Here is a 242,992-nt window from a genome sequence, read left to right on the forward strand (position 1 = left end):
AGGACCTTCGCTCATTTAGAGACGGAACTGTGAATTCACTTGGCACCTTTCAAACTAACACTTTGGCAGCTGTTACTGCGGTCAGACTCTGAGTTATAGCCCCTGCTCTGTCCCTAACAATTGCGTGACCTCAGTAAAGTTCCTTAACCCGTTAGTGTATCCGTTGTTTTACCTGCAAGGTGGCAGTAATAATGTGTAAGCCTGATGATTCACAGATCTGTACCCCTGGGGCAAATAATACATTATATGTTCATAAAGATATTTTTTTTTAAATGGCAGTAATAACTCGGGCACATGGAAACACCTAACACAGTGCCTGATCCCAAATAAATGCTAGCTATTCTTGTTCTTAAGTCCTGTTAGAACTGAACATAATTCCCTGAAGGTAAGGACTATCTGATTTATCCTAGCGTCCTCCTGGCTCATAGTACAGACTCAGTAAGTGTTTTGTGAGATGAATACAAGCCAGGAATTAAATCTCCATTTTAAATCCATTTAATATTTATAGAGAGCCTAGCCTGTGCCAAGTCCTTTGTTAAAATTAAGTTCCAGTGATACAAACATGTAGGAGCCAGTCTAACCAGGCAGACGGATTATAAACAAATTAATTACAGTATAGCAGGGATGCTAACAAAGCAATACAGGGTGCTCCAGGAGCCCAGAGGATGCTGGGATCCCAGTTAAAAGACTTTTCTAAAACAAAACAGTCGTATTTGGAGAAAACCTTGACTTGAACCGAGTCCCTGGTGAACTGTTGATCATGACCTTTGAGGCAATGGAGAGCACGGGGTAATCTCATTCAGGATACACCATCCCTCCTTTGAAAATTAGACATATCTGGGCATGTCCTGAGATAAGAATTAATTCTTGGGCAAATAAGGGTATTTCCGAGTTGACTTCTAGAAGCCCTGATTCTCTATCTTGGCCTCCACCATCTTTGCTCAGTGGTTCCCTTCTTACAAATCCAAAATTGGAGGTGGGGGAGAGGGCAAGGGGAGTAAGAGAGGAAGACTACCAAGTAACCAAACAAAATACTCTTGCTTACTTCTGGGCTGACACTGGACTCCAGCCGTAGGAGACTTGGAGGAAAAAGAAAAACAGACCTTGACATGCAGTCAGCAGCCTGACACCGTGAGGCCTTTGGGTTCATAGCTACACAGAAGACCAATCACAGACAGGGCCACTCTCTGACTCTGAGGAAGAAAGATCAGAAATAATACCAGTTCATAATCTTGTCTGATAAGACAAGCTCACTGGCAAACCACAGAGCATCACTCAATCCTGGCTAACTTGAATGATCTGCTTTTTTGTTTGTTTGTTTGTTTGTTTGTTTTAACCAGTTACAGTTTCATCCCAGGATCCCTGCCTCATAGATGAAATTTATTAAGACTCTCCCACCATAGAATTGTCCGTGCTTCCTGCCAACACCCGGTTCAGGCAAAAAAAGCTGTCCTGCTTTCTTAAACCCCAACCATAACCACCTAACTTGAGCCCAAATTCTATAGAATCTTTTCTAACACCCCATGGATGAGATACCTCATTATTTCCTGTAGTACACATTCTCTTTCACTGAAAAATTAATAAACCCAACTTGCCTAACTAACTGGCATGTTCCTGGTGGTCTTTGGCAGGAGGACACTGACCCTCGTAAATGACATGAACTCAGCTTTTTAAGGTTATAGAATGTGCTACCTATTCATTCTTTCAACAAACACCATTGAGTGTTTCCTTTGTGCTAACCACTTTTCTAAATGCTTGGGATGGAGCAGCGAGCAAGGCACAGAGGCAAAATCTAGTGAGAGGAGACAGATCAAAATCAAGCAAAAGATAAGAAAACAAAGCCTGGCGCTGAAATAAGTGATGAGGGGTAGAGGGAGAAGTACTATTCCAGGTAGGAGCATCAAGGAAAATCTCCCTAAAGAATGGAAATTTTAGCTGAGACCTGTTGAGAAGAAATCAAACATCTGAAGGCCAAGCAAAGGGCATCCCAGGCCAAAGATCTGGCAAGTGCAAGAGCCCTGGGGCAGGAACATGCTGAGTATGTTTCATAAACAGATGAAAAGGCCAGGATGGCAGGACTAGAGCAAAGATGGAGAAGGGCAGTTGGGGAGATAAGACAGATCACACTGGATATGATGGGCTTTGTGGGAAGTTAAAATTTTATTCAAAGGACAATGCTAAGTCATTTGATGAGACAAAGTATGCAAAATTCCTAACAAACTTCCTAGTAAGTGCCCCATAAATGTCAGTCCTCTCCCTGTTGTGGAGTGAAAAAAAAAAAAAAAAAAAGAAGAAGAAGTCTAGCATCTCCTTTTTCCTTTTTAGGAATTTAGTTTATTTTTATAAATAACAGCTAATTGCATTTGGGTGTTTTCAAAAACAATGAGTCAAAAGAAAATCATTAATGCATGTCTCATTTCCTGACTGGTCAGTTTGGGCTTCTATCTTGGTCCTAGTTAAATCACACCATTGAGCTGTTGTTTTCATTCTTCAGACAAGAATTGATACAGTATGAGGGAGAGACACGATATGCATGACTGAAATTGATCTGGCAAGGAAAGGAAACCAAGACACAGGAGAACATGGAGCTAAATAAGTCTCAGCTTTCATGGTTTTTCTTCCATAAAGGGTTCCCCACAAAGTGTCTGGCAGCCTGAGTTTAATTTTTGTTTTTCTCCTTTTCCCTGTTGACATGCTGCAGGATGGCTGCCTCAGCGCTGGGCAGCTCTTCCACACACAGCAGAACTCAGCAACAAAGGGGGATTCTTCCCCCCTGCATTTTGGGTCCCTTTTGAAAGCTGAGAGGCACTGGGAACACTTCCTCTCCCATTTCTTTGGCCAGGATTTGGATCATGCGACTTTTCCTGACCCGGTCCCTGGGAAGGTAAAGTGGAGCGCTGTAATTGGCTCTGGCAAGTTCCAGTTCACCCCCGAGTCATGACAGGGAAGGCAGGAGAGACACCTGAACAAATTGGGGCTCTGCCCCGGGAGGAAAGGGAGGCAATTAGTAGCTGTTTAACCAGATAGTCATAGTCTTAGTAGGTATGAGCCCTTTTGTACTAACTCTTCTGAGTTAGTTCTCTTCTGGATTAGGCTTCCCACCCCCTTGGAGATGGGCACAGACCTATGACTGGCTTTGGCCAATGAAAGGTGAACAAAAGCGAAATGATGACTCAGAGGCTCTGTGAGTTCCCTTCTGCTGGCAGTTAGGAGATGGGCGTACAGGAGATTTGGTATGGGTACTTCCTGAAAGATCCAGGGGAGTGGGATCGGGAGTAGGCAGGGGAAACCTTCAGGCTGCCTTGCAGGTCTGATGCCCATGGGAGAAATCAGAAGAAGGATATATAAAGAGGACTGGATAGGAAGATCTTCAGACTATAAAGCCTCTCCGAAAAAGTCTTGACCAAGGCCAAACAGAACTTCAAATGTAGATTGCCTGTGGGATAGCCTCTTGTTGGGCAGACATGGTCCTAGTACCATGGCTGGGCTGTGAGCTGCCCGGAGAGAGCCTGGCCTCAGCTGGAACACAACAGACCTAAAGTGTCAGCAGTTGGGGGCTGTCAGCCAACTCCACTCCTCACAACACATTCTCTCCAAGGGAGATCTAACGGGGTCATCACCAACTCCTCTGCACCAGAAGAAGCTCTTGACTGAGAGTTCTAGATTCTCCAGTTTCCAGGATCCTGGAAGCACATGTGGAAGAATTGCAGCTCCCATCAGCTTGGATCCCTAAGTCACACCAGCTTGGATCCCTAAGTCACATGCCTAAGTCACACCAAAGCATAAGGAAAAAAGGAAGTTTTGTTATGTTAAGCAACTGAGATGTTGTTGTGCATAAGCACCGAGATGTGTCGTCTTAACATCATAACATACCATAACACCTCAACTCATTTTACGTTGGAGTCAGTTTCACAGTGGATCCTAACACAGAGGTGACAGCCACCTATGTCTGCGACGACAGACATCTTTCCTGTTCATTTAATTTCAAGTGTCATAAAATTAACCACAGTATTTTCTCGGGGTGATTTTTATCTCTTTCATATCTGTGGTTGTGCCCCCTTCTGCCTTCCTTTGCTGTTGATTTCCATATTTTCTTTCTTGTGCTATAGAGTTGTCCATTCTATTGGAGTTTTGGAATCCATTTTTAATTTTTTGACCATCTTTTTGTTTTATGTTCTATTTGTTTACTTTCAGTCCTTATCTTTATTATTTTCTTCTTTCTAATTTCATTGAGATTACTCTTACTTATAGAATTTCTTAAGTTAAACACCAAAATCATTGAAGTCCTTTCTTTCCTTCTCTCTTTCCTTCTTTCTTTTTTCCTTTCTTTCTTCCCTCCTTCCTTTCTTTCTTCTCAATACAGTTTATATTACATCCAAAATTTTGATATTTCACTAACTTCACTGTTGTTCAGTTATAAATTCTTTGCAACTTCTGTTACCTGTTAACTCTTGAATCATTGAGGACATTTTTGTTACCAAGTGAATTTCTTTTTTAAATGTATCCATATTTTTACTATTGATGTTGCTTGCTCTTGGAGAGAGTTACCCTGAAATTACTGCTCAGAGATGTATTGGGACTTCCGCTGCCATTCTGCATGTTTAACATTTGAACATGTTTCAACACATTTTCTTCTGGCACGTGTTATTATTCAGCTCACAAATAATGTTTTTCAACAGACAACATTAAATACACATAAGTTGTGTATCTCTGATTGAACTGTTAGCTCCTTGAGGATAGCGATGGTGTCCTAAACTCCCCTTCCTTACTGCGCTAGGAGAGCAAGTAAATGTCTTTGTGTGTGTATAAACAGAGAGAAGTAAGAGACAGAATCATAAAAACATTTCTTAGCTCAACAACCATTATTAATCCCAGAGCTGGTTTTTCAGGACAATTTGCATCATCTTTCTGAAAACAAGAATAATGAATGTTTTGAGCTCTTCCCATGAGTCAGGCACAATGCTGACTCCTTCGATGAATTATCTCATTTAATCCTCATAAAACCTCCAGGGCTTCGGTTCTGTTGCGTGGTTTGCAGACTTACTATGAAGGCTGGGAACCACACCTGTAAGGTGTTCAGGAAGCAGGGAGACTCAGCACTGGGGACAAAGCAGCCACAGTGCATGGTGCCTGTCCACCAATGCCACTGCTCCTGCCTTGCCTCTACCTGCCACTGCTGCTCTCCCAAATCTAACCCCACCCTCACTGAACCATGGGTCCCTCTGTCAAGATCCAAAGCCCCAGGGGGAAAGATCCAAGGTCAAATGCTACGTAAGGTCAGAGATAGAAGAGGCTGTCCTCTCTTCAGCTGAGCAAGAAGTGGGGAACTCTGCTTCCCATCGTGACTAAAACAGCAGGGGATCTTTCCAAAACTTAAGAGAGGGTTCACTTCCTGGGTCATTTAAAGGCAGTTATCCACTGTAACATGTTAAGCATTTGATTTAAGGACACTGAATCCAATGCTTTCATTAGAGAGTGAAAGCACCACTGGGGAGGCAGTGGTGAAAGGTACTCAGCAGGGTGCCCCTGTCCTGGGTGGAGAGAAAGATGATCACATGCTTCCCCGGGCATGGCCACAGGCACATCTCCCTGGAGAAGAAGCCTGGCCTCAGTGGCTGCCACACCCCTGCTTTTCCATCCCGCAGCTTCCATGGCTTTCTGACTTTTCTGGTTCCCTGACTCCCTCCCTTTCCCCTTCACATCAGCCAGAGTAGACCCAAGCTTCCAAAAGGAACCTTACTAGGAACCTTAGAGACAAAGGTACCTTTTCGAGCCCCAGGAAGGGTAAATTCACACCAACTCTCCTAACTAGATTATAATTTCAGATCCTCAAAAGTACATCTTCCCAGGCAGTGGGGACCATTTCTCTCCTGCTCCGCTTCAGAGGTCTGCTCTGCTTGGCAGGAGTAGTTGAATCAGGAATTCCTGTCTCTCCCACAGTCCTAAAGCAGCAGGTGGGCCTATACCCATGGAGACTGCTTTCATGCTCCCCTAACTGCCCATCGGCCCTCACCTCTTTGGGGTGTGCAAAAGCAAAACAGGAAACATTGGCTCATGCAATCAGAAAGTAAATAAGCAAGGACAACTCTAGCCATGCTTTGATTAGATACAGAAAGGCAGCAGGACTCAGGTTCGCACCGTCTCTTGGCGTGGCCTCATTCTCAGGTCCCATACATCGGCCCTGGTAGCAGCCGACTGACTCTTCACTTCATGCTGGTGAGGCAGCTGTAGCAGCTGTTCCTGTGTGCTGAGTGAGGTTCAAGGCCAAAGAGAAAGCCCATCATAATTCCCGCTAAATGCCCCACAGTCACGCTGACTGAGCCAGGGTTCCCTCACCTGCTGCTCCTCCAGGAACCAGTCATCGAGGGGGAATTTCAGTACATTTCCTAGGATTTCAGAACAAGCATGGACCCCCAGGAAATGTGGTCCAGGGCCCTTCTGGTGGGACCCAATGATAGGACTCACATAATGTATCCACTCCTTTTCTCTGGACTGACATCTAGTAAGTTGGCTGGGGTTTGTTTTTTTTTTTTTAAGATTTTTTAATTTATTAATTTGACAGACATAGATCACAAGTAGGCAGAGAGGCAGGCAGAGAGAGAAGGGGAAGCAGGCTGCCTGCTGAGCAGAGAGCCGGACTCCTGGCTCGATCCTAGGACACTGAGATCATGACCCCAGTGCAAGGCAGAGGCTCAACCCACGGAGCCACCCAGGTGCCCCTAGTTTGATGTTTTTAAAGGGAGGTGGAGGGACGGGGAGCCAAAAGTAGCCGTGTGACTTCAATTTCCTTGTAAAGCACCCTTTTCCCTCACCACTCATCCCTGCCAACTCTCACAACTTGATGCTATTACATTTAAAAAAAAAATGGTGTAAAATTCACTTAGCACAAATAAACCATGTTAAACCATTTAATTCAGTGGCATTTAGCCTTTCTATCCCCACGATCTTGTTCCAAGCCGTTCTCCTCACCCCCAAAAGAAACCTTGCCCTGGTGAGCGGTCCCTCCCAGTTCCCTACCCTCACGCCCAGCCCCTGGCAACAGCTAATCTGCTTCCTGTCTCTGCGCATTTGCCTTTTCAGGATATTTCATACAAATGGAGAGGTGACTGCATTTTAAACTGGGGCTGGTTCCAGAGTATTCTTACATTAGCAAAGCTTGTACCTTGTTTCGTGCTCCCGTGAACTTAGAGACGAGCTGGTTGTAACTGAGATCTAGGATAAAAGGCTTTATTCAGAAGTCAGTGGTTATTTACAATAATGAGGGGGAACAAGGAAGAGATTTACAGCAGGCAAGTGACAAACCTGTTGCTTGGTACCTAATCAGCCCTATGATGAAAGTCGAACGCACATGTGAAAAAAATAATGGCATGTCCTTTTCTCTGAAGCAAACTATTAAAATAGCCTCATTTCCTTGGGGCAACAGAGAGCATTTTCCTTGGATATAACAACATTCAGAATGTGAAAGACATCTATTGGCCTGTGTGGAGTGGATGATGGATTGGTGAGAGCTCAACTGGGAATTCAAACCACGAGCAGGAAATGATTTGCCTGAAATTGTCTTTTCGTATTTTTAAACAAGATTTTATTTATTTATTTGCAAGAGTGAGAGAGAGAGCGAGAGGGAAAACAGGAGCAGGGGGAGCCATAGGCAGAGGGAGAAGCAGACTCCCCACTGAGCAGGGAGCCCAATGAGGGGCTCGATCCCAGGCCCCTGGAATCATGACCTGAGCCAAAGGCAGACACTTAGCTGACTGTGCCACCCAGGGCCTCCTTTGTATGTTTTTAACATATTATTTTTGAACATTTGAAACATGGCTGAATAATCTTTGATGGCGTGAAAGAGTCTTGTAATATTATATATTCGTTTACAAATTTAATGTTAAACTTGTAAATGCTCCTTCACTTGAATTATGCTGAAGATCACATATTTTAAATTATGAAATACAATCAAGTCTTAGGGAAAACCAGGAGTGATGGTTTAGATGTTTATATACGAAGTCTTCATTGCAACAGACTGTTATTTTATAAGTTCAATTTTAAAAATGGGATTTTAACAACTTCATATTTGTTTCTCTCAACAGGAAAATAAAAGGAAGCTTGATACTGAAATTCTGAAATCCACATCTTTCCTGAGAAGTTCTTTTCTTCAAAAGGAATTCCTCTCCCCTTGCGATTATTTTTTTCATAAACTGCTTTCTCTGAAACCAGATGAGCTATATTTCATCCCTGTGATTGCTTTATACATGTATTTGAAAGCCAAAATGATGTATTCTTACACTTCAAAGAAACTTCTTTAGTTACCACACCATCATTTCCAAGTGCATTGTCAATGCATGAAGATCAGTTAAACCCTTACACTAGGATCTCAAAACTGTGGCCAACACAGCTGGACTGTCAATATCGTGTCTAAATTTAGTTATTAATTTGTCAATCAAACGGCTTCGTTGCCATGACTGACTAAACAAGACACAAGAACGGTTAAGATTAAATTGCCTGGAAAAGAGGGAGGGAACTGAAAGGTAAAAAAGGCAGCATTTAATCATTACCTAAAGCACATGGAATTTGGACTCCTGTGTCTGGCTGGACTCAAAGGGATTTCTAAAGGAAGTGATTTCCAGATTCAAGCTCCTTTAGTAGAGAAAATCCGCCAGGAGTCAGAGAGATAATGAGGACATCACTTTCTGATCTTAAATGCTTCAACAGATGACAAAAATTTTTTTTTATTAAACTCATATACTTGTTCCTAGCTTAAAGATCTTAAACAGTGATTTCAGACACAGTGCCTCATGCCTCTTCCTAGATCCAAGCTGCATTCTGAATCCCAATTTCTTACTGACTCTCCATCCACCCACCTCGAGTCCGCCCAGCCGCCCCCACAAGTGGCCGCTTCTAATCCCACCATGAATCAGACATCTCCCTACAACGCTGTGTTTAATTCTGCAGACACTCCGTTCTCTAGGTGTCTTAGTAATGACCCCGGTGAGCACTCATAGGATCTTTGCCATGGAACAAGGCAGAGAATTGGAGCTTTAGGACTCAGGAACCAGATAGAGATGGGGTCATTTCCTGATGTTGATTACTGAAGAGCCTGGAACCCCCCTGACTTCTTCAAACCTATGCTCTGTATGCAATCCAATCAACAGACAGCACCCAGATTCTAAAGCCAGACTGCCTGGATCCAAATCTAATTCATCACTTACTAGCCAGTTACTTATTCACTCTCTGTCTCAGTATCCTTATTTGTAAAAAACAAAACAAAACAAAAACAAAAACAAGGGCGGGGTGGGGGGAAGGAATAATGGCCCCTATATGAGAAGGTTGCTGTGAGCTAATATATGTAACTGATAACAGTATCTGGTACGTGGTAAGAGCCATATGTGATTTCAGCAGTAGTTGTTGTTGTTGTGGTGGTGATAAAATCAGTAGTAATAGAAATGTTATTGTCACTGTCATCAAATAATTGTATGGGAACTGAAGGAGATGACAAAATGCCTCATAAAGAGGAAGTATTCAATCAGTTGTACTTAACTGTCTCTCACTGCTTCAGAAATTACCAAGGCTGGGATGCTCATTGTCCTTCATGGGACAATAAATATTTCCAGCATGCAACTGTGAGCGGCTGGGGACTGGGCTGGGTGCGGACTACACGGAGAAGCAGAGGCCGGAGGCCACTTCCCAACGACGCACAGGGGAGCAGGGGAACGAATGTGCAATGATTCGGTGCCTCCAGTGCTGTGATCCGTGTTCCCTCCAGAGCAGGGAGATCAGGGAGGGCTCCCTGCAGGAGAAGACCCTGGAGCTGAATCCTTAAACAGGAGCAGTGCCAGCCAGATGGAGAAGTCCAGGGGCTTTCTAGGGGAAGAAGCAGCCACGCCCACGGGGCCACCAGGGGGTCTATCTGTCCCAACACACCTGACCCTGTCACTCCCTCCTTGTCATTGCATCTTGGCCCCTCACTGCCAAGGTGACAAAGGGTAAGCTCTCCAGTGGGCATTTGAACAAAGCCTTTTTAATCATCTGACCCTACCTGCTTTGTTAAAGCATCTGCAGCCCCTCCTTTTCATGAGCACTGTGTTCTGAGCACTCCACTCTGGCTTTCAGCAGCTGCCCCTGTATGGCACTTCTTCCTCCCTCTCCTCTATCCCCTGTCCTGCACCTTCGCACCCCAACTTCAAGGCCCATCAAATGTCCCCTCCTTGACAAATCTTACTCCTCTCTTCCCAGGAAGAAATAATTCCTCCTCCCTCTACCTTAGCTGCACTCTTTAACACATTGTATCTTTATGTCTTGTTTATTCCCCCTCCCCCCCCATGCCCCCACTATAATACAAATTTGGCAAGGTCAAGGTTTTATTTGACTTTGCATTCCCAGGGCTTAGCCAAACACGTGGTGAGCTCCTGATAAACTGGAGCTATTATTTCTCCGATGGACGCAGAGCAAATACTCACTGAGTCACAGAGTCAGTTTAAGCAGCGCTTGCTGAGGAAGGAACCAGTCTACCAGAGCAGAAATTGTTCACAGCAGTTTTGTGTGGGGAAGATCAGGCACCATTTCTGACCTTCTTTCTCCGTAGTCTCCCAAGTGCTTGCTTTTGAAACGTACAGCTGATAGGAAAAAAGGAATTGGAAGAAATTACCCCTTGGGAGTCCCGTGTCCCCATGAAATGTATAGTCCTCGTATCTGAGCCTCTGTTGCCATCCAGTGAGCTCTCATCAGCTGTTAGAGATCATGGTCTAGATTTCCTGCACAATAAGTTGGAAGCGATTTCCATCTATTCTTACCCTCCATAGCTTGCCAGGAACATACATGAGATCAATTCAGATTCTACAATTAGAAGCAGGGACCTGGGGGCTCCTGGGTGGCTCAGTCAGTTAAGTGGCTGCCTTTGGCTCAGGTCATGATCCCAGGGTCCTGGAATCAAGCCCCACATTGGGCTCTCTGCTCAGGGGGAGCCTGCTTCTCCCCTACCTGCCGCTTTCCCTGCTGGTGCTTGCTCTCTCCCTCTCTCCCTCTCTCTCTGTGTCAAATAAATAAAACTCTTATTTAAAAAGAAGGGAAGGAAGAAGGGAGGAAGGGAAGGAAGGAAGGAAGCAGGGACCTGGCCCTCAGATCACACACTGCATGGTGCTGAGAGGTGGCCATGACCATGAAAAATTGAAATAGGCATTGTCACCCCATCCCACTTTTTTTTTTTTTTTTTGCAAGTGGGTATCCCACTACCTGAATCTTAGACTCCACCCCGTGCTACCAAAAAAAGGCAATTCACTTTTATTCCTCTAATCTCTCCCACAAGGAACATCAGTTTTCACCTCTTCTCTGGCTTTGAGAATGTAAAGATCTCTCCCAATTATAGAAAGAAATTCTACTTTTTGATTCTCTCCCTGCTGCTCCTTCTAGTTGCTCTTACTTCCCCAGGGTATGGTCTGCTTCCTATCTTTCCACGATCTCCCTGTCTGTTTATCATGGGTATTTGTTGAGTATGTGTTGAGGATCTTCTGGAACCACCAACCTCTAGACTTCTTGGAAGGTGGTGAAACACCTTATACTTGTCTCACTCCTGGTCTCCTGATCACAATACTGTTAGGTTTTGCTACTTGCCACTGAACTCATCCTAATCAATACAGCATATGACAGCGGGGAGCTGCTCTGATTTTTGTTTGCTTAGCATTTCTTCCCTCTTTTTCTTGTCATAAGAATCTGACTTTCCTTTGATAACTCTCTATTTCCTATTTCCTGTGGCCCTGATGGAACTGTGAGCCGTGAGAGTTCATCAAGCATAAGGATTGGTGGAGAAGTAGACTTTGGCCCAAGCTGGGCCAATCCAACCTTCTCTCATAACTCTGACCCTTGAGCAGAGTGACACAATGTAAAAAGCAGTTGAATCTGTCACCCTAATGGCAATGTCCAAAAGAGCCTGTTCATGGAATCTCCAAAGCTCTTCTGGTTACTCTTTTCCTAAGGCTTACTGTTAACTAAAATATTAGCTGCTGTTAAAACAATTCACAAAGGCCCAAGTTCAAAATAAAGATGATTTTGAAAGAAGGTAATATTTCTAACCTTAAACAAAGTTTAATTTTAATTACTTTGCCATTATTTATCTATTATATGACAAACTCCTCCTTGGATTTTGTAGAACTATACCATCTCCTCTCACGACCTCCCATTTTTCTTAGGTTAACCTGACTTGGTTTGTGTCTGTAACCAAAGGAATGTAACTGATAGAGTGACGAAGAAAAGTAGTAATCGATGAATGCTCCTTTGGAAATCATCTTAAAAGTACAAGCTCAAAGGTTTAATAGGCATTCAAATGCAGTTTGATTTCTTAAGGTGATAATTTCCAAAAGGATAGTCCCATAGCTGATAAAATCCAAATTGGAATGTCTAACTTTGAAAGCCTTTAGCTTTGGGGCACCTGGTGACTCAGTTATTTGGGTGAGCACCTCACAGTCTCTTTCCACTCAGGTCATGATCTCATAGGCATAAGATCAAGCCCTGTGTCCCGGTTTGCATTCAACGTGAGCCTTCTTGAGATTCTCTCCTTCTCTATTTGCCCCTCCATACTCACACATGCTTTTTCTCTCTAAAATAAATAAATCTTAAAAAAAAATCAACTTCTATTCCAGTTGTTACTATATATGTGTGGCAAATATATATATAAAATATATATATATATATATATATATATATATATATATATATATATATATGCCTAAAAGGTCTTATGAGTTTTCTTTGATTCTGTTTTTCATTTGGGAAATAGAATGTGGTTCAAATAAAGTTGAATCTTCACGCCTGGTGAGCTCATCATTTCTGCTACTTGTCACAAGCTGGAGAGATGTTCAAGTTGGAGGGGCAGGTCCCTTCCTCTAAGCTAAGGAACTTCATAGACCCACTGTGTCAAGTCCCCTGCCCCACACCATTTGTAATCTTTCCTAAGGGATAAAATAGACTCTAAACTGTATTACTTTAATTAGTGTTCTTGGCAAGTTTCATTTGACCAGCCAAGATTCATCCTACAGAAAAACACAGTTTACTGCTGGGGAACCACAAGCTGCTAAATGCTGATAGGCCCAGAAGCTCCCTGGCAGGTTGATTGACTTGTCATTATTTCCTAGAAGACTATTCAAAACCTCCCTCTCTCTCCCCCCATGGTTTTGGATATCATTTTCCAAAAATGAAGTCTTTATCCCTTGATAGGGGAAAAAAAATGGTTAAGATAATTCACCAGGACTCAAGTTCAAAGTAAAGTTGATTTTGACAGAAGATACATACTTCCAGCTTGAAAGGAGAGGGAGGGGTATTTAATTTTAACAACTTTGTCATTTTTCATCTCTTTATCTATGAGCATCAGGTGTTTATTCTGGGTGCTTCCTGCAGACCTCTAAATACCATGTTTAAGTGACTTCTTTCTGACACTCTCCCAGTAGAAATGCTGTCTTATTCTTATGATAAGTTTCACACATTATCTTCCATATTTGCCACCAGTTACCAATGGAACTTTCCTGCCTTGTGCATAAAGGAGAATTTTATCATCTTTTAAAAAAAAAAGTTGTGGGCAATTGTTTATTTCTCATTCTTATCAGGCAGTGGGAAGGAAAACACAGTTTCTAATCCTAATGAAGAAAAGTTCCAGCCAAACATGGCAATGGTAATTCTTAAAACATATTTTGCCACATGAGCTAAGACAGTGGTTTCTAAATGCGAGTTCAGGGACTAACTTACGTCAGAAATAATGGAGGAGCTTCCTTGAAAAAGTACAGATCCCTGGGCTTCACCTGATCCAATGAATTAGTCATTTTAATGGAAAACATGTCCATTTGAAAGACTGAAGTGTAGTTGCACTTTTTACATATGAAGGTGTCCAAGAGGCTGCAGCCAGGAAAAGCAAGCAATAGATCCGTAGATACAGAAATGATCACATCTGCGAAAAATAGATATAAGCATCCATATGATTGTATTACGTGTAAAAGGATTTGGAAGACAATACACAAAATATGTTGATGGTGGGATTATTCTAGGAAATACAAAGAGGAGGAGACGGAATTTACTTTCCACTTTTACCCTTTGGCACAGTTCTTTGAATTATTATCACACTAACGAAGAGCACGAACAACTCTTAAATTCTGGAATTTATTAATCAACAGTGAAAATATATTAAGAGCTTTCCAGAGCATTCTGATCATCAACAGTTTCAGGGACCACTGCACCAGGCAAATGAGATAAAAGTCCATTAGTTTAATTTCTCATTAAAGAAATTCCGCATTCCCTCAAGATGCAAATTCTTCCAATTATCCCATAAATACCAGGCCTCCAAACAATGTTGACACCTGCTAGCATTTTAGTTGCTCAGAAAGTAATAATGGAGAATAAATGATGAGGAAATAAACAACTCACATTGAAATGGGAGCGGAAACATTATAGCTCTGGGAGAAAAAAAGTCTTATGACTGCTTTTACTGGGAAGACAGACGGAGAAGCTAAGCTCCTACTCATCATCGTGTATGTCCCAGACATAGAGTAGTTCATCTCACTGCTTTCAGGGAAAAGATCCATAAGTCAAGCTAAAATTTTTACTGCTTTGTTTCCCTCCTGAAAACGTCTGATTGTCGGTGGCCAACATACTGAGTGTTATGGTTAAAAATTGAAATCATTTCAGGGGCACCTGGGTAGCTCTGAGGGTTCAGCCTCTGCCTCCAGCTCGGGTCATGATCTCAGGGTCTTGGGACCAAGCCCCGCATTGGGCTCTCTGCTCAGCAGGGACCCTGCTTCCTCCTCTCTCTCTCTCTCTCTCTGCCTGCCTCTCTGCCTACTTATGTCAAATAAATAAATAAAATCTTTAAAAAAAAAAGAATTGCAATCATTTCAACATGGGTTTTTTTTTTTCTAGTTAGACAATGACTTTATTGCTTAAGGATATAGACAAATTTATGCAACCAGGACAGAGACTGTTGATGACTCATATTTCCAGCTGGAGGGGAAGACTCTTTGGTCTTATAATATCAAGCCGATGGCTAATACAGTTCTCGACCAGCATCAGTCAGATTTAGCATCCTTTCTGTTCTTCTCAGGATGCATTCCAAGAGCAGCAGCTTTCTTCATCCGATGGTAGAGATCCTCGGGAAGAGCAAAGCAAGACCTTTGGACTTAAGAATCCTCAAGATTGGACTGCCTGTCACAAAACAGATTTGAACAACACCATGTGAGTCTCTCAGAATCACACCAGTTTGTGAGGGAGTCAGGCCTTTCCTGGCCAGTTTGTAGATCTGCTCCTTATGTCATCAGATGTCAGCTTCAGCCAGGTCGGGCAGCTGCAGTGGTAAGGTAGAGCCCACCGGGACAGGCCTTTCCCAGCAGTGTGCATGCGACCCATGATGCTACAGGTCAGGAAGCAGAAAAACATTCTGATATAGGTCTTAATGAAATAGGTTGGGTCAGCCCCAAATGGAACATTCCTTAACATTCTTCGGTAATAATATCCCACTGCCACCAGCCGAAAGAGCAAGAATCTTCTACTGTTCAGATTGTCACCTTGGGATACTAGCTCTGACCCATTGTACTCTTTCTCATCCTCCTCCATGCCATTGTCTTGGCCCTACACCTTGCCAGACATCAGCCATTTGGAGATGAAAGCAACTCAGCGGACGTGTAGATCAAATCTCAGGACAGAAAGTCCTGCAGGTTGGAATTGAGGAAGGCATACATGATTCTCAGCTCGGGTCCTCCATCAGAGCATTACTCCAGGCCAGGTCAGCCTTCAGATTCCCAGCAGCCACGCCTGGAAATAAGGATTCAATAAGTTGGGTACTGGACGCAGGAACCTGAATTTTAGCCAGTGGCCCAAGAGATTTTGCTGCTCCCCATAGGAGACCCAGTATAGAGAAGATAGTTTTGGACAAGGAGTTCAAAGTACTTAGACTCTATAGGCTGAGGTCTGGTGCTGTCTGGGTTATTTTGAGGAAGTCACAACACCTTGATCTGCCTTCATTTTCTCCCCGTTGAACAAAGGATTACATTACAATGACCTCTGAGGTCTCTTCTACCTCTGAATTTCTGTGATACTATAAATTAACAGAATGATCAGGACTTTATGGAAATTCTCCATGTTACTTCCTAGGTATCCAGTTGCTTCTGTCATCATTTAACGCAAGACCGTTCTTTATGGGCTTTCCTGGGAAGCAAAGAGCAGGTTCCTTTGTCACTGCGACCCAGTGGAATTTCCTGTTATTTGTAGAGTCCACTAAAATGCACATGGCAGCAGGTCAATGCGGTCCCTCCCCATCATTGAAGTGCCATGCCTGCTGGTCACCCACAAAAGCTTCTTGGGCGCGTGGGTGGTTCAGATGGTTAAACACCTGCCTTTGGCTCAGATCATGATCCTGAGGTCCTGGGATCGAACCCCGCATTGGGCTCCCTGCTCAGTGGAGATCCTGCTTCTTCCTCTCTCTCTCTGCTGCTCCCCCTGCTTGTGCATAGTCCCTCCTTCCGTCAAATAAACAAAATCTTTAAATAAAATAAATGAATAAATGAAAAGCTTCTTTTTCTTTTTTTCCACCTTTGTTCCCAAAGACTCTTCACATTTTTTACTTGGGAGACCCTGCCTCTCCTCGTCCAGGAAGTTTGTCCTGCCTCTGTCCTGTCATGAATAGTTGCAAGATGTAAAGATGCCTAAATATGAGACGCCTACTTAAAGACTAGTTTATTGTAAAACAAATTATAAGTTAATTCATAGTAAATCGAAACAGTTGACAGATAAACTCAAGACAGTCACTCTCACAGCAGTCATTAATTCATCCATTTATTCAATCATTTGGCAAACACTTGTTGCATATATATTATCTGTGGGCTAATGTACTAAACACTGAAGGATATTCAAAGAGAATAAAATCCACCTTCTCCCCTGGAGCTAGAGAGCAAAATATACACAAGCCTGACACAGCTCTGTAATAATGCAAAGACAGCAAGTGGCCAAGTGGTAAAAAAGAGGTTTTGCCAAAAATTTATTATCATTTTAGAGAGGATGGAAATTGGCTGAAACCATTTTCTAGACAACTTTTTTTTTCTAAATAAAACATTTGCTTCGGTGAATCAAACTTTTCTGACAATTTTTCCCCAAGGGCAAATAGTCTATTTTGGAACCAGGGGGGGTTATTTATAAAAAAAGAGAAAGAGTCAGAAAGTATTTGTAGAAGAAAGCAAATGTTTCCAAGTCCAGCCCTTAGTTCTAAATACCTCCTCTTAATTTTTCCCAAGGGATCCATTAAACCCTCAAGGAAATATGAAATATAAAAATGATTCCAGATCATTCCTGTGAACTAGAATTCCGCAAGGGTGATGCAGAGGATTTCCTTAAGTACCCTGTTTGTTCATGGATGATGGACCCCCACATCAGAGTCTATAATCAGACCCGCACTTCCTCTACCAGATCCCCATGGGATAAGCCTGGTGCCTCCTCAAACATGGGGTGGCAGAAAACCTTTTGAATTAAATTATGAAGGGATCATGTATGATGTATGAAGCCATGTTAAAGGCAGAGAAATTAATGTAGAGACAAATTTGTGTGAGAGGGTAATCAAGCAGGTGCAGCCACTCTGGAAAATAGCATGGAGTTTCCTCAAAAAGCTAAAAATAGAGCTACTCCATGACCCAGTGGGTATTTACCCCAAAGATAGAAATGTAGTGATCCGAAGGGGCACCTGTGACTCAATGTTTGTAACAGCAAAGTTCACAATAGCCACACTGTGGAAGGAGCCAAGATGTCCTTCAAAAGACAAATGGATTAAAAAAAAATATGGTTCATTTATGCAATGGAACATTACTCAGCCATCAGAAAGGATGAATACTTACCATTTAAATCAACATGGATGGAAATGAAGGGTATTATACTAGGTGAAATAAGTCAGTCAGAGAAAGACAATTATCATATGGTTTCACTCATATGTGGAATTTAAGAAACAGCGCAGAGGATCATAAGAGAAGGGAGGGAAAACTGAATGGGAAGAAATCAGAAACCATGAGGGACCCTTAACCATGGGAAACAAACTGATGTTTGCTGAAGGGGAGGTGGGTGGGTGTGGGGATGGGGCAATTTGGTGATGGGCATTAAGGAGGGCCCGTGATGTGATGAGCAGTTGGTGTTACGGGGAACTGACAAATTGTTGAATACTACATCTGAAACTAATGATGTGCTGTGTGTCAGCTAACTGAATTTTAATTTTAAAAAAAGAGAGACAAGGGATGCCTGGGTGGCTCAGTGGGTTAAAGCCTCTGCCTTCGGCTCAGGTCATAATTCCAGGTTCCTGGGATCGAGCCCCGCATCAGGCTCTCCGCTCCTCGGGGAGCCTGCTTTCTCCTCTCTCTCTCTGCCTACTTGTGATCTCTGTCTGTCAAATAAGTGAATAAAATCTTTAAAAAAAGAGAGACAAATTTGTGCAATCGTTGTCAGACAAATGCAGAAATAGAACCTAATGTCATTTTTTGCCCTCTTTGTTTTACTACACACTTGTGTATTCCCTTCAGTGTGCAGTGCAAACCAAGCCGAGAAGCTGTAGGTTTAGAGTAATGGAAATGGGAAGTAATCAAGTATCAAAAAGCTATACTTTGCAAAAGGTCACTTCCCTTGAGTAGTAGAAAATACGTTGTCTATTGTTTAGTAAATGTACAAATGTATATTTTAAAAAATGTATTAGCTTTACCAGATGCAATGTATCATTTACCAGCCATATTTCTATCATAAAAGGATCTGGCTTGTCCCTGAAAAATTAAATCAATAAAAATGTCTATGTTGTAGGTGTAATTGACAGCTTCTAGTCTTGTGCAAATGCCAATAATAAATATCCTTGAGAGCAGAAAGGCAAGGATGTTGTACCGATTTGTTTAAGGCATCCTCTGGACTTTCCAGAACATCCCAATGTCAAATATTTTATACCATGTCTCTGTATATATTCTTGGATGCAAACCAAGTGTCTTTGTAATGGGGATCTACTGTGTTTTCTACTGACCTCTCCAGTCTCGCAAGAACTGCCCCAACCTTCACGACTTGTTGGTGGCTCCCTCCCAATTAGAATATCAGGGACAGACACATGACCCTTAGAAATACCTAAGATTATTATATCCTCTTGAGTCGTTGACCTCTTTATCATTACAAATGACCTTTAGCCTTCTTTATCTCTGGTAATATAATCTTTGCTCAGAAATCTACTTAGTAGGTTAATCATAATAATAAGCTTATAAGAAGTTTTGCACATGAGAGCTTTTCTGATTTAATGATTTCAGCATTTTGTTGGAGAGTCATGTTAAGGAACAAATGCTAGATCTTTTTTTGCCTTCTATATCCTAAAACTGTGATCAGTATCAAACAGCGTTTTCATAACAATGACCAGGAATATTTTCACTGGCTCTTTTTCCCTCATTGAGAAATATAAAGGTCCCAATTTTCAGATGATTATGATATTCCAGAGCCAGACCATATATACTTATTAAACGTTTGCAAGGGTTTTTACCTGGATCTTGGCTACAGTCCATCAGTGAATTAAATTCTGCCTCTCAGGGGCGCCTGGGTGGCTCAGTCGATTAATCATCTGCCTTCGCTTGGATCATGATCTCAGGGCTCTGGGGTTGAGCCCCATGTCTCTCTGGCTCCCTGTTCAGTGGGGAGTGTGCTTCTCCCTTATCCCCTCCCTGCCCCCCACTTGTGCTCTCTCTCTCTCTCTCTGTGTCAAATAAATAAAATCTTTTAAAAGAAATAAATAACTTCTGCATCTTGACTTGTTAAAAAAAAATCCCTTTACCTTTTTTTAACAGTGTGATAAAATACACATAACATACAATTTACCATCTTAACCATTATTAAGTGTACAGTTCGGTAGTGTTAAATATCTTAACACTTCTGTCCAACCATTATTCAAAACTTTTTTATCTTGAAAACTCTATACCCATTAAACAGTCTCCCACTTCCCCCTCCTAACCCCTAGATTTTATTCTACTTTCTGTCTCTATGAATTTATCTTCTTTTTGCTTTTTTTTTTTTTTTTTAATTTGACAGACGGAGATCACAAGCAGACAGAGAGGCAGGCAGAGAGAGAGAGGGAAGCAGGCTCCCCGCGGAGCAGGAGCCCGATGTGGGGCTCCATCCCAGGACCCCGGGATCATGACCCTAGCTGAAGGCAGAGGCTTTAACCCACCGAGCCACCCAGGTGCCCCTTCCTTTTGCTTTTTTAAGCACACTTTACCTCATCAGGATCAAAGTACTAATTTTTTTTTTTTTTGCCAAAAAAAATAGACAATCTGGAAATGTACACAAGTAGAAATTGAATTTGAAATGGAATTCTTCCCATTTCCAATCCCATAGGCCAGAGGTAACAACTATTAATAGTTCAGTGCAGACAAAGCTGCGTTTTTCTTCTGTGTATCTGTTGAGGAAGGGGTGGAGAGGAGGGGTTGAATCACATCCCCTCTTCAGGGATCTGCCAAGCACTGCACCTGTGCATTTCACGGTCCTCCAGCTGGTCATCACGCACTGTGGCTCCATGCTCATTTTGTGCTTTTCACAGATCGTAATTCATGGACTACAACCCCTGCCTCTCCCAGTCACCGTCAACCGCCATGTCCACAATCCACTCCCCTTGCAGAGACCAGCAAATGCATATGAACATGGAGTTTCCCACTGGGACCTTACCAGTTACTTCCCTTCTCAGTACTAACTCAGAGAGAGTAGCAGGCTTTCCTAAAAGGAAGCATGAAACATTGAAAATAGCTAATAATGAATTCTGAAGACTAATCTGGCAATATCAAAATGACAAATCCCCCTAGCCTTTGATCTAGTTGTGTTCTAAAGATTCTACAGATGTACTCATATATGTGCAAAATAACTAATGCAGAGAATTATTCATTACAAAATTGTTGGACACTGCAGAAGACTGAGAACAGCCTGAAAGCCTATTAATAGGAATCTGGCTAAACTGATTCTCCATGCAGTAGTATGCTACAGTTTGTTTGTTTGTTTAAGATTTTTATTTATTTATTTGACAGAGAGAGACACAGCAAGAGAGAGAGAGAGAGAGAGCACAAACAGGGGGAGTGGGAGAGGGAGAAGCAGGCTTCCCACTGAGCAGGGAGCCTGACATGGGGCTCCATCCCAGGGATCATAACCGGAGCTGAAGGCAGACGCCTAACGACTGAGCCACCCAGGCACCTCTACAGTTTGGTTTTTTTTTAAAGAATGAAGAAAAGTTTTACATATTGATCTGAAATGATTTCCAATTTATACTCCTAAATGTAGAAAAACAAGATGCTGAATAGAATGAATAATATACTACAATAGTAATATAATATGATGTGTTATTATAACATGATATAATAACATAATATTATACATGTAATATATAATAATATAACATAATATGCTATTACATGAAAACAGAAACTGTCAAAACAAATAGATAGAATAAGGTTGCATCAGGGTTGGTTGGCAGCCTCATACCAACGATCTTAATGTCACATTCCTCGGTGTGGAGTGTGCATTACACTGAAGCCTTATCAATGCGGGAGCTGATAACGTGACCAACGAAACACATTGGTTGACTCTAGGAAAGATAATTAAGTGGCTGAGAAGCTAAAGAAGGGTTATTTGTTTACCCTTTTGTTCTTTATGAATTAAAAATCTTATTTAAAAAATTACAACTTTTCAAATAAGATTTTGAGCTGTGAAAGTACAGGATGGAAATGAAGAGAAGGAGAAGGAACTCACAAGTCGACTGTTGGGTTTCAACTGGCTTTCTCAGAAAGTGATCCCCGGCAGTGAGGATAACGTTCTGCTCCCTGTTAGATGTCAGAAAAGAAACACCCACTTTCTCTAGTGTTTGCTTTGCTCTTTCATTAAAATTGATTTCCTGAAATGAGCATTTTTACCACAATTTAGTATAAGGAAGGAGTTCCTAGAAGCAGAATAAGTGTTACAGAAATTTGGAGTCGATCGTCAGGAAGATCTAAAAATAAATTTTCTTCCTTTCCAGGAACATTGATTTTTAAAAATTTTTCTTTTGATTTTGTCACATTATTGCAGGGAAAGCACCGATGATTATTTTAAAACTCTTTTCTAGTTTTTAAGCAGAGTAAATTTCTATTCATTTCCTTTATTATATAGACTAACACATTTCAAAAGCAAAGCCTCTGGAAGTAGTTAGCAACAGGAGACACTCTTGAAATGGGCAACTTAATCTCAAGAATTTAGCGGGGGAGACCTTCTTCAAATGGAAATATTTTTCAAATCAAAAATTATCATAGAGGCTAATTTTTCCTGTTTCCAGCTGAACCTTAAAAATACCAACTTTTATTTCACGCCTCTAATAACTTAGAGAAAGTAGGTATTCCCAGGATAATTCCCACAACGGAGTCTATACGTTGAAGCTAATTCATTCAAATGACTGAAAGCAGAGCATGCTGATTGTTATTCTCTAACGCAAATTAAAAGAAAGCCACTGGTAGTAGAGAGCATTTCTTAAGAAATACAAAACTGCTGCTCAAGAAGCCAGAAGGGGTACAGGACAGCCAACTTGAAGGCTAACCTTTGCTTTTCCAGATTTTAAAGACACCTCCAACTAAAACCCTGTATGGAAATTATTGGGCACTTGCATGAATTTCTTGCAAAATTCATTCATTCATTCATTCATTCATTCATTCATGATCAAGTACGTTAGCCCGAGGAAGGGTTCCTTACATTCACACAAACTCCAAACGGCACCGTTAAGGACAAAGTGACAACGCAGATGGAATTTAACCTGCAGGTTAAGCACTCTGCCTCATGCTTCATAGAGGGTTACCGCAAATTAATGCTCACAACTTCCCTGTGGGGTCGGTACCATTTTTTAAAATTGTGATGGAATATGTATAACATTGACTCTATCACTTTTAACATGTTTAACTGTACAGGTCAGTGGCATGGTGTACATTTACCCTGTTGTACAACCATCACCACGGTCCATCTCCAGAACTTCAACTTCCCAGATTGAAACTCCATACCTATTAAACCTTAACTATCTGTGTCTCTATAAATTTCACTCTTCTGGGTTCCTCACATAAGTGAAATCATAAGATATTTGTCCTTTTCTGTCTGGCGTGTTTCATTTATCATATTTTCAAGTTTTGCCCATGTCGTAGCCTATATTAGAATTTCCTTTTCAACGATGAGTAACATTCCGTTGTATGGATAGAGCCCGTTCTGTTGATCCGTTCATCTGTCGATAGACGCTTGGGTTTTTCCTTCCTTTTGGCGATTGTGACTAATACTGCTATGAACATGGGTGTGAAAATACCTTTTTGCCTCCTTTTTATCCTTTCAGTTATTTTGGGTATATACGAGCTGTCAAAAATCATTTGACTGCATATATGAGAGTTTATTTCTGGGCTCTCTATTCTATTTCTTTGGGCTGTATATCTGTCTTTATGCCAACACCACACTGTTTTGATAGCTGTGGCTTTGTAGTAAGTTTTGGAATAAGGAAGTGTGAGAACTCCAACTTCATTCTTCTTTCAACAATTGTTTTGGCTATTTGGGGTGCCCTGAGATTGATATGAATTTTGGGATGAGTTTTCCTCCTTCTGAAAAAAAAAAAAAAAATGGCATCAGTCAGGATTGCATTGAATCAGTAGAGTACTTTGGGTAATATTGACATCTTTGCAATATTAAGTCTTTTGATCCACAAATGCAGGATTTCTTTCCATTTATTTAGGTCTTCTTTAATTTCTCTCAGGAATGTCAGTGTACAAGTCTTTCACCTCTTTGGTTAAGTTTATTTTTAAGTATTTTTTTTCCTTTTGGTGCAATTGTAAATGAAATCATTTTCTTAAGTTCTTTTTCAGGGTGTTCATTGTTAGTGCAAAGAAACACAACTAATTTTTGTGTGTTGACCCTGTGTCCTGCAACTTTGCTGAATTTGTCAATTAATTCTAACAGGGCTATTTTTGTGGACTCTCTAGGGTTTTCTACACACAGACCATGTTATGTGAAAACAGATCATTTACTTCTTTCTTTTCCCTTGGTACTATTTTTACTCTCACTTTATAAATTAGAAACACTGAGTACATCAGATAAGAATGGATTCCAATGGAAGTAACAACATTTACTGGGGCTTGACAAATGAATTGTTCCTTTTTCTCACTGAATGAAAAGTCCAAAGTTCAGAGCTAAGGCAGAGGCTCCTCAAAACAGTTAAATCGGGGCGCCTGGGTGGCTCAGTGGGTTAAGCCGCTGCCTTCGGCTCGGGTCATGATCTCAGGGTCCTGGGATCGAGTCCCGCATCGGGCTCTCTGCTCAGCGGGGAGCCTGCTTCCTTCTCTCTCTCTCTCTGCCTGCTTCTCAGTGTACTGGTAATTTCTCTCTGTCAAATAAATAAATAAAATCTTTAAAAAAAAAAAAACAGTTAAATGACTGAGCTTTTTCTCTTTCCTTCCTAAGATAGCCTGCTGACTTTCCTTTTCAAGCTCGTAAGATAGTCACTACACCTTTGGGATTATGTCAGCCATCCAGGCAGGAAGAATGAGGAAGAGTTTCTCCTTTCAAGGATTCATCTCATATTTGGGATGGATTCTCCCCTCGACCTCACCCATCAGCCAATTTGCCCTGACATCTCTCTAGCCGTAAGGAGCCTACCTTTAGACCACTTCCTGGCCAAAGGGGCAGAGATTTCTATGACTATTTTGACCAACCGTTATTCATATCCTGTGACCAGAATAAGATGTAGGGCCACCTGAGGTCAGGAGAGATATTGACAACATCTAAAGAGATCCATGTTCCCTTAGCAGGGAGCAAGGAGAAGATGGCTGTTGACAGCCAGTGGCGTTAGTGGAACAGTAACACAGAGGTTACGTGACGAGCCAAGATTCCAGTCCAGGCAACCCGGCCTGGAAGCCTGTTTGCTCCTAACCAGATCAACAGGGGAACAGCAGGCCCAGTGGCCAACAAGCCAAATGGAGTCAATGATTGAGTAGGCCTTATAATTTTAGAACACTGAAAGAAATGAGAACATAAAGAGTTAGATATCAGAATGTCCTGAAGGACTTTCTCTAAACGATAGCTCTCCCCATTCATCCTGCTGTGACCTTCTAGGACATGTGGTCAAGGCCAATCCCTATTGGACTCAGTGTGTTTATGAGCCTCTGTTCCCAATGGCTTTGTTGAATTAGGGGGAAAGGTTGAGAATCACTGTGATAAGGAATATCCAAATTGTACGTATGTTCACTTTTATGCCTTTTAATTGATTTTGAGGGAGCTGCTTTTTTTTTTTTTTTTACTTCGTGTTCCAGTGATATCTCTCTCTTTTTTTTTTTTTTAAGATTTTATTTATTTATTTGACAGAGAGAGACATGAGAGGGAACATAAGCAGGGGGAGCGGGAGAGGAAGAAGCAGACTGCCCACTGAGCAGGGAGTCCTGGGGCTCCATCCCAGGACCCTGGGACCATGAACTGAGCAGAAGGCAGATGCTTAACGACTGAGCCACCCAGGTGCCCCTCCAGTGATATTTCTTTTACCAAATTCTGAATCCCTATTGAGTTAAGTAAGAAGGGGATTTCCTCCTACTGAGGCCAAGGTCCTGAGAAAGATACTTTAAAGATGCAAATTCTGAATATTAACCACTTGAAGCTTTTTTTTTTTATTTTTGGAAAAAAAAGATAAAGGAAAAAAATCCATTTCTACACTGAAGATGAAGTTGTGATTTAGTCTGTGTAATTCAGTTCCACAAATATTTACTGTGTGCCCCATCTGAGAGACAGTACTATGTACAAAAAGGAGTAATTCTGCAAAAAAAAAAAAAACTTCAAGGAAATCTGAAAATCCCTAAAACTTATTGCAAAACTTCAAGATGCTTATTTGAATGACATGTCCATTTCTAAACAGATCTTTTAAACTTTCAGTGGATTCTCAAGTGTATCCGCACGTGTTCACAACACAAAATGTTGACCCGCTGATCAGAGTGGCCCATGCCCATAGGCCGGAGAAAGGATGGCCACAGTGGTTTTTAGGCGGCAAAGAGATGCATCTCAAGGTGGTGGCATTATTTTGTTTCCAGGGGGAACTTCACCAGGGATGAAGGGAAATTCCAGCCAGTGGACAAAGAAAAGAAGATGGTTCAGCAGCATCCCCCCAACCCCAGGAAAAGCGCGGCAGGGGTTCTAGTCCCAGGAGTCATGAGTTAGCTCTGCCTGTCAGACCAGACACACAGTGTTAGTGAAAAAGGAAGTCTCAAGTCGGTGACTGCTGTGGTACCAGGTTCAATAAATACCCATCCAGGAGGGGGCGCCTGGGTGGCTCAGTGGGTTAAATCCTCTGCCTTCGGCTCAGGTCATGATCCCAGGGTCCTGGGATGGAGCCCCACGTGGGGCTCTCTGCTTAGCAGGGAGCCTGCTTCCTCCTCTCTCTCTGCCTGCCTCTCTGGCTACTTGTGATCTCTGTCTGTCAAATAAATAAAATCTTTAAAAAAAAAAAAAAATACCGATCCTGGAGAACAACAGAAAATTCCAATTCCTACTCACCATGCAAATGACATAACCGACAGAAGAGGGCAGTAGTTAAGGCATTGGAAGTACGACAAGCACCAGCAGGTACTCAAGCAAGACTGCCTAGGTTCGAATCGTGACTCTGCCACCTACTGGCAGTGTGACCTTAGGCAAGTTATTTAACCACTCCGAACCTCAGCTCTTCACTTGTAAAATGAGGGCATAACAGTCCTTAGCTCATAGAATTGTTGTGATGGTTAACTGGGCTAATCATTGGAAAGAGCTGAGCACCATGTCTGACAAAACAGAGTAAAAGTAAAAGACCATCCACTGAGTCAGGGCTGAGAGCCGCCAGAAGGTCAAGGAGGGGAGTGGATTTAGGGATCTGGTGAATTAATAGATGGGTCATGTGGCCCATGGTAGAAAGGGAAGAAGATAAAACGAGCCTTGAGGCAGGAGACAGATTTGAAGGATGAGGAAGAGGGAAAGAGGGAAAGATAGGAGGAGCATAAGAAAGCGGTAGACCAACATGATGCTTTGGTAAGAGGGAAATTTCAGAATTTTAATCTCTAGAGATGGCACATTGGGAGAAATAGCAGGTCCCAAGGTGTGATAGGGACAAGTAGAGGTGGCCAAATGGACTGGAGAGAAATACTATTGGAGCATAATTGCTGGGGGTCCAGATGTGCGTGGATGGGGATGGTAGGTGACTGATCTAAGGCATGTTGAAGGTCCCAGAGACTGTAAAGGCAGGGAAACCAAAAGTCAGATGCCAAGATTCCATGGTCCACATGCCCTCTGTGCTTCCCCCATTTCTTAGGCACCCAAGCTTCACACATAGGATATGCTCATAGTGCGTGGGCTTTAGAGTCAGTCTCCATCCGTCCCGACTCTGCCCGCCACTTACTTGCTGTTAACACTAATTTCTTCACAGCTCTCTTTTCTCACTTGTGAAGTGGGACTCAGAATATCTGCCTCATAGAACTAAAGGAACTAAATGAAATAATTTGTGGGAAGCACTTAGCACATGGTTAGGGCTGAGAAAGCAGCCTTTAGCGTCTGGGCGCTGGTCTGATGCTCTCAGCCAGGACACGTGGCTCTTCTATTGAACACTCATAATCTCACAGCACAGACAGAGAGACAAGGTGACCCTGAGACCATGATAAAGTGAGACAAAACAAGGTTTCTGTGCAGCCCACAAAGAAAACCAGACATGCCCCTCTCTCTGTGAAAGTGAATGGCCAGTACTTTACCATTACAGCCTTTCCCTGACTCTAGTCTGCACTCCCTGGAGGTAAGATTTACTGAGATGCCCAATCTTGGGGTTGTCCTTGCTTTCTGATGATACCCAGTGTCGATGGGCCCTTACTTCATTAGACCCTTCCCCAAATTACCCAACCAATGCCCAAATCCTGTAAGTTTCTTCCAACACCCTCTGACTGAGATGCCACATGGTTCCCCACGGTGTGCCTCCTTCATGGCTGCAGTGAGAAATAAAGGCAGCCTGGTCAATGGCAGGTGTGTTTCTAGGGTTTGAACAAGTTTCTCTGGCTGAAGCAGATTGATGGTGCTCAAGCAATGACGGTTATTACTTGGGGCATTAAATTCTTCTCCTCTGGAGAGATTGGAACATGCTCACAAAATATAAACATTGTATTTTTTCCTTGGTGTGAAGCTGGAAAATCTGAAATAATCCTAGCTCTGTGGCTCTGAAAGTCTGTGATTTTAAATTTGCCCCCCGCCCTGGGCACCTGGGTGGCTCAGTGGGTTAAGCCGCTGCCTTCAGCTCAGGTCATGATCTCAGGGTCCTGGGATCGAGTCCCGAGTCAGGCTCTCTGCTCAGCAGGGAGCCTGCTTCCCTCTCTCTCTGCCTGCCTCTCCATCTACTTGTGATTTCTCTCTGTCAAATAAATACATAAAATCTTTAAAAAAAAATAAAATTTGCCCTCCCCCCCATGAATGGGACTGATTCACTTACTCTATAGTATTTCATTTACAATTATATTTTAAAAATATATCATTCCTATGCCAGGTACAGCACTGTTTTTAGATTTTTCTGTAATAAAAATAAGCTTCAGAAAAATGGCCAAAGTCATGGGTTCTCCATTAAACTGATGACATGGCAGGTTAGTTTCATGAAAAGAAGTTTTGGTGGTATTTTTAATCTCTTCTAGGATTGCTGAGTGCTAGCTAAAAAGGAATTTTGAGGTATTACAGAATACTTTTCTCTTTACCGTGATCACTCCGCTTTTGTTAGTTCAGTATGTCCCAGATTTGAAACGATACAAAGTTTTAGCCTTGTTTGTGTAAAGAACCATTCTTGATCCAAGTACAGTGAGGCCCCGCAGGAGTATGGGGACATGTTGGTCCCGTGGAGGAGCGAGGGAGCCAGTGACCTTGGCTTTATGAAGGGACATCAGAAATGACTGTTGGTCACTGCTACCACTCCCAGCTTATTTCTCCTCTCATCATAGCCCCTAGAAGATGGTTATGGTTCCTTGTAATTATGAAGTTCCAGCAGACTAATACTATATTTTAAGACCCTTGTTCTCTAACTGGCTGCCATTTTATTTTTCTTCATCCTACAATATGAAGTAAAGTCCAAAAACGTTTTCTGAGCCCCCACTATATGCAAGGCACAATTTTAGGCACTGTGGAGACTAGAAAGATGAAAAGACATATCTTCTGTCTAAAAGAGCCAGAGAGTAGGCGATGGGGTGGTGTGATACAAGGATACAACCAAACAGGTTCACGCAAAATGTGAAAAATGAGTCTGTGAACTTCTTCTACATGGAGGTGCCTGGTTAGAAGGAACTCGAGGGAGAGAAGCTGCCCTTTAAGAGTTGCCAGATCCTTTTAAAAATGGAAACAGCAACTCATCTTGGTGCAGAGTTTCTCTGTTCTGGGAAGAATTATGTAGGTGGTTTCCCTTGATGCTGTAAGTGGGACAAAGGTTGGTACCTATTGTCCTGGGGGAGGTCATAACAGGACTGGGATCGGACTTTTTATTGGAGGATCAAAAATATTAAATCTCTTAAAGAATACTTTTTTAAAGAAGGTATAATCATGACTCTCATTTACATGTAAAACAAACATTTGTCAAAAAAATTTATTTAACTCATTAATTAATGAGGGATCCAGAAGAGGTTGCAACCTGTTCAAAAGAACAGTCAAAGTACCACATTTGTGGGGTGCCTGGGTAACTCAGCCAGTTAAGCAACGGCCTTGGACTCAGGTCATGATCCCAGGGTCCTGGGATAGAGCCCCATGTGGGGCTCCCTGCTCAGCGGCAAGCTTGCTTCTCCCTTTCCCTCTATACTCCCCCTGCTTGTGTTCTCTCTCTCTCTCTCTCTCTCTGTGTGTGTGTGTGTGTGTGTGTGTCTCACTCTCTCTCTCTTTAAATAATAGAATCTTACATTTAAAAAAATAAAATACCACACTCGCATAGATCAGTCATGAGTGCTAAAGTGAATTTAAATGCAGCCCTAGAAGTGGGAAGGGAAGACACAGGCTCAACACCAGGGTCTGGGGTTTCATCCCAGCATGTGGCCGAGGCAGTCCCTTTGCTCCTGACCCCCATACGCAGCCCATATGCTGCAGGAGCTGAGTACATGAGTACATGAGTACAAGCCCAGGACCAGGAATATTGGAGGCCACGAACGAGGCATGCAGGGGCACGTGGGCAACAAGGGCGTCTTACAGAAGAGCACAAGCATTCAGTGACTGTAGCAGGTGGATCATCAGTGGATGCACTAGTAGTACTGAAAAGTGGACCCCTAGACTTCCAGTCCTTTCAGTTCTAGGAGGCATTTGGAAATAGACCCCCATAGTCTGAACATTCCAGAGGAAGCAGAATTCTGAAAAAACTTAATGTTTAAAGAGAAAATAAAGACTTGAGGTTGGCAATTTCTTAGTTACAAGTCTCAGGGGACCAACAGGTACAGATGCCGGATTGTAAATTGCTGGGAGGTAAATAGGATATTAAAAAGTAACGGTAATGAGTAGAGATAATGTAAGTATAGGAAGCATAGGAAGGTTATAGTAATCAGCATTTGCCATTTCCTATGTATTAAAGCAATTAGACTAGTTATTGTGTACGTAATTTAAAAAAACACCAGCTAGAGCATGGATTCATTAAAAAAAAAATCCATAATACCTTAGGCATTATTTGAATTTAAAATGTAAAACATATAATTATATATACAGTCACCAATCAATTGATGCACTATAGTCAGACTTTTACTTGGGTATGGGTCTATAATCACAGAGTCCTGTTTCATGTTTCCTGAAAAAACCACACTCATAAAAAGCATTTGCAGACAGAATCCTTCTAGAGCTTTACTATTTTCCCCCAATCTCTTACATTAGCTGTGCTCATATTGTATTTTGTAATAATCCTTTTTAGCAATTCCCTTTTAACCAAGTTTTCCCAAAATATCCACAGAGCACCCAAAAGAGGTCTCCACAGAAAGAACTTTCTTTTCACATTTATATGACCTTGGTTTAGTACTAATGAATATGTGTTTCTAGAGAGCACAACTGGAATAAACAGGTCTTGGACCACTTGCAAATCAGAAGGTGAGAACAGAAGTGTCCAGATAGTCAGCATACCATAGACATGCTGTGGGTGTCTATCTGTATGTTCCAAGAGAGTATGAAGAATGAAGTTTAATCAGATGGATGGTTTAAATAAACGGTAGTTAAAAGAGCTTCTTTGAAATATAACACTTATTATACTCTTACTAGGCCCAAGCATCCAAGTGTTGCTTTGGCTTATCTCATTTAATCTTCTCAGCAACAAACAAAATAAATGCTGTTATTATCTTTATTTTAGCAAAGAGAACACTGAAGCACAAAGAGGTTCAGTCATTGGTCCAAGGACTCACTAAGTTAGTAAGTGGCGGTAACAGAATTTCAACACAGAATGTCTTATTCCAAAGCTGGTGCCTTTGTCAGCTTCTTTACAATATTTTCTTTTGAATTTTCAGAGCGAACGAGAGGAGAAAGGAGAGGGTAGCCTCAAGGGTATAAGATATATCAATTATTTTCCCCATTGAGAATAGCATCTTGATTTTCCTTTGGGATAATACCCCTTCTTTGCACTCAAGTTCACGTACATCAAATAGGATTTACTTTCTCACCCAAGCTCCAAGAGTGAGCATGTGACCCAGAAATGTCTTATGAGAATACTTTGTCCTGTTAACCACAGTGATTGACTGAGAGATGGGCACATGACTCAACTCTTGCTAATGAAAGTCAACCCTAGAACTGTTCCCAGTAATATCGGAAGAGTATTTTTCCACACCTTAATTCTCTAACCCCAGGATCACTAGCTAAGGACCACAGAGCATCAGGCACCACTCCTATTGGCAAAATCCTGCCTTAACATGAAATCAAAGGACATCAGAACCTAGAGATGGAAAGAAAGACACCAGTAACTAATAAGTCTTAGAGCTTCTGGATTCAGCCATACCTGAATTCTGCAAGATCAGTTCCTAACGATGTTCAAAACCCAGTTACTGTCCTCAAGGAGCTAGCTGGTGGTTGAACTCAGATCTCACGGATATGTTAAACTTCCATCAACCAAAGGATGTTTAAACCTGTGCTCCCTTGTTTAAATGTGTCTTGTCTGTCTGTCCTTATTCACCTCACTTTTTTCCTTATGCTTCTCATCATTCCTCCATTACATCTCTGACGCACTACAACTGGCTAATTAGATCTTTTTCCTGTTTGTAAATATATCTCTTGTGTATAAAAGCACAGACATCTTAGCTGTGGATCATTTTTGCAAGTGAAATCTTACTTGCAATTCCAGAATATAAATTTGTAGCTACTCAGGTTGAAGGTGAAGCAGGGGCCTGAGGAGACTGACTGACAAGTTGGGCTGTAACAACGCTTTTATCTGACAAGTCCTCAGATTTGTAGCATGTGATGGTAGGTCTTGACAAAGTACAGGATAGAATTTTGACAACCCTAATGGTTTTTGAAGACTTTGTCAAATATTGTCATATGTGATGATGCTGCATTAAAACGACAATCTGCACATTCTGCCAGCATCCTCGTTTCTTTTTTTTTTAACCTTTTTTTAAAATGTTTTATCTTTTTTAATTAACATAAAGTATTACTAGCCCCAGGGGTACAGGTCTGTGAATCGCCAGGTTTATACACTTCACAGCACTCACCATAGCATATACCCTCCCCAATGTCCATAACCCCACCACCCTCTCCCTACACCCCTCCCCCTGGCAACCCTCCGTTTGTTTTACGAGATTAGGAGTCTCTTATGGTTTGTCTCCCTCCCAATCCCATCTTGTTTCATTTATTCCTTTCCTACCCCCCAAGCCCCCCACTTTGCCCCTCAACTTCCTCATATCAGGGAGCTCATATGATAATTATCTTTCTCTGATTGACTTATTTCGCTAAGCATAATCCCCTCTAGTTAGCATCCTCATTTCTTTGAGAAAAAGAAAAAGAAAAAGAAAACTCATTACATTAAATGAGAAAACAAAATGTAGAAAGATACTGTCTGACATCATCTCTCTTTCCCTTTCTCTCTGTTTTAACAATGATGTGGCTTATAAAAGAGAAGATAAATATGGAACCAACGCTGTAATTCAACTGAGCAACAGTTTCAAAAGGATTATATTAGAAAATAGAGAAGGGAGTATCTTTGGAGAGCTCAGGTCATATTGTAAACCCCTGTGGCTACAGTAGCAGCAGCAACTCGAAAAACAAAATGAACAGCTATGATACTTAGGGCAGATAATTCTAAGTAGTAAATTAGCAAAATCACCATCATCACCATCATCCTCATCATTGTCTTTAATGTTCTGAGCAGTGAGCCTGAGCTAAGGGTGCTGTGTGTAACATCTCATTTCATCCTCACCATGGGCATCTGAAGGAAATGCTGCCCTTGTCCACGAACAGTTAACTGACTTGCTCAAGGTCACATAGCTAGAAAGTGGCACAGCTGGGATCAGATCTTGAATTAATTTGTATCCAGAGTTCCTCCATGCAACCAAAGCTTGTACGCATGGAAATGTGAGGAACCCAATCATTCCAAGGCAAATCCACAGCCAATGGCTGCGGCACCCTCTCTCATTTGTCCTATCTCTCTCTTACTCGCCGAAGAAGAATGAGTAGATACATGAAGTTGCACAAGTCTGAGGTTCAGGACACCTGACGTGTGGCATTGTTTAGTTCAAAGACCTTGAGCAAAGAGTCTCACTTTCACAGCAGCTCTGCAAGTTAAAGCTTGGCAGGTTTTTGAACTCATAGAAACACCAGAATGATGGTTTCCCGGGGCTGGGGTGGGGCAAATAGGAAGAGGTTGGTGAAGGGCTACAAACTTTGAATTACAAGACAAATGAGTTCTGGGGATCTTATGTGCAACATGGTTAACAACTCTGTTTTTTATACTTGAAAATTGCTAAGAGAGTACATCTTAAATGTTACTACCACTTTAAAAATGGTAATTATGTGAGGTGATGGAAGAAATCATTTCTAGAGATCATTTGTAGAAATCATTTCTCAATATACCTATGTATCGAATCACCACTATATATATATATATATATATATATATATATATATATATATAAAACTTATACAATGTTACATGTCAATGATAGCTCAATAAAGCTGGAGGAAAAAAAGAGAGGCGGGTTTTATTATATTCATACCTAGCCTTAAAAAAAAGACTGTGAAATTTTCCAGGGTCATACAAAGAATCCTTAACTAATGAAATCTCTGTTATAAACCACTGGGTATTGGGCTAGAAAGGACTTTTGGCCTGAGCCCTTATCTTTCTAGTTCTAACTTGTGTAGTCCAGGGTCTAAAGGTGACTTTAGGAATATGATCATAATAGCTAGGATTTGTTGAGCTTTTACTATGTGCTTTTCATACATTATACCATTCATAACTCCTGGCAGCCCTCTACAGTGGGTAACTTGTATTTTCTCCACATTAGAAAAGAGGAAATAGAGGTTCAGAGTTGTTAAGAAACTTGCTTAAAATGGCACAGCTACCTGGAGGCAGAACCAGTATTTGAATGCCGCCAATCTTACTTCCAATCCATTCTCTTAACCTGGTACAGATCAGCCATGTCCAATGTACAAAAGGATTGTGTTCTAATTTGTTTTTTGTTTTGTTTTGGTTTGCTTTGGTTATGGCTTTTTAGAATTGGAACATGTTTTTTACATAAAAACAATTTCTAAGGAATAGGGCCCCCGGACAGCCCACCGAGGCCTGCTTATGACCAATTTTGCTCAAATTCCAGCTATTTGTAGGAAAATTTGTAGGAACAAGATGTTTCAATGACGGTAATGAAAGCAAACATAAAAGCAAATACAATAAATAAGGAATGTTTGTTTTTTAATCTTAAATATCCATGCTGGGGAACTCAAAAATGACTAGAAAAGGTAAAGGAAATAAATTTTAAAAATTTAAGATTATGAAAATATTTCCTAACCAATTTCAAGCACTTTAGAGGTGATTACTATTGGCCGTTTATTATGAATTTCCTATTTCTTGGTCCTGACGTATAAGCAGTACTAATCACATGCTTATAAAAAAAATATAAAGATCTTTTTCCTTTTTCTTCCTCCCTCCCTTCCTTCCTTTCTTATCTTTTCTGTTCTTTTTTTCTCTTCTTTACTTTTTTTTTCAGTTTCGCACTCAACTACGGAGATGTGTGGTACATAAAAGAAAATGCATGAACTCTGGAACCAAACGGATAAGGATTTTAAAAACTCAAAGCTCTGCCAAATAGAAAAGAAAGTAAGAAATCTCAGTCCCAATTTGGGGCTTAAATGAATTTGTAAGTGCAAAGCATTATATTTTGGGTTTTCTGGTCATTTCGCTGAACAGAATAGAATACGAAACCTTGAGTATCATATGTAATAGTTTAAGTAATCCGGTGACTAAGTAAAACGGCTGAAATTAAGAAAAGTTAAAATTTATCGTGAGACACAGAACACGAAGCCGAAGTAAGGAGAAATTAGCCTCTAAACAAAACAAAACAAAACAAAATCAACGACTCTTTTACAAGGCTTAAAGGAATCAGTCTATGAACAAAATAACAATACTGAAGAATGCTAAAAGGAGACACAAGGAGCTAGTAACTTTCCAAGATGTTCTTTGCTGCCCCCAGGCCACGTGAGCACAGGCTAGAAAGAGATTGTGGAAATTGAACCAGTGACGTTTGCTGGTTGTGATTCAAACTGCTCTTATCTCAAACCAGAAAGCAAATCGTTTCCCAGAGCCTGAAAACATCCATAAAAGGGGCACTTGGGTGGCTCTGCTAGGTAAGTGTCCTACTGATTTTGGCTCAGGTCATGATCTCAGGGTCCTGAACTTGAGCCCCACATTGGCCTCTGTGCTCAGCGGGGAGTCTGCTTGAGACACTGCAAAGCCTTTCATGACAACAATTGCTAGAAATATAAAAATTTTCTATTTTTATCAAATGGTTTGTTTCTTTAGCTTATGGTCTTGCAAAGTGGGTTTTGTCTGTTGGGCTATTGACTGACTTTAAGTACAAATCAAGTTCTCATCTTGGTGGTCTTGAGCCATCCAAATGGAGGGACTCCCTTTTTTTAATATAAAAAATATTTTAAATGCAAGAGGACTTTTCTCAGCATGTCAATAATATAGTAAAAAAAAAATCAAGACAACCCTGTAAAATATCAGTATCTTTTGTAAGACAGGCAATTTTTAAAAATATATTTATTTTTCCCTTTGAAATATAATAAGCACAGGTAAATCAACTTTTATCTGGTTCCTTTCAGAGGTTTTGCAAACAATGAAGATTTTCTCTTTGACAGCATTCTTTCCATAAAAGAACTATTGTCTGGGCAGATTTCACTGTTTAGGAGTAGAATGACCCATGACCAAAAATTAGGAAGAGTACAGGGGCGTCTTTCAGGTATCCTGAGAGACATGGTTCCCTTGAACCCTGCAACACCCCCTCCAGTTTCCTTATGTCTGCCGCTTAAGGGAGGAGGCTCACATACCCAATGGCTCAAAGACTTGAACTGGGACTTGCTTCTGGGACTAAACCACAGACTGAGGGCAGAGAGAGCCATGAATGAAGTCATCTGCCAGGCCACAAAAGTTCTCTCATGGTACTTTTTCAAAAGTTGCTGAAAGTTCTGGGGGTAGCAGTCTAGATCCCGTTTGTGTCGTATCGGCTCACTAATGGGGTAACGATCTGGGGCAACTGGGCGGCCTTGTTGGTGAAGCATTTGACACTTGATTTTGGCTCAGGTCAGGATCTTATGGATCAGGAGATGGAACCCCACGTCAGGCCTCTCACTCAGTGGGGAGTCTGCTGGAGTCTCTCTCTTCCTCTCCCTCTGCCCCTCCCCCGCCGACTCTCTCTCTCTCAAATAAATAAATCTTTTTAAAAAAAATGGAGGGGCACCTGGGTGGCTCAGTTGGTTGAGCGACCAGCTCTTGATTTCCTCTCAGTTCATGATTTTGGGGCCCTGAGATTGGGCCCCACAACAGTTTCTGTGCTCAGCACAGAATCTACCTGAGGTTCTCTGTCCCTTCCTCTACTCGGTTTGTGCTCTCGCTCTCTCTCTTTCAAATAAAGAATCTTAAAAATATATAATAGGATGATGACCTGACATACAAATGAGTCTTTCTTGTCCCAACGTGGTTGGTAATATATGGCACCCCTAGACCAAACTAGGCCTTATTAAAACCTACATTTCAGTAAGAGGGTGATCTACCCAGTGTTCCTACCCCAGAACTTCATAGATACATAAAATGTACTGAGCACCTGCTATGTGCCAGGGTTTACTTGACATGCATATTTTTAATGCTTTCAGCAACTTCATAAGGATGGTGATAATTTTTAGGATTAAATACCGAGGCTTAAGGAAGGTGAAAATTTTGCACAGATCTTACAGTTAATGATGACAGGGCTGGGAGATGAATGAAATTAGCCTGCTTTGACTGCATGGATTACAATGGTTAATACAGCAGCTGCTACTGATGTGGGAAACAAAGGCAGAAGGAAATGTAGATAAAATTAAATTTCCTTATAACCTGCAGCCCACCGACAAATACTTGAGACAGGGGGAGTATAATATTTCTCCAGAAAATTCCCAGCTGTCTTAATGTTAATGCTTTGCTAGAGGGAAAAACCACCTTAGCTTGATAATAACTGGGACCACAGAATCCTGAGAGTCTTCTTTAACATATGAAAGTCATTTTGGAAACTTCCCTTTGTCCTTACCTCTCCCAACTCCATAGTATATAATCAGTTGTTCCTCACAAACTGGAACAGAAGCTCTTCCTACCCATAGGTCCTGTCCCTGTGCCTTAAAAAAAAAAACACCTTCTTGCGCCAAAGACATCTCAAGAACTCTTTCTTGGTCATAGGCTCTGAAACCCAACACTCCAAACCACATACTACTTGTGTCCCACCTACTGCCCTCAAACAGCTCTGTAGTCAGCCTGATGGAGCTCCCAGCAAGGGCAAATAGGGAGGGACCTGAAGGCTCTTTCTGGAACTACTGAAGGCATCTTAATTGGCATGGGCTTGCAGCAGGCCAGAAACACTAAGAAATTATTACAGCCATGTGCCCAAGTCCCTTGTTCCTCGTGAGGTGTTTGGTAAATTACACCAGTGAAGTCATCCTGTCCTGGGCCTTTTCCTTGTGAGGTTTTTTTGTTTTTGTTTTAAGTAATCTCTATGCCCTATGTGGTGCTCAAACTCATAATCCCAAGATCAAGAATCACATGCTCTACTAACTGAGCCAGCCAGGTGTCCCTGTGGTGAAGTTTTTGTTTACTGATTTGATTTCCTTACTAGATACAAGTCTGTTCAGATTTTATATTTCTTCATGAGTTGGCCTTGGTAAGTTGTATTTTCCTAGGAATCTGTCTGTTTCTTTTAGGCTATCAAATTTGTTAGTATGCAACTGGCCATAGTACTCTTTTATAATCTTTTTTCTGTAAGATCTGTAGTAATGTCTACTTTTTCTGATTTTAGTTATTTGAGCCTTCTCTTTTCTTTCTAAGTTAACCGAGCTAAAAATTTGTCTATTTTGTGGATCTTTTTGAAGAACCCACTCTTGGTTCTGTTGATTTTTCTTGTCCTTTTTCTATTATCTATTTTTTTTTAAATTTCTGCACTAACCTTTATTATTTTTCTCCTTCCACTAACTTGGGTATATGGACTATTTGTTCTTGATGTCCACTGTGCTCTTCCAACTGAGCCAGCCAGGTGTCCCACAACCATTTATTTTTTATTGCTAAGCAAATGGCTTCTCTTTCTGTTTACTTGAAGACACATCTTTGGTATTACTCCTGTGGAGGAGAAGGGATCTAATTCCATTATGTTTGGTGGACAATGTAACTTTCTTGGTGGGATTCAGGAAAGATTCCTCTCTGGGACCTAATTTCATGATGCCTTCAGATAATATGATCAGCTACAGCCTGGGACCACAGGAGTTACTGCTCAGGGATTTCTTCTCATTTCATTTTCAATCTCTTCTTTGATCAATATGCTATGAAGCCAGTGGCTCTCAGTTTCATTTGTCTTTGTCAATGATTTACATTTTTATAGATGATTTTCTTATGAATTACATTTTTGTTTCTAAGTTTGAAAGAATTCAAGGTATCCTTCTAATAACTACACTTTCACTTGTCTTCTGAAGTGTTTTCCTCAGTAAGTGAAAAAGGAACGAATGAAAGTTAAACCCAAGATACCTAGAAATTTCTTTAGCACAGGGAGTGTCATAAGGAGACTTTGAGAACTGGGGCAGGAGCCAGTCTTCCTGGGCAATGTCAGGAATTTGGGAAAGCTGACTATGACTATGACTATGACTATGACTATGACTACTATGACTATGACTATGAGGTGGGAGCAGGAGGTGGTCATGGAAGCAGAGGCTTAAAGTTGACCAAACAACTTCTCAGTAATAATAATTTATCATGGCCAATCACTATCTTAAGAGCATTGTCTGCATTATCTCTCTGAACACTCAAAACAGCAAAAAGTAATTTTACCATTACCAAAAATGGACATGATGATGTCCATTTTTCAGAGTTTAAAGAACTTACCAGATGTCACACAGCAACAGAGGTGGGAATTGAACTCGGCAAATCTGACTCCTGATTCCGTGGACCTCACTACACCACATCAGTTTGACGTGGAGACTATTCTCAGAGTTTCTCGGTATAAAACACTCATTCCTGAAACCACTTCTTCCATTAATGGCATGAAATTAGAATGGGAGAGGAGACAGGTTTCTATACCATTATCCTTATTTATTTATCCATTTATTCATTCATGTATTTAATTGCAAACTTTATAATTGAGCACCAACTAATGGACCAGGTATTCTACTCAACTTGATAATACAGCAGGGAACAAGATGGATTAAGATCCCCTCCAGTATCACGGGATTCCATCCTTTGGGTTCACAATTAACAATAAACATGCAAAGAAATAAGGAAACTGTGACAGTGACACATACTGGGAATAGAATAAATATAATCAATAGAGAGAGAATGGGAGATCTTTTAGATTCAGAGGACAGTGGTCCTGGGCTGAGACCTGAATGGCAAGAAGAGGCTCACGAGAAGATCCGGATAAGGGAATTCCAAGCAGAAGGGACGGACGTCAGCTTCATGAGCTTGAAACGAGACAATAGGGTCACATTGTTGGAATGAAGTGAGTTAGGGGCAGGGGTGCAGGGAGGCGGGGTCCAGATAAGGTAAAACCTTGCAGGCTATAGGAAAGACTTTGAATTTTCCAGTGAGTGTGATGAGGAAATATCTAAGAGTTTGAATGGGCGAATAAGAGGATCTATTTCACATTTTTTAAAGATTTTCATTTCCTGATTTCTCTGCCTTTAGGAGTCCCCAAGTGGTTATTGGAGACGTTTCCAGCAGTGTTGGTGTTTTCTCCAGTGGCCCCTCAAACAAGTAGATGACAGATGACACTACGTTCCTTTCCCAACTGATTCCTGGAATTCCCAATCAGAGAGAATCTTAGTGGTACAATTCCCCAGTCTGTGACTTACTTTTAAGGGGCCCAGAGATCCCACAAATGGACCCTTAATTGTCAGTCCCTGAGGTTATACCCAAACTCTGGCCTGTATGTACATCGATGTGTGGAGAGACCCCTCCACATCCACCAGTTTCTCAAAGAGACCCCTAAAACCATGGGAACATTAAATGTCACACATTTGCAATGTGGCAATGCTGAGCTTCAAACTGAGATCTTTTGACCTCAGTAACTGGACCTTCCACTGCAATAGGCATATAGGGAAGAAACTGTTAAAGAAGCATTTTCAAGAACATTAATATCTTGTTGGGATTTTTGAACCCAAAAATGAGAATAGCTAACATATCTTTTTTTAAAAAAATATTTATCTACTTAAATATGAGGAAAAGAGAGAGAGGGTGGGGGAGGAGGGAGGGACAGAGAGAGAGGGAGAGAGGATATCAAGCAGATTCTCTGCGGACCAGGGAGGCCATCGCAGGGCTGATCCCATGATCCATGAGTTCATGACCTGAGCAGAAATCATGAGTTGGACACTTAACTGACTGAGCCACCCAAGCGCCCCATAGCTAACATTTATTTAAGTACTCACTGTGTGTTTATGTTAAAGACATGACAACTGTCCCAAAATGGAGTCACTTATGCTAAGCCCCACACTGCCAAACCAAAACTTAATTACAGTTTCAGCCCTCTAGGAAGTGGAACCTAAACCTAGTCAATCAGGAATCACTTGACCAGCATTAGCTTGGAGATCTGCCTGATAAGACCTCTGCCATCCCTTTTAAGGAAGGTAACTTTACAATAATCAACCTGCTTTATTGTCTAGTACAACTTCCTTGTTCCAGCTCCCTTCAGCCTATAACAATCCTTGCCTTGATCAGCCCTTCAGAACTCCTTTCAACCCACTAGACTAGCTGCTGCCCAACTCATGAATCACTGAATAAAACAAATGAGGTCTTTAAAATGTACTCAGTTGAATTGTGGGTTTTTGTTTTGTTTTGTCTTTGTAACAGTAAGTACCATTTAATCCTCTCAGCAACATTATGAGGTAGGAACTCTCAAGAGTCCTATTTTACAAGGAGGTAACTAAGACACAGAGAGGTTAGGCAAGCTGTCCAAAGTCACACAGCAGCAGTATTCAAACCAGAAAACTGCATGCTTAACATCACACAGCCTCTCGCTCTTTGTTACCTTGCAGACAAGGTAGAGTAAAGCCCTGTAAAGTAAAGACAAGGTAGAGGAAAGCCCTGGTCAGGAAGTTGATGGGTTCTTAGGAATTAAAAACAGAAGTTTCCAGAACACGAAAATCCAAAAAAAGTGAGAGCAAAACTCCATCGTCCTCATGAAAGCCCTTCTCTCAAAAATACAAAAACAGAAGAGAACCAAAAGTTTAAAAGTGAAGAAAAAGAATTAAGGTACCTAGAATACAAAACCACTAGGCGACGAGGAATTTTACAAGTTGAAGATGACAGGTATTTATTGTCTGTGAAACTTTTATTGCATTTCGTGGACAATTATGTCATGAAATTACTTCAAAATGGGCCATTCAAATTGATTAGCATTTTAAAAAACTTCCCTAAAATGGGACAGAACAGCTTAAAGTGATTGCTATTGCTTTGTCCTTATTTTTCCTGCTGAGAGTGTCATATTTTGCTCACAGACTTCTGTCTTACACTTGGTTGTACTTGGATTTCTCAAACGCTCTGAATGTGACCCCAGGAAGGTCTATGTCACGCTCAGTGGTGCTTTGGATGGCTAGATGTGTTTCCCTTTCTTCTCCTAGATTCTGAGGAACTTGAGTTACTCTGTGTTCTTTTAGAGAGAAGAATCTTCACATTATTTTGAATCCAGTTTTGACATGAGGTGGTCTCTACATTTATAATGGTGGCTTTGTAGCCTCAGTATCTATGCTATTTAATTTGTTCTCTACATGCATGATGAAAGCCTTAGCAAGACATTTCTCATAGTCAACTGCAAAATTTTTCGGGTTGTACCTATGAGCTTATATTAGAATGTGTCATGCTGCAGCAAAATAGAAAGCAAACTATAATTTGAAATGTTCCGTGTATGCAGCATAGAAAATAACTCGATGTCCTCAGTCAAAGTGGCTTTAGTAACAGGGGGAACCAAACATCTCCAAGAATGAGAAATTCTGAGTTTCTCCCACAATAATGCCCCATGATTTGGGAAAGCTATTTAATAGTACACTCCATTTCTCCACTTGAGGAGATTGCTTTTACTGGAATGATTAAAGCTTTTTTCCCAGACCCCTGACCACTCTCTCAATGAGATTATTTTCTATCATTTTAGTGGAAATTTTATATCATGGATACATCAGCTAATTCTACAACATGATCTGTCTCTTAAAAGGGGCTCTCTGCCCCATTCACATTATACTATGTTTGTTCTTCAGCATGAAAAGTATTCAATATTTCAGGGGAAAGAACTTGGACTGAAGTAATAAGTGGTCTAACCAAGTTTCATCATTGAAAGGAAAAAATAATCATTGTATTTCGTGTATTTCTTTCTTCTGGTCCCTTAGTGTACACAGATTGGAGAGGGAGAGGGTTCCCCATCTCTCCCCAACTCTTTAGTTGAATCCATTTATTTAAGCTAAGAATCTCTTTCCTACAGCTGAGAATGATCCCAGCAGTTGATTTTTGGCATGTATTTGCTCATTTCTAGAAAGGTTCTCTTTATCTGCCAACATCCCAAACAAAAGCTGTTCTCTGTGAGGTGTCCTCAGACCAACCCCTATGATCTTTGCTAGAAGCTTTTATCATTTCTTCTTCCCTATCTAGAAACACTTTGTAACCACCACCAGTATAGCACACAAAACATTGTAGTAATTTCACTGGAGGAGAAACTTTTTCTTATTTATCTTTACATCCCCAGTGCCTAGATTTATGGCATGTGCATTGGTGCCAAGTATACTGGCCTATTTATTGAATGTATTATAAAGAATCCAGTGAAGTTTCTTCAAAGTCCCTAAATATATGATTATGATGAGGAGAAATGAATGGGGTCTTGTGGCAAAGACTGTTTCCAGTGTTTACCTTCCCTTTTCCTCCTTTGCAATAGAGCCCCTGACATGGGGTGAGGCCCATGGCAATGCAGAAGAAAGATTGGATTTCTCAGCCTCCTTTGCAGCTAAGTAAGGCCAGGTGATTCAATTCTGGCTGGACAGATATAAGTCAAAGTGTCATGTGGCAGCCTTCAGGAGTCTCCTTTAAAGAGAACTGACATGTACCACTTACTTTTTCTTCTTTGTCCTTTTTTACTTGTTATGGTCTGGAATTTAGATGTGATGGCTGGAGCCCAGCAGCCCTCTTCTATACATCACATAAAAATGAATGAAATCCTGCCATTTGTGATAGCGTGGATGAAACTGGAGGACATTACGTGAAATGAAATAAGCCAGACAAAGACAAATATGGTATATTCCACTTGTTTGTGGAATCTTAAAAGAAAAAATATCAAACTCATAGCAAAAAGAGAACAGAATGATAGTTGCCAGGGGCTGGGAGGTGGGAGAAATGGAGAGATGTTGGTCCAACAGTACAAACTTAGAAGACAAAGAAGTTCTGAGGATCTAATGTACAACACAGGGAGTACAGTTAATAATAATGTATTATATACTTGAAATTTACTAAGAAAGTAGATCTCAAGTATTCTTACAAAAAAAAAAAAGAAGTAACTGTAAGATAATGGATGCATTAATTAACTTGATTGTGGTGGCGATTTCACAATGTATCAACCATTGAGTTGTATACTTTAAATATATGACATTTTATTTGTCAGTTTTGCCTCATTAAAGCTAAGGAGAAAAAAAAAATCACACACACCCTGGCTCTCTGAGCACCTGATAGAGTAAAGCCACCATCCCAGCCCTCGCCTGCCAATTCTAGATTTGTATGGAATGACAAACTCTGTATTGTTTGAAGCCTGGTTCCTCGAAGTCCCTGTTACTCCCAGCTGAACCTAATCCTGATCTTGTGTTACTTTTCCTTGCTTCCTGGTTGATGAGTTATGTAATAGCTCATATTTAATTTAAAAAAAAAAAACAAAACTTGCCCAAGAGCTTTGGATGAGTCATATCTGAAATCTCTAGACTGGAAAATTGAATTTGTTAATATCATCAGTTCTGCACACACAGACACAGACACACACACATACATGCACACACATTTTGGGCATCAACTAGTAGCTTTTGTTACTGAGTGCTTACTGTCTGCCGGTAAGGAAGGAGGAACTATGCTATACTTTATATGCATTATTTTACTGAATCCTCATAAAAACCTTATGATGTGGGGACTTTTATTATCTTCACCTTATCAGTGAGGTAGCTGCAGATCGGAGAAGCTAAGTTAATGACCAGTAGCCACGGCTGACCCAAAGCCAGGGCAGTCTTCCCTCCAAGCCCATGAGTTAATCGAGCCGGAGACTTTGTTAATGGCTGCTGGAGACTTGTTGCAGGAGGGGTTCCAGGGAACCCTTCCTCAGCCTACCAGTGAGCCTCACTTTGCAAATCTAGTGAGTGCCAGTGCTGCAAATGGCAAGTTATCCAGGAGTGGAATTGTGCTACCAGCAAAGTGACCACTGGATACACCCCAGGAAGAGATCCAGAGAACACTGGAAAATAAGGAACTCCCGAGCTGACTTCCCTATAGAGAGCCAGGGGCCAGAGAAACTTACCTCTTCATGAGTCCGTTGGTGGTGGGGGTGGTGTGAATATAGGCATGGAATTGAATGGGGTCTTGCTGCACAGGCCAAGCCGTGAACCCGAAGTCTGAAGTCACACATCATGACACAGGCACGTGGAAATCCTCAAATCTGATTCACATAGAAGGACCAGAGGGTCAAACTTCTGAAATTCATATTTAGCAAGAAAAGCATTCAGAAAAAAAAAATTATACATTTTGATACTCGGATCTCAATGATAACACCCCAAACATACTGAAGGGATAATTCATTTCCTTTCATCATCCAAGGCATGCATGCTTCTTCATGCTCATTCATCCAAGAAGCACGCATTGAGGGACTGCTACGTGTCAGGGCTGTGTTCTGCAGGGACTAGGATACACAAGACTTTCCAGGATGGCTCAGTCAGGTGAGAAAACACACCAAGAAACAAAACTGTACAGTACGGGGTGCCATGTACTTTAATAGAGGTAGGTACACGGCTGTGTGGATTTGGAATGAGAAGGATCCCACCCGAGCGAAGGTTTCCCTGGGATTTGAAGGAATGACTAGGGTATAACCAAGAGAATGGGGATGAGGAGGGCAGGCCATGTTTCTACGGAAGGGAGGAGCAAGTGCAAAGGCTCAAGAGAACCTGTCACCTTCCCGGAAGTGTGTAAGACTAGAGCCCAGAGATAAGGAAAGCCCAAAAAGAAGAGGGTGGTTTTTAAAGTGGTCCGTTAAAGGATAAGCTATAGCAAATTGATATTTATATCAATAAACAGCCAGCTTTCACAGTCCTTCTCTTGGCTTCCATGGGAGTTGAAGAAGGGTAGTGGTTTTTAAATTCCACTCCTCCAAGGGGCAGTGAGGTAAACCATGGTCAGCTGCTAGCATCCCCCTTCCTTCCAAACAGGACTCATTTCCTAGTTCTTCACAGATGTCCACTCCCACCCCACCCGACTCTGGAGACGCTGATTCATCTCCAGGGTCAGGGGCGGATCCTTGTTAGTCTAGGTCAGAGGTCAGTCGGTGACCCCATTACCTGTTTTTGTAAATAAGGTTTGTTTGAAAATAACCACACCCATTATTTCTTCCAGCTGCTTTGGTGATAGGACAACAAAGTTGAGAGGTGTGGCAGAGACAGTGTGGATCCCAAAACCGAAACCTTTCCTGCGTGGTCCTCTTTGGAAAACTCTTGCTGACTTTGGGTCTAGGCCAATCCCAGCACTGAATTCCCGTGGCAGATGTTATTGGTCCAGAGGTGGGCTTCTTGCTTCAACTGGCCAATCAGATTAAAGAGAAGAACTTACCTTTCATGCCTGTAGCAATGATTCTTTCATTTCCATCAGGTGATGCCTCAGTTGCTGCTAACAGCCATCTTATAACCGTGAGCCCTTCTAGAAATGGCAGAACTAAGAGACAGAAAAACCTGGGTCTCTGATAACGTTGTGCAGTCATTAAATCAAGCAACCATGAAGTCTGCCTTATCTGGACTGAGTACCCTATGCGATAATACATTTCCTTACAATATCTAAGTCATTTTGCGTAAGGCTGTCTCTTCCTTGCAAGTAAAAGCATCTATTATTGCTATGTAAGTAATGACATCTTGTCCAAAGGCCCGACTCACTGCAGGCAGAAGTACCTAAAACATGGTCACAAAACCAGAATAAAACAAAGGACACAGTGTTAAGAATAGGCAGCCTCATAAGCCTGCACGCATTGCCTGCAGGGAGACCCTAGAGGCAACCACACAACTGACCCATAGTGATTGAAGTTCTTTGAAAAATAAAGTTCCTAATTCAGTAAACTCAAGACAGCTCTCAAAGAAGAACAGATGAGGGCGCCTGGGTGGCTCAGTGGGTTAAGCCACTGCCTTCGGCTCAGGTCATGATCTCGGGGTCCTGGGATCGAGTCCCGCATCGGGCTCTCTGCTCAGCAGGGAGCCTGCTTCCTCCTCTCTCTCTGCCTGCCTCTCTGCCTACTTGTGATCTCTGTCTGTCAAATAAACAAATAAAATCTTTAAAAAAAAAAAAAAAAAGAAGAAGAACAGATGAGATACAATAAATTGGGAACTGGAGAGGTACCACCAGAAGAAATTCATTGATGACACTACCTTAGACAATCGTAACTCATGCTTATGAAAAGCGGCCTTGATACACCACCAAGAGAATTAGCTACATCCACTGCACTCGCTTTCCCAAGGAAAAAAGGAAGGGAGGTTCTTTTTTCACAAGACTTTCTGACTCTCCTCAAGAAAGGTTTTCTTTTAATAACAAACTGACAAATGAATGCTGTGGGAAACACCCCTTGTTCCTGAGACGCTGGATGGAAGGAATCTGCAAGAGGAGGCCGGCTTCATGATGCATTTTCATGGTTCCCAGGACCAGCGGGGCTGCACTTCTCTAATGTCAAGTATTGTGTAATATCCCAGAAAGCAGGATGCAGGTGCAGAAACGCTTTTTGGATGCAAGGAGCAGTGCAGTGTGGTGAGCAAAGCACAAGCTTTGGAGTGAGATCCAAATCCCAGATCCCCCTCCACCCTCCAAGCTAGCTTTGTAGGTCTCTGTTTCCCGACACATAAGACAAAAATAATCACACACACACACACACACACACACACACACACACACACAAAACCTAGCACAACATCTGACATGCATTAGACCTCCATTTGTGCAAGATATCACTGTCTATTATAGTTTCTGCTATTATGATTCCCAAGCGAAATGTTACATTTGATTGGCCAAGTTGTTATAGAACAATTTCAAGCTAGAGATGGACTATCCCACCTGCCCTGTTTAAATCCTCAGTGACCTCCTGCTGGTCTGCAAATTGGCCCCTGTCCGTGGAGGGCAAGGAGAGAGGGGAGAAAGAGACAGACCACTCCAGAGGTGTAGGGGGGCAGGTAAGCAAGAAAAGTTACTTATGAGGCTTGTTGGGGCAGCCATGAAAGAGCAAATCCCTGTACCTGCCCATTAGCATTTATTTATATGTGTGTGTGTGTGTGTGTGTGTGTATACACATATACATATGGCATATATATATATAAAGTGTGTGTATGTATGTGTGTGTGTGTGTATATATATATATGCCTTAACTGGGTCCAGTCACTTATACGACCCTGCTGGTCTCAACAACACCTTACTCTCTCAAAGCTATGTCCTTGAACAGCTCCCACTTCCTCTAACACCTTCTGCAGAGTAAACCAAAACGCTGTGACTCACAGCTAAGTTCTCCATAACAATGCTTTCTCTAGGAACAAGAATTCTGTAAAACCTATTCATGTATTGGGAATGATTTCAAGCAGTCATTGGATCCAGCAACCCATTGTCATTTCCTATGTGTCAGAGCTCAGCTGGAGTCATCATTTAAATCCATAATGTGCCCAGAGTGGCTGGAGCATTTGATGTGAGCAGTCTAGCCCCTGAAGTGCCCTGGAGGGACTTAAACTATTCAACAGTGACCAGCTCTGAACAGAGGTGTGTGAAATTAATAATGACCTCCGGAGGCTGGGAAGTCCAAGGTCAACGTGCTGGCTGATTCCGTTCCTGGTCAGAGCCTTCTTGCTGGCTTGCAGATGGACACCTCCACTGTCTCCTCACATGAGGGAAAAGGAGCATCTCTTGCTCTTCCTCTTCCTTTAATGCTACTAATTCCATCATGAGAGACCTGCCCTGGAGACCCACCTCACTCTGATTACTTCCCAAAGGACCCATCTCCAGACACCCTCACATTGGGGTTCGGGTTTCAATGTATGAATTTGGGGCAGCGGAGACACAATTCGGTCCATAGTATGACTCTTCCACCACTTCTTCACCTGAAATGTTTCTGCAATTGAATTCTCTAAGGCATAAACGGTTTCTTAAGTAAGCTTTCTCAGACGTTCCAAAATATTTCTTCTTTTAGCCATGATAAAGAATGAAAAATTCCATCTCAGCTGGGACAACCCTGGGGAACATAAGCTCTGTATGAGTAAGGGTGCTTTTATAAAGAAGGCTCTCATAACATTCTTCTCCACTGAACAACACTCAGAAATTACAGGATGGTGGAAGGTCAAGGGAGGGTCAGGAAAATAGCCTATGTCAGCAAGAACTCAAGCATCTGGGCCACAGTTCTGTTCCCTCTCTCTGGTTAGCCTGAGCTGAGCTCTGATGCCAACTGCATTCCCGCTGAGACACATGCTGCTTTCATGACCAGATATGGCATGTTACAAGGAAATACATCTCAAATTTGTGAGAGAAACACTTAGGTGAGAGGAAGAGCTTGAAAACAGTCATCGGCAGGCAGAGACTTTGTTGACCCTCAGGGAAATAACCTCTGAAATAATTTGATGATATGACCCCAACTGGTATAGGGGCTACAGGGCTGGCTTCCTGCTCATTCTATAGTAACCTCTGCAGGGGTTGAAAACAAAAAACAAAACCAAACAGCTCTGGCGTGATCAAGCATCCATCTCTTGGTACCCGAGAATGTCGCAGAGAAAGGGAATCCCGAGCTGAAGGTGGAAGCTGAGAAAGTCTTAAAATATGTATGACTGATTTGGTTACCTCTTGGGAGGTGGAGGCAAGGAGGGGGGTACAATGACATTTGCTGAGAGCCAACAAGAGTATAAGGTCTTAGAAGGAAGAGGACCTGCCTGTCATGCTCACCATGTGTCCCCAGCTCCTAACGTCAATCCTGATGCGCAGGAGACACTCACTGTTTGTTGAAGGGAAAACAGATGTGGACCAGAGCCCATTATATCATGGGCACTCAGTAGACATTTTTTTTTTAAGAATTTATTTATTTATTTGACAAAGAGAGATCACAAGTAGGCAGAGAGGCAGGCAGAGAGAGAGAGGAGGAAGCAGGCTCCCCGCTGAGCAGAGAGCCCAATGCGGCACTCGATCCCAGGACCCTGGGATCATGACCTGAGCTGAAGGCAGTGGCTTAACCCACTGAGCCACCCAGGCGCCCCTCAGTAGACATTTTTGAGAGAAACATTTCACGAATGAAGGGCTACAGTACACCAGGCGTTGTTTCATTCTTTCATTCCATTTGTAAGTGTTCTGTTGAGTGAACTCCTGACATTTGCCAGACACCCTGCTGAACACTGAGACCTCAAGAAAAGAGACAGTTCCTGCCCCAAACAGCTTCCGGTCTTGGCAATGGCGATAACACATATCATGACCACAGCTGTGTCAGAGCCCAGGGAGCTGCGTGAGAAGAGCTCTGTCTTCCTGGGAGAGTCGAGGCAGTCTTCATGGAGGAGACAGCCTTTGAACTGAGACTTACGATGAGCAGAAGATCTAAGACATTTCAGGCAATCAGGACGGTGGGAGAGAAAATACTAAGCCATTCATCCTTGCAAGAGAAAGCTTTCTGTGGGGAAGAGAAAGCAGGTGACAGGATAAAGTAAGGAGATGACACTCAGTTCTCATCTTAAAAGGGCCGGCATTTCCTCTGAAACAGTTGGAACCTGCCCTATGGAAAATAGGTGGCAGAACTGCTTCATAGGGTGTGTGACCTTGTACAGCCTGCCAGGATCCCCCGCTCAGATGGGCCCCATGCTTGGTTGACTGTTCTGCTGGAGGCCATCTTGAAATTTGTAATGATGCTTTCTTTCGGCTTGCGCTTTGTAAGTGAAGTCCAGTGGGACAAAGGGGCAGGCATGTGTTCGGAAGAGAGAGATGTGGGAGGCCCGTCAGCCCTGTCTTGCTCCTTCATTCACATGTAACGTTCAGGACACTCCAAGAGCCCAGAATTCCAGAGGACCTACTCTGCATGGGAGTTCAGCTACTCAAAGCAAAGATAAGTCAAACATGTTTCAGAAGCCACCGCCTTGCACTGAGTGTTGATAGAATGCGTCCCTATTAAGAAGTGAGATAAAAACAGATGGGTTAGGGTGGCTCAGCTGGTTAAGCGTCTGACTCTTGATTTTGGCTCAGAGTATGATTTCAAGGTCTTGGGTTCAAGCCCTGTGTGGGGCTCTGTTCTCAGCAGGGACTCTGCTTCAGGATTTTCCCTCTTCTTCTGCCCCTCCCCCACCAAATACATAAATAAATCTTAAAAAAAAAAAAAGTAGTTGGGTTAATCCTGTGCACTGGGCCACAAAATATGAATTGTGTCCCTTCAGTGATTCCACATATGAGTTAAAGGCTCTTATTTTTGTCTTTAAAACTGGCATAGTACAATATAAACATGAATAGTAAATTCCTGCTAAGAATTTATAATACAAATATTTGTTTATGGAGAACAATGCTAATGGCAAATAAAAACACCATGAAAAATTGAGACAGACTACAAAAAAAAAAAAAAAGAAAGAAAGAAATAAAAGGAAAAGGAAAAATCTTCATATTTTAATACATTCAATGGCATCCCCCCCTTGTTTTCTGAACATTTGGCACCTGGCACCAGAAATTATGGCACTGGCCTTAATATGGGGTCATTTAAAAAAAAAAAAACTGAGCAGGGAAGAGACACAGCAAGTGTCTCTTTTATCACTTGTATCATTTTGGAAACATAACTGTCCCCAGAGTGTGGAACTTAGGACAGAGGGAGATACAACAAGGAGAAAGAAGACCCGTTATCAATGCAGCACAGACAAAGGTGGTGAATTCTTTGTGAGAACAGGGGCAGGGGGCGGAAAGAAAAGGGTAGAAGCGTGAGGAGTTCATGGGCACAGCATGAGGGCTGGGTGATTCATTCCAATAGGAGGTAAGCAAGAGGGAGGAATACAGCCCGACTTCCAGATTTCCAGTCCCAGCCAGGGAAGGATGCCATCCATTGAGATGTGGAGTAGAAGAAAGAGTGAGCGTGACAGGTGAGGAAAATGGGAGGAGATGAATGTGAAGCCGGGTCTGGGACGTGGGTAGACTTCTTGTGCCTGGATCTGTGCAGTATGTCCCCCTCCACCACCCTCCACCTCAGACTCCATCTCGTCCAGTCTCAGGGGCATGGCCCTGACTTGGGGAGGGGCCCAGCCTTGTACCTTGTAACTGTGCACCTGTGCCTGCCCAGCCACAGCTACTGGTCTGAGGAGGAGGATGGTAGGGGTCTGTCCTCAACCAGGACAATCAGAGTCTTTAACTAGGATTTTTCAGACTAAATCTGGGAATCAGTCCGTTCCTCTCTAGTGCTACATGGGAGTCTGCGAGAGACTTGGTTCTAGCACCCTGGATACTCAGGTCTGAGACAATGAAGCCAACAGAGACAGGATGCATGGTGGAGTGAAAGCCCAAAGGGCTTTGAGGTGCCAGCTGGGGAGGTTCCAACTCAATTTTCCCCTTCCTGTTGTCAAAGAAATGCCTTCCCTCAAACTCCTCACCAACTCCTCACCAACTCCAGTTTTTCATGTCTTCCTTAAGCTAGATGGACTTAGGTTTCTGCCATTTGCGACTGAGTCCTGATGGATACAGGACACATGGTGAGGTGCCCAGGGAAACAGCTTGTGATAGATGTTATTCCCATATCACAGAGAGGCAAACTGAGGCTCAGAAAGGTTAGATAGAACCTCACGGCTGGTAAACCACAATGCCAGCACTTGGATGCCGAACCAAATTCAAAGTCAGGGATCTTTTATGATATTATGCTTTCCTTCAAATCTATTCATTATTCTTAGCATTCTTTTTTTTTTTAAGATTTTATTTATTAATTTGAGGGAGAACATGGGGAGGGGAAGGGGGCATGGAGAAACAGACTCTCTGCTGAGCAGGGAGCCTGACACCATGCTCAATCCCAGGACTCCAGGATCCTGACCTGAGCCAAAGGCAGACACTTAACTGACTGAGCCACTCAGGAACCTCCCTTAGCATTCTTTTCTATACATTTCTATAAATTGGAAGCAGAGCTTGAAATGACAGAGTCAGTGACATTCATGCTACTGAACTTCCAAGTTTCTTGATTAATGACCAAAATCCTCATAGGCCAATGGTTTTTCTGGAACCATTCCCAGGCTCTGACTATTCCTACTTTAAAAGTTACTGGTAGCAGAGGGCCTAGTTGCTAATGTTGTAGGAGTCCAAAGTCAGTGACCTTAGGAGTGAAACATTTTCCTAACCTTCATTTTTCTAAACATTTTCCTAATCTTCTGTTATGAGTTCAAATGGCAAGTCAAGTCCTAATTCCCAGTGAGAATCACAAGAAGGTGACAACAAACTGAGCCTGAGCTGTGAAAATTAAGAACATCTCTCTTTGGGGGCGCCTGGGTGACTCAGTGCATTAACCCTCTGCCTTCAGTTCAGGTCATGGTGTCAGGGTCCTGGGAATCAAGCCCTGAATCAGGCTCCCTGCTTAGCGGGGAGCCTGCTTCCCTCCCTCTCTCTGCCTGCTTGTGATCTCTCTCTCTCTCAAATAAATAAAATGTTTTAAAAAACAAAAAAAGAACATCTCTCTGTGACCGTTTCTCAAGACTGTTTCTCTGTTTATTGTCCCATTCTCTTCTTTATAGAACCTTCTTTTCCTACTATTCCATTAGCCCAAGCATAGTCTAAAGAGAATCTCATCTGATTAACTCCTTCTACAGAATTGCGGCAGAGACTGTTGTCCCCAAATTGTTATTTTTCCTCTTTTCTTTCAATAATAGAATCCCTGATTTTTAAAAAATTATTTATTATTTTTAGTTAAGATATAATTCACATATCATAGAACTCACCATTTTTAAGTGTACAATTCAATGTGTTTTTTTAGCACACTCACAAGTTTGCATGATTATCATTATAAGTCCTGATCATTTCATTATTCCAGAATAAACCCCATACCTATTAGCAGTTGCTCCCCGTCCCCTCTTCCCTCCTGCTTCTTTGGCTACCATGCAACTACTTTCAATTTCTGGATTTTTGTCTTCTGGACATTTCACGTAGTTGGAGTCATACAACATGTGGCCTTTTGCGTCTGGCCTTTTTTATTTAGTATAGTGTTTTCAAGATTCAACTACAGTGTAGCGTGTATAAGAACTTTATTCTTTTTACTGCCAAATTATAATGATAGCATTCCACTGGAGGGCGCCTGGGTGGCTCAGTCAGTTAGGCGTCTGACTTCAACTCAGGTCATGATCCCAGGGCCCAGTGGGGAATCTGCTTCTCCCTTGCCTTCTGCTCTCCTGCTCCTACTCTCTCTCATGCTCTCTATCTCAAATAAATAAAATATTAAAACAAATAATGTTCCATTGTATGAGGATACCATAAACAGTATTTTGTTTATCTATCTATAGTTTACAGACATTCGGGTTATTTCCCATTTTTGGCTGTTATGAAGAGTGCTACTGTGAACATCCCTGTACAAGTTTTGGTGTGGACAGATGTTTTCCATCTCTTGGGTGGACACTAGGAGGGCCTTGCTGGGTCATATGATAACTTTGTTTCCCATCTTGAGGAGCTGCCTATTTTCTGCAGATACATTCCCATCAGCAGACTATGAGGAGAACCCTTGGTTTTTAGTTGTGCAAATGGAGCCTGGGAAAAGCTGGACTTTCCAGCTACCCTTCGTAGCTATGTGTGGCCATATTATGACCAACTCCTGGCTTATGCGATGGAATGTAAGCAGACGTGGTATGTGCAGTTTCTGGTGGAAACATGTCCTCTCCTGCCTTCTCCAAGTTGCTACTTGGAAAGCTGACTTAGTGACGGGAGGACCAGAAGCTGTCCTGAGCCATGGAATGACTTTGTGAAGGGAAGCCAGGACAGTGATAGGACAAATCTGTGACTGGCACTCTGGAAGGCCATGCTAGGCCTAGACTGACCACCTCTTGGCTACTTAAATACAGAAGAGAAATAAACTTCAGTTGTGCTTTACACACGATAATTTTTTTCTAATTAGTTAAAGGCAAATCGAACTCTAGCTGAATTCCCTCACTCACTGTACAAATTCTCCCTGAAAGCCAATTGAAAGCCAGTTTCTGAGCTTGGAGCTAAAGAAATAAAGATATGGGAAATGAACCTGGTTTTTTAGGGTCTCACATTTGAGTCACATTAATAAATAAGATGATAACACAAGCGCTAGTAAGGGTGGGCACCAAGTCTCGTAGGCAGATGGAGGAAATCAGGGAGAACTGGCCTAAAGCAAGAAAGTCTCAGTTTAGCCTACAGGCCCCCACTCCTGTTTCCAAATTCCAGAAATCAGGAATTCTTGGGAAATTTCAGAGATTCCTGATATAAGCTACTCTTAAAATACTTCCAAGATTATGTACTCTTTATTGATTATTATGGTTATCTAAAATTGTTTAACAAATAGGAAAAATGAAGTTTGGTGGCATTAATAAAGAACCATCACTTCTAGTCAATATCCAAACACTGGGGGAGAACTACCAGTCAATGTTATTGGCTGATACTTGAATAATTAACATTGGCCCCTTCTAACACTGCTAATAGCACTACACTGTGCCTTTTTTTTTTTTTTTTAAGATGTATTTATTTGAGAGAGGGAGAGAGAGAGAGAGAACTTGAACGGGAGGAGGGGCAGAGGAGGAGGGAAAGAAACAGACTTCCTTCTCAGTGGGGAGCCCAAAACAGGGCTCAATCTCAGGAACCTGAGATCATGACCTGAGCTGAGACCAAGAGTCAGATGCTTAACTGACTGAGCCACCCAGATGCCCCTACACTGTACCTTGTGTCCAAATTGTGAATTCTAGGATCCACTTTTTTCCCCGAAAATTTGTTATTTCTTGGAACACTGCTCAAAAGATTTATATAAAAGATACTATACAGATAAACTTACTAATATTTAAACTTAATATTAAACTAAATAATATGTATTTTACTCATAAGAATGACTTGTCGTTAGCAGCAGACAGGGCCACAAACACAGACATGGCAAAGCCACAACCAAAGATGGGCTATGCATAGTGGTCACTTTTCTGGTCCACGTTCCTCTCCTGATTCCCAGAAATGTCAACCTTAGCCTCCTACCATGTGCTCCCTTGCAGTCTGTGCCTCACCTATCAGAATGTTCACCTCTTGGGGTGCCAGGATGGCTCAGTCAGTGGGGTGCCTAACTCTTGATTTCGGCTCAGGTCATGATCTCAGGGGTTATAGGATCCAGCCCTGAGCCAGGCTCTCTGCTCAACAGGGACTCTGCTTGAGATTCTCTCTCTCTCTCTCCTTGCCCCCTGTTCTTGCTCTCTCTCTCTTAAATAAATAATAAATCTTTAAAAAAGATAAAACGAAGGTCACATCTTAAACTACCTGCCATCAGTAGACTGAAGGTCTCTTGAAGGCAGGAAGTCTTTTTTACAGAAAATCTCCAATATGTTGCTTGGCGTTTAGAACCAAGTGCATGCTTAATTAACATGCATTGAACTGAATTTTACTGAACACAGAACTTATATTGAAGCTGAAGTTTGGAAGGTGTATTTCTTAAGTGGTTTATGGATGGAAGGGCATTTGAGGCTGAGAGAAACACTCTTTGCAGAGACACAAGCATACCAAACTCTATTTTCAAGGACTGCAATGATCTTCCCTTGGCATCTGTGCCAAGGGTCATGGTAGGAGATGAAATCAGCATGGGAATCAGAGACCAGGTCACGCAGGGGCCTGGGTACCTGTTAAGGACTACAGATGTGACCCTGTAGGCACAGGCTCCCCTGTAGCTGGGAGCCAGCTGTTGAAGGAGGCCTCCAGAAACTTGTGCTGGAGACAGATGGCCTGAGTTTGAATCCCACTTCTGAAATTATGTACTGTGGGCAGGTTCCTTAAACTTCCTAGACCTCAGTTTCTTCATCTTTAAAATGGTGATTATAACAGCAAATACTCAAGGAGAATTTGGATGAGATGCCCCAGAAGATAATGCAGGTAAGTAATAGTACATGGCACATACTAATAGCTCAATAAAGTGCCTTTTGGTATTATTATTATTACTTGTACTATCACCAAAGGGTTTTAAGTAGCAGAGTGACATGATCTGATTTGTATCTTGAGCAAAAGTCAAAGGTCAATCCCACCATGAGATAATACTCAGAACTGATGAGGGTCTTTCCTCTTCTTTCTCTTTAAATTTTTTTTTTTTTTAAATTTGAGAGAGAGAGTGTGTGTGCACATGAGCAAGAGGGGCAGAGGGAGAGGGAGAGAGAGAATCTCAAGCAGACTCTGTTGAGTACAGAGCTTGACATGGAGCTGGATCTCGTGACCTGAGATCACGACCTGAGCCGAAAGCAAGATCGGTTGTGCAACTGAATGAGCCACCCAGGTGCCCCTCTTCCCCCCTCTTTTTTTTATTGTTTTCAATGGTAGTCCCTAAGACCTAAAGGACTCCAAACATCCTTGGGGTTCTTCAGATTCCTCTCCTAGCTTCCACAGACTGGTTGTTGGAAGGTAAAGCAAATGAAAGCCTGAGGTCATGGGAGTCTTGGTGAAGAAAACAGGAATAATCATTCATTCAACAACCATTTGAAAAGCATTTGCTGTATGTCAGGACACTGTGTGGGCACCTGGGAGGGAAGAGGAGAGGGATCCTGGGGCCAACTAACCTTAGGCTTCCCGCCAAGAAGGCTCCATTCTTTTTGGGGTATAGTGGGCAGAATCCTGGCCTTTAGAACCTTAGCTCTGTCATGTCATTTGTTTGAGCCTCAGTTGTCGTATCTTTAAAATGGGGGTATTGATACTTATGTCTCATCTTTTCATGCCCCAAGATGACTTTATCATACCCTTGCTTCTTATTCTACTGAGAAAATAAAAGCAACCAGAAAAAAGTTCCTTCACCCTCCCCATTTAATCTACCAACCGACTGTCGCACGTATCAGTCTAACACACTATCCCTGTTTCTATCCCCAACACATGTGATTTGGATCTCACTCCTTTTTTTCTACTCAAGGACCATGTTCCTGCAATTGTCATATCACTTTTCATATCTTCAGTTTCCCCTACTCTTCTGGGGCATTCTCCTCGGCATGCAAATAACCAAAGCAATATAGTCTCCTTACTTCTCAGTCTCTCCCAGAATTTTATGTTTTCTTTCAACTAACTGGAGTTCAATTTCTGTCTTTCCAATGGAAAAAGCCCTGCTTAATACAGGAGACATAGATAGGTGTCTATGGAAACAACCTGTGTCTTTTTCCCCATTCATCTTCAATGGGTAAAAGGTTTCAGCTCTGTAGAGTTCATTCTTGCTCTCCCCAGAGGACGTAGAAACTCTAAATTGTCCATCTTTGTATGTCCTGTCACCAACCTCACAGCTCTCTAGGGATTTCAGACACAGTGGGTAGATGTTTGAAATTCACCTTCACAGTAGTTTAATAGAAACAGACAATTTTACATCAAACATTTAAAATTTTTCTCATGTTTGCATAAAAATTCCTCTTACATAGTTTTTCACAGATTATCTGTTGAAGAGGAGGATATTTGGCTTCAGAATTTAAATGAGAGGCATAGTAAAGACAGTAAAATATGTGGGAGGCAGAGTACTTAATACTGAGCAGTCTATATTTAATTAAATGATTAGATGAACTAATGAAGGGCATAAGTTAACAATTTGCAAATGTGTTGTATTCCCAGAGTTGGCTTTGTAACTCAGTTGTTTTGGATTTGGGATGCATTCTCCCAAAGAAACAATGTTATAAATGATACTTCATTGCCAAGAAATCCCACTGAGGCTGTTTACCCATAATGTAGCAATAGAATGTAGAAAAGTAATGGCATTGTGTAAGAACACTTAATTTTGAATACAGGTGTTTGAGGAAAAGTAAGTTTAATTAGGAGATAAGGTGGCACATGAAAAATGTGGTGATTTCCAAGGAGACTTCTGAGCTCTTTCAAGGATCATGGAAGGCACTGTGTCTTTTTTAACATCTATTTTCATATTAAAATGTATGCATTTTTCCCCCTTGGTACAATCTTACACTATTTTTATCACCACCAGGATCTTTATTGTTTGTCTGGCAGGCAATTAATAACTGTTTCCCATTGGCTAGAAGGATGGGGGGGGGGCTTCTCTTAATTGGAAGAGGGTTGTGTGTCATAAACAGCAAACAAGTATTTGTTACCACATCTCAGTATTAAAGATTTTGAGTATTGAGTATTTGAGTATTGATATTGAGTATTGAGTTAGATCTACACAGAGAAAGAAAAAGCACTACCTGGTAAGCCACCTTGGGTATTAATCAAGGATCTAGCTGTTCAGAGTGGGTGGTGATCTCTGGGGCCAGAGAGGGGAAAGGAAGAGCTTAAGTCTGACCTTTGGAGGAGGATTTCAGTGAGGAGAGTTGGGGAAGTTTATGAAGTGAGATTAACTGAACAGTACTCATGAAAGAGATAGGAAACATAGGAAAAGGAAGAAACATTGTGTAGGCATGATTCTACCCAAGAAGAAAGAATATGGCAGGGAAAAAGGATGCCGAATGATTTCCCCATGGAGGTCATACAACGGTTCAGGAAAGGTTGGTGCTGGCTACCGCCAACTGGGAATGATGGCCTTGGAGTCTCCAAGTGCCCAGGAAGCCTGCCATCCTATAGCTCTGAATTCCACAATGGCTACCTCTGAGTAACACAGATGATTGTTTCTAGAAGTAGGTGCGCTCAGAGATGCCACGGGGGCACTGGGATTTATCTGGGACGAGTGGTGTGTAGGCTCTTCCCTCGGTTAAAGAAGTGGCGCGGGGGCGCCTGGGTGGCTCAGTGGGATAAAGCCTCTGCCTTCGGCTCGGGTCATGATCCCAGGTTTCTGGGATCGAGCCCCACATCAGGCTCTCCGCTCCTTGGGGAGCCTGCTTTCTCCTCTCTCTCTGCCTGTCTCTCTGCCTACTTGTGATCTCTGTCTTTCAAATAAATAAATAAAAATCTTAAAAAAAAAAAAAAAAAAAGAAGTGGCGCGGGACCAAAGGGCAAAATCTGTTCGCTCCCATCCCCTTCGATTCTAAAGTCTTCTGGGTAGGCGCCAAGTAGATAAAACCTTATCGTTCCCCGTGCGGGGCCTCGACCAGCGCGGAGTACCCAGCTGCCTAACCGCAGACCTCGCACCCTCCCGTGCGCACGGAGCCCGCGGAACTGCATAGACGCTCTGTGGATATCCCCGAGGCGAGGCGCGGCGCTGGGCGGCGGAAGCGGGGCCGCCACACTTCCGGTGGCCGGGCTGCGCGAGCTCGCCACACTTCCTGTTGATCCGGTTCCGCGGAGGGCTGGGCTGGGAGGAGGGCCGGCGGGCGGGAGGCTGCGGGGGAGGCGGTCACTGGCCAGCCGTGGGCGCGCTCGGGGCTGCGGCGGGCACAGAGCGTCCGCCTCGTCGCTTCAGCCCGAAGCACCCTCGGCGGCCGCGCCTCCCGCCCTCCGTCCTTCTGCCCGGCCCCGCGCCACCATGCCCGCCGTGGACAAGCTCCTGCTGGAGGAGGCGTTGCAGGACAGCCCCCAGGTACCTCCCGCCGCTCCGGTCCCCCCGCCCGGGGGTCTGGAGGCCGGGGAGGCCCCTCGAGCTCCGGGGTGGAGGCCGGGTGCGCGCAGGGGCCGGGAAGGGGCACCCCTCAGGCGGGGCTGGAGAACCCGAGAAAGCCCCCCGCGGCCAGAGTCTTTGTGTCGTGACCCCTTTTCCAGAGTCAGCTGAAACGGACGCTGCCCGGCCTAAAGTCGGGCTCCGCAGCTTCGCTGAGTTCCTCGGACAAATAGCTTTTCTGTGCCGCAGTTTTGTCATCTGGAACACAGGGAAGATCATTGTCCCCGCCTCACAGAGTTGTCAGAATTAAGTAAGGGAACGCCTGTAAAGTTGGTAGCGGCAACGTCTGGTACAGAAGAAGTCTATCTTAGTTATTACTACTGCTGCCGCTGCTGATGCGATGGGTCCTGGCGGGGTTAGGGCCAAGATGGGAGGCAGAGAGCCCAGCTCTCTTTCCCAGCGGTACCCTTCAGCACGGTTTTCCCATTTTGTCAAGCGAAAATTACACCTGCCCCATTTGTCGCACGGGGGGGGGGGGGGACTTCATTAGCACGCTCGAGATGAAGTTAAGTCCTTGGAGCTCTGCAGATGAAAGCTACTGTGTAAATAGAACAGATGAGTGCAGAGTGACGGGAGCTTATAATTCAGTGCCCTTTTCTTCAAGGAACTTTTTTGCTCCGCATTAGCGTTGTCCGGGCTTCGTATCTACTCTCCGGGTTCTGCATCTTCCTGAGTTTGTTTGAATCGGTCTTTTTATCCCCCCGGGTGTCTCAACTCCTCAAAAATTCGAGTAAGATTAACCTGTTTTCCTTCCCTTTCCGTTTCCTATCCTTTTTCTTCTTAGAACATTACACTCTGGGGGATGATCTCTTGATGGACTCTGCATCTTGCCAGTTCAGAATCAGCAGTCAAACGGCAGTGTGCTTGGTTGCCTTGTGTCCATTTCTTTGTGATCTTCCTTAGGTAGGCAAGTTAAGAAACTTGAGCAAGCTGTGACTTTTTTTTTTTTAATTGGCATCTGCTGCTCTGATTGACTTTTTAAAGACCCCTTTGAAAGCTCTAGACCTGTGGCATTTTAATGGGACTGAAGCCCATTGGAGGAGTCATTTTGTCCGTCCTCACACATCATGTGAGATATGAAGATAATAATCTAGAATTTCTAAGGATACCGTTTGGGACAGGGATTTCTGTTTGCTTTCTCGTCCAGAAGTGCAAAGCTATATTGCTTTCCTAACCGATCATGATGATGGCTGAGCCCGGTCAGAGAGGTTGCACTAACTGATTGTCCTATGTTTCCCTCACTGAGAAGTCACATTCTGCATTTCTGACTGTCACATGAGTGAATATGCACCATTTCTGAGTGGTTTACAGGGTTTGCTCAGCTGGGAGGAAGCAGAGGGAGGACTGGCAAACAAGTTGGGAAAACTGGATCCTAATTCTTGCTCTGCCACTGACTTATCATGTGACTGAGGCAAGTCACTTATCCGCACCCTGTCGCTGGCTCAGTTTTCTCATCTGCAGAATGAGGCACATGGAGCAGTTGATCTTTAAGGGGCTTTAGAAGCTTAAAATTATATTGCATGGTTTATAACTTTGAGCTTGTATGTGGAAGAGGAGGTCTGGTGGCACTGGCATTCCCATGTAATGTTCCTCTTAATGTAGGGAATTGTTACTGCTCTGGGGACTTAGGTGTCACCCGACCAGGATTCTTCATGAGGTTGGTGCAGTGGAAGCTAACTTTCAAGGTCTTTGATAGTCATCAGAATATATTTATTTAGCAGTCTTATATGGAGTGTGTCCCTAAAGCAACCTTATTCTTGCAGAAACCCATGGATTTGGAACTGGAGGAAAGCAAATCTGATTCCTTTCATGTGTGGAGAATAAAAACAATAGCAATCACCTATATCACATGTACATTTTCTGCACCAGACATTATTCTAAATCCTTTGCCTATAATAATTCACTTTATATTTCCAACAGTCGTCTGAAGTAGGTCTCCTATGAAAATTACCAAGGGGCAGAGAAGTCAAATAACTTGCCCAATGGCAATGGCAGAGCCAGGATTGGAACCCAGGCAGGCTAGCCTGTGTTGTTCACGCGCTACCTGGCCCCTGGCATTTCTATCATCGGTGATCTACAGTGTTTCACTGAAAGGAAAAGATCCTAAGAAACCATCTATTGTTTGTTTCTTCTGGTTTTTTGAAGAGAAGTTATGAGGGTTGCTGCAGCAACCTGCACATGATTCAGTAAGTGAACACAAACGCTTTTGTAACTGAACTCAGTGACCCAAGAAGAGCTGAATAGCAGTTGACTGCCCTTAGACACATCTATTCATTTTGTCCTTTTTTAGCACTGCACAGTGTATGGAAGACTGGTGTGTGCATACACATACCATTTCTGGTTACACATTTCTGATATGTGAGAGGCAGAATGTTTTGGGGACGAAGTTACTGACTGGTCTCCGTTGCCGTTCGCGGGCCTCCACTCCTTGCCAGGCGCCGCTAGGTGCTGGGAATATTGTGACAAGGTAGGAGGAGTGCCTGCCCTCCACGGGGCACAGTCTGTCCCGGGAGACAGATAAGGAAAGCAGTGCCAGGGCCGTGTGAATGGGCTGTGGTAGGAACACAAACACAGCATTGAGCAGCTGCCGCGCCGACTTCTTCAGGGGCTCAGTGGCTTTTGTGTAAGTAGTCCGCTTTTGAGATAAGGTGAAGACAAAAGCAGTATTGCTGACTGTTTTCTTGATCTCTGTGTGTGTGTGTGTGTTTCCTTTGCAGTTGGCATAACTGAAGCCCAGAGAAATGAAAGACTTAGTTCTGAGATCATGCAGTGAGTGGTCCGACTGGGAACAGCCCTCCTTGACCAAACTGGGCTTTCTTTACTCAAACAAGGTGCCTCAGAACAACCTGGGGTTAGGTCTTGTGGAGGATAATATGTATATTTTATAACCAGAGTTACTTAAATTGTGCCACTATATGGTCAGATGCTATTCTGGAGAATAAAAAATGTCTAGGACTATTTTATTAGGGAACACCCCGTTTCTTTAAGATGGAGGGACGATGTGGAGCTGAGGCTGTAGCCCTAGTGTGTTTGGTTTTTCTGGCTAGGCATACTCTTAAAGGTATAGGATAGTAGGAAAAGGATGGAGCTGACATCCTAATTCTGACATTGTTGCCTTAGGCAAGTTACTCGACCTCTCTGAGCTTGAGTTTCAACATGTGTACAATTAGAATAAAAATAGTTACTTAATGTGATTCTTATAAAGAATGAATAATGTGTATAGTATCTTCCCATGTCTTTCATGTCATAACAACTCCATAAATGATTGCTGTTACCTACAAGTGATAGGCAGCAGGGTCTTTCAGATTTTTAAGTAGAATCTTTGATGTCTGGTGTACCCTCAGCTGGTTCTTGGTCTCATTCCTTATATTCCAGATATAGAACATTCCCGTTGCTTCAGATATGAATTCAAGCATATATGGAGCTGATAACATAGGTATCAAAAACAGTGCCTAAGATAGCTGGGTAGGTTTATTTCAGTCGTGATCCTGGCCTACTTAGAAAGACTGGATTTTTCCTGCCAGTGCTCATGTCAGTGGGTGGTCACGGTAAATATGTCCAGAGTGTGAGCAAATGAAATACTGGTGATAAAGATTTGGCAGTTAATAGGCAAGAGCGTGACAGGATGACCAAAGGGAAGCCGGCTCCAGGCAGGACTTGGGCTGGGGACCACAGCGCATGCCCACTGATACAGCTCGGCCAGTTGGGTGACAGGTGCAGCCTCCTGCAGGGGAGGAAGCATGGCCGTTGGTGCCCATCAGACCGAGATTGACATCCCAGCCCTGCTGCTTCCCAGCCGTGGGAGCTTGAGCAACTTTCTTGACCTTGATGAGCCTCAGTTTTATCTGTAACATAAGGTTAAATATCCATGTACCTACCTCATAAAGTTGTTGGAAGGATTAAATGAAGTAAATATTTAGTGCTCAGCACAGTGTCTCATAGGAGGTACAGAGTAAAAGGGAGGGTTCATTTTCTTTTCTCTTTCTGGAAGACCTTGACATAAGCCTTCTCTTTTCCTCTTCTCATTTGCCATCCTACTTCATTCCTGAGAGTTCTAAAAACAATTAATAGGACTCGACTAAATGGAGATCAGTAGTAGTTAGAAAAATGAGATCTCAATCCAGTTGTATCGTTCTTTCCTTCTCATTTTCCTAGACATGTTAGTTATAGCAAAGGAAGACACCAGAATCATAAAAACGTGAGCTCCTCCAGCACTGACACCATGAATACAAAGAGACTAAAGGTCCTTGCCTATTAGATAACATTTATAGATAACTGTACAGATAAGTATTGCTGTGGTGTTAAAGTGAAATCCTACAGAGATTTATTCTCCTTTCCTTTCTGAGTCTCTGAGATGCCCTGTCCATATCTGCTCTCTCTGTTTCTTCAGGAAGCTCTGTTCTCAGAAAAAATGAGATCATACATGTAAAGCCCTTAGTGTCCAGCATATAATAAGGAATCAGAATTCATTATTTTCATAATTAGTTTCATCTGCTACCACTGTACATCACACACTGGGAGGGACTTTGTGTGTGTTTGTTATTTCAGTAACCCTGCACAGCAGTGTTAGAGCCTGAATTTGGACCCAGGACTGATCTGGTCCCATGGGGATCCCAGATGCTTTGAGAGGCGCTGCGGGCTCTAAGCTCCTGTAGAACAGAGTCGGGTCTAATCACCTCTGAATCCAAGTTCCCAGCACGTTGCTTTGACAGATACAGGAAGAAGACCGAGATGTGTGCATCTGGGAATGGATACAATCTTTTTCTCCCCCCAAATAAAAAGTCTGTTTTAAAAAGATAGAACGAAGAGTTTGGAACTGATGTTTTCCACCTACTGGTTGACAACTATGCATCCATTATGAGAGCCAGTAGGTCACAGTCCTGATTTTTGTTTACAAGTGGAAGGGAACAGAATAGAACAGAAAAAATTGGAGTGTATACGCATACTAAAGACAAATATTGCTTTGTAACGTGTTTCAAACAATTGTTTTTAATTTTAGAAGGTTTGAAGAACTCCGCTCTGGCACACGAATGACATACTGTATGAGCTCTGGTATTTTGCTGTGATTGAGAGCTCTTGAAAACCTGTCTTACGTTTTCCATATTCATTGCATCTGGTCCCTCTGTTGATAAGGATTGATAGTGAAGAGAGGACCCTGGTCTCACAGAAGGTATTTTTAGCCTTGAAGGCCTCAGCGAAGCCAGGACAAGTGTGTCCTGCTGCAAAATAGACTGGAGTTTGGGAGACAAAATCCAGGGGAGACGGAATGATCCAAACCCCCAGGTGATTGAGGGTGCTTTGAAGTCCATCCCTGCTCTCTGACCTGAGGTTAGAAAAAGAAAGAAGGATTTGAAATGCATATGCAGGGAGATAATGAGCCTTAATAGATTGTTCTCTGTAAAGTGCTTTGATATTATCTTATTAAAAGCATTTCTATAATTTACTATCCATTCTATGCCTAATGGGTTATTTTTAGAGACTCCATTATCACTGACATAATATTTTAATTTCCCACTGTGCTGAACACATTAAGTAAAGTCCCTTGAGTAGATATGGTCACTTACGTGACGCCTCGATACTTACTTAGACACCATCTCCCATGTAAATATTTCTTCAGTGTTCCATGTGTCCAGCTCTGTGCACAAGAGCAACAGGAAACACCTTCCCTCTAATGACCTTGCTCGGCTGCTCTGGGGCACTGAGTAGTTAGCCTTCCTGAAGGGACGGAGCTAGCATTCTTGTTAAGTTGCAATTTCAGTTTTGTGCCCAGATCCACTGCTGGTGGACCCAGGGTATACAAAATTTCCTGGCCACGAGTTTAAAATTAGTTGAATAAAAGATGACGAAAGACGTGGAAATTGACTGTAGTATCTTAAGAGGAAAGAGTGACACATTCCTGCAAGATGTCCAAGTTTGCAGAAAACCAGACTGGCGGTTAGCTGTTGGGGTGATGCACTGCTGGGCATCCACACCCCAGGTAAACAGACAGATCTGGCATCTTGTTCAGTTTATGGGCCAGAAGGAGAGGCTGCCTTTTCTTAAACTTTTTTTTTTTTTTTTTCCCAATTAGATGGACTCTCCTGGTGTTTAGGTAGGGGCTAAATTAAGATAGATAATAGCCCTCAAGTCTTACTCTAAAAATTGGCTTTCCTTCTCTGGCCCCAGCATTCAAATTGTATTCAGTTTGCCCCTGCATTGTAGTCTGAAGGATGAGGAATGTAGTTCTAAATTAAAGCTCCAGAAATCAACCCTCCCTAGTATTATCAGTAAAAGAATAAAGCCGGAGAATAGGCATCTCCTTTCCCCATTTTAGAGAGGAGTGTGTGTGTTTCTACCTCCTCTGTAACTTTTCCACTTAGGAATAAATGGACTTCTCTTCTTTCCTCGTAGACTCGCTCTTTACTGAGTGTGTTTGAAGAAGATGCTGGCACCCTCACGGATTATACCAACCAGCTTCTCCAGGCGATGCAGCGTGTCTATGGAGCCCAGGTAGCCCGCCCTGCCCTCTCCCGGGGAAGAGGGGAGTAGGAGCCCCCTGCCCTCACCTTGAACTTGTCTCAAGGTACAGAGGAATTGGGGTCAGAACAATGCCACTGAAAATTTGTAAGTAAAATCAGAATCAATTCCCTCACTTCCGTTCACCTTAAAAAACTGAGGACAATCTGTTTTCTCTGCTAAAGAAAATGGGTCATTTTCCTGTAGCTAGTAAAACCAGTAGAGAAGGACCACGTCACTGGTTTTAATTCTTAAAAAAATTCAGCCCCAGAACGGAACATTTGTGAATGAGCAAGGGTCAGTATCCTGAGACATGCTCTTTGTCTTTCTCGTAAATGGGAATCTTAGATGTCAGTGCGGGAGGGTAGAGAGGGTTTTCCACATGCTTCCTCTGAGAGGGCTTGAGTCACACTTCTGAAACTATCGGGTGGCTTCTTTGTTTTGAGGAACAAATATCCCCGACTTGCAAAAGAATGGAAAATAAATTGCTGAGTAGCAAAAGTGATTTTTTTTTTTTTGATGATCGAGAAGTGCCTGTGTATGTTAATATTCTAAGGGAATAAGTTACTTAAAATTCATTATGTTGCACAGCAAAATATTATGGTGGCTGATGCTTTTGATTATTGATTCCTTGCTGACTTAAATCTGTGTGTGTCAATGTTTCTTTCATTGATGATCTCTAAGGAAATATCACATTCAGTGTATAATATACACTAATAATTATGTGTGTCATTTCTCATATAACTCTTAATATTCATATGTGATCATTTATTGTTATCATTGTTTTATTAGTCATTTATTCATATCGTCTATGGAACTAAGACTTAGTCCTTTCCATTAGAGTGCTTATGTTTGGGTGGGGAAACAGAGAAAGCATTTATCTAGGAGTGTTAGTACCGCTAAGAGAAGAGGTTGCCTAACCCAGAGAAATTGTGCTCAGCACCCAAAGGGAGGAGGATTGTGACAGTCGAGATCAACTGAATATTGCATAGCTTCTGGACATGATTTCAGGGCTTTTACGTGGATTTTTTTCATTTAAATTTCCCAGAAACTCTGTGAGGTGGGTATTGGTGGCACCATGCACATTTTATGGGTTAGGAGACTTAAGGATTCCAATGACAAGTGACTTGTCCAAGTCCACCCCATTACTATATGTCAGAGCAAGTCAGCTGGAACCGGAAGTCCAAACTCTCAGCTACTAAACCTGGAGTAGCTTGAGCTAGGAAAGTGGCAGTAGAAATGGAAAGAAGTGGATGAATTTCAGAGATGTTCAGGAGGCAGATTGTGACTGATTGGACCTGAAAGGGCCAGATGTGTGAAAGATGAGTCCGGAATGATGTCCAGGTCTTTGAGTTGAATGACGGGTGGAGAGTCAGGAGCACATAGGAAGAGATGGAGGGTGTGTGTGTCTGTGTGTGTGTGTGTGTGTGTGGTGGCAGGGATGCCAATCATAATTCTTTCTTGAAAGGCTGATTGCGAGGTGTCCACGGGACATCAAAGTGGAGAAAGAGCTTGTTAAAGGTTCAGATCTGAAATTCAGGCTGGAGATACAGATTTGAAATCTCAATCTCTCATGTAGTATACAAGTGGAACTTCACTGGGACTGGTGTTAAAACCCAAACAAATGTGCTCATGTGTGATACTGTTTTGGTAAGACATTCAGAAACTGGGGACGTATTATGTTGATTTTTTAAAACCCTATTTATATTGTATTTTTTATATTCCCTACATATTCAAAATTTAAGAAAATAAAAATTTTTTTCACTGGACTTGGACCGGAACTTACTTGCTATTCAGTGATTTGAATATTGTCATTAAATGATTTGTCTCCCGTTTAATGTTTAGGAGACCCAAGACTAAAAGGACAGTGTCTCTGTCACTCTCAAAAGTTTCTGTTCTGCCTCTCCATGTCTGTCAGAATCATTTGCTTGGAGATGTCCAGATGCCTTCTTACGCGTTTTTTTTCTTTTGAGCCAGAAAACTACATTTTGCCAAAATTAAGTGGGTCGTGCATTCCAAGAGTCTGTAAACCGGCTTTTTAAATTCACACCACATGATCATCACATGGGTTCTCTACTGGCCAGAAACCCTTCCTCCTGCCTCGGCATTTCCTGCAGCAGAGGCTGGCGGGAAGGGCTGCTTAGGCTGCCAGACTCCGCCACAGATTCGAGCAGGGGCCAGCGGCATCCAGATCGGCTGGGTCAGGGTCAGTTGGTCTTCAGGTTTATGTGAAGGCTTAGGTGTCTTCTTTTGTTTCTTTGTAATTAAAAAAAAAACAAAACAAAACTTCTTTGACTCCTCTTTGATGAATTTGTTTATATACATATATTTATGGGTGTGTGTATACATATGTATAGTAATACTTCACCAGTGTTTTCACTCAACTTTTTCCCTCTAAGTTATTTCTTGGTTTATTTAACATTATTCCTTGAATATTTTGCACCTAGACCTGTTGAATTAAATTAGTAGGGTTTTATAATCTCATTTTTAAAAACACAGGCACTTAGCAAGATGTTTTTGCATTAATGTATTTTAAAAATCAGGTATATACTGCTGGTAAGTGATAAATGATTCACTTTGAATCAGACCACGTGGTAAATTTCTGTATTCTGATAGGGCGAAAACCATTGAACCTCAGTTTATGAAAGAGGAAGAGTGAGGAAAACTAGAGGAAAGTTCTGTGAGCAGTTTTGCTGATTGTAGCTGATTTGGGGAAAATTTTAAAATTTTATTTCACGTATATGCTAGAATGAAGCTACCGTCCATGAGCTGTTTTTCACATTTTACGGCGGTCCCAGAAGTCACATCTGGTCTTTTGACTGTCACATGTGCCTTTGCAGGCCATGGGAACTGAGTACCTTGTTAGGGGTCACTTGAACGAAGGAGGCAGTACACATTTCTCATGGACTAACAGCAGAGATGGGTTACATAAAAAGATATGCTGTTTTGAGGATGATTGGCTAGATAAGGTTAAAATCTCCTTAGTGTCTGAATAGACGCATCTTTGTCTATATTCAGTTAAATCTCAGATTTTGCATTTCATAGATTTTACAGAATCGCATAAATAATCAACACATCTGCCATAATTTTGTTTCTTTCTTGGAGAGGTTAAAAAATTTTTAATATTTAAAGAATGGATTTTTTAGGATCTTACAATGAAGTTTACTTAGTAATCTCCTTGTGAGTATTGTGGTGAGAAAACAGGGACCAGTGAAATGTCCCCAGCAATTTTAGCGAAACCCAGCAATTTTTGGAATCTGTCTCCTCCAACAGATAATGAACTTCTGTAGTCACTGCCTTCAGTCTGGATAGAATTTTTTTTTTCTTTAAGTAAATTTTGGATGGATTCTTTTGAGGTGAGAACCATTGTTAAGCCACTTTCATTTTCCTTCAGCAAAGCAGACTTACTCACCCATAGTTCTATCTCTACAGCTGTTCTTCAATCTTCTGGAATACAGAACTACACATCCTAAAAACTAAAAGCCCAAACTGGAGGTGGGAATAGTATCTTTTCAAGTTGTAGGAGGTGATAGGAGTAAAATATTTTGAAGAGAAGATACACGGAAATTTGGTATTATAAGAAAAAATTTTTCTTCTTAAGAAATGTTGATATACAGTTGACACTTGAACAACATGACTTTGAACAGCACAGGTCCATTTATATGTGGATTTTTTTATAAATACGGTACTGTAAATGTATTTTCTCTTAAGATGTAGTTTCTTTTTTCTTTCTTCTTTTTTGTAAAGATTTTGAGAGAGTGTGCATGCACACAAGTTTGGGGAGGGGCAGAAGGACAAGATTCCAAGCAGACTCCCCGCTGAACCCAGAGCCCAAAGGGGCTTAATCACATGACCCTGAGATCGTGACCTGAACCAAAACCAAGGGTGGGATGCTGAGCCAGCAGAGCCATCCAGAGGCCCCCTCTTAAGATTTTCATAATAACATTTTCTGTTCTCTGGCTTACTTTATTGTAAGAATAAAGTATATGATACATATAATATACAGAATTTGTGTTGACTATTGATGTTATTAGTAAGGCTTCTGGTCAACAGTATGCTATTAAGTTTGGGGGGCAGTTCAAAGTTATGTACAGATTTTTGGCTGCACAAGGCAGGGCTTGCCGCCTAACCCCTGCATTGTTTAGGGGGCCCCTGTATAGAGATCTCAAGCTACACAAGCTAATGCACCTATTGGGAAACAAAATGGGAGGAGGGGCTTCCAGGAGTGGGAGCTTATAATAGGGCTGGGGGAGGATTTGGAAAACAGATAGGGTCAGAACTACTTACTGTAATAACAGAAATAATAGTCTCCATTTACTGGGCACAGAAACATACCATACACTAAGCTTGGCATCTCCTTTGTAGAATCTCCTTTAGCTTTCACAAGAAAGGAGAGGTACTACCATAGCACATGTTTGCAGGTCAGTAAACTAAGACTCAGGTGATATATTTTGCCTAATATCATAGTGACAGAACTAGAATTTGCACTCCGGGCTTTGACTCCAAGACCTTCACTCTCACCCTGAACCCAGTACGCTCTACTCTTTTGACATACTGGCCTCCAGAAGTGGCAGCAGAGGCTGAGGAAGTAGGAGCTTTCCAAGGTTGTTCTTGTCCCTCTAGAACAATCCCCACTATTAGACAGCCAAACAGCTGTGTAGCACAACGGTTCCGCCTTTAACTGTGGGCTCACTTTCCGACGTTGCCGTTACCCACAACCAGCTGTGGTCTAGAAGCAAGTGCTCCTTCTTCCGCTGTATCCGCAGAAGGTCAGTAGTGGCCTAGAGCTGTGCTGTTCCCCTCATTCATCACACCACGGGGGCATCTTACGGTCTCACGTCATCACAAGAAGAGGGGTGTGTACAGCACAATGAGATATTTGAGACAGAGACCACATTCACGTAGCTTTTATTATAGTTACAGTTGGCCCTTGAACAATGGAGGGGTTGGGGCGCTGACCCCCGCACAGCTGAAAATCCTCATATAACTTTTAACTCCCTGCAAAGCTTAGCTAGTAATGGCCTACTGTTGACCAGAAGCCTTCCAATAACATAGAGTTGATTGACACATATTTGGGGTGTTGTACATACCATATTCTGTACTTCTTACCATAAAGTAAGCTGGAGAAAAGGTGTTATTAAGAAAATCACAAAGAGGAATACATTTTCAGCTCTGTATGTATTTACTGAAAAAACTTGGCATGTAAGTTGACCTTCAAACCCATGTTGTTCAAGGGTCAACTGTATTGTAATTTTTCCATTTGGTTATTGTGAATCTCTCACTGTACCTAATTTATAAATTAAATTTTATCATAGGTATGTATGTGTAGGAAAAAACAGTATATGTAGAATTCCGCACTAGCTGTGATGTTGGGCATCCACTGGGGGTCTAAGAATGTGTCCCCCAGGGAAGCGGGGACCCACTGTATGTGAGGGGGGAGCCAGTTCCTTTTTGTATCCCAGAGTGACTTTCCTTGTTGAATTAGTTTTAATGCATAATTGTTTTAGTCAGTGCATTTCAGTAGCCCTAAAAACCAGCCAAATTGAGGTTGATATGACAGGGACTGAGGAGAAATATGAAAGTAGCTTCAGTGAGGGAACAGAGACCTGAGTGGTTTCTAGAAACTGCTTCAGAGACTGGAATTCCTGCTCTTGTTCTGCGTGCTGCAGGACCTACAGCTTTTCTTCACATGGCATTGGTGGTGTTCAGATTAGTATGGAAGATGATTCTGGGCAAGGCTTACTTGCTTAGGTACAGGGCTTAAGTGTGTGGCCTTGAACTCACAGATCTGAGTTCCAGTGCTGACTTTGGCCACTTGCTGTGTGGTGTTGGGTGGGTCACTTGTTTGCCCGAATTACCTTGTCAGGTAACAGAGACCGTAATCATGGCCGCCTCACTGATTGTTGCAAAGGTTAATAGAGTTTACCTGTGAAAGGCGAGGATCAGTTCCTGCACAAAGGGCTCTGGGTATTAATCATCTTCTAAGTCTTATAATAACAATAGTTAAGGTAGCACATTGTACTGGGACTGTTATTTGGGTTCAGTAGAAGCTTGGTCCTCTGATCCTGACTTTGTTGACGGAGCAGTCCGTCCTTGCTCTCTTCACTTCCTCACTGGGTATTTGGTGCCTGCTCCTCAGGCCACCTCAGTCTGGCGTCCCTCCTCCATTTCGCAGGGGGGCAGTTTAGTTCCTGAGTCATAGCCTCTCCACCTCGGGCCCTGGGCCAGCACCTGATCCTTTAATGGCACCCCCCTTGAAGCGGTCTTGCTTTGGTTCCTGTGACAAGGTCCCTTCCGGTCTCCTCCTAGTTCTCTGCCCATCCTTCTAGATCTTTCTCCTTTCTTGGCACCCTGTTGCTGCCTGCCCCTTTTAAGTCTAGGTGTTCTCTAAAACTGCACTAGAATCCTCTGCTTCATTTTTTGCTTCTAGGGTTCAGATCCCTTGAGCAAGTCTGGCGGTTTCAAAATCTGTTTCTAGCCCTTGTCCCTGGGTCTTTATTCAAGACATTTTCCTCTTAGTGCTGTGGGGAGTGAGTGCTCGGTGTAACCCGATCCAGCAGTCCCCGATCCATCCACCGCGCTGCCTTCAGGAGGTGTCTTCCCCTTTCAGTGCCTCCTCCGTCCAAACCTCCCTCCCTCCCTGTCTTCACATGCTGGCTCCCTGTGCAGTTGAGTTTGAACTCCTCAGCAAGGTACGCAAGCTCTTCATGAACTGAGTATCAGCCTGATCCTCTGCCCTCTTCTTTGGCTGTTCCAGAATGTGCCAGGTCCTCCCCATGTCTTGAGATTGTGCTCTGCCGTTCCTGCTGCCAGCAATTCCCATCAAACCCTTCCCTTGACAAATCACCTTCCCGGTGTTAAGACCTCACCTCCCAGGTGTCTCTGTGTGCCCGGATGCACCGTGCACTTGTCGCTCCCAGCACTTCCGGCGCAGGAGTGCGGTTTCTCTGTCCCTCTGGGCCGGGAGATGCCAGAGAGTGGACTCTCCGCCTCCGGTGCCCGCACCAGGCCTGGCCCCTCTGAGCGGTAGAGCTGTAGGTGTCGCAGGTGTGGGGTGAAGGACCGAGTTGGGGACATCTGCCGCTGAACGCCAGCACAGCCCCACTGTGTGCTTTGTCGTCGCTCCTGAGTCCCCTCGGGTCCTCTGCGTCCTCGCTGGGGGGCCGTCTTCCCTCAGTCATCCGACCAGAGGTCGGTTTTCCTTGATTTCTCCTCCTCGCTCACGCACTGCATGCTGCTGTTTTTGCCTCAGAAATTCGTCACCGGTCTCCAGCACCTCTTCGGTGGTCTCGCCACCCTCCCGCCAGGCCCCTGCAGCGCGCCTCTCCACCACAGCCACTCTTGAGCTTTCCTCTGCTCCTGTCAGGTCTTGTCACTCTCCTGCCCACGTTGCTCAGGGCTTCCCCGTTGCCTCCCGGGTAACGTCCCCGTCCCCAGTGGGCACCCCTCACCGCCTGCCCCCAGCACAGCTTCCTGCCTCCGTTCCTCGCGCCCCTCGCTACTCCTGTGCGCGACCCAGCCTGCGGGCTCCCGGACCCCGGCTTTGTGGTAAGCACCTGGTGACTGAGACTTTCCACGACGGGCTTGAGGTGACATTGCTGGGATGGAAGCAAGCGCTTGGTGACTTTGACCCCCCCGGGGTTTCCTCTGCCCCTGCTCCCAGCCTCACTGTAGCCATCCGGCATGGATGTGCCTCCAGCAGGGGCGTTTGGGTGGTTTGGGGTGACAGTGACAGTGTCGTGGGCTCTCTGTGCCACCCCGAGATAAACAGTCCTGCTAAAACCTTGGTTTTCCTTTCGGGTTTGCTGACCACTGAAGTTGCTGCCTTGGCAGGAGCCACGGAGGGACTGTGGGATACAGGAGATGCTGTCAGCGAATGCTTCCTGAAGTGGTCTTTTTTAAGGATACTTAGGAGACATTGAATAGCATCGTTAATAGCCAGAGTGGTTCCAGAATGTCACAGAAAATCTTACTCGCGGAACTCCATTCAGAGTCGGAATTTTAGGCCACTTCTGTCGTTGAACCACAGCTAACTAAAAGTACGGGATTTATGTTCCTGGCCCTGGGCCCCGCGAGACATGCCCACTGAGTGCCAGCCAGATGACACGTTTGCCCTTTAGATTGGAAGTAGCGTGGTGTTAAAAACGCCGTGTGTAGATTTTAGGTCCAGCAGATCTGCGTTGGGTCTTTGCCTTGCTGGGTATTGGTTGTGATTTTAGAAAGTTACTGCCCTTTCTGAGCCTTTGTCTCCTCGCCTGTAAAATGAGGATGGCGATAGTCCTCACCTGTAGGAGCACTGAAAGGATTAAACGTGATAATATACGACAAGCACTTAACAGCTCCATCAAGTACCTAGAAAAGACTCACTGCACGTTTGCGGGTGTCTGTGTTACTGGTATTTCTTACTCTGCACCCCAGCTCCAGGGCTGCAAGCCTTGCCGCAGAGATAATCGTGTGGGCCGGCCTCACGGGGTGTGGGGTAATTGGCTGATGTTGGCAAAGCGTTTCATAAAAACTCTGTGTACAATAGATTAAGTGTGAGTAAGATTAAAGTTGGTTTAGTTCAAAAGATTTTTTCACGGCATGTGCTCCGCCCAGAGTTCACTTCTTTTCAGGGCAGGTGACAGGTCGTTTTGGACCTGTCGTTTGTTCCCAGTGAGATCACACTGGCGGAGCTGAATCATGCAGCCTGAAATCACACACATCTGAAAAAGGCACAGGATTTTCACAGGGTGAAATTTCTGGGTGAGACCTGGCAGAGTCCAGCTGTACGCAGTAGTTGCAGAAAGCAGCAGTGAATGTTGGGCCCCCTTCTTTGCTTTGGGCAGGGAGCCCAGGTGCACCCCCCCGGGAGCCAGGGCGCAGTCCGACCCAGGCAGTGCTCGGACAGGTTTTTTCCCATTCCATTTGGGACATTTGCCCCTAAGTGGTCAAGAAGAATTCAGGTAGCTGGTGTTTCTTGCTTAGTTTGAAGGCATGCATGGTAGGTATCATGCCTGTTAACCAGTTGCCATAGGATAGAGATATAAGGCAGTAATATTTTAGGTTTAGCTAAGATAAAGAATGACCTAAGAAAGTAGAAAACAGGGGCAGCTTAGTGGCTCAGTCGGTTAAGTGTCTGCCTTTGGCTCAGGTCACGATCCCGGGGTCCTGGGACTGAGCCCCACATCACGCTGCTTACTCAGCTGGAGCCTGCTTCTCCCTCTGCCTATGCCCACCCCAACCCCCTGCTTGTGTTTTCTCTCTCTCAAATAAATAAATAAAATCTTAAAAAAAAAATAGAATATGTTCCTTGAACTTGAAATATTGTAGCTTAATGGAGAGCATCCTGAGGGTGGTTCTCTAGAGACATTTAGTGTCTAAAGCAGGATCAGCAATTTACACCCTTGGGCTGGCTACCTGTTTTTGTAAATAATGTTTAAACAAGGAAGGCACACTCATTCATTTCTGTCTTGTTATGGCTGTTTCTTGTTCCAGCAGCAGAGTGAGTAGTTGTGAGAAGCGATATCCAAAAGTAATGTCTGTTCGGGCCCTTCGAGGAAAAGTTTGTCAACTTTAGGCTAAAGCATAGGCGGTCTCAGCTCTTAGCAAGACTTGGGATCCTGGAGGGTAGTATATCTTAGAATGGAACAGATGTGGGCTCACATCCCAACCCTGCTGCGAACTGGCTGTGTGACCTTCAGCAAGTGTCTTAACCTCTCTGTGCCATAGTTACTTCATCTGTAAAATCAGAACCTAACCTACAGGGTTGTCAGAACTAAATGAGGTAATGCATGGAATACACTTGGTGTGGCATCTGTCATGGATTAAATGCTCTGCGTGTTAGCTGCTACTGTTAGGGTAAGTCTGTAGGTCTGCAAATCCCAGTCCACATGGCGCTGCCCCCAGGCAGATGCCAAAGTAGCTTGAGCAAATCCACCTTAAACCCTCCCATCACTAACTCCGAGAAGAGGAGCAAGGGATTTTCTGACACAACAGGCAATCAGCCAAGTGAGTGGGCCAAGACCCTTGTGCCCGTACACTCTGTCTGACCTTCCAAACGGCACTGCTGGAGATGATCGACAGGCACTGTTTCTTGGCAGATTGTTTTATGCGTGTCCATTCTTGGTATTTTATTGTACCTGCCCTCCCTACCCCCCAACATTGTGATGTTACCTTGTGGGGTTAGAGGTATTTTCCCCTGACCTCTGATTCCAAGTGTTGCATTAAACCGGGAATTTCAGTGAGTCCAATGACCGTGTTTGCTCACTCACTCATCAGCACATTTGTTGAGAGGCTGCCATGTGCTGGCAGCCATCTTGTCGCCTCCCCCGGTGGGGGGCTAGTGCTTGTGCATCTGTTCACCTGCCTCATCTTGGCTCTGTGGCCACCAGCTCTCGTTTGTTTTGAAAGGAGGGACACCCTGGTACGATGCCAAAGCCGGGAACTTTTATTATATGTGCTTGTTTTATTCCGGGGGAAAAGGGAGATAGCCATGTTTCAGGGCCAATTAGTGCCTATTCCTTGGGGCCAGTGAAGGAAGTCTGGGAACAGGTTGGCTGGTGGCCAGCAAAGAGGGCTGAAAAAAGTAGGATTAGGACTCCTATGGGTCTTGCAAAGGAAAACCAAGGTAAAGAAAACAAGCCCCTGCAGAGTTCAGGCCTTGCCCCTAATGGAACAGCAAGCCTAGAATTAGAAAGTAAGTGAAGGCCAAGGCCAAGGCCAGCCGGTGCCCTCCCCTCCTCTCCAGTCAGACCCTGTGGCTCTCTCCTCTGCTAGGAGTGAGTCCTGAATCTGAAGAGAAGTTTTCAGTGAGCTTTAGAGATGGAAAACACGTGTTCTAGACGGAGGGCATCGACTGTGGGAGGCTAATGGTGGAAAACTGCCCCACATCCAGAGATTAGAGGGATTAATCGGAGAAGAGGAAGATGAACAATATAGGCCGGTGAAAAGTGACACAAAACGGGCCTTCCAGAACAGGGCAGCTGTGCTTCCGTGTTCCTATCCAGCAGGACCGACCTAGCCCTCTTGGGTTTGCTGGATCTGATCAGGTCCCAGTGCTGCTGAAATTCCCACCGCACTTAGAATCCAGGCCAGATGTGGACCCTGGAGTTTGTGTGCCCTCTGCCCGCACAGTCAGCCTCGTCTCGCCTGCACACCTGCTCCCCCTGCTCCAGCTACACTCTGCTGTCTTCTCTTTGTATAAGGACATCTGTCATTGAATTAAGGCCTACCTGGATAAGACAGCCTGTGCTGCTTTCCACATGCGAGTCTCTCCTCTAGAAAGCTGGTTCCCATGGCTAAGTCCTCGTCTGTCTTCAGGGGTCCGCTTAGAACCTCTCTTCCTCAGAGACCATCTGCGTGCTCCTACTATAGCCCTAACATGTCCGCGATTTCCTTTGCAGTTCTCATCATGCTTGTAACCATTTTTTGATGTCTGCTTCCCCAGTAAATCCTGTGAGGACAGGGACGGCGTCTTTCTTGGATGCTGGGCACAGCATAATTGCTCGCTGCATTTTTTTGTACTGACTGACCAGAAGGAGCAGTAATTTGTAAATTGGCGGGGGGGGGGCAAGCTTTAACCCTTTTAATTTGTTTTGCTCTTGTTTCCCAAATAATTTCTCAACAAACTATTATTTCACAGACACACACATACATTTTTTTAGGGGATTCTCTGAGGTGACGTTTCTCTGGTGCCTGTGTGTGTGGTGGACACATCTTACCTGCTTTCTCCTCTCCCTGCAGAATGAGATGTGCCTGGCCACCCACCAGCTCTCGAAGCAGCTGCTGGCGTATGAGAAACAGGTAACTGGGGACTCACCTGGCACGTGAAGCTATGCTCGGGGCTCTCATGAGTGGTGGTCTTGTAAGGAATTTTCCAAGGGCATCCTTGAGAGGCTTTGATTTCCTTCTTTCTTTTCATTTGTGGTCCATTCCTGTTTTTTCTCTTGTCTTGCCTTTTCCTTTCCCCTGATAAATTCTAATTGGTGATTATCCCAAAGTCTTTGTGGTATATTCTAATTAGCCTACAGAAGTCACCCACTGCCTTGAGGGTTCGTGATCTGAGGAATCAAATTCCAGGAAATAACCCAGTTCCAGGAACTAAACTCAAAGATGACGTTACGACCAGACAGAAGGGCGATGGCCAACGAAGGGATCGTCAGGGAGGGGCGACTGAGAGCGTCGCGGGGCAGGACGAGGCTAGCGCACTCGTTTTCTGCATCCAGACACCGCGACACCTTGTGTGCTCGGGGGCAGAGTGGGGACTGGTGTGGAGGGCGGTGGGGCGTGGGTGGGGTGGTAGCGCCGACTCCCCAAGCCTTAACACCCGGGTCTTTTATTCTCTGGTCTTAGAATTTTGCTCTTGGCAAAGGCGATGAAGAAGTAATTTCTACACTCCACTATTTTGCCAAAGTGGTAGATGAGGTAAGATCACAACATGGCAAAATTTGATTTGATTCCTTCCTGAACTTTATTTCATCTTTGTGTTGGCCCACTTTCCATTTTAGATATCTCCTTAAATATCTCAGAGTATATCTCAACTTGCTGATCTTCCAAGGCTCATTTCATAAGACAAGTTGTATGCGATTATGTTAGTTCCTGGTGTGAGGAGAAAAGCTTTGTTATACGTGAACAATGGACCAAGAGAGATTTCTGAGAATTCCATTTCCTAAGAAGGGTGTATTGGTTTCTCCAGCTGCTTGTAATAAATTACAAGTAGGTGGCTTAAAACAGTAGACATTTATTCTCTCCCATACTTCTGGAGGCCAGAAGTATGAAATCAAGTTGTTGGCAAGGCCAGGCTCCCTCCAGAGGCCCGAGGCGGAATCTTCCGTGGCCTCTTCCGGCTTCTGTTGCCCCTGACTGTCCCACGGCAAGTGGCTGCATCCAGTCTCCACCTTGCCATGGCCTCCTCCCAACCCCACTTCACTCCTTCCCTCTGTGTCTCCTCTTTGTGTAAGGACACTTGTCGTTGAATTAAGGCCTACCTGGATAACTGAGGGTGGTCTCATTTGGAGGTCCGTCACCACATCTGGGAAGACCTCGTTTCTGAAGACTCACATGTTCTGCTTGGACTTTTCTTTGGGGGAGGATGAGGGCGGGCAGGATTCAGCCACCACAGAGGGTGTCATGCAACCGTCGTCGTAGCTGTACTGCATAATACATTGGGAACATTTGCGAAAAACAGGTAATTGTTATAAGAGAAGTACATAAATCCCAGTTGTGATAAACACTGCAGCTCAGATGCTCCTGGTGCTGAGCAGAACCCTCTGCAGAACTGTACGAAATCGTATTTCATCGTTCAAGGAGCTTGCAGTTCTCACAGCAGAAAATGATGATGAAGAAGCAAAAGAATATGCAGGTGCCGTTTCGCTGTCCAGGCACTGGTGTAGAAGAGATACCGTCTTCAGTTTATAAAATGTGAAACTAACATTGCAGGGTCATTCAGTCAACAAGTCCACCCAACACGTTGATACTTGTTCAGCAAACACGTATTGACCACCTGCTGTGTAGTAAGTACTGTTGTAGGCACTGGGGCTATAACAGATATAAAAGGTTGTAAAGGGAGGTATAAGAGGATATAAAAGAACGGTCGTCCAGTTCTTTTTCAGCTTCATACTTTCTCCACGACTCTGACTCTTTTCACAGTGTATGTTTAAAATGGTTAGATGTCTTTTCCAGAAGAGGAGGAGCATGAATGGAAAAAAGTAATAGAGGACTAAAAAGTAATTTTTTTGGAAGCGAGGAGACAAATGTTTCCTAATTAGCCATGAATAAGGAGCCCAGGGGGAGAAGCAGCGGACTACACCCTCTGAAGTCAGGTCTTTTCTTGACCAGAGCCAGTTGCTAAGGACATGTGGCTAGTTGTCAAACACCCAGAACCGATATTTCCAGTTTAAGAGACTTACTTATAACCCTCCTTTCATGGGCAGGAATGATGATGCTTTAGGTGGGGAGTGAATCATTCCCAAAGGCTGGACGGCTGGGAGTGTGATGTTACAGGTGGTGTGACTGCCTCCCCGAAGCTCGGCCCTGTCGGGACTTCTCAGACAAGCCTCTTGGTGTGGAGACCTATGTGCATGAAAGCCGTTAGCTCAGGTGGGAGGCTTCTAAGTAGATTTCCAGGTTGTTTTCTCTACCGGGGCCTGTATCAGGTTGGAAAATTTTCAAGACAAGTGACTTGACTCAGAAAAAAAACAACTAAAAGTAGAGATTTTTTGTGGCTCATATTTTTAATGGAATCCCTAGGAACCAGATACTCCGTGTTGTATGCATATAGCAATTTCTGTCCTTGTTGATTTCCCCAAAGGCAGGGATCCTAGATCACTTCCACTGAGTGCACCCGAAACAGGAATTCACCATCATTATGGATATGCCAACGAGTGTGCGTCAGGCCCTCTACTCTGAGTGTTTTCTATTCAGGTTACTATTTTGTCAACACGGTAACCATGCAGGGAAGGTGGTATTCTCCTTATTTTCAGGATGACGATATTGAAGTGCCAAGAGGTAATCTCTTTCCACTCTCTTGAGCTAAGGCACGGGGTTTAGAAGTGATTGTCCCTTCCCTCTCAAAAACCCCAGGGCAAAAAGTTGGTGCCAAACCCCTTGATCCTTAAGAAATAAGGAAGACAATGAGTTGATAGGAAATTTACCATTCCAAAAGTGAATGATGCCTGGAAAACCACGTAATCACCCTGATTTTGGTGTCTTCATTTGTAAGTGGCACCAGTGAGAAAGCCCACCTAACTGGGCTGTTGTAGAGATTAAATGAGATAATGTGTATCAGGGCATTGAACACACAGCCAGACACATAGTAGGTACACTGGTTGACTTTCATTCACTTAACTGTTAGTAAAAGAAAACAGTACATTTCTCACTGAAGTTATTTAGGAAAAGTAGTTAACACATTCTGTCTTGGTGGCATTTATTGGCATGTGTCCTCCTGCGTTCTCAGCAAAACAAAGCTGCCGTGCTTTGTCTTGATGATTGAAAGACAGGACATTAACTGCTTGGCTTCCAGCTCCCCTGCCTGGCAAATGATTGTAAGCTTTTCAGAGCAGTTCTGGAAGTACAGCCCTGAAGGACCAGATCTGTCGGTGGGAGAGCTGTGGGTACAGAGGGGCCTCGTATGAGACTGCTGTCATTGCTGAAAGAAGCTTGGCCAGATGCACACTGCCAAAAAGACTGCTGGGTGATTTCCCTTTGTTCCCCAAGCAGGAATCCCAAAACATCTTTAGTAATATGTGTTCGTTGCTGATGTCTAGACTACCAGACGTTTGAAGTTTGGGCAACTTCGTGAGCATAAGACTCTCTATCCAACACGGTATAATGGGAGAGACCTGGAGTTCGGATTCCAGTAGCCCAGGATGAAAATCCCAACCGTTCTGCCTCTTTGCTGTCTGGATGTGGAGAGTTGTTTGTCTACCTGGTACATGGGTACAGTCAGTAAGACCGGACTCTCAGAGTGGCTGAGAACCAAGGGATACAAAGCATGTAACTCTCCATAGTAACTCCCAGGCCTGCAGCTGCTGTGGTTTTAGGGTTAGTAGGCTCCTAGCAGGCTGGTCTTGCAAGTATGACCTCAGCCCTTCTGAGGGGGAGCATGTGCACTGTGACTGATAACGTGTGACCTAAGGTGAATGCTCCCAGTGAGCTGTGCTCACTGCAAGGACATGAACGTGTTCTCCTCCAGCTGGTGTGGCTCAGCCTGGATTGCACTGTACACAGACCGTAGCCATGGGCTCAGAGACTGCTTTAGCAAACCTAACTGAGGCCTGCTCAGAACCTTGCATTTAGTTTTGAGTACCTCTGGGCCTGTATCATTTGCAGCTTCATGAAGTGTTGTTTATTTGCTGAGGAAATGTAGCAGAACTCTTGAAACACACAGAATTGTCCAGTGTGATCCTGTGTGGAAAGAAGTGTTCTTTATAGTGGGTTTAATTTTTCTCAATAAGATTTCTCTCTTTTTTCAGCTTAATGTTCTCCATACAGAGCTGGCGAAACAGTTGGCAGACACAATGATTCTACCTATTATACAATTTCGAGAAAAGGATCTCACAGGTAAAGTTGCTGAGTTCGGTGCCAGTTACCTGCGAAACATCAATTCATTTCATAATTGTTCTGACTGTATTAATTTCTTTAAATCTGTGCATCATTGAGAAATGCCTTTCTTTTTCGGAGCACTTCAGTTTAGCTACCTTTCACTGAATCTCCACTATGTTCTTGGCTCCCCTAAAGGAAGGTTACAGGCTAATGAGAAAAACTGACTTGGAAACAATCATAACATTATGTGATGAGGGCAGCCAGAGAGAGAGGTACAAGGAATAAAAACAGCACACGGAAGGGTGTGATTACCCTTTTGAAGTTAGGTTGCCAGAGAGGGCTTCCTGGAGGAGGTGACCTCTGTGCTGGGTTTTGAAAGATGAGTAAGTGTTTACCAAGGAGACAAAGATGGCAAGGTTTGTATTACTGGTTTGGAGCATTTATAGGAGGCATGCTGTTTTGGGGGAGCCATGAATGCTTTGGAATGTAAAATGGGTGGCTTAGAGAGGGACAGAGGGGCAGGGACCACACTTTACCTTTGCTAGACCCTGAGCTGCAGCCACGAACAAGGCAGACAAGCTCCCTGTTCTCCTGGAGCTCACATTTTAGTGGGTCGGTAGATCTGGGACTGGTTCAGAGAGTCTGGTTGCCCTTCTAGACTATTTTTGGTTCTTCAATGAAAAAGTAAAACAAAGCTTTAGAGTAATTTTCTATCTCTTGGAAATCAAGGTAGTCAAAAAATGAATTAAAAAGAACCTAAAATCTTGGGGGAAAAAAGTAGTTGATAATAGAAAAGGGAACCCAAACTTTCTAGTCTTTTTGTTCTTTGTGTCACTGAAAATATTCACTGCTTAGAGATGGAAGAATTGTATTTTCTAGAACACTGATATAAAAATTGCTGGCCAAAGAAATCTAAACCAAGTACTCAGAGATCTGTTCAGTATAGTACTGCCTCTTCGGGGGCGCCTGGGTGGCTGAGTTGGTTAAGTGTCTGTCTTTGACTCAGGTCATGATCCTGGGGTCCTGGGATCGACCCCCACATCAGAATCCCTGCTCACTGGGAATTCAGCTTCTCCCTCTGCCTTCTTTCCCCACCCGCCTCGTGCTCGCTCTCCCGCTCTCTTGCTCTGAACTGAAGTCATATATATATATATACATATATATATATTTTCACCTTAAATGAAGTCATATATATATACACATATATATTTTTTCACCTTAAATGAAATCATATATATATACATATATATACACACACATACATATATATGTATGTGTGTGTATATATATACTCATCTTAAAATATAAACTTTATTCAGGCAGGAAAGACACAGCACATCTTAAAGATGGTCTTCTCCCCACACCCACCCATATGGAGATTCCCTGTGATCATGTCATCTGAGGCTCTAGGGAGCAGGGGTAGACCTGATCATTTGCCAGGGGCAGTGTGACAGCGCTGAAACCTGACAAAGAACTATAAATGATAGGTCAGCTTGTGTGAGGAGAAGCCTTGCTTGAGCAGGACTTTTAGCGGTTTTGTGTGTTGCTCGTCTGTAATAGCATGCAAATCCCAAAGCTGCATGTTGTCCCGTGCTGATTATCCAGTGCGAACTGAGAGTCTTAGTGCATTTTTTCATAAAGATTTTCTCTAAATGAAATCATAGAAATGTGTGGGGATATCGTTTTAAGAACAAACTCCGAGTCTTTTAGACAGAAAATAATCACCCCCCCAACCCCGACCTACGTTGTCAGATTTGTGTCTTTCAGCTTTGGGGTGGGAGGCAGCCCGGGCCATAGGGTCCCGGCAGTGGTAATGACCAGGCCTTGTCGGGTCTGTAGGACTCAAGTGTGGATTAGTAGTATTTGCCTAGGATGGCGATTTTTTTTTAAAAGAGAATAAAACTATGTGGTAATAGTAAAAAGAGAAGCCTCTTCGGTATCTTTGGAAACAGTGAATCACAGTAACCTTCTCTGATGACACCAGCACGCAAGTGTGAAGCGTTTGGCCCAGGTCATGCTTGAGTCAGCTCGAGAACCAGCCTAGAACCTGGCCTCCCCTCCACGTGATGGTTTTTACCTGACGTTTCGCCTCCTTTTCCATTTCTGCACCGATCCAAGGACATACCTAAATGAAGAGAACACAGACCGATTAAGGAAGCTCTTTGACCCGGGAAGGGAAACCCCCGGAGAGTGCTCCGGTAGGAAGTGGAAGGGAGAGGGGAAGAAAGGGAAGTGCAGGAAGCAGCCCGATACCGGAAAGCGTAAGAATAACATGAGGAGAGATTAGAAAGCTGGAGGCAGTTTTGAGGCAAACAGAAAAAGACATAAAAGGTATGAAAATGCTTTCCTTTGTTTGATGAAGCAAAACTGATCGTGGCAGAGTTGTAGAAAGTATTGCTTTCTTCTAGATGTCTCTGTGTTTTTTTTTTTTTTAAACCTTGGACAGCCATCACCCTCATTGACCTCATCATTTTTTCTTCTCGGTCTTGGACTTTGTTATACGTCCTCATGCGTGAGGCGCGTGGCACCCACAGGAGGAAATGGTGGTGTGTGTTGGCTTGTCGCAGGTACCCTGTGCTAGGTAGCCTCAGACTTTGTCGTTAAAACAAATACCCTGGGCGCCTGGGTGGCTCAGTCGGTTAAGCGGCTGCCCTTGGCTCAGGTCATGATCCCGGGAGTCCCTCAGCGGGGAGCCTGCTTCTCCTTCCACGTCTGCCCTTCCCCCTGCTCGTGCACTTGCTCTTGCAAATAAGCACCCCCATATTCCTTTGTTAGTGGTGGCTTTGCCAGACGTTAAAAATGGCCAGCCAAAGGGCCTTTCTAGGTTCTAAGTGTGGTCCAGATGTTGTGAGGAAAGAGGTATTAGAACACTCTTTCGTGGGGGGCAGGAGAGTCCGAGCTTCGCTGTATACTCCAGCTCTCCCTGAAGAGCACCTGTCCACCGCACACCCCAGCCCACTTCCCCCGGGGACCCTCTGCTTCATGGACCCCCCAGATGCTGTCAACAAGGAGTGGGTGGTCACGGTCAGTCAGGCTCCCAAGTTTGGGATGCAGCTGAAGCCACAAACTCCAGTCAGACCAGGAGGCCAGAGCCATGTGAGGGCAGAGGCCCGGAGGAGGGGCTCACAGAGCCGTCTTCCTTCCGCACATGGACTTTTATTTCTTGGGGAAGCACGTGCCAATATGGGGTTGGCATATTTTACTTTCCTTTGCTCTAAGATTTTTTTTTTTTTCTCTCTTGTTCAGAGGTTAGCACTTTAAAGGATCTTTTTGGACTCGCCAGTAATGGTAGGCATCCTCTCCGTTCTTGGCGCGTGGGTTTAGTATGTGTGTGGGTGGAGATGCTGAATGAATGTTCTTGCCTTTCAACCCATCTGGGTGCTAAAATGCCTCTTTATTTTTAGAGCATGACCTCTCAATGGCAAAATATAGCAGGCTGCCTAAAAAAAAGGAGAATGAGAAGGTAAGAATACACGGTGACACGGTGTTTTCACCTCACTTACTTAAGCTCCTTTCTGCGTTCCTGCTGTGAGTTCATGGCATTGAGGGTACCTTGATGAATTCTTTTTCTTCTTTCATATACTTAGATTTTTAATTATTCTGAATCTCATAAGTAGTCTTCTACCTTCCTATTCTAGCTTTTCAACGTGGTTTATTAGACAGCAACTTGGAACCACTGTGTAGTTACATTTGCACAGTGATTTCAGATTAGCTCGGTACCTTGTGCTTGTCTGCCGCATACGTATTCAGGTCACTTGAATTTCTTGCCATGGGTGCTGGCTCCGCTTCTCTAACTCGTGCTTTTTTGCTACTGTAGATGATATTGCCCATTTGAATGTATCTAAATTCCTACTTCTGTTGCATGATTTCCTTGAGCTAAATTACTTCCTTGGAATACAGTCTTAGGAGTGAACTAAAATGTTTGTGGCTTTCAGTGCAGGCCCCTGAGTTGTTCTCCTAAAGGCTCGGGGAGTTCTTGGCTTCACCCCGGGGAAGCCTCATAAGCACGGAGATGCTAATACTTCTTTAATTGGGAGTTTTTAAAAACATAAAGGGGAACCTTATCTGAGTTTTATTGTATCGGTCACAGAAATGGGTCTCATGAGTAAACACACGCTGTTGAAGCTTCATGCTCTTACGGAACGGCCACATCCTCAGACAGCCTGACATTTGCCTTCGCCTCTCACCCAGGTGAAGACGGATGTCGTGAAAGAGGTGGCGGCCGCGCGACGCAAACAGCACCACTCTTCCCTCCAGTACTACTGCGCCCTCAATGCGCTGCAGGACAGGAAGCGCGTGGCCATGATGGAGCCCATGATAGGCTTTGCCCACGGACAGGTAGGCCGTGCCCGTTCCCTGAGGGCTGAGCCCTGAACCAGCTGGGGAGAACCACTCGGTGTGCCTGCTGAGCTAGCGTTTAGGAGAAACCGAAGCATGTTTCAGAGAAAGAAACACGTATGCACCACCTTGCGTGGTAACTCAAGACAGCTCCACGTACGCACGTGGAGAGCTTCCAGGGGGACGGATTGTTAGGCTGGACGTGCAGGCAGTGACGGCCTCCGTCCCAAGCCTCCCACGGGGCCGGAGGGGGGGCTGGCATGACGCTTTGTCTCTGAGCCAAGTGAGAGCCAGGCCTGGTCTAATGTTCTGAGAAGCAGAACTGCTCAGGTTGGTAGAGCTGGGCCTTTAGCTTAGGACCCACACACAGTCCCCTGCTGCTCTGTGTGGCGAGGCTCACCCTCAGCTGGGCTGTTCTCACTGCTGAGGTCATGGCCAGCACCTTGGCATCTGGACCGTGGCAAAATACTGCTGTAGCTTGCTGAAGTCTGTCCGGGATGGATGTGGCTTCTTCCCCCGTTAGTGGTCTCCTGAACATTCGTCTGTCCGGAGTCTCCAGTAGCAGGGCGGGGCCCTGGCCGGGGGGCACCAGCCTGGCAAGGACAGGAGTGAGTGTCCATTCATGGTGGATGGCATCCCCCCCATCCCTGCCCTGCTGGAGCCCCACTTACACAGACTCTAACACCGCACCCCAGCATGCGGGAAACACACCCGGCAATCTTCTCTCAGTTGACAGCCTAGGAATAGAAGGGGATGTCAGGAAGCAGAATGTTGAGAAGAAAACAGTCAGCAACTTTTTATTTAAAACGCCACATGTGTGAGCATCTCTTCTTTTTAAATACATGTTAAAAAATACGTGTATTTCAGAAAACAGCATCAGTATCCTTCAGTTTGGGAAAGGGGAGCAAGGGAGGATCTTTAGGCATTCAAGCTCAGTGATCCGTCTTTTCATGTGGTTGTGACGTTGAAAGGCGAGGTAGCTCAAAACGGCTTCTGCCTTCAGGGGTGATATTTAAGCAGAGTGCTATAATCTGTCTGTGTCCTCTGGGTAAAGCCGGTTGAACCCAAAGCTGGCCCTGTCCCGCCCTGGGCTCCGGTCCACAGCGGACCCCTGCAACGTCCAGCTTCTCGCGGTGGGTGCTGGTGCCGCCTCTCTCCTTCGTTCTCATACCTCTGCCAGGCGGAGGGCCCGGGTGATGGAGAGCGCCGGTGCTGCCTTTGCTGTCTCATTAATGCCTCCTGTCCTGTCTTTTCTCCCTGGATTGACAGTGGTGGCCTGTGGAGCACGAGTCCTGGCCTCTAGAGAGCCGGGGGTCAGCTAAGTGAATGCCACCCCCAGCGGTGCTAGCAAACTGCCCCCCACCCCGCCCCAGGCCTGGGGACACAGAGCAGAGCATGCTGCAGTCATTGATGGGTGGCAGCAGCAGCATCTTTGAGGACTGAGGAGGCCTATTTCCTTTTTCATGTGCAAAGTACTAAGATTTCAAGACCAAGACTAGAAAATCCCTCCCGCTGCAGACTTCACATCCTGCAGAAAACTATAACTCCTTTGCTTAGACCAGTTGTTGTCTAACCCATAAATTTTTTGGATGATTCCAAAGCATTCGCTCTCCTCCAGCCCCATCAGCCGTTTTAAATACATGTTGACTAAGCGTCCACCTTTTTGGCTGGTGGCCGTCGGACCACTGTACTTCCTGCGGCTCCGAAGGCCCAAGAATCTGGGTCTCTGGATAATGAAGCACTGAGTCAGGCTTCTCGGCACCGCCCGCTTCAGTGCGGGCTGTTTGACTTCATTTCTGCCTCCCCTGGCCCTTGTTGAACAGGTTTGCACTGAGATCACCATTCAGTCGTCATGCCTGAAACAGGTTTTGCAAACTGTGTACAGGTTTACAATATCCCAGAAATCAAGTCCAGGATAGTAGTCACAGGGTAGATCCAATGGCCGGTGGCTGGAGCAGCCAGGATCTCATCCGTCCCTCCCTGCCGTCCCTTCAGATCAGACTGAGGGATTGCAGGAGCAGCCCCCCACCCGCACCCCCCGAACTTACAGAATAGCAGAGGAGCTAAGCCATGGAATTTGGAGTATAAATTCCAGGGAGTTCAGGGAGGGGAAAAAGGAAAGCCACTGGGAGGCTGTGTCCTTAGAAATGCAGAAGGCTCCTTGAACAGACTTTGATGTTTGAGGTTTCAGAGATTCAGAAGGGCATTTGCTGTTTTGATCTCCGTATGATTAAAAGATCACGGGGCCAGAGCAGCGCCCCACATGATTACCTTACATTAGGATAATCGTGATCATCCTGTTCTCTTCCTGTGAAAACTAAGGGCGTGGGGGTATATCCTTCCCCAGGATGTGAACATGCGAAGCCCGCCAGCCTCAGCAGGGTGCGTGGGCGAGTTCCGTGCCCACCGCACAGGGCAGGGGCTGCTTCCAGATCAGACACCTGAGCTGGCCCAGAATGTGAGAGAAGTCCCATGTCCAAAGCTAAGCCTTTTCTCCCTTTACTCGTGACTCAGGCTTTCAACTCTTACCTTTCTGTGATCAGGCACGTAAGATGGAACAGGTCACCCCCAGTATTCGGATTTTTTAAAGCCTTGGCCATGGGAAGAAATGGAGACTTGAGCTTTGGGGCGGGATGGTGACAGATGTCAGTCATGCACAGAGGCAGGCCCCTCCCTGTGCCCTGCCCATCAGGGCTTGTGAGGCAACCCAGCCTTCTGGAAAGTGAACACCCTGGAATCACAGGAAGTAAGGACTTGCTTTTTATTTGTTCCCCAAAAGCCAGCAGTTGAAGTTTCATTTTCAAAGGAGATGGAGCCCTCCTGGGGCCACCCTCCCCTGAGCGCAGAGAGCCCGCATCCCAGAACGCTGGGGGCCGGAAGGGATTTCACCCGTCCAGGCAGCTGTTCAGGCCCAGAGCTGTGCTGCCTCCTTCACACCCACAGTCCCCCCTGGGTTGATGTCGGGGTTAGAAGGGCAGCATCCCGGCCGCATCCTCTCTCCAGCCCGTGTTTCAAGCCGCGCATGACTCACTGACAGGGTCACGGCAGCCTCTGGGGTTTGCTGCTCTGAGCATCTCCTGCCGCGCTCCACCCAGTGCTCGTCTGGTTGTGGCCATGCACATCAGCTGTCACCCGCTGATGGAAGCCCCTGGGGACGCCAAGGTGTAGACCCGCTCCTTGCCCCCCTAGAAGCTTTCTGTCCAAAATTCACAGAATTCACAGAGGAGAAGAGCTGACGATGAGACCAACGGAAATAATTGTCAGTAGGGACTCCCGACGCACCTCACCTAGTATGTGCCAGGCAGTGAACTCACATTATCCCTGATGTTCCCCCACCTGTCCGTAAGAGCTCCCAGTGTCCCCAGTCTGCAGTGCACTGGGTTGGAAGGAACTCCGTGGGCGTGGGGCGGGGGGGGTGCTCGGCTGGCCAGCCAGGGTCGCCGCCCCCGCGCTCAGTCCCACGCTGGATGCGCTCACTGGTCACCTTTCCTAGGCGACCTTCAGAACATCACCATTCTGTCTTTCAGATTAACTTCTTCAAGAAGGGAGCAGAGATGTTTTCCCAAAATATGAACAGCTTTTTATCCTCAGTTGCGGACATGGTCCAGAGGTAAGGCTGCACTCCACTCTGGGTCCAGGGGCCTCTGCCTTTCCTGCTGGGAGGTGGGAGGGACGGAGCCCCGCCACCATGGGGACTCTGAGCAGTGGGCCCCTTCTTAGCTGCCGGTATTCGGGAATCCTGAGGTTGGAAAGTAATGCCTTCTGTGTGGGGAGCCCAGAGGTGTGCCCACCACGTGAACAGATTATATAGCTTAAAGAAAAGATGAAGCGTCTGTGAAGGGACTTTCCCGTCAAGTCCCAGTGCCCGTGCTGAGGGAGGTCTTCCCTGTGTCACAGCGGCCTCCACGGCCCGTGGGCCTGGTGTAGGCTGGCTGTGGATTTAGACGTGGCTTCGTTTCCCCTTTGGAACCAAGGGGCTGACAGCCGGAAGTGCTGGGACTCTTTAGGAAACTGGCCATCACGGCCATTTATGACTAATCATGGGGCTTTATGCTTTTTTGGAATTAATTTAACAAATTGCTCTTCAGCCTCGCAAATGCTTTTTTTTTTTTTTTAAGATTTTATTTATTTATTTGACAGACAGAGATCACAAGTAGGCAGAGAGGCAGGCAGAGAGAAGGGAGGAAGCAGGCTCCCTGCTGAGCAGAGAGCCCGATGTGGGGCTCAATCCCAGGACCCCGGGATCATGACCTGAGCTGAAGGCAGAGGCTTAACCCACTGAGCCACCCAGGCGCCCCTCAAATGCTTATTTTTTAAAAATACACCATCCTCTCTTCAGGCTGTCCTGCCAGGCTTGCCTCCATTGCCAGTGTGCACGACAGCGAGCCCCAAGGAGGCTTGTTTCATTCACAGATCTGGTTCCGGGAGTGCTCCGTGATTCCTGGAGCATGGGCGAGGGAGAGAGCAGCTGAGAAGCAGACAGACACAATGGAAGTAGGAGTGTGGGATTCCATGTCGTGTGGAAAAACAGAGGAAGGTTGCTCTTTTTCTTGAGGATGTTGTAGTTCAAGATACCTTTAAAATAAAATTTGTTTTAGAGCAAGTGAGCAAATGCAGGGAGGGGCAGAGGGAGGCAGAGAGTAACTTTAGTAGACTCTGCACAGAGCCCGATGCGGGGCTGGATCTCAGGACTCAACCCTGAGATCATGACCTGAGCCAAAAGGAAGAGTCAAATGCTTCAACGGCTGAGCTGCCCAGGCTCAGTGGCAGGGCTGCCATAAAAGGAAAAGCATTGCCTTTGTCTTTGTCATTGCACTTGGGAAAATGACCAGGAGAGGGGCACCTGGGTGGCTCCGTGGGTTAAAGCCTCTACCTTTGGCTCAGATCATGATCCCAGGGTCCTGGGATCGAGCCCTACATCGGGCTCTCTGCTCAGTGGGGAGCCTGCTTCCTCCTCTCTCTCTGCCTGCCTCTCTGCCTACTTGTGATCTCTGTCTGTCAAATAAATAAATAAAATCTTTAAAAAAAAAATGACCAGGAGGTGGGACCAATCTCCAGTGGCCCTTTTTCACCTTAGGGGAGCCTGGGGCCGGAAGGGAGGGAGCCTGGGGCCGGAAGGGAGGGAGCCTGGGGCCGGAAGGGAGGGAGCCTGGGGCCGGAAGGGAGGGAGCCTGGGGCCGGAAGGGAGGGAGCCTGGGGCCGGAAGGGAGGGCAGGCATGACTGCTGTTTCCTTCCCTCCCTCCCACCGTCCTTCTCTTCCGGCGTAGGCGCCTGCATGGCAGCCCTGAGGATGGGCTCATCAAAGCTTTTCTCCTAAAGTTTGCATCAGCATGGGGCGCCTTGGTGGCTCAGTCATTTAAGACTCTGATTCTTGGTTTTGGCTCCGGTGGTGACTTCAGGGTGATGGGGTTGAGCCCCATGTGAGGCTCCGCCCTCCTTGTGTGCGCAGGCTCCTTCTCTCCCCCTCCTCCTTTCTCTACAATGGATGCATGAGTCTTTGAAAAGAAAATGGCATCAACAGTTCTAAGCCTGGCTACCACTTTGTCAGCAGAGAAGTTGTTTCGCTGGGTTCAGGCGTCGTCCGGTGGTATTATTCCTCATGTTCTGTTCTAAAACAGCGGCCATATAGGACCACTTCTAGCAGAGCAGACTCGAGTCCCACCGTGTCCAGCTTCCGGGGCAGGAAGGCCTGGCACAGCTCGCCGTGGGCTGCTCAGCCGTGCTGGGTCGGCGTGAGGAGCAGCTGACCTGACGCCTTCTGTCTTAAGCATTCAGGTGGAACTAGAAGCCGAAGCGGAGAAGATGCGCGTGTCCCAGCAGGAGCTGCTCTCTGTTGATGAGTCTGTTTACGCCCCAGACTTTGACGTGGCCGCGCCACAGATCAACAGGAACCTCATCCAGAAGGCTGGTTACCTTAATCTCAGAAGGTGAGAATGCCACTGCGTGCCTCTTTTTCTGAAGTCTGTTTTCCCTCAGGAGGCAAGACGGCGTCGTCGGGAGGGTGGCTGGTGCTGGGGAAGAACTCCCGCCCCCACGCCGCCCTTCCCACCTCCGGGCCCTGGTCACCGAGAGGTGGGCTTGAACCAGTCTCAGAAGAACCTAGTGTGCCGACTCCGAGCGCTGGGCCGTCCCTGTCCCTCGTCGTGGGGACTATTTGGCCCTGGCCCCAGACAGGTGAGAGCCATGTGCTCAAGGCCTGCCACTGAGGCCGGAGTCCGAGGGCCAGCCAGCCTCGGGGTCCTCCAGGTTCTCACACACAGAATCACGCTGTAACACTAGCGGCCCTTTGGCTTGAAGGGAGGCGGCTCAGGCTTCCTCGTGTGCAGGAGCAGACTGAGGCCATTCGGTGTGGTGAGGACCCTGATTTGGTTCCGTCACCCCCGCCTTAGCTGGGCCTCAATCACGTCATGTGCAAAATGGAGCCGATGATCACACCTACTGAATAAAGTTGTTACAAGGACCAAATGAGGCCATTTCCAGTAGGTAGGAAGCACTCGGATGCTAGCTAGCACCAGTTTTTGGAAATAACTAATGATTGAGGCAGGATGCCTCGTGCCTTGCACAAAGCTGCTACTTGATAAACACTGAATCAGGTAAGTGTACCAGATATTTCCCAAATGGAGGATCTACAGAGAGGAACGGCCAGCTGTTTTCTTACCAAGGTGGAGCTCCTCAAAGCTCTTCCAGCTCATTGAGATCACAAGTTAAATATTTGTCAGTCTGTGTGGCTAGAAAACCTTACAGGGTTGGTGGTGTTTGCCAGGTACTGGATAATTCTCTTGGAAGCAGCGCACAAAACATCCAATAAGAGCAAAACTCAGTGTGGTAAACGCCCCCAGGATTCCGGGTCCCGGGAGCTGAGGGGATCCTGGTGACTCTCACTGGACTCAGAGCAGTTCAGGTCCATGTCTTAGAGGAATGAGCATCTAGGTTTTCAGTTCTGAACGGGGATGGACTCATTCTGTTTCCAGATCCTGCAAGAAGCCAGTGTCTGGCTGCCGTTGGGCAGGTGGGGGCGGTGACTGCCGCCAGCACACAGGGCTGGCCCCGGGCTGCATCTCCTGTCTGAGCAGAGCCCCTAACTCCCAGGTCACCCAGGCTGAATTGCGCCTCATCTGCCCCTCTGCATTTGGATTCTTTCCAAAGCAGTTTTGCTTTGATGTAAAGAAATACTATTTCTAGAATGTCACCAGTACTCAGGGAGAGGCAGCCAGACCTTGAGGTGCTGCGCGGGCCTCCTCGTACTGGCGGGTGTTCTAAAACCACAGTTCTTCCAGTAAAACAGGGCTGGTCACCACCACCTGGGAGAGGCTTTACTTCTTCACGCAAGGCGGGAACCTCATGTGTCAGCCGCGGGGCGCTGTGGCCGGAGGCCTGATCCAGGACCTGGACAACTGCTCGGTGATGGCCGTAGACTGTGAAGACCGCCGCTACTGCTTCCAGATCACCACGCCCAACGGGAAATCGTAGGCTGGGCGGGGGTCTAGTGACTCTGCCCCTGCCAGGGGCCTCCTTGGGGAGCAGCGGGGGGGGGACGCAGGAGGAGGTCCCCCAGACCTGCCTGAGTGGAGCTCTTTGCTCCGGCCGAAACCCGAGATGGCTGGTGCACTCAGGCCCCATACTGTCCCGCAGACCCCCATGTACTGCAGGGGCCCAGAAGAGGTCACTTGGGGTCATCCGCAGGGACCGCCCGCCCTTCAGTTGTGGCTGCTCTGCTTCCATTTGCTTCCATGTGGGGCTCTGAACTGAGCTCCTGTGTTGACAGGAGTGTGTCCGGCCAAGTCAGTTTAGTGCAGACCGACTGCGTGGTTGGCAGAGCTGTTTTAGACCTTGTCCTCCCTCCTGGGTGACAGGAGTGGCCTGGGATCCCAGTCCCGGTTACCTAACTCCTTGGTCTTCTCTGTAAAACAGGATAAGAGCCATGCTCCCCGCCCCCACCGCCGTGGGGTCCCTGGATAGGGTGGAGGCCTCCCCAGTGGAAGGGCAGTGGTATTTGTGTCCAGTTCCCCTCTCCCCTCCATGGGTTTGGGGGCAGGGGGGTCTGCCAACGCCTCTGGGCTGGACTCCTGGTGGCCCCAGTCACCTGAGAAGCCAACATGTCCAGGCTTGTGGACCGCCAGCCTCGAGCTAGTAGATCCAAGCCCAGCTGCTCACTTCCCTTGGGAAGTATCTGTCCAGGATCGCACAGCAAATGAACAGGGAGCCTGAACCCCATTTTCTTCCCTTCCTGTCATCCTGCCTTCCTGGCCCTTCCCTTTGGGACCCAGCTGAGTTCAGCGTGTGTGGATAAGCCTCAGGCCGAGGCCCGGGAGGCACTGACGTGGATGTGCTTTATTGCAGGGGAATCATCCTCCAGGCAGAAAGCAGAAAGGAGAACGCGGAGGTAGGGTTTGTTCTTCCGCTTCTGTCCTAGTCTAGCGGTGCCCGGGCTCCGGCAGGTTTTGTAACGTCCTCTCTCCACAGTGGATATGCGCCATAAACAACATCTCCAGACAGATCTACCTGAGCGACAACCCAGAGGTAACTCGCGCTGCCTTGCCCGCGTCCGCGGCCCTCGCTCAGTCTGAAGGGTGAGCGCCCCTCCCGGGACTGAGCCTGTCCCCCCGCGCGTTTGTAGGCAGTCGCCATCAAGTTGAATCAGACGGCGCTCCAAGCAGTGACTCCCATTACAAGTTTCGGAAAAAAGCAAGAAAGCCCGTGTCCCAGGTAATTAGAGGACGGTGAGAAAGCGGCTTGCCTATAGTTGTGAGCTAGGAATTGGACAGCAGTGATTTCTCCTCACGTACCACCTAGCGGGGGAGCTCAGGCTGCCGGGAGAGGTGGGGTGTTTGCGCACGGTGACGCCACCTGTGAGGGGCAGAACCGGGAGCCACGGCCGCGGGACCCTGGGTGACCCTGGCGCCGCCCTTCCCCTGGGCTGTGCAGCCACAGCCCGGGCAAACAGGACTTGCCTCGAGGGTCTGCTGGTCAGGGCTTCTTGCATTTTTCTGTCAGCATCAACAAAGTTCTGGAACCAAAAGGAAACTTAAATAAGGAACAAAATGACCTTTTTTGCATCTGTGTTACTGCCCAGGCCTTATCTGCACGTGTACAGATACTTTCACATGTGCGTTAAATTTTTCTTTTCACATATATTTTTCATGTTTTTACATTTCTTATAATTGTTCCTTTTAGTAAGTCTACACACTCTTCCGTGATTTATTATTATTAGCTGTTGAATATTTAGGCAGCCTCCCTTTCCTCTGTTTGCTACTATCATGTACAGTGAACACTTTCATGCATCTAGCTTCGCTCTTGTTTTGAATACAGCTTTAAGGTTTATTCCAAGAATCTCACCTTTTGTCTTAATGGGAGTTTCTAATTGGTTAACTAAGAGAGAACTGCATTATTGGTCACACCAAAGGTGGGTTACGATTATGACTGTATGTGGTGTCCCATTTTTCTGTGGCATGGTAGAAAGAACCCATTAAATAAATGTTCACAGATACTGTCTCCTGAGTCCAGACAGATGTCATTAGAAAGCTAGGACTTCAGTTCCCAGGACCTCGGGGCTGTTTGGCAGGTTGCCAGTGTGCATACGCGGAGACCTTGGTGTGCGGGAAGGAGCAGAAGAGAACGCCAGAAAGTGGCCATGAGTCTGATGTCAGTGGATTGGGGACCCTGCTTAGGCTCTGGGCCATGGAGCAGAACTGCAGACTGAGGCGAGTGGTGTGTCGCAGCCGGTGTGGACAGGCTGTCCTGCGGCTCTCTGCACATAGCGCATATTGGATCTGGGGCGTGGTGGGGCGAAGGACAGGGCAGGGACGCCCGACAGGCTGCTGCTGGAGTATCTAAGACAGAACAGGAGAAGCTGAGCAGAGGTAGTAAAAATGGGCAAGGGGCAACAGATGACACTTGAGTGCTAGGTTTCATCGTTGAAGCAGGCAGCATGTTCGTGAAGGGCAGCTCTAAGGAGGGCGCTCTGATGGAACTGGAAATACCGATCGGGCCAGTGGGATAGGCCATGAGCCTCGTCGTGGGTGAACACACTGGCCTCCTCTGTAAAGCTGTGAGCTGCACAGCGAGCTAGGCACGCTGGAGAATGCTGGCTTGGAATTCTGAGAGCTTCTGGTGGCTCTGCCTTCAATACGGCTAGATGGGCTGGCGAGGCTCAGCTCTCTGGGCCTCTGTCTCCTTGAATTTGTGACACAAGAAGATGCGAAACTAGGTGACCTCCCCAGTCCCTTTGCACTTCTAACACTGTCTCGGGTGCCGATGTATCATTTGACTAGTATTAGTAATTAAAGGTGTGACTGGTTTTCTAAAAAAAACTCAACCCAGACTGTGTTTGGGTTTGTAGTTTGTAGCCACAGAGTTTATAGCTCAGATTTAATTATTCAGTAACTGATTTTTCTTCCTGTTGTAGAATAAGTAAATCACACAGAAGAATCCTGAAACAAAAAAGACCTCTAGCCAGGCAGCTGAATCAGCAAAGAGACTGGGAGGGTGACGGATGTGGCTGCCAGGCGGCTCAGAGCTGTGGAGACGGGGGGAGGGCTCCTGTCCCTCTCAGGGCCAGCTCATTAGGAATAAAGAAATGTTTTGATGACAGGGAAAGCAGCAGAGAAGCTGTTCGTGGGAAGAAACTGCCACTCACTTCTAAGCAAATACCATGTGCGGCCTTCCCTCACTCCGCGGATAACGCGGCTCTGATGCACGTTCATCCCTCCAGCTGGTCCAGTACCGGTTCGTTCGCGGAGGGTCTGCTCTGTGCCCCAGGCCTGGGCCAGGTCAGAAAGCTGAGTCTTGTCGGTGAAGACCAGCAGAAGGTACATACTTAGTTAAAATGGAGGAAAGCGCTCCGGTGTTCGAGACGAAGGTGCTGTCACGGAGAGGCCTGCCTGTGGAGACAGTATCAGACTGAGAAGTGAACCACAAGAACTGGCCACCCTTGCAAAGAGCCAGACTCATGCATTCCCGGTAGCAGCCTGGAGGCCGGAAGGCAGGAGAGAGCTTAGCGTGTTTGAGAAACTGAAAGGAGGCCACTGTAACCACAGTGTGGGCGCGCGGGGATGGCGGGGCAGGGTGGGGTCGGGGAGGGAGGGAGGCAGGCAGAACGGATCGAGAAGTCATGGTCAGGACCCTGGGGAGTCGTGGAAGGTGCAGAGAGGCAGACGTGGGCGTGTCCGACAGAGTGGAGCCGCTGTGCGTGATCTAAGGGCAGCTCTGGCTGCGGTGGGGGACACGGAACACAGAGCTGGGCAAGTAGGTGTTGAGTCAGGGACCCGTGGCAGCAGACCGGGTGACAGCGATGGTGTCTTAAACTAGGATCGTGGCAGAGGACATAAAAAGTAGCTAGCTCGGGGACTTGTTTTGGAGGCGAAATCTACTGGACTTACGGTATGGTGAGGTGTGAGTGGAAGGGACAGGACAAATCAGACGACAGCCACCGTCTGGGTTGAGCACCTGGGCAGAAGGTGGCATATTCAGGGAGTAAAAGGAGTTGGTAGTGTTCACTTCTGGACACAAGATTGAGGGGCCCATGACGTAGCCCAGCAAGTGTCACGTGGTCAACGGATGACACACTTCTGGAGCACATGGGCCATCCCAGGGCTGCGTATAGTATACGAATCAGGAGCTCCACGGAATGGACGTGGCCGTGGAAGAGATCGTCGAGGGAGGGAGTGTAGGAGAAGACGGGAGCCTCGGACAGATTCCCGAAGAACTCCAGCATTTGTCGCAGAAGGGAAGGTGGCCACAAAGCCACCAAGAAACATGAAGGAAAGTGGTGTCAGTAGGAACCGAGAAGGGAGGAGAGCTCAGCTCTGTGAGCTGCTTTGATGCGGGTGTTTGAAGCAGGACACGCTCAGGAAGCACGTGTCCATCAGAGTGGGTGACATGGAGGTCACAGGTGACCTCAGCGTCTCCCATGGCTCCCGATGCTGTAGACTCAAGGACAGACCCCACCCGATGGGGTCACTGCCTGTATTCTCTCCTTATAGACTCTCTGGGGAGCCAGAATCTTGGACTCACTTTTCTCCCTTTAAGCTTCTACTTCTCCCTTCCTCCGTTGCTCTCCACGTACGAACTCCTGCCCTGCCTTAGAGACTGAGGGAGCTGGCAGACGTGATTCTGCCCTTCTGGACTGAGGCAATATGACGTCGGGGTCGGGGGAGCATTAAGCTGGCAGCGAGGAGCCCTCAGAATTTCTTCTCTAGAGACGGCGCTTCCCTGTCCTGGTCACGGTGAAGCAGAGTCTCTCCTTACAGTGACAGTCTCCACACCCATATTGTATTTCTAGCCACTTCCCGGTCCGCGTGCTTACCTGTCAGGTGGCTATTTTAAGGTCATTTCACACGTATATTCAGTTATTGACATATTTGAGAGAAATGAACAGAGATACCAGAGCCGTCCTGTGCTCCAAATAGCATAAGAAATCAAAATACTTTGACATCCTTTGTCCCTCAAAGGAGCTTACCCTCGAGCTGGGGGGAAAGATCAGGAAGATGTGAAAAGCTAAATTACAACAGCCTGACACTGAAAGGGAGGAGGCACGGTGGCACGTGACCGGTCACCGTACTGACGGTCCCCCTCTGTCCTGTCAGACGTGTCAGACGCGTGTGTGCGCACAGAGCAGAGCTCGGGGGCACGCCGCCGTGCAAGACTGTCCCTGGGACTCTCAGAGAAGCAGCACGGGAACGCACGGCGGGTCGGGGCTGGCTTGAAAGCCTTAGTAGAGGAATAGGAATCGGAGCTGGTGTTGGACAGGGGCGGGTGGGATGGAGGAGGAAACGAGGCGAAGTGTGGGGTAGCTCCAAGGGAGGGTGCGTGGAGGAGAAAGTTAGAGCCACGTGGTGAATGCTGGGCCGAGATGTATTTAGTCTGTTAACATTTTTGAGCACCTTTTGTACCATGTAATAAATAGGATTTAGCTAAAGCCCCCGCTCTCAAAAACCTGTCTGACAGGAAGAAAGACCTAGAGCAGTAGGTAACGTGCTACGTAACAGAACCTAATGCAGAATACTGTGCGGCAGAGCTAACTGGGGGGAGGGGGTGGTCCTCAAGCTGTTTACCGAGGACTCGAATGATGTTCGGTGAAGATTTATTTGTAGAACGAGTTGAAGGATTGACTGAAATCTTTGCCCTTGTCCATCTGTAAAAGTCACATCAGCATTCAACACGTGTTCACGTGATTGTAAAGGCATAAATAAGGCTAATTGGGATTTGATTTTTCCCTCGCTCTTTTATACCGCAGCCAGCACCTGAGAAATGTAGAGCTGGAGAACGACAAGATTGTTCCCACAGCAGCAGTCCCTGTCCCTGACGCTGAGGAGCTCATCGCACCTGGGACACCCATCCAATTCGATATCGTCCTTCCTGCCACCGAATTCCTGGATCAGAACAGGGGCAGCAGGTACGGGCTAAGGGAGGCCGCCTCTGGGAGAAATGAAGGTACACTTGGGTCTCTGTGTCGGCGCCCATCTGCCAAGACGGTTGCTGTTCTGACTTCTAGTTGGAGAGTTAGTGTCCTTTTAGCCGAAAAGGTCTTGATTGTTGGCCTCTGGCCATTCATTCCCCTAGGCGCATCAACCCTTTTGGTGAGACCGAGGACGAGACATTTCCAGAAGCAGAAGGTGAGTGGCTGGTTTGGTGCGCTCACCCTTTCCCCTCAGCATGACGAGTCCTTGAAGTGAGACGTGAAGTCACATTCCGGGGAGCCAGGACTTGGGCTGTGAAGCAAAATTATGACCCACAGATTTGTCGCTCCCTGGAAGCTCAGTAGGGCATGTGCAGCGAAGGCAGGTCTTGGATGAAAACTGAAGGGAAGTAGACAGGTTTTCTGCAGGTGTTGTACTGTTGGCCTCACGCACATCCTTTTGGTAGCTCTTGCGAAGAAAGCTGCCGAGCCTAAATCCGGTGTCGGGGGACTCCGGAACGGACTGATAGGGGATGAAAGGGCCACAGCAAAATGCAGTCCGGGTGAGTCACAAATAGGCGGTTCCATTTTAGCCAAAGACACACAATTTATTCTTGAATTTGAGGAGGACATGAGTGAATGGTATTTACTTCGTACAAGTTCAGATATTTGATGTGTGACGTGCATTACAGTGGAGCTGACGTAATCTTGTGCCTCAGAGAGCAGCACTTGGGTCCCAGCCGAGGCATCTTAGGAGCTACAGGTGCTGCGAGACCTCGTTCTAACACCCCATGACTGGAGCCAAAGAATATCACTAGAGTTGCCACTTCCTTAAATGTAAAAGTAGCACTTGAGAGTCGGTTCTCCTTACAGAATTAGGCAGAAGAGTGTTGGGGCGGGAGGCGGAGAGGAAGGAAGCTAACAGGTCTGCTCAGATCTGCCTGCTTGTCTCTGGCTGACCTTCCATATACTCCACGCGTAAGTCTGTAAAACTAAACCTTCAAACTTATAAAAAGCATCTTCCTATGGGAGTAACTACTTACAACTTTATATCAGTTACATTTTCCTAGTCTTTTGTTACTTAAGTTATTTTTAAGGGCAAAGACATTAATACAGCAAGTGAGGGAAAAGTAGTCCTCTTCGTTTAAAATGGTGGGGAAGCGAATTACTGTTCTTACAGGGAAAAAACCACGAACCTTTAAACCTTTGTGATCGTCCAGTTATGGCTGCGGTTACTCAGGTTGTCAGGTTACGTCCCACTCTCAGGAAGCCAGTCCTGCTTGTTTACTAGAGTCAGAGAAGTAGCAGACGGGACGTCCTCACAGCCTTGCAAAACACACGATGTGCGTGAACCGGCTTGAATCCCATCAGGTCTTCCGTTCCTTAGATTTTCTCCTTTAAGAGGATTTTATCAAGGGCCAAAGTCTGCATTTTCTGTTCTCTGAGTGGAGATGCTCGTATTTTCAGAGAAAAGATGCATCTAGTGCCACCTACGTTAGTCACCCAAGTTTTCGCGCCGGAAGGATGTCCTTGTGGCTCTGCCGTCTCATTGTGTAGATGCAGGAAGAGGTGCTTGTCTAGTCTGATGAAGTAATTCCAGAGAGACCAGATGCGGACAGCAGGAGGCTCGGGGCTTTGGCAGTGCGGGTTTGTTGAGAAGCCGGGTGGGAAGCTGTGTGGGGGAGGTTTCCAGCAGGTTCTCCGACCCGCCCCTCTGAGGGGTGCACGGGCCAGCCCAGCAGGAAGCGAGTGTGCTCCTGAGTGGAAAATGCTGTCTTGCAGATTCCCTTTTGCAACAGATGTTTATAGTTCGGTTTCTGGGATCCATGGCAGTTAAAACAGACAACACTACCGAAGTGATTTATGAAGCGATGAGACAAGTACTGGCCGCTCGGGCTATTCACAACATCTTCCGCACGACGGAGTCCCACCTGATGGTCACCAGTCAGACTCTGAGGTATGTTGGTTCGTTTCAGACTTCTCACAGCTTGATCCGGTTGCCCACGCAAGGCACATTTACTCATCTAGAAGGTTCACACTGAGAGTATTTGATCGGAGTACGTGAGGCTGTCACTCCCGTTTCTGCCCTACTCGTTTTTACAGTTTGATTTTATAAGACACGTTGGGTAGGAGGTGCTCCCCTAAGGAACTGATACCTTCCGGAATTTAGTGGTGAGTGAATCCTACTGTTCACAAAGACGTCGTCACTCAGGAGTTGCTCCGTGTATCTCAGAGCTTGAAAAAGGAAGGGTTTGCTCCTTTCTGAATGTACTATTTATAAAAATTAACAGTGAAAACAGAACATGAACCTGCCCGAGATGACTAGACCCCCACAAATAAAGTCTGATGAGTATCTGTTGGGGGGAAGATAAAGACACCAAGTGCTGTTGCCAACATTACTTGGGGTCTCAGGTGGTAAGATGGATACGAGCAACAGCAGAGGACGGTCACACCATGGTTCGCATCAGCTTCTGCACAAGCTGCACCATCCAGTATCGTCTCCACATGCAGCACTTGAAACAGAACTGAAGTTTGAGCTGAATGTTTTAAATGTAAAAAACAATAAATTTCTAAGACCTCATACTAACCCCCCCAAAAGGCAAAATATCTCATCAACTTTTATATTAATAACATGTCTAGCTAGTATTATTTTAGACCTTGTAGATTAAATAAAGTACATTATTTCACCTGATTCACTCTTTGATGTGGCTGCTAGAAAATTTTATATTATGTATGAAGTTTACATTTGATTTCTCTGAGACGACAGCACTGCTTTAGAGCCAGAATTTCTAGGTTTACCTCTGGCTTTGGTGTTTGTTAGTTGTATGACCTGGGCAAGTTTTCCTCTCTGTGCATTGGTTTCTTCAGCTGTAAGATGAAAATAACCATATTTATACCTCATTATGTTGTCATGAGGAGTAAATGAGTTAATACACATAAAATATTTACAACCACAGCTGACAGAATGGAAAGTGCTCAGTTAAATGTTAGGTTCAAAAAAGTTAACTGGGGGGCGCCTGGGTGGCTCAGTGAGTTAAAGCCTCTGCCTTCTGCTCAGGTCATGATCTCAGGGTCCTGGGATCGAGCCCCGCATCGGGCTCACTGCTCAGTGGGGAGTCTGCTTCCCTTCCTCTCTCTGCCTGCCTCTCTGCCTACTTGTGATCTCTTTCAAATAAATAAAATCTTAAAAAAAAAAAAAAAGCTAACTGGGACTTTGTTAAATATCAGAATATAGTGTCTTCCATTCATTAAAATCAGTCCTTTTCATTTATTATAAACCTTATACTGAGAATAAGTTTCTTACAAATAAAACCTTGTATTTACTTATTTAGAACTTTTCTCCACGTGTGTCCTGCATTTTTTATGGGCACTGGCTTACTGTTCTTATAATCTTCACCAAAAATGTCAAGAGTAAATACGTGTAAAAGCATTGTGAAAAATGTCAGTACATCCAAGAACACTATCAAAGCACAAGGACAGTCCACAGAATGGGAGGAAATATTTGCAAGTCATGTATTTAATAGAAGTATATGTTCAGAATATATAAGGAACTCTTATAAGAATCAACGAAAAGACCAAAAAACAAAAAATGGACAAAGGCCCTGAGTAGACATTTCTCCAGAGGAGATACACAAATGGCCGACAAGCACATAAAAAGATGCTCTGGCATTAGTTGTTAGGGAAATGCAAATCAGCTCCATAGGGCGGTATCACTTCATACTCACTAGGATGGTTGTAACAGGTGTTAGTAAGGATGTGAAAAAATCAGAATCTGTCGCTGGTGGGAATTGTTAAGACAGTCCAGCCATTCTGGGGAAAAGTCTGGCAGTTCCTCCATGAATTAAACCTAGAATTCCACTCCTGGCAGATACCCAAAAGATCTGAAAACAAGTGTTCAGATAAAAATATATATGCATGTTTGCAATTCATGATAGCTAGAAAGTAGAAACAATCCAGATGTCTGTCAACAAATTTTTACCCAAAATGTGGTATTTTACATATAGTGGAATATGATTCAGGCTTAAAGAAGAATGAAGTTCCGACATGAGGTACAACATAGTTGAACTCTGAAAACATTCTGCTAAGTGAAAGAAGCCAGACGTGAGTGTCAGCTGTTTTGTATGAGCATTTACATGAAAGGTCCACGGTAGCCAAATCCAAAGACAGAAAGCAGGTTACTGCTTGCCAGAAGCTGAGAGGGAAGGAATGGAGAGGGACTCCTTAATGGGTTTGGAGCCCCCTGGTGAGGTGATGAAGATGGTTTAGGAGCCTGAGAGCGGTAATGGTTGTACAATATGGTAAACGGACGCATTGTCGACAGTGGTCAGTTTTATGTCGGGTGTATTTTACCGCAGTATATGCACACATATCCCGGAACTGGAATTCATGTTTTGAGACAATTTAGAAGTCCCACAGAAAATCTGATTTTTTAAAAAGATATTATTTATTTATTTCACAGAGAGAGAGACAGCAAGAGAGGGAACACAAGCAGGGGTAGTGGGAGAGGGAGACGCAGGCTTCCCGCTGAGCAGGGAGCCTGATGCGGGGCTTGATCCCAGAACCCTGGGACCATGACCCAAGCTAAAGGCAGACGCTTACTGACTGAGCCACCCAGGCACCCAGGAAATCTGATATTAAGAGGCAAATCCATGTTACCTGATTTAGACAGCAATCTCTTAAGTTACTCAGAAAATATGTTTTTTTTTTTTTTTAAGATTTTATTTATTTATTTGACAGAGAGAGATCACAGGTAGGTAGAGAGGCAAGCAGAGAGAGAGAGAGAGAGAGGGAAGCAGGCTCCTTGCTGAGCAGAGAGCCCGATGTGGGACTTGATCCCAGGACCCTGAGATCATGACCTGAGCCGAAGGCAGCGGCTTAACCCACTGAGCCACCCAGGCGCCCCAGAAAATATGTTTTAAGTTTCTATTTATGAAAAAATTTTACAAAATACCTAAGTAAGTAAGGGAACTTAGCCCAATTTGAGGGAACTTGTTTATGATGTATATTTTTTAAATCTTTAAATTCATGTTCATTAATAGGGACATAAATAAAAAATAACATTTATTTAGCTCTGTCGAGCTAAAATTCCATACACATTTTCCATACACATTTCTCCTTGCCTTCACCACGTCTTTCAAGTGGGAGGGTTATTATCCCCATTTTACAGCTGAGGCAGTTGTGAGAAGTCAGGGTGACCTGCACAAGACCATGGCTGAGCAGCACGTTAGAGCCCTGATTATAAAGCTGATGCTTTTACAAGTGTAACTGCTTGTATTTCCGACTGTAACCAGTGGGGGAGAGAACCGCTTTGCTGAGGCAGAACTCCCAATACAGTTCACCCATTCAGAGTGTTTTTAATATATTCAAAATTGTGCAGCCGTCACCACAGTTTCCAGACATCTTCATTATCCCCAAAGAAAACCATACCCATTAGCACTCCTTCCCTTTACCTTGAAACCCCCCAGCCTGCGGCAGCCATTAGCCGCTCATCTTCTATGTCTATAGATTTGTCGATTTGGAACATTTCATATAAATGGAATCGTAACTTTTTTTTTTAACACAATATATTTTTTTTTGCTTTTACCCACAGAATTTATAGCCTATTAGCAATAGATAATACCACATTTAGAAAGTAGAAATTTGTGTATATATATATATGATAGCAATGGATTCTGTAATCTAGTGTATTTGCCTAGATACATCAACCTGATTATTAGGTGCTCCGAGTGCCATTCAAGATACATCTAGAACAGCTCCATAAATAGTACTTCCCACACCAAAACTGACATAGAATAGTTTTGTTAAAATCTATTCACTATTCTCTTACCTCACCCCATATTTAAAAAAAAAAAAAAAAAAAAAAAGATGTATCTCAAACGCTTCAAAGGAAAACCCATAGTCAGTAAATGGCTGTTGAGCAGCCGACTATTCAGGATATGACCCATGCATATACGGAACTATAATGCTGCCTTTCTGGATAAGCACTGAAATGTGAAATTGTCGGGGCGCCAGGGTGGCTCAGTTGGTTAAGCAGATCTGCCTTCAGCTCGGGTCACAATCTCAGGGTCCTGGGATCGAGTCCTGCATCAGGTTCCTTGTTCAGCGGGAGCCTGCTTCTCCCTCTGCCTGCCGCTCCACCCGCTTGTGCTCTCTCTGAGAAATAAAATCTTTAAAAAAAAAAGAGCTTTCACTACTCAGGTTGCACAGAGCCAGGAACCATGGCACATCCTCCCTTTGGATAGTCACATGGAGCCTTGCCACCTTGCCCTCAGCCAGGCCTTCTGTTTTCATATTTGAAGTGTACTTGTATGATTTCATTGGCAACTTCTATAGATGCTTCTAAGAATATAAGTGTATCCAGCTTGTGTGATATAATGACTCTCTTCAAATTTCAGGTTGATAGATCCTCAGACTCAAGTAACAAGAGCCAATGTAAGTACCACATGCTCACTGGCTTTAGCAGTTATTCCTTAATTCAAAGTAGACACTTCACCGATTTTGCCAAATTTAATGCCTGTCTTCTAGTAGTGCGCTCTTCCCATGATGTTTTCCACAGAGCACAACTGGTTTGGTTTTGCGTAACAGTTTTGCGATATTTGGTCTGCTCCTGTTATTTCCAGTTTGAACTCACCAGCATTACCCAGTTCGCGGCTCATCAAGAGAACAAAAGACTGGTTGGCTTCGTGGTCCGCACGCCTGAATCCACTGGGGGAGAGGCTCTGAGCACATACGTTTTTGAAAGCAACTCAGAAGGCGAAAAGGTCTCATTTTTTTCATCTTAAGACTCCCTAATCTCTCTGTCCAGATACTTACAGGGGTTTTTGCACCATCCCCTGGATATTTAGTTGACTGCTCCTTGTTTCCTATTGAGGAGGTTAGAGAATACCTCTAGGAAGGCCCCACTGAAAGAAAACCAGCTAGAATACAGTTTCCCTGGGGAAAATGCATGTTGTCCTCAACAGAGTGATGAAGAGTGTTAATGGCGGGGTGGGATACAGTTGTTTAGAAGAGATACCGGGAAATGTTAAAAAAGCAGTTGCCTTCAAGTTTGTTCTTTCTTTAAAAAAAAATTAAAAGTTACAATGGAGAAAATCTAGTCTCAGAGCAAACCAAGGAAACAGACATCAGGAAACTCTTCTCCTTTGGTATGAAAAATTTTATGACGGTATTTGCTACTTAGTATCAATCAAAATTAATCAGCTCTTTAGCAAACACCTGTTTGCTACTGTGTGCATGAACATGTGGTAGCTGAGTGTGATTTAGAGAGAAAGGAATAAAGTATTCCATTAAGAATTTTAAGCATCGGAGTGACTTCAGTTGCCACTGAACCTGGACATTTTTGTTAAGCACAAATGGGCCACAGGAGACCAGGAGAGGTGGACACTAATGTTCAGAACCCCGCGTGATGAGTCTCCTACAGCCAAGTCCTCGGTCCCCACGCTGAAAGGAACGGTGACCTCACTGTACTTCCACAGTCACATTTTCCTCCTAAAGTTCTTTATCCTTTTCTACCTTTGCCAAACTACTCTTCTTGTCTTGCAGATATGTTACGCTATTAATTTGGGAAAAGAAATCATTGAGGTTCAGAAGGTAAGGTGCCTTTTAGTGCTGGTTTTAACAACTGCTCCAACTCTCTCTACATACTAAGATTTCTCTCAAAAGGAGCAAGGATGTTCACTAGGCGGTGTGGCCAAATTTGAGATTTCCTTCTAAGCATTCTGACCACCAGACTTGCTAGAGGTCCAATGTCACTGGTAACCCATGTGGAGTTCTTAATAATCACTGCCACAATCCTGCTTTATAGTATCAGTTTTGTGCTTGCTACTGTTGTCTAGATATTCTTTCTTTCAAATTAAGATGGTAGGAACTTTAAGTATCTACCATGTGCTCAAAGGTCTTGTCCCTGAGAGCACGGACAGACCTCACCTGAAAATGTACTACACATGAAGGTTCCCACACGTCCCAGTCTGTCAGCTACTTACAGTCTTTCATTCACCAAACAGATTTTGAGAGCCATGTTTGAAGAGAAGAACCTTGGAATTACAGCTGTAATTAATACAGTTCTGGTTCCTCCCCAGAAGGATTTTAGTTCAGCATTGTCCAGAACTTTAATAATGGAGATGACCTATACCTGCACTGTTTAATATGCAGACTGAATGTAGCTAATGTGACTGAGGAACTGGATTTTTAAGTTTTAATTTACGCAGTAACATGCAGTTAGTACTGTATGAGCAGTTCCAGTCTGTTGGGGGAGGGTAGGAAGGCCAAGGACTAACACCAATATACATGAAAGAGTAGCAAGGAGCACAAGTGAGTATTTTACGATATATTTCAGGGATTGACAAACTTTCTATAAAGGGCAAGATAGTAAAGCTTTTAAGCTTACATCTGTTGCAACTACTCAACTCAGCAACTGTAGCACAAAAGCAGCCAAATAAAGTATATCAATGAATGGCTGTGTTCTGATAAAACTTCACTTAAATAAATAAAATAAAATAAATAAAACAGGCAATGAGCCCAGATGACCATAGTTTGCCAACTCTTGGTATAGTGTGAAAGAGAGAGAAAAGCTAAAGACCTAGAAGACAAAGGTCTTGTAAGTTCCTCTCTGGATTCCTTCTGGAAAGACAGTTATTATTTGTGTGAAAAATATTTTGGCTGAAAACAAAACCTTGCTCTAGATTCTAGAAATAATACAATTGAGTTTTTTCGGAGAAGCAAGGAGACTCACCTGAAGGCACACATAACAGAAGAAGTGAGGCTAGATTATAGGACATCACGAATGCCAAGCCCACAGGGGTTCTTAAGTGCATTTTAAGCATTTTCTTTTCTCCTTCTTAAACTCCCCTAACTTCAGGATCCAGAAGCGTTGGCTCAGTTAATGCTGTCCGTACCACTAACCAATGACGGAAAATATGTACTGTTAAACGAGCAACCAGATGATGGAAGTCCAAGTGAAAATAGAGGCGCAGAATCTGAAGCATAACTCTCTTGGGCCTTTGGGGGAAGAGCACCCAGGAAGGAGAGCTACCTCCTTAAGGGTTTTCAACTTCTCTGATATACAGGCCCATGACCTGGTTTCAGAATGCTGACAATCGCTTGTGGAATGTCCTCTGGATGCCTTGATACTGAGAGATGGGAGGGAAACAGTTCGAAATGGTTGACAACATTCCTACCCATCTACAAATGTTATTTTAGGTGCTTTGTGGTAAGTCTTTTCCTTAGATTGTGGTGTTCAGCGCTCAGAATGAAAATTAATGAAAAAATGCATTGTTCACTTTATTCAAATGTCATCTCTTCAGTTTCCAGTACCCTTTTTTAAAAATGGCAAAAACCTAGATTTATAATTTGATAAACACTAAATATTTCCTATTAATATAATCTATTTTTATATTTTACTTAATGAGCTTTAAGTGCCTGTCACTCCAGAAATTGTGTATTTATAATCAAACTTATCTCACATTTGGACCTAATAGCATTAATTTGTGCAGTTAGGTGACATGCCCTGCTTTGAGGCCTGAGCACTAGCAAAAATGCAGGTCTAGTTTGGATAATTTCTCCAGACAAGCAATAAAAAGACTAGCAGATGAGTACCACAAAAGATGTTCGATTTTATAGTGGAAACTTAAGAACCAGCATTCACAAGTTTACAGACCTTTAGATATTTTTAGTGGTGGACAGAGTGAAGCTCTGCCAGTTACTGATTCCTCTGAGCCAGACCCTCCTCAAGGAAGGGACCAATTAATTTTAAAACTCACTTGAAGCACGGCTGGTTGTGGGGCTTGATACAAAGTTTCTGTTTCCACCTCTACCTATGAAATAAGTGTAATGGTCTTGAATTGGCACAGTGTGTTTAATTATAACCAAGTTCAACAGAGTATCACTGTCTTTGTAATAAATTAACCTAGCAATAAATGCTAGCAAATAAAAACTATCATTGTTTCTCTCTTTTTTTTTTTTTTTGCTTTGTATGGCTATTTTCTGGATTAATAGAACAATTTTTCTAATCCAAAATTGTTATAGGGTCATCTATACTGTGTATACACCATTAGAGACAAAGTGAACTGATCTAAGCCAGCAGGAGATATACCATGAAATTATTAGTTCAGTGTTAACTAATACCTTACAAAAAGTTGTATATCATAACTACATTAAATTACTAAGTTCTCTGATAGGTGTCAAGAGCCACAGTCCCCTGAATTTTTTTCTTGTTTAGCATTGTTCATGGTGGGAGGGAAGAATCTAATCATGAACAATATTGTTAGAAACTACTTTTTTCATTAACGTAACTTTTAAAAAACTTGTGGCTTAGTTAAGTCACAAAGCATGCAAATGATAAGGAAAAAAAAAAAAAGCCTGAAATCCAGTACATTAAAACTACTTATCAAAAAACTTTGGGGGGGTGGGGAGAAACATCATAGAGAATGAAAACACAAAATTAACTGAGCTTATTAAGCAAGCACAGATGACCAATAAAAAATGCTACCCAGGGCGCCTGGGTGGCTCAGTGGGTTAAGCCGCTGCCTTCCGCTCAGGTCATGATCTCAGGGTCCTGGGATCGAGGCCCGCATCGGGCTCTCTGCTCAGCAGGGAGCCTGCTTCCCTCTCTCTCTCTCTGCCTGCCTCTCTGTCTACTTGTGATCTCTCTCTGTCAAGTAAATAAATAAAATCAAGTAAATAAATAAAATCTTTAAAAAAAAATGCTACCCAGAATATATAAAATACATTAAAAACAAAACAGAAAAAGTCAGAAAAGCATTTCGTAGAATAAAAATAAAAGGGTTTCTGAACAGAAATATATTCAATTTCCTATTATAATCAAGGAAATGCACATTAAAACCACTGCAATATTATATGTTCACCAGATGGTAGGAATGAGGCTGTTGGTGGGATGGAGTGATGGGGAGCCTCCTCCACTGCTGGGATGGAAGAAGCCGGGTATTGGAGCCATTGCTCTTGTACTTAGCCCTGCTACCTAGCAGATTCACTTGTGGGTACAAACATGGAGAAATTCTTAACACATATACAATAAGTTACAGTAGCCCTGTTCATAGTATACCAAATTTGGAAATGACCCACATGTCATCAACCGAATACTAGAGAAGTAAAATTAAATGAACTATAGCTATCATCCATCAACATGGATGGATTTCAGAAACAAGTCCTTTTATATTAATTATTAAAAAAATAGGCAAACCACCACCATGTTGTTTAGAAAAATACAGAGAGGTTATGACACTAGAGAAAAGGAATGAATAGTTACCATCAAAACTCTGCATATTATGGCTTCCTCTGGAGTGGAAAGGGGAGCTGAGAGCTGAGGAGGAACAATGGGAGCATCTGAGGCGGATGCTCAGATGGTGGCTACTGAATTGTTCTGTTTTTATTCTCCATATAGTACATACATATTATATATTATTTTGCATGTTATATATTTTTAAGTAATTTTAAAATTTAGAAAAAAATAGATAACTTCCCCTTTCTTTAAATTTACCAAACGAAAGCACAATGAAAAATTAAGTGTCCTGTAAATGAAACGCGGGAGGATGGAAAAACGGGGCCTTTTTCTTAGCCAGCTATTCACACCAATTTTCATTTCCCAGCATTGCCTCTGGTTGGTTAGCTACCCTGTCAGACTACCTTTTTTTAAGAAGTGTAAGACTTAGGGTACTAAATGAGAAAAATATGCAGCCAAGAATACTATATCCAGCGAGGCTGTCATTAAAAATAGAAAGAAATAAAAAGCTTTCAGGATAAACAGAAACAAAGAATTTGCAACCACCAAACCAGACCTACAGGAAATACTGAAAGGGGTCCTCTAACCGTGACACTAAATTCATATCTTTTAATAGTTACACTGAAAGTTAATGGGCTAAATGTCCCAATCAAAAGACACAGAGTATCAGAATGGATAAAAAAAACAAGACACATCAATATGCTGTCTGCAAGGAACTCATTTTCGACCCAAAGACACCTCCAGATTTAAAGTGAGGGGGTGGGAAAACCATTTACCATGCTAATGGACATCAAAAGGAAGCTGGAATAAGAGATGAGGAAGGACACTATTATCATACTTAAAGGGTCTATCCAACAAGAAGATTTAACAATTATAAATATTTACACCCCTAACATAAGAGCAGCCAATTATATAAGCCAGTTAATGAAAAAATTAAACATACAATAATAATAGGGGACTTAGCAACCCCCTCACTGAAATGGACAGATCATCAAAAGATCAACAAGGACAAGTTAGTACAGCCACTTTGGAAAACAGTGTGGAGATTCCTTAAGAAATAAAAATGGAGCTTCCCTATGACCCTGCAATTGCACTACTAGGTATTTACCCCAAAGATAAGATGTAGTGAAAAGAAGGGCCATCTGTACCTCAATGTTCATAGCAGCAATGGTCACAGTCACCAAACGGTGGAAAGAGCCAAGATGCCCTTCAACAGAAAAATGGATAAAGAAGATAAGAAGATATGGTCCATATATACAATGGAGTATTATGGCTCCATCAGAAAGGATGAATACCCAACTTTTGTTATCAACATGGACAAGACTGTAAGAGATTATGCTGAGTGAAATAAGTCAAGCAGAGAGAGTCAATTATATGGTTTTACCTACTTGTGGAGCATAAGGAATAACATGGAGGGCATTGGGAGATGGAGAGAGATGAGCTGGGGGAAATTGGATGGGGAGACAAAGCATGAGAGACTGTGGACTCTGAGAAACAAACTGAGGGTTTTGGGGGGGTGGTGAGCCTGGTGGTGGGTATTAGGTGGGGCACATATTGCATGGAGCACTGGGTGTGGTGCATAAACAATGAATTCTCGAACACTGAAAAGAAAAAAGATCAACAAGGAAATAAGGGCTTTAAATGACACACTGGACCAGTGTTCATTGGACTGTGAAGTCCATCGACTTCACAGATATATTCAGAACATTTCATCCCAAAGCAACAGAATACACATTCTTTTCTAGTGCACATGGAACATTATCCAGAACAGATCACATCCTGGGTCACAAATCAGGTCTCAACCAGTACCAAAAGACTGGGATCATTTCCTGAATATTTTTGGACCAAAATGCTTTGAAACTTGAACTCAATCACAAGAGTAAAGTTGGAAAGATCTCGAACACATGGATGCTAAAGAGCATCCTACTAAGGAATGAATGGGTCAACCAGGAAATTAAATAATTTTAAAAATTCATGTAAACAAATGAAAATGAAAACATAACTGTTCAAAATCTTTGGGATGCAGCAAAAATGGTCCTAAGACAAAAGTATATAGCAATACAAGCCTTTCTCAAGAAACAAGAAAAGTCTCAAATATGCACAACCAAACCCTACACCTAAAGGAGCTGGAGAAAGAACAGCAAATAAAGCCTAAACCCAGCAGGAGAAGAGAAATCATAAAGATCAGAGCAGAAATCAATGAAACAGAAACCAAAATAACAGTAGAACAAGTCAATGAAACTAGGAGTTGGTTCTTTGAAAGAATTAATAGTAAGACTGGTAAACACCTGGCCGGACTTGATCAAAAAGAGAAGAAAGGAGAGATCACAACCAACAGCAAAGAAATACAAACAATTATACAACATTATGAACAACTATATGCCAACAAATTAGACAATCTGGAAGAAATGGATGCATTCCTAGAGACATATAAACTACCAAAACTGAACCAGGAAGAAATAGAAAACGTGAACAGACCCAAAACCAGAAAGGAAATTGAAGCAATAATCAAAAATCTCCCAAAAACAAGAGCCCAGGGCCAGATGGCTTCCCAGTGGAAATCTACCAAACATTTAAAGAATTAACACCTATTCTTCTGAAACTGTTCCAAAAAAGAGAAATGGAAGGAAAATGTTCAAACTCATTTTATGAGGCCAAACCAGATAAAGACCCTGATCCCCAAACCAGATAAAGACCCCATCAAAAAGAATAGCACACCAATATCCCTGATGAACACGGATGCAAAAATTCTCACCAAAATACTAGCCAATAGACTTCAACAGTACATTAAAAGGATTATTCACCACGACCAAGTGGGATTGATTCTGTAATTCTCCTTTTGCAGCCACATGCAGCAACACTCTCAATAGATGCAGAAAAAGCATTTGACAAAGTACAGCATCCTTTCTTAATTGAAACTCCTCACAGTGTAGGGATAGAGGATACATGCCTCAATATCATAAAAGCCATCTATGAAAAACCCACAGCGAATATCTTCTCAATGGAGAAAAACTGAGAGCTATTTCCCTAAGGTGAGGAACACGGCAGGATGTCCACTATCACCACTGCTGTTCACATAGTACTAGAAGTCCTAACCTCAGCAGACAATAGAAAGAAATAAAAGACATCCGAATCAGCAAAAAAGAAGTCAAACTCTTACTTTTTGCAGATTATATACTTTATGTGGAAAATGCAAGACACTCCACCCAAAACTGTGAGAACTCATACAGAAATTCAGTAGCGTCGGGATATAAAATCAATGCACATATGGTGAGAGCTGTGAAGTGTGTAAACCTGGCGATTCACAGACCTGTACCCCTGGGGCTAATAATACATTATATGTCAATAAAAAATTAAAAATCTTAAAAATGAAATTAATAAAAATAAAATCCTATGGTATTAAAATTTTAAAAAATCAATGCACAGAAATCAGGTGCATTTCTATATACCAACAATGAGAAGAAAGAGAAATTAAGGCGTCAATCCCATTTACAAATGCCCCCAAAACCATAAGATACCAAGGAAAAAATCTAACCAAAGAGGCAAAGAATCTGTACTCAGAAAACTATGGAATACTCATGAAAGAAACTGAGGAAGACACAAAGAAATGGATAAACATTCTGTGCTCATGGACTTGAAGAACAAATATTGTGAAAATGTCTATGCTACCTAGAGCAATCCACACATTTAATGGAATCCCTATCAAAACACCATCAACATTTTTCACAGAGCTGGGAGAAATAATCTTAAAATTTGTATGGAACCCAAAAAGACCCCAAATAGCCAGAGGATGCTGAAAAAGAAAAGAAAAGCTGGTGGCATCACAATTCCAGACTTCAAGCTCTATTACAAAGCTGTAATCACCAAGACAGTATGGTACTGGCACAAGAACAGACACATAGATCAGTGGAACAGAACAGAGAACCCAGAAATGGACCCTCAACTCTATGGTCAACTTATCCTCGACAAAGGAGGAAAAAATATCCAATGGAAAAAAGTGTCTTCCACAAATGGTGTTGGGAATATTGGACAGCTATATGCAGAAGAATGAAACTGGACCATTTAAAAAAAAAAAAAAAAAAAGAAAAAGAAACTGGACCATTTCCTTATACACAAAAATAGACTCAAAATGGATGAAAGACCTAAATGGAGAAAGGAATCCATCAAAATCCTTGAGAACACAGGCAGCAACCTCTTTGACCTCAGCCACAGCAATTTCTTCCTAGATACATTGCCAAAGGCAAGAGAAGCAGGGTGAAAATGAACTACTGGGACTTAAGATAAAAAGTTTTTGCACAGCAAAAGAAACAGTCAACAAAACCAAAAGACAACAGACAAAATGGGAGAAGATATTTGCAATTGACCTATCAGATAAAAGGCTAGTATCCAAATATGAAGAACTTACCAAACTCAACACCCAAGCAACAAATAATCCAATCAAGAAATAGGCAGGAGACATGAGCAGACATTTCTCCAAAGAAGACATCCAAATGGCCAACAGACACATGAAAAAGTACTCAACATCACTCTGGCTACAGGGAAATAAAAATCAAAACCACATGAGATACCACCTCACAATGACCCCACAATGCCCAAAACAGCCAAATTATGGAAAGAGCCTAGATGTCCATTAACAGATACAGAAGATGTGGGGTATACACACACACACACACACACACACACACACACACACACACACACACACAGCATGGAATATTATGCAGCCATCAAAAAATGAAATCTTGCCATTTGCAATGAGATGGAAGCAGAGGGTATTATGCTAAGCAAAGTAAGTCAATCAGAGAAGAACAATTATCATATGATCTCACTGATAAGGTGGAATTTGAGAAACAAGGCAGAGGATCATGGGGGAAGGGAAGGAAAAATGAAAGAAGACAAAACCAGAGAGGAGACAAACCATAAAAGACTCAATCTCAGGAAACAAACTGAGGGTTGCTGGAGTGGGGAAGGGGGGAAGGAATGGGGTGGCTGGATGACGGACATTGGGGAGGGCATGTGTTATGGTCAGCACTGTGAATTGTGTAAGACTGATGAATCACAGACCTCTACCCCTGAAACAAACAGAACATCATTATGTTAATAAAAAAATAAAAATTAAAAAATTAAGAAAAAAATGAAGTGTAAGACTCCCACTGGCTACACTTAGCTGGGCCATTTAAAAAGGAATAGTTTTTATAAGACCCACTCAGAGTCACATACTGTTTATCTTCAAAATTTTCCACCTAAAAGTAATGAGTAAAGTTAATTATAGGACAAGTGCATTTCTGCCTATGAGTAATCACAACAGCTAGCATTTATAGTAGTTACCTGTTTCCTGACCTATAAAGTGCTTTACACAAATTAACTCAACTCTCAGTCTATGAGCTTTATACTATTAGGCCACTTTATGCCTTAGAAAATGAAGCACAGAGAGGCTAAGAACCTGCTGGTAGGCACCAAATCAGGATTTGAATCAGTCTGGTTCCAAAGTCTATGCCTGTATCGGTTCTGTGACAAAGAGCACAAACCAGAGACTGCAAGTGCTTTTCTCATCAAGTATATAAACCCTCGAAGATTATTTTGATATTCAGTAATTGTATCAACTTAAAGTTAGCATCTCTAATGCCTTGTTAATCTTTTGTGCCCACTCTGAAATGATTAAATACTATAAAGTTAATATAGATAGGTGTTTCTGGATATAAAAGTGTTAACCTCCCCCCTCCATCTTAATGATGAGGCATTAAAAAAAAAAAAAAAAAGAGGAGGCATTACTAAAGAATGTTTTACTACACAAAGACCTTACATAGAGAATGTACAGCCCTTTAAAATGATCCCAGAATTATGACATCACATCTACACTGATCCGAAGATAAATTTCAACTCCACTGATGAGGGTAACTCCATTAATGGGAACAACTAGACTATCAGGTTAACTGGGCTTTACAGTAAAGAGAAGCAAACAAAGTAGCCGTATATTTGCCAAAATCAACTTCATATACACTATACAGAAGAACTTTTTGTATAAACTAAGCATTAACTTTGCCATCACCGTCCGAGTTCACTGCATGATGGTCCTTTAATCTCTAAAGATGTCCACTTATTCCGGATTCCTTTTTTTTTTAATCTGAAATCTCTAATAACATGTTTAAGTCTTCCTAACATCTAAAAACTTGCAATTGTGTTAAAACTTTCTTAAAAGGAATACATCAGTATGAAACTTCAAACTTTAGCTGGAAAAAACATAGAATTATTAAAATTGGTTAAAATCTATCTTTTTGCATTTATCCATCAAAGAGTAACATGATATATGTGATGGTATTATCCCATCATTCCCCCAGTCTTACAGATTTATTACCTCAGATGAGTAAAGGAGCAGCAATCAGACTTTACCAAGAAGAATTTCTCCAGTGTAGTACAGCTGATCCTTGAACAACACGGAGGTGAGGGGCACCAACCCCTCACGCAGTCAGATATCTGTATATAACTTTTGACTCCCCAAAAACTTAACTAAGAGCCTACTGTTGATGGAAGCCTTACAATGAACACATATTGTATATGTTATCTGTATCACATCCTATGTTCATACAATAAAGTAAGCTAGAGAAAATGCTATTAAAATATTAAGGAAGAGAATACACATTTATCATACTATACTGTATTTATTTTTGAAAACTGCATGTAAGCAGACCCACACAGTTTAAATCCAGACTGTTCAAGGGTCAACCGTATTTAAAAGGCTTGTGTCTCCTATCTCTAGTGTAATATTTAAAAGGCTCCCATTTATTATTGCCATTTCAATTCAACTCATGTTCTGCAAATGGCACTAGTTATTTCTAACATTAAACACTGTAAACCAAGGATTCCTTCCCAGGATAAGGATTTAAAATTAAACATTCATATGGGTTCTTTTTATTTGAAAATAGCAAGCAACAGAAGGATCAAAAATGTACAAAGGAAAGTATGAGTTCTTCACCTGGGATACACGAAGAGGAACCAATACCAATTTTATACTTGAAATTTCTGGCTATGTACACACAAGGATTTTTTTTAGAAATAGATTCCCTATATTTTATTAAAGGGAACTCCAAAAAGGTTAATGTTAAGAAGTACTGGTATAAGACATTCAATTTTGAACATAAACATCCAGGGGAAGTAAATTTTTGAAATTGTATTTATTAATGTTTTATTATACATATTATATTTTCTTAGAATTAGGGGAGGGGACGCCCCACTCAAGTGAGGTAACAAACTTGCCATCCTTTACAAAACTTAATTAGAACTGACAAAGTTATGGTTAGTCCTTAATTCCTGAGAATTTGAATATTGAATTTTTTTGTGAATTTACAACAAATGTTCAAACTAATTTTAAATTACAGTATGTCTGAAAACAATATTTAACAATAATATGCTAGCAAAGAAAACCATCATCTAAATGTGTGGATGAACTGGTGTGAAACACTCAAGCCCTATTGTTCTGCACTTAAATAACATTTAAGTATGCTTAATTTTTCCAGAGATTTTATTTCAAATATGTGTGACTTATGCAGACTGCAGTGACATTATTTTGAATGAATGGCAAAATAATTATCTATCACTTTATTCTTAATTGTACATATCCATGGAGTTAGCATATGAACTCTATATGGTATTCATAAAATCGATAATAACTGATATGTGGGGATAATGAATACAGACACTGGATTCTCTTCCAGTGGCAATTTCTATCCGTATTAAAGGAGATTATTTTAGGGAAGTCAGAGAAAAAAAAAAACAGAAAGAACAATATCGTTGCTATGAAATGGTGACGAATTTGATGCAATCAAAGCAAGATCATTAATATAAACGTTTATAATAATGAAAATATAAATTACTAATTATGCAGCATGCTTTAGGGCCATTTCTACAGTTAGTATGAATTAGAAATATTAAATGCCTTTAATCCATCCATTGTATAGAATTCTGTTAAGTCATGTTTACATAATAAACAAAAAACATTTCCTACCTATTCTGTTTCTTCTGACTCAGAACAGTGCAAGTGTTTATCCTGGGCTGGGAAAGTTACCCTGCCAGTAACCAATTAATACAGATAGGGCACTGTACACCTATTCCAAAAGCTGGAAATCAAATGCTAGAATCTTACAGGATATACCCGAAGAAATGCTTAACAGGCAAGTGCAATGGAAAAATCAAGTTTTCCCAAATGATGTTAGTATTATGTGTACTTTGTTTCCATTCTAAAAGTATCACTGTATCATATTAAAAGATTATAGGTCATGATTAACCATATAATTATTAAATGACGTAATCTTTACAAAAATAAAGCTAGTAGCTTGCCAGGAACTAAATTTATTCAAAATCTTACTGTACTTTTTAAATCAGTAAATGATTTATTAGAACTTTATTGTCACAGTGGTAATTTTTTAAAAGCCTGCACAGTGCTTAATCTGGTGTCTTAGATTATGCTTGGTTTAAAGAAAAAGTCTGCCCAAACCATCACCAAGATTTCAATTCAGCCTAATGTAGAAGAAACCTGAGTTTGGATGTAGAAATAAAAATCCATATAATTCTCTCTCATATCATATGTACTGCCTTCAACCAAAATTGAAGCTTCAAGCAGGACTCTATGGCTTTCTCTGAATTTTCTTTCATTTTGAGTATTAAGTAAATCTTCAATTTAAAGCAGTTGTTGGAGGTTACCTGTTCTCAAAGCAATGTAAACTAGTTATAAAATGTCTTATCAAAGACAATAACAGCTCTTGTAAGTCACATGAAATTAACAATGAATCAACTTTACACTGTACACTGAAGGTACATAACATACTTGTGCCTCACCTCTACTATCAAAACCATCTTTAAATATTCCTGCTGTAAGAATATTGGTATGTATGCTTCATAAATTTCAGACTTCATTCATTTTGTTTAAACATGTATTTGCTGGCTGTACATAGTGTATGCATTGAATTTCCAATTACTAAGACAAAAATTGATCCAAGACCTATGCAAATACAAATGAAAAACCCTCACACAGATTACAAGAGATCTGAGGCAGCTGTTCAGGAATGCAAAGTGGCCCTTCCATGGCTTCACTTCAGATAACTCTCCACAGGCATATTCTGCCAGCCTAAAGTCCAGGCAAAAATCGCATTTAAAACCTCATTCTCCACTTGTGAAACGTAAAGAGAGCCTTTGGAAGAAGAATAGACTTCACTTTGAAGAACTGCTTTAAAGAGTTGAACATCCACCGATTACCAGAGATGTGGCCCAGGAAACACTTCTTCATTAACTCATTAACATCATTTCACCCGTAACAGTACTGACACGATCCTGACGATCTCAGACAGGCAACACATACCATCAATATCATTTGACAACAGGATCTGCAGACACAGTGCTCTCGGACAGGTCTCCATTGCTTGTTTTTGTCTCTTCTGGAAGCATGGATAAAAATAACAATGGAAAGATTTATGTTTATTTTTTTAAATGAATTAAGTAAAAATTGAGAAGGACTGCCTTGCTAAATTTCAAATTAAGAAAATGGGCACCTACCAAATAGTTCCCTAATAGTAGTTCCCTAAAGTATATTGAGTTATTTACCTTAATTTTTTAGAAATCTAAGTAACTATTGCAAATGTAATGTTCTGACCAGTACTTACTAAGGGTACGGAATTGTGAGAAATCACAACTGCCTCTGGGGTGGAGTCTCACACACAGCTGAAGGCATGCTGCCTCTTGGCTAGTTCTCCCAGTCAGGCCAACAAATCACTATTATTACAGTGCACTGCTGTTACTGACAGAAACACTACTGCAAATTCACATATAAAATTGTCCAGAATAGGGGCACCTGGGTGGCTCAGTGTAAAGCCTCTGCCTTTGGCTCAGGTCATGATCCCAGGGTCCTGGGATCAGGCCCTGCATTGGGCTCTTTGCTCAGTGGGGAGCCTACTTCCTCCTCCTCCTCTCTCTCTCTCTGCCTGCCTCTCTGTCTACTTGTGATCTCCGTCTGTCAAATAAGTAAATAATTTTAAAAAATTGTCCAGAATAAATAACTTTCCATTTGGGTTTATAACTTATTTTTTAAAGCAGGTTTTTACAGTAATTATATAAAATGAACTCCTGGGTGTTTTTGTGCAAAATGTCACATGCATATACTTCATCAACAGAGGAAAACTATCTCATGTCTCCTGCAACTCTGAGTACACATCTGAGCAACTTTAGCTAAGACAGAGTCCTAAAACAGAAGAACCCAAACACATGGGTGAAATGCATCAACCAGGATCACAGAGTTCATTAAAAATAGTCCAAAGCAAGGAGTTCCACTGAGACAGAAAGGTTTGTCTTAAGGCCTGAGGCCTGAAATTAAGGATCTAAGCCACCTGCACAGTCTTCCCAATAAGCTCAGCTGGAGATAAGCTTCTGGCAGGAAAACACCTAAGCAGAACCTAAGCAATACCTGACTTTCCCCAAAATTTAGATCAACTCACTCAAATTCTTCCAATTTACCTTAGCTTTAGAAAATGACCTAAACAGAATATATATATATATATATATATTTTTTTTTTTTTTCATGTAAGAAATACTGAACAACTTCCAGGTACCAGCATGAAATCACTTTCAAGCACATGATTATTACTTAGTCTAGACTCCAAAAATGCTTGCATATCCTAATTATTAACATAATATTTAATTTATGCAACATTATCAGGGAATACGTTAATTGATATAAGTGGTCTACCCAAGAGAATCACATCTATTTAGTGTAAAATATATACATATTTTAAAATTTAACAAAATAAGATTAATAAAACATTTTATGAAATATTAAGTTTTATGCCTTGATTTATTAAATACAAGAGAACAGGAAAAAGGGCAAACATGAAAACTCAACTCAGTTGCTGTACCTAGTTTTGAGCTTCCGAGCAAAGAGGAAAACCTAAGTTAAATAATTTCTGGAACAGAAAAGAAGAAATATCCATTCTTCAGGGAAGACAACTGTTCCTAAATTTTTTATCTGAGAGAAATGTATCATGTGAGTCCTTAGTATGAAATAAGCAATTTACATCATCCTACAAAGAATACATGGATATGACAATCAGTTATCAGGACTACACTGCGCTCTGATTCTGGCTATGGTGGAGGGCGGAAGGCCTTGAACCACGACACTACACAGAGCCCCAAGTGCTTTACTACCTCCTCAGTCACCTGCCCCACCTCATTCAGTCTGTGTCTAGCTATCAACAGCTCTGCCTTCAGAAAACACTTAGTGTTCCTCCTAATTGGTTCCTTCCTGTCAGACACAAGTTGAAGGCTGAAAGAAAATCTAAACTTGTTACATTTTATTTAAATTAAGAAAAGATGAAAATGAATAAAAAGTTACCCCAGAATGAAATGTAAAAACAATGTAAATTTCTTGATGGTTTCACAAATTATCCATGTAGGCTGTACTTTTTTTTTTTTAAGGTATTTCTTATTTTCCAAAAAGAAAAGGAAGCTGGGATTCTGACTACCACATTTGTGGCTATTATTAAAGAAAGATTTACTGCCTTTCCAAATTTAAGCCACTCACTGACCTTTCTCTTTCTTTTCTTGGTTTTCTTCAGCTGCAGTCTTGTCTGCTCTGAAGAAAATTCTTGCACTGCTCAGTGAAAAATAGAGCAATTCAAATTCCTAAATAAATAAAAAAAAGTAAAATAAAGGCTGAAAACATTATAGCAAAATATTAAAATTATTAGAGATCTATATAACTTCTAAAGAGCTTTAGTGTAAATCATAAATACAGAAACTGAGCTGGGGCACCTGGGTGGCTCAGTTGGTTAAGCGGCTGCATTCGGCTCAGGTCATGGTCTCTGGGTCTGGCACAGACCCCCAGCTCAGGCTCCCTGCTCAGCAGGGAGTCTGTTTCTCCCTCCCTCCCCCTGGCTCCTGCTCTCTTTCTCTCAGATAAAATATTAAAAAAAGAAAGTAAAAGAAACTCAACGAAATAATCCCATCCATTTTTAATATGGAATCAAATGGTTTCCAAATGCCATTTTTTAAAAAACATAATTACCACTATTCATCTCACTTGTTTAAAAGGGGGTTTAGGATTTGTTTTTTCAGATATCAAGCAGATTTGACTACTACTCTCCTCTACCTGTAGACAGACATCCAGGCGCTTCTGAGTGAGATTCATGGTCTGCAATAGTTTTTCATCTTGACTAGCTGACTGCACATTCTGTTGCTTAGCAACTGCTCTTATCTCCTTCAGGTACTTCTCTCTAACAGACTGGAACCAGTGAAGTGAGTCAAATTCCTGGTACTGATCCAAAAGCTTCAATATGTAAGCCACACCTACAGTGATCAGCAAAACCAAAACTAAATTATAGAGAGTTCAAAAGTTGTATTCTATTCCTTTAAAGAAAAAAAAGATACAAAAGTATAAAAAACTAAAAATAAGCCAATCAAGGAAAAAAACAAAACAAAACAGGCTATGAAGGTCACTTAGAACATGAATGGAAGGTTGGGGAAAGACTTCCATTGCTAAATAGCCAGCAGCTGAGGAAGCTACAGGGAAACTCAACACAAGATGAGAAAACTCAAAACCACCACAACGACACAGTCTAAATATTAGGTCCAACAGACTAAGTGATTAGCAATATCAAGGGAGAATGAATGATAGTTATAAAATAATGGAAACTACTAATCAGATGACCCAGTTAAAAAATAAAGAGTAAACACTGCTCAGGAAAAACAAATCTACAAAGGGCACACAGTCTTATTAAGCAAATGTTTCTAAAAATCCATTATAATAGGTGAACATAAAATTAATGGAAAAACAATTCCATTAAGCTTACCCATGGCAAAGCCATCATCAGTAAAAGCAGCTCCAATTTTATTTTTTTTATTCAATTTCTCCTTGCAGCTAATGGAATGCTCTACAAAGTTGAGGGTCTGAAAAGATATATTAGAGAAACAACTGTGCTGAAGTATCTTCAGAATTTCGTTCTTAAAACAGACATTTCAGAAGTTATAAACAGGATCTTTTCTAGGTCCCTGTCCTTTTGATTTTAGACATCTTCCTCATATAAATAGACTCCTGGGAGATCACAATCTGTACCAGTATCTTTTAATGGCTCTTGTTTCTGAGTCCTTTAACAAGCACTCCCCTAATCACCAATCACCACGTACCCCAAGCACGGTGTCTCATATATGAGGACACTGAGGTTTAAGGCTGAGTAATTTGTCCAAAGTCATACTTTAAGTGAAAGCTGGAGCCACTTCATTCTAAAATACTATTTATCATATTCTTTATGGTTAAAAAGAATTAGTAGTCATTTGGATAAATGAATTCCCCCAAAAAATGCTTCCCTAAAAACAACTCCTACAAAATACCTTATCATCTATTCAACAAAGATTTACTAAAGATTACTATATTCCAGGCTAAATTAAGTAATTATGATTTTAAAAAAAAATCAATACCATCAAAGAGTCCATACTCTTGATACTCTCATCAATGATAGAAATACTGTGTATCTGTATTGTCCAACACAATAAGCCACTAGCCATATATGGTCACTGAGTGCTTGAAATATGGCTAGCAAAACAGAGGAACTAGATTTTTTTTATTTTATAAAATTTGAGTTAATTTAAGTAGCCACTTATAGCTATATATGGATAGCAGAGCACTAGAAGGGTAAAGAGAGACATGTTTAGGAATAATTGTGATACACTGTGAAAGATACTGTAATAGCCTATGCTGGAAACATAATATCAAGTCTCGGTTTTTTTGCCTGAAAAACTCCCTGGGAAATTAATTAGATTTGTGAAATCTCTACCAACTATTACTTAAATCGTTCTTTTTGGATAGCTCACTTATGTTTGTCTCTTTTCTGGAATTAGATAACAAACTCAAGCACAAGAACTGAGTCCTGTACTTCCCTGGAGTGCTGTCCATCCACCCATCACTGATAGAACTCGGACAGCTGTCCTACAACACCCCACTCTTCCATTAACGCCCCATTTGCTGTTTACTTGGTTTCAGTACACCATCCTTCAACTTAAAGAAATATAATGACAAGTCACCCTAAGTTAACTACACTGTTATAAAAGTATAACCAAGACAGATTTGCCTCCAGTTTGACACTATTTCAGGATGAAAAGATAATATTTGCTACATCACAGTTACAACATATAATTATGATAAAGCATTAACAATTACGCTAGAGCATTAACAATAAACATATTAAAAAACAGTAGAAAAGAACATTTACAAAGAAAAAAGCTGTCCACAGACCATCGATTGCTTTCAAAGGACAAAAATGACAGTAATATGTAAGAAACTACGTTAACAAGTCAGGCAGCAATATGAAAATTTATTACTCTTGATCAAAGTAGATGTAATCAAAAGTTACATCTGTCTAGTGATATTTAGATTTTAGAGCTACCCATTTACAAATTTTTTAAAAAACAGTTTCATTACAGAAATCTTTAGGGAAACCTAACTCTTACTGCTAGTATGCCACTCTAATCTCTTGACTCCATTTTCCCCATTGCAACAACTCTATGATGTGATTTGGAGTAACTTGAGCTGTATTTAGATGGCAACTATATAGAATTAGAGTAGTACACACTATTATGAAGCAGCCCTTAAAATTTCATCTAAATGTTAGTATTTACTACTATATAGAAAGAACTTGTCCTTAAACAGTAATACTTTTAAGAGATATGTGAAAAATAACTTCATATTTTAACAATTAGAAACTAGTCTACATTCATCACTTAAAATGATTACACAGTATAATCAGCCCAAAGATATTATGGTGTGTGTGTGTGTGTGTGTGTGTATATATACACATATATATGTGTATATATACACATATATGTAAAATGGAGTACATGCAATTTAAATAACACTAGATTTTTCCAGCAGTTACCAACAAAAATCCATCTCAACTGTAAAATAAGTTTCATTCTGCATAGCTAGTTAAGTAAAACTCCTAGGCCGCATTCACTGAGATCACATTTAAGTAACAAAGTCTATATACATTTCCTGCTACAAAGAAACTGGACCTATTTTCTAACTTTGAAAAAAAAAAAATCACTAAAAATACTCACCAGAGGGGGAACAATGATATAGAAATTTCGAAGATGTATATTTTTTGGCCTTCGAAATTCTGGAGCAAAAACATCTACAAGCATTTTGAAATACTCCGTGCCTTCAGCAGAATTTCGTGTGTGATCACTGAGGACTGAATCCAAATGCCTAAAATACAAAAAACATTATTTACTGGTTCCTTTCTCAAAAAGAAGATATGGCTGGCTGGCTGGCTGGCTGGCTGGCTATCTATCTGGCAAGAGACACAGAGAGCGCGCGTATACACATGCGCGAGGGTGGGGAGGTGGGACAAAGGCACGAGAGAATCTTCTTTGACGTACAAGCCACAAACTAATCATTTCAGTGCACAGCACTTTAAATACATTATTACCTGTACATGACTTATTTAATTTGGCAAAAAACTAAGCTATCTAATAGACTATTTCAAACCAAATCTTGTGTTGGGGCCTTATTCTCATAAATATGGACACACATTTTCCATTTCTTTTCATTTAAAAAAGTTTTAGGCCTACTGAAAAGTTAAAATATAGTGTACTAGACACCTATTTACCCCTCACCTACATTCACAATTTAACACCTGCCACATTTTCTTTTGCCCAAAACATTTCAAGTTGGCAGATATCATGTCATTAAGCCCACAAATGCCTTAATATGAATCTGTTAAAAACCAAGACATTTTCTTACAAAGCCACAATGTATCATTACATCCCTAAGTAAAATACAGTATTACCTAATGTACACAAACTCCCAATTTCCCCAATTATCCCCCAAATGTTCTTTCTTTCTTTTTTTTTTTTTTTCCTATCTAAGATATGACTAAGGATTACCCACTGCATTTGGTCATCTGGTCTCTTCAGTTAGACTCTAGAAGAGTCTCTTGGCTTTTTTTGTCCTTTATGACATGTGATATTTTTTAAGAGTCTAGGCCAGGTGTTTCATAGAACACCCCACACTCTGAGTGTCTCAGTCTCCTCATAATAAATTCAAAGTAAACCTTTCTGGCAAGAACACAACATAGGTGCTTGCTATTACACTCCTCAGGAGGCTCCATAATATCAGTGTGTCTTGTTAACTGGTGATGCCATATTTGATCGCTTGGCGCAATACATCAATCTCTCTAAAGATAGTTTTCCCTTTTGTGGTTGGATATTAAGCAATTTGTGGGATAATCTTCCGGTAGTGAATGAATACTCTGTTCTCCAACACTGTTTCATTGATGATTTTTGGTTTCAAGCATTATAGTGGTGGTTGCAAAACAATGACTTCTCCCTAGATTTTCTCATCCCTTCTGCACCTATTAGCTGGCATTCTTCTGTAAAAAACAAACTTTTTTACAAAAAGTTCTGCTCTTCACCTTTCTTACTACCAGTAGGGCTCATGATTTTTTTATATAATGTATTATAATCAATTTCTATCATTTTTTTTTATTAGCTTATTTTTTGAGAGACAGCATCAAAGTGCACGAGTCGGGGAGGGGCAGAGGGAAAGAGAGAATCTTACACAGACTCTCCAATGAGCTCAGGGCCTGACAAGGGGCGTGATCCCACAACCCTGAGATCATAACTTGAGTCAAGAATTGCACATTCAACTGACTAAGTCACCCAAGTACCCCTGCCATTACTTTTTTGAGAGTCAAACTGTCTCCACTTTGTCTAGGGGTGCCCTTTCCTGCCTGAGTCAAAAAACTATTACAATAACTAATAATGAAATTTACAGTTTTCTAATTTCTTAACAATTCTACATGCCTCTCTCAACTTTTAAATTGAGTTCCAAACTCACTACTCAAGTGTGTAGATCTGCACTGTCCAATAAGATAGCCATCAGTTATTTAAATTTAAATGAAATAAAATTTTAAATTCAGTTCCCTCATACCATTAGCCCCATTTCAAGTGTTCAACAGCTATATGAGGTAGTGGCTACTGTACTGGACAATGCTACCCTAGATTACGTGAAATGAAGGACTGGTATTCTAGAACTGTGCTGGCAAACAAATATAAAAAAAGTTAAACAGTGAAATGAATTTTATTAAGGAGATATTTGCCTTTTTTTTTTACACTAAATCCTCAAAATTAGTTATATACTTTATACTTCAATACAGTTCGATTTAGACTAGTCACATTTCAGGTGCTCAACAGCCATAGTGGCTAGAGGCTACCATATTACCATGTTCTAGAAGATTCCTTTTTAATGAAGTTGGAAAAATCTCATAATACTGTAGTCTTTAAAAAACTGTATCTCATAAACTGAGACCATAACTTGTATAATAAAAACTCAAAAATATCAGTATATGTATATTACCATCTAATCTTCCCTTTAAAATGTTTTTATTATAAAAATATACTTTTTAGGGGCATCTGAGTGGCTCAATGGGTTAAGCCTCTGCCTTCAGCTCGGGTCATGATCTCAGGGTCCTGGGATCAAGCCCTGCATTGGGCTCTCTGCTCAGCGGCAAGCCTGCTTTACCCCACCCCACCTGTCTCTCTGCTGCTTGTGATCTCTGTCAAATAAATAAATAAAATCTTAAAAAAAAAGAAAAAAAAATATATATAGACTTTTTAAATCTCCAAATTTAGATTATTTTCAAATTAGAGTACCTTGCTGCTTTTAATGTTTCTTCTGCTAGACCTTCTTCTTTCACTAATTCTTCAAAATTTACAATATCTTCAAGATCAGGCACAAATCTAAGAATTTGGGAAATAATTTTATTAAGTTAAATATGTACAACTGACATAGATATGAAAGCGGTATTGTAAGACTCTAAATTTTCAACCATATATTTGGAAAGAACTTCCCATTTTAGTCATATTATTAATATAACCAATTTAATTCCAAAATTGACTTTCAGATATGAATAACCAAATTTTAATCCTTAAAGTCATGTAATCTTTAGAACCATTCAGAAACTGTACTGATAAGTTAACCATAACTTTAGGAGAAATAAAGATTTTCAAAGATCTGCTATAGTCTTAAACTTTAAGAAAAAAATTTAACCAGTAGAATTAATGGTTTTTTCCCATATTTTAAATCAAAATATATCAGTAAGAAAAACTTCTTCACAATATCATCCACAATAAAGATAAATTAAAGGACATAAAACTTTTATATGGCATAAGCAAGGCAAAAGTGATGTCTGCATCCATACCTAATGGCATTGCTGCTACAGTGAAGGCCGCCGGATCTTATCATCCGTATATAGCCCATAGCATTACCTTAAAAATGATACACACATACAAATTAGATATTTATACAAATAGTTCTAAACTCCAAAAGTCAGGAATACAGTCATTCACAGCATGGCTTTACCACTCTTAAGTATCAAAGGATTCTTGTCTGTTTTACTTTAGTTCTTACTCTATAAAAGTAAAACTTACATTATTTGTGTGCCTAAAATATAAATACATATACTTAAACACAGCTATGAAAAAATTATATGTGACTGACATCTGATGAACAAATTCATTAAATGTTGACTACTTTTTTAAAAAACAAATAGGGGCGCCTGGGTGGCTCAGCGGGTTAGGCCTCTGCCTTCGGCTTGGATCATGATCTCGGGGTCCTGGGATAGAGCCCCGCATTGGGCTCTCTGCTCAGCAGGGAGCCTGTTTCCCCTTCTCTCTCTTCCTGCCTCTCTGCCTACTAGTGATCTGTCAAATAAATAAATAAATAAATAAATAAATAAATAAATAGAATCTTTTAAAAAAAAACGAATACTTTGAAATTTCTACGTCAATAATTTCTTCCTCATTACATTGAGTGCCTCCCTCTCTCTTTCCTCCCTTGCCACCGCTATACATGCAAAGGGAAATGATATCAAGAAATCTTTACTTGATGCTTCCAAATTACATCTCCAAGCCTGCACTACTCCTCCAGGTTTTTTAATCCAATGCCTATGCCCACGTGACTAAGAAGAACTTTTAATTTAATATGTTTAAGTCAAAATCACCCTGTTATATTTCCTATCTCAGAAACTGACATTTCCATCCTTTCAACTGCTCAGGCAAAATGTCCTGAAGTCATTCCTGACTCCTGTCTTTCTTTCATACTTCATATCTAATCAATGGGCAAATTATAACAGGTCCACTTTCAGAACGTTCATGGCTCTGACCTTATTCCAAAGCACCACATCTCTTGCCTACCCCTCTGTAATATGCAAAACTCCCTTACCTCCCTCCTTCCACCTTCAGCATCCTGCTTCCTAATCTCTTATCTACATAGCAGCAGTGCTGGTGGTTCTTTTCAAACTAAGCTGGAACATATCCTTTCTTTTCTGAAAACTCTACAATGGCTTTCCATCTCAATAAAATTCAAATTTCTTATGTGGTCAGCAAAGCCCTGTGTGATCTTGCCCCTTGTGCTGTTCCGATGTCCTGCCCTACAACTCAGGACTTTACTAACCCTTCCATTCTGGCCCCTATTTCCCAAAAATGCTAAACCGTCTCAGGACTTTGGCACTTACTGTCGCTTCTCTCAGATATGCTCTATCCTTCCCTGAATATGCACATGGCTTATTCCCTGATGTTATTTAGGTCTCTGCTCAAATATCACCTCCTTAGAGCTTTCCCTGAACATTACTGAACAGCACTGTGCAGAACCATTACATCTCCTTACCCAGCACTTAATGCTGACGTATTTCGTATCTTTTTTTGTCTCTCCCAACTGGCATGCAAAATCCATGACACAGCTTCTGTTCTCACTGCTCTATGCCTAGAGCCAACATATCCTGGCACATGGTAGGAATTCACTAGTACAGTTGACCCTTGGACAACATGGGAGTTAGAGGCATCAAACCCCCATCCTGCATAGCTGAAAATCCGCATTTAACTTCTGACTCCCCTAAATTTAACTACTAATAGCCTACAATTAACCAAAAGCTTTAATTAGTGACATAGGCAATTAACACATCTTTTGTATGTTGGGTGTATTATATACTGTGTTTTTATAATAAAACCAGAGAAAAGAAAATGTTATTAAGAAAATCATAAATCTCCTCATCTGTTTAATTAAGCTCTACAGGGCAGAAATTTTGTTCAGTGCCATATATATATCACAAGTACCTAGAAACATTTTTTGTCCTCAATAAATGCCTATAGAATGAATGCGTAGAATGCCAATAGCATTGTGAGAGCACCCAGAACCCTTTGGCACACAGTAAGTGCTCAATAAATGTTAGTGGTGGGGTGATTATGTCAGCAGACAGGTTATTAGACTAAGTGACTTTTCCTTTTGCTCCCAACTCTGAGATTTCTTACTCTTTTTCTCAAGATATTTAACAGACTCAAGATATATAACAGACTCAAAAACACATCACTATGCTTTACAAGCATTTCTATTTCTATACTATACTTACATAATTATATATTGTGTTATATTACAAGAATTTGTATTTTCTAAGGAGAGATGAATTTCTAAGAAGAAGAATTTATATTTTCTAAGAAGAGAATAAAGAATAAAACCTTGAAACAAAGTGAAAAGGATAATATTCACAAAACCCCGGAACAAACTGAAAAAGATAATATTAACGATATGTTGAATGCATCCTGGTGGCAACTGAGGTGACACTATTTTTTGTGTATTGGGGGGAATTATTTTGATGTGTACTGTGGGAAAATGACTAGCACAGTAAGCTCATAATTTAAGGACTATTTCATAAGAAAAAATTATACCTTAAAAAATATAAAAATATTAACTAAGTAATAGTGCAAGCAGTACTCACAAGTGGAAAAAAACCTCTGACATTGGTATGCAAGTAAATGAAGTTTTAAGCAACAATGCTTTACAAAAACAGCTCTTCATCTGAGGCCCATGGACTCTAACTTTAAGCACCTGAACTCTGGTATAAAAACATGCAAAACTGTATGCATAGTACATGGTTCTGGGGGAAACCAAACCAGAGTTTTCATCAGATTCTCAAAAAGCGTTAAGATCTATTGCTCCAGAGGTTTACAGTCTAATATGACATGAAATGTCTCAATGAAGAAAACTGTTCTTGTGGAACAATACCTCATTATTAAATTGTTTAAAATAAAAAAAATTACAAATGTTAAATTCTCTAAGTTCTTGTACTAATACATAATAGAAATGTCTACTATGTAAACCAATTAAATTATAAAATTTAAGCTAGTGTTCAGTGATTTCACTCCATAACTAAATCGTTCCAATATCTTCCCCACCAGTAAATTTAAAGCCCTGTGAGAACGAAGGCTATCTCTATTTTCGGCATCTAGAAGAGCATGATTTTTACCAAACTGTTGTCAATAAGAATTTACCAACTGCTTAAAGTCTGTAACTGTGAAGAAAATTAAACACCTTTGGATTTAAGCTAAAAAAAAAACCCGGCTTAAGTCCGAGCAACACTATTTCTCTGAGCTTCTCTTTTTTCATCTTTAAAATGATGATTACATGCCTCTCACTTGGGGTTTTTGTGAGGACATTACCAGAGATTTATTTGACAGAGAGAAAGAGAGAGAGAGAGCACAAGCAGGGGGAGCAGGCAGAAGAAGAGGGAGAAGCAGGCCCCGCAGTGAGCAAGGAGACCCAATGCAGGACTTGATCCCAGGACACTAGGATCATGACCTAAGCTGAAGGCAGATGCTTAACCAACTGAGCCACCAAGGCACCCCAGGGAACAAGTTTTTAAAGACCAAAGCAATGCCAATGAACAGGGTTAAGTACCTAATAAACAGTTACCGGCTGACTATTATGAGCATGATATTTGAGATAAGTTAAATATATTTTTAATTTAATTTAAGAGATTTTATTCGACATATATTTGTCCACAGTCTATCAATTATTTCTGTACCAATAGTCTAATCATACTTGAAAAACTTCTGGTAAGAACATCACTCTAGTCGGATAAAATTGATCTCAGGCACTCATACATTAAGTTGATTATTTGTGTGGGATATTTAAGCAAAAAGATTCTTGGAATTTGTATTTTATTTCCCAACTCTTTTATAATAACTTACCAATCTGGCTGATGAGTTGCCTGAACTGATCAAGGTAACTTTGTCCCTCTGGGGTAATTCCAAGTTTTCTGATGCCTCGATTGAATTTTTCTGCTCTTTCAAAAGGATACTAAAGAGATAATTTAAAGATTACCTTTATTAATAAAGACCCCTAAAGAATAAATTGCCTATAAATTCAACCACTAAAATCAACCATGCTAATACCACTTGCTTCTAATTTTTTATTTTCATTGTGCTTAAAAAAAATCACTCAAGTCTAATGACAAAAAATTTATAGCACAAAAACTACCAATATCCAAGGTCAATATAAATTAAACTTCTTTTTGCCACTAGCTAAGGAAAATAATTATTATGAAAGTCACCAAATTTAAGTTTTCCACCACCATTATTAGTCTCCCAACATCCAACTACTCTATTAGATAGTCAAAAGAAACCAATTCCTATAGAAACATTTCTTCAGAGATGTCCAACCAAGTTCCTGTGGGCTGAAGAGGTAATACATATATAAATACACTCCTTCTGAAATAATACACATTAGCTAAGCTAAAACATCTAGCTTCCATCACCAATAAAAAAAAGATTTTTCAAGTCTTAGCTGATTAAAAGTTAGGAAATTACTCATTTTATACTAATAACAAATGGACACAATTCTTACAAACAGAACGATAATTTCTCTGAATACTAGGAATTTATTCCAATATAAAGGAGACAATGAAATTCTCCACTGATAACTGTAATCTGTAAATTTATTAGTTATTTTACTAGAAAGTAATATTTTACTGCTTTGACACTGATGAAAACTACTAACTAGTTTACTAGAGGGTTGCAATTAGATAATACTTAAGAGTAATTAAAATAGTTCCATATGTGGCAAGTCAAATATAAAACTCATCTAATAAGCATGTTGGTTCTCTAGCTGCATGACCACATGCATCTATACTAGTACCACTCAGATTTCTCTTCATTATTAGAAAATTCAGCCCAGAGGGAAAGGGAAAACAGCATTCTTATAAATTATAGATGGGAATATCAACTGGTACAGTGTTTTTAGAGTATGTAGCAACATGTATCAGAATTTTAAATATTCATATTATATGCCCTAGAAATTTCTCTTCCAGCAATTTACTTTTCAGAATTTTAATAGTCTCCAAATACACTGAGATAAATATGTAAGGATGTTACCTGCAGCACTGTTAATAACGCTAAAAAATAAGAAAAACCTAAATACTTGTCAGTTGGGGAAGATTAAGTAAGTTATGGTATACATCTTTACTATCAACTGTTAAAAAGAATGAGGCAGATCTATATGTAAAGAACTACAATAAGCATATTGTAAAATAATCTGTGTAGTATTACACCATTTTTGTTAGAAAAAAAGTAGTACATGTAGGGGCAAATAGCTATGTTTATCACACAGACATCCAGAAGCATCACATCATAATATTAATAGTAACTGCCTCCAAAGAATGAGAGTGGGAGAAAGAGAAAAGAGGGAGATCATTCAGTTTATGCACTCTATGTTGTTTAAATGTTTCAAAGTATGTTTTGCTTCTGCGTTATTCAAAATAAATAAAGTAACACCTGGTTATACTGATCCTTACACTCTAGCCTACAGAGAATGCAAAAAGTAAGAAATTATAAGGGGAAATACAAGAAACTGGGGAGACCATATCTAGGAGACATTATTGTGAAAATAATTGAAAAAAATGAAAACCCCACTACAGAGTATCATAATGAACTTCAGCATAAATATCTGCTATATGCTCAAGGGTTGAATCAAACTACCTTAAAAAGAATATGTGAAAATACCTTATGATCATTTTGGTCCTTGATTTCCCTGAAAAACCGAATATCTTTAATCAACCGAGATTTGATATGTTCATCATACATAAATTGGCTGAATATATAGAACTTCTTTTTCAAAAATTGGTAGGTGAAATTAACCTATAAAATTTGAAATATAAGAAATCGGGCAAAGTTAATATAAAAATGAATCTCAAATCAATGTGACTGAATAACTGTTATCTATAACACTATACGAGTTTTCATAGTCTAATATTTACAAAGTCTAATTCACACTGGAAATAATAAATGAAGTTTTTTTATTGCCCAAGTTTATAAAACTTTCTATAAGCTCCCCTTACATAATTTAACTACACAAAAAGGGGAAAGAAAGGAAAATATTTTCCTACCAGAATTAAGAGTTATAGTGAGAATCAAAAACTCAGATTCAACACTCTAGTTTTTAAGTCATAAACCACAATCAGAAGTTTCTGTTCCTCCATCTGCGAGACTACTTATTACTAATCTACATGTCTAGAATGATAAGAAACACAGTGCTCTTTGAACTTTTCTGAAGAAGACTTTCAATTATTTACACAGGAATATTCTGAGCACCTCTTATGTGCACAGCACAGTCACTCTGCTCTCATGCTAGACATGGTGCTTGTCATCATGAAGTCTATATTCTAGCAGGAGTGACAGACATTTTAAGCAAGTATATGTTAAATAAATTATTAAATATCTACTACATAATTCATACAATGAGAAGTTCCAGTGCTTTGAGATTGAATAATAAAAAGCCCTGACCTAGACTCAGAAAATCCTGAAAAGGTTGAATTTGAGCTGAAATTAAAGCCATAACAGGATTACTTCTGACCTAGAGATGGAAGTCCTGTATTAATTTTCATCTCCTCCACCCTCCTCCAGCCTACTGTTTTAGCAAATATATGCCATTTTTAACAGTCTTCAATTACCCAGTTTTAGAAATGGGTGCTTTCTTGTAACCTTTCTTGTGGCTTAAACACTGCTCTTTCTTTTTATCTATTTATTATTTTTTATTTAAGTTCAATTAATTAATATATAGTGTATTATTAGTTTCAGGGGTGGAGTGGAGTGATCCATGAGTCTTATATAATACCCAGTGCTCATTACATCACATGCCCTCCTTAATGTCCATCACCCAGGTACCCCATTCTCCCACCACCTCCCTCTCTTTCAGCAACCCCTCAGTTTGTTTCCTATAATTAAGAGGGTGCCTGGGTGGCTCAGTCTTTTAAGCATCTGCCTTGAGCTCAGGTAATGATCCCAGGGTCCTGACTCCCCGCTCAGTGGGGAGTGTCTGCTTCTCCCTCACCCACTCCCCCTGCTTGTGTTCTCTCTCTCCTACTTTGTCAAATAAAATAAATTTAAAAAAAAAGAGTCTCTTATCGTTTGTCTCCCTCTCTGATTTCATCTCGTTTCATTTTTCCCTCCCTTCCCTGTGATCCTCAAACACTGCTTTTTCTTGATCTCCTTATTACTATTCATGTTAGTAGAAATAGTCTATTCTTTATCCTTCCCACTCTTAATGGGTACTGCCAGTCTCTGATCTTGTCTCTTTATACTCCGTCATCACCAGATATCAGGAACGTACATTCATTACTGTGACCAACGATTAATGACTATACCCCATGCTAGAGTGTAATCGCCATGAAAGCAGGAACTGTTTTTCTTACCCTAGTGCCCAGCACAGCGCCTCAGACAGGTAAAATACACACATAATTATATCTATTACACGAATGAGTATCTGACAGATGAGGTCAAAGAAAAGTTTACTTATCCTGAAAAGTTCAGACATGACGTCTAACTGGAAGACTCCTTATTTTAAATTATATACTCCGTCTCATTTCTATATTGGTAACCATTAAAACAGAACTCCAATCACATCTCCTATCAGCTCAAATACTTTAATGGCTCCCCCACAGAATAATAAAATCACCCCTATGTAATTTCCAGTTACATAACTCCTCCCTATTCCCTTACCGTCAACATGCTTAATAATATTTTAGTATTTAAGCATTCATAGCCTTCTTCAAGGAGAAATTAAGTGTACCCTGAAAACTTGGTAAATTCAAAGACTTTTCTTGTACACAGAAGAAAAAATAGCATCCAAATTCAAGTGATTCTCTCAAGTGATGATGCCAACTTCTAACACTCAAAGTCTTTTTAGTAAATTTCTACTTTTAAATAATTAGTAAGCCCCCCCCAAAAGAACATGACTGATATTAAATAAAATGCTATCAATGATTCATTTGCAAAAGCAACTTTCAAAGAATATCAGACAATCCACACAGACACATATATTTATGTCAATGTGTTCAAATCTCCAATGCTATTTGTAATGATGATCCTGAGATGGTAAGATATTAAAAAATGCCTTTGTACCACTGAGCTTCTATCACATCTAATACAATTTTAGTGCCAGATATTTTTTTAAGATTTTATTTTTAAGTAATCTCTACAGCCAACATGGAGCTCAAACTCACAACACCAAGATCAAGAGTTGCATGCTCCACCAACTAAGCCAGCCAGGTATCCCCACAGACATTTTAATTACACCAACCAGAAGAATGGAAATTCAGGTATAATATAAATAGGCAGCAGTGTATGTTTACCAGAATACTCTATGAGAAAGCTATTTGCCAAACCACCAAATTAAATAGGAGTCCATTACCCACCCAACCCCCAACAAAGTTTCTTACTGTTGTATTCATGATTCCTGTGCCATGTGTTCGAATTGAATTAGCAATATGCCGAATATTAATAGTGTTCAAATGTTTGTTATTGCTTGTTCGTTCAATAAAAATCTGCAATGAAATAAACTTGTGCTAAGTAACAACACAATCCATCACAAACACTGGCCAGTTATACAAAGAAAACTTTACAATCTATTTCATTAGAGATAATTTAATTGGAAAGTCATTCAAGAAGATAATGTAATCAATGCAAAAGAATAAAAAGATGATCTCTAAACAATTAATTTATGCTTTATTTCACTAGTTTTCACTAATGAGAATCAATTCTTTGCCATTCAGTCTTCCTACTATACATCCGCCCACATTTAAAAAGAATTCTAAAACCTACTCACCTGATTGTTGAGATTATAGAGGTACCGAGACACAAATATATGAATATTTCTCATAATTTCCAAAACATCCAGGCCCTACAAAACAACCCACACAGTTCTATTATTCTTGAAGACAGACTTGTATCAATGCAGTGACTTACTACCAAGATTTTTAAATTACTTTAAAAAACAACTATACAAACATACGACCAAAGGCTAAGGAGCCTTCTAACTGCTACAATCAGGACTATCTTCCTTGGAGAAACCTGGCTGCTTGTTAATCTTACCCCTTTTGAAAGACAACAGTTATGTTCAGAATTTCAGAGATTCATTACTCAATCACTTCACCATCATTCTTGGGAATATTTGTCTTCCCAAAGATTTTCTGTACATTTTACTAAATAAAATAAGGGCCAGATTCTAAAAAGTAGTCAGTATATGTGGTGATATTTATAAAATACATACTATTTTTCAGGCACCGTGCAAGGTTTTTTACAAGTAAATCTCAAAAAAACATGAGGTATTAGTCTCATAAATTCCACAACTGACAAAAATGAAGCTAAAGGAGTTCTCCAAAGTCAAATGGCTAGGAAGAGGCAGACCCCAGAAATTTTTAGAAAATCAAATTTCAAATCCTTATGCTTCTTTTAATTACACTATACCACTTTTAACATAAAAGTTACCTATGAAGAATCCTTCATTTTTCAGTTAATAATATAATGTCTAATGTCATCATATAAATTGTCCCATAGCTCTTCTAACTAGGGCTCAAAGGAGCATCACAATATCCACTAAACTTTTTATTATCGTTTTTCTCATGTTTCAACCTAAAATTCTGTTTACTCACTTTTTCTCCTAGTAGGTTATAAGTACATGAGCTGAAATTGTTTCTTTTTATTTCTATATCCCAAAACATAGTTCAGTGCCTAGCATCTTTCCAGTGAATACTACATGTATAAATGAATGAAAGGGTATACAAACTGATCCTGGAAATGCAGTAAGATGTAAGAAAAATTATGATCCTAAAATTTGGGGAATGAGTGTTTTTTGACGAATATGATTTCTGAGTTTTCTTAGATAAAATATATGCAAGTTAACTAAAAACATAAACTTTTGTACTCATGAGATACTACCTTATCACAAATTAGCTCACTGAACTAGCAAAGCTAAATGCTTCTAGGCACTCGTCATTTTAAGAAAATATTTATAATTATACACATTTAACCATTTTTTCCCTAAGACATTAAAGCTTATATGTTATACCCACATTTAAAATCCTTAGCTGTGATCTTAACTTTGTACAATTCTGCACAAGTCACCTCACAATGTTTCTGAAACACTATCTCAATCAGATGTTCAACAAAAGGCAGAGTGTAAACAGGAAGTCTGTGGTAAATTATTCATAAAGCAAATTAGCACCAACTAATTTTTTATTCTTCTCAAGTATGTAGTTTTTATAGCAAATATTTTCTTGAGATATAAACACATGCTAAATAAAGTAAAAAGAAAAAAAAAAAAGACGATTTAGAGAAACAGTGTTATGCTACAAACACACTCTGCTAAAAACACTTTATACTATACCTGTTCCAAAGTCTGACTAGGAAGATGAGCCTCTGTCATAACCAATCCATAACGCTGGGTAGCTAAATTTCTCATTTCACTGTAAGTGGCCCAGTCATGAAGAGCTACTGTTGTTAGATTGTAGAAGGTCTTGTCTAGGTAGTGAGTTACGTAAGCTACAAAAAAATATATAAATAAAAAACTTTTTGATTCATGAAAATAGAAGAGAAATAAAATTTTTGGAAACGTCTTTGAACATTAAATTTCTTCCTTTAAAATAAGGTACTAGGAAAATAAAAATGAAGAAACAAAAAGGAACTAAAGAATAAATAACATAAAAATATTCTCAAAGTTTTGTTTTTATTTGTTCTTTAATAGTTAAGGGCTAACAGATATAGAACACGACATTAAGAAGGAAAGCAGAACACTCACCTCGAATGTCAATAAAACGATTAAAAAATCGAATTGGATTCAAAGAGAAAAAAAGGGCCAGGTCTTTCATGCCAACTTTGAAAGGATTTCGGTCGTCCAGCTTTAAATGAGTGTGAACAGAAAGTCGTAGATCCTTCTCTATCTCCTTGCATAATTTATCCAGTAAATGCTATTCACAAAAGAATTCATATGTTAATTTTTCAAAATAATATTCCAACTGCATTGGTCCTCCAAGGCATCTATGCTTTGACCATTAGAGTTTTATAATCAGTGCAATGATGAAAAAATTTGCCAAACTGGTTTAAAAGTCTAAATAAGCTATGGTAAAATATTTTTATTGACAAGATGGAAATTGTTCTCCATTTTATTTTTTTTAAAGCTTTTTATTTTTAAATAATCTTTACTTCAAATGTGGGGCTTGAACCCACAACACCGAAATCAAGAGTCACACATGCCACTGACTGAGCCAGGCAGGCACTCCTGTTTTCCATCTTAAACCAATGATTTTTGGGGACACCTGGGCAGCTCAGCTGGTTAAGTGTCTACTTTAGGCTCAGGTCATGATCCCTGGGTCCTGGGATCAAGTCCTGCATGGGGCTCCCTTCTCAGTGGGGAGTCTGCTTCTCTCTCTACCAGCTGCCCTTGCTTGTACTCTCTCTCTGACAAATAAATAAAAATCTTTTAAAAAAAAATTTTTTTAAAGAAAATAAACCAATGATTTTTTTGACCAGGGAGCAGTTAGATAGAAGTTTTTTTTTCATTAATACTTAAAACCGTTGAAAAGAACTTCAAAAGCTGTCTGATGACTTCATTACAAGGAACATGAACATACAATATAAAGTATAACATTTATGGAAACACAGTAACTAAGAAGGAAAGGTCCTGAGAATTAGCAAAAGAAATTTTTTAAAAGCTTCCTTATAGGAGTGCCTGGGTGGCTCAGTTGGGCGTCTGACTCTTGATTTTGGCTTGGGTCATAATCTTGGGGTCATGGTATCAAGAGCCATGTTGGGCTCCATGCTCAGCAGGGAGTCTGCTTGGGCTCCTCTCTCTCACTTTCCACTGGTCCCTCCCACCATGCTCTAACAAAACCTTTAAAAAAAAAAAAAAGCTTCCTTATTATAATAATTTTTTTAAAAATCACAAAGTTCATTGCCCTAAAGGTAAGAAAATTAATCATCTTTTCTAGTCTGCCATGAAGTTCTAAATACTGGCCAGACATGTATGTTAATTGTTATTTTTATTATTTTTTTAAAATATTTTATTTATTCATCTGAGAGACAGAGATTACAAGTAGGCAGAGAGGCAGGCAGCTAGAGAGGAAGGGAAACAGGCTTCCTACTCAATCCCAGGACCCTGGAATCATGACCTGAGCCGAAAGCAGAGGCTTTAACCCACTGAGCCACCCAGGTGCCCCACGTATGTTATTTTTAAATAAGAATAGTTAATACAAGAAATTATATAAAATTTTTCAGAATTTTATGAAACCTGAATATCGTTTATATTGTGAGTTCACTCATTTTTAATCTCTCCCTTTATATAATATTGCTAGATGAAAATTTAAAGATATCAGTGTTTATAATATGCATTCCATTAAAACCAGAAGGTATATACTACACTGCATTTGATTTGTTACACAAGTAAATCTTTTAAATTTAGAAAATTTAAATAAACAGAAAATTTTAGTCAGTGACACTCCAAATAATTTAATAAATCAGTTTAAATTGCAATAACTGCATTTCCATTAGCAGCACTCAATTTTCAAACCAATTTTGCATTTGCATTCTTCTAATAAACAGAATTTTAAATTCAAATCTACAGGGGCGCCTGGGTGTCTCAGTGGGTTAAAGCCTCTGCCTTTGGCTCAGGTCATGATCTCAAGGTCCTGGGATCAAGGCTGGCATCAGCCTCTCTGCTCAGCAGGGAGCCTGCTTCCCCCTCTCTCTTTGTCTGCCTCTCTGCCTACTTGTGATCTCTGCCTATCAAATAAATAAATAAAAATCTTAAAAATAAATAAATAAATTCAAATCTACTATTTGCTAAAGTGAAAAAAATTTTCCAAATTCCTAGTCTGAATTTCTATTAAAAATTAGAAATTAGGGGCACCTAATTCCTAATTAGGAAGACACCGGGTGGCTCAGTTGAGCAACATCTCTTGATTTTTGGCTCTGGTGGTGATCCCAGGGTCTTGAGATTGAATCCTGCCTTGGGCTCCACACTCAGTGGGAAGTCTACTTGTCCCTCTCCATTCCCCTGCTTGTGTACACTCTCTCTCTAATAAATGCATAAAAAATATTTTTTAAAAAAATTAGTAAAGACCAATTTAACAAAACAGTGATACTATAAGAAGAAATCTTTTGTTCTAGGCAGTGATTTATAAATAACTTATGATTTATATATAAAAATGAATATACAGTATACATGTAAATGAAAGCCTGCTTCATTGAAAATAGAAGGAGAGATTAAAAGCCTGCTTCAATCCAGAAAGTTTTTCCAAATATTGAAAACTTATAACATGTATTTGGAATACAATCTCGAATAGGATGTTACCTCGTTTAAAATTTCCATAATTTCTTTGTCATAGCAATCCAGAAGTATTTCATAGGATTCTAAATGCCTTGCATGCATCATGGCAGGTACACAGTCCCGTAAAGCACTGAACATGTACTAAGAAGAAAATTAGAATGTTCATGAATTTAGAAAAACCAGAGCTCTAATTAAGAAATATCACAAAGGGGGAAAAAAAGAAAAGGAATATCACACAGGTTAATTATCTATCTTTAAAGACAAAAATCTCAATCTGAAGACTTTTTTTTTTGACATGTCTTACTTTCCTAAATAAGAAGAGCCAGGTTTTATTCTCTGAAGCAAATACTTTAAACCAAAAAATTCATATTTACTTATCCTTTCTTGAGCACTGAAATACTTATTTCCATAAGGAAATAGATCTCAGTAACATATACCTTGCAGACAAGTAAATGTCAGACTATTATGACATAAACTAAAATCAAGTGAAATGAGAATGATCAGGAATATGAGTAAAAAAGTTAGTTCATTAACATTAATATCAAATTTAACTAGACTAAATGCTTATTAAATATGTACAGCATTGTAAAAACATTAGAGTCAATTTTAAAATGATTTATTAAGTCAAATGATTGTATTTAAAACTAATTAGAATGGTTGGTATGGTGACTAAAAATGATGGATTCTTTTTTACATTATTCTTCACTTACATGTAATCTGGCTGCATCAACGGCATTTTCATATACATCATCTAAATAAATTGGGAAGACAGCTCGATGCCAGTATAAAAAACAACAGTCACATTGTGTTTGGACTCTACAATGTAAAGTAGTAATTAGTCGGAGCAAAACTGAAGTACCCCCCCACCCCAAAAATAATGAAAGGAACAACATTCTATACCATAATGGCAAGAACTCAGTCTTACCCATTTTTTTATTCCCTGTATCATATAACCCAAAATTAGTACAGAAAAGCCACAAAATAAATATTTTTCAATCAGAAAAATTCTAAAGCATACTTGAAAAACAGTATGTATAACTTTTAAATAGTTAAAATTTTCAGTATTATTTAGTATGACTGAACTTACAATACTTTTACCATTTTACCTGTCCCAAAGCTGAAAAGCAGAGTCTTTTAAAAAATTGTGACAAAATACAAAACAAAACCAAAAACCCAGTTACACTTAGCCTGTCTGTCTACAATCTTTGCCAAGTGACATTTTCACATGATTCTATGGCAACAAAATGATCATTAAGTATCTTATAATGAAATAGGGTCACTATTTCTTCCAAAGATAGAAAGTTAAATGCTACTAACTACAAAAGTCTCAGCTTCTCAAAACAGAAAACAGTAAGTTTCAAAAATTAAGAATTAAATGTGCTATAACCTTAATTCACCTGGGAATCAAATTCAGAAGACCCATTTTCCCTTCAAGAAACTTACTGCTCCCTCAATAAAAAGAAAATAATAAAGTCACAAGGGGCTTCCAAATACTAATTCATTTGAGTGAATTCCAATTTATGCAATTTATGTATCAAAACAAAATTACAGAATGTGACATGTGACATGAATCTCTAAGTCCCTTACAAATCGATGAAATCTTGTTATAAAGCAGCAATTTTAAAAGTCCACTTGGCTAGTGGACAATCCCAGCAATCACAATTACATCAGGGTCTAGCAGATGCTCTAGGTATCACATGTTCTCATGGAGTTCTTTCAGAAGCCACCTCTTTAATGTAGAAGCAAAACTAAAATATGATCCCTAGTCATAGTCTCATTTTGGTCATGCTAAAGGAGTGACAAGGAGGAACTAATGGTCCATCTAGGTTATATTTCTTCTCTTGCTATGCTAAACAGCAAATTGCTGTTTCTATCAGCCTTCTCTTTTGAATACCATTACATATCCCTACTTACCTTTCTCTAAGCTCACTGATAAGATCCAGCTTTTTCATGACTACTTGCAGTGGAAAAAGTTCTTCATCTTTAAATGTTTTCTTTCAGGAAGGGGAAAGAATGACAGAGAAGTTGCAAAAGTAAGGACAGATTTCTTAGGTCAGTAATAAGGGAACTGTAAAAGCTCAGATTTCATTTTCCCCCCATAATAGCAATATACTTACCATTTGTGTGCCAACACTTAGTGCCAAAGAAACAATAAGTCGTCGTTGCCTTGTGCTTGGTCCATTAAGAGTGTTTTCAGCCAAAACTAGAGCAGAGAGCACATCAAGACGCTGTTCACTATATTTTTTGTCAGAAATTACTCTTTTCTAAAAGATAAAAGGAGAGAACAAGAAATAACAGTTTTATTTTTGAATCAATAACAAAAGATTCTGAGGAAAAACTTAAGGGTAATGTTTCCAGGGTTCAATTTAAGAGAGCTTAGACAAAAGTTTTCCCTGTCCATCTTTTTCTGATGTTATATGCTTTACTTCTATAACATTACCGTTTAATGCTGTCAGGGAAAGCAAATGTATTAAGCATCTTTTTAAATTTCCATATTAGGCTTTTTGAGAGGCAGTTCAAGATAACAGCAGAGGCCACATTCTAAAATTTAAGAAGGAAATTATTTCTTTAAAGAGGCATATTTTAAAATTATACTTAATACTGGGACACCTGGGTGGCTCAGTCGGTTAAGCCACTGCCTTCAGCTCTGGTCATGATCCCAGGGTCCTGGGATCAAGTCCTGCTTTGGGCTCCTTGCTTGGCAGGGAGCCTGCTTCTCTCGCTGCCTCTGCCTGCCACTCTGCCTGCTTGTGTGTTCTCTCTCTCTAACAAATAAATAAATAAAATCTTAAAAATATACATATATATACTCAATGTAATTTTTTTAAAAAGCTTTTTTATTTGAGAGAGAGCAAGAACAAGAGAACACAAGCAAGGTAAGCAGTGGAGGGAGAAGCAGCAGCAGACTCCCTTCTGAAGCCCAACACAGGGCTTGATTCCAGGACCCTAGGATCATGATCTGAGCCACAGGAAGACATTTAATGGACTAAGCCACCCAGGTGCTACCACAATGTCATTTTTAAATGCAGGAGTGCTAATATATTACATGCTGCAAGTTCAGAGTTAAGACAACCCTGATCATTCTAAGTAATAATCATAAAATACCAATTAGGAGAAAAAGGGCCAAGAATTAATATGTTTGAAGGCATGGAGTAAACAGATTAACCTAAAAAAAACACATATAAAACAACAGAATAGCAAACTAAAAAGATACTTATGTTGAATACATAATAAACTTCATACCTTGGCCACAGATATAGAATTAAGAGCCTGATGCTGAAGGTGCTGTGTTATATGTGAGACCGAATCAGCCACAACCATGCTTCGTCTGTAGAACATATGTTCTATTGCCTTAAAAGAACCACAAGGAATACTGTGAAAATCAACTTAAAACTTTTAGGCAAATTATAGAATACCTTGAAGACCCTGAGTTAGGTAAAGAATTTGTAAATGAGATCCAAAAGCACTTGATATAGGATAAGATTGATAAATTCAACTACATTAAAGTTAAAGAATTTCTGTTCATCAAAAGCCACTATTAAAAAAATAAAAAGGCCTAAGTATGAGAAAATTTTTGCCACACACAAGGATTTAGTACTCAGAATAAATAAATGAATGGGACATTTTTAATGGCAAATAATTTAATAGAAACCTGAACAAAAGAGCTGATTTTTCACAAAAGAAAAAACACAGTCAATAAACACTTAAAAAAGACCCCATCATCAACAATCAAGGAAATAAACACTACAAATAAAATCATTTACCTCCCACCAAAAATTTGCCTCCCACACACACACACACACACACACAAAATCCAGATACTACCAGTGTTGGTCAGTTAGGGAACAATGGGAAATCTAGTCCATCAGAAGGTAGGTAAACTGACAGAATACAAGAAACAATTTGGCATCCTCCTGAAAAGCTAAACATGTACATAACACACAACCCAGCAATCCACTGTAGACACATAATACTTCAGAAAAATTCTTGGCACAATTACACCAAGAAACATATGCAAGAACAACAACTTTGTTTATAAGAGCAACAACTGGAAACCACCCAAAGGTCCACCCACAGGAAAACTACACAGCAATGAAAATGAAATGAAATGAAATGAAGTGAAAATCATCCCAACACTTTCAAATACAAAATTCTGAATTTAAAAAAAAGCAAGTCAAAAATATATGAAGTATTACTTCATTAATATAAAGTTCAAGAACATAACTGAACAATGAATGGTTTATAGAATCATCCATATCTGGTAAACCAAAAAGAAAAACAAGAAAAACGTAAGCATTAAATTCAAGACAAGGGTTTCCTCTGAGGGAGCAGGATAAGATGTAATCACCAAGGGACAGCACAGGGGGTTTGTGAAAATATTAATATTTCCTAAATAGGATGGTGTGTTTTTAAGTGTCTAATTTCTAATTATGCTTATTAAATACATATGTATAAACATACCTATACATACATTTCTGCATTTATAGTAAATAAATTATATCTTTAAAAAAGGCTAAAAATCAGCCCCAAATTTTAATTTCTTAAGTAAATCTAAAGACATTAGCAGAAATAGCTAACAATTTTTTTTTAAAGATTTTATTTATTTATTTGACAGAGAGAGGGAAAACAAGCAGGCAGAGAGGCAGGCAGGCTGAGCAGAGAGCCTGATGTGGGGCTCAATCCTAGGACCCCGAAATCATGACCTGAGCCAAAGGCAGAGGCTTAACCCACTGAGCCACCAAGGCGCCCCGCTAGTAAATTTTTTAATTTCAATTTTTACAAAAGTTAAGTGGATTCTCCTGCCTAGAAGGGGTTTTATTTATTTATATAGAATATGCTAAGAAACATTTTATCATATTTTCAAAAGTATTCAAATCACAAGATCACAGCACTTTCTCTGAATTACAAAATAAATAATAGCCTCGGGGCGCCTGGGTGGCTCAGTTGGTTAAGCAACTGTCTTGGGCTCAGGTCAGGATCCCAGAGTCCCAGGATCCAGTACCGCATCAGGCTCCCAGCTCCATGGGAAGTCTGCTTCTCCCTCTGACCTTCTCACCTCTCATGCTCTCTCTCACTGTCTCTCTCTCAGATAAATAAATAAAATCTTTAAAAAATAATAATAATAGCCTCATTTTGATAGCCTCATATGCATTTCAACACAATAAAATGGATCTTTTTTTTTTAGTATAGTTGATATACAATGTTACATTAGTTTCACAATGTTACATTAGTTTTAGGTGTACAACCTAGTGATTTGACAAGTTTATACACTATGCTATGTTCACCACAGGTATAGCTACCAACTGCCCCATTACATTTCTATTTCAGTATCACTGATTATATTGCTCAAGCTGCACCTTTTATTCCCATGACTTACTCATTCCATAACTGGAAACCTGTACTGCCCTCTCCCCTTCACCAATTTTACCCAGCCTTCTACACCTACCTCACCCCACCAATAGTCATCAGTTGTTTCCTACATTTATAGGACTGATTCTGACTTTTTATTCATTTGTTATTGTTGTTGTTAGATCCCACTTATGAATGGAATTATATGATATTTATCTTTCCATCTGACTTAATTCACTTAGCATAATGCCCTCTAGGTCCATCAATGTTGTCTCAAATCTCATCCTGTTATGGCTGTGTAATATTCCATTACATATATACCACATTTTCTTTATCCACTTGTCTACTGAAGGACACAGGTTGTTTCCGTATCTTAGCTATTATAAATAATACTGCAATGAATATGGGGGGGCATGTATTTTTTCGAATTAGAGTTTTCAGTTTCTCTGGGTAAATATCTAGTTGTGGAATTACTGGATCATGTGATATTTGTATTTTTAACTTTTGAGGAACCTCCATACCACTTTCCACAGTGGCTATACCAATTTACATTCCCACCAACAATGCATGAGGGTTCCTTTTTCTCCACATCCTCGCCAATACTTGTTATTTCCTGTCATTTTGACATTAGCCATTCTAACTGATGTAAGGGGATATCTCATTGTTGGTTTGATTTGCATTTTCCTGATGGGTGATGTTGAGGATCTCTTCAACTGTCTATTGGCCATCTGTATGTCTTCTTTGGAGAAATGTCTCCTTAGATCCTCTACCCATGTTTTAATTGTGGTTGTTTTGGTTTTTTGGTTTTGTTTTTTGTTTTGTTTTTTGGTGTTGAGTTGTATAAGTTCTTTATATATTTTGGATATTAACTCCAAATATCTTCAGCCATTCAGTCAGTATTTTTGTTTTGTTGATGGTTTCCTTTGTTGTGCAAAACCTTTTATTTTCACATAGTCCCAGTAGTTTATTTTTTGCTTTTGTGTCCCTTGCCTTAGGAGACATATCTAGAAAAACATTATGGCTGATACCAGAGAAATTACTGCCTGTGCTCTCTTCCAGGATTTTTATGGTTTCAGGTCTCACATCTGTCTTTAAACACGTTTGAGTTTATTTTTGTGTCTGGCATCAGAAATTGGTCCAGTTTTATTCTTTACATGTAGCTGTCCACTTTTCCCAGCACCATTTATTAAACAGACTGTTTCCCCACTGTATATTCTTGTCTCCTTTGTCATAACTGACCATAAAATTGTGGGTTTATTTCTGGGGTCCCCATTTTGTTCCCTGACCTATGTATCAATTTTGGGGCCAGGTCATGCTCTTTCATAATTCAGGGAACAAGCTTAAAACTTGAGTAAAACTTTACTAATACTTAGGCTAACCTTTTCATTGTCCTCCTTCTCTCTCTCACTAAATGCTAATTTTTAATAAAGTTTAAATACATTGGTAATTCATAAGAAGTTACTCAGAAAATTCCTTTCAATGGCCAGTTTCTTTAGCCAACTGAGAGATAAGTACACTTTCCCATAATTTTTTTTTCATTTTAAACAGTTTTATTACATGGTGTTAACATTCAGGACACTTCAGAACACCCTATACTTCTAATAAGATTTTTGGTAACTGGCTTTAACGTGTTACTTGAGTATTTTTCTCATACTGGCTTTCAGTCAAAAGTACTACTTGGTGATTGTTTAAAAGATGTTAATTTGATTAAACAGTTTATCCTTCATAACCTGAGACATCAATCCATGGATAGCTTCTATTGTAGTTTTACAGCTGTCTCTTGTAGCTTTGGCAAGTTTGTCTTCTTTCTGTCATGTGTTTCTAAACCCAACATGAAACTCCCTCATCCCAGGTGAGCTTCTGACTGTTCTAATTTTTCAGACAAATGAAAGACCTGAGCAGTGGTATAGTCTGAGTTAGTAAGCAAACTAGAGGAACTCAGTGTATTCACCCAGTATTTATTGCACAAAAGCTCAAGCAATTTGTGATCCAATAAGGATTTGAAATATGAGACTTCTAAGGCATAATATGGTTTGCAATGTACACCCAAGTCTTCTATTTTATTAAGTGGGATAGTCTGGTCTCAGAAGGGCCTTCATCAGAGGGTTTGTAGCCCTTTGGGTATGTCCTAAAGGCTCCAAGATTCACTTTCCCTGCTGATACTGTTCTTGTTGGGTCAATTATTACTGCTACGAATGGTTCCCAGAACTGCTGACTGAGCATCTGAGCAGTAATATCAATCCCAGAAAGCCAGCAGCCATAGCCAGGAGGGCTGCGATACCCGCCAATTGTATTTTCAAGGCAGCCGACCTGTTTGGCGTTTTCTATATACGCAGCCACATACTCAAATGCAGCAGCCTGAGCATTTACTCGGGTTTCAGTGCCCTCTACAAGCAAGCCAAACTGTCCATAATGATCATGGTTTCACCATTCACCCTTCCCAGCATTAAGCCCATCACTTCTAAGTTGCCTCCCGATCTGCCATGCATCACCATTTTCAGTAGAGCCAATGCTGAGATTTTGCAGTACTTAAAGTAATGGTGATCCTTAGCCCAGGGCTTCGCTGCCCATTATTTCTTGCTGCTGTTTCTTGTCGTATTTGTAGATTTCGTCCATGTTCTGGGCTTCCAGCAAGTTGTTGGCCAGTTCCCAGGTTTTCTGAGCCATAGCCCTCCCAGACGCCACCACCGCCAGGGAATCAGAGAAGTTATTGCCTCCACAACCAAGACACAACTTTACCTCGCTAGGTTCCCGGGTGTGGGCTTCAGACCCTTCCCACCACAGGTGCAAACTTATACTAGTCCCTCAAGGCAGCCATGACACTCCCACAATTTTTTACTCTCATAATCAAGAAGTCTAATATTACAAAAGCACCTTAATTTAAGAGGTCAATTTTCAATTATAATGGCAAGTAAAATAATGTTAAACATACCTTGAGAAGTTCAACAAGCCTGCATAATGCCTTAACTGAGGTTTTGGTCATTGGTTTTTGCATCGACATGTAGACATTCATTGTGGTTTTAATAATGGTACTAATACTATATGCATATAAGAAGCCCTATAAAAAAATAAAACACTGATTATAATTATAATAAAAACTTTCATTTCTTCAACATTTCATTCTCTATGTAATAATTATTCCTCAACCTGCCAATAACTATTGTTTGTAAGTTCATTTTAAAGTCTGCTCTTAAGATTTTTAAATACTTTTCCACATACAATATACACACGATGGTGAAGTTTCAAAGTAACCCTTAAAAGTGTATTTAACCCATTACATACCATAAGTTTAGTACTGTTAAAATTATGGTATGTAATTATAGTTAAAGAATCTTCCCATTAAAAAAACACACAAACCCTTCAGAGAAATTATCTGAATGTCAGGAAGATATCTATTCATCCTTATCTTACCTGCCAGACAAGAGTATAAAGACTCCTATCTGCTGCAGACAAAAGCTAAGGACTCCAAGGAACTAGGAACTGAAAAATGAGAAGGAGAAGGATAGCTGCTCTCTGGCCAGCACACGTATCAAAAGGTATTTCTCACTTTCAAGCCAATTCCCCCTTTCCTTTTCACCAAAGCCAATCACCACTGTCCATCTGCTACCGTGTCCCCTGCCTATACTGGTACTAATCAGAGTTTTTCTCCTCCTGGCCCAATTAGAACAAATTTCTTCCTATCCTTGTATTCACAAAGGAAGAACACAGGTCTTGTGAGGTTTAAAAATATTCTGAGTGGTTGCAAACCCATGGAAATGGAATGGAATAAGAAATCAGGAAAAAGAATATTATTTCTCAGATATATTTTCACTTAGATCTAAAAAACCACACAGAAACATAATAATAAAGATTCTTTGGGCTATCAAGGACCAAAAAAAAGATATATATTACAGTTTAGAGATGAACCTAAACTATACTACTGTGGATATATCCAAAGAGTTGGGCAGAAGTGATATGGTACTGATTCTCAACTTTCTTTCTTTTCCTCTATCATATGTGAGAGATACAGAACTCTCTGGCATCAGTGTCACAATGACTCAGTAAAGGAGTGAGAGTCAATACAGATGGGAGGGAGGAGTTTCTCTGAACCAATAACGGCTCTGTGATAAAGAGATGTGCTAAATTAAAGAATAAGAAACGAGGAAAAAGGTAGCATCCTAAGAAAGGTGACAGACAGTAATACTAAAGCTTGGGGCATAACAGGAAAGAGCCCCAAGTCTTACCTTGTCAAATACAGGACTATGACACCAGACTCTTAGAAAAGTTAAAAAGCAGACACAAGGAACAGCAAAAGTGTAACTCTAAGGCAGGGAAAAAAAGGGAGTTTCTTCTTTGAGGGGTAATGGAGGAGAAAGAACTCATAGGCTGATATCATACCATTCAGATGGCCATTAATCTGCGTCATTTAAAAGGATGTCATTTAAAAATCTAAATGGGGAGGGAAGAGATCTAGGGCCTGATTCTGTTAATGGCAGAATAAATAAATTGGACCAGTCTTCCTACAAAGAACATCTAGCAAATCTGGGCAAAATATGTTTTTAAATCTCTTAGAAGGCATCAAAGAACTACCACAAAAATAAGGTAATATAAGAGCAAAATGTAGAAGACAGAAACCCAAAGAGGTGAGCATGGCATTTGTGGTCACTTTCCCTTAAGAGACATCCGCCCATTCCAAAAGAGAATAAAGACAGAAGCCAAATGTTATCTTTCAACATCTCACAGAAAGGAAAGGGGGATGAAAATAGGAGTTCATGGCCCATCAAAGAGGGATGGAGGTCCTGTAAACCTAGGTTCTGGATTGGGATCCTGAACAACTACCTAAAAAGTAGGGTGAACTCAAAAAAACAGCCATCATAGGATTTAGAACCCATTTCAAATCATCACAGTTCATGACTGAGTTGAGGTGATCTGGGTTGCTAGTTGTCCTAGACTAGCTGTACATCAGAAGCAAAGATTATTAAATCTTCTCTGGAGAAAAAAAAAAAAAAATCCAGATCTTTCAATTATATCCACAGTTTTTCATATACAATGTGCCACACATTATAAAAAAATAACCAGGCATACAAAGCAATGAGATATATCCAAAAATCAGAGAAACAAGAGATAAGAGAAATAGCCAGATAATGAAATTATTAGACATGGGTTTCAAAATAATTATGCTGAATATGTTGAAGGAAATGAAACAAAATTTATTCAGAAGAAGAAATGGAAACTATAAAAAACAAAAAGCTAAAAAGTAAAATAATTAAGAATTCAGTGATAGGTTCAACAGTAGATTAGAGATAGCTGAAGAGAAAATTAGAGAGAGAGAAAGAGAGATAATAAAACAAAAAGAGCACTTGCAGACTTAATGGCTGAGATTTTTCCACGAATCCTGGAAGCTCTACAAATCCCACGCAGCACTGACAAAAGAAAACTACACCTAGGTACCTCAGAGTAATATTAACTAAAAACCAAAAAGATCTTACAAGCAATCAGAGAAAGACTCACACTGAGAAAGCAACAAAACTGACAGCTGACTTCTCAATAAAAATAAGACAGAAGACGATAAAGTGGGGAGGAAGGTAAGGGATCCTGCCAACCCAGAATTCTGTATGTAGCAAAACTGCCTTCAAAAATGAAGTTGAAATAAGACATATTCAGACCAAAAAAAGGTGATAATTCATCATCAGAGAGACAGTTTAAATGAAATACTAACAGATATTCCACAAATAGAAGGATGGAGAGATGCAGGAAAGACAGAACAGATAAATATGTGGGTAACTCTAACTGGACTATAAAAACAGCAGCAGCAATAATACCACCTTGTGAAGTTTAATATAGAGAATAAAAATAAACAATAGCAGCAGGGGTGAGAAAGTGATAAATAGGATTAAGTTGGCTTAAGATCCTTATACTGTCTAGAAAGAGATAAAACTACTCATTTATTCTGGAGTTGAAGGTTAAATGATGTATCTTAAAATCTCTACAGTAACTATTAAAAAAACCAATAAAGCTATATAGAATTAAAAACCTAATAGGGGGAGAAATAAAAGAATGAAACTAATTCAAAAGAGGAAGAAAGGAAAGGAAAAAGGGACACAGAACAAGTGAGACAAACAGTAAGCAATTAGTCAGGTGCTACTTTAAATCCAAATACATCCGCAATGACAGAAAACATAATGAAAAAGGATGCCTGGATGACTCAGTTGGTTAAACATCTGACTCTTGGCTTCAGCTAAGGTCATGATCTCAAGGTTGTGAGATTAAGCCCCACATCAAGCTCCGCACTCAGCACAGTCTGCTTGTTCCTCTCCCTCTGCTCCTCCCCCCACTCATGCATCTATCTCTAAATAAATACATAAAATCTTTTTTAAAAATGAAAAAACAAAGATTATCAGACTGAAGAAAAATTTATACTGCTTCAGGAGACAGACATTAAATATAAGGAGTCAAACAGGTTGCGAGTAAAAGGATCAAAAAAAAAACACCATGTAGACCTTAACTGAAAGAAAACTGGTATAGTTATGTTACTATCACACACATAAGACCTATGACAAAGAGCACTACTAGAGATAAAAGGGACATATCACAATGATAAAAGGTTCAATTCACCAGGAAGATAAAACAACTGTGAATGTTATATACACTCACTTGGCCTCAAAAAAACTGACAAAGGATAAACAGACAAATCCACAATGCCAGAGGGAGATTCTAAACCAATTCTCTCAGTAACTGATACAATATGCAGACAAAATTAACAAACATGACCTATTTGACATATACAGAACACTACAACCAACAAATGCAAATTAGATATTCAAGTGCACATGAAAAGTTTACCAAAGTTGACCATAGGGTGAGCCATAATGCCAATCTCAACACATTTCAAATTACCGAATTATCTTACTATTTCTAGATATCGATAATAAAAAATAATGAGGAAATCCTCATATCTTTAGAAATTAAAAAATATCTTTCAAGGTAATTCACAGACCTAAAAAGAAATCACAATAAAATTTCTTAAATATTTTGAACTAAAGGATAATGGAAATACAACATATCAAAACAGCAAAAAAGTCATGCTTTGAAGGGAATATAATTGCATGTATTAAAATATACAAATTAATAAATCACACAGATCCAAATGCAATCAAATCAATTTCAGTTTTTAAAAACAAAAACATATCCTATCCTTTCCAGTTTTTTCAAAGGGTTACTTCTATACATTGGATTAACAAAGAAATGACCCCCAAAATATTCTAAGTAAGAAGATGCAACTACCTGTATAAAAACATTACATCTATTGGTGAGGTCTTCAGCAAATTTATCCATTCTCTGCTCTTTAGATAAAATAGATTCCATTTTCATCATCCATGAGCTCACAAAGACGTAGTAAGACTGTACATCTCTAACAAAGGAAAATATTGCAGTTACTCAGCACAGGAAAGAAAATTTACTTCCATTTCTTTCAACTGGTAGGGATAAAATATTTCCTTGTAGCAGCCACCTTTCTGGTTTTCAAACTATAAACATCCTACATACATCTATAATTTACTCATTCAACAAGTGTTTACAGAATGCCCATATAGCTGAAGCACTCTTTCTCAGTACTAAAAACAAAAATTAGCAGTAAACAAAACGGATAAAAATTCTTGCCACAATGAAACTTACATTCTAGAAAGGAGAGCTGCTTAATAAAGAAATCAATAATTAAAATCTATAAGATGTTAGATGATCTGTGCTATGGAAAAAATGCAGCAGGGAAAAGAGATAGAGACTTGAGTGGCAGATAAAATTTTAAATACAGTGATCAAAGCAGGCTCATTGAAAAGATTTTGAGCCATTATTTGAAGAACATGAATGAGTAATCCATGTAAATATATGAGAAGGGAATTCTAGGAAAGTGAATAACAAATGCAAATGCTCTAAAACAGTAAGTCAGTCTGGCATGTTCAAGTAATAAAAAAGAAGTCAGATCGGCTGGAGGTCAGAGAGCAGGGATGAGGAAACAAGGAAATCAGAGAAGTGGGAGGGGCGGTGTGGGAAAGAGGGGAGTAGAACAGGATTTGTGTAAGAACTTATAGGGAGGATTTCAATGGAAAGCCACCAACAGAGTGACTTAATGAACAGAGTGACTTTGAACAGAGTGACTTAATCTAACTTTGCAGAGGACCAGTATCACCTTGGCTGATATGCTAAAAATAAACTATAAAGGGAACAAGGGTAATATTGGAAAACCACGCAGGGAGCTACTGTGATAATACAGAAGAAAGGGGATATCAACTTGAACCAGAATGGGAGACTGGAAGTGGTCAAAATCTGGACATAAAAACTGCATTTACTGAATACTTATTATGTCAGCCACTGTTCTGAGAACCTCACACAAAGTAACTCATTCAATCCTCACATTAGCCTTATGAGGTAGGTATTATGATCTCCATTTTACAGAAGAGGAAACTGATACTCAGGGAAGTTAATAACGTGCCCAAGATCAAACAACTGGTACATAGCTGAGCCAAGATACAAGCCCAAATCTAGAAAGATTTCCCATCCGGGAAATACTAAATCAGTAACATTAATTTTCCTATGCAGCCCAACTACAAACACTGAATCACTCTATCAGTGCACCTCAAATTGCTCAAGATGAGAATTTTTGGCCCAGAAGCCAAAAGTGTAGGAAAAAAATGAACAATTCCCCTTTGTGGGATTTGATGTTACCAACTCTTTCTAAAAGCCTCCTTCAGGGGCACCTGGGCAGCTTAGTTGGCTAAGCCGCTGACTCTTGATTTCGGCTCAGGTCATGATCTCAGAGTGCTGGGATGGTGCCCCACATCAGACTCCGCACTCAGAGGGGAATCTGCTTAAGGATTCTCTCTCCCTCTCCCTCTGTCCCTAACCCCACTTAAGGGGTTACTCAGGCTCGCTCAAGTTTGCTCTTTCTAAAATAAGTAAATAAATCTTAAAAACAAACAAGCAAACAAAAAATACTGCCAAGCTGTCTGACAATCTCAAGAACTCAGCCTGAAGAGGGATTACACCAAAATTTTTAATGACTGTGTTTTAAGGAGTGAAACCTAGCATCAAATCTCAGAAAAATTTCTGCTGAGCCAGGATTCCATTAAACAACACCAACTGCTGCACTTTTGGCTTTGCCTTGAATGGTGCTAACATTATTTGACTTGTGGGTTATTATTTGACTTGTGGATTATTCAACTTAAAAGTGTGGAACACAGAGAAAGAGTAAAGTCCTAGGGCAATGCCTCCACTTTTGAGGAGGTTGTGTTCAGTATTCATCAGGGACATAACATACAGGAAAGAACAGAAAAGTCACAAGCAAGGACAGAAGGAAGAGGCCTACGTTACGGAGTGCTCCCTGATGATAATCCATAACATTTTGAAGAAGGCTAATAACACAGTCAAAGGCACTCACTCGGTTTTAGATCAGACTATGCAGAACGAAGCAGAGGTTTGCTTGTTACTCCACCCATTACTACTCCCTCCAGACACCAGATGATCTTCATCTCTTGCAAATACGTAAAAATGAAACTGCTTCAAGACTTAAAAAGCAAGTTCATTGACAAAGGGCATCCAAAAGTAGTCAAAGGTCTGTCATATGGTCAGCTTCATTTCAAAGTACGAACAGGAAATTACTGAGAAAAAATTTCCTGTCCCAATATAAAACACAAAATGGTGTCAACATTTGTATGTCAACAGAGGTTTGAAACGAAGGTTCACACCTCTATCCTTTAAAGTCAGTGTTCCCAGTGTCGAAATGGTTGTGAAGGAAAAGCAAAATGCAGCAACACACCTACAAACCTTGAACCCCAGTCAAGGACGTGGCTAGGGCACTTGGCCAACTAGAGTCAAGTGCATAGTGCAAGGGCAGGGAAACTGTCCCCCACTACTTCCTTCTCACTTATGGAATGAACTCTGGAACCTTACTGGGAGAGCTCTCAGTAACTCCCTCCACTTTTCCTAAAATGTTAGACAAAACTCATGCTGATCACAGTGTTTCCTCTCTTCTGAGGTTTCTTTGGGAGAAATGCAAGGAGACTGAAAAGGACACTATCCCTTTTAGCTCCCTGAAAGGACACTATCCCTTTTAGCTCCCTGGAGCTCTGTGGTGACTGTATCTTTAGAATCAAATAATTTAGAAACATAAAATGTTATCGGGGTGGGGGTTGTCACTGAAAGTCAACTTCTCCAGTCTTCCGCCTGATAAGCCTCCCTTCCTACAGCATCTTGGACCACTGGTCATCTACAGTCTACCTACTCAGCTCTAGAGAAAGAGCACATTACCTCTCAGAGCAGCCTATATGACTCTGCTCCAGAAACGCTATAGTAGGACTGGTACAGGTCTGCATGCCTTCTCTGACACGTACATAGTTGTGTGATCTGGTGAAGTTCACTTCTCTAAGCCTCATTTTATCTAAAAATGGGATAAAACGAGGACTATAGAGTAGCAGGGAAAAGCTTGTGCTCTAGGTGGGACTGTCCAGCTCCACCACCTACTAGCTGCTTAAATTTGGGTAAGTTTAATCTACTTCAATTTTCTCACCTATAAAATGGCCATAACAACAGTATCTACCTCATAAAATTCTCAGATGATTAGAAGAGATCATACATGTGAAGTTCCTGAAATATTTTAGTTATTGGCTTACAGAAAGGACTAGGTTAGTATTAGTTGCATCCTTTATTATTTCCCATATGAGAAGACTGTTACAGGGTTTGTATACAACAAAGTGTTTAAAGCCTTTAGCACAATGCCTGCTACACAGAGCTCAATAATATTGGTGATTATTATGATCTATCATCATCTTTTGGTTCTAGTTCAACCTTCTGGAGCTACAGAGATCAAATCTGTTCCCTCTTCTATCTGAACGCCCCTCAAATACTTAAGGAGCATTCCTCAGATTTCTCTTTGAAAGGCCAAATTATGTAGAGATTCTTCAAAGGGCCTGGTAGTCAGGCCTTCAGACATATCCTGACCAGCTTCTTTCAGGGTTGCTGCATTTGTGTCCCTCTTAAAATGTGACACCACCAAATACTGGCTATGATCTGATGAATAAAACTTCAACAAAACTACCAATTCACATGGCATAGATAATATAACTATCAGTTCCCATAACCCAGGTATAGTTATTAATGTAATCCAAGTATAAACCTGCATTTTTAGCAACTACTTCACACTGTTAAAGAACATTAAGCGTCTGATAATCAAAATATCCTTACTGCTACTAAACCTGATCCCTATCTCTCCATCTTACTGGATTCATTTCCTTAAATCCAAACTATATCTTTTTCCCTTCTCAGTTCTGTTTTAAAATGTACAAGAGAGTTTGGAAATCTCTGCTGTGAGTAATTCTGCCTAAATTGAGTAATTGTCATTTTTCCACTGACTTTAATCACAGGACTTGGGAGTACTAAGAGATGCTTCAGGGGACCTCCTACATTCCTGACTAACTCCTTCTTTCCCTACTCTGCAATAATGGCCCTATTTCCCCTTGATGGTCGAAATCAAAAGGAAGTAGATAAATTTCCCTATTATCTTTTCACCATGTCACAGAAAAAAACTATCTCCAGCACAGGGCCAGTAGCACAGTCCTGGATCACTTGACTTAAAATCTTCATCCAGGTCAACATGTGCTTTTGGTAGTGCACTCAAGAATGTGCAGTTAATTTAAATGTTGAATCTAGGCAATGAGAACATGGGGGTCCATTATATTGTTTTCTCTATTTTGTGCATATTTGAAAATTTACATAGTAAGACTTAGATAAAATATAAGGATGTAAATATCAAAAGAAACTGAAGTTAAAAGTGTTCTTTAGGGGCGCCTGGGTGGCTCAGTGGGTTAGGCTGCTGCCTTCGGCTCAGGTCATGCTCTCAGGGTCCTGGGATCGAGTCCCGCATTGGGCTCTCTGCTCAGCAGGGAGCCTGCTTCCTCCTCTCTCTCTCTCTGCCTGCCTCTATGCCTACTTGTGATCTCTCTCTGTCAAATAAATAAATAAAATCTTAAAAAAAAAAAAAAAGTGTTCTTTAAGTGACTAGTACTCAGGTACAGGGTGAAAGTGGGCTGGAGACAATTATTTTTCCCTTTAAACTTTTAGTACTTGACTTTTTAAATATGTACATATATTACTTTCATAAAAATAAAAATTTTTAGAAAGGAGTGCATCAAATTAAAATCAACTCCTAAAAACCGTCACTGAATCATGGACACACAATACTTTTAATGTCATCAAATGGCGTCTACTACAGGAACTATACTCCACACAAAAAACATTTAATATATCGATAAAAAGTTATGTATGCATGCATACATGTGTGCAAATGCACGTATATTTGGGTACGTATGTAGGCACACATACATCTCCATAAAGTATAGTTTTCCTGTATCTTTAACAGAGTTTAAACCTACATCATGTAAAGCAAAAAAAATCCTAAAAAATAAGTCTCCTAGAGATTGTCCAACATTTTCCTCTGGTAATAAATAAATTTATTCTTATAACCAAGTGTTTTCCACATATTTTGAGTCAATATAAAATACAAGAATATAAAGCATATAAATATATTCATTATGAGCACTTATAAAACCTACTTGGTAAGTGATTGAGCTTTCTGCTGTAGGAAAGTATCTCTGTGTACTTTAATGGCTTGAAGACTTTTTCTGTCTAGAAGTTTGGCAGCTGCTGGTATTTTCTGGATCAAAAAATTATCAGGAAACCAAATAATATTAGCAGTTAGAGTGATGGCTGGTACCTGAAATAGTAAACATAAGGAAGGGAAATTAATAAATACAGGCTAAACAATAAGCTATTTAATAGTTCTATCATATGCAATGGAAGACAATTTATAATCACTAATAGATCATGAAACATATTATTGTACTGTGGTACAATTAAGACATTCCAATATCTGATGTGGAGCATGAAAATAATTTTATTCTGCCTAAATATTAAATACATACACACACACACACATACACACACACACAGAGATTTTCAGATAAAAATATGCAAAAAGCAAACAGAAACTTGAATCCTCATGACTTTTACTTTTATTCTACATTAGTGAAAAAATAAAAGACCCAAGATGGCTGGGTACTCACAGTCATGTATCACTTGATTGTACACACAAACTAAATTTTCAATTTTGAAATTAGATGTCAAATCATGGAAATAGCAAAGATGTAAAACCAATCTCAATTTTTTTTCTACTTCAATAATGAGAAGGGATGGTAAGAAGAGGAGAATAGAAGAAAAAGAAGAGAAAAAAGTAGTAACAATAATAGGAATTTAATTTATAGGAAGAAATCTAGAAAAACCTCCACAAACAGGTATTTATACAATGTGGAATTATATAGTACTTATTTCTGAAATGCCTGGTTTTAAAAAATGAATACTATAATATTATTTTCATAATTATTATAAAATATTACAAGAATTGCCACTTTTGTAAGCCGGAATAAAATACATTTTAGAATATCCAATTTTATCCAAAATCTTTTTCATCTGTTGAAATTGAAAAAAATAAAAATTCCAAGTTCTTACTTTCTTACAAATGTCCAATAAAGACTTATAAAACTTCTTATCAATAGTTCGAAAAATTTGAAAGTGCAGTACAAAAAGTCCACAAATTCCAACATACTTGTCTCTCTGGTCAATTTCAGAAGGTTCTCCTTATAAAAACAAAAGCATGAGAGAAAATTGAAACAAATAAACACTTAAGTTCTACATTCAAGGAAATGTAAACTTTAGCAATTTTAGCAACAAAAATTTTAAAATGCACTTTACATTACCAAGTTTGGCTTCTACATTTGTAAAAATTGAGCGAATACTATGTGCAAATTCTTCAGCAAAAGTGCTATTTTTTGACACAGATACTCCTCCATTCAGAGAATCAAACTGCTGTTCTATACAGGCCTAAACAGGAAACATTTAAAGAGAAATTTAGACCCTGGATAATAAACTATTAAACAGATTTAAACATAGTATGTGTGATCTACATTCATCATTCTAATTTTACTAACAATGAGGTTCAAGTTTTTACCTTAATGTCATCTAATATCTAAATCCTTTAGAATGAATATGTATGTATGTACATATTTGAGTACCAGTTAGTGCAATAAAACTGAACCACAAATCCATAATTCTTTTTTTTTAAACATATTATTTATTCATTTGAGAGAGAGAGAGAAGGCATGAGAGGTGCAGGGTTTGGGGAGAAGGAGAAGCAGACTCCCCACTGAGCAGGAAGCCTGACTCAGGGCTCCATCCTAGGACCCAGAGATCATGACTTGAGCTAAAGGCAAGAGGCTTAACCATCTGAGCCATCCCGGCGCCCCACAAATCCATAATTCTACATGAAGAGACACACAGGGATATTCAATGATGTATAGAAGATATGTCTGATGCAGCACTGGAAAACATGTTTTATTATTTTACTTTGCACTTTTAAGAGTAAATTTTTCTGATTACAATTACTTTCCTAGCACTTTATTACAGAATGTATAGAAATGTCTCCTGGAGGGGCACCTGGGTGGCTCAGTCAGTTAAGTGTCTGACTTGGGCTCGGGTCACGATCCTAGGGTCCTGGGATAGAGGCCTGTGTCAGGCTGTGTGCTCAGGGGGAGTGTGCTTGTCCTCCTCCTGCCCCTCCCCTGATTCGTGCTCTCTCAGTCAAATAAATAAATAAATAAATAAATAAATAAAATCTTAAAAAAAAAAATCTCCTGGAAAAAGAATCAATGACAAAAAAAGACCTTCTGAATCTAATACACTAGCCATTAAATTGATATAAACAAGAGTTCAGATCGATCTGTAAAAACTGTGATCCTGAGCATAATATGATGTATAGACTTGTCAACCACTATGTTGTACACCTGAGGTTAATGTAACATTATGTGTCAACTATACATCAATTTTTTAAAAACTGTGATTATGTAAAATATATTAAAAATAACCCTGAAGGGACACCTGGGTGGCTCAGTGGGTTAAAGCCTCTGCCTTCGGCTCAGGTCATGATCTCAGGGTCCTAGGATCGAGCCCGGCATCAGGCTCTCTGCTCAGCAGGGAGCCTGCTTCCCCCCACCCTCTCTGCCTGCGTCTCTGCCTACTTGTGATCTCTGTCTGTCAATAAATAAATATTTAAAAAAAAACCCTGAAGCAGATTTTAAATATAAATATATTGCAATTTCTGATAAATATTACCCAAAGCAGTGCTAGCCAAAAGAATTTTCTGTGATCATAGAAATATTCTACATTTGTGCTAATATGATAGCTAGCCACAAACTAATTATGGCTATTTTTCTCCCAGCTTCATTATGATATTATTGATATATATTAGGTATGAAGTGTATGGTGCAATAATTAGATTACATACAGCTAGTAAGCAGCTGAAAGTGGTGGCGAAAGTGAAATTTTATTTTCTTCCATTTTAATTAATTTAAGCTTTAAAAAGCTACTAAGTGGTAGAAAGCGATCTGCACTGAACAAACCCAAATTATATTCCCTGAGCCCAGGAAGAATTAAACAGACATTTAAAAGGCAGTATAACAAACCCAGATACAGAGGTTAACAACAAACATTAACATAACTGCTTAGATCTTGATCCTTGAATAGTTTTATCCTTTTACATAATTTAAAAAAAAAAACCTCACCCCAAATATAACTAGTACTATTAATTTTGTTTGCTACTTGGTACTAAAATAATTGTATTTTAGTACACTAACAATGTTTTAAGCCACAGCACTTTTAAAGAACACATATTTCAACAATATGCTATGAAAGCGTCACGCTGTAGTTCTGAGCTGGGTCGACTAAGGAACCCATTCAGTATAGCCTGATAAAGTGCTCGTACCTGAAATATCATTCCATCAAGTAACTGCCCTTCTAGCTTCAGCAAGAACTTTTCAAATGGCTTTAGTTTTTCTTCCTGAATTCCAAATTTTGAAGGATTGTGATGGACAGATTTCAGTAACCTTATGGAAGATTAGGAGAAAGACCTTCAATTTTCCTAACAAAGTCTTCAATTGAAAATTTTCTAAGAAATCAAAATTTTGTATTTGTATTTCCTGTTTGGTTCCATACATTTGAAAATCTAAATAAAAACAATGCTAATATATTTAATTTTCTAATCATACCTTTTTCTATCATCCTAAATTCAGATATTCTAGATACCAGATGAACAACATAAGATGCCTCAACTTAAACAGGTCTTAAGAATATACAGTGAAATAAAACCAAGTTCACAAAAAACAACAGTCACTTGAATAGAACCCTAGGAAAAAACAAACCTGAGTTCTAAGGTACTCAAATTAACATTCTACTATACTTTAAGAATTAGGAGGCTTTATACAAGTATATCATACTCTCAAAAAACGGTTGCTGTATTCACAAAAACATTTAACATGAGATCCTTCTAAATACAGATCTCCAGGTCTTTTAAAAGATCTGCATTATTTACATTTACTTCCTTTTTACTAATATATTAACTATACAAAGTAACTAATATATTAACTATACAAAGTAAGAGACTATTTTAACCATTTTAACTGGCTCACCTTTTGTACATAGTCCAGTGCTCTTTCAATGTGACATGATTATCAATAATTTCATCCAGAGTAAGCAAAACAGTTAGCAGCTCCCCCAAGTGCTCATACATAGTCTGTAAAAAAAACCTTTAATGATTAACATTTAATCACGAATTACAGGTTAAGCTTCTTGTGGATTTTTAAAATTAAACACACTGGGCTAATTACTACTGAATTAAAGCAGTGGATAAATCAGTTTATTAATACACAGATGAAACTATTAATCCTCAGATGGAACAACAAGCCTTAGATAGAGAAACACTTTTCCCACTATTTCATCCTTAATTGTGATTTTACAGAATTGTTTAATTGTTTCACTCTCTAAAGAGACCATTTAAGAGAACCTCCACTGGCCACAACTGGGGAAAAAAAAGAGTTATACTGGAGCGCCTGGGCGGCTCAGTGGGTTAAAGTCTCTGCCTTCAGCTCAGGTCATGGTTCCAGGGTCCTAGGATCGAGCCCCACATCGGGCTCTCTGCTCGGCGGGGAGCCTGCTTCCCCCTCTCTCTCTGCCTGCCTCTCTGCCTACTTGTGATCTCTGTCTGTCAAATAAATAAATAAAATCTTAAAAAAAAAAAAAAAAGAGTTAAACTGATAGTGGGTCAGTAATAGCTCATCAACTTCACAGATAAAATAGAAAAAAGGCAAAAAACAACAACAACAAAAAACCTCTTTAAGAGTTTCACTATAATTTTTTACTCCCCAATCATATAAACTCCACAGCAAACTATAGTAAAAATTATAGTTTTACAGTTCAACCTAAATTACTTTTACCTGAAAATGAACTCCAGTTGTCTCTATAATTTTGGGTGCAATCCTGTAATAAAATAATATCCAATTTAAAAAACTCCTTTTTTACCACAGTTCATTTTTATTTTAAGGAAAACACACAGCAGCAGAAGGTCTTGGGATTTTAACACCTATGTATCATTATTTAGGCTGTCATCAGCCTAAAGAGAATTAACTAACTAGAAGAGAACTAACTAACTTGTATATGCAGAGTCAAGGCTATCCCTGCCCACACCTTACTCAATGGGCACGGAAATAACAATACGTGGTCCATGAATAACCCTAGCCATTTAAACCTAAAGTACTGAGTTTGGGATAGAGGGGGAGAAATAACAAAATTGATACTCATTTCTTTCAAAACAGTTAGAATTTCTCAATTCCTAAACAGAATCTCTGTTATCCTACCCAAACTGGCATTTGGAAACTAGTCAAGATTTATTTCTGAGTTCCCATTCCTACTGAAAAACAATGCATCAACCAACATTGTACTAAAGTCAAAAACCCTGGGATAATTCAATTTTACTTCCTAGACATCTTCTACTCAACAGTAAATAATTTAAATTAGTACTTGTATATCAAAGGACATATAGATATTCCACAAGATAGAATATTTTTAAAATTAAATACAAAATACAAATAAATTTCATCTTTCTTGGGCGGGGTGTGGTGGTGGGGAGTACTCTCTGAATTACACATCAGGTACTGCAGGGGTTAGAGGAGCTATGCTCTCGTTCCCTCCTGCCATGTGAACAGCTTCAGTGAAATAACAGAACACAAAATAAACGCCTGACTGAGGAGAAAAACATGAAAATGAGAAGCAGTTAACACAGTCTCCTAGTTTATAAAGAGAGTTAAGATGCAGCCTGGTATATAGTAAGAACAACAATGAATGGACTGGTGATCAAAGAACAGCATCTAAATTGCTGTGGAATCTCATACAATTCCTCTGGGCCTCAATTACTTCTCATAATTGAGAACCCCTTACCATGTTACTAAACAAAGTTACTGTAAGATCACAGTTAAATTGTAAATGGGAAAATTTTTAAGTATAAAGTATTAATTGAAAGTGAGATATTACTTTGCGGTCATTAAGAACAGAAGGTCTATCAAAATTTGATCATTTTTCCTGATTTAGAACAGTGGTTCCCAAACTTGGAAGATCATTTGAATAAAACCACAATTTTTTCAGTGTAGATTAACTGGTCCCACTCCCCCCAGATTCTGTAGTTTAAAGAAAGTCCCATGTGATTCTAATAAGCCAAAGAACAGTCACTGTAAAGGAAAAATAAGGAGAAAGAATTTGGTACATGTTCTGATTCCATATTAGTCTTTTTCTATATAATCAAATTTAAGTATATTCTGTCAACATTCTTATTCAGACAGATAACAGATCATTCACCACAGCAGAAGCTGTCTTACTAGTCTACGTATTACACACCTAGTGTTTGAAACGTTATGAGACTTCAAAGGATGGTGAATAAATGAATGAAAGAATGAATAAATAAATGAGCAAAGAGACAAAAAACTATTTCAGGTAATGGCTAGTTTAAGAAAATATTCCCTGCATCTCTATTATAAATGCAAAAATATTTATAAAATCCATTACTTGTTACTGATATAGAGAGCAGCCAACTGATGGACTACGTTCATCACCACTTCATAGCACCTTGTAACAAAACAAGACAGTTCCTGAAATGACAAGTTGAGTATATGTTACATAGTTGCTTTTTAAATGCCACCATTTCTCAACTTTATGGTAACATATTAAACAAAACCAGAACAGCTTCCAGTTAACCTGCAGCCAGAGAACTTCAACCATCTTTCAAGCAATCCATTCTTAACTCCTCTCCTGAACGTCAAAGTAATTTCTACTGGTTTGTTCCCATAGCATTTCACTCATACTTCTATTTTAAGTCTTATATTTTAGTTACTCATGTAATTAACAGAGATCATCTTATTCCTTTTTTAAATATCCACTGACCAGCATGGTGGCTAACCCTCAACTGCTTCTCAATATATTTTTGTCCTATTAAATGAATAAGTAAGTGAACATCTGAATGAAAAAGCTGAAAAGCTGCCAATTTAGAAAATATGATAATGAGGAAAAAGGCTCTCCCAAAGTCACTCTGAAATAACTTCAAATGTTTATTACTTTTAACTTCACCTATAAATAAGCCTAGCACAGAGAAAGGGAAATTTTAATTATTGCAGGAATATGTTGTCATTAAATAATTAATTCGCATCTACTATGTCCCACACCTTCAGAAAATTTCTTTCAGAAGCTCTCGATGCTTAAACTTAAAAAACCAGTTTGTATCCTAAAGTATTCAAAACTTGACTAAACCTGTGGCTATTCCAGATTTTAAGTTCTACGAGGGCAAGAATTTCTGTTGGTTTTGTGCACTGCTATATACCAGCACCAAGAACAGTTGCTAACATATGCTAGGCTTATAGTTTAAAAATGGAATTTTATGCAGCTGTCAATGAGATCCAAAAACAATTGAAAATTGAAATTTGAAAATGAAAATAATGCATTTCAATTTTACTTAAATAACTCTAGTTTTATCTTTCTTATTAAACTTCTAAAAGTTCAATAAAAGCAAAGAGCAGAAAATGCAGACAAACAGCACAAAGTAAAAAAAGATAGAAACAAGTCCAGATATATAACAGACTATTTACATAAGATAGAAATATGGGGTGCCTGGGTGGCTTAGTAGGTTAAGCCTCTGCATTTGGCTCAGGTCATGATCTCTGGGTCCTGGGATCAAGCACCACATTGGGCTCTCTGCTCAGCAGGGAGCCTGCTTCCACCTCTCTCTCTGCCTACTTGTGATCTCTCTCTCTGTGTCAAATAAATAAATAAAATCTTAAAAAAAAAAAAAAGAAATAGAATGAATTAGCCAATTAAAAGACAGAGATTTTCGGATTTTCAAATTGCATAATAAACCAAATCCAGACATATGTGGTTTTAAAAAAACATAACTAAACATAATGATACTGAAAGGTATCATTTCAGATACCTTCAGAAAATAGAAAGATAAACCAAGTGGTTTTAAAAAAATAACTAAACATAATGATATTGTCAGGTATCATTTCAGATACCTTCAGAATATAGAAAGATAAACCAAGAAAATGTTAACTAAAACAGAGCCGAGGCAGTGAGAATATCGGATAAAACTGTTAGCACATCACAGCTATTATATATGATATACATTTATGTAACTGCATATTATATACATAATTATAGTTGAACAGGGTCAACTGCTATAACAACATAATAAAAGATTCAATTTATAAAGAATTATGAACAATCCTAAACTTGCATGCACCAAACAGAATATCCTTAAAATAAGAAATGCAAAATTTGATAAAACTAGAGGGAGAAACTGACACATTCACTGGGACCTGCAAATTACATTTCTTAGACCTCTGCCAGTAGGCTTCCTGTTAAGTACTGCCAACAGGTGGCACTAAAAGGACACTAAAAACTGGAAAAGTACATCCTTTCTACTACTTGGTGCTTTGGGTTTTTTTTTTACAGGTGGCATACGATTTAATTGACAGCTAAATGATTCAAGAACCACACAGAATGATGCAGAACTCTACCCCACACTCCTGAAATCATACAGGACTGTATTTCCAACAAAGTAAAAGCATGAAACATACCTTACTTCTAGTAGGGGTGGAGAAGGAAAGGGATACAAAGACCTAAGTCTAAATTCCTTTCAGAGACTTTGGGAATTTTTTTCTCTCTTTCTGAGGTTACATTTATTAATGTGTAAAAATAAGAGAAAAATGATTACTTCACTAGGATGCTCTGAACATTAAATATGAAACATTCCTAGTAATTCCTGTGTCAATGTCATAATAAATGCCTTAATAATGTCATTAGCTAAAAGGTAGTATAGGTTTGGCCCATCTCCAAAGTGCATCAATCAAAACCAGGAGGGAAAATTTCAATATACCTTTAGTCAGAAAAACATACAAATAATATCTTCCAGACCCTACAAAGATGTCAATCATACCCCCAGTTATCTAACTCAAGACCTTATAGTTCATTGACACCTAGTTCATTCCAGACCCTACAAAGATGTTAATCATACCCCCAGCTATCTAACTCAAGACCTTATAGTTCATTGATACCTGGGAAATCATCAGGTCTTCTAGAAACTTCCCAAATTTCTTCTTTGTTCCCCTTATAGCCTTCACTTCCACAATAAGTACTCTTGGTGTTTTTATCAACATAACCCAGGCAAGAGCAGTTCACCCCAGCAATGGCAGTTTGCTCCACCTCCAGCTTCTTTCAGAACTCCAGAACCAACCTTGTATTGCCCTCTCAGAGGTACCAGGCAGCCAGGCAGCACTGCCTCATTCACAAGTATGAGCAATAACTACACAGGGCTCCTGCTCCAAGCTCCCATATTCTGGTAACCCCAATCCTTCCTCTTTTTCCCCTTCCTATGGATGACCTCACTATCCTCTTTTTCTTTCAACCCTCCAACACTTATATAACCAATCCTCTATATCAAAATACCTCTTCTGAAGCTGTGATTCGTTTTCTGGACTAGCCCCTGACTGACACATAACACAATAGAGGTCAAGTTCAACAAAATACTCTCAATTACAACAAGGAGACAAAAAAGGGTAGTAAAGATATAAGTGAACTGAACAATATGTTAGTATGCTTGATTCAGTGAAATACATCAAGTCTTGAACTTAACAATCAGGAGGTAGGGGGAGTTTCTCCTTATCTCCAATTTTTGCTTTTTTCATATGGTTTTAGCGTTGTTTTTATAATGGAGAGAGAAGAAATGGGAAGTTCTTTCATTTTTTTCACAAAACTAAACCAAAGACCTAGAATAACTAAAACTGCAGTGACGAAAACATCTGGTTTGAAATGTTTGAAACATCTGGTTAGAAGCATCAAGTGCTACTTTTAAAAACCTTATCATTGCTCATGTACTAGCTTAACCATCTCCACTAACAACTTTTTCTGGCATAAATTATCTTCCTACCCAGCATAAAGTTTAAGTTATTTTAAAAGGCATGGTGACAAATTGTTCACAAATTGAATTATTACAAAACAAAAAACAAAAACAAAATCAAAACCTTACTTTGAGACCTTATTTCCATAAAATGCTATGAAAACATTTCACGAATTATGACCTCTTAAACTACAATCCAATGTCTACTGAGTGTTTTACCATTCAAAGTACTTATTCTTAGCATTTGAAGGTTTCAGAAATCTTTTTAATTTTGTATAATTTACCAAACTTAAAAAAACAAACAATGAAAAGTAAAAAACAGTCACCTGTAAGAATGAAATAAATCTTCCCATTTGAATTTGGCAATCACCTTCCACCATGCTGGAATCTGTAGCTTTAAAAGGCAACATGAAGAATCATATTTCAGTTTTTTAATTTAAACTTAGTCAAGACCCAAAAAGAAAAAATACAATTTTTATTCATTAGTATATCTTTTAATCTGCATAATATTAAAAACAGAATTTTTATATTGAAAAGAAACATAAGACAATCATTAATCATTCAATTAAAAATAACCATCTGTTTCACTATTTAACAAATTCAAGGGAAATCTTTATCTGGTCACAGTTCTTTGTAACTTACAAAAATATCACAAATAGATTTTAGAGAATTTGCTACTGCTCCATCACTCAGGTTTATTCCACCTGCTTACCAAACAAATAAACCAACAAAAAATTTAAATGCTTATTTTCTCAGGGTATACATTATATAATCACGGTAGTCTTAGAACTGTCAACTTTTCATTCATTTCAATCTCAAAAAAGGCATCATGACACTATAATATGAAATTTTAAACTTACCTCCTTCTCCATAAAACAAGAGACCATTATAAAATTTAGTTTCTGCCTGTTTAAAAAAAATTAAATATTTTTAAAGGTTGCTATCTTGTTTTTAAATTCCTAGGCTCTCTTAGTTATCCATATTTAATAATAATCAGAGGACTATATCACATATACAAACTCATTTAAATTCAAAAACTGCTTATAAAACAGGTAAATTCAACTGATCTTTAGAATGCCAAAGATATCATTGATACTCAAAGTTATTTCTCAGTTTCTTTACCCCTGCTTTTGTCTTTTCTCACCTTATTGTCCTACATCTTCCCACTAGTTCATGGGAGATAAAAAGCAATCACATAGTATCAAAATGGTACAGAAAAAAGAGGAAGTTTACCAACTTCTACCAGAGTTTTAATGACCCATGGCTAAGAAAATGCAAAACATATTAAAAATTCAAAGCTTTTTTTAAAAAAAAATCAGTTATATTTATTATATCTAGGGACACCTGGCTGGCTTAGTCAGTAGAGCATGTAACTCTTGATTATGAGTTCAAGCTCCATGTTGGGTGTGGAGACTACTAAAAAAAAAAATGTAAAAAATCAATTATATCTAGAAAGCCAGTATATATGGCAAATAACACAGACTTGGAAGGTATATAGACCCAGGCTCAAACAGTTACTACCAGTAAAATTAAGCCTGTTTCCTCATCTATTCCTCACATTATCTGCCTCTCATTCTAAGTATGAACAGGGTTAGTATGGTGTCTGGCACTCCGTTAGTACACTCAGTGAATGGTAACCACTATTATTAGTATTAAATAAAAAATTAATTCAACATGCATTAAATCTTTATGTACGCTATACATATAAGCACAAATTTGCTTTTAAAATCATGTTTTTAACAACTTAAGAGTACAAATAATTACCTCATACTTTAATTTCTTGATTTCACAACAAAGTGCAGCATAAACAGTGATGACTTTGTTCAAGACCTAGTTTCATGAATAAAAACATAAAATAAAAAGATGAGTTACAGCAGATAGCTAAATCATTTTAAAAATAGATTTTTAGGTTAAGAAATCTATACCTTGTTTTCAGTCTTTATGAGTTCCAATAGGGAAGACTGTTCATAAGGCAAAAGCTATAGAAACAAAGGGAAAAAATCATTTTTAATTTGAAAAAAATCATGGAAATTTTAAATATACGAATCGAGTCTAGCGCCATTCTATTTAAACCTGTGTTGGACCCTGTACTTAGCACTAACACACACTGGAGACTGACAGCTAATGGGTATAGGATTTCTTTTGCAGGTGGTGAAAAGACTCTTCAATTGGGTATGGTGATGACTGCTGTACAATTCCGTCAATACACTAAAACCCAAAGAACTACATAATATGTGAATTTCAAGAATATGAGACACATGGGCACCTGGGTGGCTCAGTGGGTTAAGCTTCTGCCCCCTGCTACCGTCGTGATCTGAGTGCTGGGATGGAGCCCCGCACTGGGCTCTCTGCTTGGCGGGGAGCTTGCTTCCCCCTCTCTGTCTGCCTACTTGTGATCTCTCTCTGTCAAATAAATAAATAAAATCTTAAAAAAAAAAAAAATAGGAGACATGTGAATTTCAAGAAAACTTACTAAAAAAGTCAATATGTAACTCAGAACAGTGTCTAATACATAATAAATGTTCAGTAAATGTTAATTATTAAGTGGTAACAGGCTATAGTTTCAAAGATAAAACAAGATAGAATGACCTCAAAAAAAATTTTAAAAAGATAGAATGATCTCAAAATGGAACAGAGGAGTGAATTATTTCATTTTATTAAAGATTTTATTCATTTACTTGAGACAGAGAGCATAAGCAGGGGAGGAAAGGGAGAAGCAGACTCCCTCCCAAAATGGGCAGGAAGCCCAACATGGGGCTTGATCCCAGGACCCTGGGCCCATGACCTGAGCTGAAGGCAGATGCTTAACTGACCAAGCCATCCAGGCACCCCAGGAGTGGCTTACTTTATACATTAAAAAATTACTCCTACATAAAATTCTACTACTGAAACTAGTATTACAGTACATGTTAACTAACTTGAATTTAAATAACAACTTAAAAAAAATGAAAAAAAACTACTTCCACATTAAGATACCTTAAATGGCATAAGGGAAAATGATGGAAATCTTCTATATATTCATTAGAATACGAGTGATATGAAAATATGTGTTTGACAAAAATTCACTGAACAGTATACTGTAAATCTATGCATTTCACTGTATGTAAAATAATCTCAATAAGGAACAAATAAAGTTTGAATATTCTATTCCAACCTGTTTTTTTCTTGATGAAAAACAAAGGCCACCCCAGAAGTCTGCCATTCATTAAAAACAAAACAAACAAACAAAAAAAAAAACACACATCTGCCTGGCTTCAAGATAAGGAAATTAACAATTTTTCTCCAAGTTTCTTTTAGTTCTCCAGATTCCAAATAATGAGAATATACAGTTGACCTTTGAACAACACAGATTTGAATGGCGTGGGTCCACTGTGATACAGGTTTATCTTTTTATAAATACAGTACAGTACTATAAATATATTTTCTTTGTGATTTTATCATAACATTTTCTTTTCTCTAGCTTACTGTAAGAATATAATACATAATACACACATAAAATATGTGTTAATTGACTGTTTATGTTATTGGTAAGGCTTTTGGTCAAAAGCAGCCTATAAGTTAAGTTTGGGGAGTCTCAAGTTCTACGCAGATTTTCAACTGCTTGGGAAGTCAGCACTCCTAACCCCCACATTATTCAAGGGCCAAATGTATATTCTATTTTTTAATATTATGTTTTCAAGATATAGTATGTCCTGAAAATATATACGTAAATTTAAAAATATAACAAAATCAAACCTTTAAAGCTATTGGATCAAGATTGAAATCCCAAACATCACCAATTGAATCATCCAGTGCATCCTCAATTCTTCTCAATTGAGATGTATACTCCTCAAGAAATTTCCCGTAATTCTTAAGTTGGACTTCAGCATGAATTTCTAAATTTAAATTTTAAAACAGTATGTAAGATGTACAAGTAATAAATTGCAGGACATTTATTTCAAATAAACTCAAAACTCACAGCAAGGTAGTTACTAAGCATTTTTAAATGTACTACTCTAGTATGTCTGGACTTCTTGAAAATAAAATTTCAAAGTTAAACAATAATTCAGCTTTTAATCTTTTCCAAATAATAAAATAATTTTAAAACCTATAGATGTTAACCATAACCATAACTTTGGTTAACCATAAACCATAACTTTAAAGCACTATGAAAAAATTAACATCCCATTTATCCCATAAGCTGGGGTTTTTAAACAATTTGAATAATGCCTTAGACAACTCAACATCTTGATTCTATGTTTTAGTCATAAATAACTTTTTTTTGCAAAAATAAATAAATAAATAAGACCTGAATAAGTATAAAAATCTGTGTTGTCATAGAAGCAAAATTTAAAAACATAATCCTTAAGTCTCTATAGTGTAAACTGTCTAAGAATACATCTAATATTGTTTTTAAAACAGTTTTAAATCTGCTTTATCATAATGAATGTTATTTCTGTAATGCCAAAAACTTACTAAGATATTTTAATTATTTAACTATCATAATAGGGTTGGAAAAGCCAGTAAAGAACACTGAGTACAGAATACTGTGCTTATAGAAAGGGCACAGATGATCATCAACAGATGAATGGATAAACAAGATGTGGTGTGTATACACACACACACACACACACACACACACACACAAATGGAATATTACACAGCCATCAAAAAATGAAATCTTGACATCTCCAATGACATGGATAAACTAGAGGATATTATGCTAAGCAAAATAAGTCAATGAGAGAAAGATTAATTATCATATGATCTCACTGATACGTGAAATTTAAGAAACAAGGCAGAGGATCACAGGGGAGAGAGGAAAAAATGAAATAAGAGGAAACCGAGAGGGTGACAAACCATAAGAGACAAACTGAGGGTTACTGGAGGGGAGAGGGATGGGAGGGATGAGGTAAGTGGTGATGGACACCAGGAAGGGTATGTCTTGTAATGAGCACTGGGTATTATATAAGACTGATGAATCACAGACATCTGCTTGATGTCTGAAACAAATAATACATTATATGTTAATTAATTTAAATTTTTAAAAAGAATGAAAAATGATACTGTGCTAATATTTAACAAATTTCCACATTAAATAGATGACTCTAAGGAGTCACTGGAATAAACTAAACAATAGAAGTATATCTAGTCATCAAAGTTAATAAAGAAAGGGAACATTCTATATACACATAAGAATTCACTATTGCAAAGGCAGCAAATCCAATTCTGCCTCTTCTATTGATATGAACAACTATTCAATCATTGTCTAAAAAAAGGTAAAATTATTGTCTCCTCAAATCAGCAATACAAAGCAATTCTTAGATAAAGTACATTCTGACTAAAGATAAAGACCTAGCTCTCCAATCACCCTTATTTTGGCACTAATGCTCCCTATCAGGTGGATCAATTATTAAAATTGCTATCTGGTTACAGCATTAATCTAAGCAATTCTGGAAGACAGTCTAGATAGGATTCATAGCACAAAAATTAACAAAACCGGGCACACCGAACGGATGGCAATTCTTCTCTTCCCTAAAGCTCAAACTAAATAACTGCTAGAGATTCTTGAAATCGCAAGTACATGCCTAATTCTCATTTACATGGGAAATAACCAAAGCTGCATTTAATCAGCAAATGAGTTCTTAATGACAATGCCAGAAAAGCATGCTGGCATTGTCTGTTTGGGAAGTCACGAAAGAGTAAGCAAGAGAAAACCTGCAGTAACATCAAAGTTTCTTGCTGATAAAATAATGAATAGTTGTAAAAATAGTAAAAATTACAATAAAAAGATTTGAAATAAGGAATCCACGGTGATTCTTCAAGAGTAAAATCCCAGAAACCCTATTTACAGGCTCATCTCTACATTCTTTGTTATCTTTCCATCCCTAATGCCTAGTACAGTTCCTGATATGGTCTGTTGACCGAATCACATCATTCTACTCTCAGCTGAACCACTGTCAAACCTAGCAACTTATTTTCATTACAATTTTTTGAAGATACGGAAGTAGGAGAACTCTGTCCATAAAACTCCATATATGAAAAAGGTGCAGTTGACTCTGTAACAGTAAATACAGAATCCTCTCCACAAAAAACATTAAAGGAAATTGTCATTACCACCAAGATTTTTTTTTAATGCTGCATAAGAGCTAATACCTTATGGAATGTTTTATGAAAAACTGCAAACCATTATGAATTAAGCTCGTGCTTCTCTCAGAGGCTACTAAAACCTAATTACATGCAAGTTTTTACGCGATTCTTTGTAAAGTTAAGCAAAATTCACGTGGAATTTTTAAAAACTACATTTACCTTCTTAAAAAAAAAAAATGACACTCAACCTTTTGGGAAACTGCGTTTAAAAAAACAAATTCACAAGCAGTAGGTCCCAATCTCTCCTATATCACTTAAACAGAAGAGACAGATTACCAACTTGTATTAATCTTAAGTAGAGTTTCACCAAAATAATTATTTGCCTCTAACTTTTGCTTCATGGAACTTAATCTGGTACGGTTCTTTGACTTTTAAGTTCAAAATGAAACAATTCGATTTTGTGAAATAAAAGTTGCTTAATTTTTGAAGCCTTTCTAGGTGCAATGGAAGCTCTATGACATCCCTGAAAAACACCACTTATCTAAGTAAAGGGCATAGAAGGAGATAAATTGACATTCGCTTGCTTATTTTTACCGTGTGAAGAGCGCTTTCGCCCTGTCTTGTATGTTGTACGAATATGCAGGAAAAAAAATACTCAAACTTCCAAAAGTTGATTGGAGGAAAAGTAGAAAAACAGGAAAGCGAAAACAGGAACCCGACCTCTGCCCGTTCTAGAACTGAACGCTCAGCACAGGTGGCGAAAGCGTCGTGAGGCCGGAGGCAAGGCCGGCCTCGGCTCCCCGGGCTACTGGGCCCTGGGCGCGCCCCGCCCGGCCCCGGGCTGTGGACAGCGGACGCCGCTGCTCTGGGTACCGCGGGCTCCAACCGGGAGCCGCCGCCCCAGACGCCAAGCCCTGCCTCGGCCGGCCTGACGCACCACCACCGGGACCCCAACCCCGAAAGTGACGTTCGAGAGCGCGTCCCTCTCGCACCCCAAGGGGCAGCAAGTGTCCCGAACCGGAGGGCTGCGCGGGGACCACGACGCAGAGCCCTCCCGCAGGAGCGCTGCCGGAGCTGAGGCGGGCCGGGGAGCATCCACCCGCAGCCCTTGCCCCGCAGCTCTCTTACTCTGTGAGCCGTCGTCCACGCGGTCGAACTCCCAGTCTGGGGAAAGAGTCTCCACCGCCATCACCCCGGCACCTCCCCCAGTCACAGCCCCAACCAGCCCGGGCCACCACGGCGGCCTCACCCCGGCGGCTGTCACGGCACGTGACTTCCGGCCCCAGCCCGGGCCCCGCCCCCGCTCGCGAGGGCAGGCCGGGCTCAAGGCCCCAGCGAGCCGCGGGGGCTGCTGGGAAAGCGAGTCGGCTGCGGTGGCCAGAGGCGGCCGTTACATCTTCCGCGGCACTCGCGGCGTCCTCCCGTGGTGACTTGGGCCTCGACACCACTCACTTCACATCTCAAGCCATATCGATGCCTTTGACTTCGCCCTGCTGTCCCCAGGCCATTTTTAATACCTGGGGAGTTGTTCCATCAGTCTAGCCTGGGAAGGGTAAAAGTGATGGGGTAGTGGCTCAACAGGAGGGCGTGGTCCTCGAGTGGGTCGCTGTCCGGGCGCTTGGAAGAAGCAGGAATTGCCGACGCCCTCTCCGTCACCACCATCCGAGCTGCTGCGTCGCTCCTCTTGCAAGTCCTATGCTGATTGTTCTTGAGAATAAAACGGTGTGTGAGAGGCGGAGTTACTTTACGAACACCCTAGCGAGGAATTTTACTACTCTGCTTACCTTGCCCTCACGGATCCTCCGCCCTCTCCTCTTAAAAAGGCAGAGAGGGAAGAAGCAGCGCTCTTTAAAGTGTATTCTAAAAGGCTCCTACCTGCTAACTGGCTTTTCCGCAAGCGGGGAACTGTGCTACCCAGTAATTCTACATGTATACGGATGTTTGCACAGTAGCGTTCATTGCTGCATGGTCTTTAATATATATTACTGGATGTCTACGAATGAAATGATCTTAAAATGCATCAGTAGGGAATAATGACATAACATTTCATACATCCATATTATGAAATACGTTTGTAGAGACATGGGAAACTCACAGAAGGTGATTGCGGAGTAATGTGTATTTGTGGTTACATTTATACTCATGTAAACGTGTTTGTGCATATGTGGGTGTAATTGCATAGAAAGAGAACTCAAATCTCACTAACAGGATAGTGGTCTACTGGGAGAGTATGTGTTAGAGATTAAAAAGTCCCCCATTGGGCTCCTTGCTCAGCAGAGAACCTGTTTCTCCCTCTGCCTGCTGTCCACCGCCCCCCCCCCAGCTTGTGTGCTCTCTTTCTCTCTCTGACAAATAAATACATAAAATCCTTTTTTAAAAAGCATACCTTAGAAAAATCTTTTAATCAGCATGTTAAAGTAATTGAAAAGAACACATCTAGAAATGGACAAGCAAAAAGTAGTCAAGTAAACCTACTTGCAGTTAAAAACTAAGAGAAGTAGACAAAGTATAATAATTACTTTAAAAGATCTGAAAGAGGGGCGCTTGGGTGGCTCAGTGGGTTAAGCCTCTGCCTTCAGCTCAGGTCATAATCTCAGAGTCCTGGGATCGAGCCCCGCATCGGGCTCTCTGCTCAGCAGGGAGCCTGCTTCCCTCTCTGTGTGCCTGCCTCTCTGCCTACTTGTGATCTCTGTCAAATTAAAAAAAAAAAAAAAAGATCTGAAAGATAATGAAGTCTGAAAAGCACAGCAAAATGGTTCAGAATTCTGAGTGTACTCAGAATTTACTATTAAGAATTATGAGTTTGTGGTTTTCTGCCTGACAGTGTCCCCCACCCCTTCAAGTCAAGAAATGAAACACCAGCTCAAGGGGGCAGCAAACCAAGTTCAGAATTGTTGGAAGAGAAACTGGAAATTCGGGGGAGCATCCTGAAGCAAGGGACCCAGAGAGGAGATGAGATTCAAAACCTTAGTGTAAACATTGCGCAGATCTCTGCGTGCAGAGAGCCTACTGAAATCACAGTCAAGAGTCCTTAAAAACACCTGCACTAGGTGAGAGGCTTGCTTGCTGCTCTTTGATGATGCGTATATTCCCCACCAGATGTGCACCTTGGGTAGAAAAAACCTGAAGCCCTGTGGGTTCCAGACGGCAGAAAACAGAGGTTGGGCTGGCAGAGCAGCTTGAAATTTAGAAGAGAAAACTGATAATCAAGGGAATTACTAATTAATTGGTGAACCCCAAACTCTGAGCAAAAACTTTGGCCAAACTGTTGTCTAAATGAATTGAACAGAAATATAAGCTGCTGCCTTCTGCAGGGTTTGAGTCCAAGCAAATTCACTCTTTTCTAAATAAAGTCCCCTGGGGCGCCTGGGTGGCACAGTCGGTTAAGTGTCTGACTCTTGGTTTCAGATCAGGCCCTGATCTCAGAGTCATGAGAAGGATCACTAAGTTGGACTCTGTGCTCAGCAAGGAGTCTGCTGGAGAGTCTCTCTCCCTGTTCCTCTGCCTCGCCTGCTCATTCTCCCTCTCTACCTCTCTCTCAAACAAATAAGTAAATCATAAAAATAAATAATTAAATAAATCAAACCCCCAGTAGTTTTTTTAAGAATGTAACAGAATCCAGACTATGAATTAACTTTTTTCCTTTCTTTTTTTGGGGGTGGGTGAACAATAAAATTTAATTAACCAAAACCTGACAGAATAGAAAGAAACAATAGATGTAATTATAGTTGGAAATCTTAATACTTCTCTCAATATTTCAAATAACAAACAGAATATAAGAGAATAAAGAATTGAACAATACTCAACCAACTTTCCTTAGATCATATTTACAAAACATTCTACACAACAACAGTAAAAGTAGACATTTTTTTCAAGTATACGAGGAAGGCCATTTTCTAGGTCATTAAACAAATTTTAATGCATTTGAATGGACTAAAATGTGATGATTATATTCTTTGACTGCAATGGAATCACATAGAAGTCAATAACAGAAGAACCTCTTCTGTTCTGGAAAATCCCTAAACTTGAGCACAAGTCACCAGGGCATTGTGCAGAATGAAGAAAATCTACAAAGTTATATACTATGAGATTCCATTCATGTGATAGTCTTGAAAAGATAAAACCACAGTGACAGAGAACAGACAGATTCTCAAGGTGAGAAGGGTGGTTGGTTAGCCATGACTGCAAAGGGCCAAGGGAGTTTTGGGGTAGGGAATGGAATGGTTCTGTATCCTGACTACAGTATTACATGAATCTTTATATACATTAAAATTCATAGAACCACACAGCAAAAATGAAATCAATTTAATTGGATGTTAATTTTAAAACATGTAGTGGTGGGATGGGCCTTCTCATGTGTTTGGCTTCAGGACTCAAATGATGTCAGGTCTTGGATTTTCACTATTTCTTTTCACTCTCTTCAGCAATTTTTGCTACATTCTTTAGGACCCATAGGGTAGCTCTTGGTAGCTTCAGGTTCACCTTATCACAACACCAAAAGTGATGCAAATGGTACACTTAACTGAAAGTTTAAACAGAAGTCCTAGAATTAGATCTTGCTGGACTTCATTAGCCTTACTAGGATCTTGTGCATAATTTGAACCAATCATCATAATTAAGGGGATGGGAGAGATGTACTAATTGGCTTAGTGTAGGTCATATGCCCCACCCCTGAATCCCAGGGGGATAAGGGGGAAAGAAAACTTCATAGGAACCACAAGGCCTAAGACAGGGAGAGAGGCAGATCCTGACATGGAAGGGAGGATACTATTATCCTGAGAAGTGGATTTTAGATGGTAGGTCAAAAAAGCAATACCTAGTGGTGCCTGGGTGGCTCAGTGGGTTAAAGCCTCTGCCTTCGGCTCAGGTCATGATCCCAGGGTCCTGGGATCGAGCTCCACGTTGGGCTCTCTGCTCAGCAGGGAGCCTGCTTCCCCCTCCCTCTCTCTCTGCCTGCCTCTCTGCCTACTTGTGATCTCTGTCTGTCAAATAAATAAAATCTAAAAAAAAAAAAAAAAAAAAAAAAGCAATACCTAGTTTGTACACCAGCCAGTCATTTGGTCATTTACAGTCAAGCAGATCACACTGTTGCTATTTGCCAAGTACTAGAGCAAATAATTCTTTAGTTTTTACAATAGTATGATTTTTTTCTCTTTAGAGTTTGAGTGGGTTTTAAAAAATCATCCTATCTGAATCTTTTTATTTTATGGCTCTCATAAGAATTTTGTTTTTGAAGCAATGACAGTCTTTGCCTTTTAATTAAAGAGTTTAACCCAGTTTCATTTACTGCGATTACTGGTATATTTAGACTTAACCCTAACATTTTACTAATTTCATCCCCCCCCCCAGCTATTCTGTTTCTTTCTCCTTTCTCGCCTTCTTTCCAACTGATTTTTAAAAATCATTCTACATATTACCTCGATAATTTTATACTCTGTTAACTTGGTAGTTACATATTGTCATTATGTACAGTCATTAGGGTTTTCTATATATAGTATCATGTCATCTACAAATAGTGACTGTTTTACTTCTTCCATACCAATTTGGATGCCTTTTATTTCTTCTTCTTGTCTGATTACTGCACCTTGGACTTCCAGTAGTATGTTGAATGAAAGTGAGGAGAGTGGACACCCTTGTCTTATTCCTTATCCTAGAGGAAAAGCTTAGAGTTTTTCACCATTGAGTATAATGTTAGTTATGAGCTTTTTTATATATATGGTCTTTATTGTATTGAGGTATAATCCCTCTAAACCCACTTTGTTGAAAGTTTTTGTCCTGAGTGGATGCTGTGTTTTGTCAAATGTTTTTTCTGCATCTATCTGAGAAGATTGTGTGGTTTTTATCCTTACTCCTGTTAATGTGATGTATTACATTAATTGATTTGCAAATATTGAACCACCCTTGCAGCCCTTGAATAAAACCCACTTAACCATGCTGAATGATTTTTTTAAGATATTGTTGAATTTGGCTTGCTAATATTTTGTTGAGGATTTTTGCATCTATGTTCATTAGAGATATTGGCCTGTAATTTTCTTCACTTGTCATGTCTTGGTCTGGTTTTGGTATCAGGGTAATTCTGGGCTCATAGAATGAATCTGGAAGTTTTCCTGCCTCAGATTCTCTCAACTTTTTGTTAGGGAGACACAAAAATGACTTTATTTCACCTTCATTTTTGCTGTGTCTAGAAATCTAGGTTGGCAGGGCTTTTCTGTTTGTCAAACTTGAATGGCCTCTGGTCTAACTACTAGTTATCAAGAGAACAATATCTTTAATTCTCACAGAAGAAAATCTTAGACATCATTAATATTTCATTATATGTGGATAGACACAAGGTCTACATATCCTGAAGTTGGGAGTTGGAGAATATAACTATGGAACCACTACTCAGAAAAAAAACACACTTCTTGCCCACCTCTCCCAGTTTACACAGATCACAACAAATAAAATGATTATCAGCATTTGGAAGCTTAAAGGAAGCTAGCCAAAAGTCACAAAATGCTCTCAGGGAAATGGGTTGAATTGGCAAAGGGCAATTCCCAGAGCAAAACTCGATGTTTGCTGCCATTCTCCAGGCTTTAAGGATTTATTTTCTCTCTCCTTCTTAAACACATTCATTTATTCATTCATTCATTCTCTCTTTCAACAAGTACTTTTTGAGCTCTGCTAAGTGCTAGATATTGTAAATCCTGATCAATTAGACATGGACTCAACCTGCAAGAAGCTTCCAGTAGAGCAGATGATAGGTACACAAACACCAATAAGAGAATGAGATGTCAGAAGAGATGCATAGTCAAAAATCTTTCTCGTTTCAGAGGAGTGAAAGATTACTTAGGGGAAATAAGGAGGTTAAGGGAGGAGAAAATCAGGAAAAATGCCTCCAGGAGGCAGCCCTTGAGTTATACCTTAAAAGAAGGAATTTGGTCATGCTGAGATGTGACAAATGACAGATGATAAGCTTTTCAGGGAGCGATTGTCCAGGGAGGAATCAGCATATACTAGAGAGTTAAGCTAAATTACATGTGCAAAGGAGCAGCAAGAAAATGAGAAAGGAAAAAAAAAAAAAAAAAAACCAAATTGCCAATGACCTTGAATGCCAGGCTAAGGAGTTCTGTTTGCAACTAGCGCTTAGCTAAAGCATGTCTGAGCATTCTTTCTAGAGAGATAAGGGGAAAGGGTGGGTATCTATCTGTCTGTCATCTATTGGGGACCAGCTCTGTGCCAGGCACTTTGCCAAGTGCTTTATACACAGTCTTTCTTAAAATCCTTTTATTAGCTTACAAGATAGGTATCAGGATCCTACATAGCCAGGTGTCTCTACCCTTATCTTTCGTATCTTTGCCTCCTCAGGGCGATGTTATGGCCATGACTTGGGATGTCAAATCCACCATTAATAAGGCAAATCCCTCTCTGCCTCACTGGGTCTGAGTAACTGGTAGAAGACCCCCCAGCTGCTAAGAACCCGGGCGGAGCCTGGAAGCCGCCCCTCCCGCTAGGTACTAGCGTGGCTCCGAAGTGGGGCCCCGCCCAGTCTCAGGGGATTGGCCACCCGAGCCCGGCCAGCTGAGAAGGCGGGGCCGTGCCAGTCGAGGGGGCGGGCCGTGGGCGGGTCCCGAGACTCGCGGACCCTGCGAGCCGCGACTGCGGCCGCCGGGCACTCACAGGCTGCAGGCCGCGTCCAGGCTGAGCCCTCGCTGTCTCGCGGCCCGCCCGAGGGCTCCCTTCCAGCATGCTGTGGAGAGGCAGCCAGGCGCTCCGGCGCTTCTCCACCGGCCAGGTGAGTCCGGCCCGGACGGGCTTCCTGGCTGTCACCCGGGGCTGTTTTCCAGACCCCGGGGCCGGAGGGCCAGTCGGCGGGGCTGGGGGCGGGCACGGCGTTGAGACTTGGCTGAAAGCCAAGACAGCGTTTTTAAAACTGGGAGACTGCAGAGAAGGATCCGGAGAGGGTCTTGGGTAAGGCTTGTAAGGTGGGCCTTTGTCTTGTCGGGGAACGGGGCTGAGGATGCGGCTTTTGAACATGTACGGACGGTCCGGCTGGGGTTGACAGGGTGGGAACAGCCACTTGGCAGCGGGGACGGAGTCAGCTTCCTTTCTTGTTTTTCATTTCAATCATGAGATCCCTGGTCTGGAGATGGAGCCGAAGTACAGGACCGAGGAGGGAGAGTACTGTTCAAGTCAGCCGGGTCCTTCTGGGCGGCCTAAGAGGTGTGAGCGCTCCAGACTGGCATTCAGGGCCCATTCAGATAGTGGCCCTCGGAGCTGGTGGCTGCAGGCTCATTTTTCTTGAGCTACAGGCGGCAAGATTGCTAGGATTGCCAAGCGCTGCAGAAGCAACCACGCTGGAACACTATTTAACTGTAGCCTAGGAACGGAGCAGTAGCCCAGCCCAACGCCTTGGAATTGCATCAGCTCCTCCAGAAATGGAAAGAGAGCAGACACGTTGCATATGGCCCGGGAAGAGATGCCTCGCTGCATCTAAGCAGACTCAAAGCTGTTTAGGGAAGGAAAAACAATCCATCTCACGTACATTATCTCTTGTATAGGAAGTCGTTGCTTTCTGGGCTGTGAAGGAATTTGCTTTTCGGTTCCTCTTCTTTGCAAAGGTCCCATGTGCATGTATACATATCCAGATGTAAAAAAAAATCTTGAAGGCAGGGAGAAGTCTTGAATAGCACCAAAAACCAGCCGAGTGGTGCATACATGGAAAAAGCTTTTGTTTCCCAGGCAATCCCAAATAATGAGGATTCACTCTACCCCCATCCAGTCCTAGTTATTTGGGGAATAGTCACCTTTTTAAAAAAATAAGGAAGACAAGAGCTGCTCTTAATGAACTTTTGCTTGCTCTGGACTCCTCCTTAGCTTTCTCCTGCCACGTGGCATCTGGGAATCTGGGGATGATGGCACAGAGACAAGCGCTTGTGCTTTCCTGTTTTATTGGCCTCCTCTATCAACACCTTTCATTGACTTGCCTTTTTTGGAGGGCAGAAGGGATTCTTGAAGAATGCAAGAATGCCCACTGGTTTCAGTGGGCTGTACATAAGATTTCAGTAACCAAAGTTGAACATGCCGGTTGGCAAATGGTAGAGACAAAAACATGCATGTGGGGAAGCACCAAGCATGGTCAGGGGTCAGGGGTCTGAGCCTGACTGTACCCAGAAGTTCATGTGAAGAGCAATGACATCTGACTGGGAAGAAGACAGGTTCTCCTGTGGCCAAAAGGAAGATGTGGAATGACAAGTGGAGTGCTTGGGATATTTTACTCCATAGAAAATGGGGAGTCATTCTTTGGATGGAATTCTATAAGAATTGTTCAGAATCAAACATGGCTGACGGGAGCATAAAATGGTACAGCCATTTTGGAAAACTGGCCATTTTTTTTAATAAAATTAAACATACACCTATGATATGACCCAGCAATGGCACTCCTAGGTATTTACCCAAATACCTATTTATGAATGTCTACAGTAGCTTTATTATTAGCAAAAACTGGAAACAACTTAAATGTCTTTCATTTAGTGACAGGATAGACAGTGGATAAATCCATCCACATGAGGGAGTCATACTCAAACAAAAGAGGAGTGAACTACTGAGAGACACAACCACATAGATAAAACTCAAATACAGTTACTAAGTGTACGAAGACAGACACAAAGGGCTATGTATTATAGGATTCCGATTACCTGACATTTTAGAAAGAGTCAAACTATAGTGATAGAAAAAACTGTTATCAGGAGCTGGTGCTAGAGGAAGAATTGGCTATAAGAGATTATCTCGCAAAGAACATGAAGGAATTTTGGGAGGTGATGGAACTGTCCTTTGTGTTGATTATAACAGTGGTTAGGTGACTGGGTCTCTTTCAAAACTCACAGAACTATACACTGACAAGGGTGTATTTTACTGTGTGTTAATTATACCTTCATCTTTAAAAAGGAAAAAAATTACACAGTATTTTTGAGTTTGGTACTAAAGCAGAATGAAAAAAAAAAAAACAAAACTTCTTAGAACCTAGCAAAATCCAACAGGAAAACTAGTTTATAACACTTCCTGACAGAATCAATTTTTCCATTCCCTGTCTTTAAGAAATGGACTTAGAAACATGTAATGATTTCAGCTTAATGACATGGATGGATCTTTTTAACCACTGCAACTATAAATAATAAAACCCTTTGTCTATTAGTTATTACCGTACACGTCCAATATCTTGCCTGATTCATTGCCTCTTGACTTCTCCCCATGGTGGGTGTTATTTGGCCTTCATATTTATTTGGCACTGTTACTCAACTTCCTCTACCAGTGTCTGGAACAAGTCTGGGTGCTGGTTCTGGGTTCGTAGCCTGGTTTCAGAACTTGAGGTTACCTTATGACCCAAATCAGGAGTCTGGACCCATCCCTGCTTCTTGGAACCAAGTACTGACTTTATACTCTAGTTCTAGCAACCACATCCTTGTTTCTGAATTACCCAACCTCCTGCTTTGGTGTCTAGTTTGTTTTTAGGACCTTCCAATTCAACTTCAAACCCTCTTTAATTGTGTATTATGTACTGAGCATTTGTTCTAAATCCTGAGGATATGATTAATAAATAATAATAATTGTAATAATAAATAGCATTGATAAAGCACTTAGTATGTACCAGGTGCTAATTTAAATGCTTTACATATATACTCACCAGCTTAACATCTCAATGAAGTACGTACTATTATTATGCCCACTTTACAGATAAAGTAACTGAGACCCAAAGAAGTTAAATAACCTTTTTAGAGTCTCATGGCCAGAAAGAACAAAACAATAAACAAGAAAGAAACAGTCCCTGCTTTAAAAAAAAAAGTGCATAGACATCCTTATTTTAAAAATCTGTTATCCTTTTTGTGATTAAAAAAAAATGTTGGCCAGATATCCCAGAAAGTCCTCATGGATACATTCTTTATATGATTATGCAATAGGAAAATCAAGTTGCACAAGTTTGCCCTTTATGGTGTGTCATGAATTTTGTTTGAATCTTACACAGATTTATATCTGTTTCCTCTATTAGTCTGAGGGTTTGTTACAATAAGTAACATGGGCTTTTACACTCTTTCAAGCTACATCCTGTCAATATATGGAGGCGGATTATTAGATAGGCTTTTTATTTTCATTATCTGCTCAATTCTCAAACACTAGAGGGATGCCCATCTGAAGTTAATTCATGCCTCACCTGAGTGTGTGTCAACATAGAAGTAAGACTATGTCATTCTCCTGCTTAAAGTCGTTCAGTGGATCTCACTGTCTTCACAATAAGGTCCAAATTATTTGGTTTAGACAAGACTCTCCCCAGTTGGTCTTTTGACTGTCCCTAGAGTGTCACTTGTCGTCACTCTCCACTTTCCAATATTGAACCCACTTTGCTCACTTACTCATTTCTTTCTAAATGCTGCCCCCTCTGCCTGAAGTTTCCCAAGGACCTCTCATAATCCCCACCATTCTCTTGGCCAACCCCTAAATGAGTGCTCTAAGATTCCGTTATGGAGTTCTCTTCTTGGAAAGTCTACTAGGCTTCCACACCCACACTATGCTCTCCGGTCCTAGCACTATCATGTCAGTATGTCCTTATTTGTGTGTCTTTCATGCTAACTGGTAAACTCCTGAGGACAGGGACCACTCCTCTTTGTGCTTTGACTGTTGCGATCCCAAAGAAAAATGCCCACAGAAGCCAAACAGGGGAAACAAATGAAGGATTTGACCAAAATAGAAGGAAAGGTCATGTCCAGCCAGAGGAATGGGGGTAGCCTCTGCTCAGCTCTAGCTGACTGTTGCTACGTGGAAACATAGACCATGGTTGACAAACCTCCTGATTTCTAAAAAGAAGTCAGAAATTCAGCCTGCTAAGTGAAGCTTCCAAAACATTATCACAGCTTTTTGACAAATGCTCTGTGGGCCAAATAAAACATTCTTGCTTGGCACCTGATTTGCAGTCTCCCCCATGCTCTGGGCCCAGAGTATGCTAAATACTCAAAACATGCTTAGTTGAGTACCTCCTACACACTGTCAGGCATGATTTGGGGCACCGTGTGCCAAAGGCTCCTCGTCTTTCTCTGAAGTGTTAGGCACCTCGCTTTCTCTGAAAAATTGACTTTGTTTTATTCTTTTATGGAAAGTCTCTTCATGTAAAACTGTCAGGTCTCACAATTCCTGATGGGGATTATACCCCCTACTGTTCTATTATGGTATCATTTGCTTCATAAAAGCACTTTGGATCAGAGCAAACTGGTAGCACTGAATCTTTAAGTTTTCTATAGAAAATCATGTGGTTTTTGTTTGGATTTTAATCTTTGGAGCATAATCAGAGTTAGTTTGCTTCCTAAAGGATTCCACCAGGGTGTGGATAGCCTGGGAATGAAACATTGAATAGTTAAAAAAAAAAAAAAATCTGGGGGTGCCTAGGTGGCTCAATCCGTAGAACCTTGACTCTTGATCTCCGGGTTGTGAGTTCAAGCCCCATGTTGGGTGTAGACATTACTTAAAAATAAAGTCTTTTTTTTTAAAAAAAGGAAAAGGAAAAGTTCTGTTGCCTGCCATAGGCTCTTCCAAGGCAGAATGTTATCAGCAGAGAACCCCAAGATAATAGCACTTACCACCCAGATTTAGAAATGCTGTGGGTCATTTTATGCCCCACCCTGTTCTTGCTCACGAATATAACAGGCACTTAAGTGTGCCTCAAAGAATGTTCTCTGTCACCAGACCCACCCCACAAAAGAATGGTGCCATCCCTCCTGTCAGGACCACCAGGGTATTTCTTTAGAAAGTCTAAAGATGGAACTATTTGCCACGATTCACCATCAACCTGTTGCCATATTTTTCTTTATTAAGGGGAGGCGGGACGGACCTTCAACATAGGAAAGCCATTGAAGCTTATCCACTGAAGTGAGACAGATTTGGGTTTGACTTCTGTCTCTGCCCCTCATTAGCAGTTTACTTGACTCCTTGGAGCCTTGTGTATTCTCATCAGCAAAAACAATTCCTGTGAGTCCTAGAGACATATGATAACTAGTTGATATGTTTTTTTAAAATTAATGAACAGAGCTCAGTGCCGTGCGGGGCTTATAGCACATTTCTAGCAGGAGAGCTCCATCATCACCATTTTTTTATTTACCCAGGTATTACCTATGGTATTATTATGAATAATAATAATAGTTAACATTTGTTGAGCATTCCCTACTGCCACACATTGCCCTAATGCATTACCTGCTTTATCCTGATAAAGCCTTATAGCAACCTTATGAAATAGATACTTTTATTTTTCAGATTTAAATTGATGAGACCCAGCTCAAAATCAAAGGGTCTGTGTTATGAGAAAATAATGGATACTAATAACGGGGTTGAATCTGAAGGCTGTCATTTAGTAGCTGTTTGACTCCAGGCTGTATGTTATCTTCTCTCTGTTTTTTTTTTTTTTTAAAGATTTTATTTATTTATTCGACAGAGAGCGATCACAAGTAGGCAGAGAGAGAGAGGAGGAAGCAGGCTCCCTGCTGAGCAGAGAGCCCGATGTGGGACTCGATCCCAGGACCCTGAGATCATGACCTGAGCCGAAGGCAGCGGCTTAACCCACTGAGCCACCCAGGCGCCCATATCTTCTCTCTGTTTTAATTTCTCCATTTACAAAGTGGCTTCAGAATGCTTGTCTCAGCAGTCATTGGGCAATCAAAATGAGGAAATATATATGAAATGCCTGGCACATACTAGGGTCTCATTCAAATATTTGCTATCACTTCCAGCCCTGCTTCTTGACCCAGACTCCCCCAGGGCAGAACCTTTTAGTGTAGCGGGTAGGCACACGCTCTCCATTCATAAGAGAGTCTCTGACTCGAGTGTGCCTCTGAGTCAATGGGAAGCTTGTTAAAACACAACTTCCTAGGCCCAGGATGCCTCAGTAGATCTGGGACGGGGCCCAGGGACCCACACTTTCAGCACATCCTCCCTGCTGATTCCGCCAGCATTGCAATCAGTCCTAAGATCATAGCTGGAGAAATAAGACCAAGGTAGGGTACCCCAGTGTGGTTTTCTGGAATTAGGCTAACTCACTGTAAACACACTTAATAATCCTAAAATCTGAGCGTTTCTGTGTTGGAAACTCACCTCTGTAGCTTAGTTTTAGCATGAAGTTCAGAAAGTGTCTCAATGAATGCAGAATTTCCAAAGATACTGACATTTCTCCAAATGCTGTCTTTCTAAGGGAATGTTGAATCTGGAATTGAACTCTGTAACATTTCCTTTGAGTCAGCCCAGCCTCTTAGCTCTTTTGCATCCTAAGAGTAGTATTTTAGAGGTCTTAAAATATCTGGTGTTGGTAACAGTGTGAGGTAAAGCCAGATTTTTAAGATAGCCAACAGGTCAGTTCTGTTTCAAGCAACAACATTAATGATAAGATTTGGAGGTAGAATATTTATGGCACATTTTGATGTTTTGATAAGAATAGATGAAATAATCATGTATTATCTATAGGCAAGCTGTGCTGTTGTTACAGAGTTAATCTGTTTGCTTAAAAATATTTGTTAGATGTTGAGGCTCTAGGCTCTTTGAGGATAGAAACTTTGGCCCTGGAAAAGAATTTTTTTAACTAAAACCTTAATTGTTTTGTTATGTCTGAGTTTTCGCGTTCGAGAGACCACCAAGGAGCCAAGCACCGATGCAATCACACGAGGGTTTATTTGACAAGCTTGAGCTTGGGCCCAAGTATACCCGGCACAGCAGAGTATGGACTTGGACCCCGAACCAGATTACAGTCAGAGTTTTTTTTTTTTTTTTTTTAAAGATTTTATTTATTTATTTGACAGAGAGAAATTACAAGTACACTGAGAGGCAGGCAGAGAGAGAGAGAGAAGGAAGCAGGCTCCCTGCTGAGCAGAGAGCCCGATGTGGGACTCGATCCCAGGACCTTGAGATCATGACCTGAGCCGAAGGCAGCGGCTTAACCCACTGAGCCACCCAGGCGCCCACAGTCAGAGTTTTTAAAGGCAGAGTAGGGGTGGACTCGGCGGTGGATGAGGACAAAGGGGATGATGTTAGTCTCTAAGGAATTTTGGAAGCAAGGTCTCCAGGACCTTGAGGGGCTAGCTATTGTTGGGAGAAAGGTTATTTATTACCAATAATAAAAATCTTCTTGTGAGACCCTTTAGATGTATATCAGTGGGCCATATGCTTGGGAATGATTCTCGACACTCTCTTGGAGGTTTAGAGATAAAAGTTTCCTAAAGGAATTGTTAAAGTAGACTTACAGGATCCTGGTTGGACCTGTTGGAGTAAGGGGTCAGTCAGGCTAGGATTGTCCTTAGCAAAACCTCAAGGTGAGGGCAGTTGAGTCCCCAGGGGAGAGCCACTCTGTTTCAAGGGCTTGTCAGTAGGTAAGGAATTTTAATGATTTTCTTCTGCCTCTGTTTACCACATCAGCTAAACTTGAGGTGGGATGGCCTTAATTTTCTCAGCCTCCACATTTCCCCCTGAACAATTTTGACCCTTAAATCTTTAAGGTTGTTGAAAGTGGAAGGTCTCATATTCTGTAACTTCTTCCTGCTGAATAGGGGCGTAGAGTTGTCCTTACCTACTCGGGTCAACACTGGTCAGTTGGGGAATGTGTAGGGGAGTTATGAAAGACAGAGGCAGCTGACTCCAGGGGAGACTGCTCAGGTGATCTTCCCAAGTGGAAAGGATCATCTGTGGAAGTTATGAAATGGAGGAGTTGAAGTCAGGTGAGGAGACATGGGAGAAAATAACAAAACATGATTAGTGTAACAAAAAGAAAATGAAGCTCAAATAAGTTTTTTGCTATTTGACAAAAAAAAAACAAAAAAAACAAAAAAAAACACACCTTTTTCCAATCCAGGAGTTTAAATCAATCATTAAAGGAGAGAGGGACTTTTTAAAGTGCTAACCTGTATAGGTCAGAACCAAGAAATATTTTGTGATAATCTGGAACATCAAGATGGCTGCACTTCTGTCAGGGCTAGACTCGAGGTGGATACAGCCTTGTTTTTCTTGGCCTCCATAGTTTAATTATCAGCTCAATTACTGGGAACAGGTGAACGCATATGCTTTTAAGTTCATACCTAAAAGGGGATGCTGTCTACACCCTTAATAAAATGGGAAATAAGGGAAAATTGTTTCCTCATAATCGACTTTTCACAGTGAGGCTTGACTAATTTAGAATGACTTTCTAGAACATTAAAGAATCCCATTTAGAGTGAAGGGAGAAAAAATTACAACTCCAGGGGTGCCTGGGTGGCTCAGTGGGTTAACCCTCTGCCTTCAGCTCAGGTCATGATCTCAGGGTCCTGGGATCAAGCCCCAAGTTAGGCTCTCTGCTCAGCAGGGAACCTGCTTCCCCCCTTCTCTCTCTGCCTGCCTCTCTGCCTACTTGTGATCTCTCTCTCTCTGTCAAATAAATAAATAAAATCTTTGAAAAAAAAATATCCCAACTCCAAATCCTGTGGAGCCGTGTTCTACCAGGGAGGAATGTGCATATGACTTCATGACCCTCTGATGACCGTCTCTACACCCGTAATCCTGCATCTAGACTGTTCCACCTGTGACTTTTCATTTCTGTCTTAACAATCATCATGTCAAGTTATTACCCTACCTTCGTGAAAGGGTCCCATTTGAGGAGAATTTACAGGAGGTAAAGTTGCTTAAAGAGAGTTCTTTAAGACTATACCCCTTAGTGCTACTCTCGTCTATATGGTATCTGTATTTTTTGATAATCAAAGTACTTTCATGCATCAGTGTTAATCTTCTAACAGGGACAAAAAAGGGATGGGTGGTGGTGGTAACTCAATCTGACTATTTTTTTTAAAGATTTTATTTATTTATTTGACAGAGAGAGATCACAAGTTGTGGGGGGAGCAGGGTCCCTGCTGAGCAGAGAGCCTGATGCAGGGCTCGTTCCCAGGACCCTGAAATGATGACCTGAGCCGAAGGCAGAGGGTTAACCCACTGAGCCACCCAGGCGCCCCTTGATTATCTTATTTTTAAGTATATTTGTAGGCTTTAGAGCCGGACAGAACTGGATTTAAATCCCACCTCTCCTTCCTTTTGCTAGTATGACCGTGAAGATACAGTTGATGTTTCTAAGCCTTGGTTTATTCATTCATAAAACAGTGTAAAATGGGAGATAATAAATCGTGATAGTTGCAGTGATTAAATGAAATGAAATGATGTACAGGCCTTAATTCTGTATCTGAAACCTGTGGGACCAAATATGTTTTAGGGTTCAGAATTATCCACATGTTGGAAAATTAACATGGTACATAGATCGTACATTCCATACAATTCACGGTAGGGTCTGGAACAGCATCTGTAACCAAACACATTGATCTTTCTGTAGCAATACATATAAATATTCATATGGTCCTTATAAATACTATAAATAAAGACTATAAATAGCAGTATGTCGGTCCAGGTCAAGTTTGAAGCCAAAGGACTCTGCATAAACTTACAAGAAACCTATAAGGATGATAAAGAACATCTTGTTAGAGCATTCCACGTTTTGAGGGTGAATGGATTTGGGTCGCTTATCAAGGATTTTGGAATTCTCAACCATACGAAGAAACACAAAACTGTGGCAAAACCTCTAAGAAGTTATTGAAGCTTTTACTTAAACAGTACTTTGTGTCAGACACTGCACTAAACTTATTATTGCCTAATAAGTCCTCTACTTCAATCAAGATTGTGTGAGGTTGGCGTTATTATTCCCACTTTATGGGTGAGGGAAAACAGGCAACAGAAATTGGTCACTTGCTTAAAGCCACATGACTAAACAAGAGTGGCACTAGATTTTAACTTCAGGTAGTCTAGCTCTAGGGTCTGCTTGTGACCCCTGTGTTCTAGACCACATGTTAGCTCTTGGCCTCTTTTGGAAGTTAAGAGATGAGTTTAGCTCATAAAATCATCGTCATGCTGATGCAGATCTTGCTCAGAGTTAAACTCCTTTTAAATATGAGACTTACACTTGTTAACGTCTGGCTTCATTTCAGCAAGGAGTTGGAATGACTTGTAAAATATATGCCATCCCAATGATTATGATGAATAACTGGGAGAATTAGAGCAAAGGGGAAAAGAGGAATTCTTCCATGTGAAATTATTTTCACTACTAACTATGTATAATCCAGCCTGGGTCCAGCGTATGTCAATACAAATTTTATTTTGTAGATCTTTGAGGTTTTTGTTTTTTTTTTGTCCTCAAGTCATCTTGTATGGTTGGGAAAAGAGTGTTTATCATCCATATGTCTTCTATCCATGCCAATATCTGCCATCGTTGGATTGTTTCATAGGTTTATTTCAAAAACAAGCTGAAGTTGGCACTTATCGGTCAGAGCCTCTTTGGACAGGAAGTCTACAACCACCTCTGCAAAGAGGGCCACCGTGTTGTAGGCGTGTTCACTGTTCCAGACAAGGATGGAAAAGCTGACCCACTGGGTGAGTATATCTTGGAACTACTGGATCAAGGACTCTGCACCAACCCAGCCAGCACAGGCCCCAGTTCAGACCCCTTACCCCTCATTAGCATTTCTACACTTCTTCGCCGCAGGCTCCAAAGACCCAGACTACCGACCTCCCCTCTGGGTTCTGCCACATCCACTCCACCTGTTGGAAGCCTTCTCAAGCTAAGTCTATTCGCATGATAGAATAGACTCAATTCTCCCTTCTCCATGGACCCCAAGAAAAGATGCATGGCCCCATTGTACTAAGAGTTTCTCCACTTACTTCCAAGGTAATCACCAGGTCCATCAGAGGAATTTCCACACATATGCTTTTTCTGAACTACACTTGCAACTTTACAAGGGTGTTTGGAACATCTAGAATAATGTCTGATTCAGGGGTGCCAGTGGAAATGAAGGGAGGGCCACATCTAAGAATAGAAATTGATGTGGGGTCATAAAGAATGCATTCATGTCAGAACAAATTAGAGCTGTGGCTGCTTGGCTGTTAAGGGAAGGTTAAAGAAGATAGCCATCCTCAAAGCAAACCTGCAGTGGGATTCTGATTTGCAAGCTAACCAGCTGACCCTTGAACAATGCAGGGGTTTGAGACAATGACCTCCTACACAGTCTAAAATCCACATATAACTCTTGCCCCCCCCCGAAACTTAACTACTAATAGCCTACTGTTGACCAGAGGGAAGTCTTACCAATAACATAAGCAATTTATTACCATATTTTTGTATGTTATATGTATTACATAGTGTATTCTTACAAGAAAGTAAGTTAGAGAAAAGAAAATGTTATTTGAAAAAATCATAAGGAAGAGAAAATACATTTACAGTACTATATCCAAAAAACTTCACATGTAAGCAGACCCACATTGTTCAAACCTATATTTTCAAGAATCAACTATAGTTATGTGGAGAATATGTGGAAGACACAGAGATAGAAACAGTCTACAAACTGTATGGACAGGGAATAAGTGAGCAACCAGACATCTTGGCTTTTGAATGAGATCTTCATAAATCACTGGCATAATATGATAGATTGGTTGGAAAACAGCGATCTGTGATATCCCTTAAATTTTATCCTTTTTTTTTCTCAGAAGCAGCAGTTCTGAGGTTTATTCTAACTCTTACTATTTTATTTTATTTTTTTTAAGATTTTATTTATTTATTTGACAGAGAGAGAGATCACAAGTAGGCAGAGAGGGAGGCAGAGAGAGAGGGGAAAGCAGGCTCCCTGCTGAGCAGAGAACCCAATGAGGGGCTTGATCCCAGGATCCTGAGATCATGACCCGAGCAAAAGGCAGAGGCTTTAACCCACTGAGCCACCCAGGTGCCCCTCTTCTTACTATTTTTAAAACTATTGTATTTTAACACTGTTCTTCAAGAGTCAAGCTAAAAAAGTTGGGTCAAGAGCACATACACACATATGAACCTAATCACTTGATTTAGAAATTATGCTTGTTTCAGAAAAAGGTTATCCCAACCAGGGGAATTCTGAGGGAATCTGCCTCATCGATTTAGACCTGGCTCCAAAGGCTAAAGGGGACAGGTTCCTATTACTGAGATTATCTGTGCTATTATTATCTATTCCCATCAGCTTTGTATGGGGATATTTGGGAGGATTCATATTTGGGATATCAGATTGGCTATTGAACCAGGGAAACCCCATATCTTGTATTAGCTTAAGTGACACAGAAGTCCATTTCTCAAGTCTGAGTTGGCCATTAGTGCTGTTGTGACCGCTTTATGTTCATCACGATGCAGGCTCCTGCCCTTTTTGTTTCGTCCTTATCAATACTGGACTTCCATCTCATGGTCCAACATAGCTGCTTTAGCCCCAACTAACAAGTCTGCATTCTGGCAAGTGGAAAGGAAAGAGGGGAAGCAGAGCACAAGCCTTTATTCAGGATACCATACAGAAGTTGCACATATTTGTCCTACTTGTATCCCACTGACTAGAACTCGGTCAGAGGCCAAATCTCTTTGCATAATAGACCGAGAAATGTAGATTTTTATTCAGAGCGTCTATATGCTCTGCCAAAGTACAGGAATCTTTGCTAAAGAATGAAGGGGAACAACTAGCAGTCTCTGCCATGTGTATGACTTTCAGAAGAAATGCAAGCATGTGACTCATAAAGTTCCTTCCAAAGGATGTCCAGGGAAATTAACTTTCCCTAGTGTCTGGTCCCAGGGCTGGGACCTCCTTTCCATTGGTCATGGCCATCTGACTGCTGGCAATAACATAGGTAAGAAAAAAAATACCAATATGTCTTGTAGAGCAGCCTGGGATGTGGTACACCATATAGTTAACAGTGTTTATTTGGAAGTCAAGGAACTAATTCTGCCTCTGCCACTTACTTGCTACATGATGATGGGCAAGCTACTAAAACTCACTAACCTTAGTTCAACAACACCCATCTTACACAGATTAATTGAAATAACGTATATAGTGTGCTCAGCCCTGTGCCTAATTGATGAAAAGGGGTCAAAATGACAGTGGTTAACTATTCTTGTTGTCAGAATAGTCAACTAGAACAGCCAAGAATAGCCCTGGGGCAGCCACAAATCAGTATGGAAGGTGAATGCTGCAAGCCTATCTCAGTGGCGTAGATTTTTAAAACAAAGACTTCTAAGTTTCTCAACCCATTTTTTTTCCAGTATAAACTTGCACAATTTTCTCCCAATTTCATCTCTTTTTTTAATCATTTATTCATTTTCTTATCATCTGAAAATGAGTTGTTTATATATTTTTTAACATTTTATGAACATTCACATTTTGTACACATTATTTTTCTGGTCTCTCCCATTCTTCCAAGAGAATTGATCAAGGCATTGGCTTGATGGCCAGATTCCTTCAGGACTCATTGAGGATTTGGAATTTAAGCTTTCTAGTAGAGATTTAGGAATTTCGGAATTTAGATTTTTTGGAATTTAGATTAAATTTTGGAATTTCAGCTTTCTAGTGGCTTTCTAGTGGAGCCATCATCCCATCTAAAGTCAGTGAAGGTTGATGATCCAATGGGGGAGAAAGGAAAGGGAGCCCAAAAATACAGATTAAAAAGCCTTACTTAAAGTTCTTAAAAATTGCCTAAAATATACTTGCTTTGTGTTGTTGGTAGAAAAATAAATATATATGCTTAATATACACAAGGTATATAGTTAGTAGAAGTGATATCTTATTGCGGAAAAAAATGAGCTAGTGCTGTCTGCACTTGGGAGGGCCATTCCTTTTCCACACAGAGGCAGATGGAGCCCTTCTTTTGGAAAGGACATTTTTTTGTGGGAAAGAGCCTTGGACCTTCTCCAGTATGGCAAAACCCTCACAAGGAGCATGTATTCTCCATTCTTGGCTTCTTTTGTCCACTAACTTATCTCATTGGTGAATTTGGGAGAAGGAACTAGACAAGGCCAGCTCAGCTCAAAAACTTTCTCTCTTTATTTTTCGGCAACTATCTGTTTGGCAGGGAGAATGTGTTCAGATCTATAGTTTGCCTTGTGTTGAAGGAGACTTCCCTCTAGGAAATAGGCTTGGGAAGGGGCTCATGGTTTTCCATCTGTGCCAGAGCCCGAATGCTCATGTGCCAGCACTTGGCTCCAAATCTAACAATATTCTTTATATGGCTATATCTGTAATAAAAGTATAATTTTTTTCCTATAAAACAAAAAAGCTTCAGTTAAAATTTTAAAATGTTATCTAGCTACAAACTTCTGAGTATGAATATATTATGCCTCAAATCTATAGATAAAAGTCATATTAGGAAAATGGATGGATCATGATAAAATTGTAACAGGTCAAATTCTGGTCTCAATCTAAATTGCCCTTCACCATGTTTTATTTGTAAATGTTTCTTGAAGCTGCAAAACTGTAATGTGTGAATCCATAGCCATATTAACTTATGGCCATTTTTTATTTTAATAAAAATAACTTTATCTTTCATGCCCAGCTCTAGCTGCAGAGAAAGATGGGACCCCTGTTTTCAAGTTCCCCAGATGGAGAGTCAAGGGCAAGACCATCAAGGAGGTGGCAGAAGCCTACAAATCTGTGGGTGCTGAGCTCAACGTGCTACCCTTCTGCACACAGTTTATCCCCATGGATATAATTGACAGCCCGAAGCACGGTTCTATCATATATCACCCTTCCATCCTTCCCAGGCACAGAGGAGCCTCTGCTATCAACTGGTGAGAATTTTCTTAATTATAGAGAAGATAGGCATATTTCTATGGCTTTTAATCTTTCCGTTTTTAATGTAGGGTATGCCTGAGCAATTGTGAGGCCGTGCCTGATTGCTACTCCTGCATGAACTACCCCTGAGACTTAGCAGTATTCCGTGGGCTAGACAGCATTTTCAAGGTCCGTCTGTGGAGTACTGACTCCATTGGAGATAGCTGGGTAATTCAGACAGGTTTGGTTTATGCTGGATTTCTTGATCACAGGACTTCTGAGAACCTTTTAGGTGTGCTGTAGTGAGAGCATCATAATCTCCAAGAGGGAATCTGAGTACACAGCGCTCCCAAACTTATTTGACCTTAGAACTTTTTTTGCCTAGAGCATCTCAAGTACATTTCAAGGAATGCCGAGCTACCTGAAATTCTCTTCTTCGTTCTCTCTTCTCCTCTTCAACTTTAAGGTTCTTGAGGGAAGGGACTATGGTCTAACGTTTTTATTGCTGCAGGTGCACTGTAAGTCCTAAATACCACAGGTACGCTTTTCTACCTTCTCTCCTTTCCCTATACATCACCCTGATATCGCTCAGTGTCAAGCTGTTAAATGGTCAGAAAATTACACTTAGTTTAAATGTGGTGAATGACATTTCATTGTATTTGGCATGAATCAATTTCTTTTTTGCCCCTGTAATGGTACTGTATGGTTTTCTTTGCACTTAAACTTGTATTTTTTTTTTCTCATTTCGCATTGTTTCCACATGCAGAGCAACTGGATCAAAGTGTATGAATGTTTTGGGGGCACCTGGGTGGCTCAGACGTCTAAGTGTCTGCCTTTGGCTCAGGTCATGATCCCAGGGTCCTGGTATCGAGCCCCACATCTGGCTCCTTGCTCAGAGGGGAGCCTGCTTCTCCCTCTTCCTCTTCCCCTCCCCCCTGCTCATACTCTCTCTCTCACACACACTTTCTCGCTCAAATAAATAAATAAAATCTAAAACAAACAAAGAACAAAATATATGGATGTTTTCAAGCCTCTTGATAACATAATGCCAATAAATTCCTCAATATTTCTGAGAAGAGTGATTGATTAATAGGTCTTGCTAGATTAGTAGCTCCAAGATTTAAAAGTTATTTAGGTCATGAGCATGTATGATGTATTACTTCTTACTCTCTTGATACTACCTGAGCCTCTGATATGCTTTTATCTGATATGTCTACATATTCAGCTCATTGTTTGTATTATAAGCTCTTATGGGGCAACATTTTCTCTTAGGCTAAGCTTTTTTCCCCCCAAAATTTTATTTATTTACTTATTTATTTGTTTGAGAGAGAGAGTGTGTGTGCATATACCCTTGGGGGTGGGGAAGGAGGTGGCAGAGGGGAGAGAGAGGAACAGGAGAAGGGAGAGACAAGAGAGAGGAACTCAGATGTCAAGCAGACTCCTGGCTGAGCGCTGAGCCCTCTACCTGGGGCTCGATTTCAGGATCCTGAGATCATGACCAGAGCCAAAAACCGAAATCAGATGCTCAACCGACTGAGCTACCCAGGCACCCCTAGGCAAAGCTTTATAAAGCATGAATACAAAGAGCATAATATACAAAGACTAATTCAACCATCTTTTACTATAATTTGCCTAGACAATCTAGAGCTAATTCTAGCTCTGACTTACATCCAAATGACATAACCTAGATAAATAGTTATGAGAACCAATAAGTTCTCCTCCACTGAGCATCCTCTCTTTTATCTTCCATTATCTCCTTCTGCCTAACATAGGGTCAAGTACAATGTAGGAATTGGTCCCAGGTGGGCAAAGTTGCTTGATGCCACAGCAGAAAGCTGACAACTGGAAGATAATGAGTGGCAGTAATGACAGATTCTAGTGCCCTTTTGAGTAGACTAGAAGTCGTTAGTGTGTATTAACAAGAAAGACTATAGCTATGTATAAAATAGCGGTGCCATCAAGTAGTGCTTTTTATGAATACTGACATCTCTTGACTATACTGCTCATTACTCGCAGTAGTTCCCTCACTGTCTACTTTCCACTAGAACTACCTTGCACTTTATTTATTTATTTATTTATTTTAGGAGAGAGAGGGAGAGAGAGCACACATGAGCTTGGGGAGTGGGGAGTTGGAAGTTGGGGGAAGGAGCAGAGGGAGAGGGTGAGAGGAAAATCTCAAGCAGGTTCCAAGCTCAGTGAGCCCAACAAGGCACTCAGTCTCCCGACCCTGAGATCATGACCTGAGCTAAAATCAAGAGTCGGCCACGTAACTCATTGAGATACCCAGATGCCCCCACTCCCTTGCACTTTAATATCACTAATTCATCACTTTGTGATACGTTAAATCACCATTGTAAGTTGAAGCTCTTCTTTTCACAGGACTCTAATTATGGGAGATAAGAAAGCTGGGTTTTCTGTTTTCTGGGCTGATGATGGTTTAGACACAGGACCCATCCTTCTTCAGAGGTCATGTGATGTCGAACCCAACGATACAGTGGATGCCCTTTATAATCGGTTTCTTTTTCCTGAAGGAATCAAGGCCATGGTTAGTATCCAGAAGAATTTAGCAAAGCTTTAACATTTTAGAAATATTTTTCTATTGTTGATTTCTATTGTCTATTCTCATGTTGATTTTGACAAAAAGTATAAAACTGAAAACAAAATTAGATTTTATATTTGCCAATAGGATGGTATATTTAGGGTGGAAATCCGAACATTAAAATTTCTTAGCCTGGGGCGCCTGGGTGGCTCAGTGGCTTAAGCCTCTGCCTTCAGCTCAGGTCATGATCTCAGGGTCCTGGGATCAAGTCCCCCATCAGGCTCTCTGCTTGGCAGGGAGCCTGCTTCCTCCTCTCTCTCTCTCTCTGCCTGCCTCTCTGCCTGCTTGTGATCTCTCTGTGTCAAATAAATAAATAAAATCTTGAAAAAAAATTTCTTAGCCTGTGAAGCTTGTTTTTCTGAGAACAGTGATCATTTCTTGAAATGAACCGATAGTGAAACTGGTTCATTTCTTTTGCCAAATACTTGAATTGCCAACCCTGTTTGTATTAACTAATAGTAAAGAAGTGTACAGAATCTCAAGAAATTTTGCTGTGGACTTTGGGCTTCAAAAGTATTTGAACTCAGTCTGCATAACAGGGTGAAATTTGGCATTGCTTTAATTTATTCAGATGTGCTCTGGGCAAAAAGCTCAAAGCGTGTGCACCAGAAAGTAAAAATATATTTTTAGCCTGTAAAAATATGGAAAGATAATTTCAGTGTCATTTAATGTTTTCTGAATTGGATATGGAAGAAGTAGCCACACGGAGATAGATGCTAAGATGGTATAAATCAGCAGCTATTGATTCTGGAGAGAGGAGAGCCGTCTGTTTTGCATCATTTAAAGGTTTTGAGAGTAGGGCTTTGATGTCAGAAAAAGATCAGAGTTCTCATTCTACTGCTTACTTCTCTATGACAACAGACAAGTCACTTGGCTTCCTTCTGTAGATACTACCCAACTTATAAGGGCTGCTGAGAGATTAAGTAGCATTTGTGTAAAGCACTCGGCACATGGTAGGTGCTCAGAAATTATCATGGTTTCCTTCTGTGGATACTACCCAACTTATAAGGGCTTCTGAGAGATTAAGTAGCATTTGTGTAAAGCACTCGGCACATGGTAGGTGCTCAGAAATTATCATGATAGTCAAAATCACATTATGTGTGTTCAGTGGCATTTGCTCAAGCCCAGATCATGCATCTGATGATATCACAGGCTGAAGTGGGTGATTGAAGGAGCTATGAACTGGCCCTGTGCTTAGGTTGCCGCTAAGCTCTTAGAGAGGTTGGTCAGCAGCTGTAAACACTGAGAGATCCGAGAATTCAAGGGCACGTAGGCCTCCCCGTGAAAGAAAGAGGCTCTCAACTCAAGGCATACATGAATCTGGCACAGAAAGAGTTCAGGACACATCCCAAAGGCAATTAAACTCATGCATAGATTTTAACTGTTTTGTCATTCCAGGTGTCCTGAGCTAGAAGCAAGTCGGATTATTTAAATATAACAATGCATCACTTTCTAGAATCATCTTGATGAGTAGAAATCACTCACACGGACTTACCTTACAATCCGATTACTGAAATTCCCACTAGGTCACCAAGGGGAAGTTGAAATTTGTTTCAACAAGGGAGTCATTTTTGAGAGTAATAACTCAGTACTGGCAGTAGGTAAACTCGGATGCAGACTTTTCTTCTGACACCCAGTAGCTACCTCTGTGATCTTGAGCTAGTTGCTTCACTTTTCTAAGAATCAGTTTCCTCATCTGTAACGTTGGAATAATTATATCCACCTGGCAGGATTGGTGTGATGTCTGCAAAGGATATTTTATATAAAGTAGCTACCACATTGCCTGGGACACAGATGGAACTGAAGAAAAGGTAGTTATTGTCATAGTCTGATTCTCTGGACAGATTTATTTACTTACTTATTTATTAAAGTTTTATTTATTTAAGTAATCTCTACACCCAGTGTGGGGCTTGAACTCACAACCCTGAGATCAAGAGTCACATGCTCTTCTGTCTGAGCCAACCAGGAGCCCCTGGACAGATTTAAATGTAGCAATTCTATTTAGCGTAAGCTTCAGTTAAACAAACGATGCCATTATTGACCAATGGGCTGCGACACAGATCATGTTTTTGACTTTAGGTGGAAGCTGTCCAACTCATAGCTGATGGGAAAGCTCCTCGGATTCCCCAGCTGGAAGAAGGGGCAACATATGAAGGTATCCAGAAAAAGGAAAATGCTGAGGTATTTATATCAACTCAATAACACACCTTAATGTTCTTGGCCCTTTACTTTTAAGTAGTTCCCAATGTACCATTTCCTGGCCGAAATGTAGATCTCCAAGTCTCCCTGTTCTATTCTGCCCCAACCCTACTTGACCACTGATGGGGAGAAATGTTTCTATTATTTTTGACATTCATAGCATTAGGAGTACAGCCTGTGCTTTTTGCTGTCCTAGATTTCTTGGGATCAGTCAGCTGAAGTTTTACATAACTGGATCCGAGGTCATGATAAAGTCCCTGGAGCTTGGACAGAGATAAATGGACAGGTACATTCTAGGGGACCAATTCTGTGTGTGTGTGTGTGTGTGTGTGTGTGTGTGTGTGTGTGTGTTACCTTTCTAAAAGGTATTACACATAGACCCACTTTTGCTAGGTAACCTGGGGCAGGTTACTTACCCATCGGGTTTCCTTATTGTAAATGGGACTAATAATAGTGCCTCTTGTATTGGTTATAGGTCACTGTGAAAACTAAATGGGTCAATGCATATTAATTCACTGAAGTACTTAGTCTCTGCATAAGTACTCAATAAATGTTAACTATCATAGTGCTCAATAAGTGATAGCTAATTGTCATAGAATTATAATCACAAATCAATTAGCATCACATTCTCTTGGTTAGTCTGAATCCAGTCCTGTTTCCACTAACTGACCCACAGACCACCCTATATTTCCCACCAGTAATTGCACTGGACGGGAACAGTCCAGTGTTGGTCCCCATATCTGCTCTCGCTGACTCCCCAGCACCACCTTCACACCACTCTGAAAACCCTTGCTTCAGGCTCTGAAGTCTGCGAGAACTCTTGTCTCATTCACCTTTGAATCAATGTGAATAAATGATAAAAGTCATCCGGATCTCTTCAGTAATATCTTCATAGATTATCTCTTAATTGTGTCATCCCTACAGATGCTTGATACCATTTCCCACATTGAGGTATTCCAATTTTATCATAAGTGATAATCCCAGCTTCAGGTTGCTTACAAGACGTGCAGCTGGCACACGCCCCTGTCTGTAGGTGTAACTCCCTCCTCTCACAGTCTGGGTTTGGTCTCTCTCTTAGATGGTCACGTTCTACGGCTCATCATTATTGAAAAGCTCTGTCCCTCCTGGAGAACCACTGGAAATTAAAGGTGCCAAGAAGCCTGGTCTTGTTACCAAAAATGGACTTGTTCTTTTTGGTAATGATGGAAAAGCAGTGAGTGTTCAATACGGTCACCTACAAAGTAATGTTTTTGGTTTCCTTCTATAACCCCAGCTGCTAAGGGAGTATCTTTCACAAGATAATCTGGTTTCACAGTGCAATATGGGGGGGCTCGAGATATCTGTGCTCTGTTTCTGAGGCAGCTCAGGGTGCCAGGATGAGAACGAGGCTCCCCGGGATATGCCTCAAGGATGTGCATGGTCTGTTTTGTGATATAGTAGAAAGAGCTTGGAATTTAGTCAAGAAACATGATGAGAACCCTTCCTCTGCCACTTACCAGTTGAGGGGAGGGTGCTTCTCCCCTCTGAGTCTTCATTTCCCGGTCTGTAAAACAGAGTGTGGTCTCATAGGTCTGCCTTATCACTAGAGTCTCGTAGGATAAATAGGATGGATGTGGGACTCTTCAGAGGCTCCTTGCCTTGTCCCTCATGCAGGTACCCCCTCACACTGCCTGTGCTTGGGAGCAGGGGCTCTTGGCTTCAGTGAACTCTTTGAAGAAAGCAAAGGGGAATTTGCAGCTTGCACATATATTCTGGTAGTGTGCAGGCCTAATCAATAATTAAAATGGTAGGCTGCACAGTCCAGCTAGTCCTGGGTTGTAACCCCAGCTCTGTGACTAACTAGCTGTGTGGCATTGGGCAAATTCCTTAACCTCACTGGGCCTCCATTTCCTTATCAGGAACATGGGGATAATAATGGTACCTGCTTCCACCAGGGTTTATGTGATTAAATAAGACACCTACGTATGCACATACCTATAGCACTGTGCCTGCAGCAGAGGATGACCATAAGAGAAGGAGAACGGATCGTTGTAGTAGTGGGAGGAGGAAGAGGAGTTATAACGGGCTTTAGTCTAAATATATACATCCAAGTGTCCATTTTGTCAGAAGCTAATTATCCATTTCGAGATGTATATCTACCCCTAGACTTCACTTGCTCCTTTCTGCTGTCATTGGTAAGATACCACTTCTGTCCTTTTACACATAATGGTGAGTGCTTTCAATCCACATTTTTGTATTTGCCAAATACGCTGATCTCTGTATTCCTAAAATATGTGGCACTCCTTCTCTCACCGACCTCACTTTTGAATTGTCCTAATCTTCCATCCTTTGGCTTGTTGTGTTGCTATTTTGTAGCTGATGGTGAGAAATCTGCAGTTTGAAGACGGAAGAATGATTCCCGCTTCTCAGTACTTTTCAGCCGGGGAGACATCCGTGGTAGAACTTACCCCCGAAGAGGTGAAGGTGGCAGGGACCATCAAGGTGAACATGTGATGTCTTTAATGTTGCTCTGACCTTGAAACTGCAGCAGTTATGTAACTGAACCCTCGGTCTTCAGAACAGTGAGCCCACACTGTCTTGCCTCTTTTTTGTAGTAGCTGCAGTAGGAAGTCGACTCCAAAATTTGTAGGCAAATTTATTTCTCATTCACAAAATGTTGGAAGGCAGTTTCAGGTCGACATGGGGGTGAAGGGTAAAGCTGGAATGTAAGGATTAGGAGTGGAGTCATTCGGGGACCCAAGCTCTGCTATCTTCAAGGTCACCATACAGGTCATCTACTTCCCAGACAGCTCAGAAGGGCAAAAGAGCACACTAGAATTGTGTGAAGGAGGTTTTTCGTGGGTCAAGACTAGGAGTCAAGTTTACTTCCGCTCATATTCATTGGCTTGAAGTTGGTCATACGGCTGCATCTAACTTGAAGAGATGCTGAAAAATGTAGTTAAGCCATGTATCCAAGATGAAAAAAAGTAGGTTTGGTTGAGGACCTGACCAGTCTCTGCCTCTGTGTTCTTCATGGCACATCCTTCATTAAAATTATCCTTGCTGTATAGGTTATCTGGGCTGGAATTTTAAGCAATGTCCCTGTTATTGAAGACTCAACAGACTTCTTTAAATCTGGAGCGAGCTCAATGGATGTTGTCAGGTAAAACAGTCACCCTATTGACTCACACCCCTCCCCTAGGGATTTTGACTTTGACTTTGAAACTCAAATCCAATCCTTTGTTCTAGATGTTATCACTGTACCATAACCATTATACTCTGTTTCTCTTTTCTTCATCCTTTTTGGATTGTTTGTTTCCATGGTCAAACACATATATTTGCTCCTTCCTCTTTGTTGCTAGCCAGAAGTTGTTTTCATATCTCCTATATACCTAGAAAACCAATGCTTGTAATTGTTGGTTTCTTTTTAAAATCTGTCCTCACGTTTCTTAGCTGATTTTCCTCCCATACAGCATTGGAATGGGAAGTTCTGGATGAGAACATTTATCAGGAATTACCTACATAGTCTGATTCACAAGGAGACCCAACATCGATTATGCTTCCCCCAATATCCTTTTTTTTCCCTATACCCCAGAATTACCCAGTAAGATATATCTAGAATAAGGACTGTCAGGATACTTGCAAGAGGAAGAATAATTAACCTGTAGTTAAAATTTCTCTACAGAGGTTTATGGCAAGTTGAAAGAGCTAGAGTCCCAGAAGGCTCTATTTTATGGTTTAAAAAGAAAAAAAAGTAAGTGTGTGAGGATCCTAATAGCGGAGAGTCTCTCAGAGGTATTTTTTTCATTGAAGGCCACACTATGGCCATTCATTAATTTAATAAGTTAAAGAATGCCACTCCTGATGTTAAAAAAAAAGAAAAGTGAGTGTTCTTGATGGTCATTCTGTTTATTTGCTTATTCACTCACTTATTCCACAAAATTCATTTAGTATGTACTACATATCAGGAATAGTTTTTGCCCTGAGAATACAGACAGTCATGAACAGGAAAAAGTTTCTTCATTCATGGAATTTTTATTCTACTAATCCAAATAGTCATCTCCAGAGCAAACGGTATTATCAAAGTCAATAGCTTTGGTTCCTCAAATTATAAATTTCTCAGCTATGGTTCATCAGTTTCCTAAAACTTCTAATTTCTCAACTAAAGATTTCAACACTATATATTTTTCACCAGCAAGATGCTCCTGTACAAATTGCCCATTTTCCACTTGAGTATCTGAATAATCGCCTGATACTATTATCTTGAACTGCCAAAGCACCTCTTTTGCAGAAAAAATAACTGAGCAACAACCATGGTGGTCTTTCTGTCTTGCATCTAGCATACCGGTGCTATTTCACAAATGGCAAATCGCAGCAATAATTTGAAAAATGAACAGCAAAAATTCAAAGGGTTGGAAGAGACTTCAAAAATTATCTTGACCTAGTGCATGATTCTACTTAGTAGCTACACTAACCATGTAATACAAGGACATGTTTGTTTCATTCTTATACACAATCTAGAGACAATATTATACAATATGACTTTTGTTTCATAATCTTTACAGTGAGGGACTTTCTTTTATTTCTCATTCCTTGCTTACGTTTGAAACAAAAGGAACGGATTTTATGTGCCCCTTATAATCTTGCTTGCGATAGGTAAAATGTTTTTGCCTTGGTTTCTTTTCGTTTTAGCCATATAAAAAGTTAAAAAAAAAAAAACAAAGAATAGCCACTGTCCTTCAAGACAGTTTTTTAATTTAATTCTCCCAGTCTTACCCCTTACCCAATTTCTCCAGGTATTATCATGGATGATCTCATAGGCTATAAATACACACGTGACAGGTCTTATCTCAAAGCAACTTGACAAACGTAATAACATGGTTCCCCTAAACCCTTTTAAAAATGTAAGTAATGTGAGTTGCTTCTTAACTTTAAGGCTGGTTGAAGAGATCAGACAGAAGTGTGGTGGGCTTCAGCTACAGAACGAAGATGTCTACATGGCCACCAAGTTTGCAGACTTCATCCAAAAAGTTGTGAGGAAACTGAGAGGAGAAGACCAAGAAGTGGAGCTAGTGCTGGATTATGTAAGCTTCTCCGCGCTGCCTGAAATCTCCATCACTAAGACTCAAAAGCTATAAGGAAAGGCTATGCCTTTTGTTCATTTGTTTTTACATGTATGACCTTTTTGAGATAGGTGTTTTATTGAGATAAAATTCAGACACTGTAAAATTCACCCTTGAATTTTTTTTTTAATATTTTATTTATTGGGGCACCTGGGTGGCTCAGTGGGGTAAAGCCCCTGCCTTCAGCTCAGGTCATGAGCTCGGGGTCCTGGGATCGAGCCCTGCATTGGGCTCTCTGCTCAGAGGGAGCCTGCTTCCTCCTCTCTCTCTCTGCCTCCCTCTCTGCCTACTTGTGATCTCTGTCAAATAGATAAATAAAATCTTTTTTTAAAAAGATTTTATTTATCTATTTGACAGAGAGAGAGAGATAACAGCCCCGATGCAGGGCTCGATCCCAGGACCCCGAGCTCATGACCTGAGCCGAAGGCAGGGGCTTTACCCCACTGAGCCACCCAGGCACCCTCACCCTTGAATTTTTTCAAATATTTATTTATTTTAGAGAAAAAGAGAGTGAGTGAGCAGGGGGAGGGTATAGGGGGAGGGAGAGAGAGAAGCTCAAGCAGACACCCCACAGAGTGCAGAGCCTGACCCGGGGCTCAATCCCAGGACCTTGAGATCATGGCCTGAACTGAAATCAGAGTAGGCCAACTGAGCCATCCAGGCACCCCCAAATTCATCCTTTACAATGTATAGTTCAGTGGTTCAGGTTCATCTCGGCTATCTGATTATGGAAAATTTGTATCACCCCATAAAGGAACCCTGAATCCACTGATAGTCATCGTCTGTTCTCTCCCTGCTACCCCTGACCCCCAGAAACCACTAATCTCCTTTTTGTCTCCATGGATTTGCCTCTTGTAGATATTTCCTATACATGGAATCACATAATTTGTGATTGGCTCCTTTCACTTGAGCACCATGTGGTCAAGGTTCATCTATGTTGTCATGGGTGTTGTGTACATCACTCCTTCTTCTGGCCGTATAGTATTCCGTGGTATGGATATACCACATGTTGTTTATCCATCTCTCATTGAATGGACATTTGGGTTGTTTTCATGTTTGCCTATTACAAATAATGCTGCTATGAAAATTCATGTGTAAGTTTTTGTGTGAACACTTGTTTTCTGTTCCCTGGGGTGTATACCTTGGAGTATAGCTGATGAGTCATATGGTGACTCTGTTTAACTGTTGGGAGAACTACCAAGCTCTTTGCCACAGTGGCTACACTGTTTCACAATCCCACTAGCAATATAGAAAGGTTCTAATTTATCCATGGCCTTGCCAATATTTGCTATTGTCTGCCTTTCATATTTTAGCTGTAGGTATGAAATGGCATCTCATCGTAGCTTTCACTTACATTTCCCTGATGACTAATGAAATGCCCCTTTTCATGTGCTTATTGGTGATTTGTATAACCTCTTTGGGAAAATGTCCAGCCAAATCCTTTACTCATTTTCGAATTGGGATTTTTGATTGTGTATGTTTAATGTTGAGTTGTAAGGGGCTTTTGTATATTTTGGATACTAGAGCTTAATCAGGTATATGATTTGTAAATATTTTCTCCCATTCTGTGGGCTTTTATTTTTTTCACTTTTTTGTCAGTGTCCTTTGACACACAAAAGTTTTTTGTTTGATTAAGGTGAATTTATCTATTCTTTTCCACTGCCACTACAAATACCTTGCTTTATTGCTTTTTGCTTTACTGTGCTTCACAGGTAGTACATTTTCCACAAAATAAATGCTTGTGGCAGCCGTGCATCGAGTAACTCTACTGGTACCCTCTTTCCAACAGCATTTGCTCATGCCTTATCTCTGTATCACATTCTGGTAATTCCCACAATATTTCAAACGTTTTCATTTGCTATTATATTTGTTAGAGTTTGCGATCAGTGTTAATCTGTGATCAGTGATCATGACCCACTGAAAGTTCAGGTGGTGGTTACTTTTTTTGTAATAAAATATTTTTTAATTGAAGTATAGTTGATAAAGTATTTTTTAAAGATTTTATTTATTTATTTGACAGAGATCACAAGTAGGCAGAGAGGCAGGCAGAGAGAGGGGGGGAAACAGGCTCCCCGCTGAGCAGAGAGCCCAATGTGGGGCTTGATCGCAGGACTATGGGATCATGATCTGAGCTGAAGGCAGAGGCTTTAACCTGCTGAGCCACCCGGCGCCCTGATAAAGTACTTTTTAAACAGGTTATTTATTTATTTGTGTACTTGCTTATTTGCATACTTTCTTATTTATTTAATTTATTTGAGAGAGAGAGAGCAAGAGAGCCCAAGCAGGGGAACAACAGAGGGAGAGGGAGCAGGGAGCCCCATGTGGGGCTCAATCCCAGGACCCTAAGATCATGACCTGAGTCAGAGGCAGACGCTTAACTGACTAAGACACCCAGGTGCCCCTATTGCTAAAGTATTTTTTTTTTAAGATTTTATTTATTTATCAGAGAGAGAGAGGGGGAGAGAGCGAGCACAGGCAGAGAGAATGGCAGGCAGAGGCAGAGGGAGAAGCAGGCTCCCCGCCGAGCAAGGAGCCCGATGTGGGACTCAATCCCAGGACGCTGGGATCATGATCTGAGCCGAAGGCAGCTGCCTAACCAACTGAGCCACACAGGCGTCCCACTAAAGTATTTTGAATTAAAGCATAGACATTGATTTTTTAGACGTATGCTATTACGTACCTAATAAACTACAGTATAGTGTAACCATGGCTTTTATATGCACTGGGAAACCAATTCATTTGACTCACTTTATTGCAATATTCTCTTTATTGCAATAGTCTGGAACTGAACCTTCAGTGTCTCTGAGGGGAGGCTGGTGTACGTCTTGTCTTGCCCCTTTTGCTCCTCTATTTTTCTTTCCCTCCATTTTGATCGTATTAAAGAGAGTCTAGTATGCCATTTTAATCCCTTATTGTTTCTTTTACTATATTTTGTTAGTTAGTTTCTTAGTGGTTGCCTTGAGGAGTATAAGGAACATTTTTGTTTAAAACATTTCCAGTTCAGATTAAGGTCAACCTAATAACAATAGTAAAGAAAAACTTTGTTGTAATTTAGTTCTGCTCCCTATCCCCACATTTGTGATACTATTGCCATACAAATTACATCTCCATACATTGGAAGGCCACCAACATAGTTTTATAATTATTGCTTTATGCAGTTGTCTTTTAAATCAGATAGGAGAAGAGTTAAAAACAAAAATACGTGTATACTGACATATATTTCCTTTTATCAGTGTGCTCTATTTTTTCATGTGGATTCAAGTACCTTTCATGTTAGCCTGAAAGACCCCTTCTAGAACTTTCTGAAGAGCAGTGTGTTAGCAGTGAATTCTCTCCGTCTTTGTTCATTTGGGAGTAACTTAATTTCTCCTTTGTTTTTGAAGGCTGTTTTTGCTGTATATGGAATTATTGGTTGGCAGTCTTTTTCTTTCAGCACTTTGGATATGCCATTATATTGTCTTCTGGCCTCCATGGTTTCTGAGCATTAGTCATCTGTTAATTTTATTAAGGATCCATTTTATGTGACAGGTTGCTTCTCTCCTGCTCCTTTCAAGATTCCATCATTATCTCTGGCGTTTGACCATTTCATTATGTTTCTAAAATGGATCTCTTTGAGTTTATCCTGCCTGAACTTCTTGGATGTATGGCTTAATGTCCTTCATCAAAGTTGGGACATTTTCTTTCATTATTTCTTCAAATATTCTTCCTGCCTCTATCCTCCTCTCCTCTCCTTCTGGAACTCCCTTTACGCATGTGTTGGTACGTTCAGTGGTGTCCCATAGGCCTTCTTTTGTCTTTCTGTTTTCAGACTAGATAATCTCTATCAACCTATTGTCCAGTTTGCTAGTTCTTTGTTCCGCTTGCTTGAATCTACTGCTGAGCCCCTATAGTAAATTTTTTTTAAAAAGTTAGTTATTGCACTTTCCAGCTCCAGCATTTCTCTTTGGTTCTTTTTTTTAAGAATTCTTATCTCTTTATTGATATTCTCTATTTGGTGAGTCATTGTTCTTTCACATTCCTTTAATTTTTTAGACATAGTTTCCTTTCGTTATATGAACATATTTGTAAAAACTTATTTAAAATGTTTCTCTGATAAATCCAGCATCTAGGTCTTTTCCAGAATGTTTCTATTGGCTGTTGTCTGTCCTATGTATTGGCCACTCTTTATTCTTTCATGTTTCTTCATGTATCTTATGATCTTTTGTCAAAAACCAGCCATTTTAAATAACAGAATGTGGCAACTCTGGAAATAAGACCCCTCCTTTCCCAGGGATTATTGTTTTTGCCTTTTCTTTGTTTAGGGACTTTCTCAGACTAATCCTGTAAAGCCTGTATCCTTTGTTGTTTGCTGCCACCAGAGTCTCTACTTAGTGCTAACTTAGTCATCAGCTAATAATCAGACATCAATTTCCTTAAATTTCTGGAACTGGTAAGTCTCTGAGCCTTTACTGAAGGACTCAGGTAGTTTGTGTAGAGCAAGCTGTGGGTCAGGTCACATAAAGACAAACATGGAATATAGAGCTTGACATTGGAAAGCTCTGTGGAGATAAGACCTCTGGGGAGCTTCTGGGCACCACTTGTCCCCCTCTGGTGACTAACAGACTGCTGGTTTTCATAGCCACTGTGGTTGTAAGGATTTTGGTTTTCAAGTTACTGCGGAGCTGTCAAGAGGGATAGGAAAGAGTATGGCAATTAATACACCATAGAACTCACTGAGCTTACAGAGATTCAGCTGTTTTTCTTGAATAAATGTATTCTTTCAAGCTTTTGGTTAATTTCCAGAGCCTTAAAAAACATGATTTTGACAATAGTTTCTATGTTCTTGTGGCATTTATGAAGGGGCAGATTTTTAGTGGTCCGTAGTCTACTATTCCAGAAATAATTCACCCATGTGTTTTTAATAAAATTTAGGTAAATTTGGGAAGCAGTTGAGCATCCTCTGGTTAAAAACATGAATTTGTTGTCAGACCCACCTAACATTGAATCCATGCAGCATTGCTTACCAGCCATGGGAACTGTGGCAAGTTACTTCACTTCTCTAAGCCTTGGTTTCCTCATATTGGATATGACAGTAGTAATATCTACCTCACAGAGTAGTTGGGAGAATCAAATTAGATAATATAGGTAAGGGGCGCCTGGGTGGCTCAGTCAGTTAAGCATCTGTCTTCGGCTCGGATCCTGATCCCAGCGTCTTGGGATCAAGTTGGGCTCCCTGCTCTATGGGAAGCCTGCTTCTCCCTCCCCCTCTGCCGGCCACTCTCCCACTCGTGCTTGCTCTCTCTGTCCCTCTCTGCCAAATAAATAAATAAAATCTTAAAAAATAATAAAGACAATACATGTAAGACCCTTAACATAGTTCCAGAATGATGACTTTACAGAAGTGAACTATATGCAGAGACTAGACGCATCAAGTCAGATGAAGATTCCTTCATTATATCCTATATAAACACAATGGAAATTTTTCACAGAAATATTTCTTATCTGTGGGATAAGAGTAGATACCATCTTGATTTTTTTATTTCTTCTTTAAGTATTCTCAATTTCTCTACGTGAAATTGTTTGAAAATCACTATATTTACTGTTTATGAAATTTTTTGCATTATGAAATTTTATTCTAATAAAGCTCTTTTGCATGTTTTTTCAGTTATTCCTCATAAATGTATGTAGTAGGTAGCATTATCCCCTTTTAATTTTTTTGAAGATTTTATTTATTTATTTTAGAGAGAGAACAGAGAGAGAGAGAAAGTGCACACGTGCAGGTTGGGGGAAGATAGGGAGAATCTCAAGCTGATTCCCTGCTCAGTGGGGTACCCACCGGGCTTGATCTCACAGTCCTGAGATCACGACCTGAGCCAAAATCAAGAGTCAGTTCCTTAGTCCACTGAGCCACCCAGGCACCCCTCCCCTCTGCACAGTTGAAAAAACTGAAGCTCATAGTAGTTAATGGACTAACCTAAATTCATTTGCTAGGGAATGGTCAAGAATAGAATTAAGGCAACACATTTGTAAGAGAGAGAGAGAGAAAGTGAAAAATGAAGAAGAACTTAAGGAAACAAAACTTAAAACGGGTGCCCATTCTAAAAGGAAACTTAATCCACAAAGGCAATTTCAAGGATTCAAATGAAAGCAATGGCTGTGCTCCATAGATGTGGCCACTAGATGGTGATGTTTCCATTATCTGGAGGTCTTTCGAGTTCTCTCATTTGCGTAAGGAAGAAAATTTGCGGTATTTTTAAGGGCACTTTGGTCATCAGAGATGGTAGCCTCCAGGCTCAGTGGCCAATCTGAGCATCGTGAGGCCCAAATCTTACATATGCTTGTCTCTTCTGGAGTGTAGGAACTAAAATCCTATCGACATAACATCTGCTGCATTAGTGAGTAAACTTTATTGCTATTTGGCATCAAATGGATAAGCAGAGAAATCCACTGAATCTATGAATATAATTCTCCATCTTAGGTTTCAAAGGAGGTCAATGAAATGACAGTGAAAATGCCGTATCAGTGTTTCATAAATGGACAGTTCACAGATGCTGAGGATGGAAAGACCTATGATACTATCAACCCAACAGATGGATCTGTGAGTAATTCCTTAGTGTGTGCAGTGACCACTGGTCATGAATTTTTAATTTATGCACAGTTGTAAAATTGACAGATTAAGAAGTTACTTTATCCTATCACTTTGCCTCTCTGAGCACTTACTCTAAATGCTCTCTGTTTATTTCTTTCGACTCTTCAATTCTGGTACTGGTTGCTAGCTATAATAACCTATTTTATTGAGTGACTATGCTGAATTTAGACAGATAACTATACCAAGACACATCAGAGGCACACCCTCAATAAAACTATATGCAGAAAAAAGTTCTCAGACTCTGCAAGCTCGTGGCAAGAAACTCAGCTTCCCTAAGCACCAGAAGAAATAGACATAGTCTTCCTAAATGTGCCTTTCCACAGTGTAGTGTGACATGAGTCCCAAATTTCAGGCTAGCAATTTCCATGTTAGATTTTGTCTTTACTATATTACTGAGTGTATTGATTTTCTGTCTTTAATTCTTTGGATTTTATAAGTAACACCCTATTTTTCCTATTAATATGTTATTAATTCTAAGAGGCATATTTATATATCTCTAAATAAATGGCCTATTACCCCATTTTTATCTTGAAACAGACAATATGCAAAGTAGCCTATGCTTCTTTGGTGGATGTCGATAAAGCTGTAGCAGCCGCAAAAGATGCCTTTGAAAAAGGTGAATGGGGAAGAATGAATGCAAGAGAAAGAGGAAGATTGATGTACAGGTGTGGTTTTTAAAAACACAGATCTGCTATCTTGGGATATTAGCTAACATTGCCAAGATTTTTTAAATTTCACCCAAATATTCTCATATGTACTTACTATATGCCTTCTGTTACACACATCATATAAAGTTCCATATATGTGAGTTCCTGATTTTTGTGTTATTGTTTGTAACAGTCAGGGTTCCAGTAGGCAGAAAAGTTCAGTAAAGAACTACTTAAAAGATGTGGGCAAGTTCGAGGGGTAATGAAGTACCCAGTTAGGGGCAGCAACGGGGGAAGCTATTCATACTCTAAGGTCTGGGACAGAGGAAGGGGCTATTGCTGGAATCTGGCAAGATCCATAGCTGTGGAAGACCACACTCCAGTGGTTTTTGGTGGAGGGACCCAGCAGCGGCTGAACCACAACCTATCTGTGAGGGAGCTGAGGAATGGAATCACGGATTACTTTCTCTCCCTGAGGATACTGCCCACTGGCTTCTCACTGGTCAAGCCCAGTGACAGAGCATGGGATCCAGGGGATGGAATCTATAAAGGCCATCCTCCCAGTCACAGAGCGGTGTGGAGGTTGGATACAGAACAGCAAACAGGGAATATGTAGCACTTTTGTTGTTTTCAAAGACAAATTTCAAATCTGCTTGACCTGTAGGGAGTAGCAGTGAGAAGGAAAAATACTAAGGCCTGAAAAGCGTATTATAAATCAGTAACCGAGTATGCCAAGATTAATTAGATGCGAGCATAAACTCACTTTTCTCCTTACCCAGAGCCAAATCACTGACCTTATTAGGATCTGGAAGAAACACTGAGGGAGGGGGCTTTCGAGCCCAACTTTAGAATGGTCCAAAAGGAACAACTCAGAGAACCACTGAAGGATGAAAAGAAAACCAGTGGTTGAGGGGAGCACAAAGGTTGAATTTTGACTCTTTCAGAGCCATTAGACAATCCTTGACTTATCTTGCCCCAGAATCTAGGCACCTAACAGAAATCTGTTGTGGTGTCTCTAATTCACCCCATGTATTTATCTTGTCCTCATCGGTTAGTGCCGGAAACATTCCCGTACCAGCCAGAAATCCTCGTGTTCGTGGGTTCTCATGGGTTGTACTCGCTAACATCTCCCTGTACATCCATGAACTGGCCACATTCCCTCTGTTTCCTGTCATCATTCTGCTTGCATTACTGTGGCTCAGTCACTGTTCTACTTCTTCTACGTGTATGGGGCAAACGGTAGAGGCTTCCCAAACTTCTTCTTTTTTGTTTCTTGAAACAAATTATTTATGAGATGATGTGTTTAATGTCTTCCCTGCTGGACCATATTCACCATGAGGACAGAGACCTCATGCATGTGTGTTCACCTCTGACTTCTCAGCCCTTAGGAGGGCGCCCGGTACCTAGTAGGAGCTCAGTCAGTGTTTGTTGAATGAATTTCTTTCCCTGACCATACAGACTTGCAGACCTACTGGAAGAGAACCAGGAAGAGTTGGCAACCATTGAAGCCCTTGATTCAGGTGCTGTCTACACCCTGGCTCTGAAGACTCACATCGGAATGTCTGTGCAAACATTCAGATACTTTGCTGGCTGGTGTGACAAGATTCAGGTAAGCACAAAGGTTATCTGTCGCCGTGGAGATCATTCCAAAAGGAAAAGGGCCAAACATTTAGCCATTCATAAAGGCACTGTTTTAGAACCACCTACTGGGTTTTCTCATCTCATCCTTCTAACAGTCGTCTGTGGTAGGTAGATAGCTGTTATCCCTTATTGCAGTTAAGGAAACAGATGCTTGAGAACAATGAATGACTTGTATACGGTCACATTGTTAGTAATTAAACCATAGAGCCTAGGATTTGAACTCAATATTTTCTGAAACAAAGTTTAGTGATGTTTTTTATACTTTCACATCTCTAAAGGCATCTCACAGTCTTCTAGACAGTGTCAGGGAGAGATTGAAAACTCAAATGCCAACAGAAGCCAGAGAGCCAACGTACATGGTCTAAGTCAGCTGGGTATAAGAAAAATAATTTTCTAAGATTTAGGTACAACAACAATCTCATTTCCCTTCTTACTGTAAGAAAGTAAATAGGACGGCGCCTGGGTGGCTCAGTGGGTTAAGCGTCTGCCTTAGGCTCAGATCATGGTCTCAGGGTTCTGGGATGGAGCCCTGCATTGGCTCTCTGCTCAGCAGGGAGCCTGCTTTCCTCTCTCTCTCTCTCTGCCTGCCACTCTGCCTACTTGTGATCTCCCTTTCTTGTCAAATAAATAAATAAAAACTTAAAAAAAAAAAAAAGAAAGTAAATAGAACCTGTATGATGATAAGTGGCAACTACACTTGACCTCAGAACTGGGGATATAAGAGTTAAAGGAAAGGTTCCTAACAAAGAGAAGCCTGTCTGCTGTTCATAGATTCATGATAACCACAGTGGCACCCGGTCACAGCCACCCTCCCAGCAGAGAAGAGGAAGTGGGGCAGGGAGAGAGAGACAAAGGAACTTTAAAAAGCAATCCCACCCCGCCTTGTGCTTATATCTCCCATTGGCCTTCTTTGTCTGCTAAGAAGACTGGGAAACAATATTTTATTTGGACAAGTTGCTGTCACCACTGTTACTATATAGAGTCAGAGAGACCTGGGTCCAAGTGTCAGCTTTGCCACTTACCAGCTAATGTTGTTATTTTATTTCTCTAAACTTTACTTTCCCCTTCCATACAATGCTCACACTAATACAAACCGTGCATGTTATGTAGTGAGTCTTAGCGTCAAGTTTGCAACAGACGAAGGCTTGCACTTGAACATGGGTTTTATGATTCTTCAGTCACAAAGTCATACATATGAAGTATTTAGTAGTGGTGGGTCGGGTCCATCCTTTATCCTCAATCATGAAATCTAAAGAGCTCCAAACCTGAACATTAATTGGTTTGGGGTGATTCAAACTCATTTGTTGCCAAAAACTGACCTGAAGCAACATGAATCTGTTGATAATTTGTGTTTCTATCACTTGGAGGGAATATCCATATGTTTCGCTAAATAAATATCCCAATAATCATAAGTTGGATTATGAGGGGCTGCTCCAGACCCTACTGGGCATCACAGATCATGTAACGTAAGATATATGTGTTATATTACGTTTCCATCATCCAAATCATTCTGAATCCCAAAACACACTTGACCCCAAGGATTTCGGGTAAGAGACGGACACGTGTAATTAGTAACAGCAATACTCTTTTCTGTGGCCGAACAAATGAATAGCTTCATTTAAAGACTACCATTGTAAATTAGCTGGGATTAAGTCTGGCTGCATGTAACAGAAACTCAAGCAGGACTTTGTTTTTACCTCATTTTTAAGGAGCACAAGGCAATTAGTCAGCGCTGGTATATGATACATAGTTTCCCTCTCTTCCTGCCAGACCATCCTTAGCACTGATGACCAGCACCCTCAAGGCTGTGTCATGGTCTCCTGATAAGCGCTGCACTTACCAGCCATTTCAGGGATGTTCTGAGCAGAAAGAAGGCCCAAGCGAGTGTGGGGGTTTATGGTAAAAGAACATGGGTCAGAGTGAGTCAGCCTACTGTAAAGAGTGTTCCCTTTCTGATGCCTTGTGCTTATATCTTCCATTGGCCATCCCTGTCTGCCCCGGAAACTGGTAAAACAGAATTTTATCTGGGCACATGGCTGTTACCATTATTAATATAGGGTTTCTGTTACTAAGGACAGAGGAAGAATGGATACTGGGCAGGCAGTTAACATTCTCTGCCATGTCAAGAAATTAGGAATGGAGGTAATTAAATTAGAGTTACGTTTGGTATATAGGAGTACCTGGATGACTCAGTCAGCTGGGTGTCTGCGTTCAGCAGATCATGATCTCGGGATCCTGGCATCGAGTCCCATGGCTGGCTTCCTGCTCAGCGGGGAGTCTGATTTTCCCTCTCCCTCTGCCCCTTCCCCCCAACCTTATGCTCTCTTTCCCAAACAAATAAATAAAATCTTAAGAAAAAGAACTATGGGGGCACCTGGGTGGCTCAGTTGGTAAGCGACTGCCTTCGGCTCAAGTCATGATCCTGGAGTCCCGGGATCGAGTCCCGCATCGGGCTCCCAGCTCCATGGGGAGTCTGCTTCTCCCTCTGACCTTCTCCCCTCTCATGCTCTCTCTCTCTCAAATAAATAAATAAATAATCTTTAAAAAAAAAAAAGAAAAAAGAAAAAAAACTATGTTTAGTATTGGAGATAGATAGATAGATATAATTACGTTTATTCTCTTGTGTCTTACTTCCCTCCAGAAAGAAATAGTGGTTCCTTTTCTTGGGGTGGATGTATTTCTTATAAATTAAACACTGCCTTTTCATACCAGCTAAGAAAAGTTAAGACAGGTGGGGAGAAAATGGATTCCTTGAGATTAGATTTACTTATTTGAATTAGTAAAATAGAAATCACCCCCCCCTTTTTTTTTTTTAACTTTTTAGGGTTCTACCATTCCAATCAACCAGGCCCGTCCAAATCGCAATCTGACCTTCACCAAGAAGGAGCCACTTGGGTAAGACGAGGAGAGTGCCCTGGGTGACTGGTGTGAGTTGTGTTGTTTAGAGACAACTAAGGATGCTGTCTTTCTACCCCTGCAGTGTCTGTGCCATTATCATACCCTGGAATTACCCGCTGATGATGCTGGCGTGGAAGAGCGCGGCATGCTTGGCAGCAGGCAATACCTTAGTGCTCAAGCCAGCGCAGGTGAGATGCAAAGGGCCAGGGGCACGATCTCCTTCTCACCTATCCACTTGAAAACAGAGACACACATTTATAAACGTTATGTCTTTAAAAACAAACAGGCTTGTATATTATATTTTTAAAGATATCATAGACACCTTTTCATATTAAATGTTCTTTTTTTAATAGCTGCCTAATGTACCCCATAGATATCCCACAATTTAAATTTCCATGACAAGGGAAGCAAGCATAGGATGCTCTGGTAAAATCCACTGCATTTCTACAAGCCAATTCCATTCTTGCAAAGTGCCAAATGCCCAATAATTGGGTACTTATTTAGAGTAACAATGAGACATCAAAAGAAAAGGTATTATATAGGCATTCAAATTTTAATTATTAAAAGTATTTTAAAGATAGGGAAGATGAGGGAAAAGGATACAAAAGAATGTACATAATTGTGGCAACTATGTAAGAATATGTACATGTGGATAATAAGGAAATAATAATTACTAATAAAAATAATTCCAATGATAGAGTTCTCAAGAAAATTTTTTAATGTTTCAGGAGCTTTTCAGAAAAAGCATATGTTGGCCAACTTTATACCTGACTGAGTATTGACTGTATACAGTGAACATTCATACACATTCTAAGGTGCACACATCCTGGAGAAAACTTGGTCTCTAATCTAGAAGAGTTACATTACCTGTCACCTCTCCTATATTTCTTCTTTTAGAACTTAAGAAATTACAGTTTCATTTGTTATTGCTACTTAGTCATACTGACCAGAGGCATCTTGTTTTACTTGACAGAAAAACTTTCATTTAAAAAAATAATTATACATTAAAAAATTTCTAAATAGAAATGTACAGAGAGGTGGATGGTAAAAAAAAAAATCTCCCTCCTATTCTTAATTCCCCAACCAGCCAATTTACCTCCCCAGGGGCAACTGATGTTATTAATTATTATTTATTAGTTTCTTTGGTAATTCCAGAGATACTCTATGCATATACAAATATGTGTATATGCAAACAATTTATAAATATAATATGCAATAAAAATACAATATGCAATAAATATATATATATATATATATATTTTAACCCATTAAAAAATCACAGAGAAGGGAGAGGGGGATACGGGAAATTGCCAATCAATAGGTATAAAGTTTCAATTATGCAAGAATAAGTTCTAGAGATCTGCTGTGTATCGTTTTGCCTGCAGTTAACAGTATTATATCATACACTTAAAATTTGGTAAGAGGGTAAATGTTGTGTTAAGTGTTTTTACAACACAATATCGTAGTAGCATTCTATACTTACTCAGCAGAAGGAAAAAAATATTCCTTTTTTATTAAACAATTTCCATTATGTAAATAAACGATATCCTATAATATTCCCTTGTATAGCTAAACCATATTTTATTTAACCAATCCCTAATTAATGGATATTTAGATTTTTTTGCCCTTTTGCTATTATAAACAATGCTATAGTTAATACCCTTGTAAATATGACATCATGCACATATGCATGTGTATTTAAAGGAAATGTTTCTAATAGCACCATCACTTAGTTAGAAGACACATATATTTGTGGGACGCCTGGGTGGCCCAGTCAGCTGGGTATCTGATTCTTGACTTCTGCTCAGATCATGATCTCAGGGTCGTGAGACTGAGCCCCGCCATGGAGTTTGCTTAAGATTTTCTCTCCATTTCGCTGTCTTCCCCCTGCTCACACACTCTTATCTCTTTCTCTTTCTCTACAAGGAAAGAAAAGGTGTTGGCTGGCCGGGGAGGGGGAGTTCCTGTGTGGCATAGTCAGTTGGGTGTTGACTCTTGGTTTCAGCTTAGGTCATGATCTCAGGGTCCTGAAATCAAGCCCATGTCCTGCTCTGCGTTCTGCAGGAGGCTGCTTGTCCCTCACCCTCCCCTTCCCCACCTCCCCTGTCTGTCTGCCTCCCCCACCCTGCACATGTGTGCTCTTTCTCTCTCAAATAAATAAGTCTTTAAAAGATAGATAGCTAGATAAATAAATAGATATTGACAAATCCTTCCATGGCAATGGTACCGATTCAGCAGCTTTCTACAGAAGTGCTGTTTCCCCCACTAAATAGCAGGAAGCCTGTAGAGTGAAGAGAAGAGGCAGATAATCCTGCCTTGGGGTGCTCAACCTGGCCACACATTAGAATCATCTGGAGTTCTTATTTAAAAATACTGGTATCTCTTGGCAGAGACACTGATGTAATTGGTCTAGGTCAGAGCCCAGGCATTGGTATTGCTTGAAAGCTTCACATTTGTTTCTAAGACAGAGTTGAGAATCACTAAATGATACCCAATGAGAGTGCTAAGCATTGAAGAACTCCAGTGATTATATATTATGTTCAAAAATTAAGAATACTCATTGAGGGCGTACTAGTTGCCAAGCATCTATCAGTGACGAAGACACACATAGTTTCTGTCACCACATGCAATTTAAAATGAAGAGTTTAGGGTGCCTTGGTGGCTCAGTGGGTTAAGTGTCTGCCTTCGGCTCAGGTCATGATTTCAGGGTCCTGGGATGGAGCCCCACATCAGGCTCCCTGCTCAGCAGGGAGTCTGCTTCTTCCTCTGCCTCTTCCCCTCCCCCGTGCTTGTGCACGCTCTGTGTGTGTGTGTGTGTGTGTGTGTGTGTCAAATAAATAAAATATTTTAAAATACATAAAAAAATAAAACTGACAGTTTAATGATTGATGATACTTTTTTTTTTTAAAGATTTTTATTTATTTATTTGACAGACAGATCACAGGTAGGGAGAGAGGCAGGCAGAGAGAGAGAGGAGGAAGCAGGCTCCCCACTGAGCAGAGAGCCCAACACGGGGCTTGATCCCAGGACCCTGGGATCATGACCCGAGCAGAAGGCAGAGGCTTTAACCCAGGCGCCCCGATGATACTTTTAATCCTGGAAAGGCCCAAAATTGTTATTGTTCTATTGTGATATCTTTTAACTTTGTTGCATAATATTACGTGATGATGGTATGCATCCATTTCCCATACGAAGTCCTCTTGTGACTGTCCGAAGGTCTGAATCAGGAAGCTCTTTCCCATGGCCTAGACTGGTCCAGGTCTGATGGGTTCTGACCACTTCATCAAACCTAATAATAACATTAGCAATGACCTACTCTTGCCCACAACACTGCTAATTGCTTTCCCAGATATCATTTAAAGCAAAAGTCCTGTTGGGAGAACTAAGTGGCCAAATGAAAGAAAACCAACAGAAATGAAAAGGGCTGAGATAAAAATGAAACAATTTGTTTTATTGTATTTATTAATGATATAAAAACATTTTTTGTCCTTACTTGAAAAGAACTATCATTAATTCAGGGTAGTTAGTTTTCAAGTGTTTTTCTGATCATGATTTCGTATCAAGGCATAATAATATACACTTCGCACTAGGATCATCTGTAACAGTAGTAGATATAAAACCACCGTGTTGGATATCTTTTTGATAACTTCCAGTGTTTGAGGCCAATTTCTCATCAAGTCTAACTAGACTGCCATTTTGAAAATCTCACAATGTGACTGCAGTGGACCTGTTACCAGAAGCGGGGGGGAAGTGTTAGTCTTGCCTCTTTCTTGCTGTTTGCTTGTTGCCTTGGAAGTATTATTTTTATTACGCAGTTTCCGTAGAGATTCTTTTTCAGCCACCTGTCCATTTAATGAAGGCTGGGTTAGTAAAAGTAACAATATAGTCTGCAGATCTACGTAACCAGGCCTATAAACTTCAACACATGGCAATATCCTGACAGCAAATGAGCAAGTGAAGAAACCACTGTTGTTCCCTTGGCCTTGTGAGCTCCTGTTCGGCCCTAGGACATCCCTTTATGACCCATGACCTTCTGCCCTTCATGCAGACGGAGAGAGAGCATCCTTAGCCAGCCACATAATAAATGTCATGTTTGACTTGTTGCATATCTTTGTCAGTTAAAATATGTGCGTAGAAGTTCCACTGTTCTCTTTCCACACCTCCACGGAACTTCTTGCACATCCCATTTATTGAAAGCACACTGAAAAAGTGCTAACTTAAGACTTAATCAGCATTGGTTTTTTAACAGTGTGAAAATATGACTTTCATTTTGCTTCTGAGTTACGCATCACCGTAATAGATGTTAAAAGTGAGATTGTATTATGCCGTCTTTGTGTAAGAAGGGAGGCAAAATAAGATATATATATGCTCATTTGAGCAAAAGAAACAGGAAGGAGACGCTGTAGACTAGTGAAGCTGATTACCCCTCATAGTCCATGGGGAGATGGGGTACAAGAGATAGAGGGAAAGAAGGCAGAGAACATCACTTCTCTGAACGTACGTTTTGTACCTTCCTCACTCTTTTTTATTTTTTTTTATTTTTATTTTTTTTTTTAAAGATTTTTATTTATTTGACAGACAGACGACAAGTAGGCAGAGAGGCAGGCAGAGAGAGAGGAGGAAGCAGGCTCCCTGCTGAGCAGAGAGCCCGATGCGAGGCTCGATCCCAGGACCCTGGGATCATGACCTGAGCTGAAGGCAGAGGCTTTAACCACTGAACCACCCAGGCGCCCCATGTACCTTCCTCACTCTTGAAAGCATGTTTCCCGTACTCACCAATGACAACAAACGAAAGAAACAGAATCAACGCGGATGGGGCAAAAACCCTAAAGTTGAATGCAAATAAAACCAAATTGAGCCATATTTCAAATGAATATCATGATCCCATTGAAGAAAGCAAGGACACATTAATCCAAGTAACTTTTGACAGACATTTGGACTGAATGCTCTCAGACTAAAGGCAAAAGTGCTGCAAATAAGTATTGGACTCTAGTTAGTAGCTTCCTCTTCATAAGGACATGGCTTAATAATTCCGAAATTATTTTCTAGACATTTCTGAATTGAACAAATCAGTGAATGTTCTGTGGATATTGAAAGCCATGTTTCTCGCTGTTGGGGAAGAGAGTTACAGCCATGAAAAAGAGAAAAGATTATTGAATGAACTCTAAGATATTGGATTTCAGTATTTGACAACTCATGGGTTTTAATACATTTAGACAGCTGGATAAAGAAATGGATATAAGTTGGGGCACCTGGGTGGCTCAGTGGGTTAAGCCGCTGCCTTTGGCTCAGGTCATGATCTCAGGGTCCTGGGATCGAGTCCCGCATCGGGCTCTCTGCTCAGCAGGGAGTCTGCTTCCTCCTCTCTCTCTGCCTGCCTCTCTGCCTACTTGTGATCTCTCTCTGTCAAATAAATAAATAAAATCTTTATAAAAAAAAAAGAAATGGATATAAGTATACGTGGGTATACATGATAGGTAGGAAGATAGACAGATAGACAGATGTATGGGTGTATAAGCACATGTAGAACTATTCCCCAGCATTATCTCCTGAGAGCAGAAGCAGCATTTCAATAGTGTCCAGATTTTGGTTTATAAAACTCCAAAATTTTGACACCAAATGTCAGGGTTCTTTCCCCCATTCCAACCTATTCTCTAACTCTCTGGACACCAACGAGGTGTCCTACAATTCAAGTCAGTTGTGACACTAACTGACCAGAGCTTTAGTACAAACCCCACAGGTAAACGGCTTAGTCAGTCTCACAAGACTGCCTCCACTGCCGATGCAAATTGTGAGCCCTGGGCCTCCTGTACTTCTGACCGATGGCTGTAAATCAGACATTTCTATGACCCCCTCCTCAGGTGGGATTTGCTAGAATGCTCACAGAACTCAGGAAAGTATCTTATTTACTATGGCTCTATTATAAAGGATCCAAATCAACAGTCAGGTGAAAAGGTACATAGGATGAAATCTGGAAGGACCGTGAACATAGGAGCCTGTCCATGTGGAGTTCAGGTGCACCAACCTCCCCTAACATGGGTGCCTTAGCATGAAGCTCTCTGAACCCCATGGGCTAGGCGTCCTTAAGGAAGCTTAATTACACAGGCAAGATTGATTAAATCATTGCCCTTTATGATTGAACTCAACCTCCAGCTACTCCCAATTCCTCAGGGTCAGGCTGAAAATTCCAACCTTCTTACCATGGCCAGGTCTTTCTGGTGACCAGAGTCCATCCTGAAACTACCTCAGAGCCCCCAGCTCCCAGTCCCATCATAAGTATACAAAAGACACTTTTTACATGAGAGATTCCAAGTGTTTTAGAAACTGTGTGCCAGGAACCAGAGACAAAGACCAAATATATATTTTCCATTATATCATAATTGTTAAATATCATTCTTCACTGAAAGAAATCTAGGTTCCTTGAAGAAAGAGCTGGAACAGGAAAAATACAAGATGTGCTCGGAACATCTTATTAAGGCAAAATGCATGTAAATGCTCAAAGAATGATAGGGACAGGTTAGAAAGACAAAACAGCTATCCTAAAGGGTCTTCCATCAGCCAAATCTGGAACATTTGGAACACCACAGAAGTACCAATAGTAAAACATTACAACCTATTGAATAAAGTAAGAATCCACAAGTTCTCATGGATTAATTAGTTAATTAACTGAAGAGAAGGGAAAGCTCTTAGAGAGGAAAGCCAACTAACACACGTGGAAGGAATGATAGAAAATCACCATCTGGCAGCCTTCCTCATAATAATTGATTCAGGAAGAATTAGCAATGTATTCTAACGCTAGGGAATAGAAGCTGAAGGAGTAATGGGACATTTAAATAATTTTGAGGTATCTTCCTACAAAATATTAATTGATTACAAAGCATAAAAGAGTAACTCACGGTGATGAAACCTGGTCACCCCCCTTTACCAAATGAGCAAAATTAATATTTCCCAATATTGGGGCTATTTGATAGCATGTGTTCTGAGAGGGTGCCCTGAGGGACTCAGCGTCACTCCTGGGGTGTTCTTGCCAAAGTGTTATTAAATTAAATCATGAGGAATTAATTCATGAGGAATTAAATTAAACCATGAGGAATTAAATCATGAGGAAACAGCAGACAAATCCAGACAAAGGAACGTTGTCCAAAATTATTAGCCTGTGCTTATCTGGAATGTCAGTGTCATGAACAAAACATAAAAGAAAACTCAGAAACTCTCCCAGATTGAAGGAGACTACAGACATGATAATGCAATGTATGAACTTGGATTTCCTTTTTCTGTAATGCACATTATTGAGACAGTTGGTGAAAACGAAATGTCGGGGCACCTGGGTGGCTCAGTGGGTTAAAGCCTCTGCCTTCAGCTCAGGTCATGATCCCAGGGTCCTGGGATCGAGCCCCACGTCGGGCTCTCTGCTGAGCGGGGAGCCTACTTCCCTTCCTCTCTCTCTGCCTGCCTCTCGGCCTACTTGTGATCTCTGTCTGTCAAATAAATTAAAAAAAAAAAAAATTAAAAAAAAAAATTTTAAATTTAAAGAAAACGAAATGTCCGTAAATTAGGTTTTGTAATGTGTTGTTAATTTCCTGATTTTGATCACTGTATGTGGTTACATCATACAAGAAACTGTTTTTAGAAAATGCACCCCAAATTATTTACAGGTAACGGGGCATGTCCGTATCTTACTCTTACACAGTTCAGAGGAAGACAAAGAGATAAGAGAATAAAGCAAATGTAACAAAACGTTAGCATGTGAGAAATCTGGGCGGCGGATATATAAGAATTCTTTGTACTATTTTTGCAACTTTGCTGTAAGCCTGAAATTATGACCGAATAGAAGAAGAATTAAAATGAACTATAGTGCGACCAGAAGGGAAAAGCAGGGTACTGATCTAAAGGACAAGACAGGGTCTGAAGAAAGTAATTGTGGGCTTCTGCTCAGGTCACACCCTTGACTGCTTTGAAGTTTGCTGAGCTCTCTGTGAAAGCAGGTTTTCCGAAGGGGGTAATCAACATCGTTCCAGGCTCAGGTAAGCCATCTAAGGACCCACTTGGCTGCAACTAATGAATGGTATAGGAGAAGCTAAGTAGCTATTTTCCCACTGGAATCTTGTCCTGACTTATAACTACAGTTAAAAAAACTTGAAGTTAGAAAGACTTATTAAAGCTAAATACAGTTCACCAAAGTTAACTTAAGGATAAATGTATTTGCCATGTGCTAAAAATCTTAAAGTAGAAGTATAATGATGGGTGAGTAGGGTAAGAGGAGCAGAAATTATAGAACATTGTAAAACTGCCATAACAAGGCCTGTTACAACTCTTTTAAATTACTCTGGAAGATGAAAAACCAAGATTTACCCATCTTTTGGGGGGCTGATAATTGCATGAAGGACATCATCTAGACTTTTGTCAAGTTTGTAATTAATAGAGAAAATGCAAAACTCAGAAAATTTGGAAATCTATTTCAGTGCATTCAAAGCCACTCATACCATAAAGGCTTGTGTAATGTTTTAATTCATGTTTTCTTCCCTAATTCTGCAGGTGGCATAGCAGGGCAACGCCTTTCTGAACATCCTGATATCCGTAAACTTGGTTTTACTGGGTCCACTGCTATTGGCAAACAGATCATGAAGAGGTATTGGTTTTAATGTGTTGATTTGCTGAAGATCCTAGCAACCTCAGTTTTCGTTGTGTTTTTTGCTTTCTTATGCAGAGTGTGTTTGGAGGGAGAAAGCCCACATCTGGTTTAGAAGAAAAATCTACTTATCACTGCTGGGTGTTGAACTATTATCATATAATAAAATATTTCCAAAGCACAAAGCCCATAATCAGTAAAAACCAGAGCCGTATTGGAATTTTACCCCACTGGTAGCTATAACAATGCAGCACAAAATAATTTTCTGTGCTAAAGCTGTGGCCCAGAGTGGTTTTGGAGCATAAGTAAGAAACCAAGATATAAATGACAAATATGAATTATTTATAAAATGAATTCCTAAAAAGCAGCAACATTCTTTTTTTTTTTAATTGCTGACACTCTAAATGTCCAAAATAAGGCAGTGGTTAAAGCATGCCAGTGTAGTGGAGTGCTGTGTAATCATGGTCGTGGAGAATTTATAGTAACACTGAAAAGTGTTGTTAAAAGGTAAATAGAAAGAAAAATAAGGCGCACGATTTTATATATTGGGTGATCCCAACCATGTTGAGTAAGGCAAAGGCCATGGTTGGACACATCAGAAATAAGCATGTCGAGGGGCGCCTGGGTGGCTCAGTGGGTTAAAGCCTCTGCCTTCAGCTCAGGTCATGATCCCAGGGTCCTGGGATCGAGCCCGGCATCGGGCTCTCTGCTCCGCAGGGAGCCTGCTTCCTCCTCTCTCTCTCTGCCTGCCTCTCTGCCTACTTGTGATCTCTATCTGTCAAATAAATAAATAAAATCTTTAAAAACAAAACAAAAAACAAACAAACAAAAAAAAAACAACAACCAAAAAGAAATAAGCATGTCAAAATGGTAAAAAAACAAAACAAAACAAAACAAAAACAAGGGACATTGAAACATGGATAGAATTCTGTGATTTTTCTTTCTTCTTTCTGAATTTTTGGGGGTATTTTTTAATGTTTTCAGTATCAATGCTTTTGCGAGTAGGGGGAAATAAATAAGATGCTTCTAAAAATTGATACTTTGTTTCCCTAATGCTCCAGGAATCTGGTGAGAGGTTAAATTCCTTGCCAGGCCTTATGTAACCAAAATTCTTATACCTCAAGAATCCGAATTTACCTGTGAGGATCTCTATTTATTCGTCCACAGAATTAAAAAGAAAAAAAATTTTATTATGGAAAATTTCTAATACACACCAAGCACACAGTATAGCGCCATGAACTCCCAGGTGCTCATCACCAAGCTTCCGCAGCTCTCACCATTCTCCCACTCCTGTTTTGTCTTTGAATACGTTTCTTAATATTTCTGAGGTTCAGTTGTGTTTTGCACGCTTAGTGGTAATTTGTAGCTAAAAAGGTGGGACAGAGGATGCTCATTTCCCATTTATTTTTTTCTAGCTGTGCTGTGAGCAACTTGAAGAAAGTTTCCCTTGAACTTGGTGGCAAATCCCCACTTATAATATTCAATGACTGTGAGCTTGACAAGGCCGTGAGAATGGTAAGAGGGGGTCAGATCCCATCAAATAGATGCCTACTGCTAAACGTGTCTCATCTCCCTTTTTATCAGAAATCTCAACATGATGGGGCGCCTGGGTGGTTCAGTGGGTTAAGCCTCTGCCTTTAGCTCAGGTCATGATCTCAGGGTCCTGGGATCTAGCCCTGCATTGGGTTCTCTGCTTGGCAGAGAGCCTGCTTCCCCCTATCTCTCTGCCTGCCTCTCTGCCTACTTGTGATCTCTCTCTCTGTGTCAAATAAATAAATAAAATATTTTTTTAAAAAAGAGTTTATACAAAAATCTTTTTATAAAAGATAAAAGATTTTATAAGATAAAAAGATTTTGTAAGATTTAAAAGATTAAAGATTTTATACAAAATCTTTAGATAAAAGATTTTTATACAAAATCTTTAAAAAAAAGATTTTATACAAACAAAACAAAACAAAATCTTTAAAAAAAGATTTTATTTATTTATTTGATAGAGAGAGAGAGATCACAAATAGGCTGAGAAGCAGGCAGAGGGGGAGGGGGGAAGCAAGCCCCCTGCTGAGCAGGGAGCTTGATGTGGGGCTCCATCCCAGGACTCTGGGATCATGACTTGAGCCAAAGGCAGAGTCTTAACCCACTGAGCCACCCAGGTGCCCCATAAATAAAATCTTCAAAAACAAAAAAATCTCAACGTGAGATTTGATTTTGTTTGGTCATAAATAGAAACTATTCTCTTGATGCTTAAATTTGGGACTGCCCAAAGCACTTAATTTTAAAAAGGGTATCTTTACAATTTGGATCATTAAGGTGTTTTTAAAACTTGAGGGGCAGGAGACGCTTTCCAAACATTCATAATTTATACAAACTGATGTGAAGATTTTAAAAGCAAAATTTGGTATACATATATTACATTTAAATGTATAGAACAACGCAGATTTTCTTACAACACAAAATTTGTCCTCAGTGGTGCGTCCTTATGATCACCCACTTTTTTTTAAGTGCTCCTGGACCAAAAAGGGTAAAAGAGAAACAAAATCCCTAAAAATATGCTAAGTCAAAACTCTAAGTGTCTCTAAGCAGTTCTCCTCACTAGCTATAGGCCACGGCATTGCCTCAATGATTTCTCTGTCTGTCTGCTGTCTTCCAAAAACATCTAATTCTCGGGGTGTACAACGTTAATATTTTCTCTTCTGCTGCTGAAGGGCATGGGGGCAGTATTTTTCAACAAAGGAGAGAATTGCATTGCCGCCGGGCGGTTGTTTGTGGAAGAATCCATCCACGATGAATTTGTGACAAGAGTGGTAAGACATCTTCACATTGGCTCTAGGAGTTGTACAGAAACGGTTTTTACCTGAAAAGGATTTCTGGCATTATTGATGAATTTCTAGGTATGATATTAGTACTGTGGTATATAGATATATTTTAAACAACATAGTCCTTATCTTTTAGAGCTACTTTCTGACATAGTTCCAGAAGAAATTATATGATGTCTAGGCTTTGCTTCAAAATAACCCAGGAGGGGAGGAAGTAAGCGGGGGAGTAAATTGGCCATGAGTGGTAGTTGTTGAGCTGGGTGGTAAGTACATGGCATTTCACTATATCATCTACTTTAATATGTATTCGTAATTTTTCATAGTAAAAAGGTATAGGTCTCTACAAACAAAACAAACCAAAAATCCTTAAGAGCTTTTATTACCTATACCTTGCTCTGCATTTTTAGTAAATTTTATCCTTGATACTTACGAGACATATACTCCTAGATTTTTGTAAATTCCTAAATTGACTCAGAGAGATATACCACTAGATCCTTGCAAATCCTCAGTACATAGTTACTGGGACAGAATATCATTTCCTCCGCTAACATTATACAGATAGATACATAGATAGAAACATACATACACACACATCCATACCTACCCCCTGTAGATTGGTCATGATTCTATAAACATGAGACCAAAACCCATTTATATAACTATTAAGATAAATTCTGTGGCTAATACAAACTAAACTATAATAAACTATGTCATTATTATGGTAACAGTAATCACGAATTTGTTTATGTTCGAAAAACCAGCACCCAGCTTCTTTTTTTTTTCAGAGTCAGTTCCCCCTCCCAATGCCAAGAAGCAAAGACATTCATTCTTTCTTTGTGAGAATGGAAAACACAGAAGGCATATGGAGGGGCAGATGGTGGGCAGTGTCTCCCTCTAGAACATCCCTCTAATTCAGTTTTGTGCTTCAATAAAATACATGTTACAGGGCTCTCACAACTTCAGTGTGTGGACATTTCAAATGCTGAGACCTGAAATGTCAAGAGCCAACCTGATCAGTCCATCAGTAAACGTGTTTTGCACACATGCAATTGACATTCATTCACTCGTTCAGCAGTTCTGTCTTGAGCATTTACTGGGGGAAATCTTGCCACACCCAAATTCAAATTCATGGCCCTGCTGGGTTATGGTAACTCTCATTCTTTCTTCTTATTCGAGTTGGACTTAACATTAGAAAATGCACAGGTAGATTAAGATAAGTGAGGGGCACAGGGACAACCACAGAGAGATGTCAGTGATGAACACTGCACAATAAAGATCGAAACATTCTAGCAGTTCCACTGACTGCCATGAACATCTCCCAAAAGCGGGTTGCTACATCAGGGGAGAGAAAAGAGGATAACCATGTGGCCATTTTAGTAATTCTTCTGCCCTAAAGAGTACAAGGGTGCTGTATTAACAAATCTTCCAGAACCTCAGGTTTGCTATTTTAATGGATTAACACTCAGGATAATTTGAATGTAACGTCTGTACTCTACAATCTGTTAGAACTGAGTGGTTAACAGTGTGGGCTTTCAAGTCAAGAAGACTCTACTGTCTTTAGTGTTTGTGTATGTTAAGCCAGTGAACCTGTCTAAGCCTTAGTTTCTCCACCTGTAAGATGAAAGTAATAAATACCCGCCTCCACTGCTTCTGTGAAGACTAAAAGACAACACATCCTTTGACAGTTTAGTATGACACCCACCACATGGTAGAAGCTAGCCAAGGGTATCTATTACTATTATTAACTGACAATTGTGTTTTGTGAACTGGGTGACAAACAGGTGGAAGAAATTAAAAAGATGAAAATTGGTGATCCACTTGACAGATCTACCGATCACGGGCCCCAAAACCATCAGGCCCATCTGGAGAAACTTCTGCAATACTGTGAAGCTGGTGTGAAAGAGGGGGCCACCTTGGTGTACGGGGGAAGACAAGTACACAGGCCAGGTAAGATCACCTCCAAGCCGGGCACTGGCTTCTGAAGTTGGAATGGATGGTAACGATTTTCACTACAGTTTCATCTTGCCTCAAAAGACTAGCATTTATGTTATGATCACAATAATTCTTTTTTGAACACTACTTGGCCACTTATATACTGGGTACCTTGGACTTGACAATTTTTCTGAGACTCAGTTTCCTCCTGCGTAACACGGGATGAGATGTGCGCACCTGCTTTACAAGGCTGTGGAAATCAAATCACAAAATGGACATGACAGACCCTTGGCGGTCCAGTAAGCAGGTGTGATGGACAACTGTGTCATTTTCATGCTGGTGACCTTGATTCCTGGAACTGTGAGATTTAATCTCAGCCAGGATAGCCTGGGAAGGATTTATTCCTATTGTCTAAAGCCATTATCTGTTGCTGAAATATGTGAATGTCTCCATGTCATGATACCCCAGAGGAGGGAAAGACAACAACTTCAAAACTCCTTTCTTCACTTTTGTAGGGGAATTGTGCCGCAGCACCTTACTCTGAAAAGTGATAATTAGAAGGGGAAACTTTAACATGTACCTGTGTTTCTTGTATGAACTGAATTTCTGGATAAGCTGCATAGCTGATAAAGGAAACTGTTTTTTAACAGAAGAATTCCTGCTAATTAATGTAGAAAAAAAATGATGGAATAGAAAAATCATCACTCTGTACCCCTAATTGAATGAAATGGTTGGTTCAGGCAGTTATCATCAAGGGAGGGCCACAGCGATCAGGAGAGAGGTTGATGGGGACCTGAGAATGTATAAGGTGCCAAAGTTTCTCCGCCAAGATTGCTTGCCGGTCTCAAGGAGGAAAACACACTTTTACAAGGGAGAGGTGAAGTTGTCACCGCCTGGAACCACACTGGTCATTTGGAGCAAGAGCAAAAGCAGGACAGCTGGGTATGACATGTCTCCTGAGGGAGACAGCGTGTACCACACAACATCACCCCTGCAAGTGTTCTCGTGAAAAATGTTTAACCTGAGTCCAATTGTGTCTTAAGGTCAAACTTCCCAATTACAAGACATAAAGGGAATAGAGGAACATATTAAATGTCATCCCAAGAAAACAAACACAAATCTAAACGCAACATATTCTGCAGGACGACTGACTCATTCTGTTAAAAAGCGGCATGAAAAATGAGGGGTGAAATGTTCTAGATGAGAGAACGCTTAAGAGATCTAACAGGTGAATGCAATGTGTAAAATTTATTGGAAGCCTGAATCAACCAAATCCATTCAGAAAAGATACTTTCGAGAAAAAAGTTGAAATATAAATCATGAAGAGGGAATTAGCACCCATTTTGTTAGATGTGATAACGTTATGGTAGGCAAGAAAATGCCTTATTTTTTTTTTAACAGATTTGTCCTGAAGTACCTGGAGGTGAAAGTTATAAACTCTGGAATTGGCTTTCAATTATTTCAGCAAGGAAAAAGAATGAATCAAATGTAGCAAAATATGAGTAGATATTTATTGTATAATTCATGATACTACTTTCTCTACATTGACATGTGTTTGAAATTTTTGTAATAAATAGCTAAAAAAAAAAAAAAACCCAAGAACCTAGGAATGCTAATACCAGATAGGAAAAGGAAAGTCTGCTTGGTTTTATGGACCCAGAAGGGAAGGGGAAAAAATTATGAAGTAATTAAATGAGAGAGCTATTAATTAAAAATTAATTACCCTATAATTGATGATCTTTTCTATTCTTCAAATAGGCTTTTTTATGGAACCAACTGTTTTCACAAATGTGGAAGACCACATGTATCTTGCCAAAGAGGAATCATTTGGGCCTATTATGGTCATTTCTAAATTCCAGAATGGGTATGTTCTTCAGGCACAATTTAACAGGTTTAAACTAGATAAGTGTTTTTTTTCTTCTGTCATTGTCCTATATACAGACCATGAAATCAATGAACATGTAATGCTCAATTATATAACAGTAATTGACTCAAATAATTAGAAGAGAAGGCTAACCAATGTAAATTGTTATATATTCTTGCTTCTTAGCTGAAATTAATAGCTGACAGTATGGGATTTTAACTGACTAAATTTAGTTTTTGTATAACCAATACTTGAAATGTCTCTCAAACAAGATAAATAACTAAGAAAAACAGAACTAGTTTTTACATTTACATTCCTAGGGAAGGCAACTTCTGTGAAATGTGGTTTTCCCAAGGAAAGAGTGTTGTCTTCATAGTAATTATGCCCCCAAGACCTAAAACTCAACTTTTTATTAAATGTCCACAATCACCATATAACCAACTATCAGTGATGGTCCATTATAGTGCAGGAAACTTTCCAAAGTGTTTAGCATGTCAGAGAGAGGCATATGGTACCTGAGCTCATATAAGAATATTTAGTACAATAGACATGGCATGCTGGGCAAATTCCTCAGAATTCTGGCTTGAATTGTCATTCAACCAATGAGAAGTTGGAAAAAACCAGAACACAGAGTTCAGAGGACTTCTTCGTCTTTGATAGGCATATTGTAGGACATATTTGGGGACGCCCCATTAATCTTCTTTTCCAAAAATGTCTCCCCATAGGATAGTCTTTGTGTTAAACATGCAGATTTTAGAAGGCACGTTTGGGGGATATCAACTGAGATAACTTTGAGGAGTTTACCAGCTAATGGGGGAGACAGACAAGGAGATGGGCAATTAACCACAGAGGACCAGAGGCAGCCACGGTGGGAAGAGTCTGCCCAGCCCTCTGCCACTGCACCTGACTTCCTCTGTGGGCCAACCTGACCCTTGGTTTCTTTATTTGAGAAGTTTGGTGATTAATAGCATCTATCGTTTGGTGTCATTCTAAGAATTACATAAGTTGTATCTGTTAATAGTGCTATTGCCATTGCTATGTTCATTATTCTCCTCCATCTCTTAGAAGTAGGCAAGGTGTCCTGGAAAGCTGTGTCATCTCAATAGTCCCCAACAAGTAATGACATGAAGGCATCTTTCCTATAGTCAATAAATATTTGGGTCCCTACAGGCAATGCATCAAGAAGCGTGAGAGTTTTAGCAGAGCCTCCATTCACTCTAGGATCAGTTCCAAATTTCCTGTACGAGCTTCAAATTATGTATAGTCTACTTGGAACATCCCTTCAGAGGCCACCACGTTGAAGCCTGCACTGTCTGTCTCTTGGATTCATTTTTCCTCCCATCTGGGGACAGATCCTCTTTCTTTGCCAGAGCGCCAGATGAAACACTTGGCTTGCATTCACCAGCCATGCTGTAAAACATTCATGCAGTTTTAAACATTAGAATGACACTCATAAAGATGAGATACTCATACCATGACAGACCCGTTGGAACCAGACCCAGCCCAGAGATGAATGGGGTCACGTCTCCACTTACTGACGAGTGCACACATACGGAGTCAAAAGGCAGGGAAATCATGATTGAAGGGATAATTTGTATTTCCTTTTATTGAATTGTATCAATTAAATTCACTCTCACAGGATGATCTAACATCATGGTATAAAGAAGAAGAGATCGCCCCTGCCCTCAGGGCCCTACCACAAATACACAGAGTTAAAGCAAAATACTGATTATGGTTGACTTTTATTGAGCATTATACTGTGTTCCAGACACTATTAGCTCATTTAATCCTCATGACAACAAGAAAGGTCCTTTTCTTATTACTGCTATATTTTGCAATAAACAAAGGCACGTGGAGGTGAAGCTGTTTGCCCCAGGTCACCCAGGCAGCCTGGCTGCAGAGCCCTCTCACTGAGCCACTGTATCCTACTGCCTCCCCCGTGGCACTGGTGGGAGCGGAGAAGGCGTCAGGGCAAGGGACTGAATGAATGGGCCCGGAACTGTGTGCAAAATCTGGAGGGACGGAGGGGAAGAGGGGGTGCTCTGAGAATACGTCCAGAAGTGGGACTCAAGGCAGAGAGGAGGAGGTGAGAAGTCACAAAGGAGAACCAAGAAGAAAATGGAAAAGATGACTTCAGATCACATTTTTAAAGGAGTTGCTTGATATACATGAAAAATATAATATTGAGCTATAGGGGCTCATTGGGAGTTTCTTTTGGTGTAAGACTGGAATATTTCATTCATAAATATTTAAGCGATTAGCAGTAGCATTTTTCTGTTTCTAGCATTCCGGGGGGAGATGTTAGAACCTAAAATGCGAGTGACCTGTTTGCATTCAGTGAAGTTTGATCTTCCTGAAAATATCTCGTAGGGACATCGATGGAGTGTTGCAGCGAGCGAACAATACGGAGTACGGTCTGGCCTCAGGGGTTTTTACAAGAGACATAAGTAAAGCCATGTATGTGAGCGAAAAACTAGAAGCGGGAACTGTTTTTGTCAACACGTACAACAAGACGGATGTGGCAGCCCCTTTCGGGGGAGTGAAACAGTCTGGCTTTGGGAAAGACTTAGGTATGCTCTGCTTTTCTCCTCCATGTTCCCTTTGTTTGCCTGTCACAGGGCAGTCTGTTTGATGTTTCTGCAAAACTCTTGTCTTGTTCGGAAGGACATATCCTGAACAGGAGTTGGACTTGAGTTTATATGGGTACTAACTGTGTCTTAATGTCAAATAGTTTTAGGTAATATACATACAGAAAAGTACCCAAATTGCGTGGAAAAGTGTTTTTCAAAGAACAAGGTTAATGCTGAAAGGAAAAAGAAACACTGGCAATATGTCTTAGCTAAAGCATGCTCGGTTTTCTTACCTGACATTCAGCATGCCCTTCAGTTTAGCTCTTGTGGGACTAAGTGAAACCAACAAAGGGAATTGAGTGGAGGGCAATACACAGCTAGTTCCAAGAAGAAATCCTGTTATAAGCTGCCTGGCAGTCTTTCAGAATCAATACTACAATTGGCAAGGGTATCTGGAAGTCTGGGATTTAGAGTTTCAGAAAGTCCCAAAGATATTTCTTTGTAGGCAATGACCCCATCACATTTCAAGTAACAACTTACTTTGAACACTAAGTATGGACTAGATCTTCTGCTAACTGCTTTACCTGTAATAGCACAAGCAATCCTCACAATAGCCCTGGGAAGGGAAGTATTATTATTATCCTTATTTAATAAATGGGGAAACTGGGGCTCAGAGAGGTCGAGTAACTTGCCCAAAGTTACACAGCCGGCCCCTGTTTGGAAAGAGAATTCCAAGCCAGGCAGACTGGCTGCCAAACCCATGTTCTGACTCCCCACAGTCTGGCGTGTTGTTTCAAAAAATGGAAATGTTCCTAATTTACTGATTTATTAGTCCACTAATATAAGTTTGGTTAATATGGGGTATTTTTACATTTTCTCTTTCCTGGTGACTTATGGTAATATATTTGCCACAATAAAAGTAGCTCTCATTTTAAATTCCATTGAGTTGAAGGTAAATGGTGTTTATTATAAAATAATAGAATTTACCCCAATAGTTTCTTTCTTTCCCAATTTTAAACTCCCTAAGCCCAGGGGTCCCCAGCCTTAGCCACACATTGGAGTCACCTGGGAACTTTAAAAAGTACAAAGATACTGATTCAGTTGGTCCAGGGTGTGACCTGGGATTGGCAGTTTTAAAAGCTTCCTAAGGCAATCCTTCATTAAGGTTAAGAACCCTTGTTTTAGCTCAACTTCCAAGATCATATGTTCATTACTTGTCTTTGTGCTATTCATGCCCCTTCACTGCCATAGAAATCAATGATTTTTTTAAAAAAGATTTTATTTAGTCACTTGACAGAGTGTGAGAGCAGGAACACAAGCAGGCAGAGTGAGAGAGGGAGAAGAAGGCTTCCCACCAAATGAGGAGCCCTATGTGGGGCTTGATCCCAGAACCCTGGGATCATGACCTGAGCAGACTCAGCAATGAAGCCACCCAGGCACCCCAGAAATCAATGATTTGTATGAGCTCGAAGTAGAATTGAAACAGAAAGGCAAACCTACTGATTTTCTAGCCTGGCTATACTCTATACTCTATAAATCAGGAAAACTGTATTATCTTTAAATAACATTACACCAAAGGACCTCAAACTTTCTTTCTTCTGCTCAGTTCTGCTCCATTTAATATAATCTGAAGGACAGTGTGTTGGTCACTTCCATTCAGCCTAAATGGGGAAAAAATAGAGATGAGGAATTGGTCATCAGGCAGGGAAATAAGGGAGCAAGTTTTCTGGTGGGGACTGACCAAGTCAGCACTGTTCCTCCGAAGACCTGATCGGGGTCTAAGGCCTTACTTACTCCTCAGAGTGTGGTCCATGGACCACGAGCACCCCATCATCGGGGGATGGGCACAAATGCAGAATCTTGGGGCCTTCTCTGGATTTAATCAGAATCTGCCGCTTCACAAGGTGACTCACATGAACTTTACAGTTTGGGAAGCCCTGGCTTCAGTCACATTCTAGTCGCTTGGTGACCGATACACCTACCTCTGTGTCCAAAGTCTGGTGACATCACACCCCCTTGCCCATGACCTGCTTTTCTCTTCCCCAGGGGAGGAAGCTCTAAACGAATACCTCAAAACCAAGACAGTGACGCTGGAGTACTAGAGCGGATCCATCGCCAGGAGCCCTTAGCGGACCTCAGCCCCTCCTGACCCCTCCATGCGCTTCGGGAGCCCGGGTGTGCTGAGGGAAGAGGTACTGGCCACAAGCCGAAATACGCACCCGAGGACCATAAAGAGGGTCAAGGCCACACGTCCAAGCATTTACACCTGTGCCTGAATATTTTCTGATACACCTTTTATATCTGAAACCAATTTGTCGTTGTTGGGGTTTGACTCTGTTGTCTGTCCCACGTGTTTCTAAACTGTCAGGTGGCTTTTCCTCCCCACCCAGACTCATCTAACCATTGTTCATTTTGGAAAATGTTAGTATCGGGCAGTTATAACGCACAAGGTGCATTTGGGGGGAACTTTGCATCATACATGCAGGTTTAAACCTCTGAACTCTACCTATGGGGCTATTAAAAAGATTTTCCATAATTTTGCTCTCAAGGAACAGTATATCCTGTAAAGGATGTGAAGTCAGTTCCTTTTTTTTTTTCATATTTGGAAATAAGATACATCTTTGTGCCTTTTGATGTTCTATTTTTCAACCCACTGTGACAGACAACCAACCCCAAACGGTGCTTTAGTACTTACCTAATGGGGTACTTTGTAATGTTCGGAGGAGTAGACAGAATTTAATGACATCATCTCTGGCCCCACATAGCTTAAATTCTAATAAATAGCTCTTTAAAAGTTAATTTTACAGTATGATACAGAGTATAAATAGCCTTTGGAGGCTATTGTTTGGAGGTCTTGGTTCATATGTGCCATGTGACTTGGGGAAGCTTCCTCAACTTCTCCCAGCCTCAGTTTCCTTATCTGTCGAATGGGGATAATAATGCCTTCCTGCGGAGCTTTATTTTGAGGAGTCAACACATAGTATAAGTAGCTTGTATTGTGCTATGTTCATGGTACTCAAGAAAAAAATTAACTTTGTTTCCCCATCACTATTTTAAAAATATATTGAGATAAACTAAACTAGATGACCTAATTTCCCTACAGTCTTTTTCAGAGTCATTGATTTCTATACTTCATTGTTCTGACATGGTGCTTAGTGTAGCAGCACTGGAAAATGCCATATAATGACAAATGGCAATGGTACGAGGAAAAGCACTGCTTTTCTTTCCACAGCTCATTTGTTCTTCATTAAACATCTCGTTTTCCACTTTCTACCTACTGGATCTGCTGTGTGACCACTGGTTGGGTGATCTTGGACAAGTTAGTCACATACTATCTCAGAGTCTTGGTATCTATAAATGGGGATAAAGTCCCTGTCTCATTAGGTGTTGGAAGGACTCAGTGGGTTGATGTGCATAACACACCTGGCAAGCTGTGTAGACCATAGTCCACACCCAAAGAATGGGAATTAGTACAGTCCGTGCAGGACTCACAAAATTGGCTGTTGTCAGACAAAAACAGTTAGGTGAGTAAATTACCACCATCCACATGTGA

General features: G+C 40.9%; 3 protein-coding genes and 2 pseudogenes across 7 annotated transcripts; 2 read left to right on the forward strand and 3 right to left on the reverse strand.

The window, feature by feature from the left end:
- Positions 1-14,924: 14,924 nt before the first annotated feature.
- On the reverse strand, positions 14,925-15,369 carry LOC116592338 (annotated as a pseudogene).
- Positions 15,370-60,247: 44,878 nt separating this feature from the next.
- APPL2 (adaptor protein, phosphotyrosine interacting with PH domain and leucine zipper 2) lies at positions 60,248-110,786 on the forward strand. 4 transcript variants are annotated; one of them, XM_032346519.1, is made up of 21 exons: positions 60,248-60,506; positions 66,975-67,073; positions 78,804-78,863; positions 79,413-79,484; positions 83,033-83,120; positions 86,349-86,390; positions 86,507-86,565; positions 87,294-87,440; positions 90,968-91,050; positions 93,210-93,368; positions 94,719-94,907; positions 95,782-95,824; positions 95,905-95,961; positions 96,059-96,147; positions 100,676-100,834; positions 101,002-101,054; positions 102,620-102,794; positions 107,233-107,269; positions 107,458-107,598; positions 108,380-108,427; positions 109,695-110,786. In XM_032346519.1, exons 1-21 carry the CDS (start codon positions 60,453-60,455, stop codon positions 109,821-109,823), a joined length of 1,983 nt encoding a protein of 660 aa, XP_032202410.1. In that variant the 5' UTR covers positions 60,248-60,452; the 3' UTR covers positions 109,824-110,786. The 4 variants fall into 4 exon arrangements, with proteins under 4 accessions (XP_032202410.1, XP_032202412.1, XP_032202413.1 ...); XM_032346521.1 differs by having other exon boundaries at positions 109,903-110,786; XM_032346522.1 differs by lacking the exon at positions 60,248-60,506 and adding an exon at positions 60,683-60,834.
- An 8,440-nt stretch (positions 110,787-119,226) lies between these two features.
- WASHC4 (WASH complex subunit 4) lies at positions 119,227-178,590 on the reverse strand. The gene is made up of 33 exons (XM_032346524.1): positions 178,430-178,590; positions 174,968-175,107; positions 173,158-173,211; positions 172,997-173,062; positions 172,093-172,138; positions 171,559-171,626; positions 167,854-167,936; positions 166,233-166,275; positions 165,429-165,532; positions 164,726-164,846; positions 162,666-162,789; positions 162,418-162,545; positions 161,466-161,626; positions 156,148-156,274; positions 151,817-151,942; positions 146,779-146,886; positions 145,653-145,799; positions 145,450-145,529; positions 144,246-144,351; positions 143,560-143,676; positions 141,010-141,178; positions 140,599-140,753; positions 139,039-139,113; positions 138,653-138,757; positions 135,939-136,073; positions 134,130-134,238; positions 130,307-130,373; positions 129,759-129,845; positions 127,164-127,311; positions 124,904-125,000; positions 124,204-124,400; positions 123,641-123,737; positions 119,227-121,501 (listed from the first exon to the last, which is right to left on the reverse strand). The coding sequence occupies exons 1-33, from the start codon at positions 178,488-178,490 to the stop codon at positions 121,434-121,436; spliced, it is 3,519 nt and encodes a 1,172-aa protein (XP_032202415.1). The 5' UTR covers positions 178,491-178,590; the 3' UTR covers positions 119,227-121,433.
- On the reverse strand, positions 150,092-151,806 carry LOC116592901 (annotated as a pseudogene).
- Positions 178,591-178,666: 76 nt separating the features above from the next.
- On the forward strand, positions 178,667-242,716 carry ALDH1L2 (aldehyde dehydrogenase 1 family member L2). 2 transcript variants are annotated; one of them, XM_032346526.1, is made up of 23 exons: positions 178,667-179,023; positions 195,598-195,742; positions 199,700-199,934; positions 202,297-202,462; positions 204,596-204,697; positions 204,912-205,001; positions 205,794-205,928; positions 207,071-207,196; positions 207,766-207,857; positions 209,631-209,778; positions 216,275-216,394; positions 216,983-217,110; positions 218,551-218,701; positions 221,558-221,628; positions 221,714-221,819; positions 229,568-229,655; positions 230,167-230,260; positions 231,676-231,775; positions 232,963-233,061; positions 234,855-235,020; positions 236,764-236,869; positions 239,240-239,439; positions 241,486-242,716. In XM_032346526.1, exons 1-23 carry the CDS (start codon positions 178,997-178,999, stop codon positions 241,539-241,541), a joined length of 2,751 nt encoding a protein of 916 aa, XP_032202417.1. In that variant the 5' UTR covers positions 178,667-178,996; the 3' UTR covers positions 241,542-242,716. The 2 variants fall into 2 exon arrangements, with proteins under 2 accessions (XP_032202417.1, XP_032202416.1); XM_032346525.1 differs by lacking the exon at positions 178,667-179,023 and adding an exon at positions 184,895-185,075.
- Positions 242,717-242,992: the final 276 nt, after the last annotated feature.

This window comes from Mustela erminea, chromosome 6 (assembly GCF_009829155.1).
Source record: "Mustela erminea isolate mMusErm1 chromosome 6, mMusErm1.Pri, whole genome shotgun sequence".
NCBI classification, from domain to species: Eukaryota; Metazoa; Chordata; class Mammalia; order Carnivora; family Mustelidae; genus Mustela; species Mustela erminea.

Coding starts and splice junctions, on each gene's coding strand:
- ALDH1L2 (XM_032346525.1), top strand. CDS start 185,028: ATGCTGTGGAGAGGCAGCCAGGCGCTCCGGCGCTTCTCCACCGGCCAG. Junction 205,002..205,793: donor GGACAGAGATAAATGGACAG/GTACATTCTAGG, acceptor TCTCTCTCTTAG/ATGGTCACGTTCTACGGCTC. Junction 209,779..216,274: donor TGGAGCTAGTGCTGGATTAT/GTAAGCTTCTCC, acceptor TCTCCATCTTAG/GTTTCAAAGGAGGTCAATGA.
- APPL2 (XM_032346519.1), top strand. CDS start 60,453: ATGCCCGCCGTGGACAAGCTCCTGCTGGAGGAGGCGTTGCAGGACAGC. Junction 96,148..100,675: donor CAAGAAAGCCCGTGTCCCAG/GTAATTAGAGGA, acceptor TTTATACCGCAG/CCAGCACCTGAGAAATGTAG. Junction 108,428..109,694: donor AAATCATTGAGGTTCAGAAG/GTAAGGTGCCTT, acceptor CCCTAACTTCAG/GATCCAGAAGCGTTGGCTCA.
- WASHC4 (XM_032346524.1), bottom strand. CDS start 178,490: ATGGCGGTGGAGACTCTTTCCCCAGACTGGGAGTTCGACCGCGTGGAC. Junction 146,887..151,816: donor GGCTTGTTGAACTTCTCAAG/GTATGTTTAACA, acceptor GGTTCTTTTAAG/GCAATAGAACATATGTTCTA. Junction 140,754..141,009: donor TCGTTTTATTGACATTCGAG/GTGAGTGTTCTG, acceptor ATTTTTTTGTAG/CTTACGTAACTCACTACCTA.